Source organism: Pleuronectes platessa, chromosome 6, assembly GCF_947347685.1.
Source record: "Pleuronectes platessa chromosome 6, fPlePla1.1, whole genome shotgun sequence".
NCBI lineage: Eukaryota > Metazoa > Chordata > Actinopteri > Pleuronectiformes > Pleuronectidae > Pleuronectes > Pleuronectes platessa.
In genome coordinates, this window is record NC_070631.1 from 24,022,203 (window position 1) to 24,310,560 (window position 288,358).

A 288,358-nucleotide genomic window follows, 5' to 3' on the forward strand; every position below is an offset into this window, starting at 1 on the left:
GTTGTCACATTTGCTAATAACTGCTATTTATTAAATGACCCATGTGATCATTAAAAACATTTGCCACTTCGTTCGATTTCTAAATTAGCTGATGATGTGGAAAAAAGGGACTTGTAGTTTTGAGGTCAGAGGTACAACACTGTTAGAAGGTGCGCTCCTGCCAGGAGGTGGCATGTCAGTCTGAAACCATATCTCTGCAGCCTGTCTTCACCCACTCTGTCAACACTTGCACTGCTGTAAACCCCATTCCTCCACTCCATCCACTTACTAACCTTTCTATATTAAGCCCCGCTGACCCCCCTCCCCTCGTCCGACCACTGCAGTGCTATACATACACACTTGACCGGAGGTATTCTGTAGTACATGGCACCTACACTGCCCAGTGATCTACAGTTACTGTTTATTGTGACATCAATTTTTATGTGCATACAATAAAACTACAGCCACCCAGTCTGTTTGCGTTTCATTATATTTGGTATTAAAGAGATTTTCACGGGTTGGTTTTATTCTCCCTGCTGACAGCAGGAAAATACTGTGAGCCATCACAAGACAGATGTAGAGGGTTCAACTTCAGCATGAGTCTGGTCCACATTTACAAAGCTTTATATACAGTCAGCTGTCTGTTTATTAGGAACACCTCTCTACAACAGTTAGACAATAACTCTCGACTGCCTTCACTATAGGCCTCTCACTTCCCAATAAACTCACCACTGATTGTAGCACTCACTAGCTTTTTCAACAGAGAAGAAGAAAGACCCTGAATTAAAAAAATATCTTCAAGAAGACAAAGAAGAAACTTTACCGGTGAAGAGATGAATTAAAGAGAGGGCTATAGGATGTGTGTGTACATTTCTTTAGAAATGGAAACAGTCATGTGCTATAAATGTTCACAGCATCCGAATGTGTTCAGTGAGGGTGTGTCCATCTCCAATCAGGTCACATACACAGTTGAAGACCTTTACTATTAACACCTGCTAATGTTCTCAAAACCTGCTCTGGGGTGGTTCCTGTGTCTCCAGGACACACACACACGCACACACACACACACACACACACACACACACACGCAAGGACATTTCTTTGTTTTACATTGTTTTCCTGTAGACTGACTCTAACCTGAACCATAGTTACTATTTTCCTAACGCTCACTCTAACCTCAAATTTAACCTAATCTGAAACTGAAAATAATCTTAATCTAACTTTAAAACATGTCTACACCTTGAAACTGAATGATTTATGGTTTGAGGATTTGCTTTTTGTCTCCAAAAGGAAGACAAGTCCCCAAAAGGAAGACAAGTCCCCAAAATGTGATAGTGTAAACAGATGGATGGTTTCCACAACATGAGTAATACCTGGATCACACAGACACACACAGACACACACACACACACACACACACACACACACACACACACACACACACAGTGAAAACCATGCCAACCAATCTGTTGAGGCTGGTAAATCTCCAGGAGAAATCTGGTAAGTGAACCTCGAGTAAAACATTTGTAATGAACTGTGAAGCTCAACATGTGCTATTAATAAAATAAAATGCAATGCAGATTTGTTTTTGTGTGTAATCATATATGTTAAAATACAATTACAGATATTACCTAACCAGTTGAGGCAGCTGGTGGCCGACCATCAGTCTGCTTCTGTTTCTGTCTGAGGTTTCAACCTGTTTATAAAGGGAGATTTATTCTCTCTCCACTGTCCTCAAGTGTTCGTTCATTGCTGTTGTGTGGTTTCTCTCTACAATATTCAAGGCATCAATGTTTAATCTACTAAATGTTATATTGCTAATTGATGGGATATTTACAGTAGCTGAGATGTTTCACACGGGCGCTTTAACGGAAAACATGATTGCAAAACCCACAACACAACTATAAAAGCCACAAAACTGAAATACCATTACAACAAAAGTGAGCAACAATGCATTACGAATTATATTAATAAATGTTACTATATTGGTATTATTATTATTGTTATTATTATTATGGAAATCCTCTAGTGACTACTGGAGACCCCCTGACCCCTAATTTGGAAAATCTTAACAAAACTCTTAGAAACCTCCTTAAACGCTCCTCTTTTGGCCACATGTTAAGGAAGTTGGCCCGACCCTGTGGAATTGCAGAAGGTCCAGCATGTCACTGCAGTGTAAATGCTGATAATTTGTAATTAGTGATATTAAACCTACAATCAGAGATTACCACCATCATGACAGTAATTAAACAAGAGTTATGTGAATTATCATTCTGAAGGGTGTTGTAATCTTAAACCCTCAGAAGTTTAAAGCGGCAGCTGAAGAATGCCAATGGGAATGTTAAAGCAACACGTCTCTCTCCCTGTGTGTGTGCGTGTGTAAGTGTGTGTATGTGTTTGTGTGTATGTGTGTGTGTGTGTGTATGTATGTGTGTGTGTGTTGGATTGTAAAGATACAGTTTATCACGCTTAAGTCGTCTTTACCCAGAATCATTACTGTACAATCGGTTCTTCCATAGCAGTTGCTCACACTGTGTGTGTGAACATCTCTATATTTCAGTATGTGGCGGGGGGGGGGGGGGGCACATCGTGCCTAAACACACATTCTAAGCCATATAAAAAGTGTCTGTAAACGAGCTGAATGACGACACGTCATATACAGGCGATTCGTGCACGCAGCATGAAGTCACAACCTTTCATTAATGGCCTGGCCAGTGTTCAGACCAGCTGTCCGATATATTCTTTGATAAGACACTTTTGGAAATGATGACATATTGATGTGGCTTCACACAGGGCTAAATTTCAAGGTTCAAGCGTTAAACTAAATGTCACATGTCATCCGGCCTCCTGTCTGTCCTATTGTTCACAGCAGCTGTGTGGGCCGTGCAGTTTGTTAGGACTTCACAATTCAGAACACATGCTGTCTGTAAAGTTTTACCTCAAGTTAATAATAATAATAACTTTGATTTATAAGATAAATAACCGAGAAAAATAAATAATATTATCCATTTTATCTGGGGTAATGACACAAGTGGCCAAAATAGGAGCGTTTAAGGAGGTTTCTAAGAGTTTTGTTAAGATTCCCAAATTAAGGATCATGGGGTCTCAAGTAACAAAGAGGAAAACACTAGATGATTTCCATAATAATAATAATTATAATACCAAGACAGTAAAAAAACAAAAATACAATAGTTTAAATAAGAATATTTTCATTCAATATAAAGCCATGCAATTAAAAAAAGGCTTCAGATTTAGTGAGCAGACCTCTATCTGAGTGTCATAGGTTACTCGAGGAAAATATTTTATAAATTTTGATGGATGTATCTTAAAAGACAACTATCCACCAGGGATGAGCACAGACATTTTGAAGATCTGTTGCTATAACCTGAGAAAAACACAACCATGCATACATAACATGAACTTGAATTAATGTTCTCTTTATATATGGTTATATAAACCTTATTTAAAGGAACAAATAAATATGATTTTCATTTCTTCTTTTAGTGCAATTCTTCTCAAATTCCATAATTCTAGTGCAGAGCCAGAATTATTCCTTGTCATTAGTGAGTCCTCCTCAAACAGTTCTACAATAGGCGGTCACTTTTATTGTTTGTGCTGGATGTTGTGTGGAGAGATGTTTCTAAACATGGTGCAGAGTAAAGTTAGAAAACTTTGTGTTCATCCTGCCAGGTTTATCTGCTGTTAAGATTTTCATATTACAAAATGTTACTTTATTATTGTTCATGTGTGTTTGATTGTCTAAACTGGTGTTATTTGTTTTTAACTTAACATGTTGACTATTTCAGAGGAGTTACTCCTATTTATTTCAGACAGAGATCAGCACTTTTGTTGTGTGTAGTTGTCTCAGTCCAATACAGCGAAGTAAAAATAATCAAATGATCAAAATGATGGGGTGGTGATTTTAATCCAGTGGCTAAATCGCTGCTGTAGTTTATCCGAGGAGTAAATACATATTTGTGAGATATTAACGGATTTCCCATTAATCCTTGAAGACATCATTACACGATAATTGATTAAATATAACATCTACATCATTCGAAAACAGATCATGTTTTGGCCTCTGGTTACCTTTCCACGCTGTGTGTTAGTAGTAAGTATTCCCTCCTGTTTATTTTGGACAAGAGAGTCTTGGTTTAATTTCCACTGCAGGTCAAACGGAGGAACATTTTGAATGCCTCTCTAGTATTAATCATGGAAAATAATACTAATCTTTTCACTGATACCCCCGAACCGACAGCTGGAGCTACACTGCACGGTGCATGTTAGTCAAATTGATCTCAAAATGTTAACCGAAGGAGCAGTGAGAGCACGGAGCTGGTTTTTCAGTCCCAGCAGTTCTGTAATTCTACTCCTGTGAGACCATGAGGACAGCAGTGGTTTCGTAATGGGATGGGAAGTTGTGTTACGGACGCCGTCTGGCGCCTCCAACACTATTCCTCACCATCCTGGTATGTAAAAGATCCCAACATAACATGAGCACATGTCTTTGGTGACAGCGTAACATGATGATCACAAACTTCAAAACACGAGCCACAACATAACTTTAATCGCTAATGGCAGCCTGAGGAAAGCATAACGGAATGCTTTTATAATCCATGTGGTAGAAAAATGGATATATCAAACTACATATAACTGCTTAACCTGCTCTCAAGTAATGAGATACAGTCATGAGATTTTACGATGATTTATGTTTCCCGGCTTATGTCCAACCCCTTGATTTGGAAGGGTAACCTGTAAGAATCCAAGCCTTGTACCAGTAATCGCCAACAAAAGGACATTTGTAGCTTTTGGGAAGCGAGCAGCTCTGAACCTGTCGTGACTGACACCTCATTAACCCACCACAACGCTGCAAAGGCCAACTCTCCCAAGAATCTGTTTCTCTGTGGCGTTGGTCCTGCTTGCCTGGAGGCTCGGTGCCCCCAGAATAACTACCAGGGGTCACACTGTTGAGTGAGTGCACTGTAAATCAAACACTGGCCAAGAAATACACACACAACACACACACACACACACACACACACACACACACAGAGACATACTTTACCCACACACAGGTGCACACAACAACACTCCATTAGTGCTGCCTGAGGTGTAGGCAAAACCCCAGGGATTTGTTTGTATGTGTGCAACAGCTTGAGTGCATTCATAGCTTATAGTCGAGGACCATGAAAAGAAGAATCTCACTGGGCTGCTCCTGGTACTGCTTCAGCCTCCCACTACGAAAGGGAAGGTTGGAACAAACACAAACACACACACACACACACACACTTATCAGATACTGTGAAAGCAATTTGGGTTGGATAATCAGTCTTATATGGAGAGCAGCCTCATGCATTTTTTGGGACATTGCAAATGACAGTCTTGAAAAGGTGATGGTGGCTGGGAAATGACATATGGAGGCTAAAGGGCACTTTAATTTACTAAAATAAAGTCAAAATAATACAACAACAAATAACTATTATTAAGTTATCATGAGTATCAAGAAAAAAGAAAATAATGCACTGACATGGATGAAAGTAAATCTTTTGTGATACAAGAAAAAGTATCTTGTATTGTATTCTCTTGTATGTATTCTCTTTCTCTTCAAATTATGAATTTATTCTTATAATATTGTGACTTTTTCCGCCCTGAATTATTACTTTACTCTTGTCTTAGGATTTTTCTTTATAATCAAATTAATTATCATTATGTTTTTTGGTGTAAAATTATGTCTTTAGATGTTTTTCCCCCTTTAAGTGACTTTGCTCCATCGTAGGCTGTAACAAGGTTATTAAACATTTTAGATTTTTCTTTTGTCACTAAGCTGTAGCTTAGTAGCTCAGTGCATGCTAACATGCTCACAACGACAATGCTACTGCACTGATGTTTACCAGGGCGAATGTATAATATTCAAGCAATTTATTCGATCCAATCTTTTATGTGTAAAAAGTTTGTAAAGCAGCATGTCAATTTGGTAAAGCAGAATTTAACCTCTGACCTGTTGTAAAGTAAAAGTATAAAACAGCATGTAATGACAACACTCAAACTTGTTTAAAGTACTGACCAAACGTGTTAAAATGCATTTATTCAATTACAGTGACAAGTATTTCCCTTTTAGTGTTGCAGTGTTTAAATCATTTAAGCCAGTGTGTAAAGCTCAACAAACAGCTGCATTATTGAAAACTCCTGTGTCGTATCTGTATTAAAATTCCCAAATCACTATGTGTGACTGATATGAAGTTTCAGGCATTACTGTGCAGCTGCATTAAGCAGTGAGCTCAGTGAGAGGAAGCTGTGAGGCTCAGATGCACTTCTGAGTTGACCGACGCTTTACACACTCTTGTTTGTGTGAACGGTGGAGACAGAGCCGTGAACATGTCGAGCACGAAACAGGTTTAACATGAGAATCAGTGACATCTGTATGTGTGGAACTTTATGATGATGCTTCACATGTGCATAGGCAATACATCTGGTACACGTTAATGTGTGTAGCTGACTGTGTGTTTGTGTGTGTGTGTGTGTGTGTGTGTGTGTGTGTGTGCGCGCCCTTTGCAGAGACAGGTTGTAATCAGCTGTCACAGTGGGCTCTGTCAGAATTGCAGCAGTTGAGAGCAGACCTTCGTGCTGAGCAGTGAAAAGCTCTCAGGTCCACTCTGAACTCTGGTACATGCAGGAGCAGCAGCAGCGGAGAAGGTGGACGACAGTAAGGACAAACTTTCCACCTGCACTCCCACAACATATAGCTGCCTTTTGACAGCTGTGAGCATGGTGGTGTGAGTCTCTTTCATTGTGTGCGTTTGGTTTACCTGTTTTCAGACTCACGTGACTGTATTGGGATCAGACAAAAAGGTAAGACCTATAAGCAACCTATTATGAATTGTGGTTAATTAAATAAATAACCACTACACGTATTATTGAATAAACTTAACTACAGTTAATGAAGAAATAAAATGAGTAAAAGTATAACACAATGTGTTAATGTAGTAGGCCACCTGGACTCCCCATTAACACAGTTGTTCAATGAGTTTGAATGCATCAGTGATTTAATAATACAAAATAACTTAGGCCAAGGCCACTTTACAGAGAAAGGAAAGTCAGAGATTTACAACATAATGTAATGATTACAAAATTAAATGCACGTCTAAAAGTGTTTTATGTTTTTTTTTTTAAATGAGAATCAGTAGTCATTTTTGAAAAGAAGCATTTGTGCAAATTATAATGTAATTTGCTGAAGATAATGTGACATTTAAACATTTTTTTTTAATGTTTTTCAAAATGTAAGCATTTATTATGCTTGTTTCTAATAACAGTTCTGATAGATATGCCTAGCAGAGACAAAGGTCTAATATACTGTACTCTTCATGTGTAACTAAATACCATTATACTGAGATAATGTTGCATTCTTGTCTTTTTTTATATATCAGATACTATAGTACATATTCTCAGGACCAGATTATACTCAAACGAAACGATACAAAGTGTTGAGTTGTTCCAAATGGCAACACTTGAAGTAACTTGAATTTAATGTTTTTCTTGACGTATATTTGGCTATAGCCATTTTGTATGAATGTAAACTAATTGACATTTGAAAGAAATTGATTTGTCCTGTTTTTAATTATTTGATTATTTTATAATTTGTGAAAATCCTTCACAATCCCTTCTTGGTTCTGGCCATGTGTAGGCAGAGATGATTGAGCTGGGCCTCGCTGACGGGAGCCTGATCGATGAACTGATGGAGCTGACAGCTCAGAGCCTCAGTCAGCGGGAGATCCAGGAGCACTTCAACATCATCAAGGAGATCGGCAGAGGGAAATACGGCAAAGTGCTGCTGGTGACACACCGCTTCAGGGGTATGACTGCACTTTGATATCTAATACTTATATTAGAGATGTAGTTTTGGATCATCTTTTTGAATATTCAGAAACCTGGTTGTCATATTATCGAAACATGATGTTTTCTACTTAACAACTGTAGAAAAGTTGTTTTGTAATGATGCAATTGGCATAGAGCAGGTAAACCCCAACAATTCATTCCATAATGTTTTTGCTGTATATGAAGATGATGCATATCTGACCATGTTGCAACTTGAAATAAATAAAGAGCTATGGAGAGAGAAGGAAGGACCTTAACAGAGCAGCCTCAGTGAGCAGAGGAAAGCCATGTATTTGTATATTAGATAATTATAACTGTAAACAGCAAATGCCGAGTATCAGTGCAGTATCACAGAAGGGATCATAGATAGTTTTAATGGTGTAATAAGACTTTAGACAAAGGAGGTGTGAATGAGCAGTGCTAATAATAACCCCAGTAAAGTATGGATGGTCTGCAGGGACTCCCATGGCCTTGAAAGTGATGCCCAAAGCCTCGACTAAGCTGCAGGGCTTTCTGCGAGAGTACTGCATCTCCTTACACCTGTCCTGCCACCCCTGCATCGTGGGCCTCTTTGGCATCGCCTTCCAGTCTAATGAGCACTACTGCTTCGCCCAGGAGCTTGTCATTGGCAGGGACCTATTTGCTGTCATCCAACCAAAGGTGAGCCAAACATTGGCCTAACAGGACTAATGGTTCTATTTTAACACAAACTCTCTGTTTAATCTGATCACAGTCTAAAACACATGAGGCAAGTGCATGAAAGGTGTGTTCAAATCAACTTCTTCTGCTTAATACGGAAACAAAGTTGCACTTGGTCTTTTGGTTAATCCTAGGTGTGTAACAGTGGGTAACAAGAGTCTGTCATTCCCTTCAAAAGCCAGGATACACTTGGATCTTGTTCAGGAGCGTGTCAAGAGACTTTGGGGGCTCAAACAGAAAGGGAACAGTGAAGGATGTTAATTAATCTCCGGCCCCGCCCCCCCAAAAAATAAACCTCTAAAGTAATTTTGCTTTTGGAAGGAAGCTGCTCATTAAGGGGCTTTTGACCTTTACTTTGATGTCACATATGCATATGCTATCATAGAATTAAAGGGGGGTCTCAAAAAATTGCTGTTGCTGTGGATCAGCTGTTTGCAGGGCCCCCCTCTTTATCTAATAAAATAGCCTATTTGCTAAGTAGTTAGAAATAAATCCATAGACCATTTGTGTAAAACGAGCAGAGTGTATGCGTTTTGAGTGCCCATATCTGTACGGGCCTACTAATATCTTGATAATGCACCTTTAAACCTCATTAAAACAATTGTCCAATCGATTTAAGAAAGGCACATGATCACAACTAATTTAAAGAACAAGTAGTAGAATCTTTTTATTCAGTCATGAAAACATTATTAATATTATACATATAGTCAACAGTCTCTGTACAAGGTGACTGAAAAGGCACAGGCAGGCGTAAGATGCTTATACAGTAAAGTCCTATGTTTTTGTCCATCTAATTAACCATCCAGATTTAAACAAACAAAAGCAAAACATACAAATTATATACACATTTATGAAAAGAAAAGTGGTGTCTAGACACGACTTTGCATTGACCTTGTATGTAATCTTGACACATGGAAAATTTGCGCTGCGTTAGGTGTGACCTCACCATTAGCCCCATATGTCCCATCAGCACTCTGTCAGTGACTCCCAAAGGGTTAGGGATCGATTTAGCCTACGATCTAGATCATGTCAATATAATATATTTTCTGCACCTAGCGAGTGACAATGGCAATGGTAATAAGCTTGGAGAGTGGATTTACTGTCAGGGAACAGTGGAGCCATGTTTGTAGTTCTTTTTCTTTTTTGAAGATGCTTGTTTTGATCCCCGAAAAGATGGAAGTAAAGATCCATGTGCTCATCATTCTGTGCTCAGAAGCCTGTGTGACGGAACAGTATAGAGTGCTAAGCTGATCAATGGAGCTAGGTACAGCTGAGTGGTAACGTCAGCACACTAATGCTCTTAATGTGGTAATTTTCATTCTGGCACATTTGCAAAATGATAAAAAGTGCTCTATCCTCTATTATTTTATGTATATATATTGTATTATGCTTTTATCTCAGGTGGGTATTCCAGAATCTTCAGTCAAACGTTGTGTCCTCCAGATCGCCAGTGCTTTGGAGTTCATCCACAGCCATGGCTTGGTCCACCGAGATGTCAAGCCTGAAAACATTCTTCTGCTGGACAATCATTGTACCCAGGTCAAGCTGGCAGACTTTGGCCTGGCCCAGAAGAGAGGTACGATGATACGATTCATCACAGGCACCCTTCCCTACATGGCCCCGGAGCTTTGTACCATGGTCATGCTGGAGGGGCAGAAAGAAGTGACTGCTCCTCCTCTGAGTGTGGAGCCAAGCCTGGACACCTGGGCCTTTGGAGTGGTTATCTTCTGCATTCTTACGGGCTACTTCCCCTGGGAACGCTGCATGGACTCAGATGACTTCTACCTGGAGTTTGCTGACTGGTGCAGAATGGAAGAGAGACCTATCATTGAGGAGGACATTCCCCCTCTGTGGAAAAGGTTCACTCCCGAAGCCATGGAGATGTTTGGTAAGCTCCTGGCTTTGGATGCAGGAGAGAGGGTTACAGTTGGGGAGGTGAGAGCATATGGAGAGAAGGACTGGCTGAAGAAGGCATATGGGAACGAGCAACAGGAGACAACAGAAAAAGAAAAAGCCAGCATCTCTAGAATTACATCTGTGCATAACAAGGTGGATGAACCTCCTAATGCTATGTGACTTGCAAACTGTATCGTTGAATCCTCTTTTATTTTGTAATTATACTATACTATGGGCTCTATCTTTTGATTGTAGCTCATGATATAAAGCACATGGTTCAACTTCGTTTGGGGCATGTCTAAAACCTCTCATGCTTGTTCCACTGCAGTTAGAAAAGAGATGGCTGAGCCAGGTACATGGTTCAAAAGGGTTGTACTTTCTATTTCATCATGGCTATGTTCTGGGCCATCTCCCATTCCCTTTAAAGCCAGGTAGAGAAAAGCTGAACAGCTTTAATGTTGATATAGGATTTAATTATCCTCTGTGTCAATTAGAATTTTCTCAACTTGAAAACTTCTCATAAATTACATCTGCACTGATAACTTGTGCAGGATGCATAATAACTAACTTTTAAAGACTAAATATTATTACATGGTAATAAAATACAAACAATCATGTTTTTCTTCCATTATCTTTGAGAGCATACCCAACTGTTTGATTTTAAAAGAATATTATTCAATTACGAAATGTATATAAAGTTTAGTAAAAAACTATGTTGCACAGTGCCACTCATTGCTTTTCTTACTGTGTCAATAACACACTTCACATGATTGTTTTATTATTGTTCAGAAGATTTTATATATGTAGAAATGTATATACAACGCAATTCAAATGAGTCATCATCAATAAAATGCTATTTTCAGCCACTTTCCTGAGTTGATATATTATACTATATTCTTTGGAGTTAGATCCGTTGCCCATAGATCTCTATCTCTGCCTCACTTCACTGACCTTATTCAGCCTTCTTCCTCTGGACAATCTGCTGCAGCTGGCTATCAATGATGGATGTCTTTGATTTGTTGGGGTGCATGGGACACCACAGGTGCTCTCAGTACTCAGCATGTCAGCATCTGAGGACGGCCGACCTCAACTTGGCCCGAGCTCTAGCCCTGCATGCCCCCATCATGCTTTACAGCATATTTAGGGCATTACACTATACCAGGGTCATCTTTCCATTGACTTCTGGTCCTGACTTCACATCATACGCTAATACAGCCAAGGCAAATCCTACCGCAAAGCCTGCGACAGAATATGACTCACTAACTATATGTGCTGGTGTTCACACACATAACATTGTTTTAAAAGATTAAAAGAATGCTTTGAATAACTATGTTGTGTAATTATAGGAGATATATAAATATGTATTTCTTTGTCTGAAGTCTTGCCTTTAAAAATAACTTATAGACAAATTTCACTTTTCAGGTTTTTCATTGCACAGAAGTGAGAGATCATGCTTTCCTGTACAAGTACAAGCTAAAGAACTTAGTAAAGAGCTACCGTATCATATCTAAGAAAATGTCTGTACATGATAATCAGATGTTTAATCTTCACAAGCTTTCCTGCATCATTTCCCTTTGTCTTTTGACTCAGACATATTTGATGCTAGAGGACCAACACTCCATATTAGTGAATTCTTATAGACTATATGTACATTTATATTTTATATGCAAGTAAACTTTGCTTAGTAATTTATTAATTAAATTGCATATTAAATAGAATGTTTAAAAAAGGTAAAATGCATAAAAGACATAGGTGCTGGAAGTAGTATGCTTAGTAGTAGTTTATTAGTACAGCTCTAAAAAAGACAAGTATTACAGGGAGGCAGATACTTTGCTCAGGGCTTACTCCTATAGCAAGATAATGACTCACAACATTATAAGTGAAGAACTATACAGAAGCGTCACATGATGAAGAGCAGCACAATCTCCAGACTTCCACCCCATGAAGCTGGCCCCAGGTTTAAGGAGAACTGCTCATATGATTTAACCTGATCCAGGTTTAACTGCACAACCTCCCACTCTGTCATGTAGTGATTGAGGTACTGGTGTTATCTAAATTAATCCACTATTTATGCAGCTTTAGTGCTTTATTGTTAGAACATGCTTTTCCATCATCACATTGGAGGATATGGGACAACTCTGAAAGTTCTTGTTTACAATTCAGCCATTCGCACACACACACACACACACACACACACACACACACACACACATTCATGGTCAAGATTTCCAGGCTTTTTGCATGGCACCATACACCCGGGGGCACTATTAATATTACTCCCCATACTCTCTGTTATGGAAAATCACCACAACTGGGGCCTTTCTCCCAGCTGATGACTCGTCTGTCTCCAACCTCCATAGAAACGCATCAACAGGCAGCTGAGGAAACTGCTCTCCACATTAAATCTTGGTTTCCACAGATTAGAACCATATTACACCAGAGGAAAATGGATGTTAGATTTCATTTCACATTAGACATTTCGGTCCCCAATAACAAGAATACACTACGACTGACTATTACTGAGTATTTACGATAACGTCATAATATTATAGGAAAAAGTTTCATATTCACAAAAATATAATGTTAAGAGAAGAGACAGGATGAATACCTTTCTCCGTTCACAAATAGATCACCATGTCTCCATTGTGTCTATTTTAGCTCCAGCCACAGAGCAGCAGACTTAATTCTACATCATGAACCATCAGCGAGGCTTTCTGACAGCGAGGCTGAGTGTAATGTTTTCATAACATACGAGAGCTGCTGCTCACAAATTAGTCCCTTCGGGTGTATCGCTGGCTCTGGGATCTCAGCGGCCCTTGGTTAACTCCTGTCTAAACATGTGTGGCTCTAGCAGCTATGTCAGTCTCTTGAAAGCAGCACTAGCTTGTCTGTCAGTACCTTATGGATGCTCTTACTCATGTTAACATTTGTAGCAAGCAGCTGCTCTCACATGTCTTGCACATTGGAGCCAAATGTTTGAGAGATTATAGTGAATGTTTAAGTGCATAGAGATGAAACTGTATTCCAAATGTTGTGAGCCGAAGCAGGGTTTGAGGTGTTTCTTTCTTTTCGTCACTCAGGGGCACTGCTGCGCTCTTTGTGGCAAATGCACAGCAAGATCAAAACCGATAACTCACAATAAAACAATTAAATTAAATAAATATGGAGACAGACATAGTTTGTGTCTCTGCATTCCTTAATTGTGTCAATCGAATGCCGTGCCAACTTATGCAGCTTTCATTGTTTACTATTGTGTGATTTAGAAACTGTAAAATAATAGCTTAATGGTGCTAAACATGGATGCAAACATTTGGGTCAAATCTCTGCACCTCGCTAAGCACCAGTTCTGCAGTGACCATTTTGGGGACATTTCTTTGACTGTTGCAGTTGCCCCATACGATAACATTGTAACCACTGCTGTTGTGCCACAGTTGCTGGTGAAGGCGATCTATTGGACCGATTCCAGACGTTTGGGAAGTACCATTTATTTATACACCCACATTTATAAACACAAGACAGGTTGAAAAATATCAGATTTCTCCTTGACAGAAAAGACCAGGGGTGAAGAAAACGGCTTATTGTGCTGTGCATCAAACTATATAACACATGTATAACATACAGTTTGATACTCAACATCTAAACCATTTCCAGAATAAGGGTCATTATTTAAGGTCAAACCTGATAGTCTCAGCTCTAGTAACACAAGATAATAGCCTGGCTCAAGTAGGCTACAATTAAACTAAATTAAATGTTTTACCATTTGTCTCCCTGACCTGTTATTTGATGACAGGCCGACACATTGTACAATATAAATGTGAGTCAAAGAGGTCACTTCATCTTAAAGTACATTTCTTTAAGCAGTCCTTCATAAACGGAACAACCTCATCTGATTTACAATATCTATCGATATTTTTAATTTATCAAAGGTTGTTGTTGGGCAAGAGTCCCTGCTGAACTGGCCATGTGGTGGGATCCACACAATGAGTCGTAAAAGTAAGGCCTGTGAGCCAAGATGAAACCAGCTCTAAAGTTTCCAGCTAAGATCAAGCATGGAGATAGCATCTCCTCTGGTAGTAACTTCATCCCTGGGGTTTTCCCAGAAACCCCTGCTCTGCTCCTGGCCGTTCCCACTCTGATCTGACCTCTGACACTCAATTGGCTTAAAGCCAGCATCATCCCATGACCACACCTCAAGGAGGCTGGGCCTCCACAGGTTAATAAGAGGGGCTACTCATCAATAATCGCTGCCCATTCCCGATTCCCTGAAGATAGAGATGACCTTTCCAGTTAGTTGATCCGGAGGTAATTTTAGGAAGCAATTACAGACGTTTGTTTTAATTCCATTTTCTTTTATTTCTTTATTCAGTCGACGTTTTATTTTGATAGGACTTTTTGTTATTTTAACTTGAAGGAGATCGCCAAAGGAAGTCCACTCACCGGCCGAGATCACAGACTTTCTTTTTCACGATCCCCACAACAGCGCCACAGCTGTTAATCCCTGCAGGACAAAGCATCATTCTGTCGCAGAAGAGACGAGGCCGAATTCCGTTCCAAGAGCAAGAGAAGTTCGCTCTATTCGGCCCAGCGCTGACCTCCGTTGCAACCACGAGACCCAGCGGAGCCCCGCTTAAGAGGCCAGGACTTCACTCATTTGTTTTCCAGGAAAATTCGCCGTTCGTGCAGGCATCCTGAGGTTAACAACGAGATTCACTGGACTTCTGGAAAATCCGCGCCACGCGCAAGCAACACCGCGAAGGTCACAGTAAGAGGCTTTATTGTCTGGGCAGAGACTAGTTTAAATACTTAGCTTGTCATGTTTATTTGAGTGTTTGTTTGTAGATCGCTGATCTGTTTTTAGCCGTGTAACGCGTGGCGAACTGGAGACGTCACATCCGGTTCCTTTGTCTACTATGTTCTGAGAAGCGCGCGTAATAAGCCGGCACTTCCCTTTTTAAAGTGTTACCGTCAGAGATATTGTGCGGAGATTTACATCTGTTAAAAGATACATCTCACGTAACTGGACTGCCCGCTTCGCCGGAAGTTTGTCTCTGACGATGTTTTGAGAGCTTTCCTGATCTCTCTATCTCTCCCTCTCTCTCTCTTTTCTCCTAAACCTGTTTTTACACACGTCCCGACCTACACTTACATATTTCATGTGGCATAGAAAATTCTAGATTTAAAGAGCCTTAATACATCTCGACGCCATTCGGCGCCAAAACCAGGAGATAAGAAATCTTTGTCTAAAGATCCCCTTTGTTAAGTTCAGTGACCGGCAGCCATTTTGCTTTTCGCAACGTGGCTTCATTCATAAACCTCCATCTTGAAAGTATGTGAACGTAACATCTTGATCCTGGCCAGGCTTCGTCCCCACGTGATCTCGTCATTACGCCATAGCCACTCCCCTTTCTCTTTAGACACACACACCCACACACACACATAGAGACACAGACAGGCAGACACACACGACCACACACACACACACACCAGTAGATACCCAGTATTACCTGTGTGACCATTGTGATAAGTGCTGCTGCTGCTGTTGCCATCTTTGAAATATTGGTTTTGTTAAATGAAGAATCATTGAATTAACATTAACTTTATTTCCCCTTTTTAATAAATACTTTTGTAATTAAAGTATTTGTATTTCTGTGATTATTTGTACATGTGTATGTGAATACAGCTGGATTACTATAGCCTGTGCTCGAACTTAAAACCCTTCATTGTTTATTATATAATCATTAATATTAAATATTGAGATTATTAATTTAACTTTTATCACTTGAGACTGATAAGTATAGTTTGACTAGTTGGTCCCTGTAACCAGGGTGGTGCCCCGCAACGATAAGCATTAATTACAGATTGTTTCATTCTTAATTGATAATTTTATTGTTTTCATTAATTATTTAACCATTATTAATTGATAACCGTATCATTTCTAATTAATTATTTTACTATTCTTAATTACTAGCTTTATAATTTTTAATTATTTTTTATAAATAATTTCTATTTTAATAATCATTTCTCATGATTATTAATAATTAGCCAACGTCAAATCTACTACTACTATTGCACAACATTGTACTTTGATTCTTTTACTCTACATTTTTGTTTTATTTGAAAATGTATTTTTGATAATTTTAGCAAATATCTGCTGGATATAACTTGCTTGTTGGTAATTTAAATGTTTTGTAAGTTTTTTCCATTTAATCAGAGTAAATAGGCGCTAGGGTTAGGTAGGATTAACATTGCCAGATTAAATTGGATTTCAGTTTAGGCTCTAAAGCCGTGTGTGGTCGTCCAATGTGATCGAGCTGTTTCAAAACTTTCCATCGCTTTGTCAAATGTTTTCTTAAATAAAAGAGAAAGTGCTCATTCTCCACCACGAACTCAGCCTCAGATCTGAATCCTTCTTAAAAACAATCACATGTATCTCCTCACTGATGACAATTCAAATCATGAAGTCATTAGGCTAAAAAATGTCATCCTATTTTTCAAAATTAGTTGTAACTTTTACCTGAGAATTCATTAAGAAAATTAAAAAAACTTTTTGAATTCAAAAGAAATTATTTTTCATCCCAAAAATATAAAGCAGTGATATTAAAAGCTATGTTCATACAGTAGTCATTACAATGCATTGGACTGTATAAATGAATTGTGCAAATATTTGAGGGAAAAAAAAGTTTAGCGATGATGTGTCAAGAATACATAAGTACACAGGTTTAGGTTTGAATGATTAGTCAAAAAACATAACAAATATAGAATGTAAAGTGTGTGTGTGTGTGTGTGTGTGTAATGCAATTGTACAGTCACAATACAATAATATAAGGTTTAATAGCAACAACATTATTATTATTATCTAATAAATATATTTTGAGACTTACTGTCACGACTGAAGTTCTCCATCTTATTGCCTTGGCTCCAGACTTACTCATAGTCACCATTCATCATCCATCTGTTATTTACTGGTACATGACAAACACGAGCCGTTACAACATACACAAACTGATTAGGTTTTTTTAATTGTTCATACAATTTTGTGCTTATATCTGCTTTAAAGTGAACATTTGTGGATAAACCTCCATTTAAAACTGAAACACAAAATTCTATGAGCTGAACCATAAATCCATTAATACAATTAAATTAAAAGGTTTACAAAGAGGCAGACTTTAGTCTTCATGCAGAAAGACTGACCTCTTGTGGCAAAATGCCCCCAATACATGTGATAAACTGTGTTGAATTGTAAGGGAAGCAATAAGAAAAGTGTAACAGAGTAAAATACTGTTCGTGACATTCTTGAGCTTTCTTGACAATGTTTATTCGTTGAAATCCCAGAGTAATATACGCCACAAGGGTTTGGGTGTTTTGGGCTCATATCCTAAGATCAAACACACTCCCATTACCTTCTCTGCATTTACTCACATGGAAATGGTGCTTGATTCATCTTGATTTTACTAATCCATGTTAAAGAAGCATATGATTTAATGTTAAATGGGTTTGAATTTAGCGAATAAAAAACTTCATTCCAAACCAAAACAACAGAATGAATATTCTTGGAACTAGTAACTGAATTTGTGGGAAAGGCTTTGGTCACCGTTACAGTAGATGTCTGCTGGTCGTATACACACAAGAAGTCTTGGTAACCAGTGTTGGGAGTAACGCAGTGCAAAGTAACGCGTTACTGTAATTCCACTACTTTTAGCGGTAACGAGCATGTAACGAGGTATTTTTTTTTTAATCAAGTAACGCAGTTACAATTACTGAAATTTAAATGAGTTCGTTACTCGCGTTACTCTCTTTTGCAGAGGTGCCCAATACGTCGATCGCGATCTACCGGTCGACCGCGAAGGAAGGAAGTGTGCAACGATCGCACTGGACAAGAGGCAGTCATGAGGACGCTCCGGCGCACGTAACAGCTCTTTTTCTTTTTTTCGCCCCCCCCCCCCCGCCACATGGTCGAGCGTTTAGATTTCTCATCTGCTCTCTGTATCGCTCACGGCGGAGTTCCATCCCGATGCGCACACACACAGGTGGGCACACTCCCACCAGCGGACAGAGAGCTTCCGCGGCCCCCCCACCCAAAAACAAATCTGTAAACCTAGGGGAAACACTGACAGCGTTGGCGTGTGTATTAAATCTGTCCGCTCCGTGAGAGCTACAGGCAGGTACGCAAGGTGAGCCTGATTCTCTCTCCAAAGAGGAAATAGGCTCTCAGATCATAAGTTTGAGAAGCTTCTCCTCACTTTTATTTCATTGGGCCTAATGTGGTAAAAAAAACACTGTTAAATGACTGAGACAGTTATTTTGTATTAAGTTAAGTATTAAAAGGGATTTTTGTACTACTGCTTTATTTGAAGGCCTGTTGCCCTGTTGATTACAAAAAATATGTTTATTGTGTTAGACTGTTCAGTACTGTTCATATTCATTACATTTAAAAAGCAGACATAAAAGTAACTTAAAATTTACTTTCCCTAGTAACTAATTACTTTTGAGGAACAGTAACTGGTGAAGTAACTCAATTACTTTTAAAAGAAGTAACTAGTAACTAAGTATTAATTTTCAGTAACTTGCCCAACACTGTTGGTGACACTTTGCTTGATGTCGTTGTGATCAGCAGTGCAATTCAGCTCTGTTTCCAAGGTGACCTGGAATCCAATTAAAACTGGTCTTTAGATTCATTAGTTTTAATCCAGAGAACCCAAAAGAGGGATTTGTCTGACACAGAAAATGGGGTCTTACAAACTTGCAATAAGTCAGAGACAAACAACCCTGGATATAAGTTTAACCTGACCCGTTGTCACTTATTGAAATATCGCCATTGTGACCTATAGGGCAAGCAAGAGAAAGACTTAGGAGTCAAATCCAAGTCATATCCATATTTGACTTGAAGCAGTTATGCTGAACTTGGCATTTTCTTTTAAATAAATAAATGATAATAATAAATAATAAATAATAAACCAGTCTCGCGGATGGAAGGGTCCTCAACTCTTCTTGGAGAGCCGACTTCTTCTTCTTCTCCTCCTGGAGCTCGGTGTTCTGCTTCTTCTGAATGGTTTCATAACATTCGCAGACTGTGTAATAATTATTATTTAGTTTCCTCAACTCTTCTTGGAGAGCCCAGTTCTTCTTCATCTCCTTCTGGAGCTCGGTGTTGAACTTCTCCGGGTCGGTTTTATGACTTTGGCAGACTTTGTGAAAAGAAGCTTTGAGCTTCTTTAGCACATCTTTGAAAACATTCTTCTTACTATACATCCATTCCTCATGTTGCTTGATGTCTAACTCCTCCTGGTTGTTTGAATCACTTTGGCAGGCCTCCTGATCAGAAGCTTTGAGCTTCTCCAGCTCTTCTTGGAGAATGTTCTTGCTCATCTTCTCCTCCTGGAGCTCGGTGTTCAACTTCTCCTGGTCGGTTTTATGACTTTGGCAGACCTTGTGATGAGAAGCTTTGAGCTTCTCCCGCTCATCTTGGAGATCGTTCTTCTTCTTCTTCTCCTCCTTGAGCTCGTTGTTGAACTTCTCCTGGGTGTCTGTATGACTTTGGCAGACCTCGTGATGAGAAGCTTTGAGCTTCTCCAGCTCTTCTTGGATAACGTTAATTTTCCTCTGCTCCTCTATGATGTAGGTTATATGTTGAGGCATCATGAAATATGATTATTAAAATGATAAAAATTATTTATTATAAATAATAAATAATCCAATGTATACAAAGAAATGTTTATTCAATTTCAACTTTAATAGGTTAAAAAACATTGTTTTGATGTTTTTATAATTTTTACCCATGAAATCAAAAAAATAAGATAGGAGGCTTACTATTGCTGCAGCAGATGCTGTTATTATTGTTCTTGTTATTCATTATTATTAAATTATTATAATAAATTATTCATATTTTTTAATTTTAGATTCAGGAGTGAAACTGTGGTGCAGTGGTTAGCATTGTCGCTTCAAGGTAAGAGTTTGAATCCTTGCTCGGCCGTAGTTTGTATGTTTTCCCCGTGTCTGTGTGGGTTAGAGTTAGATCTCCAGTTACTCTGGCTTCCTGCCACAGTCCTGTTAGGTTAATTGAATACAACTCTAATTTGGCCGTTGCAATACACTTTGCAACCTGTCCAGGGTGTGTCTACGATAAAATGTGGAATAAATAGGTCAAGACCATAGACTGTATATATAAAGGTCAAGACATGTAAAACTCACACAGCATGATGGTATCAGCAGGAAGATATAGTAATTTAAGATCTTTCCAACTAAGTCTCAGGCTGTCAACCAAGTTGACAGTACCTTAGGAATGTTCGTCATTTCATTGTTGAGGATATAAAGTTGACTTAAATTTTGCATTGGGCCTCAAGTCATAAGTCTGCATGTTTAGAAGAAGGCTGTTTGGTTTTATGGCTTAAAGTTGGGTGAGAAAACGAAACATTATAAAAAATGTTAACCATTTACAGGGGTTCAGACTCGCTGTTTCCTGCCACATCCTGTCTACATGCTAAGCTAAGATAATATCAATCTTCTCGGCAAGAATATTAATAACAATACAATATTTACCCAAGGAGGGACTTCTCAGATGTTAAGAAGCACAGTTAAAAAGAGCCCATTCTTCAGTGGATGAGACATCTCAACCAAGACCAAAGACGGGAAACAAGAATCTAACCGCTACAACACAACAACAAGGGGCACACAAGCATAACGGATGTGAGCGACAACATATGTTGACTTTGAAATGGGCAATGTTACTTATTGAGATCAAGTCATTGATGTGTGAGTCCTCTGATAGTTGAAGTGTTTTGATAAAGGTGATTGGAACGTCTAAAAACCAAGAAAACAAATGTGGAGGTGGATCAGTGAGCATCTCCAGGTGAACCAGGAAGCGGGGATTTGCATAGAGGAGACTAGGGGGGGGGGGGACTGGGACACAGACAACAGAGGGAGACATGAGACGTACATGGGAGACACAGTGACCCTGAGAGACACTGACCTGAGCTGCAAAGCTCCACAGCCAGCAGAAACGGTTGTATTTAAGTTGTATGTTGTGAGTTTATTTTTGAGTGAATACAAATATTCGGAAAAGCTAATGGTTTGTCCCTGGTTGTGGTGAGACATGGTGTGACATCATCAATTGCCACCCAAACATTTTGAATTAATTATTTTTTACGAATAACTGCTCACCTGGCCGCTTAAGTAACTGCTTGTTTCATTCAACATCTGTCTTCACTCACTTCTGGCTGTGTTTCCATTGTGTGGCCTTTAAATTTGTGTACGTGTTTTCTATTAATGTACGTCTGTGAGACATCTCGGCCACCTTACCATTTACTATAACCTTTACAACATACTATTCCTCTATCAAACTCCGGCCTATAACACTCAAATTAGAATGAGTGGTGCACCTTTGATGGATTGGGATTATTCAGAAGAGAAAAAAAAGGTTATACATACTACTGGTGCACTGGAGTCCGGCAGGAGTGCCATCACTTACTGGTGAATAATGTAATTTGTATTTAAAAGTTTTACATTACGCAATGCATATCTTCAAGCATTTGGAAGAAGTATTAAAGACGAGACTCAAACTAAAATGACACCAAGAAGACAGATTAAGAAGCTTGTTTTTAGTTTAAATTACTTAGAAATGTATTGTTTTGTGAACGTTAGTGGGTAATAACATACATGTAACATCTTTATGTATAGAAATATGATTACCTATATTTATGTATATTTACAATTTAAATATGTGGTAATAAGAATACAGTTTTGTTCTCAAAGTTGGAGAGGGGGAATATTTTTCCACTTCAGTATTATTCTTTCTGAGGCGTTGCTGGTAAAATTGTGTGGTCCATGAACTTTTAAACAGGAAATGTTTTGCGAGTTATAGCTTACCCATCTCAATGCACCATTTATTGTCATTTCTTATTCTGAGAGTAAAATCTGTTGTTTTTGTTTATTTTACGAGTATTACTTGGCAACAAGGTGAAATGTTCTGTGAACTGTAAATTCTCATAGTTTTACTTTGTCTTGTTTACTGGTTTTCACTCTGACATAATGCTTTAGAAAATAAACGGGTCAAATATAAGTTGGGGCTACTTTAATAGTAATGTGCGCAGGCCATATGCATTCATAGTGTTATATGCAACATGTGTAATGTATGCATTGATACGTGCAATATGTTCAATGGACTGCAGATAACATTTAAAGTTATATATTCTGTAATCTGAAATACACTCTAAACCTCCCCAAAATTTCCGTGAAATCCTTTTTCCTTTTTTCTATGGTTTATAGAAAACAAATCGGTCACTTCTCCAGACTTCATTGGAATCTGTGAAGATTTCAGCAAACTACTGAAGAACCTGAAAGATAAGACTGAAAAAACCCAGATCTGAAGTAAAAATGATAGCAGACATGTTGAGGAAATCCCTGACATATTCAATTTTACCAATTTATGAGTCTGAATTGATTACCTGAGCAGAAAACTTTTGGCTGGTTAATATGTGTTACCATCGTCCTTCGTAACGAAGTTGCACCGAGTCAGATTGGTAGTCTGCTTTGTTATGGGCAAACGCTTGAACATCAAACGACTTCTCCAAATTGCTTGTGAGCACGTAGTGGCCCCTGAGACCAGGTTTTTACACATCATCCAGAACCGACCGGGCGTCCAGGATTCTGCACACACACCACCCCACCGCCCCTCATTCTAAACGTTGACAGTCCCCCAACACTTGTCACAGAGTTTAATTGTTATTTTTCCTGTGGTTGCAGATAGCAAATGAAATGAGGACGTTGTTTGTAGCAAATACCGGCAGATTATTAACCACTTAAGAATTCTTTAGACCAGTGGTAAACAAGGTCATTTACACTGTTTTAAGCCAAAAAGTCCACTGGGAGTGGCTAGGCTAGCAGACGTAGCCACACAATGGATTTCGGGGCTTGCTGACCCTTGGATGACACCACACGACCAGTATGGAGGCATGTTAATGTTTGCATTTTAACAATTTAATGTTGTGGGAACCTGATAATTAATAAAAATAATGTTAAATTTTTTTTTGCCCCTTCACCTTTTATGTTGATTTTTTCAACTTTTTCTACATCAGGCAGCATTGTACTGTGACTCTTTTCACTTAGAACAGTTTGTGCATTTACAGTATTTTTTTGACTATATTACTTACATGTTACAAAGTATAGTGATACATTTATAAAATATAGCATATTATTAGAGTGGTTCCCAACCTTCTTGCCTGTGATACTTTGCTAGAAGCTGTGTCTAGGTGGAACGAACTGTAAAGTGTAAAAGCTAATTAAAGCATTAGTATTAACAAAATAGAAAGTTATAAATCCTGTAATTTTATTTTACTTTTAATATTTGAAGTAAACACTTAGCTAGAATTCTGATTGTAGGATTCATTGGAACATAGTATTTTTGAATTGCATATTACACTTAATCATTTACAGCATTAAGACGGACTGAATCCTGTTGATGTGTCCTATATATGCATGATGTTAACTCTTACCTGACCCATCAGCACAAAGGTAACCTGACGGTGTTTTTCAGTCTGTTGAGTTCTGGACAGCGCCCTCACATCCACACCCATCCAGGCTTATTTAGATCTAGAAGAGCATGAACAAATTACAATAACAAACAAAGCAGCCGACCTCATCATTATCACACCATTTTCTATATTGTGGATTACCCTTGTGGATTATGAATTACCCCCCCTCAGTTTTTTTGGACGACACGCTCGTCCTCCTGAGCCACATAAATTATACCATATAAAAATTATATTTACTTAGAACAAGTTAAATTGTACACATATGCTAGACAGCGTTGTCCCTGATATTTACTTTTATTTGATTTTAATATTATTTCATGTTTAAAAATTTCTTAACACATTTTCAGCTTGTGAACACCAAAACCAAAAATTAATGATTTGGTGCATAATCTAAAAATGCTTTATTTAACAAATCTGTAATTTGTGGCTGCAATAAGTAAAATTCAATATAGTATATATATATTCTTTATACTATTATACAATTAAAAGTATAAATATAATTGAATAACTCAAACAGTCATGTGAAATGATTTCATATATAATTTTCATTTCCATAATAACTGAAAACACACACGACTTCTCAAATAGCTTGCCAAAATCTGATAATGTTATTTTATAATTAATTCATTATTATTTTAAATGACTAATTAAAAAAAAATGTTGTGAGCAAATGTTAAAACTTCTTACTCACCTTTTTTCATGACCTAACTGCTGATTTAGAACCTGGGTGTTATATTGTTGCGTAACGGTAATAATATTTATTGTTATGCCACCAACCGAAACATTATTATCTGAGCTTTTAACTTTAGGAAATATTGCATTTTTAGATACAGAAATATATACACTATTTATAAACAGTATATATCTTACCTTAAAGTTTGTTAAACCCAGTACAGCACTGTTCTGATTGAATGTGTCACACATATCGAGGTAGATCTTAAAGAGAACAGCTGTAACTTACCTTGTACATTTAAGATCAAGGAGCGATGAAGACTTTGAGGAACCACATCTTCACCAGCTCAGCTCATGACTTGTGAGAATGAGGCAGAAGAATAATCAGCCCAGCTTTATATCATCCAGGATGTGCCCACCAAAAGTAAGTATATCACGCTTACACACAGACACACACACAAACACACACACACACTATTTATATATATGTATACACACATATATATATACACACACATATATAGATTTATACACATGCACAACACACACACACACAGACACACACACACATATTAGCTTTGAGCACCACATTTTGCCGTCTTTGACAGAGCCATTCATGATTTCATTTCAACAAGCCATATATAAATCTTAGAAAGAAAAGTTTACTTTGCAGAAAATGAAAAGAAAAATACCAAGCTCTGCTCATCGTAAAAGCAGAAAAACTGTGATATAATAAATATCTGTCTTTCTAACAGAGTTTTAAGGTTTTGACTTAAAAAGAGTATTTTTTACAGTAATTTGTTGTAGTAATCTGTATTCATATTCTTCATTTAGGTGAATGATCTATACTTTACTTGGGCTGTAGCAAGAGGTAAATCTAAACTCTTCTATATAGTTACATACTATATCAATCAATCAGATTTTATATGTGTAGCCTATATTCACAAATCCCAATTTCTCTCATAGGGCTGAAGAAGGTACATTATTACTATGTTATAAGAAAGGTATTCAATTCATTCAAATTGAATATATGTTTCAGCAGTGAAAAAACGTCTTCAAACGGAATAATAAGCTTGATGTGCACAGGGTCATATATTGTATGTGATTGCTGCATGATGTGGTCTGAGGTCACACATGCATATTGAAAACATGTCAGAGTAGCACAGAGCTGTGGTTTTATAGCTTCAGAGTTTCAAGACCTGTAATATAACAGTAAGAAATGAAAATAACCACACTTTGATGCACAGTGCAGAACTCAACTCCCGTAAGAGAACTCAAAGAACAACTCTTTAGTACCTTTTAGTTAACCGCTAAAGTTCCTCCTGAGTAGCCTTTAAAAAGCCACCAACTGCTTCTGAGTGCACCGAACACTGTTGCATGTGATATCTTCAACACGGGCAGGTTACACTCAGATCAGGGGATAAGAGAGAAAATAATGTTATAGATTTAAATCACATCCTGTCTTCAAGTCCTCACAAGAACTAACAGATACAAAAAATACAATGTAAAGCAGAACCATTCAGAGTAAATAAAATAAACAAGTAATCTCTATCGGTTGTAACTGGTGAGCAGTTCAATTTTATTCATATAAATACCGTAGAGACTTTAAGATTTACTGTCATCACATTTATAACTTACATATTTTTTAGCTCTGCCAAGGTACAGTACATGAATGTATGGCATGGGAAATTAGCAGTGTGTTATTAAAGTAAAATGTGTTCCTCTATTTATCTGTGAGTGGGTACATGCAGATGCACTTCATATTTGTATTTAATTGTTTATTTGACAGGGACAATCCATACTAATGACAACAACAAAAAAACTAAAATAAAGAATGTGAGACTGGTACAGTATTTTTAATACATACATTTTCATAAAATACCTTTTAATTATTTGCTTGTTTGTTTTTATTGCTTCGTCTTCGATCAACTTGTTCGAATTGTAATTACACTGCATGCATTTTCTAGTCTTCAGGTCTATTCTTTATATTCTTAAATAATAAATACAGAAGCCAGTATACAAATACACAAATAGACAAAAGGACAAAACACATGACAACCAATTGAGCCCAATTAAAAGTGAGGAAATCTCTTGTTTAAAATGAGTTATAGTTGTTAGTCATTCCATTCAGGTTTCCTTTATAAACAAAAAACATTGACACAGTAAGCGTATACTATGTTCAGTAAACAAAATAATTTTGACATTGCCAGCTGTCTTTCTTCAAATATAAGTCGTACTTTTTTTAACTGCTTTGAATGTTTTTTATCCATTAACTCATCTGTGGAATAATAAAGCAGAGCGCTGTGAATGTTTAATCTCTCACTATGGGTGTGACTCATGCAGGGGACTTTCAACCACAAATTTCACATTTATCCGTTACACGATCAGAGATAAAGTATAACCGGCTCAACCATCAGCTTGAGAGACGAGCTAGCTCGGCAGAACTTCGCCACAAACCTCCTGGGTTGTGTCTCTGAAGTCAAATTTTCTATCTAAACAGGAAATAGCGATCTTTTACTATCTCTACATTTGTGTTCTCTGGAAACATGAATGTCTCAGCTGCTATCTGTGTTTATGAGACTTGAGTAAAAAATAGCTTTAAATAATTGCCTTAAAATGTATCATCATCCAAAGAAAAACTGTGAATTGTATTAATATCTCTTTTCAAGGTGAATAAAAAGTTAAAGGGCAGCATCCGTCCATGTCATGGGTCTAACAGTGTGACTAGAATACATAACTGTCAGTGGTCTCTCACACACACACACGCAGACACACACACACACACACACACACAATGTGATGCCCCACATGACAATGTGACATTTACTGCCACATACTGTAGCAGCAGGATGAACCGTCTCCATGGAAATTCACTGCACAATCCAAGGTCCATTGTCTCCCTGGCAGCTGATCTTCTTCCACACAGTTGATAGTGAAGCAGTTGTTCATCTGTGTTATAATGACCTCCTACCAGAGGCTAATTAAACTGCTGTGTTATTTGAACTGGTTGCCAACTGAGATAATTTGCCAGCTGCATAGATGTGCAGAGTGAACCTCAACCTAAAAGCTTTGTTTAGTCTTTTAAATGAGACTATCACGTTAGATGTCTTTCAGTGTTTCAAGTTCTCTGTGTGTCTGTAAGGGTTCCAGCTTCCTCCCACAGGCCGAAGACATGCAGATTGGGGTCAAGTTTATTACTGACAAATGTGTGACTGTGAGTCTGAATGATTGTGTGTCTCTGTACTTTGATACTTTGATACGCTGGCGACCTGTCAAGGGTGTAGGTTACAACCTGTCGCCCAATGTCAGCTATAGGCTACGCAGCATAGATGATAATGTAAGCATGGAGGGATGGAAGTGAAACACGATCATATCACTGCCCTCAGTTGATTCGTGAATGTCTTAGATTTTAATTTCCCCCCAAAAAAGACAAACAGAAAGAAAAAAAAGTGCCCTGCTGTTTAAAGAAATATGCAGTGGTGGTAAGTAACGAAGTACAAATACTTATATCTTTACCTCAGTATTTATTTTCTTGACGACTTTTTACTTAACTTGATACATTTTAAGACAAATCTCGGTAGATGCGCAGGCCCGGCGGCGTGTTTGCTTTGACGTCGGGGGGGCAGCGCGGTTGCTCGGGCTGCTCTGGTAACGATCCCTCCGCAGGTTCACGTTCAAAAACTTTGTTAAGAGTTTTTTTTCCTCTAGATAGTCACGTTTGATCGTCTTCTCAGTGCTCCGCCATGGAACAATGGCCGTGAACAACTCTGGTAGGACCAATCCGAGGACCTCACTAAACCATCCAATGGGGAGTAGCGACGTGTGTACAAAGGGCAGGGACTTAATCAACGCGAGCACATTCGACAACCATGTATTCCCTTTAGAATTAGCCAGGTGCTCATGCAGGAGCTCGGTTCAGTTCAGTCTTTATTATTCGGGCTGAATTTGGCAGCAAAACTAGACTGTCCAGTGATATTTTCTTCTCTGTACCAGCACTGTGCAGGTTGCTAACAAAAGAGAAACTATCTTATTTTCTGTACCGAGAACTTGTTTCCTTTTGCTGAGTTATCATAATGGGCATTGTGTATCACTCCTGCTACTGATTAGAAAGTGAAAGGTCCATGTTTAGTGATATTTACAGTTAACAATTGTTTAGTGGCTATACCCCTCAGCATCTGGGTTTCAAAATTTGTAAAATTATACATTATATGTATATTTTGTTATAATCTTTCAGTCAGTAGAAAGAAATCCTGAAGAAAAAAATGTTGGGTTGTTTTGTGTCTGTATAGGCCTATAAAGCACCTTGCATTTTGAGTTTGGTACTTGTACTTTACTTTTGATACTTAAGTAAATTTCAAGACCAGATACTTTTGATACTTAAGTACATTTAATATGAGCTACTTTAAGACTTTTACACAACTAATTTTCTTACGGGAAACTTTTACTTTTACCGGAGTCACTTTCCGGTAAGATGTCTGTACTTTTACTCAAGTATGGCTTTCAAGTACTTTATACACCACTGGATATATGTTATCAATTCAAGAGAACTCAATGTGCTTCACATTAACAAGTATGTGCATCGCTTACAGAGAGCCTACATCTCACAGTCATAAAGCCACCGACCCACAGGGTCCACTCACACTTCTGGGAAAACCGCAGAGTTTTGGGGGGTTTTGATCTCACATCGTCACACACGTTGTTCCAGAGAACAGGGCCCGTCTGGATCCTATCACAACCTGTGGAGTCTGGTGACTCAACTTTAGCACAGAAGTTGGTCAGACAATTTGAAGCACTGTTTGACAAACTGAGCTCAAGTCTGTTTCTCAATATATTTCTGATCATAGCTGGAAACCATGTTCTGTTTTCTTCTTATGGGTTCCTGTATAATACTGATCTTACAAACCAATTGATCTACATTTGTACTAATGCCTACAGCATGACAGCCAGACGTGCACCTCAGATTTCGTTGTGTTTCGATTGAGTCTGTCCGTTCAGAGTGATGCGTGGGTGGAGAAGTACTTTGTGGCTGATTTGTTCCAGGAGGTGAACACAGCCACTGATGAGCGCGCCCTGCTGCAGAACTCTGGCTTTCAAGCGCAGCCTTTTTGTGGAGAGCAGTCTTGACTGTGCAAAGGATTGAAAAAAAAAACAGCTCTAAATGTCATGGAGACTAAGAGCCTCTCTCCAGCACTGAGGAGAAACATTTCAAAATCTATCCTCAAACCACTGCAGCGTCCTTCTCCCCAGCTCCAGTTATTCTGCTCCTGTAAAAGCAGATTCAATTCTAGACAGAGGTTTGGTGAAGGAAGAAAAACTTGTCCTCGAGAAACATTTGAAAGTTAAAAACAAGACTTTTCAGTTTAGTCTGAACCAAGCGATCAGGTGTGGAAGGTGCTTCAGGCCACGATCCGAAAAGGAGTCCGTCCAAAAGAGGTGGTCTCGGTTCAGATCAAATGAACCATGGTCCAGATCATTCGCAAATCTTTTTGAATAGTTCCAATTGCAGGAAGTTGAGACAACATTAAATAATAGAAGAAGAAAAAGAAGAGGAAGCCACCAGGCTGACCAGAGGAGTGATGGAGGATCCAACGTTCACTCTCAGCCTTCCCATCAGCCATTTATGAGATTTGCTGCAGACACCAAATCTGGAGATGAGAGTTACTTGCCCATCAAAAAGTGCCTCAGAAGAAGAAAGACAGAGCTTTAGTTTGATGCTTCATCTGAATATGGGGGGAAAAAACTGCTTGACGGAGGGAAGTTCAAACTCTGTTTATGTTCTCGCCTCAACACACCTTGTCCATAGAATCATCCAGGCATACTATTTTCAGGTTTGGAAAGCTGCAGAAATTGTATGACATGCAGTTTCTTAATCTGAGGCCAGAAATTTGTGGAGGGGTAGAGGGTTTCCAGCCATTCAGCTGTCTGACAAGCATCAGACAAAATATGCTGGCATCTTAACAAAGCTGGAGAGGCCTCTGCAGAGGAAGCATGTGGACCTGCTGAAACAGAGCCAGAAAAGAAAAGAAAAATAAGAGGTTGCATGTAGCTGTTTAGGTAGAAGAGGATTTTTATTTATTTACATAATTTGTAGTAGTTTTTACTCCAATGCATTTATTTAAAAATTATAATTGTTAGTTTGCAGCAGCAGCAGCAATCTGATTGATTAATGGCCCTACCCTGTCCTGTCACTTACTAACAATACTAGCAATAAATATCTCCTGAGCTTTTTTAGAGTACATAATGTGCTTGAACAATGATTTTCTAAATATATTTAATGATGTGTGGTTTCGCTTGAAGCTAAAGAGCAGCAAGGAGGGATCAGGTGAATGTGCATCTTACTGAATCACGAAGTGTTCATGAATGTTGGACATAATTGGCTCCTCTGTGAAAATGGTGGCCTTGATATAGAAAGTCTGTGATGTCCCACTGCTTTCAGGTTTTGCAAACATATCGGAAGACTTACCGTAGTATAGACAGTACAGGAAAATGTTATTCAATAACCAATAATAGCAAAATGTAATTAAATTAATTATAATAATAACAGAGCAATACCAATATAACAGAAGCTACTGAACTGTTCTCTACGTAACTACTGAAATTTTGCTTGGTAAAATATTTTTTATTATTAGTGGCACTAACTTCACAAGCCCTCAAAGACTTGAGGATGTTGATTTGAGCAGGGCCCTTTGGACAAAGAATAGTATTTACCACTAGGTGGCAGAAAGAGACAGGTGATTGGGATTGATTCAATTCAACAGCACAAAAACTGTGAAAAATACAAATGTCATAATTTTAATGAAAATTTATATTTTCTGAAAATTAATGGAGAATTAAACCGAAAGTGTTTTAAAAAAGAATGAACAAAAACTATGCTTTGTTAAGACCTTGTTTCTACTTCATGAGGAAGCAGAGTGACTCGTGCACTGTTTAATGGTTATAATTGGGACTCAAAATGGCTTTAACTTCCTGCAATAAACTAATTTCCTAATACATTTTTGCAGGGCGCTATATTGTTAAGTGTCAAGCACAAAGCGAGGAAGCAGGGAAAGATCAACTTCCATCCATGATAGAGAGATAACAGAGTTGACTTGGCAGAGGAGTGGAGGACAGGCTGTGCTCACGATTCTATAAATGAATAGCCGCGCTCTGCCGGGGCTCATGTAATAATCATCTCCATGTTTCCAGCAGTAAAAACACACCAGTCACATCTCAGGGGGAACAATTGGGGAGTTCATGCCTTGAAAGGTTTTATCTGCTGCGCCTGCAGGTTGAAGCAAGTGGACCCCAACATAAATATGTGCATACTGTATATACAAATACATACAAATTACACGAGTGCAGAGCTGTATTGTTATAAAATGAGTAAATAGATGATGATGATGATGATGATGATGATGATGATGATGATCATCTAAAATACCACCAGTAGGTTTGTGAGTATTGTTTGAAGACATTCTCAAACCACTGAAGCATTAAAGCCACACATTTTATTTCCACTTTAATCTCTGAGGTAACAATTACAAGCGTTTGTGATGAAAGAACCTGCCAACGAATTTGGTACAATGTGTTTGTTATCTTATATAATGCATTAAGCTCATTTGTTTAATTCATGTTAATGATATTAGGTTGGTTTCCGGCTGAATTTCCATCTGTTTGATCTGTGTGGGGTGTTTCCTGTTGGTCTGACCAGATCAAACCAAACATAATAATCGATGTAAGAAATATATTCACCATGCCAGGGGTTCCAGGAGAGATAAATAATATGGGTAAAATAATTGTTTTATGCTCTGCCAGAGTGTTCGTTAGACCCAGACTCATGATTTCCTGTTGTTCCTCTCGCTTTTTCTTTGCCTGTGTGAAAATAATAAGGTCGTGGTCGACAGCCAGTGAACAAAGTCAGTGTGCATGTGTCCCAAGAGGAAGAACCCTCATTATTCTTCAAACCCAGACCACAGATATCAGAGGGATGTTTAATGTGACACATCCTACTTGAGTTCCCCTAGTTTTATGCATTAATGATCTTCGGCCGGAGATTTAAATAACTATCTTCAACAACTTGTTTATTGTCATTGCCCTTACATGACATAATTGGAATAATGCTAATTATGAATCTGTGTTAAACCAGACACCAGGGACTGCCTGGGTGAAAGAGATGATAGGATGATTATTAATCTTTTATTAAAAATTATCATTAATAATTAAGTACCTCTCATTCCTCGGCCTAATGCTGTTTCTGACTTAAGCTAACACGAGGCCACAAAGAGACTTGTGTTTGTCTGTTTAATTGCCTTGACCTTGGTGCTTTAATAGTTTAACAGTGTATGTGTTTCAGTTCATCCTCCCTGCTGTCGCTGTCACCTGAACCTTTCTACTTAGTATCGATGGCTGAAGGGAAATACATGTTACTACTGTCAGTGGACTTTATACTGTTGCAGTGCCTTCTGTCCAAATTCCTGGATTTTGCATATCACTAACTGGCTTATTTCCAGGGCCAGAGAGTATATGAGTGGCATAACTGAATAAGCTTGGGGGGCGACAGGTTAATCAAAAAGAAAAACTTGAGCACAGTCACCATGAAGAGAATTTTCTCAACGTTTGGAAGCTGGTCCTGGATCCTAATGTCCGCAGCTCTGTCCTTGGGTTTGCTGGATTTGGTAGTCTTAATGTACATTAGTTAGTCCTCGTAAAAACATTACTATTGTTTGGTTTCAAATGAAAATGTATTGTTTGAAAAACCATAGCAACTTGCTATGTTAGTATGGGAAATAAATTAAATAAATAGTATTGATTAATATTGTGCTTATGTTCTGGACAAGTTAATTAATAAGTCTTCAAAATATAAGAAAAATTTGACAAAATACAAAAGTAAATATACTATGTTTTCCCTGGGCTCAAACTGTTTAGAACATTATGGAGAAAGGGTTTGTGAGTCGTATCTTTGTAAATGCCACAAAGTGCCATATGAGAGTAGAAAGATCGATGGTAGAAGCAAATTAAAAGGGATTTTTGGGGAGCAAAAGCTGGGGAGCAGGAAGTCTAAACACAAGCAGGCTATTTTTGAGTGCGGGTGCAGGGTTTGAAGTACGAGCATTACAAAATCAATAACTCCTGATCTCACAGACTCTTGAATAAAAGAGAGCCATAGGTCCTGGGCTTATTGAATGGTCAATTTCCCTTCTTTTGTCAAACTCATACCAACCTCGGATTTTGCGTTCAGTCACTCATACTTAAACGTACAACAAGGAGTTTTTAACTGGTTATGAAACCATCAAATTTCAATATTGCTGCCTCTTTATGAGCTGCCAAAATAAATGAGACAATCATGAAGAAAATTGGCTTTTGCTACAAACTATTCTCAATGTCTGTGTTCAGCTGGGACCACGGACGAGGTCAGAGGTCAAACGATGTGTGTTGGTGTGTGAACACTAATAAAACAAAATTGGTGTTTTAAATCAATGAAAATGAAAAGTTAATTGTAGGAGCTTTAATATACGGAAATTCCATCGGAAAATCTAAGGTAACGTCAACACTTAAACACATTCACTTTAACCAAATATAATCACCGTCAACACTAACTATTTACATCCACCGGGCATGTGCAAGTCAGAGGTAGATTGTCTGCTCTAGCTGTTGCTTAGTTGCAGAAAATACTAAAAAGGAACAGGATTTTAATTTGTTATCACTACCACTGGTATCGTTTCCTAAAGTCTCTTTCCTGTTGGAGCATATCTCTGGAGTATTCAGACTAAAAGTTTTTCTCTGAAGTCTGTGCTTTCAAGCTTAAAAATCTAGCTGCAGTCAAAAATGTGGATGTAGCTTAAAGATGCTGTAAAGCAACAGAGAGAACAGTATCTCAATCACAGCATGTAGCAATAATGACTGTTTCCTATTCAGTATGACGGCTATGAAGTGTCACAGACAGGTTCGTTGGAGAGCATCAAGAAGAAAGGAGATTCATCTGGACAAGCAGCTGACCATGGAGTCATAAATCCAGTTATTACCACAGTGAGAAAAGAAGTGCTCATTGTGAGATTTTCTCTCTTTATAGAAGGGCTCCATCCATGTGCTGCGATTGAAGTGGGTTTTGATGTCAGCTTCATCTATAATGGATCAGGTGACATTGTTCTTATGACAGCTCCTGATACACTTCTTCCGAGACGGGCACATGGAAATATTCAAATGGAAACAGATCCTGGTATGAGCTCTTTCCTGTTGTTATCTCTGCTCTTTTTTCTTCCTCCGCGAATTCCCCAGGAGCAGGTGCCGCAGTCAGAAAGAGGGGGAGAGAAAAAAAAAAGGTACACGGGACATATGGAATCAGACAGCAAGTCAAAATAGTTTATTATTGAACAGGATTCATAGTCGAGGCACTACCTCACATTTAGTATAGGCACTGAACTACTGCACTGGAGTCACAGCCACCACTCGGTCTGAGAACCAAAGCCTGCCAACCACACTACAGGCACAACGCTGTCAGCAATTTGACCTACATCTGCTAAATCAAGAGAGCTGATGTGGATCTTCTATGAAGACTCACTCTTTTTTATTCTCTAGATATTTTTATTAAAAAGAATAAAAAAGAAGCTCTATGTCATCTCTCGTCAGGACGTTGTTAACCAAGAGATTTGCCTGTTAATGGAACCGACTCTGACCGGAAACTTTTAAACCAACATTAACCTTTGTTATGATTGTGAAGGTGTCCCAGTGGACTGGCAGGCTTCAGTGAGGGGAGTCAGCCTTTCCATGTGGACATTACAACATCCTACTAATCTAACCCAGTCTCCTGGATTCTTCAACACATTGGACTAGTCTCCGTCTTCCATCCAACACGTTAACAAATCACTGCAGGGTCATGAATCTATTACCTTGACAACAATAACCACCAACCATTTGTATTACCATGATAACTATTATCATTATGATATAGATCATAATATCAAAAGTCAGAGCAGCATATCCCCTCTTGTTTCCCTCTGTCTGTGTGAGGATCAAAAGGAACCCTCGCCGCAGCAGTCTAATCTTGTTTGTTTCTAGAGGGATTATCAAGAAGCATAAATTAGGTTATAATAACTTTGTACATCTGTGGCACAGAGTGGGATCCTCACATCAGCTCCTTCAACAGCACAAAAGTGTTGCTGAACAAAAATGTATTGAAGCTCGTTCCATTGTTTCTAGTTTGCCTTGACTTTTGCGTATAATAATTTATGTTATAGAGCAGTCCACTATGACCCCTAAAATCTGAGTTGATTAATGGGATAATTTGACCTTCTGGGAGATGTGCTTTGATTTACACGCTCTCATGGCTGGACAGGGGGAAACTGCTAACTTGTGGCTTTGATGGGGGAATTCATTATTTCTCAGCAAACATCAGGCAGCTGCAGTGACTTCCTGGAGCCCTGTGTAACATTGGGGTTGCCAGGCAACAGCTAAAACACAGTGCCGAAGTATCGGGTGGATAAACAGACAAAAGGTCAAAAAATAGTAACAGCACATATTGAGTGAGGTTCTAGCTCCATATAGAGACATGAGAGTGTTCTCAGTCTTTATATCAACCGCTTGTCCCACATGCTGTCCACACTGTTTCTCAATTCTCTGTCCCAACTGTAAGGAAAAAGTAATTATATATAAAGAATTGACTGTACACTGAAGTATCACAGAAAGTGTGACTGCAAATGTATATTTTAGAAACAAAATTTCCGAAATTGTTTATTTGATGTTTATTCACATTTCAGTTTAATGCAAGTGAGTGGATTTTTGTTTTCAGATTTTCTACAGAATTAGGGCTCTCGCAAGACACAAATTTTAAAAAGTGTCTCTCCTAATTTTTAATCCCCTAAAATTGGTTGAGTTAACACCCCTCAGCGTTGTTTTTCTTTAGATCCACCTTGCTTGATAGTAGTCCATGCCCCCAGTTCGAAACACAGGACTTCTGATATAAACTATTCTTTTTCAGCTAAAGCGACCCTGATGACGTCACTCTCAGTCTGGGGGCACGATACTAATCCACAGAGGACGCCGCCAACTGTCGTCACTGGATTAGTTGCTCATCGTGTTTAAATTAGATCTCTTGGACCTTTAAACATTAAAAATAGCTTTCTAACTATGTTGCGGTGCAGCATTTAAAAATGTCGTCTGGATTTAAGTGAAACTGAATTTTGTTTGCATCAGTTAATATGGTCTAATTGTAATAGACATGACAATGAAGTGCTTTTAGATATGCACTGAATTCCAGATAATCTCCTGACATTCCCTGGAGTGGCTGTTAGTGTGAACGCAATAGTCAGATTGAGAGGCTCTGGACATTATCCAGATTTTTTCCAGCCAAACTTTTGATAATGTCTGAGGGAACCTATGTGAGAAAACAGGAGGTCTGCGAACTAGAGGGCACGATACATGTATAATTAATAGAAATATCTCAGGATAAAAAAGAGGAGCCACAGATGTAAGACACAATGCCAAGACAGCTTTTGGTGATAACAGCCAAGTTACTGTAAACAAAAAACATGAGATCTGCGCAGGGGCATTGAATCGCTACGTCCTGCCTCTATCGGCTGGGCCACTCCTCACCTGAATAAAGATTCCTGTAATTTTGTGCCTGGAGAATCTCCTGCTGTGTTGCTCATGTCTGAAAACAGCTTCAAGGTATAAAGTAATAATATTTAAGTTATATTTATTAATTAAGATTTTTCATAGTTAGATATATATATATATATATATATATATATATATATATATATCTTTTCATTATTTGTGGTAAGATGAGGCATGAAGTCAGTGTTGCAAGGGCTTGATATACTGTTGAGTGTGCTGTTTGAAGTGGCAGAAGTTAAACCACTTTATGTTTTCACAGTCATTACAGGGATACAATACAAAGTGAAAAGTTTTATAACATAAATAAGTATATATTTAACTTATTTAGAATTTCACACACGTTGACCCGCACCTCCCCACACACAGTAGTCAATACTCTCTCTTTGTTTAACGTTTCCTTCTTTACACCTTCAGAACATTAGATTCGGTTCAGTAAACCTCCCAAAATTACATTTGCACATACAGTACAGAGCACACGGAAATACTGATCCACTGAGACCACGGAGGTTTTACCAAGTCAGTCACTGCAGGGGAGGCAGCAGAGTTCACCCAGAGAGATCAGAAGCAGAGACATGTCTGTACAAACTAGTTTAATACTCAGCTCTGAAAATGATGGACAGCTTTGAAGACCAGTGGTTCTCCAGCTGCCGGGGATTTGGAGTTAGCGGCTGTTTCAAGCATTTCAGTTGAAAGCTCCCTCATATGTATTTTTTTAATTAAACCTATTAAACCCAGAAAATAAAAAATCCACTGATATACTCAAATGCTTATGAAATATGTTGGTGGCAAATATATATTTGTTCACCTTCCTTTCATTCTTTTGTAGACATTTCTCCTTAAGAACCGTACGTCAGCTAGCATGATTACGTACTGTACAAGACCAACATGGTAAAAATAAACAGATCTATGTATATATTCCTATCGAAAAATAATATTTCAGCAAAGCTTCGCAAGAACACACAACTAGTGACAACCACTTTGAGGAACCTGATCTGATCTGCACAACACCACGACACATCTGTCACCTCACAACCTCAATCCACAGCACAAACATCTGGAGGGAAAAATATGAACAACAATGAACAATTAACAACAAAAAAACACCATTATATCCATCTTGATTTGTCTTTTCAGGCCCAAACATGAAACAAAACACAACCAGATCATGTGGGTATGTGAGTGTAAGAGGAACACATGTATGCTACCAGCAGGTTTTGACACTGTTCCTCGTTGCCCAGGAAACTGTGTCGATTTTTTCCTGCGAAAAAATATTAAAAAGAAAGAAGAGAAAAAAAACAGAGAGCCTTTTCATTGTCAGAAAAAAAAGACACAATTCTACAAAGCGCGCACGAAAGTGAAAACTGTGTAAAGTCAGCTTCTGCCACCCCCGGCATTGCACCGTGCTGAATGCACCCCCCTTGTTTTGTCAGAACCTGAGTCTGTGGACCTTGTTTTTGTGAATCAAGCAGGGAGCCTATACTGAAACAGGGCCCTGAATGTTTCTTGGACAAGAGGGTAGAGCATATACTGTGTCAACAGATGTTTTGAGAGGTAACTATACACAAGGCAACTTTTTGGGGGCAATGAAAGAAAGTTTGTTTGCTCCAGATGATGAAACGTGCCTGAAATGAAGGTGTAATGCTTGTGCATTTGTTTCCATTTTTCAACATTGCTTTATTAAAAACCTGTGGAATAATTGTAGGGCTCTTATTGCATTGACCTGTGCCTCAGATTAAATAGATCGTTCAATTCTCACCCAGAAACCCATAAAACGAAATGAATACTCTTGTCATAGGAAGCAGGAGCACCATACATGTAGGATTTCAACCCGTCCTGTAAGAAATTTTTTACAAATGCATGTGCATCATCTGCTCAGGGCCTGATAACAAATTACAGCATGAAATTAGCTGCTAGCTGCACTGAAGCATCCTGCTCTTCTGTTCTGTGTATCTCCACCTGCCGTCAGCAGCAGCAGAAGAATTTCTCTCCGGTGAGTAAACAGCTCGACACGTTCGTCTTTGAGGAGCCAGGAAAACACATTCCAGATGCGTCTTCACTGTAAAACAATCTGACACTGTAAAGGGTCAGCGGGGGAGTCTCGGTGAAAGTTTCATTTTTTTCAATACAACTAAAAAACAGAGAGCTATAGCACTGGAAAAGTCCCAGAATTCCTTCGGGACTGCAGTGTGTCCGAAACAGCTGATTCGGGAAAACACACTCTATCAAACGGCGAGCTAGTCTCTGTTTCAGAAATTTGCAAAAACACACAAACTCGCGACTTCCCACGAGAATGAGTATTGCACTCATACACAGCCACATACAGTCAGAAGTACACAACTGGGACACGATGGATGTAGTGACATTGCACTTATGGCAATTTTTTAAATGGACATGACATTAAAGGACTATATGTGTCATATGAATGTTGTTAAAGACAACAAAATCTCCAGCTGCAGCCTATAAGCCTCATGTAGCTCATTGTTTTGGTTGTTGGGTCACCACTGTTTACAGTTGCATGGTCAAACATTTAGCAAGCTAGTACCACATTTTACAAGTGAACAGGTGGATACCAGAAACTGAGATAAAAAGAGAGAAGTATAAAAGCTCTGATGACACAAAGCAAGAAATTTAGAAGTTAAAGGGCCAAATAGTTTCTTAAAGAGATGGTGGTGAATAGTGCAAAACAGAAAAGTGTAAACAAGGCCAATTATTGCTTTTTGAATTTCAATATTTTCCATCTTTTTGGTGTATTTGAGCAAGTTATATGACAATAGAAATAGTTTGTTGCCAGTATTTCCTTCTCCAAATTCATCCATGACAAAAGCACACATGCAAGAGTACACACACACACACACACGCACACAAACTCGCACTCACACAAATTGAAGCTGCATCAAGTCGGTTAATCAGTGTTGTAAGGACGGTCACAGACCCCTTCCAGCAGAGCTACTTAGCAACAAAGTAATCTGTGTATTCTCTCCAAGCTTTTGAGGTTGGTGCCAATAGAACTGTGTGTATGTGTGTGTGTGTGTGTGTGTGTGTGTGTTCTTAAATCTTTGTAGGGATCATTTTGAGACCAGACCTTATGGAATCAGGATATTTTGGCCTGTTTGAGGCTTACGGCTTGATTATAGGGTTTGAATCGGATCAGAGTCATTTTGCTGTGATGATTAAAGTTAGGGGCTAGAGAATGCATTATGTGTCCGTGTCAGGCGAGCGTGCAGTATCTGAGTGACTAGGAGTGTTTAGGGTTGAAAGTCAGTGCTTGACTAAGCATACGGACTGTAGTGCGCAAGTGTATATGTGTCTGTGTTTGTGTGTGAAGGCTGTGAGGCTTCCACCAAACAAACTAAATTAGGTGCACACAATGCAGCCCCAGAAATAACCAACTGTCAGCTGGCATCTCATCCGAGCTCTTATCTGACTCTGCTAACAAGTTGTGCCAGGATGCAGACCAAAAGAAGCACAAAAGGTGGGGCAAGACAGGGAAAAGGATTTGTGTGTTAGTGTGTGTGTGTGTTTGAGTGCGTGTGTGCATGCTTTCCTATGAAATAAACAATGCTTATTTTGTATCATTAACTCTACAGTCTTTTTATCCTCCCCTACTCTTTTAAATTAAAAGATGGAGATGTGTAGTCAGTATTATCCTGGGACCGGCCAATCATATCGCGTGATCTGACCTCTCTTTAATTATCTATGTTAGATGATTAAATTATCTACCTTACTGTGGCTCTCACATCAATTTATCATTCTGTAGTACACTTGTGTTCAATCACTTTATCATTAAATAAACTTACCATCAAATATCACCATCGCATAGGGGCATTAGGTGACACATCAATCTCAGACTAATGCTAATTCCACTGTGACAGTTCCACCTAGTGCATCTGCTTCAGCTGTAATGACTGATTGTTCCAGTACCTCAAATCTGAATGGAGAAGCAGATGACTGGTAGAAATGCTTCCTATATGGCAGGAACAGTTCACAGCAGAACAGACCAAAGCTGTGTCTCAATTTAGGGGCCACGTTCTTAGTCGGCTGCATTCGTAGATCGATTGTGTCACAGCAGCGCAAGACAGTCCCGATAAGAGGTCTCCTCCAAATGCAGCCGACAAATGTGTCCTTCCAGCCCACGAGCAACAGAGGCCCTGATTCAGTTCAACTGTTTTTCAAAGAGGAAATGGCAGCAAAAAGCGTCGCAAAACGTCGGGACAATGTATTCTTAAATGTAAGTATTCAACCAAACAGCCAAAAAAACATGTTTATCAACCAAAGAACATTTTCGTCCATAGCTTCGTTGCTAGGCGATGGTCGTAGCAGCTTGATGAGCTGTTAATGCACTAGGAAGACCGGACTGTATCGTTTAGTTCTGGCTGTGTAGACCGGCTCCTTTGCAGGATGTGGCAGCTGAATTGAGACACAGCTCAAAAGAGGCTACATGCTACCAGCCAAAAGCGAACACTGCAGCAGCCCATCCTTTTTGTTTCCTGTGTGGCCTGGTCCGCTGTCTACAGGTCACTCAATCTGTCACAGCAGCTCCCTCCATCATTGTTTATCCCCGACTCTTACACACACGTCTTTAGAGAATCAATGCTCCTTCAATATGCCCCACACACATTAACATTCAAACTGCTGAGATTATGTGGCCGTGTGAATCACAGACCACCTCTGAATGAGGTCTGACTTATCTGACCTCAATTCGTTTTTTGTGCATTCACAACTCGTTTACGGAAAGCCCATCGGAATCCCAAACGGAAAGACTGAATCAACGTAACGGAGATCATAACAATAAAACACGAATCTGTTCTGTACGATTTTGTGTGGTAATTGAACAAATGATGAAGCCTAGAACCAGTTATGGACAAGTATCTGACAAAGGAATCGTTAGCTGGATCTCAGGATGCTCCAACTATGCACAAGTGCCTTCATTGCTCCAAAACGTTGCAGAGTTATCATCAAATGCACTTCCATTTTTCATCCATCATCTGGCTGCTGAGTTTGAGCTAAAATAGCCATTGTTCTGCCATCAATCATAAAGCTCCAGGGGAATATAATGTCAGGTGGCTGATGTTTAGATTATTATTTATCTTTCAGGATGCTTCAGTGCAGCAGGTGCTGTTTGCATTCCCTCCATGAGCTCCTAAATCTCCATTCTGCAGTGTGAGGAAACATTGGAGTTTGCTGATCTGCTGCTGCTGTGCTCATGTCGTAGCAGAGGCGGGTTTATGGGTAGCAAAGCAAGATGCCGACAAGTTCAGCCACAGTCAATTCTTCACCAACTACACATTAAGGAAACACAGTGACTGTGGTCACTGGTCGTTCCTAATTTGAGCCGCCTGCGGAGTGAACGCTTATCAAGGGCCACTCTTGTTGACACCGTGGTAACGTGGCTAGCAGTTCTAAATGTCACAGGTAATGTATACAACAATGCAACCAAAGGAGAAGAACTAAAACAGATATTCACATTCCCAGAACGTCACTGGTCGTAGAAAAGTGTTGAAGCTTGCTGTTGCAGCAGCCGGTGAGAGCGACGCTGCTGCGAAGAGGAAATACAGATATGGCCCTATGTTCCTTTATTATCCAGCAAAGTACCCTGCTTTTATTCTGAAAAATGCTCAACAGTTCAAAGGCATGTTGTTTCTTCACACACAGCGTGTGTGTGTTGTTTTTTTTGCTCATGTGTTGCTCATTTCCCCCGAGTAGAAGATCCGTCCCTTTTCTGTTCTTGCCAGTCCCAGCAGTCAGAATGACTGGTCTTAAGCCTGTATTCATCCATCTCTGTCACAAACGGTCTCTGCAGATCCCATTTAAGAAATGCTCGCTGAAGGTGACAAGTATATCCCAGTCCATAACAAGACGAATCCATGAGTGGGACATTAAGATAGAAAAGTATCTCAAAGTGTGATCTGTGGATCCAATTCCTGTGTTTCTGCACGTACATGACTACAATATCAATGCTGTTTTGCATTATTTCCTTTGTGTGTTTGAGTGTGTGCATGTGTCACACTGTTTCCTGTAAGCAGAGGGCTTCCACGGCATTACTGGGTCCCTGTGCGACGCCACCAATGACAAAGAGCATGCTGGTTGTCTGCAGGAGTGCAGAGGAGGAGCGTGCAGTGGGCATGGGCGCCACATACTCCCAGCGCCGCTTCACCGGGTTGTAGCTCTCCACTGTGCCCAACGGTGTAGGCTCATTACCTGCAAAATGGAAAGTTAAATGTTAGGATGACAATGCTAATCAGGATTAGCCAGTTCACATTGACAACAACTGTAAACAAACAGATACAGATCTTCAAATTTATATCACACAAATGTGGATAACATGTACTCATCACACCTCCCACCAGCAACTAGTCCTCTACACAAATATGTAGGCGTAGCTTCAGGAGTAGAGACAACTTATTAAGTCAGTCACACACACATACACAGTGCACTAATATACATGTAAACACGCCCAAATGCAAAGAAATCAAGGTAACACCTCCTACAGTGATGAAGGATTCTCATGACTCAACTCCCCCTGCTGCCATAAACACACTACAATGATCTTTTTATATCTATAGGTTTTTGTTAGTGCACCGTAGGTGGTAAACTGTAGGTAACAGCAGCAGGTTTACAAATAAATATGGGGTTTATTAATCACCACCCCAGCATCCACCTGTAGGCCCAGCATCCACCTGTAGGCTCCAACGGGGGTTACAAGTATTTGCTCATCACTCCCATCATTCCTGTGTAATCATATGGGGGAGTGATTAAGTTGGAGCCTAGACGCCAAACACTAAATCTGTTGTAATAAATATATTACATGATCAAACGTGAGTTGTCTGACAGAACTGCAATTGAAAATGTTATCCAGTACACACTGGTTTAAAGCTTATCTACACAACAGTTCAGTTTGAAGTCAGTTGTTTGACAGTGAAGGGAAACACTACCTTCTATAGGTCTGTACTTATATAGAAGGTAGGTCTGTACTTATATAGCTTTTCTAGTCTTGATGACTCAAAGTGCTTTACACTAATACAGTGCAGCACTTTCTCTATGAGAACGTGCAGATAAGGGGTTCAGAATCTTGCACAAGGACACTTTGGCATTTGAAATGGGGAAGCTGGGATTGAAACCGCCGACCATCTAGTTAGAGGACGACCGCTCTAACCCCTGAGCCATACTGTCGAGCCCCTCTGTGCAGCTGGACAGCATCATAGTCCTGTAGCCTTCAAATCCTGGAAGGCCTTAGGGCACTGCTGAGATTGATCATAGCACTCCTGTAACTTTGTTGTACCCACGATGGTCACTGCAGCTGAACCGAATATCTCTTTTCTTTATTTCACACATTTTTCTTAAAGGTCAAAAACCGGGCACCTGCATGAGCCACGATGCTCAATGTTTTTATTCATTTCATGTTGTCTACATTACTGTGTTTTAGTAGCTGCTCCACAAACTCCACAGAATGACACCAACAGGAGAGAAAGAAACTGACCAAGACCTAAACATCCAAAGAGCGTATTCAGGAAAGAAGCTTTAATATATCGACCACATGTTGGGTGTCACCAAGGATTCAACTTGTTCCTCAGCTCTGCTCTGATCTTCCTTCTTCTTCCTCTGTCTCTCTTCCCCTCCCCCTCAGCTCCTCTTCTCCACCTCAGGTGCTATCCGCTCTGACATTATACACGCCAGCACTAAATTGTTGCCGTTTCCATGGAGACCTACATCACAGCAAGTCCCCAAATGATACGGACTGGTGAGTGAGTGAGTGTGTGTGTGTGTGTTTGTAGTCATGAAAGTGGATAGATATGTGTGTCTTCATAAAACACGAGGAGCCGAGGCCTGAGCAGCCCCAGATTGCTTTGAAAAGTCCGACTTCACTGACACTTGTCCTTTCAACAAAATGACAAGTGTCATTGCTTTAGTGCCATTGCTTTAGTTCTCAGCCCACGTCATATCAATTCACGGGTCCCTCCTCTCTTCCGCTGTTCTGCTACCTCTCGTCTTTTGACCTCCATTCTTCCTCTTTAATTCCATCCATTATCTCCTCACATTATTTATTCTTTGGCGTCATTAAGTAAATTTTCTGGCCTCAGCTTTCTTCTTCATAGTTTTTTTCCTCTTGTTTTCTTATCACATTTTTCTTTCTACTTTATTCGACTTAAACCTTTGCATCTCCTTTCACCTGAGCTCTTCTTTCTCCTTAACCCTTCTCTATTCAACTCCACCTCTCCTTTTGTCTTCACTTTTTCCTCTTTGATGTCTCTCATGTTAAATTGTCTTCCTGGCTCCCGCTCCTGTCACCTCTCCAACTCGCTCCCTCTGTTGCACTGTTCTTTGTTTCACCAGTTCTCTTGTTCTTCACCTCCTACTGAGAGAGCTTTCATTTCTCTCCTCTTCTCATTGTCCAACTTCAAGCACACGTGAATTTGGTACAAAGAAATTCATCAACACTAATCAGTTTCCTTATAAAAGGCATCTTTAAATGAAAAGAATTCAGAGTATTTAAGCTTCTAATAGGAAATAATCTGAAAACAGATATTGCATGATATTCATGTACACTGGGGATTTGTTTAACGTAGCGAGAAAAGAGAACAAGGTCGTCAGTAATTGCTTCAATTATCTATGTTGAATTCACCACTGGTAGTCGAGGGTGAGGCAGTTTTTCTTCTTGTCTTCTGGAAAACAGTCATGTGATCGGAACAGAAGGAGAGTTCATGACTTATAGGACCCTGTCAAGAAGCTTACCTGGGCATCTGCGTCCTATTGTTTCTGCACATCTAGACTAGAAATCATCCTCAGAGTTTACAAACTGAAACAGGACCAGCAGCAGTTAATAAATCTCCAGGATCAAATACTCAAGGAGTAATGTGGACCAGGGATGTGTTTTAAAATTAAAACGTATTGATGAGGAATGCGGATGTAATCACAGTGCAAGGACCAAACAAGATAATTCGCCATGTCTGTTTGAAGCTTGCTATCCTCGCCTGCAGTTTGATTTACAACTTTATATACACTATACTATTCTATACTACACTATGCTATACTGCTATCTATAGAGATGGTACAACTTTGAAGTAGTAGTTGTAGTATACAGACCTGAGGAAACTGAAATGTAGAGGACCAGACTATCTCCACATAGACTATTTATGACTATATAGACATATTTATGACTATACTATACTACTATCTATAGAAAGCTGCTTAGTTGTAGTAGTAAAGCGAGGAACAGACATTACCGAAAGTAAAATCTAGAGCACCAGACTATTTCCACATAAACTATATATGACTATAAAGATGTGTTTTTAATGTATTGTGACTAACATATAATAAGACTCCATCAAGCTTGCTTCATTTGCTTCAGAATTTCATGAAAACACCAATTTGTGGGCGCTGTTGCAGCAAAAAAAGACATCCATTACAATTTTGTTAATTTACATCAAAGTTTACATGGAAAATACAAATTAACTCAAAAACAAAAAGAATACATTCAGATGTGTTGATGGAGAGGTGATGGCAACAAGGACTAAACTAAGGACTAAGCTGTGCACACACAGCTGGAGGTGAGTGCACCTCATTAGAGTGAGGTGAACTTCAAATGAACTGTGGCTTTGCACTGAGATCTGATTGGATGGATTATAAAATTATTGTCATTCATGGCACAGTAAACTATTCTACCCTTTGCCATCTTTGGATATTCACCATAGATGAAAGAGTCAGAGGATCATCAAAGTAATTTAAATACATTCTGATGTGTCCATGAATCTCTTGTGCCAAAATGTATTGTGATCAATGCAACGACTGGGAAGACATTTACATTGAAACCACAACTGTGAGCCTTATTCTGACAAGAGAGGAATCATTTAAGTTCATGATCCATCGTCAAAGAGACTCAAGGTTTCGTACAGCATTTCTCTAGCACGTCATTGATCAGCAGCAGCTGCAGCAGCTCGACTGGTCTTTAACCTAAGTTCACTCACACAACAGCGCTCCTCTGTTCCCTTCACTGGTTACCAGTGGCTGCCCGCATCCGCTTTAAGTCACTAGTACTTGTGTAGCATGATGTGAATGGATCAAGCCCAGTTTACATCCAGGACATGGTCAAACGTTACACCTCAGCCTGTCCACTCCGCTCTGCAACGGCCAATCAGCTTGCTGCTTCTTCACTTCGAGCTAAACACCATTGACATCAGGAGAGAAGAAAGTCTTAAAATCTTCCGCCCTAGACTCAAGACACATCTCTTCCGAATACACCCGGAAAAAAGTTGATGTCTCATAACAGTTGTCAACTTTGGTGTTTATATAAAAAATTATAAATACCAAACAATATTATTTAGTTTAGTTGCACTTAGATATTGCGCTTACATGTAGCATTTATAGTTTTGGCTTTGGTATGCTAATGAATTAACAAGATTCTTGCTGTTCTGGTTAAATGCACTGCTTGTAAGTCGCTTTAGATAAAAGTGTCCGCTAAATGATGTGTAATGTAATGATCAAATGCTAAATGAGCTTGAGAGACGGTTTTTCAAATACAAACTGTGACATAATGAATAGCACCAGTGCTCTAAACCCTAATAGTCATGTATTTCTGAAAGAGACAGCTCTGTTTTCATTTGATCGATTGAACTTGAGGCATGAACTATTTCAGTTCACCCGAATCTTAGAAGGAAAATACAGACCGGGATGCAGAGACCCTCTGGTACTGTAGCGTTGGTACTCTTCAATGAGCCATAAGAAGACATTTGTTTTGAGCTCTTCAGACTCTGCAAAATAGAAATCATGATCCCAGTGAGAACTGTTTCTTGTGAGCGGAGTATAACAGGAATATGTTTTATTTTGTTTTATATATGTAACAAATAAAATTGTAACTGTAATAAATAGAAATCAAAGTATTATATGTTGGGGTTTTTTGGTGCGTTTTTTATTTATTGAGGGCTACTGTTAAATTTGTCTAGAACCATCACTGCAAACTGTTACAATATGTTGTCACCTTTTTATTCTTTGTGTGCTGGACGCTCTGTGAAGATACTCTGCACCATCACAGTCTATGGTTCAGAGTGAATTTAGTGTTCATCGTACCTGGTTTATCGCTAATAGTCAATGCTTTTTCTAAAATGAAACAGTTTTTTTGGGGCTTACTGTTCACATTTGAAGTCTGTGTTTGAGTTTGAATGATTTACTGAACTGTAGTTATTTTCAAATAGATTATTATTTGGGCTATTTTAGAGGTCTCTTAAGCAATGTTTGCCTATTTATTAAATTTGTATTCATATTGAAGGTGTCAGTTGTCCAAATATTTTACATATGCACAATGCCAGTTAACGTCATCTAAATTGTTACAGAGCAGCCCACCAATGGGAGCTAAACAGACAACAGACCCCCCCCCCCCTGCTCTTGCCTGGATGTCGTAAATGTGGAAGGTGGGTCAGATGACATCTCGTAAGCAGAGCATTATTTGGCAGGATTTGGGAAATTAATGCATAATCAAATTCAGCACAGGCATGTGGATACTAAGGGAAGGTAGCATGCTAACATTAGCCAAACTCGGCAAACCATTACCTTGACTGTGGCTGCCTGCAGGCCTGCCCCAGTCTCATTTGTCCTTCCAATCATTCATAATGTAATGTAGTATTGCACTGTTGATTCACTTAGCCCAAGGGTCGGCAATCTTTTTGACAATAAGTGCCAATGAAACATTTTCTTGTTACTTAGTGTGCCATATCATAATATGTCATATTAAGTTTTATTATTGAACGACATTAATATTTCCAACAGAAATGCCATTTTATTCCATAAATATAGACTTTATATAGAACAATAGAACAACACTTTATAGAAACATGTTTATCTCATTATGATACAATTATAAGTTTGTCATTAACCCCACCAACCAAACTCATATTCAGAAGTTTTTTTTAGCTAGCGGGCATGCCATCACCAATCCACCTGAAAGGCTACACTTCACGGAAATTCATGTGGGGAAATGTGAGCAGCGCCGGCTGGGAGGCTTCTACTTATTATTTAATGGCGATTGGCATCCAGCTATGGCGCATTACTGGCACCTAGTGACTGGGAGGTGTTAACATCAGTCAAGCGAGACGGCAAAACCTCAGAACATTTCTTTAATAAGAAATCGCCTGTGTGCCAATGATTATGGCGCCACGTGCCGACCCCTGACTTAGCCCCTCCATGCAGCCGCTCTCATTTTCTCACTCTCATAAAACACATGACCATGGACCCATCTATCATAGTCAGACAGGCCATCGAGTATCGGGTAAATCCAAACGCATCAGTGGTTTTCAGAGTCCGTGTCTTTCTCTTACATCCTCGACTGTTTCCACGAGTGTTGCTCAGCCCCGCCCAACCTGAAGCTTACAAGTGTTCATTTCTGTTCACCTCTTTCTGACCTGCTGTTGCTTCTATCAGGCAGCGAGAGAAGAGCCCGGCGCTTCATTATAAACTGGAGGCACAACAATCCTGTAGCCGAGCTCATGGCCGTGTTTGATCTGTGCTGTGAACAGTGTCATTACATGGCCTATTTTTAGCACAAATTCTTGACCTCCTCGCTCACACTGCACCTATCAGGGGTTTAGAGCAGATGGGGTGTTTAGTTCCTGCTGGCAGATGCTTGTGGATGTTTAGTCAAAGATCGACCTCTGGACAGTCGCAGACAAGCTACAGCTCAGGGAAGCTGTGCTGCTGCAGGAGGCTATTTAGTAGCACTTAAATGGCACTTACTTATAGCACTATGTAGTTTTGCTTTTTTGAAGAAATTGTACTTTCTTGATTCTTGTTGTTCTGAGTTTGTTCCCTTATGTTGAGTGCACTTATTGTAAGTCGCTTTGGATAAAAGCGTCAGCTAAATGAAATGTAATGTATTAATTCAACTCAGAAGAAGCCTCAGAAAAATCCCTCCTGTGTGCAGGAGAGGGGTTGAGAACCCATTTCTGATGCTCCTTGTTGTTGTTACAGGTAGCTCACTGGAATTTTGAAAGCAATTAATTTCTACATAAATGTTCTTATCCGTCTGTCCGTCTCGTCTGTCTCTTTTGTATTTGACTGAAGGTGGGGCTCAGTTTCTCCTCACACAGGAGGATGTCAGAGACTTGATCACATAACATCAGGCGAAGCAAAACAAAGTAGTGGACAAATCTCAGAGCCCATCGGTTATCGTTTGATCACAAATTAACTGGGCTTCAGGCCAAGACTTTATGTTCTCTTCACAGTACACTTTTTACAGTATAACTAGTTTCTTTTGACGGTTTCTTAACACAAAATACAAACACTTAAAAAGACAAACACTTAAAAAGGTTATGGTCCAAAAGACATTTTGCCTAATCTCTAATAACACCTATCTGCATATGACAGAAGACCATATCAAAAGCTGATAGCTGATGCATTTTGGTAAACGTGTTCCTGCCCAAAGGTTGGTCAAACTAGAAATGAAAAATCTGAATGTCCCAAAATTGAGTTGCTCGCCTGCAAATTCTGATGCAAAATATATTTTAGAGAGATACTAGCATCTACCAGCCACCACCATTATGTGTATACTATAGGATGCTTGGTTGGCTAATTACAAATTAGTAAGAACACATCTAATTTGCCTCATATCATAAAGTTCTTTTGGATTTTCTGGTTTATCGATTTCTTTAAATATGGTCATATCTACACAAACAAGGTCAGAACCCAAAACTCCACTGACGAAGCCTTGATATTTATACAGAATTTACTGTATGTTAACAGTAAAATATGAAACTTAACTTCAGAGAATGCAATATGGCAGCTATGAAGGTTAGGTTTAATGCTAGAGCATAATTTATCTCGAAAAATTATGAAATCTTCTGTTCTAAACGGCATGGACACATCAGAACCAACAATGAATTATCACAGAGTTCACTGAGGTGAGACTCAGCGGGATCGTGATGGAGAACGTTTGTTAGCTGCCCTGTTGACCAGCTGCTCTCACCTGGCCTGCTGGGATGCACATCCCTGGAAATGTCGGACAAAATTTTCAAGAACAAAAAGATCTGGTGTCCGCAAAGTGAAGAGTGGTGTTTACCCAAGAGTTTTTGTGTTTTAGTGTTACTAATGATGACGATTCACCAAAAATGTGCATTATCTACAGCTGTTGGTGAACAGGTCTAGTGAATGGACTGTCTCTAGACTTATGAACCAGTTTTAGACCCAAAATACTTTGTCAATTACCCTAAGACAGGAAATATTATTAAGGAGTAACACATAACTTAGTCTCGAGGGTTCTTCTAAGTCGGTCAAGGCTACTTTTAGCTTAAAGATGTTTTGTGAATATGGATGAATATGGTAATGTACCTTGACCCACAATGTTTTTAATTGTAAATCATATATTTAGTGTTTCAAAAGCACAGCACTGTGTTATCCAAGGAAACTTTAGCAAACTCTGTTATCAACAACAACTTAATACTGAGTGGCAGCCTGGATCACTAATTAGCTGCAGATACAAAGCCTGTCAAAATGGAAGAGATTTACTGACTTAACCTTCATGTGCTCGAGTGTTTTTGATGTTTTGGACGTCCTCTTACATTTTACACAAACCTAATGAAGTGCAAACTAGAAATCGAGCGAAACAAAGTTGTGTAATAAGGTCGTGACATCGCTTGGCCTTGTGATGTGGAGCACAGTATTAGAAACAAGAATAAAAAGGGCCTATGAGAGAAAAGCACGGCCTGTTCTTCTGTATCGGTCTACAACTGTAAGAATGACAGCATCAACATACAGCGGTGACTCACCAAGCAGAGACAAGTCATTCTGCCTGTTCAAGGTATTTTTCATGATTTAAAGCTTCATTGAACTCTGAACTTTTTATGCCTTTTCATCATAACTGTAAATTTACTAAGCTTTAACATAAGTTAACCTTCATTTATCCAAGTCTCGCTTAAGAAAGCTCAGAGGTTAAAGAGATAAAAAGTTCTGTGCACTTGTAAAAAACAGCTCAGCACTGAGTATACTGTCAAGCGTATTTCCATGAGTAGTTTTTAACAAAGTGCAGTCAACCGAAAGAGAGACCATCCTTTTTAGCAGAAACCAGTTCTCTTCAGCGGGCTTTCACACATTTTGTTCAGAAGATACTTGTTGAAACTGCCCCAGTTTCTTCTGGGGATTTTTTTCTGCCCCTGTGTTTTCTGTCACTTCGCATGAGCCCTGATGTGGTTATGGTTGTATATGTTGCAAATTGTTTCATGCTTTCATTCAAGTAGAAGTATTAGAACTATCTATCCACTACTAACAATCTGCATATCAACAATGACTAGTGGTGAGTGTCCGCAATTATGAATTGAATTACATTGTTGTAACTTTGATAAATTGTGTAAAGATGGGAGCAGGATGAGATATATTTATCTTCACAATGTATAGAAGATAGTGTAGTAAAATATATGATTTGTTGTCAGTTGTATGAAAATCTAATCTGAATTGAACCAGGTTGCCTACAAAACTTAAGTTTTGTAGGCAACCTGGTAGCACAGTATTTGGGATGCTTTAATGAAGTTTATAGAGTTGAACACATACAAGAGTTGAACACATACAAGATGGAATTTTCTGCTTTGAGATCTACATTTTTAGCCTGGATGCCGGACGAACTTAGCCCCGACCAAAAATGTTGTGGGCGGGGCTAAGTTCGTCTGGCATCCAGGCTAATACATTTTATGACTGAGGACCAAATACGATCCTTGTGGGACAACTTTATCAACCCTATAGTAATTTGATTTTAATCAGTCAGCCTGTTTCAGATGAGTTAAGCGTATACAAGGAGCAGGAAATAATTGGCTATTTAAATCGAAACATACTGCATTATATACTTTTCTTGTCTTCAGAACCACTCAAAGCACTTTACACTATAAGGTACATTCATCTGTTCACATACACATTCATACAGTGCTTCAATATGCAGTGCTTGTGTGAGTGTGTGTGTGTGTGTGTGTGTGTGTGTGTGTGTGTGTGTGTGTGTGTGCGTGTGCAACTACATTACAGATGCTATTTGATCTCTGCAGATGTATTTTCGTCTTTTATTTCCCAAGTCAAAAGGCAGAAGGCTTGAAATGTGCCACAAACAGCTATGATTCACAAGCCCCCAAATACCCCCATGGATTAGATGGAGAGAGAGAGAGAGATAGAGAGAGTCAGAGCTGACACACAAACAGAGAACAATCATTCTACCTCTTTCCCTTTTACTCCCCCTCAATGTGTCATTTTTACGTTAGCCAACACGGACACGCACATCCATTTCATCCTGGTACCTCATTCAATACTCTCTTTCCAGTCTTTCAACAGGATAGAACTGGTGTTTTCTCTCTCTCACACACACACACACACACACACACACACACACACACACACACACACACACACAACACACAGACAAAGACACACACACACACACACGCACACACATACACATCCACACACACACAGATGTCAGTCTGCATTATTGAGTATCACTTTGAGTTCTGCACAGAGAGAAGTGGCTTAAGTGAATAAGGCCTATATGGGAATGTGTTAAAAAAAAAAAATCTAACAACTGAGGTATTAATCAATTTGAAACAAATTAAACCTAAATTCTTTACCAGTCTCTACCACATAGGTTGGATGTTTTGTATTTAAACATCACAGAAGAAGATAAACATGATGGATGTGAACTCTAGGGGGCTGTGGCTGCCCTTAACATATATGCAGAGACAAATCTTCATACTTTGTGCCATAAAACATCAATAGTACAATTAAACACACTGCAGTACCAGTGTAAAAGCTGCTGATTTCAGAAAAGGTCTCATATTATTCAGCAATATCTCAAAATTGAAGCAGTATTGATTTGTAGATGACATTGAGATGGAGAAGCAAAATAATTCCCCATTTAATATGGGATGTTAACACCAGTTTGCAAGTGTGTGTGTGTGTGTGTGGTGTGTCATCTTGCTGATGCGTGTAAATGCAGAGAATAGAGTCAATATCTGCTTAACAAGCATGTCTTCAAGGAAAGCTGACCTCAGATTAATTTGTAGAATTGCTCAGTCTCTCTTCATGCCAGTTTGTTTACTTTAACAAATGCAGCTCAGTCGAGGAGAAAATTGAAAGTTAATGGACATGTAATTTGTGTGTCTGTGTGTGTGTGTGTGTGTGTGTGTGTGTGTGTGTGTGTGTCTGTGTTCGTGATAAATCAGAGCTATGCTGTTGAGTTGCTGTGAGTGAAGACTGAGATTACTTGCAGTATAGCATAAAAAAATACTTACATGTCCAATACTTAGTAGAGACATGCTTTTGATTTACTTGGGCAACATGATGCAATATCATCGACCTGCAGAGCCCCTGCCCATCCCCCGTTCTACACGTACGCACGCGCAAGGTTCCAAACGTGTAAAAATGGAAGTATATCTAATGGTAAGCTCTGAATGTAAATTAATATAGTGTAATTTAACAAATTACTTTATTATTATTTATAGTTTAGGAGTAAGGCTCATGTTTTATAAGTTAGCTTTGTTAATAAACAGTACCTTAATGTGTGTGTTTACATTTTGTATTGTCCAGACATTCTGCATAATATATTTAAGATGTGTTGCTGTTTTTAAAGAGCCTGTTGCTAACCATGTTTCGCTTACTATGCCACCACAATTGTAAAGGGTAATTGATACAGTACAGTACATTTAAGTTGAAAATCTATTGCACTTTTTAAAGTAACTTATAATTGAAAAGCACTTCAAGATGAGTATAGAGTCAAAAAACAATATATATAGTGTTCATATCCGCATACATGTGTGTAAGCAATCAGCTGTTTAAGATTCATGTTCATTATGTAGGCATACGGCTGTTTTAACTTATTAAATGTTTATATTGATAAATAATCAATGATTAATCAATAATAAATATCCATGAACTTTTTATAGAAGACAAGAAGATGTATATATAGATATTAATAGTGTTGGCAGCCTTGAGTTTGTATGTGAAACTGGTGGTGCGTGCGTACTCTACTATTTAACATTTTCCATCTCTGGTTTAAATGGGACAATCCATTTAACATATGATGATCAATTTATTTTTCATTAGGATTACTCGGCCTGTGAAAACATTTGCATAATGCCTCATTGACTTTGGAGACAGTGTTCTAAAGTCGGAAATAAAGAGACAATTTACAGTGAGAATTTACAAATGGAGTCAGAGACATTGGTGTTAACCAGGAGCAGGAGACTGTCTGCATAAAACTGCATCCTGTGAAGCAAAGGTCACGTGACCGCTGCTGATAGCTGAGTAGGTGCTTCTGCTACCGAGTTAATCTGCGAGCCCGTTTACAGCCAGTGGATCTCTATCTGCGGCGCAAACTGTCGAATCTTATCTTACACAACAGACTGGATGTGCATTTGCCAAAGTATGCTATTTTAAAAAGTGGATCCAATAGAGAAACTTCAACTTTTAGACAGAACTGCTGACCTAGAATGAAGGCCTGAGATCAGGGGAGTAATGAGGGTAAACGCAATTAACCACCGTTTACGTACCTTTTTGAATACAAAATAGTATTTAAGCACCTTTAACGGCGGTTTACTCACTTGTTATTTTCTGATTTATGAAACTTTTAGTCAAATTCAACACCATTGTTTACTAAGCATTATATGACAGTTCAGAGCACAACCTCACCTTGCCCCTTTCCCTTTTAACAGCCAAACACAGATCAGCTGTTCCCCCTGTTCCTTTAATGTCAGTCATAAGCGAGTTTATTCTCTTTTTACTCTCCCATAAAAATATGATAATGCCGACAGATATTCAAACAAATATATATTGCGTGTACATTTTGGCCTACGTTTCAGATGGTTCATGTGAGTCCATCTTTGGCTTTTAAATGTATTGAATTAAAAAATGTCTCTTGTTGAGCGAGAGAGAGAGAGAGAGAGAGAGAGACGCTAACGGGATTGAAAGTATACCACAAAATAAAACGAGTGCTAGCACAATCAGATGGTTGGGGAAAGCTACAAACTTCAAAAAAATCGTACGTTATGAGAACTGTGAAAAATATTCAAAGTTTTCTTAAATGTTGTTTTAAAAAGTTATGTTTGTATATGTCAGTATTTAGCTTGCATCAGATCTGTTTCGCTTAAGTTTTTCTTGCAGTGCTCAAATAAACTAAGTTATGAATGTAAATAACAAAACAGGTTGATGACAGCTTTGTCTCCAATTGTCACTGCTGACTCATCTTCCCAAGTCCATTGGGCTGATGTCGCAGGTCACAGGGGTTTGTGATAAAGATCTTGGTAGCCGAGCCTAGAAGCTAGAGCTCTAATGTCACCTGAAGTGTTGGTGTATGAGTTTCATTTTAGAAAAGGTTCAAATATATAGATTTATGTACTAATTGGTTAATGATAATTATTCTGTTATGACAGTGTCGTTGAGCTAAGCCCTATCATCATCATTTTTCAAACACACATATACACATATTATAGTTTGAGGAAAAAGTTTGTTATTCTACAACTGTAACAGAAAAAGAAAAAATTACAGACAAATGTGCAGTCACATACTATCAGACACATTGTTGTGTCTTACTTGTGTTGTAATATACCAAAAACAAACAGGATCATTTGTTTTCTACACACAGATAAATGGTTTTCTACAGTAGGCTAAGGCCTTTGTAAGGTATGCAGCATTAATTAACAGAAAAAGGTGAAGCAACAATGGACGTTATTCACTACTGTGACTGTCTCTGTTGTTCTGTCTCAACTTTCTCCCTTCTCCAGTCAAAGCACAGCGCAGTATTTGACTGAGAAAAAAGAATACACTGAAAAAAGAGGGGTAAAAGAATGGAGGTGCTGACCTAGACCACCAGCTGCGATGACCCTTCCTCCCAGGCAACCTGCCACAAAGTCAGCACGCTTCTCCCTCATCCTGGACATTCGGCTGGGTTTGATCCAGATGCCTGTCGGAGGAGAGACGACAGTCAGCCACAACAGAATAGACACAAGTTTCTCATTCTGAGGGAATAACTACACAACAAAGTACTGAATGTACACACTCACACATTACATATCACCCATCCCATATGTGAGCAACACATTCCATTGCATTCAATGGGACAATACTCGGCTGCAATACTTGCTCCCATTCAGCCACGAGAGCATTAATCAGGGCAAACAACACAGTTGGATGATAAAGCCACAGTCATCGCTACTCGTTAATATGGTGAAGGAGGATTGGTTTATCTAAATTAGCTGCAGATCCTGTCTTTTGTCCTCCTGTTATTGTTTGCAAAAGCTAATACATCATGATGACATAATTCTTATGATCATAAATCATTTGATCTATTATACGTTGAAGGTGCTATGGGATGCAGCTACAGCTTAAGAAAAACCTTTTTGAAATATATGCATGGCATTTGGGGATTTCTTTGATTTCTCTAGGATGTCACGTATCATATGAGATCATATGTTGTTATATGATGATGTTTTTGGGTTATTTTGTCCCACACAGACTCATAAACGCAAGATGTGATCCCCACCAACAGGAGTCAGCTGCAAGACTCGTATTAAATTATAGTTGAGCAACACCAGGGGTAGAGCTCTCATTTTAACGACTTATTCTCTCGCCAACCGGCACATACGTACGATCATGAGCTCTTGAAGATGAGTAAAAAGGAAAATAGAAGCAAATAGATTCCAGGGTGACTGTATCACCCTCTCTGATGGAGAGAGGAGCTCATCAGCTTCATAGAACCTCAGTATGTGAGACGGGCAGGCTCACGTCTGATCTCACCTGGCCACCACAGCTGTTGCCTGGGATGAGCAGCATGATGGTGGATCACGGTATCGTTCAGTGGATAGATGGACGGTTGAACAAATGAATTTTCATTCGACAACACAATAAGCTTAGTTCCAGCGAACAGACGGGGTTTGTTTGTTAATGTATTTTACTGCAGCCAAGTCTCCCAGCACTGAGGAGACAGACCGCCAATTAAAATGTTGCCAACAGTGAGCGTGAGAGACACTAGAGAGAGGGGGGTGATTGTAAAATTAGTTTAACAAAACAACTGTTGGTGTTGTTAAGAGGCAGGTGCAGTTGTTCTGTGAGGCATTTATATTCCCACTGCTTTTCAGTTGTTTTTATGAACTTATGTTAAAATATGCTTTTCACCACCCAAGAGAATTAAAAGAAAATATCACTTTGGTGGAAAAACTTAGAGGAAGAGAGAAGGATGAAAAAAAGCTCTAGAGAAATGAGGAATCAACACTTTTTCAAAGGAGAGGAGAGGGCAAACGGGTTGCAGTGCTCGTGTAAAGCAGGCTGCAGGGGAGTAATGGCAGAGTTGCAGAGCAACTAAATGATAATCTCTGAGTCAGAGGACGGACATGCAGAGCCCCTAGCAGTCCACTAATAGATTCGCTGGCTGCAACAGATCATCTATTCAGCTGAGGAAAATGGAAAAGGCCAGATAACATGCAAATATAGAGCAGATACATAGGAAGAGAAAAGAGAGTTTTGCTTTTAAGCAGGCCTGATATTATTTCCTCCTCTTCGCCTCCTCACCTCCTTAGTGGTGCAGCCATCTCTAAATTCAGTTCAGCCTCTGCACCACTTCTCTGAGGGGCCCACCTGTGTGTGTGTGTGTGTGTGTGTGTGTGTGTGTATGTGTGTGTGTGTGTGTGTGTGCAGTCCAGATAAAAAATATTCCTGCAACACATCACCTTAATCAGATGAGGGTGTATAAACTAAGTCCTGTGTGAAGAGAGGGGGTGGTGTATGTGCATTTTCACATAGTAGCCTGTCAAACATGCATGCTCACCCACTGCCACTCACAAGGCTTGACAAGCAGAAAGCGACTGAGAGACAGAGCCAACCATTCTCCAACCAAAAAGAGGAATATTCACATGCAGTATTTGTCACTGCCGCTTTAAATTTTAAGTGGACAAATGAGCCACTTAGAGGAGAGGATGCGGCCATTTGTCAGCACATATCATTAATTCAGTTGCTCTAGCCAAGTACAAACTTTGGGGGAAATTAATGAACTGTCCATAATTCACTTTGGCCAACATTTCCCTTGTTCCTGTTGGACAAACTGAATGCCTGAGATGCACACACGGAGAGATGTGCTCGCTCTCACACTGTCTGTGATGGTGAACAGGAGCGGCTGAGTTGAGTGACGTGTGGGGCAGATATCTGCCTGGAGGACTCAGCTGGAGGAGAGGAGGATGCGTTTATTTAAAGCTCGAAATCAATCCTCTTCCTTCTTCTGTTGCGCCCTCCCAGACGCCAGCGCTTCACTCAGTCCACAATTTCACCTATGCATACAAAATGATACTCGCTCCAGCACACACACACACACACACACACACACACACACACACACACACACACACATGCAGTCACTGGAAGGATATGGTTGTACCCCACCTGACGCCAGTTTCAAATTTCATCATTATAGAAATCGAAAAATGGAAAGATATTGGGAGGGTTATGGGATGTGATAGTCAGGCTCTCTCACACATCCCATTCTTATAAATGACCAAAAATGCACTGAACATTTCAGGCAGACATCCAACACCTACGCCACAAGTGATCTGATTCATTTTTCACATTCCTTTATTTCCGATGATTGAAAATCCAAGGAATATTCGATTTAAGAGAACATCGTTCTCCAAAAATACAATACAGTTTGGTAAGCTCCAGTGTTAAGAATAGCTTTTGAATGACTGAAACTTTCTTTACTATTATGCTGCAGAAATGAATAATTTCTGTGAAAATGTAATATTTGTGGTACTTATATAACAGAACCACAAATCAAGCTAAACTATAGGTACTGTGCTGCCAAAGAGAAATCAGAGGCTGGGGCTTATCCAGGGGGACACTGGCCGAGGACTAGACTGGCCATCTGGCATACTGGGCACTCTCCCAGTGGGCTGACGTGCCTTTTGGGAAAAGGTGCCGTAGAAATAATGATTGTAATAAAAAATCATTAGGTCTAGTTCATACAATAAAATATATTTCCTTGTTCTAACGTCCATTGACGACAAAGTACAAATCCAAGCTAAAGTGAAAAATGAAACACAATACGAGGGTGCAATTTCACATCATCATGAAATGCAATATAAAACCATTAAGATATTCCTCACCACCCAGACACTAGTCTCAGCATGTGAGTCATCACAGAGATACAATTGCATAATGAAGAGAAATGACCTCAATACTGTGCATCCAGGGTGTTGAAAAAGTTGATGACTGTCAGAAGGGGTTTGTTTTCCCTACACACTCGACCGAGTTACTTCAAGGTCTACAGTGTGTATAGCCACGCTGTGTCGTTCCCATATGGTGGAATGCATCTGCGTCTGCTGGCTGACAATAATGAGGAATTCAGCGATCTGTACAGGCAGGTAGGATGAGATTTCATCAGTGATGTGAAAATAATACAGGTCAGTCATTCAGGCGTACTGAAAACAAAGTGAACAGTTAAACAGCCATATGCAAACAATTTTTTACTAACATACATTGGCCGCTTCAGACATGACCTGCCAGAGTTTGTCTCTCACACGTGCACAATGCAGCAGGAGGTTTCCTCGAATTCACAACAGCATCAAATCCTCCTCATTATTCAGTGGAAAGATTGAGCAGACAGAGGCAGGAAGTGACGTATTGACCACGCTGCTGAAATCACGTGTTTTACAGCACCCCTATGCCGTCCTAAATTATTATTACAACAAACTCCTTGGACATCTTAGTCGGTGTCTTCTACATTTGTGACACTACTTTTTCACCAGAAGATATTTGTTTTCTGCGTTGAAAGGATCATTCGCAGTGAATCCAGCGGGGGATACTCTACAGCAGGATTCTTCAATAGGCGGCCCGCGGGCCGAATCCGGCCCCCGAGCTGCTTTGGACTGGCCCCCGGAGTGTGCTCGAAAAGTGCTTGAATAAAAAATATATAATTTTTTTTTTTAAATACAAAAAAATGTTTAAACTAACAATTTAGTAGGACTTAAATGGCACTTACTCATAGCACTTTGTAGTTTTGCTTTATTTTGAACCGGGCCGTGGGTCATTTGGTACCAGGCCGCCCAGAAAGAATAAACAACTAACATCATTTCCGTTTTATTTATAATCTGATTCTGAACGGTGTTTTATTTTGAAAAATGACCGGATCCTCTCCGTTATGACCCATGCTTTACGCATGTCAAGACGCTTGTCTCGGTCACGAACACAAACCCAGACGGTATTTGTCGGACCCATTTGTCAACAAACCAGTTGAATCCAGCATGTCTGTGCAAGGAGAAGATCAGCTGCTGGAGATCGCAAATGATGTTCGAGAAAACAACTCTACTGGTGTTCTGGATTAAAGTCACAGCAGAATACCCTGAGATCGCCACAAGAGCACTAACAACTCTGTTGCCATTTCCGACACCATATCTGTGCGAAGCGGAGTTTTCTGCTGTGACGGCAACCAAAAAGAAATTACGGAGTAGACTGGACATCAGCAACACACTTCGGGTGTCATTGTCACCCATTAGCCCTAGATGGGACCGCCTTGTTGCAGAGAAACAGGCTCAGGGCTCCCACTGATTCAGCGTTGTGGTTGTTTATATTTTTCATGCATTTTATAGTTGTTTTTTATTTGTGATTGATTCATTGTTACTCACTGTTGTGTTGTTGGTGCAATGTTACGAGGACGCTGCTAATAAAGTTGCATAAGAATACACATCAGTTTCACATTTATTATTATTATATTAAAAAAATACCCCAGTTTTTATGCTAGTTGTATATCATTATATTTTGTCGTATTTATCTGCCACATACGGAGCACCTCTAGTGACATCGGTTGAATTTTTTTTAATTAGGAATTCATTTGTAATTTTAAATAAATTGTTAATACGCAGCCTCGAATTAATTATTGCGTGGCCACGTATTAATAATTCGAACGAATCACAATATAATTATTGAACGAATTAACAAGATGACGCCCGTGCACATCGCATATCCCTTAAGGGAGAGCGGGGTAATGTTAGCCTGGATGCCAGACGAACTTAGCCCCGCCCACAACATATTGGTCGGGCAGTTCGGTCTGGAGTCGCTCCATTGGGAAAAAATTATGGGGCGTGTTTCAACTGACCAGGAAGTAAAATTCCTCTTCGCTCAATTGGATAGACCTACAACCAATCAGAGCAACGTAGTATGTGACGTATGCTAAGCAACGCATTGTGAGTTATTTACTGGGTTCACACCGGACGCTTCAGCGCAGCGCCAAGCCTTAAATAACAGCTGGCTCCCATCCACTCCCATGTTAAAACTTTGTGCCGGTCACACCGGAGGCTGAAGCACCGCGAGGCAGCCTTGGCGCAGCGCGGTGCTTCAGCCTCCGGTGTGACCGGCACAAAGCCGTGCAGCGATCTACTGGATCAACGGGTGATATTATTAGCGCTGCCCGGCGGTTCAGCGTCGCTTCAGTGTCCGTTGTGAACAGCCAAGCGCCGGGGCGATAGGGATTAGCGCGGTGCTCTGGCGTCGCCTCCACGTTCTGTGTTCCTCTTTCAAACTGAATGCGCTGTCGATGTCTTCTAAAACAGACTCAATGGCAGCATCTACACATCTCAGCTCGCCAGCGGCAGGCATGTTTGTTGAAAACGAATTCAACCCGAGGGCACAGTGATGACGTGGTTGATTACGTTACCGTTGATCATCTGTCAATCATCGTATAAAGCCCGCCCTGACAATCTGGTTGGCCCGGTCGGGCCATAATTTTTTCCCAATGGAGCGACTCCAGACCGAACTGCCCGACCAAATTGTTGTGGGCGGGGCTAAGTTCGTCTGGCATCCAGGCTAGGGTAATGTGGGACATCGGGTGATATGTGAAACATCCCCTGTATCTAGGCAACGGAACACATTTGTGGTCATGTGACCATTATGTTTTCAAGCCCCTCCCATTCCTCCCTTGCCATGAAGGAGAAGTTGGTGCTGGTGCTGTGGAAAGTATGTTTTTTCACAAAAATGTGTTTTTTGCATGTAAAGTAAATTTTCTTGCTTTGAACTTAATTAACTGTTGTGTCAAAACAAATTGATTCAGGTAGAAAAAATTATATCATACATGTTGGTGAACTTCCAATATATAAAACCATGTGATTGATGCCAGCTGAAGATTACCCTGAATTAATAAGAGATGTTGTTTTTCTAAAATTCCGGCTTCGGGGTAAAGTGGGACAGTATCACACTTTACCCCACCATGAAGCACAAGTTAAGTTTAGTCTTAAACATATTTTAGTGTTATATTACATTATATATGTTTTTAATTGTAATGTCATACACATTGTAGAAAAGCCATCATGCCAAGAAACTATACACCAGGAAGACAACCTGGGGCCAAACACCCCTCGCAGAGATGGAGAGTGCAGCCGCTGAGGTCATGCAATGAAAGAAGTCCTTAAGAAAAGCTGGAAAGGATAGAAATATTGATAAGACAACCCTCGAAAGATTCATAAAGAAACAAGAGAAAGGGAAAGTAAAATCAGTAGCCTGGTGTGCAGTAGCTGAGGTAAAGAGAATATTCACAGATGAGATGGAGGAGGAGCTTGCCAAACACTTGAAACAACTAGCTGACCAGTTCAATGGCCTTGCTCCAGTTAAGTGCCGTGAACTGGCATTTGAATACGCAGAGAAAAACAATTTCCCTGTCCCTGCCAATTGGACAGAGAAACAATGTGCAGGTAAGCTAGGGTGTACAAGAGATCACATGAATTCTTATAATCATAAATGTGCTTAATTGACCAATCCCCATGATTCTGTTACTAGTCCGATATTAGTGGTTGTCAATCTAGCTGTTGGGCTTTTAACTATGGTAATTTTAAAGTGGAAAAAGAAAGTGGACCACTTTACCCCGTAGCTGGGGTAAAGTGGGACACAAGACCACTTTTTTTAAAACAATCATATTTTCACTGCCCTTTGTACTGAAGACATTCTGATCATTTCCATTGCTAGAAAACATCCTGAATTAATGGGAAATGTGTACATTTTTCTGATATATCGGTTTAGCTCGCCTAGAGGGGAGCAAATGTAAAACATGTTCCACATTACCCCGCTCTCCCTACTGACCAGCATGTACATGACTGCAGGCGCATTGCCCTGACAACTTATAAACCTGACTTCACTGCTCTTGCCAAGTCAAAAAGATGCCATTTCTCTCATTAGATGGCAAATGTAGGCAAATTACATGAAAGTTAATAGGCATGTTAGTCAAGCAAGCAATTAAGGTTCATTTTTGTAACAGTATGATTTAATTATGATGTTATTCACCTCATTAATTGTCATGCATTGTTATGTTGTAATTCAATTCAGAGGCCCACTATGCAGTTTTATTTTGTATTTGTTGGTGCACTTTGAAGTTGTTCTAAGTAAATTCTAAACAACTGATACAGTTCACCTGAGCTGAGTGATTAATTTTGAAACACATTTCCTTGATAGACTACCATGCACTTTTAAGTTGTTGCAATTCTATTCAGTTCCATGCAATGCACGTTGTTGGTGGAGATACATTTGATTCTGCCTGTCACTCAAATCAGTTTAATCTTAAGTATTGAGGATAATGACCAGTAAAAATGTGTTGGTACAGCTATGTACAATGAAGTGCATGTTTTTGTTAGTTAATTGCATTTCTCCAATTGTCTGTTAATATGGCTTGGTTATTGCTCACCTGGTTTGATTTTTGAATCCTTGGGCCTATGCAGCTCCAAACTAATTGAAGAGCCCTGCTCTGCAGACTTTATTCTATGAGGTCAGGCGGAGAACTGAGAGACTTGGACATTTGTGTTCAACATGACATACGGAATAAGAGTTCAGTGCATGTCTGGAAGCAGCTATAGTGTAGTGTGACAGTTCTGTCAGTAAGGCAAACAAGCAGTCAGACAGCAGAAGGCCATGGAATTTTAATTAAAAAGGAATAATAAGGCCATAATAGCTGTTAGCCAGCCGCTGAGAATGGTAAACAGTGAGGAATAATCAGTCGATGCTTGTCACAATCAAATCTTTTTAGTTTCTTTTCTGTTAATAAAACTACGTAAACATAACACTAAAAGGACAGGTTGTAGTTCTAACACACAGCCAGGGAGCTGGCAAAAGTCCAAAAACTGTTATCAAGTGGACATTTGGAAACAAAAGATTAAGTAGATCTCGGTCCATGCAACACATTGGAAAGTTAAACATTGCTTCATATTCTATCAAATTTTACAAATACAAAGCATGTTTAAAAAATTGAAACAGTTCCAATTCAACAGACCCCTGAAATAGATGACATGCAATGTTAAGTAGCAGCAGTCAGTATCACTCAAACCTATATATCAGCCTCACTGTAAAATCTTCATTGCCAATAAACCAGGTAGGATGAACAGAATAAAAAGGTTACAGTATAATATATATGCTGTAAATGATCATCTCAACCACTAGGTTTAGTATGGGGTTCACCATTAGAATATAAAAAGTGTGGCTGGCTTTAGAAAAGCCTTTTTGATATAACTTCCCTGAGGGACAAACAAATGTAACACTATATTTTCCAATGCTTCACACGGGTGAAACCACCAGCCACTCCCCAGCTCTCGTGGGTCTTTTTAATGCTCTGTTGAATCACACATAACACGCTACTATAAACGTTGCCTTCTCTCTCCTCCCTTATCTAGGTTTTCTGCTGAAGCTGCTTGTGCAACATAAAGCCTTCAACAGTCTGTCTCCCTCTTTCTTTATCTGCCTCTCTGATAGTGATTATTTTCCCCCTCTTCTCAGGAACTGGATTTGGATTTCATCCACACACAGAGCCTGACGCACACTCACACACAAACAAACACTCAGCCTGAGGCTGACACTGAAATGCAAGTTTGATGAATAGCAACCTTATCGATTACAAGGATCGATGCATTAATCTGCATGCTTAATGCGGATTGAGAGGATGTGCCAAGCAGTCAGGGGAAACAATACACCCAACAAGACTTAGAAAACGTCCTATGACTGCAGGGGAAAGAGCAAGTGTTAATTTATCATGTGAAGTTCAGACAAACCCCATTCACAGTGTGGACAGCTACCCTTGAAAAGAAAGGACAGCTGACTGAGCTGAATATGAGTCCGAGGGAACGAGGGAAGATATTACTCAGCTCATTTTGGATCTGATCCTGGACCTCATGTCTTATCCAGGAGGGCACTAAGCATAATTATGCCTCTGTGACGAAGCTACGCCGTAGCTACGTACGGGGCCAAGCATCCATAGTTATGTGTAGGTGAATGTGAGTTGTGCTGTTATTACAGCACCAAAAAAAAATAGGCGGTAAAGCTTCTATGCTGGAATTGATATATTCTGGTTTCTGGTTCGCTAATATATACAAATTCTCTGGCATCTCTGTTTACTTCAAAACAGTGGCAAGTGGATCATGTTGGATTTGGAACTGATGGATGTTGAAGACCAATTACTTTTTCTAAAACAACTACAACGAAGAAAAGAAAGACGGTGTCTGTGTTTGTTTCTTCAACGCTGAAATGGAACATAGTCTACCAGAATTGTGATGCTTTCACGGTCTGAGCCTCAATGCCTAGGGTACAAGGTTACGCGTAGGCTACTGAGTAGCTTCAACGCAGAAGCATGAATTGACCTTTAGGGAACAACCCGAAAGAAGAAGGATAAAGGAGACAAAAGCTGCATGTTTCCACTTGTCTGCTAGTGACCCCCCCACCGGCCTTTCAGTAATCCTTTAAATATTCCTGCTTAGTGGGTGATGCATGCTTTAATCAGTTCTACGGCTCTACAATATCATGCTCTTTAACTACTGATCTCCCCACAATTGTTGATTCAACACCATGCATGCTTTCCTTCGAAATCCCTTCGCTCATTTAGTTGTGTGCAAGTGTACCATGAATGACCTTCCACAGCAGAGACATGAACAAATCAATCCATCAGTCAACTGCTGCATGAACAACCAATCACTGAAAGCAGAGCCTGAACCGACACACAAAAGATTTATATATATAATATATTACATATAACAATGTTATATGTAATCCTGGACTGTGAAAAGGTCGATCTGCAGCAGGTAGTGAGGTGTTGGTACTTAACAGAGCTACTGCAGTTTCTACATCCCACATGAGAACCATTCAGGTCCATTATATCTGACAGGTCTTTAGCTTTGAACTGGAGGAAGTAAAGAAGGAAACATCTGTGAAATGAGCCAATGATCTTAAGCAATGATAATCTGTACATTATGAACAGATCAATTGTTTTTGTGTAAGAAGTGTATGCCAAATTCTAATATTAAAAATTATAACTGAATTAACACGGCAGATGAAATAGAGAGCATTTTTTTCCAAATGACGTCTAAAATAAGAATCTATCAAATTAACTAATTTCTGAAGCTGAAACTGTCATGGATTTATGCATTATTCAACCTCTTTATGAAGTCTGGGATGGATAACTGTCAACTACTAAATGTGCAAATTGACTGCAATGATGTGTTTCATGTGTTGCAAGTTGATACACACACGATGCCCACTGAAAGGAGAAATGCAACTTGGAGTCAGGTGTTAGTACTGGATGGAATTAATTGATCACTGAACATGGGAGCTTTTTAAAATCCCCAGTGATTGTTGGAAGGCGTTGTTAAAATGTAATGATCGTTAGTTAGTGGTCAAGTGAAGTCAAGGGAAATATCTTGTGAGCTTACCAGATATGTTCATCCAATCTTGTTATGGGTAAAGCCAACCCTCAAATACATGTGGACTTTATGCAGTTAAACTAAACTGCATTTTGTGGGAAACATATTTTCAGTCAGAGCATGTTTTCTTTTAACTTAAAGGAGACAATCATTTCATTCACGATCTTTTATTGGGGGCGTATGAGAGGGCCAATAAGAGGGGCTGGGATGTATGAGTCACATGTTATACCTCACTCTTGCTGCCTTTTACAGGATTACCAAACCTAGCTTCCATGAGGACATTTTTATTTAGTCTTCAAATAACGTAGGTATTTGTTATCCTCCATCTGATCTGTAGTACAATACCCACTGTTATCAAAGCCTCAGACACAACATATATATTTACATTCAACAGAAACCACGATCTTTACAACACAATCCCTGAGATGGCTAAAGCTAGCCAGTGGATGTTAGCGGACTGTGAATATGAACCCTGATCTCTGGTGTGATATTCGTCCACTTTATCCCCCCCCAGCCACCAACTACTGTTGAAGCCAGCGATTACATTTCCACCAAAACATATTTGTTGCAGCACTTTAGAAACACAACATCTAGACATGGTTGGTAAAGCAGAAAATGAACAAGGGTTTTCAGATGACATTTTAATTGTTCCGGGGGGGGGGGGGGGGCTTTATTACTGCAACTGTATAGAATAGTAAGAATTAGAGATGAATAAGATTAGCTACGGGGCAGAGGAAGAGATTTCTAAATGATGAATCTTTATCTCACATTTATTGCATCATGTTTTGCTCACATGGGAAAAAAACAAAGATGTAAAATATATTTTTCTTGAATGTACACTGAGGTATTAGCATCTACCAATGAGAGATCAGATATGACCATCCGTCTATTATGAATCAGACATGTGGGCCTGTCACTCAAACACTTTAACAACCTGACTATTACACATTCATACAGCTTTAAATGGCAAGAGAAATCAAAAGATTGTTAGTAATATGTTGGGAGGATAAAGCCGTGCAAGAACGCACGCTTTTCAAAACCGCCCAAAAAAGAAGAATAAGAAAGAAAGTGAGGAAAAAAATACAATATTGAGTATCCATACATCTAATCTTGAAAACAATTCACAGTAACAAAGAGAGGCCATGAAGGGGGGGGGGGGGGGGGGTGTAAACATGACAGTGATGATTCACAAAATGTCTGATGGACGTCGACAGCAACTGACAGGTTTTGAGCCATCGCTCAGCAAATCTGCGGCCTCCTCTCTATCACTTATTCGCACACACATAAATATTCCTCAGACAGTGATTTAATAGAAAGAGATGCTGATAATATAAGATTCAGTTGCTATTTTAAAGCCACCGTGGACTATAATGAAAAAATGTGGATGATATCTCGTCTTTTTACCTGTTTTAGATTTCACTCTTTCTTACATCTCCACAATCATGACACTGATATATTGCTTCTCATGTAAACTCTTGGATCTCGTTTTTCCCTTTCCCTCATTTCTTCTTTGTTTTAAAAGGATACGTTCACCAAGCAGCCTGACCGTCATGATGTGGATGAAGGTGAATGTAGCTCAATTACTGTGTGAAAAACAACCAACAGTGGCCAGTCGAGGCCACAGTCCACATCCATTAGCCTCTCAGCATGTGTGTGTGAGCAAACAGGAGTGTACGCACACACGTGTAGAAGTGAAATATGAGACACACTGCACAATGTGTGTGTTCATGCTTTGAAAGTAAAACTGTGGTTTGCCCAAGGAGTATTGGTCACCTTCTTGTAGCTTTGTCTAACCAGGACATAGCTTTGCTTTTACTTTCCAAGTTTCTGAGCATCTTGCAGTTTGCTGTTGTGCTGGTGTGAGTGGACAAGACAAAGAGCTATATTTAAGACTGAACTTTCCATCATCCCGGCCAACCACTCCAGTCATGTTGGATGAGCAGTTATCCTTCTCTGATCATTTGTGAATCTGTCTGTACGTTTAGTACATGGTTCATTTTTTATATATTGGGATTCTATTGGAGGTAAATTAAAACAATCTTTGACACATGTCAGAACCTCAGTGAAAAAACAAATCTGTCTGCAGGGCTGGACACCATTAGATCTAAGTGTGAAATATCTTTTGGCAAACTGGTACATTGAAAAATAAGTAGCCAGAGACAAAGGGTTTGTGTTTACGGCTTTTTTCCTGCCACAGAGGAAAAATTGGCTCAGAAGGAAAAATAAAAGAACAATGTTGAAGAGCGAAAAGCTTTGATTCAACAAATTCTGTCTGAAACGCTAAAAGGAGCCTGGAGGAGGACTGATGCTCTGGTGTAAACACGCACTCACAAAGGACACACACTATGAGGGCAGATCGCTTTACTCTGACAAGGTCATTTTTAAGAGCTGATGGATTTCTTAGAGAAGAGAGCTCCATCATCTCATCGTCTTCAAATTGAGTTCCTGGGGCAGTCGGGCACATCAAGTGTTTCTCTCTTGATAAACCTTGACTTTGTCTGACAGGTGATGTAATCACTCTCTAAAGCCTTATTGTCAATAACTCAAGGTCATTATTTAAATAACATTCAGCAGAGAAATAGTGGGTTTGATATGAGCTCTTTGTTACATATTTAATTCAAAGTCTAATACAAAATGCATTAAACTCAAAGCCTGTATCTCTGTCTTCGTGAATAAGTAACTAAACAGGCTGTCAAAGCACATAGCTGCTGCTTTATGCCTTTGAAAGATAAGGCCTAATTTTCTTTGCACTTGTTCTACAAGGGGATTCATGTCACCAAGGTCACAAATGCTTTTCAGTGCTTAGAAGACCATGTTAACCTCAAATTGTAATCATAAAATCACCTCACAATAGTCTCACTAATTATCTCTTCATGTCCCTAATCTCAGTGACACTTGTGGTTCTTTAGCAATTATGTGTTCCCATGTTTGATTGGAGTAATGACTACTTTAGATGTCAGCTCTTGATTAGTGACCTTATCCTCTTATATGCTACATTTTGAGGTGAACAAAGTATATTACTGTAACAGCCCATTATCCGGGAAATTATGTTCATATTTAACAATGTCAAACCTTTAAATTAATGTCGATAACATTAACTACAAAGCAGGGAGTAACAGTGAGGGGAAAGTCAGTAAATGTAAAGCAGTGAAGGTTGGGGTGATGAATGGGCGGGTCACACATTGAGAGTTGGGTTCCTTTAGCCAGTTCTATTTGGATCCAGTTCCTGGGTAGTAAATATGCCCAGACTGTTTAAGCTCTTATGCTAATAAATCTATTTTTTCTCCCTGTTTTTGGTTGTTAGAGAGTAACATTGTGGAAAACATAGAGCGACCATTCCAGCTTCTCTTTTTTAGCACGTATTGACTGTTTGAACATTTAAAATTACCAGTGTCCTCGATGATTTAAAATAAGAGCTGAGGCTAATGTAATATTAACTGTGTAATAGAATCACTGAAAGTTTTGTCTGTTGGTTAGTGCACTAATGTTGTTAAGTTTGAGGTTTTTTGGGGATTACGTCCATGTCCAATAGCAACATTTTTTAAGTTGCTGCCTTATAATATATGCACATAGCATCTATGATATATATAGGGTTAGGGAAAGATCGAAGGTAGGGTTAGTCAAGTTCAAACACTGTTTTTGTTTTTTGGTTGTTCAAGTAAAATGTTTCCTATGAAGACATGGACACTTGGCGGCTGTGGCTGAGTGGGTAGAGTGCACGTCCTCCAACCTGATGGTCGGCAGTTCGATCCCCAGTCTGACCCATCTGCATGCCGAAGTGTCCTTGGGCAAGATGCTGAACCCCCGAATGGCCCCCCATAGAATAACAAAGTGCTTCGAATAGATGCACTGTATGAATGTGGGTGTGAATGGGTGAATGCAAAACTGTACTGTAAAGTGGTTTGAGTGGTCATCAAGACTAGAAAAGCGCAATATAAATACAAAACCATTTACCATTACTGATGCACTGATCGGCTCTGACATCATCCTGATCCGTATACGTATGCTGGACTCATACAGCCATCACCTACCCAAAGGAATTATTTTCTCCAATGAAGCCACCCGCATTATCATTCCAAAAATAGCATCCACTGTGCCATGATGCCAGACTCAGCCTCACCTTCATGATGTGCCAGGTTGTGCTGAACGAGCGCTCGCTCACAGCACTAATGATTCGTCCAATTGAACTATTTCGCCAACCCAAATCCTCCACTCCGAATCAGAAATATACATTTTTATGAGCCTAAAACCACGGGGTAGAAATAACTGCACTCCATGCATCACTAATGGAAACTGTATAATATCATCACCTAACTTTTTCCTTTGCAGCCATCATAATTACACAGCTCTTGGAAGGAATGGCTATAAGAACTGTCTGAGAGTCTATCTAACAGTGTTTTGCACATACAGTGCCTTGCATAAGTATTCACCCCCCTTGGACTTTTTCCCATTATGTACTGTTACTAACTGGAATTCAAATAGACTTAAATAAACTTTTTCCCATTTGATCAACAAAACATGCATAGTACTTTGGAGGTGCAAAATAAATTTTATTGTGACACAAACAATAATGAGAACAAAAAAGTTGACATCTGTTGGGTGCATGAGTATTCACCCCCCTGTGTCAATACTTGGTAGAACCCCCTTTCGCTGCAATTACAGCTGCAAGTCTTTTGGGGTATGTCTCTACCAGCTTTGCACATCTAGAGATGGAAAGGTTTGTCCATTCTTCTTGGCAAAAAAGATGAAGCTCAGTCAGATTGGATGGAGACCGTCTGTGAACCGCAATCTTCAAGTCTTGCCATAGATTCTCTATTGGATTGAGGGTTGGGCTTTGACTGGGCCATTTTAAGACATTAACATTCTTTAATCCAAACCATTCCTTTGTAGCTTTGGCTGTATGTTTAGGGTCATTGTCCTGCTGGAAGATGAACCTCCGCCCAAGTCTCAAGTCTTTTGCAGACTGCGTCAGATTTTCTTCAAGGATTTCCCTGTATTTGGCTCCATCCATCTTTCCCTCTATTCTGACCAGTTTCCCTTTACCTGCTGAAGAGAAGCATCCCCACAGCATGATGCTACCACCACCATGTTTCACTGTTGGGATGGTGTGCTCAGGGTGATGGGCAGTGTTGGGTTTTCGCCACACATAGCGTTTTGCATTGAGGCCAAAAAGTTCAATTTTGGTCTCATCTGACCAGAGCACCTTCTTCCACATGTTTGCTGTGTCTCCCACATGGCTTCTGGCAAACTCCAAACGGGATTTTTTATGGATCCCTTTCAACAATGGCTTTCTTCTTGCCACTCTTCCATAAAGGCCAGATTTGTGGAGTAGACGACTAATAGTTGTCCTGTGGACAGATTCTCCCACCTCAGCTGTGGATCTCTGCAACTCCTCCAGAGTAACCATGGGCCTCCTGGTTGCTTCTCTGATTAATTTTCTCCTTGTCCGACTCTGCAGTTTGGGTGGACGGCCTCCTCTTGGTAGGTTTGCGGTTGTGCCATATTCTTTCCATTTTCTTATGATGGATTTTATGGTGCTCAGAGAGATGTTCAAAGCTCTGGATATTTTTTTATAACCTAACCCTGCTTCATATTTCTCCACAACTTTATCCCTGACCTGTTTGGTGAGCTCCTTGGTCTTCATGATGCTGTTTGTTCAGTAATGATCTCCAACAAACTCTGAGTCCGTCACAGAACAGGTGTATTTATACTGAGATTAAATTGCAGACAGGTGGACCCTATTTACTAATTATGTGACTTGCAAATGTGACTTGTGAATGCAATTGGTCGCACCAGATCTTTGTTAGGGGTTTCACAGTAAAGGGGGTGAATACATATGCACTCAACACTTTTCAGATTTTTATTTGTAAATAATTGTGAAATCCATGTAATATTTCCCCCCACTTCCAAATGATGCACTATTTTGTGTTGGTCCATTACATAAACTCACGATGAAATAAATTTTAATCTGTGGTTATACCATGACAAAATGTAGAAAAGTCCAAAGGGGGTGAATACTTATGCAAGGCACTGTATACTAATCAATACCAAGCAGACCCCAACCCTAACATTTTACAGTCCAGTAGTAAAAACAAAGATTTAACAACCTAATTTACATCCAATTAACAAGCTGAGACTTGTTTAATCATCCAATACCAGTTGTCTTTGCTTTGGATTTGTCTTTTTATGAATCCATACAGAATTGGCTGTTTGCATACTTGTTAGTGTTTTGTATTAAAAACTATTTCACCTTGAGCACTTTGTACAACAAAAACATAATTAAACATGGTGATCCTCCAGGAGGTGGTTGTAATTTTAATGTTCATTAACGTGGCAGTAAATGCCACAGTGGGAAGCAACTCCATTATTCTCTTCCAACTTTCTGCCAGTGTTGCTTGAGCACTGCTGACCTTAACTCACATCCGTACATAATGCTCCCACTGATCCTCTTAATTGCATTTTGTTGACAAGCCGCATTCATTTCTGAGGACACACCATTATTCCAGGGAACACAGGATGCATGGGGGACCTATTACGCACCCATAAGAACTGAATTAAAAGCAAGTATATCATTGAGTGTTGCGGCTATGTATGTACAATAAGCTGTACCATGTACGACGTCTTCTGTGCATGGCTTGTGATGGGAGAAACTTTCTTCTCATGCTGCTAAACATATGGCACTGCATAATGAAAACATCTTCTTTTTCTCCCCTCCCCCGCTCCCCAATCAAACCTCACTCATTTCCCCCTGAGATGCTAAAATGCATTTGACCACAGCTGGGAATCAAGGAAGCCTTGGCACACACACATGGCCACAAAATTCCTGTTACAGCATGTCTTAGCCAAAAAGTCTGAATTGTAATCCCATCTCTTAAACACATACGATATGATATTCTACAGCGAAACAGCTTCATACTTGTCATAGTTACAGTTGCTTGCAGCAGCCGTCAGTAAGATAATCTGTTAAATATGCATAGATATAATTACCATATAGCCTTTGTGTTAATTAGCATACTAAGGTGGCTGCAGCATCTCGTGCCCCCGTGCTGCATGCTGAGCGAGATGAGTAGCAGGAGAACAAATCACCTCGGCAACCAGTTGCCTTTCAACACTACAATCAGCTTGACAGGCTCTGGAAAGGACACTTCTGCTTGATGAAACTGATTACCAGCATTGTAAGAAGGTGAGGGCAGGTGTAGTGAACAGAAAGCAGGTTGCAAGTTTTGGATCGTGTGGTTTTATTTTGGTATTTCACAAGCCAAACCTCTGGTCAATGTATTTGCTGCTGAGTGGGCGTGAACAAAAAGTGTGCGAAATACTGCACGTTTGACTGAAGCAGGGCCATCGAGGACAGCCGGAAGAAAAACACTTCGGATGAGACAGAGAGTGAGAAAAAGTGAAAACCTTTAAAAAGGTGAGAGACCTGGGGAGTTGGATGGGGAGGAAAATGTGAGAGGACTGTGTGAATGGACAGGATGAGAGGGCAAAAGGCTCAAAGGAAATATCGCTCAGACACTGGCAGACTCTTTGAAAAGCCTGCTGCTCTTCAAAATCCACCCAATTACACATTTAATGGATAAGACTCACTGGGGCAGACCACTGACCCAATACGATCACTATTTGTCCAATGCTTGTTTGTAATCATACCTGAGCTTTGGATTTATCTGCTTCTGAGACCCTGTTGCTTAATACTCCACATATAGAGGGTTTGAATGTCACTTTCTCTTTAACGTTTCCAAAACCAAAAGTAGAGGAGAAAAAGGTAGGGACAATTCATACTGAGCACAGGGTCAAATAATCTGGCCACCCTTTTCATTTGTCCAGCAGCAGCTGTAAGTTTGAATGTCCCTGAACAATAAAAGAAAAAATGCTCTATACAAGGGGGGGCACTGCATATCACAAACACTATGTACACAGTGCAAGCAAAAATAAATAACTAATATTCAAGGATGAGGAAGTCAAACCTGGATGACCCCGTCAGACAAACAAAAACAGAGTCGCGGCCATTATATGTGACCATGTCTTTATTATCCTCTCACTGCTGAAATGACGAGGGATATGGCGTGTTAAGATCTGTTGGGTTTGTGGACTTTTGGTTAATTATCTGGTTGACATTGTGCTGCTAGGATGGTTTAAGTGTGTTTCCCTGCCTCTACACTGCCTCTCTCCTGCAGCGTGTGCTGCTGTCTGGGCATGAGGTCAGATGTCTGCTCCTCCATGGACCTGTTTCTCAACCCAACAATCAGCTACTCACCTTGTTACAGTATTTAAGAACCAAGTTTTTCACAAGAACTTTACCTGTATTCTCGCTCTGACCTGCCCCTCCTTTGGATTATTTATTTATTTGGCTACTTGAACATTGATTCCCTTGAGCTTTTCCCCCTTTGCAGATTTGTTTGATCTGTTAGTCACTATAGTCCACATTAGTCATACATACACTGTCTTTAAATTATTGTCGCACTCTACTCTTGTGTTTGGTGTTGTACACTTTGAATCCATTACCTGTTTGTTTCCTGACACCATATCTACACAGGTAGCGACTCCTCTTCCACATAGTCCACCATGTTGCACCACCATGTTTCAGCAGTAGCCCAGAATGTACCAACCAATACTGGCTCTAGAGAAGGCCTCGACGTCTCCATACATTCTCCTACAGGAGTGATAGGGGAGGGGTTAATGGAGGGGCATTCACATCACATCTCATCCCAGTGCGCCTCGTCAGCAGAAGGACAGGTACAGGAGAGAGTGAGACAGATCCAGTCCAGTGGTGCTCTTTCATCTTGGTGCCAAGTGACTGTGTTTTGCGCAGCCCACCACCTGCCACAGTTACACCTGTCAACTGTGACTCATATTTCAATGAACTGGACAAGGAAAAACCAAACCCTGATTTATGTTCTTCAACTGACATATCACACAGAGGAATCTATTTCAATATAGACAAAAGTCACATGTTAGTGTGTTTTTTGACCAGTGGAAAGGGGCTTAGCGCAGTGATTATGTTACAGGTTTTTATTGACCCGAAACGAAGCTGCATTCACTTAAAAAGGTGAGAATGACTAAGGTGCTGCAGCTTTCACTGGCTTTGTTAACTCGGAGATACTGTATCTTTACAAAGCAGTGACTCACGCTGAGCCACAGAACATCCATTCAGCCTGCAGCTCGCTCTGCTTTTCACCAGGCCTGAATACTAATGTGGGGACCATTTAAATGCAAATTACCATGATTAAACATTTGAGAGACTGTACAAAAATGAACAGGTAATGATCCTGCTCATTATTGGAGAAGAACCAGAGGGTTATAAAATCTATTAAAGAGCATAATCACACAACAGCTCTCTTCACTCTCAAATGTATGATTGTCCTCTGGATAAACTTGGCCAGACATTCCTGAGCCTTTAAATCAAACTAACTGCGTGAGGTTTAAAACAAAAAAGAAGAAGAAGGTTTTGCCCTCTCATTTCATGTCTTTTTTATTTCCTTGTTTTCTAGTCTTGATCTATCTGCTCTCTCTGTTTCTCCAAGGGTCTCGTCAGGGAGGGGGGGATGAGTTGAATGTCAAAGGCATCAGGAGGACGCTGCGTATGAATGCTGCTGTTATTGTTGTTGCTTTGATGGCTCCATGTTACATTCGGTTGTATCCCCGCTCCTGTGATCTGTACGCTGAGCGTGTCGATCATAGCGCCGCCGTCAACCCTGGTTACAGAGCCCCCCCCTACTCCCGCTAAAGGGAGCGACAGAAATGAAATATTAAATCCCCAGAAAAAAACGCAAAGATGCAGGAGATCATTAGCCACACACACATGAAAAAAGCAACACAGAAACAGTGGACATATACACACAGAGCAGGCAAATACAGCAGACTCGACTTCTTGTTTGGATGCTTATGTGCATGTACATGTAATGTCAATACTCCCACATGGTCCACGTCTAACATGTGCAACTATATACCTCTACTGTTTACTGTGTATCTCACATATACATAAAAAGTGACATCTTGGTATATATCTTAACATATAACAAGAAGTCAAGAACCATATCGGTATCATCTGTGCATCTGTAAGATCTCCAATGTTCTTACTTGCTGTTGTGATTTTTATTATAAAAAATCTAATATTATTAAGTTGGCAACAAAATATGACAATTGAAATGTTAAAGCAGTAAAAGAGGTTTCTTAGCAGATGATACATTTTACTAGCAGCTGTTATATCTCTTTCCGTCTTCCTGATTCTTTGCAATTTTTTGTGTTGTTGGAAAAAGTCTCTGATAACAATTTCTTCTGAGCATAGAGTTTTACTTTTGTAGCTCTTATCTCTAGGCTGAGATTTTTGAGATTGCTTGCTTTAAGTTCCAAGTATTGTTTAGTCTGAGTGTCTATATTCTATAACCTGGTAAGTGGCAATGTCTTTAAAACGCCATGCAACTGTTTTTTATGGGCATTCTCCTTATGGGTTGCGTATACTTATACTTGCCGAGCAGATTCCTTTCTGGTTGGACTAAATTGTGGTCTATTGGTCTGGAACGTGGTCTAAGTCACCTTTCATTGTTATATTGGTTTGGCCTAAACTGAAAAGTCTGAAGGTAACAATAAAAAAAGTTAGTTTTGAAAGTGCACTTACTCAGGTTTTGAGAACAAGTACCCAAAATGTCATCCCAATTACAGGAACATTTACTTTAAATGAAATCTATGTTTTACTTTTTAGTCGTTTTAGTCTCACTTACACACACCTTTTTTCAATCATAGGAAGCACGTAGATAACACTGGCATTAAAGTACTATTCAAATAAACAACAGTGCTGTGTTCACACCTGAACTACACACAGCCCATGCTGTATTCATTTTGTCAGCTCTCCAGTCTGGGCTCTTTTTCAAAGGCGAGATGAGGATAAGGCCTGATCGCTGGAAAAAAGGCCATTATCCTTCAAAGCCAAGCACATTAAAAGGGGATTCACTGGGGCAAAAGGATCAAATATTATATCCAAGCTGAAAGACACGGGGAGAAGTGAAAGGATGCCTTGTGCTAAATGCTAATTCTAGCCTGGTAGTATAAGCTAACAAGTTGATATATAACATGCATCATTTTACCATATTGTCTATTTCAGTTTACGAAATCAAGAGCACGGTAATGTTATTGTTTTCTAAAGTGGGTGGTGGATTTCACCCGATTGTGGCACTAGAGGAAATCTTTGATTATCAAAGCTATTCAGACACATCCTCTGGGGACCATGAACGTTGGTAGAACATTTCATGTTAGTCCATGGTGTGGAGATATTTATTGTCCGCTTTTATCTGTGAAATGGTGACAAGAAGTAGTGACATACAAGATATATAAGAAACGGAGTGAATGAATATAAAGACATAGACACATTTTAATGCAGTTAAAGAGATGTGTATGATAATGTAGTGATGAAATGTGGGTTTCTGGAGTTGAGATGAAATAGTGTGTGTTTGTGTTTGTGTTTGTGTGTTCATGCTAGCAATGTCTGCATGAGTCCATGGTACATGTCCATGTTTAATTTGACACCAAAACACTGTGCTTTACTTAAAGCATTTCAGCTGTGTCTTCAAATGACAAAGTCCAAACCATTTTTCCCAAAATACTGGCGAACTCACACCATATTCACATGCCCATGGCGTACTAAGCTGTAGACTCGGCTGACTCTACTCTCGGGTTTTCATAAAGGGCATGGAGACAGAGAGATAGAGAGAGAGACGTAAGGATGTGGGGTTTATACTGTACTGTAGAACATTTCCACCTTTTCCATAATCCTTTTGGGATTTGACTCACTCATCCAACAGAAAGTGATGTGGACCAAAATTCACATCACTCCTCATCCCACTGCGCCACGTCACAGCAGAAGGACAGGTACAGGAGAGAGTGAGACATTTCAAGACCAGTGGTGCTCTGTGACCTTGGAGCCAAGTGTTTTGCGCCGCCCACCACCTGCCTGCTTGGAGCAGGGCACAGTCACACCTGTCATCCGTGGATAAGGCCCAACCGAACCCTGATTTATGTTCTTCCACAGACAGATCACACAGAGGAAAACTATTTCATTCCAATAATTCCAGCAATCGAGTAAATTAATGACTGATTCTTACCTTTTAGCCATGAGCTAATTCGATTGGTCATAATTAACACACCTGCTATGATGTACGGTGGCCCTGAGAGCTCAATGCACTGCAACTTAAGATAACACATTCAAATGGAGAAAACATTTTCATCAATTTGACAAAACATGCAGGGCAAATAGAAAACGCACTGCAAATCTCTACAACACAACCAAATACTCCAGGGGACAGTAACAATAGATTAGCCTAGTGTTGGAACTCTTGTTGCCATGGTTTGTGACTTCTGAAGCTACAGGTTGAAGTTGGCTATCCCTCAGTGATTTTCTTAAATTATAAAAATGTTCCTTTTAACTTGGTGTGGTTGTTTGATTATGATATATTGCAGATACTGTTAACCAAGTGTTAACAATTGTAGTGCAGCTTTTTGCTTTATTGAATAGCCAATTCAAGCAATCTGACAAAATACACAAAATTAATTGAGAAACAGGCCAATACATGTTAAACTGAAAAACTAAGCCTGTCTTATGTTGTTGGCTCTGTCGCAATAATTAAGTGTATTGTTTCAGAAAATTTGATCGGCTTGATTGTCCAAGGTTATTTCCATCACTAGTATTTCCTGTAAAAACTTCTGCTCTGTTGGGAGTATTTGGTTGTCTTGAGAGGATCTGGTTGTGTTGAGAGGATCTGGTTGTGTTGTGAGTATTTGGTTGGGTTAAGAAAATGTGGTTGTGTTGAGAGGATCTGGTTGCGTTGTGAGTATTTGGTTGTGTGGGGAGTATTAGTTTGTGTTAAGAGAATGTTGTTGTATCAAGAGGATCTGGTTGTGTTCAGAGGACTTGGTTATGTTGTGAGTATTTGGTTGTGTTGAGTGGATCTGCTTGTGTTGTGAGTATTTGGTTGTGATGAGAGGATTTGATTTGATGTGTATTTTCCATTTGCCCCATTTACTGTCAAATTGATGAAGACGTTCTCTTCCGTTTTAGTCTGCACATGTTTTCATATTGTGTGTGAGCTCTCAGGGCCACTGTCATCATAATATCTTCCTTCAGGCCCCTCAGCACCATCCACTCCACTATGTTGCACTTCACTGCATTTCATACTGTGGGTCTTGATTCATGAAAGAAACCCAGAAGGTTGAGTTTGTGAAAATAAGTGTTGACAGATAAGTCAATGCTATAATGAATAACTTGCCGTCTCCCTGCTGATGAAGCGTCACTCATCAGAGGGTCTCTTGTCAGCTTCATGTCTAGTGTCACTCACTTTCTCTTCATGTTTCCAAGGTTTTACTTATTGTCCAAATTCACTTTCCTTTTCTCTCTGCAACTCAAAAACGTCACTCAGAACTAAACTGGACTTTCATCTTGAAGTGTACGCTCAGTGGATTTCCTGCGAGCCCACACATTACAAACGTGTGTAGGCCTGCTGGAAGATGTTATAACAAATTGTTACTCATGTAATTAATTGCACTTTTTGTGTTTTTGATCAAATCTAATGTTTGAAAGTGTTCCCAAAATCTTAACCTCCAGGTGAGAATCACAGTAGGTTCTTCACTTCTCATTTTGCTGATGGAAATTAAAGAAATTAATAGAACAGAAAAGGGATTAAAATGCCAGTGTGAGGGATTGTAAACTGCCCGAGATGAGAACAACCAAACAGCCTCCAAATGGGTTTAATTCTTATTGTATTATGATATCACTAGGTTTCTTGTGCACTCTTGGGTTCTAGATTACATTTTATGAGAACACTTTTTTAGGAGCCCTGTGTTTGTCTGTTGATTTTCAATATTGCTGCTTTGTGTCAACAACTGTTCACGCTGCCAACGTTTAAACCTTCCGACATCACACTGGAGGCCTCAGTGGTGGTTTACCAACAGCCCACTTGCTCGGGTAAATACAAGTGAAACCATCGCAATCCCCTGAAATTAACTTCAAATCCACAGCATCAACGAGGATCAGTCTCAAAGATTATCGTCTTTTAAAAAACATCTGAAATATCCAATATCTGATTCTTGTTAATAACAGACATAATTACAGACTAATATATGAGGGAGGCAGACTGCTCTGTTTCTATGGTGCTTCTATGGTGCTATTTTCTAGTTTTTCCCAGAGCAGAGATGTGTTGCATTGACAGGGGCCTTCTCTGTCAGCATCACCATCAGCTCTGATACGACCCAACTCCACTGACCCATAATCTTCCTATAATGGGCTGGATTATGAGCATGAACAGATCGTGTTCTCACTCTTTTCAGAGTGCTGCAGGGTGGGACTGCGTAAACAGAGAGACACCAAACAGATAAGTTATTTTTGGCTGCATGTAAGGCAGCTTCCCATGCATCTAAATGAATCAAACTAAAACCTAATATGTAAATTCCCATAAATAACATTGTAAAGGAATGATGAATCACACACAGAGTTATTTCCACATTAGAAATACAAATTGCCTGTCTTTTTCTTTATTTTGTGATTTATTGATTCCAAAGCTTCGGTGATGCACTTTGTCTCTTTGCATTTTCTGAAATTGTATTGATTAGCAGGAGACCGGCAGAGAATAAGAAACAGCAGTGGACAGTCAGTGTCGGTCCTGTCCCTCGTAGGGAGACACTACGGGAATCAATCAGTACAATGAATGTGACTACTTCAATTTGTAATATAATTTATGAAATAGAACCCCCTGCACAGTGTTAGATAATGACATAATTTATAATTATAACCTGGCCTTTGGTGGACACTAAACTGATATAAATCCTCCGTCACGCCCTCTGCTTCGGCCTCCTCTCTTTGTGTGCTCAGGGTACAGGAGTAGGATCCTTCCGACAATCATCCCAATCAACCGTGCTTTAAATACCAAGCTTCAGCTGCATCACATACTCAGCTATACAGACACGTTCCAGCTGCGTCTTTATGAAGGCTGTTTTCAGACATGGACTCAGGACAATGTCTCAGACTCGTTCTCAACAACAAAGAAATCTCCAGCGTTTCCGATGATGGGTGGCTCAGCAGGGAGACCTGTCAGCCCTTATCACAGAAAGCCCTTGAATTTTGATGTATTTCCAAGTTGACATCTTTGTTTGGTGTATTATATCTCTATGGCTCTGGTTTTTCATCCTGAGATATTTGTATTTTGTATATTATTTGTATTTGTTTTGCCAACATACTTTTTTTTGCACTTGGAATGGGGAAGACAGGGAGCAAACCGCCATCCATCTGGTTATAGCTTGAAAGCTGTACCCCTGAGCTACAGCCACCCCAATTCCATATACTTATTTTTAGAAAGTAATTGTTTTAATGCCATCTGTAACTAAGTAATAAAACTCAGATTTATGTATTGCTGCTCACTTCAGCTGTAGTCTCTGGCTTTAGGTCTAGGATCCACTCTGCAGCTACAGCCTTATGTGTGACTACTGCTGCCACCTGTAGCACTGAATTCTATAATTTAAAGCTTTTATCTAAATTACTTTTTTTAGCATCATTAAACATGTAAAGTGTTTAATGACCCTGCAGCTACCTGAGCAGTCAGCTCAGTTACCTGGGTCAGTGCTAATGTGATGATCGACAGAGGTGGGTAAAAGAAGGTCACTGGCTGAGGGAGGGAGAGAGAAAGATATGACCCAATAGGGACAAGGAAATGGTACCACATTAAAAATGCTAATGTTCAAACTGAACTGCATAGTTAGGTACTTCTCTTACCTTGATCCAGGTCATACTCCTCCATGGTGCTGACAAAGTGAGGTCTGGAGTAGAAGTTGTGTGGCCCCGGTTGTTGGAGACCCCCCAGGCTGAAGAGGCTCCGCTCATTGGTGGTGCAGCAGGAGAAGGCTCTCCTGCTCGGGATGCAGGGGTAGCGTGTCCAGCTCTTCATCTCCAGGTCGAAAGCCTCCAACGCCGTCACTGGCATCTTTCCCTGACGTCCACCTGAGGGAGAAGACATGAACCTGGCTCAAACATACAAACACATATATATACATAAACTACATCGAAGCTTCACTGATTCCACACTGTTGACTTCTACTGTGAATAGGATGCAATTATAAACTGCTGGATTACTTTTGTATAATTCTTTGCTGCAGCCATGTTTGAATGTACTTTTTGATTTGCCAAACGCATGCACACAATCATACATTGAACACATTTCCAGGAATACAGCAAAAAACACATTTATTTCCTGATATTGTTTTTCCTTGTTTTCCATTTCCTGCTTCTTTTTATTGCTTTTTAATCCCTCGTTCCTGTCACAAAGTTTCAGTGGCATTTACGTGATGTCTGGCAAGCACGCCGACTAGCACTGGGACCACATTTAATTTTGGAATGAAAACAGAGCACGGCAGTAGCATGCTCCCCGAGGATGCCTGCAAGTTGTTTACTTTCACAACTGATAACTTAACCTTGTGCAATGCAACTACAAGGGCAATGGAAGATTGGAGTGGGAGAGCGTAGAGAGGGCACTGGGCAGTAAGGGTGTCAATGATGGAGAGGCAGTGGAGAGGTGGATCACAGGGCTGAACCACTTGAGATGGGTGCTGAGGGTGAAACAGAGGACGAAGACGGGGGAGAAAGGATACACGAGGGAGAGGGGGAGGAGGAGGAAAGGAAGCAGAGAGAGGGGGGATCGAGAGCGAAACACATAACCAAATAAAGGGAATAGAAGAAATGAAAATGAGTGAATGGCACAGAGAATTTGTGCATGAGCAAGATAGGGAAGAGAGGATAATGTGGAGGAGTGGGAGAGGAAAGTGGAAGAGGGTCAGCGGGAGTGGGCAGGGTGGTTCGGAGATCGATAGCAACAGCGAGACAAAGAGTCGAAGTGAGTGGGAAGCATCAGAGTCAGGGAGGCGTGAGAGAAGAAGGACAGTGTGAGCCATTGATTACGGTGGAATATGCTGCGTTTGATTTTTTCTTTTCGTAAGAGGGGATAATCTGTATTCAAATCTGAGTGTTAACACATCGCTACAGACACATTTTGACAGTTTGTCAAATAAAGTAACTGTGATATTTATGAACCAGAGAGAGTGCAGTGTCAAATTTGGTGTGATGTGGACACGCAATTCATATGTAGCAGTCAGTAGGTGGCGGTGCCTTCAGTCTGTTGACCGAGTTGAACACGCCCTCTTCTAAATTCTCAGATAATCTACAGCAGCGGCCGGCAACTGGGTCTAACTTCAGCAATCACCTCCTATTTAGCAATTTGTCTTCAAAGTAATAACACAACGTTCTTTTCCTTAATCTCATCATCATCTCATTTTCGTCCGCTTATCCGGGGTCGGGTCGCGGGGGGAGCAGCTCAAGCAGGGGGCCCCAGACTTCCCTTTCCCGGGCCACATTGACCAGCTCTGACGGGGGGATCCCGAGGCGTTCCCAGGCCAGTGTTGAGATATAATCTCTCCACCTAGTCCTGGGTCTTCCCCGAGGTCTCCTCCCCACTGGACGTGCCTGAAAAAACCTCCCAAGGAAGGCGCCCAGTGGGCATCCTTACCAGATGCCCGAACCACCTCAGCTGACTCCTTTCTAAGTAAAGGAGCAGCGGCTCTAACCCGAGTTCCTCAGGGATGGCTGAGCTTCTCACCCTATCTCTAAGGGAGACGCCAGCCACCCTTCTGGGAAAACTCATCTCGGCCGCTTGTACCCGCGATCTCGTCCTTTCGGTCATCCCCCAGCCCTCATGACCATAGGTGAGGATAGGAACGAAGATCGACCGGTAGATCGAGAGCTTTGCCTTGCGGCTCAGCTCTCTTTTCGTTACAACGGTGCGGTAAAGCGAACGCAATACCGCCCCCGCTGCTCCGATTCTCCGGCCAATCTCACGCTCCATAGTACCCTCACTCGCGAACAAGACCCCGAGGTACTTGAACTCCTTCACTTGGGCTAAGGACTCATTTCCTACCCGGAGTAACTTTTCCTTAATGTAATGCTTAATATTGAGCTCAATTACACAGTTTATGTTTTGAAAATTGTGAACTTGGGTCTAAGGATTGTGTCGGTTGCTTAACAGACCTTTGAAATAGCCGACATGTTATGCATAAAAACATAACGGTTAAGTAAAACTTATATATAAACCATAAATGAACAGTAATAAAAGCAAATTCAGTTTCATTTTGTGAAAACATTGACTATAACATCTCTATTTAAGATAAACCATGTACGATGAGCGCAAATGTTTCTTTCTTCTCTCTGCGACATAGAATGTTTATAAAAAGCTCTGCACACAAACAATAAAAAGTGACCGTATAGTGTAGAGCTGTTTGACGAGGACTCACTAATGACAAGGAATAATTCTGAAGTAGCTCCATAGCTTGTACACAGGACAAGAGAACACAATGTTACAAACAGGAAGGTTTAGACCAGGCACTGCAGTAATATGTTTAGATAAGGATGGTGGTTATTTAATACTGATCTAAAAGTTTTGTTTATTCAGAACTGGTTTTTAGTTTTTTTTCTAGCAGCAATTAATGGACACGATTTCCTATGAGTCTCAGATGTTTGTGGGCTACGTGTAATTAGAGCTCAGACACGTCTGGAACAACAGCAGGACAGAGAGGACTGAACGCTGTATTTGTTTTCAGGCAGCACAGACTGGAAAGCTGTGAATCAGAAGAATGCCTAGGTGAGTTTGTTTGAATATGAACCAAATCAAGTTGTGATGGAACTATCTCTGCTGCCGTGACAGTGCTTTTTTTCTTTCTTGGTTCCTTGCAGTTTAAAGGCTGCGTATCGCCATCGAAGTCAGGGATTTGATCTTAATTAGCAGTGTCCTCAATTCTGAGGAGTACAGACAGATGCTAATCCATCATGCACTAACATCAGGGGGATGTCGGATCGCCCCCACATCCACTCAGACGCGTGATAACGAGCCAGAACACAAAGTCAGAGTCATAAAGAACCATCTGCAGTGAAGAGAACAAGGAGTCCTCCAACAGGGCCTCGGAGAGTTAAGCTGTTTAAAAGGGGAAACGAATTTTTCTACTTTTTACTGCACTTTGTATGAAACTTGATGATATATTGTTATACTGTATAAGGACTTTTGATATTGATTGTTAATTCAAGGTATCAGTTTGAAGGCAACTTGACTTTACAGCATTTGTTTTTTCAGCAAACGCTTATATAACCGATTTAGATATAAGATTTATATTTTCTCTGCATACAATAATATATTAAAGAAAACCTGTGTGTGTGTTTGTGTGTGTGTGTGTGTGTGTGTGTGTGGGTGTGTGTTTGTGCTTCATGTTTTACGGTAGAATTTGTATCATTCTTGACGTACAGCCTCTTTTTAGCTACACTTTTTGATTAACAGCCCTGACACTGCCACAAAAACCTTAATTCAAATAGTGTACTTCACACACAAACACACACGATTGTCAAGATGAAGAAGTGTGAAGCCTGATGAGTTGTGTCATGTGCCATAAAGTGCTGTGCTGACTGGGAAGCTAAATCAAAGGGCGATCAGTCAGGCATTGATCCAAACTTTCTGTGATAAAACTGAATGAATACAACATTGTTCTGTTTGCTCATAGCACATAACTGTGTGCAATGTGATAAAACCTTGCTGTATTTGTGTGTGTGTTGTATACGTTTGGATGCAATGTAGATTAGTCCTCCAACTCTGTGCCGTGCACTTGTCAGGCATCACTTGCTCCAACCACAACAAGACTTGTTGGTCTGAAGAGAAGCTACAGATGCTTCTTTCTGAAAGATCTTATTCCATCACCGCGTGGGCGGCTGTGGCTGAGGGGTAGAGTGGTCGTCCTCCAACCTGAAGGTAGGTAGTTCGATCCCCAGTCTGACCCATCTGCATGCCGAAGTGTCTTTGGGCAAGATGCTGAACCCTGAATGGCCCCCCATAGAATGACTAAGTGCTGCAAATAGATGCACTGTATGAATGTGTGTGTGAATGGGTGAATGTAAAACTGTACTGTAAAGCGCTTTGAGTGGTCATCAAGACTAGAAAAGCGCTATATAAATACAAAACCATTTACCATTTACCATATTATAGTTGTTGTGTGTTTATTTAATAGAAGGTCTCTGTCCTCCTCCACTGACTCCACTGACAATGTGTACACCAGTAGTCTGCACTATTTCACCAGTCAGAACAGTCAAGTGCTTATACTACTACCAAACAGACGCAACATCATTTATGGAAATATAACTTCAACACACATTCTAAACTGTTTCTTTGTCATGTTCCTGTCTGCCATTATTTCATTTTAATGTTTGGGAGCAGCCAGCAAGACATGACTAAAAACTCCCAGGTAAGACGTAAGGCGTGAAGACAAACCACAAGTGCAAAACTAAAACTACTTAAAAACAGTTTCATATTTTGAGAAATTTACATTAACTTTTTAGCATTATCTATATCAGCAACTGGAAAATATTAGGTCCAAAAAGCAAATGTAACAATTCGTTCTATGAATTTCTTTATGTCTATGAGTGGAGTAGATTAGTGTCTTCCAACCAGGAGATGTTAGCAGATAATGGAAATTAAAGTATGAAATTATAATTTAGTAAAAATAAATGTTACACATTGAATTAATGATCATTCGCCACTAAAATGTCAAAGTCTTTGCAGAAGAATGACGGTGGGCCTTTAAATTGAGCCGTTCTGAAAGTTCACAGACAGCAGTGTAAATGTTAGGGTGGCATTACCACTCAGGTCATGAGCAGCTGTACTGGCATTCAGCAGCTTGTGGAACTGCTGTATGGAAAGTTTTATTTTTTAAATGTCAGTATTGTCTTCAGTATGGTTGGATTTAATGGCCTGTCAGGTTATTCCATCTGAGACACATTTTTAAATGTTGAAACGAAGTACAGGAGAGTGTGTTCATATACATGTATTTGTACTTATTTATGCTACTCTAAGTTGTATTTAAATGGGTGAAGACACTAAAACTTGTGTGCTTCCATCTGCCTTCAAGCTTCCTTACATTTTGAATTAGACAACCTGTTGCTTGAGAAAAAATTATTAATTATGCAGAAATTTGTTCATGGTAGTTTTATATTTTTATACATTATATAATGATAATTATAATGATATAATGATTTCCCCCCGGTTCCAGGAAGTCTCACAGCAGGAGGTTTCACAGTGGGAGATGGAGAGGTACATCGGTGTATTATCAGAAGTAATGCGGCCATGACCCGATTCGGAGAGGAGGGAGCTGAGCTACAGGGAAAAGCTCTCGATTTATCAGTATTTCTACGTCCTGGACTCTGCGTAAGGTATTGAGCTTCTCCATAGGGTGGCTGGCATCAGCCTTAGGAGATAGGGTGGAACGTTTGGACATCCACCAGGAGCTAAGAGTAGTATGTGAAAAGGAGCCAGTTGAAGTGGTTCAGGCATCCTCTCAAAAGCCCCCCCCCCCCACACACCTTCATTTGGAGGCTCTATGTGAACACCTCATGTGGGATTGACTTTCAGGGTCGACCCAGATCCCCCAGGAGGAACCAGAAAGGTTTGATGGGATGGGATGTCTGACACCCTGCATGCTTACCCTGCTGCCACCACTGTGTGATATTGGATGAGTGAAAGATGGATGGATGAGTGGATGGACAGAGGATGTCGGCCCTTGTTAAGCTCTATGAGACAAATGGCGATTTGTGAATATGAGCTATACAAACCAAATTTGATTGATGGATAGATGAGTTGGTAATATAAGGCTTGCCTTAACGAACAGATGATGCTATCTATAAAAATGTATTAACACACAAACATTCAGATAAACTTAACATGTTTTGTATGTAAAATGATTCCTTGCAAAGTAATCCTAACATTAGTAACTACAGTAAATAATGGTAGTACAGCCAAAAGTATTGAAGGCCAGCAGTGTACAGTAGCTAATACTCAAATAACATACTCTACTCTGGAATCAAGTACCTCAATATTGTACTCAAGAAGAATACTAGAGTACAAGTACAATCCACTGTAATTTTGCTAATGTGTTCATTGTTTGCTGTGTGTTGTGTTGTTATATATTGAAAGGTTCTCTCAGTGTGTTGAGGTCTCTCTGCCGCTCAATGCGTCAGTGACTTCCATCATTAAAAGGGTCATTGTGTGCCTCTGGTGGAGCGTGTGAATACAAACGGAGGACATGAAAATGACCAGCAACAGCCCTCCTCTCAGGAGGCTGAATGCTGGCTGTGTGGTTTCTTGTACTGTCGAGGGAAATGGATTCACCTCTTTGTAAAATGCTGAAATAATCGTACCCTGCCTTGTTCGATTCAAATTCTCTCTCAGCGCTGCTCTCTACACTAAGTGTAACGGAGTAATGAAAAAAATGTAATACGATGCCGAAAAATTTAACCAGGAAATGTTATCTTTATGTTGATTTAGTTTGAATAAATCAAATGGCTTGAGAGTGATTTGATTCAATAAATTCTGTGTTAACATAATGTATATATATATGTTTATAAATGTTACTTTACCTAATCAAATCACTCTGAAGCTATTTGATTTATTCAAACTAAATCAACATGATAGAATACTTGAATATGTTATTGAAATACATAAAGTCAACAATTGTTTTTTGAAAGTTCTAAGATTGTCTCTAGTCAATTGTGTACTAGGACCTTTTGTCCTACTGATATATATTGTACGGAAACTGTCTATCTGATCAATATTGTTCTATAAATCTTTCCTGTTCAAATTTTGTCTGCTCTTTTTGAGGCTCAAGCCACAAGGCAGATAAGAGCTAAACGGCTGATGGTAAAAACAAGCACACAGCAACTGTGTGAGACAGAGACCTGTTACTCCCTTAATCCACTCCATTTAAGACCTGAGTGAGCATCAGAGTAGCCATGACCTTAAAAATGTTCCCCCACCCCATCGCCTGAGGATTTAGCCTCTTCAAATACGTCATCCATCACTAGCTGACAATGTCCCTGATAGTGACCAAATGTGTCCCACCTCACCTACACAGTTCCTAAACTCTCTGGTGATATCAGACAGACTTCTGGTCTATGTGCTAGAAGAAACACACTAAGTAGTGACATGGAACAGTGATTCCACAACAAGCTGTAAGATTCTAATTTGGGGGCATCTCATGGTTATGGTTGCTGTTGTATCACAAAGTGCTTTCGGTCATTCAAGCTTTTTCAGAAATATGGATTGTCAGAGTAAAGAGTGGAAAGACTGATAGGACTTGGCGCTCATCCATTCCAATCCTGGGCAGCAAAGACTGCACAGAGAAAGCTATTTGGCTTTCAGCTTTTTGTGGTCAGGGAAAGCTTTTTTTCCCAAGATGCTGTGTTTCAATCTACGGACAAAAACAGATGTGCTGCAGCACAAGTGACCACACAAGTTGTTCTCAAACAAGAATGAAGTGTACAGCCACACCAGCAGCTCTGTGAGGCTGTTCTTAGTAAAAGCTGTTGCTCAGGAAGTAGAGCGGGTCGTCCACTAACAAGAGGTCTGATCCCTGGTTCCTCCCCTCTGCATTTCAAAATCTCTCTGGGCCAGGCACTGAACACCAAATTGCTCCTGAATGTTGTGCAAACAATGTATGAATGGTGTGAATGTGTGAGAACAGGCGAATGTGAGTTAGTTTTAAAAAAAAAAAATGAAATTTTCTATACAACTATCATCCATTTATCATCCATTTGCTTATGACAGCCAAACATTGTCATGCTATGAAGTCCACAGTTACTAACATTTACTCACCATAGAGACTGTGGGTGCTAATTGATTTGCAGACATTTGTAAAAAAAATTAAAAAAATGTTGACTCAAAATAAAGATTTGACCTGATGTTTGACATGTCTGTCTGATTCAGGGACAATCCATCTCATTTCACTCAAAAAATGATTGTGAATAAATAGAAGTATATATAATTAATTATTTTTAATCATATTTTAGATTGTTTAATATTTATCCAAATATCTGCACAGCAACATAACATAAAACAGCTGATTTCATTTTGTTCTAAGTAATTTCTAAAAAACTCCCCAAATCTTGTGTGTTACTGTATTACTCATATTTCTGGTTTATAGAAATATATTATGGTAGAAGATGTCACAGTTTAACCCAATAAGAGCACATGAAACATATGTTTGTGTAACTTAAAGATTGTGTGCTCCCTCGAAAGAGTCAGATATGAGTTTTTGTTTGTTTGTATATATTGTTTTTGGATGGTCTTAGCCTAAAACCCGGCTGTCTTGAATTTTATGGTAAATCATTGACTTTGTCCTAATATTTACCGATATAAATCTGATAAATAGATTTTTATAAATATGATGAAATGGTCAACAACAATAGGTAAAAATTAATCAAATAAAGGTTTAAAGTTGATTTTTTTCATTAATAAAGTGGAAATAGAGGTTTTAAAGAACGTCAGGTTTTTCAGACAACCCTTTAGAAACTTCTGTACCTCAAAAGAGGCTTCAGCTATATAATCATTTTTTTAGAGGGCACCTCGTGCAACTCGTAAATCCGGGGACCACCGAGATAGAAACAGACATAAAACTCAGATATAAAAAAACAGAGCCGGGAGATGAAGGAATCTCGTGTCCTACCTAACATGTAGATTTTGTTTCCTGTTACGAAGGGTGTGGCTCCGTACCGCGGCGTGGGCATGGAGGTCATCGTCAGCCATTGGTCCTTCTCTGCCTCATAAACCCTCACCAGGGCCTGCGGTGTGGTGTCTGCGCCCATACCCCCCAACGCATACACCTTCCCATCTGCAGAGAGACACACAAGACAGAAAATCACTGTGAATGAAGAGCTTGCTGTAATTTACTCTCTTAGTGCAACAATGCATGCAATAGATATTTTCGGTTCAGCTTGTTTTCCCTTTAGAGTAATATGAAGTGATGGAGGAAAAATGCTACAAATGTCTCTCCAGGCAGCCAGAGAAAGAGACACAGTACTGTGTCCTTTAGTCCTGCCATTTCTGATGCAGCTGTCACGTCCGCTATCCATCTCATCCGACTACAGTCATCCAAACAATCTGCAATATTTATGCCCAGGTCTGACAACATGCCAGAAGACCGGGCAATGACTTTCCCACAAGGACACATCCCCAAACATCCCCAACCACTGCAGTGTCATTAGAATACACAGAGAAGCAAGAGAACGCCAAAGTGCTGAGAAAGCAGTCACACTCCTCCGGCTGACACGCTGCAGAGGAGAGGACGAAGAGGAGAGGAGAGGAGAGGAGAGGAGAGGAGACGAGAGGAGAGGAGAGGTGAGGCGAGGGGGAGGAGGACGGGGAGGAGAGGAAAGGAGAGGAGGGGGGGGGGGGGGGATTACCAGCTCATCAGCACTCTGGAAGTTGTGACAACTTAAATCTGAAGGAAAAAGACGGAGAGAAGCTGAGAGACATGGAGGGAGAGCGTGAGCGTCTCAGACACCCAGTCAGATGACAGATCTGTGGAGCTGTGACTTAAACTGTGAAGAATAAAGCAATAATAAATCTGTCACTAGGAATGCAGCTCGACACCAGTGCTACTGCCACTCAGTTCAGCATTTATGACAACACAGAGTCAATCCAATTTTACTGTTGAACATAAAATAAAGGACGCAGCATGGACACTTCCATCATGTAAAACATGTCACAATGAATGCAAGCATGTTGATAGGTGGAGCAGGAAATGTAGATTATAAGTGTGTACTTGTGTTTGTGTGTATTTCAGAGACACAGAGCTGAGACCACAAACTCTGTAGCTGCAGAGAGGCCCTTACTGCATTGTAAGCACAATTGCTGCTGAGCTTTCTAAGTAGAAGCTTCATCACTATTCTTAAATTAGTTTTAAGCGGTTTAAAGGAGAGTCCAAGTTAACTGCCCTGTGAGTCTTTAAAGTTTATCGTAAAGAAAAACCAAACTATTAGACAAATAAACCAAACTACTAAACAAACTGAGAAGATGGTTCTAGATGAAATGTGTCAGAGACCTCAAATGGACTGTTCAGGTTTGCTTCACACTGTCCAACAGTCCAATATTTCACCTCATACTTCAAATGTTAACCTGATAGTGTGAGAGGAATGAGAGATCTACCTCGAGAGTAAATGCACTGGGCTTCATTTCAGAACATACATTTTTCAACATTTTCTTGCTTAAGGTTTGCTTGTAGCAAACTAAGCCTTCTTCATAAGTGTTTCAGTTGTGTAAATTAAAATGAACTTCATCACAAAACAACATCTGAATGGTCCCCTGGTGGCTGCCTCTACTCTGAACCCCATTGAAACCATGGTGTGCGATGTTAAAGGATGCTAAGTATAAGCCAAATACATTTTTCATATGCATGAAATCTTGGCTTCATTATTGTTCAGTGGGAGGAAGTAGAGATATTTCAGGCATTTTTATATACAGTCATATGCATGAAGATAATGCTAATGATAGAAATGGTAATAGTGAAAGATGATATAATTCAAAAATATTAAACAACAATGCTTATGTGTGTCTATAATAGAGCAAACTTCTTCCAGTGCAGGATGTGAGCTACCATGAATGATTAGCTACCACTATTCCCGTAGTATTATGTTAACTTTTTCAATGAACAATGAAATGAGAATTTGTTTTCACTGAAGATGAATGTGGAAAAAAGTCTTTAGAAGCTCAGTTGAGCGCTTCTATATCCAAGTTCATTTAACGTGTCTTTCTCTAGGCAAAGGTTTGATTTATCTTGAATTAAACCACGAGATGTGACGTGTAGGCAAGACTTTCATCCTGTAGAAAACGCTGGACCAAATATATTAAAATACTCTAATATATGACTCACTTGTGTTATGCATCATTTTATCCACCTTGTTCATTTTCATCTGCTCCAAGTTGTCACATCCCAGTTTATACCTATTGTATAGCAAATAGAAAACGTTCAAAAAATCATCCATCCATCCACCCATCAACAACACTGCTTATCTTTTGGGGGTTGCTGGCTGAAACCAACCCCAATCTGCATGTTTTCGGACTGTTGGAGGAAACCGTGGTACGAAGGCAAAACCCACCGACATCCCCCTCCATCCCCCCCTCCAACAACAGTTTGATGCTGTGTTCTCATTATAGCTGACACGGCACCAATCTGTCAGTCAATCTCGAGACCTCCCAGACCCTGTCAGTCCACCTCAACACCTTCTGCCCCACCAGGAGCTGTAGCCCCAACAGCGGGCAGCTCCCAGTGACACAGCGGCGGCTCTCTCTTGCCCTGGGTTGTTTTCTAGTCAACAAATGCAGTTGTTGATGTGAACATATACTGTTGAATCCTTGTGGCCTGACAAACTTGTTGAGAGCTTCTCTTACCTTTTTTTTGTTATATTTGAAACCTGCATTATTTAAACAATGTTTATTTGCTTTTTTACCCCTGGTGGCACAAGTAGAATAATGTAAAACCATAGCTTGGAATATGTATTGCATTGCCCACATGTTGCACAATTGTACTAAATACAAACTAAATGGGAGACTGCTCATAAAAACATTTCTCTATAGCAGTGCTAGAGGTACCAAAACACACCATGGGGCACCTTTAAGTTGTGAAGCACGTTCAAATGTTTTGGCAACAAAGGAAAGAAAATTCAAACAAAATTGAGAGAGAGAGAGAGAGAGAGAGAGAGAGAGAGAGAGAGACTGATCAAGATGTTGATAAATCACTGTGGGATTTGACAATGCCACCGGGGTCTCCCAAACCCCGCCAGAGACGAAACAGTCGCTTTTCAGCATCTTTATAAAATCACATTTCACTTGAATACTTCAGCAGTTTCTCATGGCGTGGCAGCTCTGCTCTGTGTCTCCCATGTGGTCTCCCTTCCATGTGTCCCTCATGTCTCTCCAATGTACTTTCATGTGTCCCTTATGTCTCTCCAATGTATTTCCATGTGTCCCTCATGTCTCTCCCATGTGCGTCTCTCTTCCATGTGTCTCTCTCTGGAAGCTTTGCTGCTGCCTTTGGAACCAGAGGATCAATCAGCCCACAGCTCTCAGCTGGCAGATTGATCCTCTGGTGCAAGTGGAGGTTCTCTCTGAGCGTTCTCCATTCCCCCCGAATCACCTTTAATAATTAGCGTGCGAAAATAGCAATTAGTACAGTGCCTGTTCCAAACCTGTCTGTTTGTAATGTTCTGTTCTCTTGTCCCGTGGTTAAAGCTCTGGAGCTACTTCAGAATTATTCCTTTTCATTAGTGAGTCCTCCTCAAACACTTCTACAATAAACTGTCACTTTTTATTGCTTGTTTGCAGAGCGTGTGTGTAAACAGTTATTACCTGACATGTTAAGACCTCACACATGTATACAAGTAGAATTAGTGACGGCGTGACCCACTGATAAATATCCACCAATCTGGACCCTTATTGTGGTGACTGTAGATGCTTGACATTCCCTGCCCACCCACATTATGACCTGTGACCTGCAGCATCTCACAGCTGCTACCTGTGTGTGTGTGTGTGTGTGTATGTGTGTGCCTTTCGGCCCATCCTCGGCCTAATCATGCGCGATCTCCTCTAATTAAGGAAACCATGCTCTATTCTCTGCACATCACCCCGGGAGACTCCATGGCAACCACAGTGTAAACTACAGACTATTATTATGGGGTGGCGTTTTGCAGGCTGGTGCTTGGTGAAAGAAAATACCATCAGCACTGAAGGTGATGGACAAAATGTTCTTGTACTGCTCTGCATTGACAACACAAATGATCAAAAGCTATGACCTGCAAATGCTCCAGTATATTAGCACATATGAGGGACAAATTATTATATATGACTTACAATACACTGGTTATGCTTCTTATTTCTGTTCTTCTTCTGTGTAACCCTGATGTACACACTTGGTCTGCAGCTTTGATTCCTGCCCAGCAGAACATCTTTCATCTCCCTTGTCTCTAGGTCCCTGTCTTGTTGATATCACGTTGCCTGTCCCTCATCTATTTTCTTCAACCTTCTCTCACCGCTACATTCACTTTGCTTTCATCATTTTCTGTCTCCTACTTCACACACTCAGTCTAATTGACTGTCACATCTTTTACAGAATCCTTTTTCTTTCGGCGATCATTTTAACCCTTTACGCTTTCCTCTCGTCGCGGTTTTCCTTACTCCTTACTCATTTGCATCCCCCCCATGTTCAAGCGCTCAGCTAAATGTGGAACTGTTATAACATGTTACTTAAATTATTTGTTTTTTATTCTAATAATGAGTCTTCACAATATGATTAAAATAATTGTATTTTTAAATGTATTTAAAATATTGTGTTTTTACTCTGAAAATATATATTTGGCATGCTGCATGAAATCGTGTTCATGTTCAATCAAACTGATGACAATACATTTAAAGAGCAACATAAAAGGCATCAATGCATGAGTCTAATTCAATAATTTAATAATCCATAAATCCTCCTTTACTCTTATAATTGGTACATTTCTCTCTTCTCTCTCCTTAAGGCAGATGTCTCAGACCAGCTCAATATAAAGTTTAATCTAAATTAGTTAACTGCAGAATTTCATTTTGATTCAGATTCACAGTTAACTTGTCCATTGAATCTGTTCAATCGACCAGCTGTGTATACCTTAATCCACAGTGCTTCTTTTCTAAAGATTAATAAATCATTTAGGTTGTCCCAAAAGTTTTTGAGACATTTGTTTACAAACAACCTGTTGGCCACTGAGGTTCCTCTGAGGTTAGTGGAACTCTTATATAACGTGACAAATCGTCGGACCCACTGGTCCTATTTTTAGAGGCTTCCTGAAGTCAGACTCAGACTGGATTAAAAATCCTTTCAGAGAGAAAGAGGATGAAAGCAAAGTTAAAAAGAAGAGAGTGAGCAAGTAAGAAGAAGAGTACAAGCCAAGCGGTTGTATATCAGGTCAAGTTACAGGAGATATGGCCACAATCTGCCCTTCTCATTTGGTATAGCATAATACAGAAACGTGTTTTAGCAAAATGTAATGATATCACAGTGAAGCTGACCTTTTGGTTACCATGGAAACAAAATGTGTCATAATTCAATCAGGCAACTCACATATCAAATGTTTATTCCAGGAGCCAAAACTTGGTTTTGGCTACTAGGCTGCAACCTCATCACTCTACCACATATAATTACGTAGACATAATGGGGAGTGATGAGCAAATATTTTTAATCCCTGCGTGGGAGCCTGGGGTTGTGTAGGGGCAGAATCAACAAGCTGTGATACTGATGCAGGGCAGCATTGACAAGCAAAAACACCCAAAAAAATGATTATAGCAACGCATCTTGTGTTGTCTGTCTGAACTAGCTCACTGGATCTATTAATTTAGTGCATTATGGCCAAAAACCTGTTTTGAGAAGGCACAGTGACATTGATCTTCGACAGATCATTCTTTAGTCCTCAGTGAATGTTTTTGCAAAATTTGAAAAAAATCCCATAATGCATTACTGAGAAATGGTGCATAGGTGGACTGAGAACTCAAAAAACGTTCTGCCTCACATCACAGCTGTCACCCATGTGGAAGCTAGGGTTTCACATGAAAAATGGGAAGTTTAGTCCAAATTCAGAAAACCACAAAGTGTATGTTAATAAAACAGGAAGGGGGCTTTTGTGTTTGATGGAAGATGATGTCCCACAGCGACATTTTAAAGGCCAAAGCACTAGTCCTAATGAGCACTCATCAATAGTGGATCTATAAAACCCTCCAGTAAGCTGCCAGCTATAGTCACCATGCACTATGTATAGACTGAGACGGAGGAGTGCTGCGGTCTATAGGATCAATTTTCCTCACTAAGAAGGAAAGATGAGTCAGGTCCATCGTTCTTTCTTTCCCCTTTTCCTTCCTTTGTCTATTCCAGTAATTATTAGCTAATTTATCTTAACTCTATCTTCTTTTGTTCCTTCATTCTTTCATCCTATTTTTTTATCTGTGTGACTTGTTCCCTGTTTTCTTCTCTTCTTTTTCACTTTCGAGTCAGGGACAAAAAAGTGCAATTTAGAAGGGCCGGTGTACAGGCACACAGTGCTATAGGTGTAGTGCATCACAGACAACACAGACACATATTAACTCAGGGGGTAAATAGAAAAGGAATATGGAGGATAAATCACAACATCGTCTTTGGTGAGGCAAGGGTCAATCAATTGTCCCTTCAAAACCTCCATCTGTAGAACAGCTTCAAAATGGAAAAGATTAAAGTTTATTTGTTTGATGGAAAAAGGTCGGCCATCGGTGTGAAGAGAAGGAAAATAAATAACAATCACACAAAAGAATCAGGATTAACACATTGAGATCAAAGTCATAACAGAGACACAGCACAGATGAAAGCCGCTTTCTCTCAGATGGACATTTTAATGAAGAGAACACAGACAGGCTGCAAGTGTTTGATCGTATCTCATTGGATGCAGCATATCTACTTTACGGATGTGTTTGCATGTGTTTGTTCGTGTGTGTGTGTGTGTGTGTGTGTGTGTGAGTACTCATTTCTGTTCCCACTTTAGGACCTTTAGTGTAAACACTGACCTCGTCAGGACCAGTAGACCTAATGGGGACCAAAGCCCAGTCCTAATGAGGCAGAACAGGATTTCTGAGGTCCTGGTTCAGGGTTGGGATATGGTCATGGTTAGTCTGAGGGGAAGTCAATGCAAAGTCCCAATAAGGAAAGCTTTGCATTCCTTAGGGTGTGGATGGACTGGAGGTTTAAGGGTTGTGTGCAGTGTCATGGCAGTTTGGAGGTCAGAGTCACTAACCCTCCCATTAACACTGGGACTACTTCAGACTCTATCTTTGAAAGCTGTTCCAGGTCGCTCAGACCCTAGCACTTCTCGACTACCTTGCTCTCCCTCTCTCTGATGTGGCTGTCAGCTGGAAATGCACCAGTCTCACAGCTGCCCTCCTCTGCTCCTTGTCAACCACACATATGTTTGGCTGGTAAACCAGCAGCTCTTTGTCCCACAGGTCCTTCGCTGTCTCGTTCTAAAACACTTTCTGTGGTCTGTCCTATCAGGTCTTGGGGACTTCCAATCCATTTAAGGCACAGGTGTTCCTGTACACTATCCAAGCCACCTGTTAATACCTTACTTATAGCCTGTACCCTGGGTGCTCTCTGCTGTGGTAGACCCCAGCCTTTATGGAGCTGGAGCTTAGGGGCTGTTGTTGTGCTGCCGTTATCAGAGTCTCTGTGCTATCCTTTAGGTCGCTCTTTTCTAACCACTGGTAGGATTTCTTGATGTAAGCCACTTCCTCTATCCGCTGATGGCACATCCCATGGATGGGGCTTGGTCTACCACAATATATTTCTTCCTTCTCATCACCCCATGTCATTTGCTGCCTGAGACCCTCTCTAAGTATTCATCCCCAGGGGCCATCTTCCTGATGTATTAATGGATGCTCCATGTTTCATTCTGGATCGGGGCTCTGACACTCACTGATCCTCACCTTTTCTCTTATTGATGCTATCAGTCTTGGAGAACTTGACTTTGGGAGGACACCCCCATCATTTTAAGTTGTTATTATGTCTTGACATCAGCACCATCCATCTATGCACGTGTATAACCAATGAATCATAGAGTGTTGAATCTTTCGTTGCCATGCATCATTTATCTACTTTTAAATGTTGATATGCTTTGAAAGGTAGCGCAAGCGTGCTACGTTACACTTCAATTCCCAAGTTGTTATCTGCTAACATACAAACAGATATGTAGATGTATAGATAATATATGAATCTCTGGCCCACTTCCTTTGCATTTCTATTACATAACCAGAACCAGGGTAGTAAAAAATAGGGAAAAGGCTTATAGAGTGGGTAAATTAAAAACTGATGAAGATCAGCCACAGAAAATGTAAACTTAATTTTAATCATCAGGCAGCATATTTGGAGGGATATGGTTAAATGGGAGGCAATTCATTAACATGAATTGTTACATCCAGCCTCACATTTTAATTCATATATATTAGGGCTGTGAAATGATTAAAATGTTTAATCAAATTAATCACAGGTTTCTATGGATTAATCATGATTAATCACATTACCGATTTTTTCGGAATATTTTTGTGAAAACAAGATTTATGACATTTAACTTTTCTTTTGTGCTGCAACTCAGCAGTTCTTCAGCAGTTATCATTGCTTTTCCATATGGAACATTAATATAATCTTCATCCTAAACAGAATTCGGGTTCCTTAGCCATTGTGTGGTTGAATAAAACTTTTTTTTTTTAAATTAAACAGAAATTATTTGAGCTTCTTGGCCATAGGATGGTTGACATTTTTTATATTTTTTGTCACACACCCATTAACCACACCATGATACAATCTAATGCCTCTAAAGGCCCTCTTAGCTACTCGTTCTTTAGCCAGTTGGTGAGGCAAACTAACTTGTTCAAATTCTCTGACAGTAAAGCTGACCGCTTCTTTTGCACAATGTGTCCGGCGAGTGAGTCTGGTTTGGCGCATTCCACTTGAACGCCCCTCGCCGACCAACACATGCTTCGCGTTGCGGTGGTTAGGCGGGTATTGCTACGGTGAAACGATAACTTCTCGCAGAGTGTGCATATCACCTTGGTTTTACTGAATGTTCGATCTTTGTTTTTTTGGAACACGATCTTCCCGTCCAGAAGGTCCTCAGGTTCATCAGAATTATCCATGTTGTTTGTTTGTTTGAATGGCAGCTGCCGTCTGACGCCGGGTTCACACCGGACGCGGAAGCGATGCCGAAGCGTGGCGCATTACTAATAATATCACATACTTCTGCTGTTATCAGCCTGTAGTAAAATCGGCATTTAATCATTTTTTTCAAGCATATACTTACTTGTTGCTCCAACATTAACTGCAACAGCGTCCCAACATGTGTCTTTTTTGGTGTTGTCTTTATACAACATATGCTGAGAATCAACAACTCAAGTTACTCCTCCACTTCAATTATTAATTTAATGTCATCCATGTTGAAGAACTTCTCCGCTGTTAGCTCCGGTAAATGTCGGGTGTCGAGGGTAAATTTCGTATTCTCCACTCAAGCCTATGTGGAGAATATGTAGCCCCCCCCCCCCTCTCTTTTTTATCTTTATGACTGCTTGTGTGGCTGTAGTGGATGGGCAGAGGGGGACATTAAATAATGTGGTTGGTAAAAGTGGTAAAATTAAAACTCCAAGACAACAGAAGGTGAATACAAAGTATGGGATGCATATTTGGTCATTTATATCATATAAAATATGTCATCTATATCGTTTAAAATCATTTTTCAGTGTGTTTCCTGTCGCGATACGCTCGCGTCAAGCGGAAAAAATAGACTCGACGCCGAAACGATCGCTTCACGGCGCTAGGCAGCCGCGGCACAACGCTACGCTTCAGCCTCCGGTGTGTTCAGCGCTGCGGTTTAACATGGGAGTGGATGGGAGCCAGAGGATTAGCGCTGCGCTTACGCCTCGCTTCGGCGTCGCTTCCGCGTCCGGTGTGAACCCGGCGTGACTGCATTAGAGCGGCGACTAGTGCAGAGGCGGCGGAATTGGAAGGTCCTTCTGCGCATGCGTTAAATGCGTTAAAAAAAACCAACGAATTAATCCTGTAATTTAATCATAACGCGTTAACGCGTTATTTTTCACAGCTCTAATATATATATATATATATATAAATATATAATTTATTTCATCCTGAAATGATGACAATTATGCCCACCTGCTGTTACATTTGCAGCACCTGGTCCAGGTGTAATTTACGATTGCACAATGAGCGGCCTCCCTACAAAAAGTGATGATGTATAATTATGACCAACGGCAAAATCACAATTACAGATGGTTTCAGGTATAGTGGTTAAAATTAGATTTGAACACACTAGGCATTTCTCACAGTACTTGTTTCCATAAAAACGTATTAAAGAGGGAAAAGGAAGTTCTCTGAGATGTAGGCATTCTAACAGTCACTGTCTGTGACAAAGTTTATTAATTTTATGTGATTTTCATACATTTACAGTAGAACATTTGTAAAATAATTAAAAACATGTAGATCCAAATACATTTTCTAGCACCCAATGTTGCCCACAACAAGAGACTATACTCAGTATAGACTCTCAGAGTCCCAGTATAGTATACTGGGACTCTGCTAAGCCCTGCATCAGGGTGTTTAAACAGAATATTGTGGTGAAATGATGGAAAGGGTGCTCACTGACAAGTGGTGAAAACAGTTTTGTAAAATCTGTTATTCAAGTAGTAGCTTACGAAAATAACAGTTTTTGGGAAATTATGCAAACCCCCCTGTTGAGCAATGCTTCTGTAAAATACTGGCCCATATTTAAGCAAATAGCTGAGATCAGCCCAACACACTGCCAAGCACAAATGTTGCGTGGAAGTATAAATCTAAAACCTGAGGCTATAAAGATTAATTTATATGGATGCTAAACAGGACCTCTCCGATGCAACTAAGAAACACGTCTAGATTATGTGAACAATAAATAATGTCAGCAAGAGGACACTTAATATTCCCTCCACAATCTTGGTCATTTTGACAAAGATCCATTTTTACAGATGACCACATCCTGATCCAAAAATCCTATTTCAGAAAATACCTCAGTCTGTGTGAAAGACATAAATGAAAACAAGCTACAGAAAAAAGCAGAAGACAGCATTTACATTAAAGCAATCATGACATCTCCAGAAAAGCTGTGTTCAACCCCGTCACAGCAGCAACCTGGTCACATCAGTATCACTGACAGTGTACACCATGTTCAGGTCCACAACACTGAGCTGTTGAGCTTGATGTGGCCGTGTCCTGAATATTATGCAACCTCTGCTCAGCTTTGAATTCTGCAGTAACACCTGTTCTCCTGTTCTTTTAAATGACATCGGTATGATGATGATGATGATGATGATGATCATCACGATGATGATGATAATGATGATGATGATGATGATGATGACGATGATGATGATGATCATAGCCGATTTTATCCAAAATGACCAGCTCAAACAAATCTTTGCCTTGAAGTGGCTTGTAAGACTTCAATAAGCTTAAATTAGGAAGTTGTCAATGTATGTTGTTTCATCACAGCCCAGAGAGAAAAGCTAGACCTGTGTTCATCAGTGTTACGAAGCATTTTTACCCTGTCTGGTTTAAGTAGCTCCACAGCAACAACAAGACTCCTTCGCAAATCCTTAAATTACCCCAAATTCACATCTCCATATGAATGAGGTTTAAGCTTCTTAGTTTAAAGCTCAGTCACCACAGAACATGCCTGTATAACATTAAGTCCGTTAGAATGTGGTCATGTGAATGCTACGTGTTGGTCACAAAAAGTCCACTGAAGAGTTTGAGCTTTCTCCAGGACCATTTGTACAATCATTGGTTCTTTGCTCTTGGATATTGCTGTATTGTACATCTACTATCCCTGCTAGGCTTGTAAGCCCCTGCATCTTTCCTTCACTCTGACTGTGATTGGACAAAAATAGAGCCAGAGGGGCGAACCCTGAAGTTCATGTCACTTTCTTCTTTACACAAACAACTTAAGAGATTGCAGCACAAAACCTGTTATTATCAGTGTTCTTTTGCATCCATGACATTGAAGTGTCGACTCATATTTCAGATTTTTACCTGCTAAGATCCAAAAATAGTCACACTGCCTAGAGGCAGGGATTCAAATATCCCATTCACAGTGTCTGCCTGTGGCAACTGGGCTCAATACGGGTGTTACTACTCTTGTTATGTAGGGACCTGGCGGCAGTGAACATGTCCTCTTCAAGCTTCAAACTGGGCATTAGATTTCAAGTGCTCGGGAAATTAGCCTCTGATTTGAGGCTAGGTAGAAAAAGCCAATTCTATTTAATAGTGTGAGTGAGGAGTGATCATATTGGGTTTGACAAGAATGAAAGAGTTAGCAGGGGAAGGCCATGTTAATTATTGCAAAAATAGAGTCTGCAACCAGGAAATGAAATGATTACACATGAAGGCTTCAAATTATTGCATAAAACTAGTGTTTTATGTTTGACTTAAGTAAATCCCTGTGGCAGTGTTTTTGCATTTTGGTCCATTTTAATGCTGGTACCCTGTAAGGCTTTCTCAGCAAGACACTTAGCAGTAAATCAATCCCCTATATCTGACAACAAAACAGCACCAGTGCTATACTACTACAGCATTTACTAAAGAAGAGCTAAAGTCAATTAGAGGCTGATGGGAATGTTGTTAGTTTTGTAGATTTCTTTAAAAGATCAGAAATGATGATTAAGAAAAGTTACCGGAGAAGAAAAGTTATGTTACTTCCTCCAAATGGCAACAATAATGTCTGAACCATATTTCATAGTATCCATTCAACAATTATTAAGACGTTCACCAAAAACACAGACAAGCTTATGATGGCACCAGAGGAAAAGTCAGGGGATCATCAAAGTCCTTAGGTAACGTTGTCTCAATATTGAGTGCTAATCCAATTCTAAGATGTTTCATAGGCCAGAGGATCACTTTAGGATTTATCCTCCGGGCATCATAACTGACAATCCATCCAATAAACAACATTGTGTGCTGGACTGGGTATTAGGGCAAAAACACAAGTCTCTTTTAGTAAAAAAATTATGATGTCAATTGAAGTTTACATAGTTAAGTAAGACCAAGCTTATCTGTTATATTTTCTAATCTTTCCCTTGATGATTTAAATGTGCTTTATTAGCCTGGTGCTACAATTGTAAATACATGCATACCGTTTAAACTCAAGCAGGAACAAGCTGGGCCCCTGCATTAACTGCATATGAATTATAATTAATACTCAGCAAATATGAACGTGAGGCAACAGACTAAGGGCAGGGAAATACGTCCCAAGGGGAATGAACACTGCACATACACTCTTTCTTGAACTTTTTTTGCAGATGCATTCAGAAAGACGCTGGATAAAATCTGGATAAAACAAAGGACGTCTCAATGAATTGAAAAACAGCGCTGACAAATAAATAATATATCTCTAACTGTCACAGCCTGGTTCTTTGTAAACTGCAGTGCTACGTGACAGTCTGCATTAAAACCTGTATACCCACTGTAAACAGATAAACAAGAACTATTGTATTCTGATTGATGTTAAAACCACTTCGAAATTCACAATAAACCTCAGCAGCAGTCCTGGATCTGGGCTAACAAGTGAGGAAGTGCTTGGTGTCAAGTAGAAAAAGGGTTAATATTGATATCTGGCTGCCGCTCCTCTCTGCAGATAAATCCACCCTGAACATTTCGTTTCCTGATCCTCCCCACTGAGCTGTGACATTTACTGCACTGCACAAACAGTGTGTTCATTTATTCCCTTTGTACTGAGTGGGAGGAGACTGCGATCTTTGGACATGGATACTAATATAGTTATAATCATGCCCTGTGAAGGTTAGAAAGGGAAAACAGGATAAATGAAATACAAACGCTCTTTTCCTTCTGCAGAAGCAATAAAGGGCCAATACCCTCCTGTGCAGAACACTTAGCTCCAGTGCTTAGATGTCAACAGTAGAGGTTGTTTGCAGGAAACTGTAGTAAAAGAGAGCTAGAGCTCAGTCACCCCTCCCTGGTTAAATAAGAATTAAACACGAATTATGCCTTAGTTTAATTACAATGGGCTTCATGCAAGAACCCCTGGTATGAAAACCGATTTTCAAAAGTGATTTTATGCTCTTCTGCCCATAAACCAGCATATTTCAATAGCGCTGCTGGGACTAGAGGATAAGCTCCAGGGAGTCAGGTAGATCTGTGGAAATCCTTGGCCTCACAATTAACTTCAGGGGGACCCACACTCATAAATGCACCATTTTTGTTTTGGTCAATATAACCCTTCAGTCGGGTTAGCAATGAAGAAAGTATGTTGGGTTAGTTCTTTCCTCTTCAGTAACTTTTGAGATTAAATGATGTACAATCCTAAGAATAAAATATAAACTAGGGTGCAAGGAGCCCATGTCACTGAGGCTACATCCATACTGCTGTGTTTTCACAGTCCAGTCGTTCACTGCTGAAAACGCATCGGCAGTGAACACTCGTGTACACTGGGCATGTGCATGCTGGTGTAAACAGGAAGCATTTGGTTGTTAATTGTTGAAAGAGCAAGGGGACAAGGAGTACACAAGCAAATAATGACCCATCTCCTTCACATGCAAACAGTTGTATCATTGTTAAATGCAGAATTTAACTACACAACTGTGTCATCTCCTTGACCACTGCACATCTCACACCCAGACCACACTGGATGCATGAGCGGCACGAGTGCGTCGGGGAACGTCTTGCTTTTCATTTCGGCGACCATGTTATCATGTTCGAGTTTGCAGAAGAAATGTCTATTTGGCAAATATGTAACAAATGTAACTACTTACAACTCTTCTTCTAACTGTTTCGAAGCCAAAGCTGAATTCAGGCCAAAGCAGATGACGCACATGAGACGCAGCAGATCAGGGACTCAGGGGTCAAGCACTACACACATGTGTAGTCCTTTTCTTTGCTCATGACTGACAGCTGCGGACGGTAAAGTTCTCATACATTTTTGTGAATGACACAAATAGGGCCTAACAAGTAGCTTTAGAAACAGGTTGGAGATGAGAAGTGAGTAAGCGATGTAGGAGAGGAGAATGTCGATGATGCATGAGGCCCACTGTCACTGAGACTGTGTTTCCTGTGCTCAACACGTCCCTGGATGTGTTGCAGTTACACATCCTCACTGCAGTCTGACTGGAAGACATGCTCCTGACAACTCACACATAAAATGTCTGCAGCTACATGCCTGGAGACACTAATCACACATTTGTTCTGTTATTAAAGCTTGAAGTGCATTTTCATTTGGAGGGCGATCCATCAGAGTAGCTGCTCTCTCTCTCCGCTCTCCCTCTGCATAATGCACTAATCACATTCCCTGTAAAAGCCACTGCTGAAATGATTGGGACCAACTGTAACGAGCGTCTATGTTTGTTAACTGCCGTTTTAATTTGTGAGCCTTGTACAAAGCAGAGCATAATACATTCTGCCTGTTTGTTCAGCAGCTGAATGAGGACAGGTTTGGTTGAGCTCCACCACAGAGAGAAGGAGAACCTGTAGTTGAAAATATGTGGCTCTTTGTAGCTACCAATCCTTTTGTTTATCATTTAAGTGTCTTATCAGCCAGTGTTTTTTGCTGAGATGTAATGAAAGTGATGCTAAAAGGCCAGGTTTCACCCGATGATAATGGATGTGATTTAAATATAACGTCAGAGTCGACCTTTATGGTGATTCATTTACCTCGCAATCCATGCAAACTGGTACCTGGTGGGAAACTGCCCTCTGCACATAATGAGATAATCACTAGAAGAGGATGTGAAGCAGTGTCAGACGTGTGTGTGAGCCAGGGGTGAGAGAGATGGGGGAGCTGAGCGAACACTGAGAGAGTGTGTTATCTATGATGAGGGTGAGGATGAGATACAGTGACAAGCCGGTTGTGATGTTGCGCAGGCATGTCGCAGTTTTTCAGACACAAGGTGGCCGACGTTAACCTAAAGTGACAGCTCGGCGACGCCTGGCACAGGCTACGGCAGTGACACAGACACACACAGACACACACAGGCCCACACAACCGTCTGATCCTGTCCTTGTGTTCTTGTTCCTGTCTTACTCTCATTGACACACAACATAATCAGACAGGCTCGCCCAACCCCCCACACCTCCCACTCTCTAATGCACAAACACCCACAGACACACACACACACACACACACTAACACATCCACTAATTTGTCTGATCTGTCCCATTCTGCAGATGCGACAGTGGATTGTGTTGCGTTGCCTGAGCTGAGCTGACGGATGACAGGGCCGCGGCACAGCGAGCCACGGCTGCTAGGGTTGCACAGTTCAAACACGGTGACACAACAACATCGTTACCCATCATTCCGCGGGTGTCAACAGTGGCTCAAACCGGCGGCAACAGCTTGCTCATATGATTACAAATATAACCATGTTGATATGCCGTGTTCTCAGGGGCAACACAATGAATTTGATGGAAAAAGATATCATAAACATAAGATGTTGAGGTAATCACTTCACCGAAAAAACATTTTTAGTTTTATTTTCCCGGGGTTTAAATGATTCATTTCTTAGGATCCCGCTTCTTCAACAATTTATAAAAAGCCTCTGAAATTCTATGCACAGATAATCCCCCCAGGACTCCACATACACACACTATCATACGTCTGTAGCTGTTAAACAAGTTGAAAATGCAGTTGATTTATTATGACAGAGTTACTATTATCATAAATTACTATTAACATCACTCGAGAGTCATCACGATGTGGAGATGAGCAGTGTGACCTTGCAAGTAGAATGTTATTGCCCGTAATGTTGTACAGCAGAAAATGAGAAACACCAGTGCTGTGCTGAACGTGACACATCAGTTCAGGGAAAGGTTCCCTTAACTGCTTCTAAACAACTCAGAAACAGTTTGTTGGGCCTCTGCACTGTACTGACAAGATAACAAATGTAAACCAAGTGTGTTATTCAACAATCCATTGTAGCAGTCAGTGTTTCCCTGGCATGCATTTAGCAGTGGTGATGGGAAGTTCGGATCATTTTATCGACTCGGTTCTTTGAATCTCGTTCAGTAAAATGAACAAATCTTTTTTCGAGTCATTCGTTAATTTCAACGGGGGGGTGAAGAAATTCCTGCATGAAATTCCTGCATTAAAATAATGTATCATGACAGTTTGGATGATTTGAAATGATCATTTATTATCACACTAGCATTTAATTATCACGGGAAACAATTACGCTTCACTGAAATGTAAATAAAGTACAAAAAAGTTAAAATAACGAAACCTGTAATTATTACTTGTGAACAAATATCATTCACGTCTTACTAAACCTAGTCACGCGAAAGTGAACGAGGTAAACAAATCCTTTCTGTTTCCTCTTCTGAGCCAATGCAGGTCACGTGAAAAATGATCCAAAGACTCATACCCGGCAGATGAACGAATCGCTCACCTCCCGACCCTGTCTTCGGATCAATGATTCATTCTTCTGCCGGATACAAGTCTTTTGATCCTTAATCAAGGATTCGTTCAAAATGAATGAATTGTTCACGAACGACACATCACTATTTAGCAGCAGCGATACAACAAGCACTGAGTAAGTCTGTCGCGATAATTACTGTATCGACCTATCATACCATATAAACATAAACCGGAACATTATGCTGACCTCAGTAAATTCCTACATTGTGTTTACATGCGTGTTTATTTAAATAAAGACATTTAAAGGGTTGTGCGGCTTCTCTCTGTGTCTGAGAGCCCGGCAGAGTTACACTCACACAGAGCGAAACAGACAGTGGAGCAGCTGGAGGTGAAGTGAAAACATTTTGGGTTTAAGCTGGATGAGAGAGGAGAGCACATTAAGGTGGATGTAGTTATGGGCGCCATGGGCATCGTGTTGTGTGCATGGGGCGCTCGCAAAAGAAATAGTACAATAACATTTGCGCGATCAGTTTTCTATCACTCATTTGCAAGCTCAAGCTCATCAAGTTGTCACATTAGTAATAACCGTGCAAATTCTGGGCAGAATGATGTGATGATGAATTTAAATCAAGGAAGGCAAGGGTAACGTATAGGTTATAATTTGACTCTCTAATTTATTTGTATCTATATTCTATATTTCCTGTTTTTTTCCCACCTAATCTTTAATGATTATTAATGATATGACCAAACATCGTTTTGATAGTAAATTATTTTATATTTCGAGAATTTGATACTATTTATATTTGACTGGTTGTTCTGAAAGGCGTTTAATATTATTTTTTATTTGGGGGGAGGGCAGTCTGTGGATTCTCCTGAGTGACCATGATGACGTGTGGCTGTGTTGCAAATGTAATGTTTTTGTTCCTTTTCATGGACTTAGGATGATCAGTAGAATAGAACATTCTTCATGTGGTGATTTACTCTATGGTCCATCTGGTAGCATGGGGAGTCACTTCCAGGGACATGCGACTCAACTTAACAATGAGACGTCTGGTGTGATCAATATACCAACACGGTAAATTACACTGTATCTGATATATGGCATCCTAGCAGTAAACCTCCACAGTATTCGTTTTAGTAGCGTTTCAGTACTAGAGCTCAAATGTCACCTGATGCTCTCACAGTTGCGTCGCTCCAGGGAAGGTCGTCAGAGTCCTTCACAGAAACACCACGAGTGACATCCAGCTGCTCAAATGGATTGAGCTCTGTCCATGTGGACAACAGCCACCATGAAGACAAGATACTTTGTGTTGCTGCCAGTTCGAAGATTTAATCAAAACGTTTTTACACCACGCATCACCTTCACATCCCCTTCAAGTCTCCACTGAAAAATGCAAACCTTGGCATCTGCTTAGACCATTAAAAGTATGCCATCCAGGCAGACACCATTTGCAGTGAATCTATAGTGATCTATACAAAAATGTCAGCATTATTGGCCCCTCTGTGTAAGGCGCCTGATTTGGACAAATCCTAGATTCGCTACTGGCTGTTGCTGCCTCCTTGTTTGTTTGCTTTTTTTCTCTGGACTAAATAATTGTTCTCAATAATACCCATAAGTAATTTCTTATTCAATAACTGGCAGATCTCTTGCATAATAAACGATGCCCACCTAAAAGCAATACATCTTTAAATGCCTGGGTCTGCTTGTTTGCTTGTTCTCTGTCGATACCATTCCCAGCTGTGTTATTCCACTGAGTCTGACAGCGTTGCCCGCTGCTCCGCTGGAATCTGCAGTGTGTAATCCCAGGTAAACTCAGTGGTAATGCAAGTTTTGATGGGATCGTTAGCTAACGTTCCACTGAGGATTTCACGGAAGTAACAGAGCTCCACCAGAGCAGCGGAGAAAACCAGATAGATGGCTGTGATTCTCACACAAACCACAGGAGATCTTAGACTCACTCGTACATTAAATGCCCTTAAAGACCCATACACACACAACAAGGACATAAAAAAATACTTTGCACAGTTACAGTTCAATAGAAAGACAATCGAAGCTTCCATAAGCATCAAATTCAGCAGAAACATAATTAATTCAAAATAGCTTTCCAGCAATTCCAAATGATGCCTGGAACTTTTGTCACATTACATGTCATTTAGCTGACGCTTTTTGTCCAAAGCGACTTACATTTTTAGTACACTCAACATTTATGAGGGGCCATTTAGGGGTTCAGTATCTTGCCAAGGACACTTCGGCATGCAGATGGGGAAGAGTGGGGATTGAACCGGCAACCTTCATGTTGGAGTACGCCCGCTCTTGGTAGTGATAAGCAATGAAAATAATGATTAGTTGCAGCCCTGACCAGCTTTGTAATTATTATCTTGTAAGATAACTGCTGCTTTTAAGTAACATCAAAACAACTTAACAGAAATGATTTAGAGCTGGATGTTTCAGTTTGTCCCTGTCTACCCTCACACACACCTCCCTCACACACACCTCCCTCACCCTGCGGGCCACAGCAGCCCTCTGTGATCCCCACTTCATCACTGCAGCACTGAGAAATGAATGCTGCACGCTCAGCCCCGAACTCACTTCAAACACTGACTGAATCAGCACTTTATCACCCCCCCCCCCCCCCCCCCCAAGTGTCTTTGGTAGCTGAGAATGATAGTATTTGCCGCTTACAAAGAAAATGTTTAGGTGACATTAAAATAACAGCTCAAATAAGATGCCTTGAACAGCACATCTGTTGTTTTTTTACCAATGCTCAGCCGTGGGACATTTAAATATCTCACGATCATCTGCTCAGACTCAATGTGGCCCCTGGAGAGGGCAGTGTGCTAAAGAGAACAACCTCTCGGGGCCCCAGAACGACCTCCGCCTGATTGAAATGATAAATGCTTTGACAGCCACCTTGGTGCATATCTGATTTCTCCAACATAGAGTATAGAGCTGATGGTAAATGTCGTCCCTCCGTAGAGCAGAGCATGTTGCAGACAAAGCAGCTGCAGCTCTCCCGACATGATTAGGATCCGGAGTGATTTTTAACACACACACACACAAACACACACAGACACACACTATAGATGGATGTGCACACACAGCAACACAAGCGTCAAAGTATGCACAAAATCAAAAGCACCCAACTTCGGCACCCTGTCTCCCTTTCACACACATCACATGCAACAGTCAGACACACAGCGAGTCGGTACGTAACCAAGCTTTTTCCATTAAGGTGATGTGTTTCTTGACAATAGGCCATTAGCGGAGGACAGCATGCTGTTAAGAATTCATTGGCTGGTAGCTTTATTTTCTCAGGGGAGGTCTGAGTCATTTGTCAGAAACAGGAGGTGTTCAAAGTCAGCGGGAAACGTCCTGACCAGACTCAACAGGACTACATGTTGTGAAGGTGTGCATTCAATCAAATTAATTATTGTACTATCAATAAGAATACAGGCACTGATGCAACAGCCAGCTTCCGCAAGCCATCAGGACATAGATGAATAATCAGGACATAAAGAAAAAGCAGAATGTATGAAAACAAATCACTTATGTTGTTGATGTGTCTGTTGGCAGAGGATGTGTTAGAAAACAGTCCATGTGCAGCAGAGTGTGTCGATTTCCAGTTCAAAACAACAAACATCCAGTTCTAGAGATTCATCAGCGGCCAGATGCTACCAACTACTTTGCAATCATTCACATTCAAAAGACTTTGGTTGAAATTTGTTCTGAAACTCTCTTTATAACGTTATGAAAGACTTTTCTTGCTGTAAATAACTGAATAGCAAATGAGTGGATGAGTCAAGTCATTTTCAGACATGAACGCCAGACAACGGGGTCCGGACCTTCCAATTATTTTTCAACCCAAGAAGTGTGTGTTTCTTTATTATATTGCGTCATTCAGGTGTTAGAAACTTCATCAACGCATCCACCCGCTCACTGTGAAGCCTCAGGACTATCGACCCAGTGCTGAGCAGAGAGGAGAACAAATCACAGAAAGCTGACTCATTAGGTGAAGTTGGAACAAGTGACTCTCTGTATCTCTGCAGTCGGAAAAAAAAAAAAACAGAAGAAAGGAGCGTGCAGCTTGCAGTTCATAAATGTGTCGGGTGTAGAATCCATGGCACTAAATTCTGGTCTGTAATGTTTAACAGCAACCATACGTGTCTGGCTGGCCTGATTTATAGACGTGTTTTGCAGTTCTTTTATGAGATGACTAACTTGTTTATGAGTTACGAGTGATGTGAATATAATTTTTTACGCACGATGCTTGATGAGCTTGAAGAATTTTTGTATGAATAAATATGGATTCTTAATATACAGTTAATAAAGAAACAGTCCCCAAAATTTCACAGGCCCTTTCTTGGTCAATGTCTCATCCTCCCACCAAGTTTGATGGAAATCCATTGAGTACTATTTGCATAGTCCTGCTGACAAACAAACCAACAGGGCTGAAACTATAACCACCTTAGCAGAGGTAATAAGGAATCATCTAATTAGAAGTGTAGATGTCTTTATTTTAGTGTACTGGCATTTTGTGCACAAATTTATTTAGTTTCTTCAAAGTTCGTCAATCTTAATATGTCTGTCAGTGGCTCTGTGATAAAACCAAACCAAACTGTAACAAAGTAAACAAAGCAAAGTGAAGGAGGACTGAAAATAACGAGAAGAACAGTGAGTTGAGGTGTTGCATCCGTTAAGGTTAACAAGGCCATTTTCAAGTTTGGGCAGGAGCTGTACGAAACCATAGAACTTCACAACGAGCTGGATCCTTATGTCTCCACAGACTGAACAGAGATAATATTTACAGACCTGGGGCCTCATTTGTAACTGCTGGGTCTGCACAAAACGGGGTCTGGAAAATACAAACGCTACTTCTCACGCAAACGCTGGAGTCTATAAAAACTAATTTGATGGGAGAATGTGCGCACTTGTTCGCTAAATCTGACCCATGTGCACAAACATTTTGTAAACGTAAGGAGGGGAACTGAGGCCAGATTGTTGTTCCACTTAATGATTGACATTAAAACCTACAAAATTATTTGTGATGGCGCAACAAAACTGTTCCATAAGAACCTTCAATTGAAAAAGATACAAGACAAAAACAGCAAATACCAAGAATCAGCGGAGGTACAGAACCAAGTCATTCATAGTTTTTAATAATGTCTTAAAAACTGTGCATGTATCATCGAGGACGAGTGTTTGTAAAATCACTGCAGTGAACGTGACTGTGCCATCAGGCGCACAGAGCGCACTGGAGATCACTCGCATGAAATAAAGAAAAACGATTTTCTTTCAAACCTCTATCTCCAAATAATATCCCAGGGTGGAGGTTAGGATCCCACTGATGTGTGAAGTTATCGGCCTGCTGCATGATGGATGCACTGGCACTCACAGAGGAGTGCGCGAATGGAAGGACGAGGAGGAAACTAGTGTTCAGAGATCACAAAGATATTTGTCCCATAAAGATTACTAATAGATTTTATAGATCTGTTATCTTGGATCATTGTGCTGAGACCAGTACACAACACAGATCGACCTTATGGAATTGAACCATCCCAGTTCAAACACAAGTACTCAACAGTCTGGTTTATTAGGCGACAGGTATGTGTGTGATAATATAATACTTACCTCTCTATGTAGATATATGTATATTGGAGTGGAGTCTTATTAAACATTTCATTCAAAAAATGATGATTCATTTTATAGATTGGGGACATCACAGCTGTCTCTGAATTTAATAATCCTGCAGTTGTGTAAGATTAAAATACAAACAGGCGTTATAACAAGTTCACGTTCTGACAGTTAGGAGTGGTTATTTTTTTGCCTCAACAATTGAATCAGATTTCATTTTATTTCAGGCACGGTTCTTTCTATGGTCTTCACTCTCACTCACTGATTTATCCGCCGCAGCAGCAGTGTATCAGTGTGTTTTCAATCTGTCTTTCTTCACCTCCACCTCACTAACAAACACCTCACTGTCAGTGTCAGAAAGGTTCACTTCCTCTTCTCATCGCTCAATGCCATGATTCACCGTAGAAACCCATTGGTCGGCAGGACAATTTAATATTCATGAGGAGCGTTGCATTGACCATTGACGGTTGAATGTGGCTTTGAAACAGATCCACGAAGGAACGTTTGGACTGTGATATATAAAAGGTAACATTGCTTTCAGGATTTCACGAGCACGGTTTTATAAATTTGAATCTGTTTTTGAGTACGCCATCGGCTTTTGTGCACACGTACACTTTTAGTATGAATCCTAAGCACTGCTTATAAACGAGGCAGTCCGGTGCAGGGTACATTTCCAAAAAGGTTAAGTTAGGAGACACTGGTGCTGTGGTACAAGAGAGCAGCCTCTTGTCCTTGTGCATCCTGTAAACTGCCTCACAGAGGTGAAATATGATGGAGATTGGTTTATAGGGCTCTTAAATCCAATAATAAAAGCTGGACGGTCTGTCAATAAGAGACAGAGGCGGTGTTGGAGCTGCATTATTGAGGTTGTGGAGTGGGCAGCTCCTGCCAGTGCTTCATTCAGTTCAGCCCATGGTGCCAGCAGACGACTCAGTGGTAAATTCTTGCGTCCCTCTGTGCACCTGTAAACCAGTGTCTGACTTTATTTTTAGGTCCCCTTACAAAATAAAAATACATCCCCAACTGCTGTGTTCACTTCTCTGCCCGTCAGGGAGACTATAACACCAGATTCTCTACGAGGCACTGAATACACACATGGCTCTGAAGGTAGGCAGAGTTAACATTGTGTTACCAGGCAGAGAGAGCTGACAGTATCTCTGTTCATGTTGAGCCTGTTCACCTCAACTGCCAGGCTCCATTGGGCATTGACATTTAGGTTTAAACTCACATTTACATAATAACCGAGCCGGGAGGCTTGAAAAGGGGAATAGACCAAAAATAGAGAAGATTAGTCGTCAGCGGACTCAAAGTTTGGTTGGTAGTTTGTCGTTTTATCATATTTGTTGATTTTCCTGTACACATCCTGACAGCAATCAATTATTAAAGTAATCTGAAGAAGAAATAGAAATAAAGCTGGTGTCTGTGTCCCTCGCAGGACTTCTGTCAGTCATACACCAATGAAGCTAGGAGACGCTGGCCAGAAATCAGCAGGTGAGTCACGGAAATGTCGTCTTCTAGCACTTGTCAGTGAACGTTCATGTGTTTTGGGGCGTAGCTCTGACAAGAGGGCTGATGGGAAGGGCTGGGATGTACAGGTTGCATTTTCAACCTTTGGCCTGCTCTTGTCAGCTTTTCCAGGGTAACCAGCTCTAGCTGGAAAACCAGAAGCAAACTCAGCTGGAACAACCAGAAGTGTCACAACTTGAAACCTGGGTCTTCTCAACAAACAATCAATCCTTAAAAGAAAAGTCTAATTAAAATCAAACCATGACATCCCCTTCCAGCCCATCTGTTGGACTAAATGCCTCCCTTCCAAAATAAAGACGACAATTAACATTTGATTCCTACCAAACCACCAAATCCCCCTATTAATAACTCCCCAAAGGTCCAGTAGTTAGTATGATGTCATGTGACCAATATCCAACACTTAAATCACATGATAAATCCAGCATCAACTCCCTTCGCTGATGAAAACAGTGAGATGTAGTCAAAAATTTGAAAGTTAATAAGGGGGCTAGTTAAGAGTCAACTTCTTCACAAGGTAAAGACTGACCTACCTGATGATGCAATACCATTAAAAAGACAAAATAACTTATTAAATTGTTGTTATTGCATCTTTAAATTTACTTCAGGGTCTAAGGAATCAATTTTTCAGTTTTTCATAAAATCCTGAGGTTTTTGGTTATTTTCAAACAACACTCTTTGGAGGTCTTTCAGGTTTTATTAGGTTATGAATATGAGGAAAAACTGATTAAATAAATCTGCCCCAAAGTGAGAGGCAATAGCATAAGTAGTAGTAGAGAAAGAGTAGGTGAAGTGATTTCACATTTTACTCAGCACTTAATTAATATTTATCTTATGTAGTGAATTCAATTTTCTGAGATTAGAGGCATTTTCTCTTTGAAAGTATTCCCTCCAAGTAAAACACATTAAAAATTTGAATGACAGTTCTGAAAAAGACGAAGTCTGGGTCTTCTTCAAAATGAATACAATACATTATTGGATGAATAACTGTGATTATTCTCACTAACTAGAAAGTTAAGACGGGCGACAAAGAAGCTGCAGATGAATAATCCAAAAAGGAAGAGAGAGCTCAAAGTTTCAAATCCCACCCTCTGCAGGTCGGGCGATGTACGAGTGAGAAAAGTCCTCAGGATCAAGAGAAGGTTAAATGTAAAGGTAAAAGAATGGAGCTGTGATATGAGAGACAAAACTGCTCAGGTATGACACTGACCCTGAGATATCATCCAGATGGAAAACCTCGACACCAGAGTCTGACAAAAGCTTGGCCACCAAAATATAAGAGACTCGTCCAAATATCTCTGGGGACATGATCCACAAAGACAAAAACCTTGAAGAATGTTTTTTGTTGTTTGTTTGGGTCTTTTTATCCAGAGAATAGCTACTTTACGCTGTTCGGTGGGTTTTTCTATTGAACTCTATCTATTGATTCTGGTCATGATGTCTTTATAAAGGCTGAACCTCTATGTCTTTTGTTGCTCAGCATTGCAAGCTCTCAAACGTTGAAAACTCTCAACTTCAGTTTGTGGAACACTCGAGTTTCTGTGTGGAAGATGAAGAGCACCAGTGAGTGGCTGCGCTTGTTTAAACCGGCGGCTTAATTGATACGTGGATGAGTCCATATTGTGCATTTGTTAACCTTTAATATACCCAGAGGAGGAGCTCTCGAAAGTCGCTGCTGCTACAAAGCACTGTGCACAATTCACAAAGCAACAGAAAGACTACGATGGGCTGTGGAGCGACTCAGCTAGGTGTCTTGTATTTTGTGCCTTGCTTGAGGGAACATCAGTGATGTCTAAAGAGGAGGGAAAGAACAACCTTTAACTGTTTGGTACCTCCACTGTTGAGTGATTCAAAATGTCACTTTTCTAAAAACAGCTCCTCTCTAACCCTCAGAAGACCTCGTGCAGCATCCGAGTGAGGAGTCCAGGAGTGGAAAGTGCACGATGCATCAGAGGCACTCTTGATAACAGGTATGAAACCTGCTCAATTAGCTTCACAGCCTGTTGAACTCTGCTGTCATCCACACTATTGCTCTCTGTGTTCCCACTGAGTACAAGAGTTTAATCCACACTAAGACTGACTGGCAGGAAGCACACACACTTATGAGTTTAAAACCCTAGTGAACAACTGATGATATCTTTTGCTTTCTCCTGACACATTTGCCGTCTCACAGACTCCCTCTCTCCTTCTCTTCCTTTCTTTAACTACTCTTTAGTTACTAGTTTGATGCTTGATAACTTGGGTCTTGTTTTCTTAGCTTTGGCCGTTATTTCTATATGGTTTGATAGAATCGTATTTGCTCAGCCTTGGGAACAAGGCAAAGGTACCCTCAACGAAAAGTCAAATGAGACGGGTTGTAAACAAACCATTGCTACATTCAGATTATGGGATAATACAAATTATAATTAGATCATCAGACCAGTAAACAATCTGGCTGGACAATCTCAAACCTCGACACGGAAAATGTGTAGAATGGATCTTATGTTTTGGACAAGTAAGAATTGGAATGGCTCCCAGAAGAGCACATACTTCTAAATGGTGACAAGACAGAAGTCATCATTTTTGGCCCCCCCAAGGCAAGATGCACTACTCTAAATAATTTAGGTTACCTCACTCCATTTGTCACACCCTACGCCAGAAACCTGGGTGTCATCCTCGACTCTGAACTCTGTTTTGACAAACAGATTAGTAATGTGGTCAAAACTAGTTTCTACCAACTTAGAGTGATTTCCCGCCTCAAAACCTTCCTATCTCATAAAGACCTGGAGATAGTAATTCATGCCTTTATTACATCACGGCTGGACTATTGCAATTCCCTCTACCTCGGCCTCCCCCAATCCTCACTCAGACGTCTACAGCTGGTTCAAAATGCAGCTGCACGTCTTTTAACTGGCACCAAGAGGCGTGAGCACATCACCCCCATTCTGGCCTCCTTGCACTGGCTCCCCATTCTTTTTAGGATACAGTTTAAAGTTTTATTATTTGTTTTTAAGGCACTCAATGGGCTGGCCCCAGCCTACATCACTGACCTTGTACAGCCCCAGTCAGTCCAAAGGTCCCTCAGATCCTCTAGCAAAGGTTTTCTGCACGTGCCACGCTCACGGCTCAAGCAGAAAGGTGACAGGGCCTTTGCTGTCGCCGCTCCACGTCTGTGGGACCAGCTCCCTCAGAACATTAGATCCGCCCCCTCCATTTCTGCCTTCAAACCTAGGCTAAAAACCCACTTTTACTCCCTGGCCTTCCTTTCCCCCTAACTGTTCGCCTCCTGTTATTGAATGTTATTGAATGTTATTGCACTTTGTATTGGTTTTTAGTACTTATGGTCAATTTGTATTGTTATATTGTATTATTTGCCTTTTATTGTCATTGTACAGCACTTTGGTCAGTTATGCTGTATTTAAATGTGCTCTATAAATACATTTTACTTACTTACTTACTTACTTACTTCAACACTTACAGATATCTGTTCCCTTAATATGCCAGATTTTTTATTCATCCAGATCCATGAATTATTCTCTGGGAAATTTGTGAAAATATCACCTTGCAAATATAAAATTCATCAGAAATTATTTGATCCATGCCCTGATCCAGATTTGCACCAAAAGTGAATGGGTTTTTTATACTGCATCTTTCCACCTAGTTTGAAAGTAATCCGTCCAGTAGATTTAGCATAATCCTGCTAACTAACAAACAAATGCCAAAGCAAACAGGGGCCATGTTTTTGCAGATATAAAATGTAACAGCAGCTGTCACCTCATTGCATCTTTGTAATTTGTTTCCGTAATGTGTGTGTGGGTTTTTCATAGTCTGCAGTGCTTCTGTGGCTCTCATCCATACACTCTAAGACTTGAACTTGATGACAGTGAAGCAGCACAAAGGGGAGATTTATGCTCTACCTGAGTTTTCAAACAACAGCTTTAGCAAGAGACAGGTACTTTTGTGTGAAAGAGCACAGCATGTCCTTTTCTTTGGGATCTTTTGGGTATGTTTCCAATAGACAGGACGAGACAGTCCAAATGGGTTCTACCCATGCAGGTACTTCTGGGTACAACATCTACGTACACTGCAGTGAGAGACCTGCATCTGGTCCCCTGGTGAGGGGTCAGGATGGACTCCTGTCCTTATTCTGAGCCTGCTTTGAGTTTTGTGTTGCTCCAGATAACAGTAGCTAACTTGAGCTGCTTTCATGCACTTATAATCTCCTGAAATTATCAGGAGGAGCTGTATGTGAAAACTCAAATGTCGGAATCGGACATTCTTTGGGATTTCGACTGCCAACCACAATAATAAACAACTGAGCCCATTGACAGCATGGCAGGAGATTATCCGAAACATTCACTGTGGAGTGGGCTTGTTAAAGATGAGCTTTCTGTGATAAGGGCCAGGGTTGGCGATTTGCTCTGCAGATAAACATGTAATACAAATAAAGCTCCGCAGCTGGAATAATACTTTACGTCCTGCCTCTTGTTGTGAATGTGTCAGAGCAGAGACTCTCCTGCTGCAAGACAAACTCTTTGTTCTGAGCATCCGCCAAATAAAAAACCATGTTTTCATTAAATTGAATGATCACTAAATACTGTACAGGTGATGAGGGGGTACATAGAGAGTAGCGGTGGGGGGGTGAGGATATATATATCCAGGGCCAGCATGTCACTTCACTCAAGCCTCGCTCCTCTTTTCTTACCCCATTAGCACATGGTGCAGGAATGAAGACAGTCAAAGCTCCATACTGAGTCATATGGACATCTTACATCACAATACTCATTAAAGCCAATATCTCCCCCCGCCTCTCTCTGGTTCTGACAGGCGCCCACACCTCCCCAGTTGGAGGTTCACCAGTCAGACATCACACTCACTCACATACAGCACAATTCCGAGATTGGGCTACTATCAATAATGAACCGAGCAAACACACACACACACCTTAGCTGCAATCAGGCTCCTTTTGTATGGCTATGGATCTTTCTTTCAGACTGAGTGTAATGACCAGCAGAAGAAGGAGCAGACAGGTGGGTCTGACTGTGAGTTCTATTTCCACATTTCCCGTATATCCTCCAAGACCTGCGTCCACACTGCACGCAGGGATGGGGTCTTATTTTCCTCCTTGTTAGCAGCTCGTTACAATGTGCAGTGGTGCACCAGATAATAGATAAGCATCCTCTCCCCCTATCATCCCGCGGTCTCAACAGAATGTCATATATTTGTTAGGATTATAGCCGTAAGAAACATGGGATGTCGCTGTTCCTTTGCAAGCCCTCATAACTCTACTACTCTCTCAGCTGCTGCCTGCAGCTTGATCGGCCGCTGGTGAGAAAGAACAGGGGTAATTAGATATTGCTCTAAGTGCATATAACACGTTTCTTCCAGCTATATGCTTAGTACATGCTGGCCTACATTTCATGCCAGGCCGCTCAGTGTTTTCCTCGTGCTAACACTCCGAGGGCCCCATCTATATTTCATGCAAATCTGAGATGATTTAAGTACTCATGCAATCCCATGCTGAGTTCCCAACCAGATTACCTATGCATGTAGTAAACAGCAATCCCCGACTTTATCTTTTCTGCATTATTCATCAATGAACCAGCACACCTGCAGTTTGTAATTATTATGGGATATGTAGGATGTGAACCTTGATTTAAAACCAAAAAAAATAGAATTTATACCTAGAAATAAAGTGACATTGATTAATATATTTAGAGTTTTAAATAGAATTGGGTATTGTTTTGTTTTTTCCTGATACCAGGGCTGAACTTATTCTTTTAAAATTGTTCAGGTGCCTTAACGGGGCCGGAACTGATAATTATTTCTTGAAAAAAGCACAAAACAATAATCAATAATACAGATTTGTTGTTACAAAGACAAATTGGAAGTTGACATTTTATATATTATTTGTAAACAGTTTAAAGTGAACTTAACTCAAACATAACAATGTAAATAAGTGCAAAACTCAGAATAATTCAAATCTAACTGAACTATTGTAATTTAACCGTTTTCATGTATAATATAGTAAACTACTACTTGCTGCTCCAAACAAATTTCTGAAGGCAATAGTTTTCTTGGTTTTGTTTTCAGGACTTGCAGATACTAAGTTTGAAAAAGAAAACGCTCTGTTGCACCTCCTCATGAACAACACTGAAATAAAAAAAAGTCCTCTTCACTTTGTTTTAGGGCTGCCGTGATTCGTCGACGTCATCGATTACGTCGACGCGGAAAATGCGTCGACGGCAATAAAATGCCTCGACGCATTTTTTAAAAAAAAATTATGAATTTAACTTTTCGATTTCTAAAAGATTTCATTTCAATTCATTATAACAAATGTTCTTCTTTCAATATCCCTACGTAATTGCTGCGTGCATTACATCAGTCGTTTTCGGCACCAGTCAACGCTGAACGCATCAGTTTTAAAAAATCATGGCGGAGGCAGCAGAGTCCGACTTGGTTCCGAAACGTTTCCAAAGACCCAAGGCTTCAAAAGTATGGGAGTACTTCAACGTATCACCAAACGATAAGGTGGTTTGTAGACTGTGCAAACTTTCGATGGCATACCACAAAAGCACCAGCGCTATGCACGAGCACCTGAAGAGAAAACACACCGGCGCTATTCTGGAAGATGGACCGCCAGAAAAGGCAAAACCACCGTAAGTCGACTTTCACCGATGTCATTGGCCGATGTTTGTACATTTGTATTTGTGGTTAAACCGCTGGGCACGTGCCGCGGCTGGGGGAGCAGTCGCCCGGGCGCTCTCCCCTCCGCAGCGCCGGAGGCTCGGTGTGCGGCCCGCCTCAAGTTTTTTTTTTGGGGGGGGGGTTTAGGGTATGGAAGCCCATTTCCGCCACATTGATGAAGAAAAAAAAAAAATCTATCTCATAATTATGACTTAGCATCTCATTATTATGAGATAGTATCTCATTATTATGACTTAGCATCTCATAATAATGACTTAGCATCTCATTATTATGAGATAGTATCTCATTATTATGACTTAGCATCTCATAATAATGAGATAGTATCTCATAATTATGACTTAGCATCTCATAATAATGACTTAGCATCTCATTATTATGAGATAGTATCTCATTATTATGACGTAGCATCTCATAATAATGACTTAGCATCTCATTATTATGACTTAGCATCTCATAATAATGACTTAGCATCTCATAATAATGAGATACTATATCATAATTATGACTTAGCATCTCATTATTATGAGATAGTATCTCATTATTATGACTAAGCATCTCATTATTATGAGATAGTATCTCATAATTATGACTTAGCATCTCATTATTATGAGATAGTATCTCATAATTATGACTTAGCATCTCATTATTATGACTTAGTATCTCATTATTATGAGATAGTATCTCATAATTATGAGTTACTGAGCGAGTCTGTGTGTGTGTGTGTGTGTGTGTGTGTGGCGGGTTGTGTTCGCGTGTGTGGGTGTTGGTGTGTGGGTGTGTGTGTATGCTTGTCTCTGTTCCTCTTCACTAAAACTGATAATCACATGTATTTTTTAAGTTATTATTCGTTCATGACCGATCATGACTCTGGATCGCTCCTTCACTTTTACCCTGACAGAACTGATTGTGCGCGTCACGTTACGTCTCGTGTTGTGAGGAGCGGAGGACTGAGTGCTCACGGTGTTTAATGTGTTTCATGAACTCAAACAAACACAAATTAAACGTCAGTCCTATACGTGTCCTAATAACTTGTGATTAGTGCTAGGGTTTATTGTTAAAGTGTAAAGTGAGCGCAGGACAGAGGGGAAGTGAGGCGGAAGCAGACTGCGACACGTACAGGACGTACGGACTTTTAATGAGCGTCTGTTCTGATCCTGGAGCAGCGCTGGTTATAATCATACAGCGGCAGCACATCGCTAAGACAATCAATGGAGCAGAAAACATGAATCGATTATGTTATGTCTCTGTATTGATGCATAGTCGCCCACTTCCGCGAGTAAGGCGGCCTCCCCGAAGCCGCTCAGCAACGGCTTCTCTGCTCTGTTATGCCCCGCCCACAATCGTATCTCATAATTATGACTTAGTATCTCATAATAATGACTTAGCATCTCATAATAATGAGATACTATCTCATTATTATGAGATGCTATCTCATAATAATGAGATGCTAAGTCATAATTATGAGATACTATCTCATTATAATGAGATACTATCTCATTATTATGACTTAGTGTCTGACTGAGGGCGGGGTGCAGCAGAGCAGGGGAGAGGTGGTAGAGAGGCTGGGAACTCAGTGAAGTAAAGATAAGGTTTGAGTTAATGACAACTACCCCCGTCACTGTAACCGGAATACAACCTTTGCAGGTAAAAGCATATGAGACTAGGCTAATGGCCGTTCAAAAACATGGATAAAAGCTATGTTTTCTGTTACTTTGACTGCAGTCTCACTGTAGTTTTTACACAACCACAGTAAGCTAAGCTAACATTTCAGCTAACAGCTAATTGTTGTAGCTTAAGCTGTCTGTATGAAGCCTTCCTGTTCAGTTTACAGTTTGTAACATTAGAACGTGGTACATTCTTGTGAATTCTGCTAAACAGTATTTGTTTAGCAGATATTACTACGTTCATATCGATTTATCTGAGGTAAACTACTGTTGCTGCTCTAGGAAGAGTTGGTTTAGTTATGTTTAAAATATTCTTTGGATCTCATCCAGTTATGAATTTATTATTTTTTAATACAATCATCCCTAGCTTGTTTTCAGGTTTAGGAGATGGTTGTTCTTGCTTGCAAATGTAAATGGAACTATCATGAGCCATAAGAATAGCATGGCATTTTTTTTGTTTTGAAAGGTGAAAGTTATCCTTACAAAACTACAGCGAGATTATGAAACTTATTGTTACAAAAATGTATTTGACCAAGACTTTACTGCAGTTACAGCAGCAGTGTGTCCTGAAACCTACTCGTTAGAACCAGTGCCTCAGATGTCAAAACACTATTTTGTGACCTGTCTTTTACCTTAGCTAAATTTGGGTTATACAACCTGTATGTTCCGGTAAATTTGAAATTCATATCAATATTATCCATGGTGCATTGCAGAGCACAGTAGTGGTGTGACGGATTTGATTAATACAAAGTACAAATGCAAAGTCACAATGTCACTACCCTACCAATAATCATATAGATCATCTATAGTCGAAGACTCTTGCTGTGTATATATGATGTATGTATGATTATATCCTCCATAACTTTCCTTTTAATGCTTGCTCAAAGGATGGATGATCTAAGTGACTTCTTGAGAGAGAGAAATGTCCCTGAGGAAACAATAGAGACCCTGGAGCATGAGAAGGTACTTAACTTCAAAAGCAGAATATTTGAGTCAAACAACTGTTCTTTACATGAAAATGTATATTGCTTCTAAATTATTGTCTCTGAAAATGACCACAAGCTTTTTTTAGCATTTTCTTTTCATTAAACTGTAGATAACTAAATATTATCAAAAATGATTGGGTTATCTAATCACGATTACTCATTTTTAAACAATTTCTTTGTCCATGTTTAGATTGATACCAGCACCATACAGCTGATGACAGATGAAGAACTAAAGACATATTTGCCATCATATGGTGATCGCCTAGCAGTGTTAGGATTTTGTAGGAGGAAAGAGAACAGCCACAACAACACTCGAAAATCAAAGCTTTTTGAGCGACTGAAACAAAAACTGGCCAAAAGAAAACCTTGTGATGAAGGAGGCAGGAGCAGAAACCAAGGGGAGCCCTCCCAACCATTTCAGAAAAGAAATGCTCTGAAGACAATAAGAAAAATAGAAATAGGATGGATGCATTCTGATGATGGAAAACAGCCTTTCAAGCAAGTGAGAGCCAAACGGGGAGGGGGAACAAGAAAAGTCAACATTTCAAAGGATGCTCAGAAAAGGGAGTTGATACAGGAAGGAATTGACCTGTTCTTTCCAGGCGGGAGAAGTAGTCTTGGGCCCTTAACAGATTTTGAGTTAGATCTCAAAGATTATCAAGAGGTGACAGTTGACGATGTAATTACAGTTGGACAATTGTACACTGACACAAAACTCCCTCTTCTTAGGTTTTATTTGACCACACAGAAAAGAAAGATCAACAGTCCACACAGCACAAGTTTGGCTCCATCTTTGGAGAGACAAGAGAGCATTCAGAATCAGTCCTCCAATCCTTCTCTCAGTGTTTCTACAACACCGCCATCTGCTACATTTGAATCACTCAACCCTGAAGTAATATTGTTTGGAAACACTACAAGTGATGACAATATTGACTTTGTATTATATTCCACACAGGATGGGCGTGAGGATGTTTTTGAGAGCAGCGACGTTGTTTTTTTAGGAGACTTTTCTGAAAATGAGCAACAGAATTTGGATGACACACTGCCTGTTTCACCACCATCCACGCCATCCAGTGAAAGACTGAAGAGAGTATTGGTTGTTCATAGAGGGCAGGTACTGCCAGAGCTCATGGCACATTTCGTTGATGATGGACTTCAAGATGTTGACATCAAAATCCAACTTGTACTTCCAGATGGAACATATGAGATGGGGTATGATGATGGAGGAGTTGTGAGAGATTGTCTCTCAGAATTCTGGAATGAATTCTATGAACAATGCACAACAGGAAATGCTCTTAAAGTGCCTTTTCTAAGGCATGATTTTGGACAGCAGCAGTGGGAGAGTGTAGGTCGAATAATTGCTTTTGGATGGGCGAGGGAGAAATATCTTCCTGTGAAGATCGCACCTGTCATTTTAGAGCAGGCCACCTTTGGATATGCGAAGAGCAATGTAGTGGAGAATTTCCTCAAATACATGCCTGAGTCTGAGCGTACATTGTTTGAATCATGGAGATCAGATTTTAACAGTGTTGACCAAGAAGAATTATTTGACATACTGGACAACCACAGCTGCAGAAGGATCCCAACAGCCAGCAATGTCAATGAAATCCTCCAGGAGCTTGCCCACAAAAGGCTGGTCCAAGAGCCTGCCTACGTTATTGAACAATGGGCAAAAATACTCAGCCCAGCGGTGCTGAGCCTTCAGGACCTTACAACTGTATACGAAGCCCTGCAACCAACTGTGAGAAAGGTTATTAAGTCTCTCACCTTCCCAGTGACAATGAATGTCCACCAGAAGGACATTCAAAAGTACCTTACCACATATTTGAGGAATGCTGATATGCAGCATCTGTGTTGGTTCCTAAGGTTCTGCACAGGATCAGATCTATTCCTGGGAAAAGAAATTATAATTGATTTTACTCAGATTCAAGGTTTTCAGAGAAGACCTGTTGCCCATACTTGTGGCTGTGTCCTGGAGTTAACAGTCCATTATGACAGCAACCCTGACTTCAGCTCCGAAATGAACAAGGTGTTGGAGTCTAATGTGTGGGTCATGGACTTAATCTAGTCTAGTCCAGGGAGTTTGTGTGTGTTTATGGTATTCGCACACAATTTCAATGTGAAATCTTGTTATTTCAGTGACCATGCATCCTCATACAAAAGATCATAATATCATCATGCCATTGGAGATCAAGGAGGGCAAAGATGTACGTTTAAACAATTTCTTTTGGCCCTTTTAAATTTCAAGGTCTATGCTTTTAGCTTTTTTTTTTGTTGAGCTAAACAATTGTTATGTAAAGTTAAGACTACAAAAGTAACATTCTGGCTGGCATTAGTTTATGTCACTTAAGTTTAAGGGTTAATGTCTTAATCCCATTGGGAAGAACATGCATCTATGGCAGAATGACCATTGTAAGATTTGTTGGAACCAATACATGCCTAAAGTATGGGATTTAAACATTTAATATCAAAAGTAAAAGAATTTGCTGTTCTATAATTGCTCAGTGTTCTACTGCTCTGGGTGAATGTCAATAATGTGTAATGAAAAGAGCACTATGATACAAATCACTTGCTTATCTGTTAGTCTCAGGGTTAGTCACGCAAAACAACTATTTTGTCTTTGAATTTCTTGGCTATATCGTCAGACATTTCCAGTTACATACCTACAGCATGGTCATCATCATTTTCTCATAAGTGTATACGGTACATTTGTTCTTACAAAGTTTGGATACTGAATAATATTTTTTGTTGACACATAAAGGCATAAAGGGAAAGATAGGAATATGTGTCCGAATATTAACACAAAATTAGTTGGGAGGTGTGAATTCACTGGAACTGTGAAGTCATGTTTTATTGTCAAAGTTTTGGCAAATGTTGTACTGTACTGTTACCATATGGTGCATACTTTTAAAGATACATCTATATGTAGCTATATATATATGTTACGCCGATGATGCTTATCTTTGTGTTCTTTGCATTTTCAATTAAGAAGCAGGAGGCAGCCCTGGGTCTCATGTCTTTAATTTTGATCTGGTAAAATAAAAAGTTTAAAAAAAAGCATCAGCTGCTGGTGTGTGGGTGTGTGTTTGTCTGCTTGGCCCTCTGTCTCTTTCAGTTGGAAACAGTCACCCCGCGCAAGATAACGACATTGCACAGCTATTCACAGAGTATAAAAGTAATATAATGCCTCACATTGTTGTCACCTATTTAAGACCAGGGTGCTACTGACATTAACATATAGATTTATAACAGCTGATGACTTACATGGGTGGTGAATAACCAGCCCAAAAATGTATTATAGTTATATGTTTTAATTAATAATGAATAATACGATAACAGGATGTCTATATCAGCTTGCCAAGTGACAATCAGCAAAATGGACAGGTCAGGTAATACAACTTTGGAAAAGCCTGCGGTGTACAACATTCAGCACCATGGACAGCGGCATGCGAACGCAGACACCTGAAGTGCGTTCAGAATGGAATCGCTGGTGTGATTTTATTCCTTTTGTTTCATTTAGTAGGAGCGCTGAAACCAAATCTAGTCACATTTAGAAATTAATTACATTTAGTTAATAAAAAGTAACATCATCCACCATTGTATACTATTAGCTACATCTTCACACATAGCACAGTCTTATTTACAAAATGGCTACATCAGCAACATAATAATTATAAAAGTAATGACTAGTATGGAACTCTAACAGATGTAACATGTGGGCATGAACATGCTCCAAAATGAAAAATATTAATGATTTCATTATATCATACTATGCAAAGAGCACCTGCTCTTTGCATTGTATTATGCCTGGGCCAAACTGCCTATACCTCTCTACCTGTGCGTCTGCTACCTGGCTGAACTGCAGCAGAAGGGACGGAGTCCATCAACAGAAATGCTGCACGGCTTTTAATTTGAAAGGGATACAAATGGATGAGTTACAAAATGATTTATATATTTTTTTCATGTAATTTCTATGACATATTCTACAGATTGATATTGAAACTATAGCAAACATTGACAGTGATCTACTTTTCATGTGCCTGTATTTCAGATGGCATGTACAATAAACAATTCAGACATATTTGTTTACAATGGTAGGCCGGGTTGACACTGTTTATCAAAGCACATACTTCATTCCCCCAGTCCATCAGCAATCATTGGACGAAGTCTTAGATATTTCATACACATCATCAGACATTGCCAGGTTGTGTTCAGCCATAAGTTCCATACATAAGTGAAACACATCCTCATCACAAGGGTAGTCCTTAAAACAACAGTCTTCTCTGCATATTTCTATTTTCATTTGATCAGCTGGCTGCAAGAAATTTTGAGCCCCGTAAAGGTTGGGAACTGCAAACATTATGGAGGGGCGACCATTAGGAGCCCGAGGATTGTTTGTTGTTCTTATGCGATGGTCATTCCAGGCAGTTACAACTTCATAAAGCTCCTCCTAAATATTGGACAGAAAAATAATGAATTTGTTAGGATATAATTTGCGTTATATGCCCTTGGCTCTCTATAGTTAGGGGAGACAAGGGATGGTTGTATCAAAGGGATTGGTTTAAAAAAATAAGGGTACTTTGTGTCAAAATTTTAAAGCTCTAATAGAAGAGTGCAGATAGTTATAGGTGTTTGGACAAAAAGTCCTACAATTGTCCCCGGTCTCCCTTACGTCTGTAATCAATAGGTTTTTAGGATACTGTACCTGTATGGTATTTTGGAAGGAAAACTGGATCAGCGATTTGTCAAGGAAGCTGTCAACAAAATAGCCATCTGCTTTCAGCTGGTCGAAATGGTCCATCCAAAACTGGGCACATTCACTTCTCAAGGTGCACCACCAGCGTTCAATCCTTTGATTACCAGTACTTGGACCTAAAGTTACACACTCAGTGCCATTCTCATCCTCATTGGTGTGCAGAAACTTTTGCATTATTGCAAGGTGGGTATTCTCCGTACCGTGATCTAACCTGATTTTTTGTGGACATCCATTGTTTTCGGTTACAGCATCTATGAAGTAACCTGCGATAATACGAGGGTCATTGTTTGTTTTGTATGCTTCTAGCCAAATCATTTTTCTTGAGAAGCCATCTATGCAACCACTGATACATATGCCATAAGGCTTTAATTTGTCATAGCCATCTATATGCCATACATAGTTTGGCCCACGGCTGACATACACACGCCGTCTCAAACGGTTTCGGGCACGCATATCTACCCCGTTACTGTCCATCAGTCGCATCAATTGACGCACAGTTTCTCTGTCTGTAATGATCCCGGCCATCCAACATTTCTGGTGCATCCATCTGTACCCATGCTGTTTGCCAGACGTTTGTAGCTGTTGGTGAATAAAGGATGCTACCTCAGCTTCATCTGTCTTATTCCGTCTCCGCCAAAGTTGGTTCTTTTGTAGCTTTCTCTCTAGGGTACAGAGGCTTAGTTTGCAATCATGTGATTCCTCCAAAACCACTAAAATTTCCCGATTTGTGAATCCACGTCTGAAGTAGTCTTCAATAATGGTATCCATTTGGATCTGCCAATCTTTGTCTTATCCTCTCGCTTCTGTTGCTTCGGTGCATATGAGTAAACAACACATGGGCTTGTGCAACATATCTCATTATAATGAGATAGTATCTCATAATTATGACTTAGCATCTCATTATTATGAGATAGCATCTCATAATAATGAGATAGTATCTCATTATTATGAGATGCTAAGTCATTATTATGAGATACTAAGTCATAATTATGAGATACGATTGTGGGCGGGGCATAACAGAGCAGAGAAGCCGTTGCTGAGCGGCTTCGGGGAGGCCGCCTTACTCGCGGAAGTGGGCGACTATGCATCGATACAGAGACATAACATAATCGATTCATGTTTTCTGCTCCATTGATTGTCTTAGCGATGTGCTGCCGCTGTATGATTATAACCAGCGCTGCTCCAGGATCAGAACAGACGCTCATTAAAAGTCCGTACGTCCTGTACGTGTCGCAGTCTGCTTCCGCCTCACTTCCCCTCTGTCCTGCGCTCACTTTACACTTTAACAATAAACCCTAGCACTAATCACAAGTTATTAGGACACGTATAGGACTGACGTTTAATTTGTGTTTGTTTGAGTTCATGAAACACATTAAACACCGTGAGCACTCAGTCCTCCGCTCCTCACAACACGAGACGTAACGTGACGCGCACAATCAGTTCTGTCAGGGTAAAAGTGAAGGAGCGATCCAGAGTCATGATCGGTCATGAACGAATAATAACTTAAAAAATACATGTGATTATCAGTTTTAGTGAAGAGGAACAGAGACAAGCATACACACACACCCACACACCAACACCCACACACGCGAACACAACCCGCCACACACACACACACACACACACACACACAGACTCGCTCAGTAACTCATAATTATGAGATACTATCTCATAATAATGAGATACTAAGTCATAATAATGAGATGCTAAGTCATAATTATGAGATACTATCTCATAATAATGAGAGGCTAAGTCATAATTATGAGATACTATCTCATAATAATGAGATGCTTAGTCATAATAATGAGATACTATCTCATAATAATGAGATGCTAAGTCATAATTATGAGATACTATCTCATTATTATGAGATGCTAAGTCATAATAATGAGATACTATCTCATAATAATAAGATACTATCTCATAATAATGAGATGCTAAGTCATTATTATGAGATGCTAAGTCATAATAATGAGATGCTAAGTCATTATTATGAGATGCTAAGTCATAATTATGAGATACTATCTCATTATTATGAGATGCTAAGTCATAATAATGAGATAGTATCTCATAATAATGAGATACTATCTCATAATAATGAGATGCTAAGTCATAATAATGAGATACTATCTCATAATAATGAGATGCTAAGTCATAATTATGAGATAGATTTTTTTTTTTTCTTCATCAATGTGGCGGAAATGGGCTTCCATAGGGTCTCTTCTCCGCAGCTGGAAACATAGTTTCCAAGAAAAGAGCTAGCCTGAGTCCAGAGCATGTGGACATGCTGACATTCCTACATTATAACACACATGTCTAACTGACGTTAGAGTCGGATTTTGAGCTGGACACCATTCTTTATTATACTTTAAACATGTTGCACTTTGTTTAGTATGCAGACGTAACTTTTTTATTTTGATAAGGGGTTAAACTTTGATATCTTTTTGAGTTGCACTGCTGACTTAACTTACAAGCCCTCTTTTTTATTTATTTTTATCACGTTGGAGTTGCTAGTTTAAACCTACAGTTTTGCACTTTGATATTTGAGCCTGTTTACATTTTGTTTTGTGCTGCATTATATGATGACATACAGTTTGTTGTTGTCAAAATAAAGTTAACTGAAATGAAATGGTCAATTTGATTTTTTCCGAGGAAAATTAGTCGTTTAGATCGACTTAATCGACTAATCGATAAAATAGTCGTCAGATTAATCGATAGAAAAAAAGTCGTTAGTGGCAGCCCTACTTTGTTTCTTGTGTTGGCACTAGTTTTTAACATGACACATAAAGGTCATATTGAACTAGAATTACTCTCAGTGGAGCACTTACTTCCACCAAGGCCCAACAGTCCCCTTTAATTAAAACAAGCCTTTTAGCTAAGGCCACATTACATTTCTTAGCTGCACATTGGTGATTGTTAGACGTTTCTAGGCCCATTTTTTACTATACAGCCGCTGAGAAAAGCCTAATGAAACCACATTTAAATCCACTATTCCATTGGATTCAAACCAATTTCCACACATTCATTGATACCAACCCCTTAAAGATGTCTGAGTTTTTCCATCAAGATTCACAGACTTCCTGGATCAACCCCTTTTTTCCGGTTATATACCAAAACTCCATGAGGTCTTCCATGATGCATAATATATCCTTCTACCTAGTTTCGTGGTTTTTGTGCAATGCTGCTAAATAACAGAAAACCAAAACACTGATCAAAACATAAACTATTTTGCGAAGGGAACAATATTGAAAAAAAAATCTGAGAGTAATAAGGCAAATTTTAATCTAATTATTACAGTAAATGCAAACATAACAAGGAAATGAAAATTATTATTTGTGTCTGTTCATGGGCACAACCAGTTTCTGTTATGGTTTTAATGTGCATTGCTGACTACTTCCAGACTCAGAATGGCACAGTCCTCAGCACTGTGCAGAGGCAGGGTATTAACACGCCTGCAGTCTGCAGGTAAGAATAAAAGACACTCTCCATGGATCTCGGTTTGTTGTTTTCTTGTTTCCGTGTTTCGCTCTCCCTTCATCATCTCGATTCCTGGGAGCGAGTTGGCTCATTAATGCACTTAAAGGGGGGAAATGAAAATTAACTCATTATCTACTCAGCACTATGCTGATGGAGGGGTGGGTGAAGTGTTTGAGTCCACAAAACACTGCTGGAGTCTCAGGGGTAAACAGCGTTGCAGCAGATTCCAATACGATTGAAGTCAATCGTGACGACTTCTCCATCCTGCTCGTGTGGTGTCATCCAATTATTCAGAATCCCATACATTCATATTCTACTCAAAATGAGGTAATTTACACCGTGTTTTAAGCCTAAATGTTCACGTACACACGGGCACACTGGAAAAACACACACACTCTTGGCCAAGGGCGTTCATGTGGTTACGTACGCTAGCCTAGCCACTTCCGGTGGACTTTTAGGCTAAAAACGTGGTGTGAATGACCTCGTTTTGAGTCAAATATGATTGTTGGGACTTGGGGACAGTTGGATGCCATCACACGAGCAGTATGGAGGCATGTTATATTTCTTCTGTTGTTTTATTACGTCATTGAATTCAATTGTATTGGATTTGGCTGCAACACATGAGACTCCACAAGTGTTTTGTGGACTCAACCTACTTACCCACCCCTCCATCTGCACAATGTTTAGTAGATGATGATGGACGTTTCATTTTTCGGTGACAAATCCATTTAAGTCGGCAGTGTAAGAGATGAGACTTCATTATATAACCTGGATCTCTGTTGTCTGTATGAATATCAGGGGGAGGAGGAACAAAAGAGACTGAGGGACAGACAGAGGTGACGGCTGAAATGGGAGACAATGAGGGGGCTCTGTTGATAGCCAGGGAGACAGATTCCAGGATCGCATCCCCCCTGCTGCCCACCCACACATCTACTGTACTCGGATTATCCCAAACTGACACACAACTGACAATGCGGCTTTTTGCCTGCCAACCCTGTGTCTTTCTTCTTAGATCGACTTTTGCAGAGGCAGCATCAGATGTGTCTAGCCCGTCTGCACTATGCAACAGCATTAAATTAATTAATACTAATGTTTCCCACGAGGACCTGCAGATGCTATAAGCCAATTACAAGCCTCGCTGACTCCCAGGCTCCTCCATTTAAAAGTGTGTTCTAAAATCACTGTGACAAATATGGAAGATTGGTTTGGCTCATTTACCGAGCCTGCAGCGGTAGAGCAACACCTTGCTGTTGTTTACAGGTTAATCTTTGTGTAGTACTGGTAAATGCGTACTCATTCTTCGGTTAGTGCTTTTGAAACTGCCATGGAGGATATATTTTGCTTGTTTGTCTACAAGATTACGCAAAAACTAGTGTGAACAGAAATACTCTCAGAGCGAATGTTAATACCAGGACCAACAATCTTGTCACTGATATTACATTTTTCTCCTTTCTGATGTTAGAACATTAACTGAAGCTCCCGGCCTTCTGGATGTTATGCAACAATGCCACACGACGGGCTGACTGATTAATCACATGTATCATACTGATATGAACCTACATGACAACAGGTTCTCATTCCAGCGAAAGTACGATGGACAATGTGTGTGTTTTCTTCTGGAAAAAAGAAAAACGTTGCATACCAAATTAACCCTAATTGGGCTCTACTGTATCCCAGAAAATCAATAAATCAATAGGATATCCAACTCTGAGAGTTGTTCTCTTTGGACACTAACTTTAAACCCTCTGACAATCCTGGATAAACCTAAAAATGGGGTTCAGCAAGTGATAAACAGATACAATACGGAAAATGCACCACGTCCAGTCATAAGATGTAAGTCTAATCATTAGTCAATGACTTACAAAAAAAAAGAAGTTTTATTCGTCCAGGTTTGGGGATATCTGTCTCCTTACTTCCACAGCAATAATATGAAAATGGATGGAATTTGTTTTTGGTGATATTAACAGAAAACATTAATTTTGAAATAGTAAATAAATAGTTTTTTTCCCCCCAAGTAGAGAAGTAGCCGATAAGAGAATAATCCTCAATATAAAATACACACAATATACACTTATCTTAGGTATCCATTAGGGATGGGCATAATTAATCGATGATCGATTAATTGATCATTAAGAATTTCGTCGAGGAAATAATTTTTTCATCGAGAAATTCACTAATTACACATTTGACCACGGGGGGCAGTGTTGGAAAAAAAACGCCACAGGCCTACTCAGTTACCTGCGACTGGCTGCGAGTTACCGTGTAGTTCCATTTCCAAAGTAAACATGAAGAGGTCACGGCGAAGTGTAGCATGGTACCATTTTGAGTAAAAAAAATGACTTGGTTCACTGCCAACACTGCAAAGCTATCCCAGAGGCTGCGGGAGACGAGGAGCCTGCGTTGTCTGACACGGACGAGGGGAGCGCAAACACCGGAGCCGCGGCCAGGTTAGCCAAGTTAGCACGGAGCTACCTGTGTATCACGGGGACGTCAGTCCCCTCAGAGAGGGCTGTTCGGCGGCTGGACTGACGGTCACCAGGCTGGGTTAGCGTCTGACCTCGGGGAATGTTAACATGCTCATCTTTCTCAATAAAAACCTGTAGTTTGGTGCTGAGGTTGTATGAGGGTTACTGGTTATTTTTATGAAGCTTTCTCGACTCTGTGCCTTGTTTGATAGTTTTGAGTTACATCTGGCAAAACCTGTCAGACCTAAGTATTATATATTTGTGGTTAAGTTGTTGTTTAACATGATGTTTTTTATATTATTGTTATTATTATATTATTTGGGAGATAAAAAAAACGAGGGTCAGTTGTGTTTGGTAGCACCGGCTTCTAGCTGTCGGCTCCGCTGCTTAAGATTACGGCAGCGCAAATTTTTCTTCATCTTGTAATAAAGATCTCAACGAGGAAACACGCTTTGTTTTTTCACTTCATTTTAATATAGCCTATAAATAGTGAATTTTTGAACTTGAAAATATAAATGATTAATCGAAAATTCGTCATTAATTCTCCCGACGATCGATGAAGACTATTTAATCGAACGCCCATCCCTAGTATCCATAAACTTCACCACAGCAAAGATGGGTGTACTGAATTAAATTCTGACCCAGATGTTTGTAGACCATCAGGTATCAGTCCCATAGTGGTCCTGTTTGTAGATCTTTTACAGCCGGCTATTATTGGTATCACATTCTAAATGCAGCATGCCCCAAAAATTTTGATGAAAAATAACTCATAAATAATATTTGTATGTATTTAAGACATTTAAAGGCCAAAATTTCTGAATGTTAGACTCCAGATGGGTAAAAAAATGTTTAATGGTATCAGACTGGAGGAATGGTGCCACCAACTCTGAATAATTCAGGAATAAAGCTAGGCATGATTCTCAGGGTTTACACGCACGCACACACACACATACACATACACATACATTGGAAACTGACACGCCCTATGAATAGACGAATGCTTTTCACACAAAACAACGTTGACATTTGGCGAATGAAGCGATGCCGGAGGCGCACGGTATCTCTAAAAAACAGACGATAGTGCGGCTCTATGTAAGCTGTATTCATGCGTGTGTGTGTTCAGGCTTCCACCTGTGCATGTGGTATATTCATTAGTGTGTATGTGCTTGCACTCTCCCCTTTACATACATGCACTCCTGCCTCTCCTCTTCTGCTCTATTTGGGTTCAGCCTCTAAGCCAGGCAGCCAAAACATTGCAGTTGTTTTTCTTCGCATCCTGAGCTCTGGCAGTTCCCAACAAATGCTCTAATGATCCTTAGCACTTAAATTAGGGGAGCTCATATGAAGCCAACACATAATGCCCCCAAGGCCATAATGAAGGAGAGGAAATAAAAAAGACATCCTTTGAAAGGAGTGACAGTTCTATATTTATTTATCGTGTGTGTTCAGGAAAAAAGTGGTAATATCCTGTTCCCTGGCTCCTGCGCATCCGAAGGCAACGCACTGGGCTGTATGATCAATAATGACGTGCCCCTGTGAGACCAAGGGAGAAAGAGACAGAGACAGACAAGGTTTAAGAAAAGGGATGATGAGGAACGAGCAGAGCATAGACAGACAAGAAACAGCTAAAAGTGAAGAGAACAGAAAGCTAAAGAAGAAAGAGGGGACATGGAGAGAGGAGGTGTAAGCGAAACCTCAATACTTCCTGAAGGGGAGTAAAATGTTGCTAAGGTCATCACCACATGAAATACACCTGCATTTGTCAGTCCCACCACCTGCTCTGTGCTAGTATAGGAGAAGAATCGGTTGGCGATTTATGGGGGATGAACAAAAATGACCACATACAACTTCTTTAAAGACCTGTCGATTCTGCCATTTCTTCTGAGAGGGAACACGGAGAAAGAGAAGGTCTATGTGCTGGTGTATGTCCTATAGTTGATAATTCTAATAAAAATTATGTGGTCCACAGTTTGTTTTTTGAAGTTGAAATCAAATGGCTCTTTTCCTTGCTCTCCCTCGCTCTCCCATATAAAGAAACTGATGCCATCACGATCAGTTTGATCATCAACAGCACTGTGAGAAATCCTACCCCCTTCAAAGCATTCACTTTCACAAAATAATGCAATAGAAATAACCGAACAATTCTTCCAGTTTAAAATTTGATCTTTACGGAGCAGTTTTCTATAGACAGGTTGTTACGGTGGTACAATATGACAACTAACTTAAACTGACTATTTAAGGCGATTTTCTCCTTAGATGAAAGGAGAGTTGACAAACAAGAGGATTATGTGTCAAGGTGAACAGAAAACTCTTCAATGATGATTAGTTAATTATAAGATATATGATTGATATGATATATTTAACCTGAAGCCTAAATGGAGCCTGATGACATGATTGAGGTAATTTGCAAAGATGCACCAGAATGAGCTTCCCCGCAGCCAAGTCTCATGTTCAGGATCACAGTAAGTGCTCTACAGATACTGAGCTGCTGTCCTTGTAAAATGTCCGGACTAATCGATAACATCTGTGTTATCAAGGAAAACCTCCGCACCGAACCATCCCCAGCGGTGATGCAGCAGAATGTGAAAGACTGTGACTGAACGTCCACAGCATCTGCTGCTTCCTCCCTCCTTCATCTTTACTTCCTCTCTCTTCCCTGCATACAGCAAACTGGCCATATCTGTCCTCCATCCTCTGTCAGTCACTTCTAGCAATTCATTGCCCTCCTTTTACTCCTCCTCTTCCTTTTCCTCCCATTTGTCAATGCCTCTCCCAGGTCAAGAGTTGCTGAGAAAGCCCTAACTTCCCAAAGGACATGGCAATAGAGCCATGTGCCACTCCCACACACACTCACACACTGGTTGTTTTAGTTGCTGTAGTTCTGCAGGCATTCTGAAAATTAACAAAACAAAAAAGGTTCTCATATGTAGTACTTTCATTTCAGTTCATACCCTGCAACTCTGGGTACAATATATATTCAGGGTTATTAGTTGTTATAAAATTGCAGTAGAGTCAGGAGGAAACAATGTTTGAAGAAGGCACCTTGGGAATTCTGCTAGAGCTACTGTCCTGATGAGGCAAAGGAATAATCTTGATTGCAGCACCTTTCCTTCTTCTGTTCTCTCATTTGTGTGTGTGTGTGTGTCTTTGTATGTGTGCGTGTGTATGCATCACTGCTCTGTCATGCGCTCTGATCTTTCTTTGTCAGGTGTCCGGGTTTGATCGGCCACTGTGCGGCAGCTTTTCAGCTTCTTCCCCTAAGAAATTTGCAATTCAAATGAGTGTGGAGAAGAGAGGAGAGGTGAGGCAACACCTGGAGCCTCACAAGCTGCTGATGAATGTGTGGCCATATTGAATCAAACATTAGGCCCTTTGAGGGAAAAGGGAGGAGGAAACATCTGATGGACTTGCTCAGAAAATGCAGGTGAGATAAAGTGGCCGTGGGCAGGTTCAGGAGGTCAGACGATTCCATCTCCAAATCGAGTCATCTCTGCCTCAGACAGGAGACAGGATGACTGATAACAACCTCTAACAGACCGTTAAAGAGATATTCAGATATTGAGCTAAACTCCTTCGCTGGCCCGAGTGACCTGATGTAGAAATCATTAAGGATTTATGGTTTGTGGTTTGTAGAGTTCTACTTGAGTCAGCCCTCAGAGACGAGGAGGCTTTTCTTCTTTTAAAAGGCCATGTTGTGATCGCACTACAAACAGCTGAAGATGACAGCAGAGGCAAGGACGACTGAAGCTATTCTGAGGCCCGATCGACTCTTTATGTCTGTATCAGTGTGTAACCCGATGCCAAGGACTCACAAGAGCGGCAAAGCTAAAAATACTGTTATAAATTCATTTTATAATGTGTCTTTCTCGCAATAAACCAAGACAAGAGGCAAAACTTAATCTGCTCATACCATCAAAAGCTCCAGACACAGCTGATAATGGACCTTGTGTTGACATTGTTATGTCGACTGCTGTTTTCAAAGAACCTTGAACTTATACATTATCACTCAGATAAGTGTAAAAGCCTGTTTTATATTCAGTCATTACAGCAACTGTTGTTATTGTACTCAAGTAAAACTCTTCACTGGTCTCTGCCGACTGTGTGTGTGTGTGTGTGTGTGTGTGTGTGTGTGTGTGTGTGTGTGTATGTGTGTGTGTGTCAGAGAGGAGAGAAAGCCTGTATATATGTATTTGTTATATAGGAGGATTGTTTATTCATTTATTTTTGGGTTGAGGTGTAGGGAAAGACTGATGTACCAGATACAACTGAGACACAGTGGAGCGCAACGGCAGCTGGCAGCGTGTGGTGACCCAACAAGGCTGGTCAAGACTCTGGAGACAGTAACCCAGGGCATGGACTCTTTTCCACTACACTACTCTACGCCCATGGAGACTTCACTTATGAACTGAAACCATACCACACCATCTGAGCTGGTCGAGCTGGCCTGGCTGGAGGGGACACCCAACAGAACGTGTCGTGGTTCATGGGCCAGCAGGTGGGAGAGGTCAGGAGGTACAGTAATCCTTAACCTCCCTGGTCACACAGTGCCTGCACATGGGTAAGTGAGGCAAACAATTCAGGTGAACTGCGTTTTAATATTTCCTGGTCAACGTGAAGGAGATAGCCAATGAGAAAAACTCTTGCATTTAGTAGTAGTTGTTGGACTGAATTTCATGGATGGAGAATTTGGATCCTCTGGGGAGAAAGTCACTTAAAACATCAACTCTGTGACTCTGGTGTGTAAGCATGTGGAGCTTCTGCCACTGGGAAGAGTTCAAATAAGAAGGAGACAGAGTCTCTGATCTAACTATGAATATGGGCAGATCACAGGCTCAGCGTGGCTGCTCTGGAGAAATTCAGCGTAGCGTGAGCACAACGCGCTGCACCACGTTCTGAACTGTCAATCATAACAGCAGGGTTCTGGCTACAGCAGCAAAGTGAAAGCTACCATTAAGGCTTCTCACAAAGAGAGGTGAAGCCCACCCATCCACTTGATCTGCAGGGAGAATCTGTCAAATGCTGCCATGGTGCCAAGTCAACTCAAGACAAATCTCAAGATGAAACATGTCTATTCAACCAGCAAATAACTGAACAGTTTAAGCGATTGAAAGAAAGATTGCACATGTATTTTGGCATTAAAAAAGCTTAAAAAACTAATTTTCTAAAGAGTTTATATTAAGGTCAGTGTTAAGTTTTACAAATTCACATGAATGAATCCTGAAACAGCTGATTATATATATATATATATATATTTATATACAGTGGTGGCCAAAATTATTAGAACACCTTTAGGATCTGACAAAATTGACCTTTTTTGCCTCCAAAACATGATTTAATTTCATAATGTTCATGAAACATGCGAATGGTTGCTCTGAGCACAAACAAATAACAGATAAAGTGAGTCCTACTGTTTTTATCCACTTTTAACTTAAATATTTGGTATGTCCACCTTTTGCAGCAATTACAGCAGCACTGTAACTATGTCAATATATTTCCTGACAACATCAACACATATTTATCGCATGCCTTCTGCAACTCAAGCCAAAGGCTTTCCTTTGAATGTACATTAGATCTTTTCAGTTTATTTTCCAACTCGCCCCGAATTTGCTCGATGGGGTTCAGGTCCGGACTTTGAGGGGGCCAGTCCATCATTTTCAATGTTCCTGCAGATTCCTTCTGTCGCAGAAGTTCCGGCAATAGTTAGAAGAATGTTTAGGGTCATTGTCCTCTTGGAAAACAAATCCAGGCCCAATAAGACGACTCCCAGGTGGTACTCCGTGCCTCACCAGAATGTTGTGGTATACTTTCTTAAGCATTGTGCCATCAATTTTCACTAAGTCATCTGTTCCTGAGGCTGAAATGGCACCCCACACCATAATATGACCCCCTCCGTGTTTAACTGTTGGCAAGAGACACTCATTTTTATATCTTTCCCCCACCCTCCGTCGAACATACACTCTTTGCTTGTTGCCAAACTGTTCAAACTTGGACTCATCAGTCCACAACACTTTATACCAATCGTCCTTTGTTCATTTCTTGTGTTATTTTGCAAATTTCAGGCGTTTCACTCCATTTATATATATATATATTAGGTTGTTTCACATCATGGCAATGTTCTCACTCCTTCCATGTGACTTGAAAAAAGTGTATGGTGATCGCTCGGTGGTGGTAACTTCTTATTTTACTGTTACCTCAAACAAAGAAGAACATGATTAAAATGTAAAGTTTTGGTTTTCTTTGGCTAGGTTAGCTTTCTCCTGTCTGCATGCTATGCCAATTGACTGCTTGGTATATTTAGCATAGAGATAGGAAAGTGGTGTCTACTCATCTAAATCTCTTTCTGCATTTTCCTGTTGGGTTTGGCATTGGTTGTTTTGGTTCTTTCCAATACCAATGCTAAATCAACCCTTTTGAAACATTACCGGTGCGATACCTTTTCCGTGCATCAGGTGCTTTATTCAACTTCTTGTGTTCCTCTTTTAGCACAGACTTGCTCTCAACATTTGCTGCACATCCCAATGTCAAGATCATTTCATGGGAAATACAGCCCCACTTTCGACTGTTTAGCTTGAGCTATTTTGTTGCTCTGTTGACTCAACTTTGAGGTAGCTATTAGCTAACTGTAGGCTGACGTTATGGGCTACCAGAGTTAATTGTAATGTTAACTAGGCACAAGCGGTGATGTTAATGTTGCCTGTAAACGCACTGCTGGTACCTGTAAGCCTCATTTTGGTATCGGTACCAGCCTTGTATTTTAATACTCAACCTCGTACAATCAAAAACAAACACGGAGTCCTTAAAAGAACAGTAAAGCTTATGACTTCCAATACTTAAACAGTGGCTCCAGTTCCTCTACCCTTCACCAGTGACTGATTATCACCTGGCTCCAAATACCAGTCAACAGCTGTTCCCTGTGCATTGATCTGTGGCACACTGAGGGCTGCAAATTTAAGCTAACCAGGGCCACATTCCTCCGAAAGGGAACCGGCTGTGTCTCTCCAGTGTGATCTATAAATTGGGACACATCACCTGTGCTGCACATTCTGTCCTCTCCTGTCATCACCTGACCCAGTCATCTACCCACCCAGCTGCTACTCATCCACGTACACGTCAGAAGACATCTATGAGTCACACTCTGCCAGATCATCCAGAATGCCTGACCAATCAAGACTTCAATCTGGACTGCTGGTCTGTACCTGAGCAGCTCTGATTTATTTTGCCTGCTCTGACAGCCCTTTGACCTGGAGCAGATTGTTACCACATCTGTGCTCACCTGCCTCCTGAGCCTGTGCACCACAATCAGTGATCCTGCGTTGCATCATTTATGGTTCACATGTTCTGATGAAAATAAAATCATAAATAAAACCATAGTCTACCAACCGAAACATGACAGCTGCAATCAGATAACTCAGATAACTCAAATTTCATGGGTTTAGGACTTCCACCCTTTAATTTAGGAAACATATTTGATAAAAATCTAGATTAAATGTTTTGCTTTCTCTCAAGAGTTTATGTTTTATTGACTAGTAAATTAGAGATTCTGAGCATCATTAACTGCACTGACAGTTAAGATGCACTGTAATGTTATCATGAATAAAATGCAACACACTAAAATGATGGAGGATGTTTCATTGTTCCATCTTCAGGGCACTGAAGTGCCGAGTGGATGACTGCACATACTCGGTAAATGTAGCACACTGCGGACTCAATGGGGTCTCAGCCCTGAGCTCTGTATCATGTGTTACATTTATATTGCATAAATCAAACACTTTCTTAATGACGGGTTGATGGCTGTACCGATATATGGAAATATCCTTTTTCTGATGTTTCTGATACTCAAGACCTCCTTCTTATTCTGGTACAGCTGACATGTTTTCACAGTCTTAACTGGACTCCCCAGGTTAACCTGTCGAATCCAAAAAGCCTCGGAATATGTACAACATTGACAACAATGCTAAACAAATCATATGTCAGCCAGCCAGCGCATTAGATGGGGAAGACCAAAATAATTTAAGAGAAGGAAAATAATATGCACTGGAAAACAGTAAATTACTGATGTTATATTTACATATTTTATCCTCAACTGTAGAATATGTCTTAATGAAGGGTTTTATGACAATTGTGAAACACGGTGAGTCTAAATAAATAAAATAGTGGCATCACAAAAGGTCAATGACATATATATTAAAGTCAGCCAAAAGACGTAAACTGTTTCAATAACTTTGCTTTTTTACTTGTAAAAGTTTGCTGAAACTTTGTCTGGTGCTTTGCCATCCACTGATGAAGTGAGTGTGACGACATGACAAGGACTTAGAGAAGCTTTTATGGGCTCACTGAATGAAATTCAGCTGGCAGTGGCTCATAAGGTGCCAAAAACCAGCCCCTGGCTTCTGTTTCTCAGCTTGTTCGGAAAATACTTTGAGCCCAGTCGAGCTTTGCAGCTGCACCTCAGGTCTGTAAGGCAGCACTGTATCCAAGTTATTTTGTTTTGGTTGAGGTTGTAGCAATTAATCTAGAGGATACTGGAAACAGACCTGAGCAATTCTGAGTCGAGGTGTGGGGACACACAAAGCAATGCAACAAATACATCCAAACATGGCTGTTCTAATGGAGCTCAGCGTAAGTTCAGTAAGGAAGACTTAAAACCCCACTCAGATCAGCTGACTGCGGGCGGTCCTAAATATCGGGAATGCCCATGGGAGGGCTTAACCTGTATGCTGTCAGCTGATCGTAGGTGTTCCCAATCATCTAATCAGGCCCGCGCTGTTTCCTTCAGCCAGTCACACAGCAGCTGTCAAACTTTAAAAATCCCTTCTCTTCTCTTCCTCAGCAGTGTCAATGCAGTGACTCGCACAACCCCTCCTCCACCCCAATCTCCTCCAGTCCCGAGAAGAACATTCATCACCTCTTCTGGATCCCGATGACAACCGATCACGGACCAAGGTGGCAGCTGCCTGACAACAGACTGTTACTCGTGGCATCCATTGCACTTCTGTCCATCCTGGAAGAGGGATCCCTCGCATGCGGCTCTTCCTGAGGTTTCTACGTTTTTCCCTCAAGAAGGGTTTTTTGTAGTTTTTCCTTACTCTTGTGAGGGTTAAGGACAGGGGATGTCACACTTAGGAAGTCCAATAAGACAATGCTCATACATGGACCATCTAAACAAACGATTGACCAATGAACCACCACCAGTGTCTAGACCCCTGGGGGGGTTTTCCTGAAAGACGTTCTGCTCCACCCCCTTTTAATCCTGATGACATCACACAGGGGTCTAAAATGCCAAAGACTATAAATATTCGCATTCTCTGTGCACTGTAAAAAATAAACTCGTTAAAATAAAAACCAAGTCTCTCCTGATTGAACTATTACTGCTTGTGCACCGTCCTGCCTCCATTCACTTTATCCTTCCCACATCTCTCTTACACCTGAGCTACACTGGGTGCATGTTCAGTCTGTGAAGGCTGCGTCGCTGATCAGCTGCATCTCATGTGTGTGTGTTATTTAGTCAGGAAGTGTGTCTGCTACGCAGCTGCAATGTGACGCTTCTGGTGTGCCTCCTGTATTTCCTTAAAGCACCCATCATATGCCCATTTACCACAGTTGATATGGTTCCTTGGGGTCTTAATGAAATTTCTGTAACATATTTTGGTCAAAATACCACAAGGATCATTTAAAACAGCACCTTTTTACCCTGTCTAAAACAGGTCAGATTGACCTGTTTTGAGTGCCCTGCCCCCCCTCTCACCATCTACTAGGTCCTCTAACAGGTGACATAATACATACATAATACTAATAGTCTTGACTTAAAATGTCTTTAAACTGTCTTTAGATCCTTATCTCACTCAATCAAAGAGCAGAATCAGCCTGATGTGCCCCTATATCTGCTTTTTATCTGATTGGGCCGAACTTTATGGATTTAGTTTTCTATTTGAATACCCCTCCAACAATCATCCCTGATTATCTCCACTATTCTTACAACTATTATTTTTTTTCAAGTACCACAATAAAAAATGATGACAATGACACAGATATACAGACAGAACTTTAGAGAGGATACAGCCTCTCAAAACTAACAGCAACACCCTTAAATCTCACCTGAGCAAAGAGCTAATACTGCCAACTTGACCTATAGCTTTATGTTTACATCAGATCTGGACATGGTTAACCGACACTGAACGTCCATAGCAACTTCCTGTTCAGTTTAACCACCATTGCTATATATCTGTGTCCACTAGAATTAACAATAATCAGGTTCCTCAGGGTACAGATCAGTGATGTCCTGACCTGGAATCACCACACAGACTCCATCAGGAAGACGCCCAGACAGTGGCTCTTCTTCCTCTGCAGGCTGAGGAGGCTCAACATGGATGCCAGGATTCTCTGCAACTTCTACAGGTGCACCATAGAGAGCGTCCTGACTGGCTGCATCACCGCCTGGTATGGCCGCTGCACCGCCCTGAACCGTAAGGCTTTACAGAGGGTGGTGAAGTCCGCCCAGCACATCACAAGGACGGAGCTGCCATCCATGGAGGACCTCTACACCCAGCGGTGTAGGAAGACAGACAACCTGATCATTAAAGACCCTTATCACCCAAGTCATAAACTGTTCTGCCTGCTGCCATCTGGACAACGGTACCGCAGAGTCCAGGCCCGCACCACCAGGCTCAGAGACAGTTTCATCCCCCAGGCCATAAGACTTTTAAACTCCTCCAATCTGCCATAATTCCACTAACTCTGCACATTAGGATATATATAAATGTTTTTGGTATTTTTTATATTCTACTCCATATTTATTTTATTCTATATTTGTATGCTTGGGTAATTTTCAGAGCATTGCTATAAGAGAGCCTGTGACCCAAGCATTTCATTGCCAGCGACTGCTAAATGTAATTGTTGTGCATATGACAATAAACTCTTGAATCTTGAAAACAAGTCTCCAGAATCACCAACCCGCTTTAGGCTTAACTATCCAATAGGATGCGAACACCTACATGTAACATAGAGAGTGACAGTAATTCTAGCCATTCAAGGATGTGCTGTTAGAATGCAACCCACAAGTAGAGGAAGATATATGAGAAAGCTGTGGGAGACATCTTCAGACTCTGGGATGATAATTGCTCATGTTATTGTGTTAGTGTTTGTATATTGTTCCACCTTCTTGTCTCCTTGATGCATCAAGTCAACATTAAAACCTTCTGCATAAGACATCAGCTGCTGCCTGAGTTCTCCTTTCACCAGCTTCCAGAAATCTTCCATCACATGTATTATATGCACGTTATTGGCATGCAAGTTATTTTAGAATTGCTTAGCATTGCTTTCCAGTAAATAAACAACAATGATAAACAAAGCATATACATCTATATTGTAGCTTACAGTATACCTCCTGTTGATTTCTAATTTATTTCATGGCACTATTGTAGCTGTGAATCATATTCTCTTGCTGTGTTTCTTTGCCTGCCTTGAAATAAGCAGAGGTAAAAAATATGTTCATTGCTATAGGGACGGTGACTTTCTCAGTCTACATAATCAGCCTGAAAAAACGGAACTTCAGCTTGTTCTTATTAACAGATATGAAATGAAAGCGTTGCTCGATAGGAGGCCTCTCATTGTAAACTAGGAATCTACACCCGAGGACCATGCGGTGAATGTAGAGTGCAGAAAATGACAGATTGTGATATCAAACCTGAAGCAGAAAAGAACAAGACATCAGAGCGCTGCGAGCACCCCAGCATGCTGCTATTAATAGTACATGTGGGTCTGTGTTCGTGTGTTACAACACAAGTCAATTATTTGTGGAGGCTGTGAAGAGAGTTGAACTGCAACATTACCTGAGGGCTTCATGGATCGCAAAATATTATATAGTGTAGTGTTGTCAAACCCTGATGACCTGCTTGTATGTGCATGCATAAACATGACCATACTAAAGCAAACGTATAGCAATAGGGAACAGCTTCTCATCTTTCCAGGGCTTCCTGCATTATTCATCTGATTTGCTTCCCAAAGGGTGAAAGCTCATCTTTGCTGTTTTAATCAGTGGTAGGACACACACACACACACACACACACACACACACACACACACACACACACAAATCCACTGTGTCAGGATGTTTTTGTGCAACAAGTCCGTCAGAGTTCCCCAACCCAAAGCTTGCCAAGGGGGCACTGTAGCAAGCAACCTTAAAAACAAAGCTTAGAATACATATCTTCCTACCTCAATGCTGATTTGATGAGATAGATGAGAGAGAGAGAGAGAGAGAGAGAGGCATGGCGGGCGAGCGAGCCAGAGATCACAGTAGCTGTATCACTAATGAAACGTTCTTCCTTCGCACAGAGGTCCCATCTCACCATAGCAGCCTCCAGTGAAGCCAACAGAAACCAGATAGGGTGGGAAATTGAATGGTGCAGGCAGAATAGACTGGTGGCTGTAAGTAAGCGTGATATGACATATTTAAAATTAAACTGAAAATTGAATTCTCAAATTTCTTTGTAGGAAATATTAAATATTAAGGATACTGATGGATACTGTACAATTTAAAAGAGGATGAAACTGTTATAAGTGGAAAACAGAATCCAGTGTTCCAGCCTCTGGGCAGACGTTTCACATGGTGGCAGGTGACACGCTGTCAACTTCCATCTTGTTCAACTGGAGCATGATGAAGCCCTGTAGCATACAAACATCCATACTGGTTTGGCTCAAGGGATGCAGCATAACATAGTGTGTGTTTTTTAACTCACTTAATGATAAATGAGCCAACTTCACAACATTAATAATCACTACATCATTTAACTTACAGTGTTTAACTTACAGTTTTTGACAGAATAGATGTTTGCAATTGCCATAAATACATCTATGCAGTTTCACATGAAATGAAAACTGCAATTCTTTTTGCAATGTGATTGGGTGGCTGACCTGTGGCCACTCCCTAATTAAGAAGACTTCCCATTTTGACAAAATGTTTGCCTGATGAAAGACTAATACCAAAACTTTGCAGCATAATAAATCACTGAGTGCAAGTTGGACGGTGTGTGGGGCTCTTTTCGCACTGCTATAGAATGTATATTAAATTGTAAGTTTATCAATATATGTTGCATCCGTTTGCCACTGAGCAAAACAGGGGGCCAGTCAGACTCATCTCAGCAGATCCGACAGCTCTGGACTATATTCAGTCCCCCGGCCGTTCGGGATATTTGTTGCTGTCATGCTGGAGGATTCAGGTGTAACACAACTGCAGTTCAGGGGCACCAAGGTGTGATGTTGCCTAAAGCAGCTTAAGAGGAAAACACTGGATGGCTGCACAAACACTTATTCACCACTGAGGGAGGTCACAAATTAAAAATGTGCCTGTAAAAACCTAAAAGTTTATATAAAGATAAATTAAAAGTACTTTATGTATCAAGCAGTGGCTGAGCATCGTGAATTTGTGTTTGTTTATGACTCATGCTGTCCAGAGAGATTTGGCTGAATAATTAGTTATAAAAGGCACTCACGGAATCTCATTTCTTATAAATTGATGAGGTATCGAGAGTGCTGTTTAAAAAGGCGGTGTGACCAAGATGGTGAATATGAGGGGGAGGGAAGGAGAGCGGGGTGAGGCCGGGATGGAGGAGAGCCATTACTGGTCATTAAAACGTGTTCGACCAAATTGGGAGGAGTTGTGGGAATTGTAAAGGTCAAAGTGTTAAAGAGAGACAGAGCGAGGACAAAGTGGAGCAGAGAGGGCAGAGGAGACTACAGCAGGCAGGTGATGAGTGAGCGAGAGGTTTGATTAAGGAGAGAGAGGATCAGTGGAGGCATGTCTGGAGAAAGATGTGAGAAAAGATATTCAGATAAAAACCTTGATTCATGCTTAAAGTGTAAGTGTACTTATACTGTATAGACAAAAATGTGTGGACAGGCGTTCACAAGCTTTTCTATGCTACTGGTCTTGGGTCTCTTACTTCCAATTAAGGGGAATCAAAGTCTTTACAGGCAAGTATCTCCATTCAGCTTACCCCCGGGCAGTTATTTTGAAATAAGAAGACCAGGATCCTGCAGTATGTAAATGTAGGGAGAGAGAGTAATTACTGCACTTTCAGTGGTCACACAGGACAAAGACACTGCATTTACTGAATCTCCAGTCAAGTCCAAGAAAGTGCATTCAACGTTTTGTTGACTTTGCCCCAAAATAGGGCTCAAGCCTGTGGCCATGGTTTCTAACCAAACCTACAGGAAGGCAACCGGCTGCATCGTGAACGTTATTGTTCAGGTACTTGTCCAGGTACTACATGTGTTACCGGAGGATTCCAGTTGAAGGCACTCCACGGAACACAGGCTAAAGATTGTTTGGTGTTCCACTCCACAATCTTTAACTCAGAAAGATCTTTCTGCGACTTCAAGATTTGCATGCTATAAAAACGTAACCTAAGATGGCAACAATCGAGAATATCAACACTGGGCTAATGTTAAGAGCATGACAGAAAAAAGCTATGATTGTGCATTCATAGGTTGCATGTCAGATGCCGAAATCAGACATGTCAGAATACTGAGTTCAGATGTCTTGTCCTGCCAAATGTGGCTCTGCCTTTTCTGTCGCTGATGACCTACCCACTGGCCCTGTCAAGAATTCCCTGCTGCCACCACCTTGATGTAGGTACTCCATCTTCCGTACACTTTCTGAGGATGTGCATAACCTACGCACCAAACAGACGCAGGATACGCAAAGCAGCCATCTTGTGTATACATACGTGTTATACTTCTACTACATGCGCACAAAGTTTTGCTCACAGCAGAGCAACAGCACAAATGCCATGACATGTTTCCTTCTGCAGCTGTTATAAAGCAGATGATTGGCTGATTGGGGGGAGAGTGGTATATGAGTCAAACAAGCACCATCTTTAGCATCACATCAACTTTACTACCCGGAATACTTCAAGTAATTTATCTCTCTTGTGTTGTCTCTGGGGAGTTCTACAGCAACAGCGGGCTACCAACTTGTATGGCAACGCTTCAGGGACACCTGTTTACTGTTTGAAAAGCCCTTTGTGCCTCAACTGGAGAAGATTTGCAAACCAGGCTAAAGCCGCAATACCTAAGATGCCACAAGAGATCCTGAAGATTCATCTTCAAATGCAGAAACTTTAGTAATTTTAATATTTGTAAATCTGTATGGTCATATCCACATCTACAGCACAATGTCAATTGAAATAGAAGACGATCCCAAAATATCCCAAAACCCATTAATCAGGTCATATGGAGAATAGTGGTATCTTGTGTACAACCTGCTGGCATGTCTTTCGAATCTTTGATTTCAGCAAAGCCAAACTTTATTTTCGTCAAAACAACAATACTAGTTTTTACTGTTGGTTAGACAAAACGCATGGTTTGAATTCTTAAAGTGAGCTCTGAGCCAGATCTCAGCACCTGGCCAGCTTCCAAAGTCTGGTGGAAACTCCTCCAAGAAAAGTAGAGCTTGTTGCCAAAAGAGCTTATACAGGTGTTGTGTGTGGTTGTCCACACTTTGTGGGGGTCTGTATACTTTTGGTCATGTTGGGTATGTATATGTAACTATGTTATATATACCACAATGCACTGTTTCTAAAGAGCCTGAGATTGGTGTTTCTACAACAGACTGTATGTCATATACTCTTTTCCAGTTGTTACCATATACGACACTTCAATTTCCCCAAATCCATCAATAAAATCGACTCTACTCTTAACGAGGTAGATATTGGTTTGACCCATTACGGCTAATTTATGCTCAACGTTAGCTACGTATACATCTGTCCAAATGGCTTCATTCCCGCCATGTTTAAACATGTCTTGGGAGAGCTTACCGATATGGAAGTGAGGACAAAATGGGGAAGTACCACCAGAAAATATACTTTTGCCTCTTTCTTAAGAGGTAAATGATCACAACCTCCTCCACTGGCAACATGTTTGCTGTTGTCAGAAACTCACAACTCTGCAGTGCCCTAGTGGATATATTGCTTAACAACCATGCAAAAATAAAAGAAGAATGGAAGAACATGAAGAACATTTATAACAGACGTATTGCTTTTTCACGTAAAGGCAGAATTAATGATCCTTTAAAGGGATGAGACAGTGCTTTGTAAGTTATTTACATTATCTGAATTCAGTGAGTACATCCCAAGATCACAGATGATGTCCTGGATACAAACAGCTTTCGAGGAAGCCTACTTTGTCTTTGTCATGTTGTTGTTGTTGTTGTCTTGACTTTCAGTTAATGCACAGATCTTGAATCAGGTTAGACAATTCAATTTTTTTATTATCAGGTGACCCTTAGTCCTTCGCAATATAATCATCGCTATCGGTCCACTCACCCGCCTGCAGAGGTAATGACACTCATCCATATTCAAACAATGTCATTAAGACAACACTATCACTCCATTGTCTTGCTTACTAGCTTACTTACTAGTAATGCATGGGGGGCAAGCGGAGGCAGAGCTGTGGCCCAGATGCAGACACAAGAGCGGAGATGGACATGACCACTGACAAAAGTGAGGAATTTGTCAGCATTAAAGAGAGAAAGGGAAAAATAGAGGGAGGAAATGAAAATGTAGCTGACAAAAGGGGAGAATTTACTTGAGAAAGGAGAGGGACACACACAAACATACACAAACACACAAACACACACACACACACATACACACACACATACACACAATTGACCTCTTTTAGCAGTGTTGCTTATTAGCAGCAAAAATACAATTTGATTCAATTACCTGAGGAAAAAGAAAGCCTATAACACAACAAAACAGCAACAACAATAGAGTTCATGAATAAACTAATGTTTTAGTTTGTACTTAACAGTACAGCTAAAGCTTTAATCCTGGCAGAGACTTTACTGAACAGAGACCAGTGATAAGAGAAAATGACTGGAGCCATCTTAACTTTAATTGCTAGAGCAGCCAATGCTCTTCCCGTAAGAGCTCTCCAGAGGAAATCACTTAATCCGACATTAAAACATGAATGTGACAGCATCAGCCAAGACGCTAAATTGTCAATTGAAAATTGTGCGTGTGCATCTTGTTGAAAAACATGTGTGCAAGGCGCTGCCCTGCATGTATTCAACACACAGCTTCACGGCCCCTCTGCGTAATATTTTATGATGCATGACTAAGAGAGGGAATCAATCTCCTTTTACATCCCAACAACTGAGGGGTCAAGTATTGAGTGTGTGGGTCACTGACTCACTGGGTTTACTGCAGCATGTGTGGTTTTGATGTGAGTGTTTAATACCCCCCCCAGTGTCTTTATTCTTGTGCTCATCTATTGTCCACACATTTCTCTCACGCAGTCCCTCTCTTTCACACCATCAGTTTACAATCCCGTGTTGCTTCAAATCATTTCATTAATATTTATCTGAAGATTTTAAGTCAACAGCTATGCAGTTTGTGTCGTTTCCTTTTGTAAGAAATTAGAGTGCGTTCAAATCGTAGACTGTATACGAATTGGACGACGCTTCTCAACCTTATCCAACTATTCAGATCTTCACTGACCCTGTTCCCAGTTTTATATATATATATATATATTTTGTTTTAAATGTATATATGTATATTTTTCAACAAATAATTAATTTAATATCTTTGTTCATTCTATAACATGTTTCAGTACAAAACAGGCCTATACAAGCACTGTACATAATAGCTCACTAGCCAGTTACTGGCCCAAGTTATCACATGATAAGATCACATGTTATAATGTTTTTATTGATTTGAAGTGTCAGCTCCTCAGGGAGTTTTGCCTGCAGACTCCTTTCAACATCAAAGGTATTATGCCTAGTTTGTGTGAGAAGAACTCTGAGAGTGTGCAGTAAAAACATCTCCTCAGAAAAACAACCATCACTGAAAGCTATGATCAGACCCTGCTCTGTTTTCTCACTGTCAGCAGGTTAAAGCTGAACTTTTTATCATCCACTTCTGCAACTTAGATGGCTCTGCATCAGCAGTCTGGGAGGGGACTGTTAATGCTCTGCAATGTGCTAATGTTATGTGGAATTTCCACAGAGTCACTGAGATACAATGAAAGTGTTCCCTCGGCTCTCCTTGTCTCCTGATGTCCTTTTAAAGTTTTGAATACATATTCGTGTAAACAGAGAACTGTTTTAGCCATTAGCGGCTTGGCTATCGGTCATATTCATAAAGGTGAACACACACTTGACCTGTCACGATCGAGCTTTCTCCACCACCATAACCTCTTGCTTATGTGATTACTATGTGATATACATCAGTAGAGTGCACAATCCACCGAGGCTCAACAGTCTCCTTCATTTCAGTCAAGCTGCACCAAATTGCTCTCGCTTCACAAATCAGTCTCCTTAATATCCCAGATTTTTTTTCATCTAGATCCATGAATTATTTCCCAGTAAATCAGTGGAAATCTCCAAAAAGCCCTGTCTTGCCACGTTGCAGAAAGTATTAAGAAAAATATACCAGGTCCTTCCCGCGATCCGGAGCTTTAGCGCATCATTCCACCAAGTTTCATGGTAATCTGTGGAATAGTTTTTTGCTCACAATCAAACCAGCCGATAAGCAAATGGACAGTGGGGAAAACCTAACGTCCTTGGCTGAGGTAATAAAGCTCTTTGTTTGTCCAGAGGGAGATGTGATAAGTCTGATAATTGTCCTCGATGGATGTCCCCTGAGGCAGCGCCTGTTGGGGCTGACGACTACAAGTTAGAAAATGAAAACAACCAGGATGTGAAATTAGAAAACAAAAGAGCTTGAACTCTATAGCTCATTTGACTAATCTGTGCTTGAGCCTACATTAGCCATTAGCCCAGTCTGGATTTAGCCAATGGACAATGCTGTTGTGTAACGCCTATGACTGTGACTGTCATCACTGTGTTGAGCATAGCATAATGTTTGGTTTAGTCTTTGTCGGTTCAACGGTTCGGGAGTTAAATATAATTAGAATTTGAAAATATCAGTACTATTTGAATGCTGTACTTACTATGCAAATGTGTATTTTTGACTATTTCATAAATGTCGAGGTGTATTGTGTATCCTCATTCTGAGAAAGAGAGAAGGAGAGCGTACACCAGGAAAAGGCTGCCGTTCAACCAATGTTTTCATGGTCACATCTCTGTGACATGTACAGATTTACTGTAGACATTGCAAATCTCTTGAAAAGTGTACTGTTGCTGGTCTGATTTCAAAATGATTTTCAATCTCTGAATCATGTAGAGAAAATAAAGGAAACCAAAAATCTCTAGAGCAACCTTAGACATTCTCAGCCTCAGTTTGAAACATTCTGCTATGTGTGTATATATATATATAGTCATTCAGTAGACCCAACCCTATCCCAGTCTCCTCCTGAACTGTCGCTGGAGTTGCATTGTGGGAAACGTAGACCCCAGGTATTAATCAGAAAGAGGAACGTGTGTAGACTGACAATGTTAAAGGATTGCACTGCTCAATCGGTGGAATGCCCTTTTGAGAAGCATTAGTTTCCTCTGCAGAATCTTGTCTGCTGCCAAGATGCTGCAAAGAGCAGAGGTTTCTCTGCCAAATGTAAACGTATAACTAATTGCAATATTGCTGCAATTTTAAATGACATGGAAATTAATCACCACAAAACGGAGCTCGAAGGAAACAGGCCTTTAGCCATGTAAAAGCAGATGCAATAGGATTTTACTGTTGATAACAAAGCTTGATTGATGATGAGATCAGACCAATAGCAGTACAATAACTACAAGCACGGCCGGTTTATTAAAAACTCTCAGGAGACTTGAATTACGGTGCAGACCTTGAAGTTTTTATCTTGTGACAGATATCTTGGGCCTGCAAAATCTGAAAGCAGAAATAGACAGAAAGGCTATATTTGCCAACCTAAAACTGCAATATTATTAATAAAAAAAATCATTAAAAGAACAGCATATGCCCCAAATCCCTTTATACCCCCCTACAGTATCCTAATGTCTGTACTTCTAATGTCTGGAGTATTAGTTTTTTCACTTTAAGTTTCCTGCCTATATAGCTAGTCGCCTTTTTTCAAGCAAGTGCTGCTGGAAGCTCCCCCAGCCTGTCAACTAGAAAGCAAAGAAACCAGTTTTCCACATGAATACATAACAAATTATACTATTGTTATGATTTGACCTGCATTCATTTAATCAGCATCAATTGTACAACATTACACTCGGTTAGAAGTCAATTATTGTGCCCTTTTTTCTTGTATAGCCAATAAGCGTCTCCTGTCTTGTTGTCTCAGTCGCTCCTCCTGAACACACAGACTTCCCAACCCAGAGCAAGTAACCCAAGGGAGTCTTGTTGTTTCATGTCTTCAGATTTCCCTCTGTCAGGCAGCCAGCTTGCTTGTTTGTGTAGGTTTTTCCACTGTAATCATCCTCTCTCTGAGCATCTAATGAAAGCCTCAGCAGGGCTCCAGGCTTCCCTTGGTAAAGTGCTTTGCTGAGAGGATGAGGCACTGCCACTAACAGTAAGCAGAGAGAGCACCATCAGACAGCAGAATTCCAGATTTACTAATCCTTGCTGAAAGTGAGAGTCAGCACCTCAGTCTTCGGCCAAAGAGCCTCCATTCTTGATTTATAGCTCTGCTGGGTTCGAGTGACAGAGGGAATACGAGTGTTTCCACTTTGGTGGCACTCAACTTATTCTTCCTTTAAGGACATTCACACTCATAGATACTCTCCTGTTGTTGTGCATCATCAGTCTGTGACGTTCTGACACTTCCAGGAGTTATTTTCTCTCCACGAGCCGTCTTCTACTTTCTCGCTGCAAACACTTTTGTTTTGCCTCTTTCACCTACCCAAACATCTTCTAAGCATCTTCTGACAAGAGAGGTATCTTGTTGAGTGCTGTGCAGTAAGTGTGTGTAGGAGCAAGAACAATAGAGCTACTTTGTATACTGTTGTAGACGAGGTGTTTTTTTATTCCAGTGGAGTAAAAAGGTTAGTTGTGCTGTGTTACACTTTGGACCATGGAGGCTGCAATCACAGTGGAACTTAAATCTTTTGAAGCTGTGGCTTCCTCCTAAGAATAAAAATGAGACTAGAGAGGCTGCTAAGCACAAGGCACACATTTTCTGTGTGAGTGGCTGAGCAAAAAAGGAATGTTGGCTCTTAATATTTGTAATAGCTCACTAAGTTCCAGCTATAAAGGATATGAAGCCTGTAAACCAGACCGATCTGTACTGTCATGTGCCGTGATAATCATCTAACATCTGCATTTAAAGATTTATCAATAAAAGAAGTGATCAAATGCATCAATAGACACCAGAACTCTAAAATGCAATGTATAAATGTGTTTTTGTCTTTTAGAATAGACAGAGGCAGGTCATGCTGCTGTTAAACGCAAGTTGCAAACAGTATGCCCACTTAAATTTAGATTTGCGAGATAATTGATTTTGGAAAGAAAATGTAACTATATTTAGTGTATTTGCTAATGTTTTGTTATTGTTAGGTTTTTTTTATTCACAGCCACTATAACCACATTTGAACAATAATCTAATCTAAGAAGTGTCATAAATTCAGCAAACAGAATCAGTCATGTCAGTTAAACAGTGATGTCACTCTAAAGCTTGTCCAAGTCCACATAAGCTACGTACCAAATGAAAACACTGCAAAGAAATTCAGCCTTTCATATTAATGATGTGTCCAGCTCTGCCACTATGTACTATCCCATCTTTCAAAAGCATGTGTGCTGTGTATCTTGATGATGGTGGTTGTTGCTTTGCTGCCCCGACAGAACAGAAAGAAGTAAAGCCCTTGCTTAACTATCATATGAAGAGATAGAGTATTGGCTGAAATATGAATATGAAGAAACTCCAGCAAGTTCCCCTCAAGCAGAACATCTCAACTACAGCTCAGCCTAGCCCCATGATCTGAGACTTCTGCCATCAGAGACTGAGAGCTGAAATACAAACCACTGTGCTCAGCGCTGTGGGTTCTGCTTGAGGTGCAAGGAAAGCAAAAAGTCTGAAACTTTGTTCCAAGCAAAAGTTGTATCATTTTAAATTCAGAACACTGAGGGGAAAAGCAAAACAGAGAAAGCATGAAAGCCACGTCTCCACAGACGAATGTCACTTTGATGTCATTATCTCAGGCTTTACTATTCTCACAGATATAAGCCTCTCAGAGACTTTTAAAAGCTGCAAAACAAGTTTGCGCAAACAATCAGCAGCCAAGCAGCTCAAAGAAGAACAGATCCTTGTTGGGCTTTTAGGGCTGTGTGTGTGTGTGTGTGTGTGTGTGTGTGTGTGTGTGTGTGTGTGTGTGTGTGTGTGTGTGTGTGTGTGTGTGTGTGTGTGTGTGTGTGTTTGTGTGTGTGTTAGTGTGTTTGTGTTTTAAAAAACAGAATGTGTTACTTAAGGACACACACGGTTAGCTGGGACTCAAAAGGCAACGTGGATCGTTGACTAACCAGAAGGTCGGTAGTTTGATTGGCCGCTTGTCCAGTGTTCCTGAGCAAGACATTAAACCGTAAATTGCTTCAGAGTGTGAATGATGTGTTATAGAGAAGCGAGGTGTAAAGCGCTGAATGAAAATGTGTGTGTACATGTCAATGGGTGTATGTGACTTGAATCTTGACATACTTGGTCGATAAGACTAGCGCAATATAAAGGCAGACTATTGACCATTCTATTCACATATCACTGTAAACAAATACACAGTATAAATACACACTGAAGCACACACTGTTAATTAATTAGATATGGTAGTGAACTAGGCTAGGCTAACTCTTTGAAGCAAAAGGCAAAGCTAAAAAATGGCCCCTGGACAACCCTGTGTGTGAATACGTGTGCGTGTATGTGTGTGTGCGTGTGTGCGTGATATGTGTGCATGATTTGTAAGTCAGTCAGGAGCAGTAATGCAGGCAGTTAAGATATCAGATCAAAGAGCCCCAACCTCCTCAACAGGGACTAATAGTTTCATCAAACAGCATTTATACAGACTGTGTGGGTTTCAGTGTGTGTGTGTGTTTGCACATATGTTGCCGCTTCTCTTCCAAGGACTTTGGTTAATTAAATGGGTAACAGCACAAGACACAGCAAACACAGGTCCACAGCAAACACAGCAAATTACTTGCCCAATAACAACAGCACCAGGTCGGCCTCCTCGTGTGTTGTTTGGCCTCCGTTAGCTCTCGCCAACGAGTAAAATATGCTCCAGCATTCACTTTTGTTTGGTTTCTTACTTTGTCACTTCCTCTTCTTATCTTCTTTGTTTCCTTTGACAAAGTTTCTTCAGTAGTTCTGCCGTGATGTCCACACTAATAATGGCAAGCTAGTGGTCTCTTATAGCTAGCTGCACCTCTGGATTTAGGTGTGTGACGTATGCCATAAAGCAGATCGTAGTACAGATCACCAGAGTAGTGCAGTTCCAGGCCTCCAAGGAACGCTGAGACGCTGACACACATTCCATTCACCCAAATACAAGTTTGTGTATCATCAAAATGATCAAGTTGATATTTTAAGGTCTAAAAACGACCTAGTGTTGCTTTAAGCCCAGAGGTCCATTGCCTCACATATTTCGAAACTACCTCCATCCAATCCCGAATCCAATGCATGACCAAAACTCTGCACATTATCATATCACTGAGAACATAACTGCAGCCCAGCTCGTAGTAGAATGAACCAGAGCCTTGCATTATGCATTCAGAAGCTCCGGAAGCCCAGAAACCAGGTCATCACAGGTTGCTCAGGAAACGCAAGCACCCGCTCAAATGTGGATTTTGCAACAGGACGCTCTAAAGCGCAAACAAGTAGAAACATATAATCTGATTAAATTCCAAGAATCGGATGCGACTACAAGAGAAGACTCTTTATTGAGGTTTTGATTGTAACTGACTTTTCGAAACCTTTTTTCCCTAAAAGAAAACTCTCTTCCTCCTCCTCCTTCCTCTCCTCCTTTGTCAAACCGTGACACGGTGCCTTTATCTCATTCTTTGATGAAACATACTTCTGATCTTTCAGGAGCCTGACAGCCTCGAGGAGCGGGTACGTGTGCGTCAGGTAGCGTGCAGGCCGGCTGACAGAGCGACTGTTGACTGAGGAGAGGGCAGCAGCCGTTTATCACACACTGAGGGGGGAAAGGACATTATACACATCAGCTCAGTTGGATTATGATACTTGAGTCATTCTGGAGTAGCAATTAAAGAGCTGCTTCTCTGAGGCATGAAGAGGAAGAAAAGCTGACATTCTTCTGGAGCAGTGGGTGAGAGCAGTTATTATGCCCAAGGCTCCAAAATTATGCACATAGATTCACAGTCACTCTGTTTAATCCATTTTCTATCTGGGGCTAACTTAGGAACACACACACACACGACACACTCTATTTGTGGCTCTGCCTGACACACACCAACACTCATTTACAACAAATCAGCCTGCTCCCTCTGATTAGTCTAAAAACAAACACGCCAGCCACACACCTGTTGCCAAGCAACAGCAATGCTCGCTTGATCAGTCGACCATGAAATGCAGAGGAAGTCAGGGGACAGACAGGAAATCAGCAGGGGGGGCGAATGATGAGAGGGGAGGAGAAGGACACATCTGTAAGACGCACGAACACACACACGCACACGCACACGCACACACACACACATTAGAAGACATCAGTGAGGAATGTGTGGAGGTTTCCAACATAGGCTCAAAGCACTCACTGAGCTGTGTATCTGTCGCTCTCTCTCACTCTCTCACACACACACACACACACAGGTCTACTGATTGTGACATGCATCCCTTTCGAGAAGAAGAGTACGTGGAACAGGTCATCAGCCACTGTCCCCACCCCCCCAAAGACTAAAATTCAACTTGTGGAGCAAGCGGCTCTCAGACGGTGCGGAGCGGGTGCGAGCATCAGGGGAGGGCGAGTTTGCGCTCGTCTGAGCCCTGAGCTCTCAGAACCACAGCTCTGTGCTCACAAGTATGTCCTCTGCTCACAGATACTGCTCTGCACACTCATTATCTTATGTGCAGTTGTGGTATTTACATGAACTAATTTCTCTATTAAATAAACACCCTACAAGATTGACTAATGATGGGTTGAGTGGGTGTATCAGTGGGACCTCGAGGCAATTGTACGATTACCTGATCACTACTGTGCAGACTGTGGCTCCAGATGACGTCAGCAGCATGGTGCCAGTATCTGAAAAAGTGTGTGTTTTGAGTTTTGCACAGTGGGAGGAAGTCTCTTCCACTTGCTCCAGTAACCCTGTGTTCTGTTTCATGGCCGAAGCTAAATGTGGCACCACACCTAACTCTCCGTCCAGTCACTAGCACAGGGAAACAAGCTGAATCCCTATTGAGATGCAAAGCAAGTAAAATGAGTTAATGAATACATACAGCATTCACACCACACCACAAACACATGCTTGCTAATGAGTAAGCCTATTAATGCTTTATTATTCTGCCTACATTCAGAGAATCTAGAACGTGCAACTAACAATAATCTTAAATGGTGATCCACTGGTGGTGTTCAGTCACAGAGCAGATGGTTTCTGACAGTAAAATGATCCCAGGATCATGGCAAAGTAAACAGTTCACCTCAACTCTGTGTCTTCAACCTCACATTTGTGTAAACTTATGTGTATTTCTGACAGCTCGACAGGACCAGTGGGCATATGTAAACACTACACACACTCAGACACTGCTGTTCCTCATATCAGATCAAAAAAAGAGCCTTTTGCAAGCCCTGTTTCCCTCTATTGTTACCTCTACTGTTGTCTACCCTGTTAAGACAAAGAGAGATGAGTTCTAGAGATGATGGTGCCAGCAAAACATCTAGAAGTAATGTGGAGCATTTGGAATTATAAAGCACGTGAGACAAAATTCATGGGTAAAAGTCAAACTCTAAAAGAATATTGAAAATAATCAAACAACAGGTCAGAGTCGCCTGTCAACGTGTCACTGCAGTCAGGCAGAAGAGACACTATGAATGAACGGAGCAACATTAATAATTTAAAAAAGTACCTATCACTCTCTCATTGTGTGCAAGGCCTTTAAAGACATTGCTCTCATTAGTTTATTGCATATTAAATCCTAAACACCCCAATGATTAATTAAGAGAGTATGCACAGGGCTCTTTTGAATTATGTGTGCACAGACTTTTTCCCATTGTTAAAGTTAAGCACCATACAGGAAATGACTGGCAGTAAAACGCGGTATGAATGTAGTCTATGTTCTGTTAAATCCAGCATCCAATCAAAGAAATTGAATCAACACCTGTGGCTTTGGTGGCCTATGAATCTCAACCAGCTTATAACAAGAACAGTACCACACATGCAGAAGTACAGAACCCAACAGTGTGGTGGAAATACAAATCCAATTCATTTTCTGAATACAGATTTTGATTATCAGCCATAATATCGAGACGATTCAACGTCAATTCAGCACAATACTATGTGCTCCTGTAGAAAAGTCTGTATAATCAACTGAGTTTTGAGAAAACCTATTTTATTTCTGATGTCAAGGAGAGGCACTACACTCTATGGTTTGTGGAGCTTGCTGTTACCATGGAAGTGTAAAAATCATGCTGACTATGATTGGATCATTGAGCGTTACATTACGTTTACCACAGAGCGACCATCATTTCTCTTTGTAACATGCTGAGGTTGTTTAAAGATGAGGAAAAAAGTGCAAAGATGAAAATCACTGCAACAAGGTTCAATTTAAAAAGAAGCATATTGGAAGTCCTTGGATGGGGATCACTCACAGAGGTTTATGGGATCTGTAGTTCCTTCACTCTTAAAACAATTTGCCTTTGCCTCTCTGTCCACTGCATTTCTTATTGCTCAGCAGTTGTAGAAAGGCAGCAGTGGCACTGCAGAGCTCTCCTGCTGTCATAATCAGGCTAACATGAAGTTTAACATTAACATGCACAACTGCAGCTTTAATCTCTCACAGATTAACAATGGTTTAATGAATCCCTTAGGATTTACTGGTGGGTTTGGTTATTAACTATGCGAAACTCTTCCTCCGATCACGACTTAACACTGAAAACAGGATGAATTGCAATAAATAATTGCTAACAGACACTATTAGGTGCCTCTCTTATTTGTATATGGTTAAATGTTCCTGTTCACACCACAGCTGCTGAGAAACACTGTGGTTTTCTGCTGATGTATCTCTTCTGCTGCACTCAGCGAACGTGAAAACGTGAATGTTTGAGCTGTTTCTGTTCAGCTTTTCTCTAAAGTCTTTCTCTAATGAGTACGACAGCCTCTACTTAGGGAAGTGTTGTGACTGCAGGGCTCGACAACACAACTCTTTCTGCTACACTTGTATCTGGACTGAAAGCATGTCCCATCTCAATGCTCATTACCACGCACAACAGACTTCTGCAAGAGACCCTGCTCCATTTGGTAAATATAAATATTTCAATGTATCAGACCTCAAGTACTACACTTGAAATATTCAATTTCAATTATGACTCAGACCCAAAGACTGTTTATAAAGATGGAGGAAATGATAGTTTTTTTTGTCAAAGATGGTCTCTAGCATTTCAAGTATTCTTATCAGATTAATCTATGTTCAATTGCTTATGTTTGGTTTTAATTAGCTATTTGATGCTATACAATTAGGGTGAAACCTCATGATTGACTCTCAATTGGTCCAGCGCATGTATTTGCAGGACCTTAATAGAGCATCTCCTCTCCAACATCACTACTGCACAGGCTCTGGCTCCAAATGATGTCACCAGCAAAGGTGAAAATTAAAGTGACAGATCGCGGGATATTTCAATTTTTGTGGCAGGAAAGGGTGACGTGTCGTCCATCTTTATTTAAAGTTAGTCAGAACCAGACAACATTTCTGGACTGAAAACACTCAGTAAGGTTAAACTGTAATGTGTCTGCATTCTCATATACCATTATGGTAAAAGAGACTGACCTTTGGCCTCTCTGGAGAAGAGTATCCAAAATAGTTGCTAACCCTTCTCTATGCAGGACCATCTCTGACACAGTGGATGATCCAGTCATGAACAAGGAATTTCCAACATATAATTAGCTTGTGAACTCCAGGCTCTGAAGTTACACTATGTTAACCTTACAATTGTAGTAATTAAGTAAGTTGGCAAACACACTACAGCAGAAAAATACACAATTCTTTTGTTTACACTTTCTCTTGTATTTTTTGTAAAGCTATAAAAGGGCCAGTGCATGCTGCCTTTTCTAAATAACACTGTTTCTGCATGTGAAGAAATCTAAAGCTATATTTTCAATAAAATTTCCCAGAAATGCTGGAAGAATCACACAGATTACACTGTGTTCAGTTGTTTCCATTGTGCTTGAAATATGGTATATGGAATGAAAATACAATACATAGAAATGCTCCTCCACTCTGTCTCTATTACCTTGAAAGGTCATATTGATTCCTCAGTTTATCAGGTCGCTCTCAGGAGCATGCAGCCCAAAATGTAAACACAGGAAACTGCACAGAGGAGTGCCTAACTTCTATTCTCCCTCTGTTATTTTTCTGCTCTCAGTCGAATATCATTCTATTCCAAATATAAATCTCTCCGGACCATTCGGCTGAAGATGTGGGGTGTTTAAATTTTTCTTTAACAGTATGTGATCAGACCATTCTCTTGTCTCACTCTCCCACAAGTCTCCTTTCATCTGTGCCAAGATTCACAACCTCAGACAGCCTGCACACTGAGGAATGAGCATTAAGTCCAGTGTGTTTATTCAGCGCAGACTGAATGACGACGAGGCTCCTCCACCCGAGCCGTGTTCCACATTCTTCTAGAGACCAAGTGAAGGAAGCACACATGCATGAAGAGATATCGCAGCAGACACACACACACAAACCTTTGACCATTTATATAATCTGAATCTTGGGACTGCACCAGTACAATATTCACCTAGCATAAGCCGAACTTAAGCTCCGGCTTCATGTGAGCAGCCATTGATCTCAGTGACACTGTTTTAATCACTGGAGGACAGCTTCCACTCAGGAGACTCTGTAGCATTTCCAATGGCGCTGAGGGGCTTCCCTCAAAATAAGCAGCTAATTAACCAACTTCACCGCTTCAGGGGAAACAGTTTGTTGCTGTTGTTTTTCTGTTCTTGTGAATCGTATAATCAGATAAATATTTCAAAGCTGGAGTAAACTCTACCTCATCACTTCGTCATGAGCCGGGATTATGTTTTTTTGGAGTAATTGACGAGTGGAACTCACAGTCCCTCAGTGATAAATGCAAAATCTGGAAGTGGGATTCAAATGAGCACCGCAGTCAAGAAAACCTGTCAAACTAAGGCTGTTCAGGTATTTGGATACATTTTATGCAGCAGCAGTAGAGTATACGTGAGGGATTACACACTCCAACAATCTGCCAACCAAGCAAAGACAGTAACATAGGCAGCCTTATCTTTCAATACCAAAAACCACAAGTATGAGAAAGGAGAAGCCTCTTCCTCCGTTCTGCTCAACAATGGGTCTTCGACAGAAACGGAAGAAAACCGGCAGTCACATTGTTGTTCATTGAACACGTTCATAGTTTTTGTGAGTGACAATGCTCACATTTTATGACACAGTTTTAAAAGCAATCATCATCGTATAGGCCATCACGTGAAATACATTGACCGAGCGAAAATGTTGTGTGTCTGTGTGTGTGTGTGACCCAGACTCCTCAGAATGGGAGCACACACACACAGAGGCCCCTGGGCCCTGCCACTACTCACTCAAACAGCGACACTCCGATGAGAGGAGCGGAGCCCATTAACGTGAAGCAGCCGGTAAGTTACGTTGTTGAAGCAGCAACAAAGTGAACTGAAAAATACTGTGTGACGGATTAAAAAGAATGGATCTCTCTTTCCTAACAGCTGCTGCACTCTCTGTTGATGACGATAATGCACACATGGATTTGCAGAGAGAGTTACCCACATGCATTCCACTTTCTTACCTTTCTCCACTGTGGTGATGCCCATAGATGGCTGACTCAGGCTGGTCCTCGTCTCCCACTTGCCCTCATCAGGGTGGTACATTTCCACGGAGGCCAGCGGGGTCTGCTGCTGATTCATGCCCCCGAGCACCATCACCTGGGCCCCCAGTGCCACAGCCGCAGCGCCCGCCCGTGCAGTGGGCAGCGGGGGCAACTGGCTCCATGCCTGGCTTTCTACATCCAAGACCTCGACGCTGTCCAGGGGCATGCCGGTCTCGTTGCAGCCCCCCAGCACGTAGAGCAGGCCTTCGTGGTAGACGGGGGTGCAGTACACGCGGCGCTGTGACATGGGGGGGAACTGCTCCCAGTACAGGGACTTGACAGGACTCACCTCCATCTCCTGCACGGGCATGTCTCCAGGGCCGAGAGGAGGGGACGCACCATCACACAGCGTGCCGGAGGAGGGGGAGGAGGGGGAGGAGGTGCCGCAGGAGGGACGGGTCGAGTGAGAGAGTGGACACACAGAGGCGGAACTAAACTCGGCGAGAGAAGATGAAACAAGTGGAGGCACAAGCTTGTTTCTGTCTGTTTGAGTGACCACCTGAACTCTTAAATTCACAGGGGAAAAGAGACAAGAGGGAGCAGGGGAGGTGTGTAGGGATGAAGAGGATACGAATGCTAGTGAGGAGAGAGGACAGAATAGGGCAAAAGAAAGAGAGAGGGTATAAGGAGGGTGTCTAACACTCCTCACCCAGAAGTCACGACTCTCTCTATTCAAATGTTTTATTCATACAGCTGTTGGTGTTTTGGAGCAGTGAAGCCATCTGCCCTTCAATCCCCTCTGTTCCTCTCTCTCTCTTCTTCCTCACCACATCGTGCCGACAGGGCTGGTTAAAGTTTTGGCTTGAGTATATTCCAGTGGGAAAAAAAGAGGATTTCCCGAAGGTTAATACTTAATACCACTTAAACCTAAACGTCAGCTGCGGATGAAATGGGAAAGATATAGGAGCAGCAGGGAGATGGCCCTGGATCAAAGACCAAGCGAGGGAAAGTGACGGAGCACTGACATTCACCAGTGACCTGATAATCCAAGAGGAAGCCGCCGCAGCAGGGAATCTTCTATCTTCAAACAAAAAGACAATATTACAGGAGCTCCAGTCCTCAGCTGCAGCTCCACAGTTCTATTTGCACACTGGTGACTGAGCGTGCAGTGAAAAAAGTCCTATAATAAATAAAGCGAATTTTTGAAAGATCTTCTGGTGTGTAGTGACTGCACGACTTTCTTGCATTTTAAGAAAGAATTTCCTCCCTTAATTAAACGAGAACTCCAAGTCCCAGGAGGTTCGTTCGAGGACTCGCTGTCAGGCGCAGCAACTTCTGAGCTACGTGCTCCGCAGCTTCCTGGAAGCTTCGGAGAGGATGAGGTTCCCCTGGCGACGCCCAGCCTGCAAGAAACGACAACACCGGATTAGATGTTGGGGTGTAAATTAAGAGCATGAATGACATTTTTTAATTCAGGAAATGAAGAACATCTTGTTTATACGCTCAACAATTAGAGTTTATGTCATACTCCTTTAAGCAATACGCTGTCTAACCAGTGTAACAGGTGTTTAGACCAAACACAGCACTGTGATAAAACAATACAAGGTGCCGTGATGGTGAGACGGAGTTGCCTCAGCTACATGAGACCAAGAAATACAGTCGAGCAGTGGTAAACTGTCAGTACTAACAAGACATGCAGTGCTTGACCAATTAAATCTATATACAACTACTGGTGTAGCCTGGCTACATCTGTGATCTGTATGGATCGACCCCCCTGGTTTGGATCGCATATTAATTGCAAAGTTTACATATTTGTGTAAAATAGATTTTACGGTCGTTGTTGCTTCGTAAAGAAAGACTTGTGTAAATTTCTGCCATGAAAAGAAGCAGTTAAATCAAATCCGTTGTGTGTTTACATAAACTGTGCTCGTTAAAAGTATTTTTTTGCTGTGAATGTGATGTTACAGGAGGAGTGGAAGATTTAGAGAAGCCATATGGAGGATGAAAGAAAGGTGTCGGACAAAGCTGTTACACATGTAGGCACCTTGTAAACAACATCATGTTTATTTGTCTGTGGCAAGACGTGAACATAAGACAAGCATATCCCACAGAATTGACTCACAATACAGACAAAAAAACAAAACAATGAACAATTGATATCATGATAATAACCCACATATGTTTACATCTTGTAGATAATCCAGTGCCTTTTAAATAGTTTCCATATATTTCCATCATGATGCAGCAGCTATGTGCTGAGCAAGACACCCCTCCCCCTCAGGTGAAAGCCACCTTCTTTCAGTTCTTATAGAAGCAACACTGGCGCTCAATGCCGACCCAGACCAAGTTCCTATATCACGCCGCCTGCAGCCAGAACAACAAGTCTGAGTTTCCAAACAACACAGGATGAGCCAGTAAAGGTCAAGAATACTGTGGCAGCAAAAGAGAGGATTCTGCATTTTCACAAAAACACAGAATTTTCTGGTGCGTTCAGGTGAGGAGTGGAGCAGCAGGCAGCGACAGGATGAAACTACTACTATCTACTTAGGAGATCACGGTTTGGTTTACAAAACATTGACACCGGCAACGGCTCTCATCACCATAAGCTCCTGAATCCCGTTATCTTTACAGGTTGACATCGGTGTCTTCTACGCGTATGGCTCCTATTTTCTACCCTGAGATATTTGTTTTCTATTTGTTTTTTTTTCAGTTTACATGTACATCAACACACCCACTTGCTTACAGGGAATTCTGCTGATATCTCCAATGTGGTGACACTTCACCTCTCCACTGCTGGGCTGGTGTCCTTTTAAAGAACGAAGTGAGTCTGACCATGATCTGAGACAAGCTTCATTCAAGTAAAACAATATTGGCTTTCCGTGCATTACTCACTAAAGTTGTGGTGTCCTGTCATTTTAGTTTGTTAATTGCAGTCTGTGTGTTTTCTATTTCCTGTTTTATTTTGTAGCCTTGCTCTCACTGTCTTGTTTCAGCTTCTCGGTGTCTCACTTCCTGTCCTTGATTGTGATCTCCAATCCTTATGTGTTTCACCTGGTGTAATTGCCCCGGCCTTCCTGCTTGGTATTTAAGCCTCTGTTTCCCTTTGTCTGGTGTCGGGTTGTACTCGTTGTTTTCTCCCCACGTCGTGAGAAATGGTTTGTTTGTTCCTGCGGTTTCGACCAGCTTCTCCTGCTTCCTCCTTCCTTGTTCTCAGTGCGCCTTGTCGCCAGTGTTACTTTTGTTAGTGTTCTTGTTTTGTTTTTGTCTTGTTAAAGACGTTTTTGTATATTAAATCCCCTTTTTGTTATAACCTCTGGATCCTGGGTCCATCTCCTCCCTCAAACCGTAACAAAAGTACTGAAAACATAAAATGTAAAGTATTTTCAATGCAAATGAGTCATGTATTTTTCGAGCCAAATGCAAATGCATTTCAGCAGAGCAGCAGCAGAACTCTTAGGAACATGGTGGAAACTATTAATGCTGAAAACTGACAAGTATTAATAAATATGAGGTAGAGGGATGTTTTTATGGTAAAAAAAAAAGGTGGGCATGAAGGATAAGATGTAGTGAGACATAAATCAAGACTATTTTCAGGATATTTTGCAGTTTAAACGTTAACATCATGAGAGAGTTTTGGGATTCTTTCCCCATATTTTGTGACATTTCCTGATTTTCCAATTTTCTATTCTTGCTTCCAAATTTATCTACGTGGATGATTCAAGGCTGAGGTGGAGGAGAAAACTGAGTCAGAACAGATACTCCCGTCAGGTCTTAATATAACAGCCTAGCATTCAGAATTACTAAGTTATTATCAGCACTGGATTTGTGTGTGTATGTGTGTTTGTGTGTGTGTGTTTGTGTTTCGAGATCACTGTGACCTGAGGGTTGTTTGGAAAATAACATATAGCAGGTGGGAGGAGAGAAGGAAAGCAGCACAGTGTATATGTCTCTCTGCTGTCCTCGTCTTCCAGCTCTCACACACACACACACCCACGCGCACACGCACAAGCAGAGTACAGTATATTCATAATTAATGATGCCGTCTTCCAGCCCCCAATTAGTGACCTGAGCCCTGTAGACACGTTGACCTTTTTACAAGTGAGGGGAAAAGAGAAATGAGGACAACAACAGGGAGGTAGGTGTGTCTCCACACCATCAATGTGTGTGTTGATGTATTTGCATATGCTGTGAATGGGAATTAGAATAGTTTTGCGTATGGGTGCATGCGAGTGAGTCTAGGGAAAAGATTGAATATCAGCATACTATCTGATAGAGGTTGGGGTTTTACCTTAAAAAAAAACATTATGGTATTTTTGTAATATACTGAAAAATACATTAGTTTTGTTGTGTCTTGTGTCTGTTCACCAATGGAAGACAAAAGGGAGTCTATTAACAATCCATATATATATATACAGTGCCTTGCATAAGTATTCACCCCCTTTGGACTTTTCTACATTTTGTCATGGTATAACCACAGATTAAAATTTATTTCATCGTGAGTTTATGTAATGGACCAACACAAAATAGTGCATCATTTGGAAGTGGGGGGAAATATTACATGGATTTCACAATTATTTACAAATACAAATCTGAAAAGTGTTGAGTGCATATGTATTCACCCCCTTTACTGTGAAACCCCTAACAAAGATCTGGTGCGACCAATTGCATTCACAAGTCACATTTGCAAGTCACATAATTAGTAAATAGGGTCCACCTGTCTGCAATTTAATCTCAGTATAAATACACCTGTTCTGTGACGGACTCAGAGTTTGTTGGAGATCATTACTGAACAAACAGCATCATGAAGACCAAGGAGCTCACCAAACAGGTCAGGGATAAAGTTGTGGAGAAATATGAAGCAGGGTTAGGTTATAAAAAAATATCCAGAGCTTTGAACATCTCTCTGAGCACCATAAAATCCATCATAAGAAAATGGAAAGAATATGGCACAACCGCAAACCTACCAAGAGGAGGCCGTCCACCCAAACTGAAGAGTCGGACAAGGAGAAAATGAATCAGAGAAGCAACCAGGAGGCCCATGGTTACTCTGGAGGAGTTGCAGAGATCCACAGCTGAGGTGGGAGAATCTGTCCACAGGACAACTATTAGTCGTCTACTCCACAAATCTGGCCTTTATGGAAGAGTGGCAAGAAGAAAGCCATTGTTGAAAGGGATCCATAAAAAATCCCGTTTGGAGTTTGCCAGAAGCCATGTGGGAGACACAGCAAACATGTGGAAGAAGGTGCTCTGGTCAGATGAGACCAAAATTGAACTTTTTGGCCTCAATGCAAAACGCTATGTGTGGCGAAAACCCAACACTGCCCATCACCCTGAGCACACCATCCCAACAGTGAAACATGGTGGTGGTAGCATCATGCTGTGGGGATGCTTCTCTTCAGCAGGTACAGGGAAACTGGTCAGAATAGAGGGAAAGATGGATGGAGCCAAATACAGGGAAATCCTTGAAGAAAATCTGATGCAGTCTGCAAAAGACTTGAGACTGGGGCGGAGGTTCATCTTCCAGCAGGACAATGACCCTAAACATACAGCCAGAGCTACAAAGGAATGGTTTGGATTAAAGAATGTTAATGTCTTAAAATGGCCCAGTCAAAGCCCAGACCTCAATCCAATAGAGAATCTATGGCAACACTTGAAGATTGCGGTTCACAGACGGTCTCCATCCAATCTGACTGAGCTTCATCTTTTTTGCCAAGAAGAATGGACAAACCTTTCCATCTCTAGATGTGCAAAGCTGGTAGAGACATACCCCAAAAGACTTGCAGCTGTAATTGCAGCGAAAGGGGGTTCTACCAAGTATTGACACAGGGGGGTGAATACTTATGCACCCAACAGATGTCAACTTTTTTGTTCTCATTATTGTTTGTGTCACAATAAAATTTATTTTGCACCTCCAAAGTACTATGCATGTTTTGTTGATCAAACGGGAAAAAGTTTATTTAAGTCTATTTGAATTCCAGTTAGTAACAGTACATAATGGGAAAAAGTCCAAGGGGGGTGAATACTTATGCAAGGCACTTTATATATATATAGCTCAAATTGTAAGGGTTCAAAAGTAATTGGAACTAGAGGGTTAATTCCCTATCTTGCCATGTCAAATCAGAGTGATTAGTTAGACTGTGGCGGCCTGCTATATTCTAATGTGTACTGACATGGTTTCATTTCACACATCTTAAAATAATATAAGAGATCTTTAATGTGGTTGCAATGCAGTCGTCTGTGTACCTGTCACTTGGAATATTTTGCTCATGTGAGCTGCGTTTGTGCTCATACAGGTGCATCCCCACTACCGCCCCTGATTGAATTAGCTCTAAGGGAAATCCTGCATATTATTTGCTATTCCTAGAATTGTATATTTTATTAAGATCGGCTAAAAAATGGGACTGATTCTTTCCTGGGTTCCACCTCTACAAACAAACAGATGAAAACATAATCTCCTTGGCGGAGGTTAGCATGGCTATAACATATTTCGTTGACAAACCAAGTTCAGGCATAACAAAGCTCACACGTGGGTTAGAGTTAGAGCCATGTAAATTAAGGTTGTCTCTCACCATGAGTAAAGAAGGTGACCGTGCAAGTGAGGAAGAGAAGAATGAGGCTCAAAAAGCAAACCTCTACCGAAGAGATGTCAATGGGAATTGGTTTGTCCAAAACAATAGTTTGGCAAAAAGCAGGAGAGTTCAGGAGAACAGGTAAATGACAAACCGGCCGTCAGCATGAGGAGCACAAGTCTGACATGGTAAAGAAAAACAGCATTAAAGGTTCAGTTTGAAATATTTAGGTGAAATGGGTTTATTGGCAGAAATGTACTATAAAATAATCCTAGTGATATTTTCACAAGTGTATAATGATCTAAATTGTACAAATTGTGGTTTTCTTTACTCTAGAATTGGCCCTTTTATATTTTAATACTTCATAATTTTGTCAGGGGGGCTCCTCTTTACAGTGGCCGCCATGCTTTTGAGGGTAGCCCAGACTGGACAAACTAAACACCTTTTGAGTTTTCATGACAACTGAAGTTTCAACACAGAAATCTCATTGCGACCATATGGCAACATCGCGGGTTCCATGTACTTATCATTCATTATCAACTGTTAAAAAATGTTAACTGATTAATACCAACAGTCCTAAAATCCTTGGATATTTGTACCATAAGAACAGATATTCTCTGCTGCAGAAAACAGACTGTCCCCAGACTGACCCCACAGCTTGTGAACATGTTGCTATGTCTGGATAAAAAACAGTCAGCAAGCAGAGGAATGAGGTAGGCCTCGACTGTTTATGAAATTGTTTATTGTGATTGCTCGCTAGACATGCAGTTCACATCTTATATGCACCAGACTGCCTGCATAGTCATAACAGGAACATACAGAGCTAAAGCAGAATGTTACAACAAGTTATGTCTGCCTGCAGTGGAGGGTAAAAACATTTTGGGTGTTTAGACAGTCCACCAGGCAAATTATGTAAAGTTCGGTAAGCCTAAAACACCATTTATTGTGTGTGTGTGTGTGTGTGTGTGTGTGTGTGTGTGTGTGTGTGTGTGTGTGTGTGTGTGTGTGTGTGTGTGAGTGGTGGAGATACAGCAGGAGGTGATTAGACTTTGACCTGAGGATTGACAGGAAAATTACAAAGAACTGAGTTTGCTTTGTTAAGAGCTCTGTAGCCCATTGGCAAGACGAGCTACATCCATAATAATGGATTCTGAAACAGTTTTTTTTTTTTTTGAGATCTCCATCCAGTTATAATAGCCCTTTATTAGAAATAATTTATGTTGCAGACTGTCTACCCAGTATTTGGTTGCTTAGTTGCAGAAAACACTACAAAATAGAAAAAGCATTGCTGAAAGAAAGAAAAGGAATAAAGTTCCTTGGACCAGCGAAGGGGGTGGAACAGTTACTGAGAGTGTTAGTAACACTTTCAACACTGGTAGTCAATCAGGAAGCGAATGTGAATAAGAATAATAAGTTCTCTGCTTTTGTCCCATCTGGTGAACACAGGAGGACACACAGAGCAGTGGGCAGCCATGCACAGCGCCCGGGGAGCAGGTGTTGGGGGAGTAAGGTGCCTTGCTCAGGGGCACTTAGACAGTGGGGTGGGGTAGGCACTTAGACAGTGGGGAACAGATCCAGGTGTTGTCCGTCCAGGTATGTTTTTGTGTTGTCACTCCGTGGAGTCAAACCAGAGACCACCGTTGGATTCTCTGCCCATAGTCCAACTTTCTGCCACTAGTTCGACTGCATCATCATTTCTTTACATCTCCATTTCTGTCTTTTCGTTCTATAATGGGGCCAGCAGTGTTTACAAAGCTCCTCTGGTTCAGGTTCTTGAGCTCTGAAGTCGTCTGGATGGCAGGAATAAACATAGCAACACTCAAGCATGTGGTAATGTGGATGTAGCCAAAGAAGACAACTACATAAAAATACAGTATCTGATCTAAGCTCTTTTTATATTATTTATCACTGGTCTATGATTTGGGGAGGCAAGCTCATACTGCTATATTATAAGGGTTTGGCAACATACAGGTTTTTATAAGTTGGAAAACACACAAGTAAGTCTTGCTGCAAAATTTAACATCAGAAGCTTATCATAACAAACTGTACACCCACATCCTCAAAGAGACAAGGGCAGAGATGACATCAGTCCTTCCTGTATATCTGCCTGTGAGTCTATCAGACGGATAAGCAGACACGGCATTCTCAAAGTTATGCCCACAATGTCATTCACAATTCCGTACTTGAAAATGATCTCATTCCTCTCACACTCATTCTCTCTCTCTCCAATGCAAGCTGTGCTAGATGATGCCAAATATAGGTGACCTGAAGGCTGAGATTATATGAAGTTGTAAAATGCCTGTTTTGAAAGTAGTGTAGATAATTCATTTCAGGATTTAATTGAGCAGTTCCATTATAAAATACCAGCAGGCTAAAGAGTACAGTCTGTTCTCTTACTGCTCACCCGCTGGAGATTATTATACATTCTGATTATCAGCTCTGAATGGTGCAGTGCTGGAGCATGCATGGCAGATCCCCGGGGTGCTCTGTCCCTACCAGTAACTCATGCTGACAACCTAATATGTGAGTCGACAACTAACCAACAGCTTAAATGGGGGGACTCATGGAGTGCATTTACAGCAGTGTGTTGCCTGAGGGATCCTGCAGTTCCATTTTCACTTAGAAAATGTGGAACTGGTATCATTTATCTTGGTGGAGCAGTTTTGCAAAAGGAGCAACTTAATGCATGATTAACCCTCTGCAGCAATGGTGCACATTTAGCACAGTCTAGGCGATAGCACTCTGTTGAAGAAAATTCATCCCACTCCCAACACTGAATATAGATTTACAACTGTTGTTGAAAAGTTGATGAATGGATATAGGTACAATCTAAATCCTGTGGGGCCCTCATTCATCATTGCTAGTAACAAAGTAGTTACCAAGCAGCCCCTTCATTTCAAATTCAATCAATCAAACCAATCTACTAGAGATTAAGTTCAGTACCACTATAATCACTGTACTCATAGCGGCATGATAACATGCAGTTTCAATAAAAATGCTAATTAGCACTAAACACAAACACCTATCATTTAATTTGGATCTAGTAGCACAGAAGCTAATATCGGACAGATTGACATTTTTACTTGATCGCAATTCTTCATCAAAACATTTCATTGTATGTTGAACACAAATATACAAACAACGTTTAACAGCAATGCAATAATTAGCTGGGATATGTTAGTCTGGACCTTCAAACAGATATCCCAACACTACAGATACACTGTTAGCATGAATAACAAATGAATGATAAGAAAGCAAAAATGATATCTCTCCTCAAAATAATTGCTTTGGTCTGGAGGGACCCCTAAACCTTTCCTTAGGGTTGAATCAATTACTGTTATCCTTCTGAAATAAATGGCACAACTGTGAGGGAGGTACTTCGCAGAAGTTGCCCGAGGGCTTTCTACTGAGGTAGGAAATAAAATCATCAGCTAGGACTCTTCCCGTGAGACAGTAGTTGCAAACCTCTGAGGGATACTTTCAGTGTATGCCTACCAGAGTCATTTTGCATGCTACTAATGATGCTAAGAACAAATGGAACTGCTATGGTTATGTCACATTCTAAGAACTATTCAAGATTACTATAACGCACAACTTCTCTGGGTGACTGACAAGTTCGTCAACTTAAACCTTCAGTGTTAACCCTTTACTCCTCTAGGTGTGAACCGTCATAGTCACTACTAACAATTTAGCATGAAGCAGATGTAGCTGGCTGCTATTCAAACAAAACAGAAATTGAAATGTCTCGATAGGCTGCTAGTTCAGTAACATGTTATATACTCCAGGTGGACACGTGTGGGTTTGCGAGATCGGCAGAGCATCCAACAAGTATAAAAATCATTTTATGTTTAAGTGTCTCTTATAATGAAAACAATTCTGACACGAACATTTTCAGACTTCAGTGATTTTCAGAAACAAAACTGGCAGCAAATGTTTTTCCTTTCATTGTATATTCTCATTGGGGGAATTGCTCGGAGACAGAGAGATTTCTCTTGCTAATGTGTAGAGAGACACTTTCTGACAGAATGCATGATTTAGTCTGATCACACAATTTAACAAGTGATTTTTCCTCAACAGCATCAGTGGCAGTACCAATGAAAACCGCACTGGCTCAGGTGGAAGTGCTCATACCCGTGTTGATGTATAGATGTGCCTCCACTGTGTGTAATCAGTAATGGATGCACCATTTGAAGAAGACTTTGAGAGAAGGATAGCCTGGAATTCTAATTCAAATCAGTAGAAAGACAAAGACGAGCTGCAGACGCTATGGGAGTGTTTTGGACTGATAAGACAACATTAACCTCGAAATGATGGGAAGACTAAACTGTGGAGAAGAAAGAATTGTTCATGATCCAGATCATACATGGCCTTCTATGAATTATGGTGGATGTGGAACTTTATTACCTCCTTGTAAGTTATGTTTCAACTATGTTTGTTAGATCTACAAACAATTACAGAAAAAAACGACAGTTTAACATTATATTTAGTGGAAGGATGCAGTATAGGTCAGGGGAGAACCCATACATTTTTGGGGGGATAGGCAGAATTTAGGCACATCCAGGATTTATATTTCCCTTTCTTTAACATTGTGAAATATGGTGTTTTTCAATAATGTCCTTGATTTCTCATGGAACTGGCAAAGCAGTTTCATAAGGTGTGGGCTCTCTGACTGCCTTTTTGTTGATATTGTAACTCATGATGGGAACACCACAATCAATTCAGAAGTCTACAGAAACATGTGTCTGCCTAAATACCTTGCAAACACAACAAAGGCTTTTATCAGGGGGAACAAGTGGAATTCCAGATGGCCAATGTCGATCATTGGACATTAACCCAATCATGCTGCTTTTCACCCTCTGAGGAGCAGACTGAAGGGCCGTCTGAAAAACATGCTATGTTCTGAGTTATTTAACACATCTGATCATAAATAGCAGGAAATAAAAGAGATAATTCGGATCTCATTCTCTCATATTCATCTTTTAATCTAAAAATGTCTTTGCGTACAACAAAAAACAAAGGAGCTGGCCTTGGGGTTCCAAGACTGTATAGACTATACACTAGCATTTACATAATAAACAATGTGGGAGTGGTGATAGTGAAGAGGGGAATAGGACATGACAAAGAGGCCCCAGGGAAAAGAATGACAAAGATTATACTGGTGATGAGATAATGACTAATTATAATTGCTTGAAATCAAAATGCAAGCAAACAATGCTCCCGGTGGTTTGATTAGTATATTTACTCTGTCCTCAAATGTTGTTTCCCCCCACAGTCTAATAGGTATCAAGGTGAATCTTTAATTACTGCTCAGTGAATGATGTGAATTCCAATGTGAACTTCGATGGTTTGAGTAACACATGCAGCCAATACATGGGAGAAACTTTGAAAAGAATAATCAATTCTAGCCCAGACCTCAATTCTAAGCTTCATGTCCAGAGCAAACCAGGCGTGACGATTAAAATTGAGGCCAAACTGTTCAATCTTGGTTTCATAAGACCAGAAAATCTTGTTTCTCACAGTCTGAGAGTCCATTAGGTGCATCTTTCTTTGGAAACGTTCACAGAAGACTGGCCTCAGTCTGGCCAATCAATGGTGTGCTGCAGAGTCCGTTCTCTTTGTGGAAGTTTAGCCCATCTCCTCTGGTCACCTCTTTTTCCAAGGACTGCTCAGTTTGGGTGGGCAGCCAGCTCTGGGACGTTTACTCAAAACTTCCTCCTTTAAGAATTATTAGAGGCTGTCCTCCTAGAAAGCTTCAACAGTGTGGAATTCCTTTTTGGAACCATCCCCAGACCTGAGCCTTAATACAGTCCCGGTCCCTATGCTCTGCAGACAGCTCATTCAACTCATGGCTTGGTTTTTGGCTCATCTGCTGTGAGACCTTGAGAGAGGTGTGAGCCTTTTGAAGTGAAATGCAATAAATTCAATTCACCATGGATGGAGGAAATCAAGGCGTAGAAACATCTCAATGAGGATAGAGAGTAATGGAGTAATGCACTTGAGCTAAATATCAGGTATCAGAGCAAAGGGTCAGAATACTTGAACGTGATATTTCAGTTTTTCCTTTTATAAATTTGAACAAATGTATTAACTTCTGTTTTCACTTTGTTGTTCAGGGGGACTGAGGGTAACTGATGAGGGGGGTATTACTTTTTTATTTCAACCAAAGTGGCAATTTTACTGCAAAACTTTTATGAATTTAATGTTCGTTTTTAGAGGTCTACAGATTTGTTGTAAAATGCGCTTTTAATTTAATCGCACAGTATTATTCTAACAGATCTAACAAAGCCTTGCAGCTGCACTGGATGGAAATGTTTCTTAAATATTATTCATTATATACAGTACATAATAATATTTCATATATGATATTGCACATGAAGATAATTTAAACAAGCCCTTTACTCCTTAAGAAACAACGACAGCTGACTCGACAGCTGGCTCATTCCAGCACATCTCACCTCTAAACAGAATGTGTGCAGATCTCTCAAACATCTTTTTCAACAAAAAGGTCAAATGCGTTTGATTCACTTCCCACATCTCAGAGCTGGAGAGTCTCTCTGGTACAAACTGTGAAGTGTGCCGAGACAAGCGGGTAATCACAGCAGCTGCTCTGCTCGCTTCCCCCTCTGCTTTGAATACTTAAAAGTGTTTTAATCTCCTCTTGGCGATTTCATCATGAAGGTTGTTTTCTAATGGACTGAACAATTAGCTTGAAAGCCAATCGACCCAAAACCCAAAAGAGTTCCAGACTACTTTTCTCGACGCCCTCCACAGATTCAGTCTGAAAGTTTGATGATACAAGTGATGATCCTCTCCACAGACTGATGATGAATCAATCATTCCTTGTGAAGCATGAGGTGCCCTGAATTTATTCACAACAAATACTGGGTGATTGTTGAAACTGTTGCAAATTTGCATTACTGCTAGTAGGAATAGTCACTGACAAGTATTCAGAATTTTTATGTCATGTATTAGTAACGCCCCCTATGTGTAAAAGGCCTCAATGTTAACCCTCAAAATTAAAAGTTGTAGGGGTGAGTGGACGACAAGCTATTATAAAGATAAACTAAACAAACATTTTGAAAGACAATCTACAGGACATTTCCATCATTCCCATCACTATCAAACAAAGCATTTATACAACTTCCTTCTTTAAAGCCCAAAATCTCTAGAAAGATACAAGCTGTGTATCAATTCAGGGGTTGTATCCTTCGGAGGCTGCATTTGAAACCAGATGGCATCAAAGCGGCATGACTACGCAGTCCCATTTCCAAGGCTCCCCCGAATGTGGACGACAATTGCGTCCTTTCATCCCAGAGAAACGAAGGCTCCAACAGGTGGATCCTTCTCAGGCCAACCTAAGCCAATCTTTGGTTACAAACTTTTTCTCAAAAGAGGTAATGGCACAAGCAAGCACTAAGACGCCTAATGCTTGAGTATTACACTTTCTGAAAAAACCATGGGGCAATACACTTTCTCATCATGTCCAACAGCAGCTCTGTTTTTAGGCGACAGCAATAAGGGAGGGACAAGCTGATCAAGCCAGAAATCCTCTGTAGACCAGAGTCTCATTTCAATTCGGCCTTCGTGGTCTACGTGGCCCATGAAGGAGGCAGACCCTGAATTGGGACACAGCTAATCTGTTTATTACAGACTTGGCTTTCAGTCTTTTCCTTTAAAAATCAAACTGGCATTCAGTTTTTGTTTCCCTCCTGTCGTGCCAAAAGTGGCCAGAGAGCTGAAACCAATCAATCCTCCCTGGCTGTGAGACTTTCGATCAAAGAGATGTTTGACCAAGTGAGATGATGAGAGGCGGGAAAAAAATGTCTCCCACAGATCTAGGGTTGGATACATAGTCCGACAGTGGCTGGCTCCTCCAATCTGCTGCAGAGGCGCATCTCAGTCTTGACAAAAGAATGTGTTAGGTATTTACAGACCCCCAGACAGCATGTCTTTGGACTGTGGGAGAAAGCAAGAGTACCAGTAGACACCCATTGTAGATGGAGGGAGAGCATGCACACTGGCAACGGTGCTAACCATTGCAGCACCATAATGCCACTATAAAGACATGCAAACTGCATTAGAAGCCTTGAGAATAGTTGGAGATTATTTCTCCTGGGGCCACATTGACAACATTTGTGTTAAGCTGTTACAACTCTCTCTAGTGTTATATGGAATTTCAACATTAGAGAGAGAATCATCCCAACCAGCAGGGTTTTAAAGAGAGCTACAGTTCATAGGATTGTCATTCATGGCTATTGCTTAGCTCTGAGCAAACACAACACGTTACAGTGTATTTAAAAAGCACACAAATACATTAATACCACTATTCTGATGTGGCTCAGTCACACTGGCAATAAAAGCTCTGCTGAGAACTGAGAACAGAAAAGAGTTGAGATGCCAAATAAAAGTGCAAAGCTAAATCAGTTTAGGAAATGGAGGGCTCAGCTTTACTGCTGTGGTAGCCTTGTTGGACTTCTTCTATAACCCGGTGTAAACCATTGCTAGCCTCACTATACAACAGTACAACATGTATAACATGGAGACAATGTGACTAGAAGGAGTGGTCAACACTAAGATGGCACCGTGGGAACTTTATATGCATTATTCCTAAATTTCTGTAATAAAAAATCTGAATCAACTTAGCCACCTAACCAACTAATCAGTATAATTTCTAAATAGATTTGCACAACCGAACAAAGTAATATCTTGTTTACAAGGGTTGGTAAACCAGGAAATGTAAGCAACAGCGATACTTTGAGAATATGCTGATACATCCCACTCCCTCCCAGCGGCCCTCTTGTTAAAGCTACGCCCACAAAACGCATTAACATGCACAGACAACTGGAGCCGACTTTTCTGAATGGCTTGCTAACTTCTGGCTTTTGTCTGTGCTTCAGCGGTGTATGACTCTCCGGAGTAAGTCTCTGAAGTCTCTGGTCATACGCAGTGAGAGCGTAGGTAGGAAGGTAGGTTAGCAACAGACAGGTACACCAGCCAATCATTTCATTCAGTCTTTATGTTTATTACTGTCCAGCTGGGCTTACAGACCCCTGCAGTTAGATCGAAATTTGTGAGGGTGTTGCCATTTCAGTGAAGTGTGCAGATATTAACATCAGATTGTGTAAGTAAATGTCGACTACCAGTCTACACCTGTCTACTCAGTGAGTCAACAGTGAAAACCTTGACATTATTGACAGGTTAAAGGTTGGCAGTGTGTCATTCTGTACCAGCCAATATTTACAGCAGGGAAATTCAAACATTAAACTCTTGGCTTGTGCACCTGAGGTTACAGTGCTGTGAATGGTGTCTGGCTCAGTCATCCCAGCCTCCATGAAGCCTGAGTCACCACTAGACGGGGATTCAATACTGGAACCAGTGTCTCTAAACCAGGGGGGGTGAATTTCAATGGAGATCAGGGCAACCAGTGTGAAAAAATAATTTAGTGAGACAGTACTCTTGCATGGAGAGAGACACAATTACACACATTCAGACACGAACAAAAGCAGGCTATATAGAGAGACCTGCACATAAAAAGAAAAAGAGTGGAGAGGATGTGAGGATGTTCACAGCATACAGACAGACAAGAGGAGGAGAGGAAGAGGGAACATAAAAGAAAAACAAGACGTTGTTATTGCATAAAAGGAAAAGATTAAGACACGAGTAAAGATAAAGGGATAGAGAGGCTAATAGAGGAGGATGGGTAAACAGGAATAAAATAGAGAGAGAGAAAAACAGGGATGGCTCTGGTGAGGCATAAAGAGCAGAGGGAGAGGATGGTCACAGTCAATGAGGCAGCAAGAGCAAAGAAACATTTGTTTGCATGGGAATAATATCAATGCAAACTGTCGGCCTGGGAGAATAAATGAAAGGGTTTCTCTCCGGCACACATTTCCCATCAGTCCCACTAAGAGGAACAGCAAGCACAGCCGGCGTAGATGCCCCGGAGGTTAACTGTCCAATCAGCCGCTCGACTACCTGTCTCCACGGAGACAGCCCCAGTGACATCATCGGAGATGAAGGCTGGCTGGTAGAGGAACGCAATATGATAAGCAATCACATCCCCAGGGTCATGACCCCATGGGTACATACAAGACTGTTAGTATTACGCTGCTTGTTTCTCTTCAATCTGCGCCATTTAATCTCATCCATGTAATCCTCTTTGTGTGGCCCTCACTTTCTCTGTACCTCAAACAACTGAGAGATAAAAGCCTCAAACACTCATGTACAGTTACTCCATACCTAGTATTACAATCGCACGCTGTTTGAGTAATTGATGGATCGACTGAATAGGTGCATCTTTTTTACATCTGTGTGAGAACTGATGTATCATCACAGACAAAACTTGAGAAACACCAAACAAGCTGGCTGACTGAACCAAAGCATTTTCAATTCAAGGCTACAGTCATTTCAAATTCAACTACAACTACAGCTAACCTGAATCAAACACATTTGATCAAGTCCATAGTCAAACATGTTGATTAGTCGATAATGTGTTTATCGACTTATCGATATATGGAAATGACCACGATCATTCTTGCCCACATCGATATTGCCCGTGAGTTTACTACGTCCAGAGTTTGATGATGTCACCGCCCACCTATCAGAGAGTTCACTCATTCATGTTTTCCACAGACACAACCCCAAATCAGTCAATAATCAAATCACAACCCCAGACCACAGCCCGTGTATTCTGAACCAATATACAGTACAGAAGTGACTAGTAAGCAGCACAGCAATGAGTGAAGGGGTCGGAGAGGAGTGACTTTACAAAACAGGTTGTAAGGTCACTGTGTTCTCTCTAAAGTCTGAGTCAGGAAGAAATCATCTGATGGATTGTTTATTCCCTGTTTAGTTTTCCTGTAGCTAATGGCCTTGACTGAGTTAAAGGCCTACACTGTATGTGTGAAAGACTGATACCGTGAGTGCCCTGTAAATATTGGGCCTGATCTGCCAAAGGTTTGTGTGTGTAAAAACGTGTGCAAACTTGATTTTGCCCGCAAAAAAACATGAAAGCTGATCTACTAATGGTCCGCACTGAGGATTGTGTGCAGAATAACACCTGCTGTCCATTTGGTGTGTTTAACTTAATGAACATGCAATATCGTGCGTTTCTACCCAAGCGCAAAATATTAGATGGAGTAGACGCAAATACTTTAATTTAGCAAACGCAATGTGATTTACGAAATAATTGCAGTGGTTGTGACTGCGTCTTTATTTCGTACCATTGAACGATAGGTGCTAATCGGCACAGCGTTGAGCACAGGTGGCTGCAGTTATTGTGGTGAGGAGGAGACGTCAGGAAGAAGACAGAGATACAGGTTCATCTGCTCGTGGTAACATGTTTGGATTGAGAGAGGCTAAAGTAATCCCTCTCTCTCCAGGGCACTGATGGCCACCATCACACCAGGTAGAGTGCAGACCCGCTGCCTGTGTGCGCTCTGTGTGCGCTCCAATGGCCCGAGTGTCGACCCTGAGCCCTGGTGCCAAAGACAGTGAACTGTCCCGCTGCGCAATATTGGTAAGAGGCATCTCTTCCAGCGGCACCCCCATCTGTTTTATTTGCCGAGGTTTAATTATGAGCTATTTCTTCTTTTGTTCTTCTTCTTATGTCCTGCCATCTTCTCTTAATTTCATCGGTTCTTAATTTTGTTTAACCCACAGGATTAACCTCTTCGCAGATGCTCTCCCATATCGCGTTTCTTTGAGTTATATTAATATTTTTTTGCTGTCGCTCAACAACATTTTTTTGCCCCTTCCACTAACACCTCCAATTCCATGGCATTACATTTTGCTTTGCGCTTGCGTTCACTCTTCTTTCTGTAATTCTCCATAACGGAAACCAGTAACAGACGCAAAACACTCATTTAAGTACTGCCTCTACAATATTTGCACGTGTTATCATTTGCGCAATTATTTTTAGTAGATCATACGCAAAACGCCCACCAACCAAACGTGCAATCTGTTGTAATGTACACGCAATTTAGCGCTCTTTGTTTGTGATCTTAGCAGATCAGGTCCATTGTATATAGAAACACTGTATTGAACTGTATCGGACACTTCTCTTTCTGTTTACTTTCCTGTTTTGTCAGTTTGAGAAAAGCGCCACATATGGCTTGTTATGCTTCTTTGCCTTGACAAACCAGTCGCAGTCTTTTTTCTGTCTCGTCTTTACCAACAGTGTCTGTAATCCCTCCTCCAGGAGCCATCTGTGAATCTCTAAGCTCCTTCAGTAATGATGGCTTGTAGAGATCTCTGTTGGTCTCTAATCGCAGTCTCTTGCCTCAAGCAGATCCATGTTTGTAAAAGGCTAGCCACACACCAAGTTATAACATTGGGATGTGCGTGACCAACCGAAACGACACCGGACGGCAGCGGAAACGACATCAATTCGAGGTATGAACTATGCCTAAGCTGTCAATAAATCACCATCTCTGAAAAGACTCAAGCAGTGATGCATTGTCCTCACATTCACTAACAGCACAACCTTTTCCTCACTATAGAAAGTTCTGGCACGTGTTTTTATTCAATACCCAGAGGTACTGGTCTGAGGAGACCAGGGCTCATCTCTGTCCACTCGTTTTATTGTTGTAGAAGTGGTTCTGGCATGCAACAGAGCTAACACTGGAGGGAAATCACTTAGACACAATCAACTTGAAAACAAAATTTGCAGAGTGATAATTTAGGATTAAATTAGCAAATGCCATTACTCATTATTACTCTGTAGAAAATAATTCTGTTCAAGTATAATTAGATCCTACTACATGTGCTAAATGTACACAGCTTTATAATAAGGTCTATAGAGGATTCCTAATTTCCAATGGTTTATTACTGGACCGAGATAAGTCACATTTAACAGCTTTTGGTAAATAGAGCAGATCATTTGTTATCCAAACTATCAGTTAGTCCTCTGTAACATCTACACATACACAATCTAGCAAATTCAAGTGATGTCCCACTCAAACTCCTTTCAGCATCAAACAACAACTGGGCGTTGCTTGAAGATGGAGATTTAGTCTCGAACAGACTTGTTGGTTCATTAAACAAGGTCTCCATGTTAAGCACAGAGAATATAATAACCATACACATTTCCCAGTGTAGCACATTGCTCTAGGTTTGAATAAATCTTGTTGGACAGCAGTCATAGTTCCTGTCAAATGTAAACACAACCACTAAGGATTATTGCTGGTTAAAGAAGTGAATTTTAAGTTGTCAAGACTTAAATTTGGTTCTTGTTACTTTCGGATCAATGTTGCATAGACTGCATTGGATTTAATCACAATATTGTTAATAATATTAATCTTTCCAGACTGAGGTGAAATCTTGCAAGCATTTTACTGAAGTTAGACGAAAATCATCTAGAAGGTTTTTCTTTTTCTTTTTTTCTAAAGAGTCCAGATTCTTAGTTGGCACAAAGTGACTCAAAATAAAAGGATTAGGTTGATTAATTATGTTTTTTTTATTTTAGAACAGGGAACAACAACTACAATTAAATCTAAAAGCAGCCGAAAACATTCACACTACTGCCTACATACAGTATGCCCAGGATTCACAGTAAACACCAAACACGCATGTATTCCAGTGTTTGGTGTTATTCTCTCACTGATATCAACCTGTTTACTGTTCAAACTCATGCAGCCAATTCAGAGCGTGCAAAGTGAATGCTAATACAAACCCATCATTTTCTTCTTTTGTTAGTTCAAAGCCAGAGCTCCACTGAGAGTATAAAGTATACATCTGCTCAGGCAGTGTTTACAGCTCTGAGGTCTGTAGTTTCAAACCACCACTGTAGAAACCAGTAGAAACTAGTAGAAACCTCAGTAACGATCAGCCAGGATCGCAGTCTTAAGATTTTCTTTACCTGATTGTTGTACAAACTATACTGTAAAAAAATCTATTTTTTAATCAAATTGTAAAACTTAAATATCCAGTTTCTAATCATCTCCTCAGTTTCAAGTGTCTTAGTTTGAATACACACCAAGCTGTGACGTTTACTCTGCACCATCGGACACTGCACATCCTGCTCACGGAGGCATTGTAGATTTGACATCATATGCAAATGGAAAATGTGAATCTGTTTACTGACCTTAAAAAAAGTGTCGTTCAGTATCATCCGCTTGTATCTCACATGAGGCGGCAAAGGGAATGGGAAACGGAAAATTCTGCTGTGAACCGAGGAGGAGGCTGCAGAGTTGTGTGAGAATAACTTGATTTTTTTATCTGAGCTATAGCTGATATAGCACCACTGAAACAATTTGTGCATGTTAACCCAGCATGTCATGTACTGAGTCCATCTGTTTATTTGTTAATGCCAGCTTTGAGTTTTAATCTACAGCCAGGCTGGGGGTCAGAGTTCCAACACACACACACTGAGCTGGAGATAATACCAATGCTTGACTGGTGTAATTGGTGGTGTCTCCAGCCTGCAGCTTCTTCACTTCATTTAAAATTCTTATAATGAATATATGCAATGCGGCATTTGTACGTAGAGTAAAATGAAAAGTATTAATTTGAACTCAAAACGTTATTTGATATTCATATCTTTCATAACACCCGTCAACCCCCACTATTCAGCTGTCTTTGTGTAAAGCTGGAATTATCTCACACTGATGGGCAGACTTTTATTATTTATTTTATTACCGCTCTCAGCCTGCAGTAATATTGAGTGATGCGCCGTCCTGCAGAGAGAAAGGAGAGTGACGGCCACAGCTCATATTGCATCTGAAGTTTTCTGAGAACGCAGCAGTGCAGCGGTCTGTTCCATGGGGGTGCTAGACTTGACTCCAGAGACACAAGAACATCCCTCGGAGAAGAGTTATCAAGAGAAAAACAACAGAGACAAAAACCTCAAGTAAGCAGCCAAGGGAAATCTTGAACGAGGTCAGATTGCTAAAAAAAAAAAAAAATTATAAGAGGTTTGGTAAGGTGGGTTGAGGATACGGGAGAAGATGAGTTGAGATGTGAACAGTGGGAGAACAGATAAGTCTCGGCTGTAAACATAAACAGAGTTAGATCATCAGATTTCAAGATGCCACGCATGACAGTGTTTCTTAATCTGAGAAAGGCTGCTGGGAAACAAGACTTCAACAACATAGAGAAACTTAAACAAGAAAGGTGATGCCAAAGTCAGAATAATTAAGAGGTGAAGAACTGAGAACCTGTGAAAACTTATTTTAGCTTTATTAGATATAGAAGCTGTAGGAAAAGACAAGGTAGGTGGTAGTTTATGTGGTTTGTACCTTTGGTCCCTGGAACACAGCACCATATGAATGGTCAGGCATATTTTTCATATCACAGGTCCCACTCAGTGCAGCATGTTGTGTACAACTGAGGGAGGAGAAAACTGATTAAATGGAGTGAATGAATGTCGGCTGAGGACCAGACAATCGCAGGTGGTGGGACTGAACACTCCTCAAAAAGAACGGGTTGCACTAAGTTATACCAACAGGCTATGTTTATATATGGCACTAGACCAAGTTTAATATAAAACACAATTTTATACAATATATATAGTAGGGGGTCCCTGTTCCATCTCTCCACCAGTTTGGGGGTCCTTGGCCTGAAAAACGTTGAAGACCCCTGGTTTAGAGTTCAAAGAGGTGAAAAGTGATCATTCACAAGGTTTATGGGATGCATAGTTTCTTTAATCTTAAAATAATTATGAACACAGTTTTGTGCCACCGCCTTTTTTTTGTTGTTGCTTTGAATCAATAACTTATGGTCATGATTCATCTCGTCGCTGGCTGGCAATTAAAACTCTTTTTATAAGGACCTGCATCAGGTATTATAACAGACGACAGGTCAGCACCAAACTAGCGATATGTTAGCTTCACAACCGCCATTCAGAGCTTTGAGAAAAATAAGCAAACACTGATATGAAAACTATTTATCCTTTCTGCTCTTTAACCTGCCACACTCCCTGTGAGCTGTGTTTAAAACAGATGAGTAAGGAGTGACCCTAGATTGACTCCATGAACACCAACAAGACAATAAACACTTATTATCAAAACGCATAAAAAGTGTGAATGTACAATCCCTGGAGATTAATTAGCCAAACTGAACTGGAGCCAGAGTTTATTTTTCTCTGTTCTGCCAATCGACAGACTAATGCACATAAATTAAATACAGCTAATGAAAATGGGTTAATGACTTTTGACATTATGTCTAGGGATGCACAATATTGGATTTTTGCTGACATACGATATGCTGATATCTAATTTTGGCTGATTGCCAAAACAGTATTTAAAGCCAACTGAAAGAAGTTCAATAGAGCAAGTGTCATCTTTTCACTCTGTTAAATAAATTATCCTAAATTAGTAGGCTACATATGCTTTACAGAATTGCTTAAATGCAATGATATATTAAGCCTCTATCTTTTCAGTCGTCCCAGAAGAACCAACTGTGCACCAGCTGATTTGTGCACACACAAACAGCATGTGCCACTTTGTGCAGAGAATTTTTGGTTTGTATACCACACCCATCTAACAAGCACATCACTGCTCTAATCTGGTCTTCGAGTGAACCACTTCATCTAGTAATTGCCTCCCTCTGCTATCAGATTTAAATTTCCCAGTTCGCCTTTTGCCTCTCAAATCCCTCACATTCATGCACCTTAAAAACATAATAATGCTTTAATACAACATGGCTGTTGTTATACTGGGGATGAAAAACCAAGCTGATTTCGGTTTTAATTATTCTGAATTTGCTGGCTGGAACTCCTTAAAAGAAATCAGCAACTGCCACCAGAGATAGAATCTAATTCAGCGGGAAACACTTCCTGGCTGCATCTCTCAAAATGCCTTTCACTTGATTGTTTTAAGGCTATTACTTATGTTTCTTTAATTATTTTCTTTTGCCATTACTTGTACTGTAAATGATGTTGTACTATTTTATCTATTGTCTTTTTAGATTTGTATGAAATAACTATCTATATTTGATTATAAATAATATTGTATTGAATTGCTTCTTGTCTTTAATGATTTCTAATCTTGTTTTTATTTTGTCCCATTTTTTAAACATTTTGTCAGGCTGTTTTGAAAGGTTCTGTGTAAATACAATTATTATTATTAAAGTTATTACTTATTATGTAAAATATGCATATCTGTGTTTGTACATCATAACCTGCCTATGATACAAACTGGTATTTAAGTCTCATAACTGAGATACTGACATCCATATAAATATACTAATTGCTCTGTAGTTCTATTATTAATAAAAAAAAACAACCATGATGACTCACTTCTAAAAAAAATAACACCCACATTTCAGTGAAAAACAAAATAACATTTATATAATAAAAATCTGCAAACTTCAGGGTTGTGTATAGGTGTGTGGTCGGTATGTAAATCTGTGTGAGCTTTCATGGCCAAAAAATGGTGGCATGTTGTTGCAGAAACACAACGGGAGAGATGGAGCTTAGCACTCCACTTAGTTCCCTAATCCCCTGCTCCCTGGTCAATCTCCTCCTGTGTCCACTCACAGTACAGTTGATTTGTCTTCTTCACAATGTTGCCCTGTCCGTATCTCTCTGTCTATCTCTCACATTGCATCGTTCTTTCCTTTTTATCCCCCTCTCTTCCTGTGCAGCGTGAGCCACAACAGGGCATCTGGGGACTTGCTGTGCCATTCAGCTAAATCTCCCCCACCAAGCCCAGCAGTTTCCCAGCAGACGCTGATTTCTTCCTTAAATAGATGTGAGGCCGCATTAAGAGACGCAGCTACAGAGGGAGGGCGGGGGGGAGAGCAGACATTTGAGGAGAGATAAAAGACAAGAAAAAGCCAGTGAGGGAGAATGAGAAGAGTGAAAGACACAAAAAAAACACAAAAAAACACAGGAAAGAATGGGGATAGCAGAAGAAAAAATATCAATGGTAAGAAATGCATATATATCTGGCTCCCCCAATTGTGTGGACTGTGGCAGCAAAAGCATAATATATAGAAAAACTAATGAAAAGTGAGAAAAGTACGACAGCGTACACTGAGAAGATGGAGAACGAGAAGCAAAACAAGGACTCATGCTCCAAAAGTAAGTAATGCTTTTGTCCCTGTAGGCTTGTTATTTAAATATAGAGCTAGGATTGCATGAATGTCAATGTGAATCATAAAAAACCTCTACTACACTTTATGTAATCAAGCAAGGTGAAGAAGAGGAGAGAGACGTGAGAGCTCAGGGAGTGTGAGGAGGGTTATATGACTTCTGTAATACAAATTGTTACAGCAACCCTGTAATCATCTGCTGGTTACCTTTGAACCTGTCCTCTCTCTTCAGCAAGAAGATATACAGATTAAATTATTAACTGTTTGTGAGGTTATTAATATTTAAAAAATGGATTATATAAGACGTGAGCCCAGTCCAACATCCATGCATCTATAATTCCAGAGATCTGTCTGTCTGTATAGCTGCTTATAGACAAGCCCTGAACTCTGGACAGTCTCCAGACATTCTCCCGAGGGGCGGTATGCTAGAAGGCAAAGGTCTGAGTCACTTGCCTCGGACATTCTCCAGCTTCTCCTGCCAGCCCCGTAGTAGAACCTCTGGATAATGTCCATGTGAACCCATGTTAGAAAACAGCAGGAGATTAACCAGCACTGAGTGGGAGTATTGATGACGTTTCTAACATGCAGACGACGTGAAACTGACAAACAAAGACACAGATAAAGATGTCAAGAGAGCTTTTGGTGTTTAGGGCTAACGCTAGTGTTGATGTGCTGTCAACAAAAAAACGTGATCTCTGCATCCTGGATCAGCCTGCTGCAACATCCCTAACAAGAATCCTCTGGATATTTATGTGTTGTTGTGAATGCTTATGAATGGAGAATCTCCTGCTGCGATGTTCATGTGTGAAAGGAAAACTCCAGAGACGTTTTGGTCCCAATTCTGCAGCCATCCTCTGGAGTTCATGTCTGAAAACGGCTTACGTGGAATGCGTACGACAAGACCATTCTTATTAGTCTAATAGTACTCAAGGCAGTGCATGGTTGTATTTGTTGTGAATAAGTCAGGTGATACATTTAATATGTAAAGACTTTGAATGAGCAGGCGACCAGTGCTCTTTAGCTATAACTCATCAGTGTACGGACAATGGGCCCTTCCACAGAAACAGCAACAACATCTGATTTCCCAGTTTGAGTTCCGGGTTGATCTTCACTGAATTAACTGGTGCTCTTTGTGCAGCAGCCGTGACGCAGCTGCAAAGTTCTGTGGACGGAGTTTCAGAAAGAAAACTGCAACCAGTATTACCTCAGAGCAAACAGCCCTATCCAAACACTGCACTACACTTCTGAAAGAGAGCTGCTCTATTTCAACAGCTCAACTCATTTTAGAGTGTCCTCTTCCTGGAGAGCATTAGGCTGGGACTAACACGCCATCAAACTGTTTAACACTCAGGATGATTCAGCTGACGATAGGATCATGTTGGTGGGTGATTCTCTTAACCGTGAGTAATACAGGTGGGATTATAATGACTACATATTTAGTGCTGTTGGAAATATAACCTAAGAAATTGACTTCCTTACAAAAGCAAGTCAATTTCACAGTGCCTCTTCTCCCTGTTAAGAAAATGTCTCATTTTGGGTAAAACCTCCTTTGGCCCCATCCAACTCCAGCTGTTGGACCTTATTCCTCTTTCCCTGCCTCCCCTTTCATCTTGATGCTCCATATTAGACCTACAGAGTCCTGGACGTCCTCAGAGTAGGGTTGCAAAGGGGCGGCAAATTTCCGGTAAATTTCCAGAAACTTTCCGGAAACTTTCCATGGGAATAATCAGCCAGGAAATTTTGGGAATTTTGAAAAAAAAAACAATTACACAAATTAAACGCTGAGCACTAAAAACATCATTCAAAACTCTATTTTAAAGATGTATGGAATGGAGTGTTTTTTTACAAGCTTTTTTCTCATCTTATTCTACAGAGCATTGCCACGTGCACTATCTCCTGTGTGGAGACATTTCCCCCCAGCCAATGTAGAAGGAAAGGCTGTGTACATTTGCAAGTACTGTGCAAAGACCTATGTTAAGAACACAGAGAACAAAGATGCAGAAGCATATAGTCAAGTGCCCAAAGTTTCCTCAGGGCTCAAATCAGCCTATGAAAAAACAAAATGTTTATATTTATGTCTGTATATGACAAGGTAAATACAGTTAGTATAAATTACCGTTAATTCCCATGGAAAGTTTCCAGGTTTGAATATTCTCGGAATTTTGAAACCCTACCTCAGAGGCTGACGGTCAGCTCCTACATGGCTGCCAACGAGCAGGAAAGAACAAATCTTCTGGGGCATAATGAATGAGAAGAATACCGTGAGACAAAAAAGGAGAGCGGGGCAGTAATGACTGGGAATCACAGATCCCACGTGAGCCTTAACTGATGAAACCAGGCCTTTGCTTGATGCATACAAAATAGCTGTATCTCAATTCGGAATTGTCTTTCGGAAAATGCATTTGTAATTACGTCACAGTGGCCAAACTACACCGTCCCAAATGGAACAAATGCGGCCGACAAATGTGTCCTTCCACCCCTGAGCAGCGGAGGATCCACCGGGTGAATCCTTCCCAGCCCAGCATGTCCCATGATTCATTGCCCTTCAGTGACGAACAGTTTTTCAAAGAGGTAAAACTGAGGCGAAAACATCATACGAATATATTTTTAAATGTAAGTACTGAACCCAACAGCTAACGATACACACGTTAAGAAAAACAATTTTGTCCATAGCTTTGTTGCTAGGCGACGGCTGTAAGGGAGGGACAAGATGGTGACGCAATGGGAAGTACATTTCATCTCAGGTAAATGGCCAAGGATGAGTATAAAGCCATTTTCAAAAATGTTACTCATTTTAAACATATAACATTGAGCATTGATCATGTGTAGCTATAGCTGGTGTGTACTGAGTGTATATTCTCATGATGAATCGGAGATTTCTCCTTAATATTACAGCTCCGTCTTTGAGTCATATATTTACGCGGCTCTCTGGCAAGAGCTGGCTTGTAAGCCTATGTTTCTGGTGGCGGCAATCACACAAAATAATAAAACAGTAATCACTTTCCCTGAGCTGATTCATCTCTGTGCCTCTGGCGAGCTTGGAATGTGCGGCAGCAGTCGCACAAAGCAATCACACAGCGGCGTGTTTCCCTCCGGTCTGAGCCGGAGCCTGTGCTTCTGGTAAATACAAAAGGGGAAGCAACTACATAAAATATCAGACAACTGAGCCAGATTCTCTCAAACCACACTTATACTTTGAACCATTACAGTAATTATTCAATGACACATTTCTAAATCGTTCCTAACACTGATTTCCCTGCAATAATCTGGCAAACGCATGTTTTTTCAATCATTTCAACCTGACAGTTATTTCCTTTGATAGATATCTCTATTATCATATGAAGCGTCACAACCTATGACCAAAAGGAACCAAAGCTTAATGTTCAATCAATCAATAACATTTTAAATGAATAGCCCATATTCACAAATCACAATTTGTCTCATTGGCCTTAACAAGGTGCGACATCGTCTGATCACAATCGATCACCATTTTCCATGATCACGAAGCACCATCCACCATTTTGATCCGTGATCGGCTGCCCCCATGATCACGATCCACCATCACGATCTGGGCTTTGCCCTCCACCTTCATGATGATAATGTGATAATCACCATGTAGCGCATTACATCTGCCAAGCAGGTTATGTGTATGTTTTGTTTTTCTGTCTGGTCGTCAACAGGATTACCCATAAACTACTAGATGAATCACAACAAACCGATGACTAACTGACATCTAAGCATAAACCCTATACAGTTTGATGACATTTTTTGGAAGTGAGGACATTTTGGCCAGTCCGCACTTCTTCAAAGGGCTGTTTGAGGGTTAAGTCTTGGTTTTAGGGTTAGGGTTGGAATTAGGTTTAGGTTAGGGTTAGAGTAAGGTTTAGGGTTTTTGTGTGTGTCTGTGTCTGAGAGTATGTGTGTCTGAGGAAGAGAGCGAGCCCATATGATGGAAGATATTACTAATTTAAGAAAAGTATTGATCATTATGTGATGATCAGTGTTGACATTGTTGCACATTTCAAACAAATCAAGGTTTGAACTGCAGCGGGTCAGAGACGTCAGCTGAGTCTGTGTCTCTGTGTGTGAATCAGTGAGTAAAGTATCGTCCATCACGATGTTTCACTGCTTACATCGTCATTATGCCAATTAAGTTGACATCGGACAAACCTATTGGTCAAGTAAGAATCATAAGCCAGATAAATAGGTGATATCAACAATTTAGTTTCACTTTCTCTGCGTGTCCAGAATTCATTCAATCTATGGCGGTAGTGGGGCTGCACTCGTACGCACAGTCAGGCCACTCTCACGCTCAACACATTCCATGGTCATGAGAGAGGACTGCATTGTGGGCCACCTGCAGTTAAGTCCACAACTGCAGCTGGCACCATGGATGGTAACCACTTTAGGGAGCGTCCAGCTATGGAGGGAAACTCTAAATTAGACATCATTATCCTATTGAGAAATCTAAACAAATTGGGTTCATTTTGAATCTGTTTGTCTGTGGAACGCATATCTAGTGGACTGTTCACATTATTGACTTTGCACATGACAAAGTGCTTTTTTCTAAATTTGAAGAGATTTGGACACGTGATACGTTCGATATTAATAAAATTTGAATAAACAACCAGCGCACTGTAGCAGTCAATGAGATGGCGCAGTAATAGTCTTTCTATAGACTTGAATCGTTCTCTTTATCCTTGTATAAACTACAGCAGCAGGCTGCAGCCCGTGGTTACTAATATCAGCCCCACTAGATACCTTGATTGGATGGATGGACTGACACGATTGACGAGTATAGCGGGTGCTGATCTCATGACAAAATATCCTTAAGGCCGGCGCATGCTTGTGCAACTGCGTCGGCGGCTTTTCACGCAGCTGTGTCGCAGGACTTTCTCATTCATGCTTCCCCAAGCTAGCCCAAGAGTTGCGCCTCTTACAAAGCAATTCCCCGCCAGAACACTAGGCGGAGTAATGTTTTTTGTCGAAGACGGCCTTAGAGACGCCTTCTTTCTTCTTCGTCGATTGTTTAGTTACATAGCCACTCCGGCTCCTCATAGCCTTTTTTCTGGCGGACAAATCGGCCAGTCAGTGACGGGTTATACAAGTGGTCATACTTTCGGATCTCTTCTGCCAAACGCTCTTCTATTTGGTCCATATTCGTTCTTCTAAATCTTCCGTTGTTTGTGCCGGTATTATGTGGGATGAAACCGGAAATGCGACTCCGGAAAGGATGTAGTTAGCAGACCAATCACATCCCTTGCGGGCTGCGTGAGGCTCGCGGAGCTTTGCCATATAGTTAGAAAAATTGGGCGACGCACGTAAGCACGTAAGAAGAGATACATAAGCACGCAAGGAGCGCGGAAGGGCTCTTGCGCTTGCGGGCCCGTGAAAACGCAGAAGCATGCGCCGGCCTTAAGAATCACTTCCTCCTTAGCAATTTGTCTTCAAAGTTAAAGTCCAGAGTTTGTTTTGCTGCTGTGCTGCTTAAATATCAGGCTAATTACATAACTTTTATCTTGAAAAGTTGTGAACTTGGGTTTGAAGATTGTGTCAATAGGTTACCAGACCAAGAATAATTTTACAAAACCATATGCTACAAGATGCATGAATATTGTACAACATACAATATGAAGCATTATCAAAATACAGTTTGTCTCAGCCGTACTGTTCAGCCCAATAAGACAATCCTGCTGCACTGAGATGAGAATGAGCCGAGGTAATAAATATAGCCACATGCTCAGGTTTCATACTTGTTATTGTAATCGCTGCTGCTGTCCCTAGAGGACCCACTGTACTTTTGTACCCACTATATCAACGAGACATAAAACAAGCACAGGCCAAAAACATTCTCTGAGCTCCACTGTCCTCCACAGGTTCTTTGTAATCAGGATCCCAGCAGCCTGCACCAGTACCAGGCCTAACAATCTGGAGGATAATCATAGTCACAATTAATTGTGATTAAATAATAAGGCTGCTGCCGTCTCACACCTGCTGAGCCTCCATGTGTATTTAAGAGAATTGTGACATCACGTACGAATAATAATACGAGCGGGTTTAATTAATGTGGCAGCGGCACGCTGACATGTGGACCAGCCTGCTGGAGAAACCTGCTCACACACTGGGTGAAATCTGCATCTTCACTGGTGGAGGCAGGAAACATGGAAATGATATGATGACCTTCTCTACGATCTTCACTGATTCCTTTTCTCTTCTCCTGGCTCACTCTGACAGAAATATGAGGATAAAGGATTCCTTTTATTCACTTTCTTGTTAAAGTTACCTGAGATGATTGTTATCACAAACCTGTGTAAGATGAATAAGAAGCTAGAGCCATCAGCAGGGCAGCTAAACTTGACTTAGTTTAGCTTTGCATGCAGCAGACAGGACGAAACAGCTTGCTGGCCTTTATCCCAAAATAATGACATTTTTTCAAATATGATCATAGGATAATGGATATCTTAATGACTGTAATTGTAAAGAAAGGAGCCCCTCAAACCCAACAGGTTTTTTAAAGCCAGTCTATGGAAAAACGATCACGTGCTGGCTAATCTTGGAATAAATGCAAATGACACACACACACACACACACACACACATACACACACATACACACATATCCACACACATCCACACACATCCCAACCCCCAGTCCTCTAGTCCCTCGGTTCCCAAACTGGGGTACATGTACCCCAAGGGGTACGCAAAGTGGTTCAGGGGGTACGTGGGGAGAACATTTTATCTGCGTTTTCAAAGTGAAAAAGCCCATTACATTTTCAAACTGAGCAATAAATAATCGTGCAATATTAAATAGTCTGAATAGCCAACTCGCATTGCCAAAAATACCCATATTCAGCTAAATAATTACACTGCCAAAAAAAGTTACTGGGTAGGTTAGTGACCGTTAGTCAAAACTAGGGATGGGCATAATTAATCGACAATCGATTAATTGATCCTTAAGAAGTTTTGTAGTTATTATAAGTCCTGAAATCCCTGACAATTTCAAAGTTTCAAGTGTTATAGGCTGTATACGTGCGTCGGGGGTGGGGGGGGGGGTACGTAGCTGGAGATTGAATGTCTGAAGGGGTACGAGACTGTAAAAACTTTGGGAACCACTGCTCTAGTCAAAGCTACGTCCTAAAACATGCACTGCTAGACGACGACTTTTCTGTGACTCGCTCGCTAACTTCTGGCAATCATCTCTGCTTCAGTGGTGAATGTCTCTCCAGCTGAAGACTCTGGTCATGTGGGACTGTAGCCAGGGTGCCAACTGTAAAAATGATCGGTCGTGTTTATGACAGTCCTGCAAGGGCCACAGACACAGCCTTTTTTCAATTAACTTTAGTCATTGATGGCTAGATAAATAAAATATTCATCTTATTGAAGTAGTTTTCCTGCTTGAGCAGCCTATTTTCTCTCCACGTACCATCTTGCTTTTGAATCGTTTCTCTTTTCCTCTCTTTCCCTCCCTGAGGCGCCTCGTCCAGGCCTGAAAGTCCCAGCCCAGGCAGGATGGATCTCCAAAGTGTCCGCTCTAAACACGCCACTTAATCCTCTGATGGGAATATTGGCTCGGCTCCACAGTCCTATCTGTCCAGGTTAACGTCTGTAGCTGGTGTGTTTGTGTGTGTGTGTGTGTGTGCGTGCGTGCGTGCGTATGTATCTGTCCCACACAAACCACCTTGATCGCAGCTGAAGACATTTTATTCTCTGCACTTCCTCTGTCCTGCAGAGTCTAGTGGTTTCATTTATCAAAGCTTGCATAAAACAGAATCTGTGTATAGGAACAAGAAGCTGGTGTTTACAGCCGTTTTCTGGACTTTCTCCAGAGTTTGAAGAACACAGGCAGGACTTAATCCCTTATCAACAAAAAGCTCTCGTGACATCTTAGTTGGTGTCTTCTACGTGTATTGCACCACTTTTTCATTCTGAGAATTTGTTTGCGTTGGTCACATGTTAGAAACCTCATCAACACACTCACTGGCGGCGGAGCAGGATCTGCTGCTGTGTTCTTACATCGGCTCATTCTCTGGAGCTTTCACTCAGGGACGAGAGACTCTCCCGATAAAGTCCAGAGGCTCTCTGTCAGACATTTGCGATCTCACTCATCCGGAGATTCTCTTCAGTTCAGTGCATGTCTGAAAGCAGCTTATGAAACATGGCCAATGAATAGTGATACATACATGTCAGCTCTCACCTGTTCTACATTCATCTGTTCATTTACACACAAGCACGCCACAGAGCTCTGTCTGTCGCCAGCACATCCCTTTGAAACAGCCTCGATGTAGCAGCCGAGAAAGACAGAATCTGAAAACATCACAGAGTGACTACAAAGAGACAGCAAGCGGCCCAGCATGCATTTGGTCAAGTAATGTTCGTGGACAATTCTTATTCTCCTTCACATCGTGTTCTGCAACATTTTCCTCCATTCCCACAAATTCATTTGTTGTCACACAAGTGCTCATTAGGCACAGTTCCATCGAGCCTGCTGCCAGCCACCAAACTGCACACCAGGCGGCCTCTGTATTAAAGTTCAACTGCTGAGAACCAGAGCCCACCACAGTATCTGATGCTGCTCAGCTCCAACCAAACAGTGTCGACAAATGACTGTATGTGTAATGACAAAAATACACATACAGAAAAGGGGAGTGTGTATGTGACCGTCAAATAAAGGATCGCAGAAATCCAAACATATACAGGGCTCAGCACAACTTCAATGCAATTCATATAACTCTTTTACACTTAGAATTAGCAGGTATACTCAGCCATTTAAAAAATGTGTTGTCAAATTGATTGACTCCTTCCCCACTGCCAGTGGAGGAGTTGTTTCCCCCCGGTGCATCATGGTCTATGTCGTGCTCTCTCACTTCGCTGTTTCACCAAATTAGCGTGTTCACTCAGGTGTCACAGTTCCGTCCCTGCCAATCAGAGTCAGAGCCAATAAAAAGCCGTGTCTACCGCAGAGTCATTGGTCAATTGAATCCATTCCCACTGCAGACAAACGCCAGATGTTAGCGGGTGTAACTGGGTTTTTTGAACAGAGGGAAACACAATCTACGGCAACTCAGCAGGACAACTAGTCTTGATTTCTAGATCACAAACAACACGAGCAACACACAGCAAGAGATTTCAGGACGAGAGCCACTTTTACTAAATCCCCGTGAAACCACCAGGGAATGATGTTATGAATGATGCAGAAGTAAGAGAGGGGGCATTAGATAAGACAGCTGAACACACACTCATCTCTGTGAGGAGACATGACAAGTGGCAAAACAGGCAGAGCAGACCTGACATGTCATGATCTGCCCTGGGAAACGGCTTCATCAAAAATACATTTGTATAGTTTGTCACGTGGTTCAGACCTGCGTGTTCTCCTGTGAGCGCTGACCCGTGAATTGAACCTCAGAATAAATGTTAAAAAATAAATCTCTCTCTCTGTCTTTTTCTCTGCAGGTATCTCTGACTCCAGAGCTGCAGGATCCAGATCTGACTACTAATCAACTATTATCATTACTATAATTATTATTATTAGGGTGTCATTAACAACATCGTTACATAATATCACTTGTTGATTTTATTATAACAAGTTTGACAGAGCTATGATATTCTCTCCTCTCTTCTCCATTTTTCTCCGCTCTCCCTGAGCAGTCGAGGCAGATGGCCGACGGCACTGGGTCTGGTTCTACAGATTTCTTCCTGAAAGTTGATTCTCTCCCCAGTCGCCAAGTGTTTGCTCGTTATGGGAACTGTTGGGTTTTCCTGTTCGAGATAATGTATGTTGTGATTTGGTGCTATACGAATAACATTTAATGGAGTTGAAATTAAATTAAACTCTGTTTTAAATTGAAAAAAACACACACTGACTAGAAGAGACCTATTCTTCCTTATCTAAACAGAACTGAACCTGATTCATACTATTAATTATTAAGGTAATCAATTTGCAATGATTATATTATAATAGGTAAATAAATAAAATAAGCTATTTTTCCATTTATATCCAACAAGCCACTGTGTCCAACACAACATCAGTAGCCAATTTCATATTTGAATAATTTCATGCTCATTCCATTTGTCATTGTCCCTCTGATGGTGGCAGAGCCCGGTCCATCAGAGCAGCCCGCTGCCATCCTGGTGAGAGCCGATGGAAGGTGGCATTTTGCTGGCACAACTAGAGCTGCCGCAGCTCCACTGCTGCTCCGTTGGATCCAGACAGACAGGTCCAGACGCTGCACATCAGGCTGTACTCCTCACTATGCTAATGAACTCACACAAAGTTAGGGACTAACATCGCAGGTCTGATGAGAAAAGGCAGCAGCAACAGGGAGGAGAGGAGAGAGGGGTGCTGGGAGGTGTGGAACAAGTGAGAACAAACAATCTGTTCAGATAGAAGGAGCCAGAGCTTACAGCTGTAGTGTGCTGCTGCTCTTCTTCTTCAGCTGAGGACTAAAAACAAACATCTCTTCTGACTACACCTTGGACTTAATTTTTTTTTTTTTTTTAACTTAAAAAAGAATTTAGTGGCACTTTAGTGGTTTCTCTGAAAGCTGAATGAATACAGACCCTTCTAGTGACTGACAGACACATCCAGATGTCGGGCAGTGCAGCAGATGACACTAGTTTGTCTAGAAAAGACACATCTCACTCAACAGCTGGATGGGTTGGCCCAGCAACCCCCTCAGCCAAATCATTGAATCTGCACTTGAGGGGGGAAAAAACACCTTAAACTTAGGAAACATCTTTGTACGTCCCTGCAATGTCCCTGGTGGACATCTGGAGGGATACTATTCACCATCCAGAGACAAAGGCAGCTCGTGACAACAACATGACACTTCTCACTGACCTGTGGGGGGGGTATTCTGGACATGGAGTCTCGGGTTTTCGGACGATAAATGCTCCAGCCTCGTCCACCATTTTATTGCTGCAGCCACTTCATTAACCGTGGACTTATTCGTACTTAAAAACACACAGTGAGTATCCACGACCCTTCAAAACACATTTGATGCCGGCGGGTCCTCAATAACCCAACAACAACAACCTGAGCATCCCGTCCACCCGAGCACGTGTGCGCGGGGGTGAAGCCACATCGCACGTGTGCGCGGGGGTGAAGCCACATCGCACGCACCAGATGTTAAGTCCATCCAGCTGTGCCCGGGCAGGCGCAGCTGCTTGGGTTCTAACTCTACAGGCAGCTGTGTGGCTCAGATGGGCTCATGGAGTCAGGGCAGACAGGTGGAAAGTTCAGGAGTCGGTGGTCCTCACCTTTCTGTCCGGAGGGTGGACGCTCTCTGAACGTGCGTCGGAGCAGCAGCTGCGCGTAAAATGTTTGGAAACAGCTTGTCACCCGAGGATGGAGAGAGCGCGAATATCGCTCCCTCTGTTTAACTGTTCACTGACACACTCCAAAGACACACACACAGACTCTCACCATCGTCTCGCATCCACTGACTCAATTCACCCCCCCTGGTGCCTCCTCTTCCCGTCCTCTCTCCTCCCTCCGCTCGCTCACTCAGCGCGCATCGAGCGTCAGCAGCGCTGCTGCGTCCCCGGTGCCAGGCTGCTCGCTGTCCCTCCACCAGCCTCCAGTGTCAACAGCCGACTCGCTTCACCAGCACACAGGACTGCTGCCTCTCTCACTGTCTGTGCCGCTGTTTTGACGCTTCCGCCGCTCGGCAGCAGGGTCAGGTAACTCCACACTCACCTGGAGGTGGAGGAGGCTGCCACTAAAAGCGACACTGCTGCCCCCATGTGGGCTGAGAGAGCCACGACAACCCACAAAACATGGAACGGTCAAGGTTTAAAGCAAGGGTTCCCAAAGTGGGTCCGGGGAACCTAAAGGGTCCTTAAGGGGTCTCCAGGTGGGTTGTTTTCAGAATAAGTTCAATCCTGAGTACGGTGGAGTATTGGGGCCACATTGCAGATCCAGACATTTCGAGAATAAAGTCTTAAATTTACAAGAATACAGTCATCATTTTATGTGAAAATAAACACAACATTACAAGAAAATAAGTCATAATATTATCATAAGAAAATCAACATTATATATCGTAATTTTAGGCTACATGTAATTTCAGAAGAGCAGTTTGGGAAAACTTGGGAAACCTTACTTTATAATAGGTTTCACAAATAATGAAATGAAATTAAATCTTTTGGTACATTAACACTTCAAAACCTTAAGCATTTAACTAATACGTACTTTGAAAAGATTGTGCGCAGGGGAAATTGTCGGGGGAAATTGTCTCTTACGTGGAGGAGGCAATGGCCGTATTTTTTCTCTGCCTCAAATTTTGCGATTTTTTATTTTATATAATTACTTTTATTCATATATATTGACGCGACTTCATTCTCGTTATATTATGACTTAAATGTTTTTTTCATCTTCAATGTGGCCCTAATACTTCCCTGATAACAATTCCACACCATTCCCAACCTAGAGTTTGAGAATCACTGGTTTAAAGGATGTTACTGTCTCACGCAGCTTTAGAAGCAATAAACTTTGTAAAACCGGTTTTAAATTAAATTTTCACAGTGTCAGTACGAGGAAAGACAAAAAGGCAAAATAAACCCTCAAAACATCAGTATGAAGCGTCCTCATTATTTCGACGGATATGTGTACTTACAAATTGTACCACAATCAAAAGTATAATGCATTTACACAGAAATGTATTCAATTCTTTTGAAGAATGTTTTTTACATTTCCAAACGAGTAACAAAGAAGAGACTGAAGCTCTCCATGGACAACAAAAACAGTTTCCATTTATTGTTATCACTTTGGGATGTTGTGTGTGGGATGTGGGGATAGGTTTGTTGATTAATAGTTGTACAGTTTTTACATAGTTTCTCGCTCTTTTGGAGAAGTAACTGTATGGGGATTTTATTCCAAGAGATAAGAAGTATCTAAACAGTGTAGAAAAAGAAAATAATAGCCAATATTCAGGCCCCCCCCCCCCCCCCCCCCCCCCCCGAGCAAAACAAGTTAACAATGCCATGTTATCAGTGCATGTCCTATATTCAAAACTTCACTCAGCCTAAATAAATCTAGTATAGTCTAGTTCTCTCTCCAGTCGTCTTGGCGACACGGTTGTACCATCTGTTTTAAGAGAAAAATCTTCAAATGCTCGATTGCCAGGAGAGAGACCATCATCCATCAGTCAGCCTGTGACACACTCCACACATGACTTGACACAAATGAACGTGTCTGACCTCTACCATAATGAAGAGGTCAATAACACAAAGAGAACAAATTGCTTGTTAAGACCTCACCTCAGACCTGGCTTTGTTGTTTTGTAAACCATATCAGGAAGTGTTTAATCTCACTAGTGTTTCTCTTGTATCATCTGGTCTCCTGCCTCCGCTCTTTGTTCCCTCTTAGAGAAAGAAGTGCAGGTATCTGCAGCACTGCTGATAAGTGCTGATGTTTAGATAAGGAGATTTGCTCTGATACAGGACGCAAGGTATTCACACACATTCATTTCAGCCTTTGCCCTGAACACATCTTCTGTCATTAATCCCCAGTGGACCTGACCTGGTCTCTCTCTCACATAAAAACAACTACATAAAGGAGCTCATAAACCTTGAAACTTTGAAGACTCGTGTGAGAGAAATTGGAGCAGCTTCATACCGCACTTGTTCTTGTTTTGGTGTGAATCCGGAGCTTTAGTCCCGTGCCTTATCTTTTTTTTTCTTTTTTCAAATGTATTTTATCTGTGTTATGTGATTTCCGTGTGTCTTGTGACTGTTTTTTTTTTTTTTTTGTATGCTGCTGTCTTGGCCAGGCTTCCCTTGGAAAAGAGGTAATTGTATCTCAACGGGACCGACCTGGTTAAATAAAAAGGCAAATAAAAATAAAAATAAAACATATCAATAGATCGAAAAAGGGAAGATCAGCTAGAAGGACATGTGGAGCAGAATCAGCGTCCTTCTTAGATCACCCTACGAGGTCCTTCCCTCACTGAAAAACCTCCAGCAGTGCTGGAATAAGATTCATCCTGCCCACTATGCTGAACTCCAGCTTTCCTCAGGCACATCCTCACTGGTTGTAAAATAGGTTTCTCCCAAGCTAGGTATATGTGGAGACACAACTAGGTACTCAAATGACTTGCAACAAAAATAGAAACAAGGAGAACTCCTACCAATGCCTAGCCATTCAAAATATCATGCACATTCGTCCGTGAGGGGGAACAGGGACAGAAGGTTCTCCTCCACTGACCAGTAGTGGTCAGATGGAGCAAGACCAAGACTGGGAGATGTTGGTGGATGTGGGCCAACTACTTACAGTCCCATCACATATTGTATACCACCCTAAGACCTGACCGGATACTCTGGTGGAACACCCTGCGCGTCGTCCACTCTGTAGAATTGACAGTACCCTGGAAGGATAATGTTGATGAAGTGAATGTGCAGACATGGCATTTGAGGCAGAGCAACGTGGTTGTTTATCAATAGTTTTCCCTGTGGAGGTTGACAGCAGGGGCTTCATTGCAACATAACCTAAACCATAAGTTTGCTCAGAGATCTGGGGATCTATTGACAAGACCTGCACCAGACCATAACAGAAACATCACACACTGCAGAACGCTGCAGCCAATGGCTCTGGATCAGGAGGAAAGATCCCAACTGGGCCCCAAGATGCTAGAGACCTGCACCCAGGTCTGATCAACCTGTGGTGGGCCTGCCTTAGAAGAGGGTGTCTTGTAATTAAAAGGTCGAAACACCTGATGACAGTAAGGTCAGAGATCTGTCTCTAAAATCCACTTGTGGTCACTAGCATCCCATAATATCAACTGACGGTTGGCATCTTAATTAGTGTGTCAGACCTTCAAACATACAAGCAGTTGCAGCTGGTGAATACTGAGCGGTGGGGCGCCACCCCCTCCAACCTACTGAGACAAAAAAGCCTGTTTAAAATTGTTAAACATAATTTAATTAGATAATATTTTACTCATGCAATGCTCCTGGTTGACAGTTAGCACCTGTGAGCTTTAAATATAAGTTGTTTTCAAATTGTATGTGGTTCAGTTCTGTCTAAATACACAATTCCAGGTGTGGGACGCCGGCCAAATAGAAGGGAATTTGGGTCCTGATATATTTTGCAACCTCAGGACCTGAGGCTACCTGACGAACGTCTGACGTCCCTGAGTTTCTTCTGCTACGAGCTCAACTATGGAGACTTCAATTGGAACTGCTGTGATTTCTTTACAAAAACACTTCAAAAAGAAAAGAAAAATGAGGATAAATAATTCAAAACACCAAACAGTTTTTATTAACACAAAACTTCATAGGTTTATTTAACAGTACATGTACATAAGAAAAATAAATATTTCTAGTTTTCATGTGATGTGCATTCTGAGGCGAAACATCATCACACTTGATGATGATCATGAGGTTTGATTGTGATGACAGTGTTTTTAGAACCACAAAATATCATCTCGTACACAGTGGAGAGCTCTACATCACCAGCTCATTCTCACAGCTGAACTGCTGTCAGTGCTTCATACTTTGCATGTCACTATTTCAGAGGTCTGTTAGTAATCAACTCAATCTTGAGACCCAAGTTCACATCTGTTCAAAATAAAAACTCAGCTCAATATAAAGCATTGCAGCAACAAAAAGAGCATTGTGTTTTTACTTTGAAGACAAATTGACAAACAGGAAGTGATTCTATGACTGTTGATGGACATCATCACCTGTGTTCTGTGTCTCAGTCTGGTATGGTGAAATAATCAAATTATCATGAATATAAAATATATAAAGAAAATCAACTGGTGATGATCTTGACAGATGGTTTAGCCCATTTGCTGAGCACTGCTGTATCTGAGGACGTAGAAGAAGACATGTACAACTCGGTCCACAGAGGGAAGGCTCACTGCCCACAGACTGCTACATAGTGCTGCTCACACACATATCCGAAAAGCCTTGTATCATCGGTTTCAATGGTGCTTTGATTACATTTCTTTAAATTATCAATAGTTTGCATTCATGTCTCTCACGTGAGAAACACAAAGTAAATAAAAACCTCCCTGAAAGCTTGAAAATAAATACATCTCAAGAAGTATATATATATTCACGCTAAAATTACCATTCACCTCCACCAACACAATCAAGTGTTTCAAATATTGCAAATAATGTTAATTAATAAAAACTGTAGTAAAAAACACATTGTGTGTCAGACCTTCAACAAGATATTACCTCCTCTCTGCATCAGAGATATGGAGTCCTCTAAACTGACTACATGTACAACCCCAACAAGATGGGACGGTATGAAAAATAAAAAATAAAGACAGCAGTGATTTCTAAATTTAATTTGACTTGTACTTCATTGCAGACAGTATGAACATAACATATGTTATGTTTTGTCTGGTCAACCTCATTTATTTGTAAATATAAATCCATTCAGGCCAACAACATGTTCCAAATAAAGTGGGGACGGGGTAATTTAGGGCTATTAAAGGGGTGGAATAATAATTTAAAAAATGAAGTGATTTGAAAACGGTGATGTCAACAGGGGATTGTAATCATGATTTGGTGCAAAAGCAGCATCCAGGAAAGGCCCAGCTCCTTAGGAGCAAAGATCGGCCGAGGATCGCCAGTTTGCCAACAAATGTGTTGGATATTTCATCTTCTACGGTGCATAACATTATTGAAAGATTCAAGGAATCTGGAGGAATTTCAGTGCATAAAAAGCATTTAAAAAAGCTAAAGTCGACAACGAAACCCCGTACCATTGCACCCCTTCAGACTTGTTTGTTTGGACAAGACGACCCCTGAAACACTTCATCACTCGGTGTTTTGAATCCCTAAACGTCTTTTCACTGTTGTGAAAAGGAATGGTAACATTACAAAGTGGTAAATGCCTTACCATCAAAACCTTTTTTTGAAATATGTTGCAAGAATCTAAATTAAAATAAGTATTTATTTTGAAAATAGAAAAAAAATGAATGAGGTCAAACATCAAATAATGTGCTTCTGTATTGTTTTTACAGGACAAAGATCATTTCTAAATCACTGTTCTCAGTTTGTTTTGTAAATGTAACATCGCGTCCCAACCTTTTCTCATACGGGGTTGTACAAATGGCGTGTACTCTTATAAATGTAACATGGCGGTTTGTTGATTCTTAGTCAAACCAGATGGTATCTAGCTCACAGTTTCATTATGAAGCATCACCCTGAGCTGCACAGTCACACCCGGTAATCAGATGCTCTCTTCAGTCGTCTGGAAATATTCAAGTATCACCTCTCAGTTCCGAGCAGATGTAAACAATGCAGACACTGACGGACATCAAATAAAAACAGAGTCAGACTCTGAGTATAATAAATACTCTACAGACAACTAATGCAACACCTCTGAGTATAATTGACTCCAAATAAGCTGTCCAACTCAGAGCCTTTGGTGCATATTAAACTGCCCTGGCCACTTCAGTGCTCCATGAAGTCTGCACCTCAATTGGCTGCAGTTAGCTCAGGACAGCGGATGAAGTCAAACCTAAGTGCTCTTTTTATGAGCCGACATTGCTGCAGTCCTGGAGTTATGAAGTGGGTGCTATTTAAACCACACTTATCTTGCATTTTTTACAAGCTCTGATCTTAAGATAATAACAGTAATCCCTCTTTGATTCAAGTAACCTTCCCCCAGATATAATCTCCTACATATGTGTTTCAGTCTTCAAACAGTGCGTTTAAATAATCCTGCCTAGAGTCGACTGTGTCTCCATCCTCAGTCTGTGCTGGGATGGTGTAGTGTCTTGGTTTATTGTACCCCATGCTGGAGTCTGTCATAGAGACAAAGTGTGTCCTAGCCTGCCCCCTGCTGGAGATTCCTCTCATAGTTTTCCAGGCAGATGTTGACATGTTCAGTGAAATAGTTGCGGTCAGAGATGGCCCGGAGGAGGTCGTTCTGGACCAAGGTGATGTCGTACAGCTCAGAGGTGCAGGCTAGACGAGTGTCATCGCCACCTGCGTCCATGAAAATCTGAGAAACACACCCACACACACACACGCAGACACACACAGACACACACACAGGGAGAGAGAGAGAAGAGGAAGAAAGTTGTGTTTGTTAACTTTCCGGGGTTCTGAACGAGCTGCATTGTTTTTACTGGGTGAATCGTGTCAGTAGTAGCTTATAGAAGGAACATAGCATGTATAAAGTCCAGACTGCAGAGTATCAACAACTCACTGACAGATACAAACATACACACAAGAGTTAAGGTGTAAACAACACCACATCTTACATTACACTGAATGAATGTTGTGAGACGATGGTTTGTTGTGACATGTTCATCATCCTGGGACACTGACAGGATGCTGTTGTTCAGGCTGGTTCACTGTGACCATGTCATGACTCACTAGAGCACATGCAACAGCTGTTTGCACGATCAGATTTGTTCTTAACTCGTGAGAGCGATAAAAACTTGTTGTGTTGACCAATTCTCTTGCTTTTTGAAAAGTCAGGTGAAATATGTCTGCCGTTATTCAGACAAAATTGTGAAATTTCTTGGACTGTTGCAGTCGTCCCATAAGATTACATTATAGGCAATGCCGCTGTATAAGGGAGCCAGCAGAGACAATCTACTGGACTGATTCCAAAAGTAAAATTAATTTAAACTCCCACATTTATAAAACTCTTTTTATAAAAAAAATAATCAGGAGCCCAGGTTGAATAATTCCATAATTCCCCTTTTACAGATATAATGTCTAAAAAATCAGCTAAAATGAAAACTCTTCAATGTGGATGGAGCCCTGCTGGTTACTCACAGCTCCTACCCCATAACAAAGGGTGACTGAGCTTTTGCTTTTATCTATCAATCGAACATTATTTTTATAGCCCATATTCACAAAACAAAGTTTGTCCTTTAAGGCTTGACATGGTGCAACATCCTCAGTCCTTAACCCTCAGCAAGAGTGAGGAAAATTATTATTTATTGTAACATTGTTCAGCAAAGTGCTACATAAATAAAGTAAATATCAATCAGCGTTGCCAAAGGCCTGTCAGTGTAGCTCCAGTCCTCTCCGGCAAGAACCGTTGATGTATTTATGTTGATGAATAAGACGTAAGCGACAGTACCCTAGGCTGAACGATGGTTTCCTCGTCATTCTGTCGTATGTTGTCGTCTATGAAAATGTGCTGAACACTCTGGTCAAAGGGGTCGACCCAAAATGGCTTCCCCCCCCGTATGGAAAAGGTATTAGTCGACCACCTGGATGAGAAAGAAGATAACAGAAGTATTAGGAAAAGGGCGACGGAGGGAGTCCCACATGAATGATGGACTCATACCATTCAAAGTGGTCCTGAAAGCCCCCCAGCCCCTGGACTGAGCTGAAGTACTGATACAGGCCCCTCTCTCCATCTTGAGACGACACGCGGTCCTCGGCTCGGCTCAGGACGATTCCCTTCTTGGTACAGCGGATCTGGCCTGGAGTCATATTCACATTAATCTGAGAGGAGAGAGGAGGAGAGTCAGAGAGAGAGAGACACTGGTTTACAAGAAGAATTTAGACAGGACACAAATCTGTGAATCAATCATCTTCACAGTAGAATGTATTTTTAAGAAATTGGGTAGATGGACCCTCATGATTTAACTTCACCTTCAGATCAGGCAGATCAGGGAACAGTGGATGAGCCCCTTCATTCAGTGCTCTGTGCACAGCTCTCAGCACACGAGGTAGGTCTGATCCAAACGTACGAAACAGGATGGCAAATTCCCATCCTTCCTGTACCAGGTCTTTGAGCAGCTGGAAGAAGGACGGGAGGATCCAGTGGTACAGCCGTCCGTCCTCTCCTTTGACAGACAGCTCGCGGTCTCCCTGCAGACAGCAAAGTGAGGGAGCAGTCAGTAAAACACACACAAAAAAATACGTTCATTTGACTGCAAGTTACAATGTTCTGCAGTGTCACATAATAGTGTTCACACATAGGAAGTTCTCCAGAGGTCTTCAGAGAACACTAAGTGGGACAGGTTGGAGGCCCGGCTGGACCAGACGAGAGATTGTATGATGGGAGGAAAAGAGGAATAAAGGAGTAAAGAGGCAACATATAAAAGGTTCCAATGCCAAATGTAAAAAAAAGTATATTTTTTACTCCAACTCTCTTGCCTCACCCTCCCTCATCTGATCTCTTAGGTTAAAGCTCAAGCTGCTCCACTCACCGTTCTTCCCAGAAGCCTGGAGAACTTCCTTTTTTGTTTTTGCTGTTGCATTCATTTTCAGGTTTTATGTGTTTTTGATTTCGTATTTTTTCTGTATAGAGCTCAACAGAGTGGATCATTTCGGAATTTGCAGCATGATTCTCCTCGTTTAAAGTTTTGGACGGTTGCAGCGTATATTTGCTCTTGTCCCTGAATCTAAAACAAAAGTAAATAACTCTGTGCATTCTTTCCAACGTTTGTTATTATTGTGTTGTGTGTTTTGTTTGTACTCTGCATCATGTAACGCAACCATTAAGTGATTTAAAAATGTGAATAGGAATCTAAAAAGTAGTTGTCATCGCTGGGTAAAGATCTGAATAGATAATCTTGATCCATCTCTCCTGTGTGAATGCTTGCCTTGACACCCTCGGGCCAGCGCAGCTGATCCAGATGTTCATCGCGAACTCCACGGAAACGTTGTCCCGCACCTGAGGTGAAACCAGGCATCCGTCCAAACTGGTCGGAGTAACGAACTGCATCTTTGCGTGGTGGGAACAGGGACGGCGAGTCACTCAGCCATTCCCATTTTCCTGCAGGGAGGTGAGTAAAACAAAGTTTTTGTTAATGGCTTGAAATGCAGATGATCACAGAAAGTGGGAAGAGGTTTGTTTCCCCAGCTGCTCCTCCAGCAGGACAATAATACTCTATCCAAATCTATTTTCTTGTCCAATGATCTTGTTCACTACTTAATACAGTATATGCTAGTACACAATGGCAAATAATCACAGCACATGATGAATTTGGACCGATGTAACTTGGTTACAGTAAAGGCAGGTTTAAGAAATGACTTAATCCTTCAGTTATCATGAACCAAAGATAGATGGTTTATATTGGATGGACAGGGAGCATAGCTACCAAATACATAATTATGTTTTTCTCGAAAAACATTTGAATTGGTACAGGTCAGATCAGAGTCAACCAAACAGTATTTGAGAAAAAGTTAATTCAATATTTACTGTCATGTTTGAATTATTAACACATCATGAAACAATGAGCTACAGCTCAGCATCATTGAGATCTCATCGAAGTGTCAGGTTCAAATAACGTGTTCACTTGTTGTGTTGGTTCACAAAGTGTCGTCACTTGTGTCACTAGTGAAATAAAAGGATGTTCGGTGTGATCACTCAACACCACAGGAACAATGGCTCCAGTGCATCACCTGACAGAGACACACACACACAGTAGCAGCCATTGTGACAGTGAACCAGTGCATTCCCACTCTACCGTGTTTGTTGATCTCTCCCCAGGTGCAGGTGGTGAGGAAGTAGTCCAGAGCAGCCACAGTGCCCTGCCCCGTCACAGAGTCGGACACCACCACGGTGCTGTTCAGGTCCAGGTGCAGCACGAGCTTTCTCCTCTGGTGGAGGTTTGAGGACCGGAGCCCCCAGGGCACCGTCACCGCCGCGGGCTCCCCGGCCGCGGACACAGGCTCCCCGGGGACACCGCAGCCGTTGGTCCCGTCGTGTTGTTCCGCTTGTCGGCTGCTGTTCTCGGTGAAGTCCGCCATGAGGAGGCTGTTTCCGGTTAGAAACGAGCTGGACTGAAACAACCTAAGTAACCGGCTCCGCTCACTGACTCATACGACTTATTATTTACCGGTTCTTCCTCATACCCCATGCCGTCTTGCTCTTCATGTTCCTAGCTGTGCACCACCAAGCAAATCAAACAGCGCCACCCTCAGGTCTGTATATGAAACGCCTTCATCTTATGGGCTTCACGTGAGGTAATAATGGCCAAATAAAGTGCAGTCCCATTTAGTTAATGGATCGATATTAATAAAATGGCCAGCAGTGGTCTGTAGTAGTCAGTGGGAGCAGGCCAGTGTGTCTTCATGTCTTCTTCTACGTCCACCATGCCCACAAGTAATGATCACAGAAAGGATGGGGGGGAGATTTCCCAGCTCCTCCTTCAGGTAAATATGAATACCTCCATCAAAATCTATTTTCTAGTCCCCTGATGTCGTTCTTTACTTATTCACAGTATATTTTGGTACATGATGACATCGCCAGCAATAATAACTTTTATGAATCACTGATGCTGAAAAACCTTCACAGAATCACTTCTTGTTTGGAACTTTATCTTCAGAGTAAAAGCACAACATTGTTTTTTACTGTAATGTGTCTCTGAAATTGCCAATACGCAATGTATGGTAAAAATTACACCACTTCAGAAAATGTTTCAAACTTATATACAAGCCATACATGAACAGTAAAGCAAATTCACATTCATAAAACATGTACAATGAACACATTTTCTAACTTTACTCAGCAGGGTTTGAATGGGAACTTGACAGTGTATACTAAAACAAAACATACAAAAAATACACATTTGTCAGCAATAATCAAAATTGTTTTATTTATATTAACCATTCATATGTATCCACAGCAGCATTCTTAATGATCCCCACTTAATATTATACCATTAGAAAGGAGGGGAGGGGTGAGACTCAACGACTCACGCAAAACAGAAATAATGAAATTTTGCAACATTTCCGACGGAGGGGATACTTAACAGGGACTCGGGTTACAGTCTGAATGAACATGCAGTCATGCACTTTTCAGTTTACACTGAAGCCTTTGACAGTTGCATTCACAGGATTCGAATATCCAAAAAAGTACCAAAAAAGAAAATAAGAACATGCCAAAGCAACAGAAGCCAAATAAAGTTTACAAATCAACCCTTGAGGGCCTTCTTGATTTAAAAAAGAAAAAGAAAAATTTAGCAGGTCATCACTTATCTCACAATTCATTTCTTTACATAAGTTGAAACAACCCTAATCCAACTTAATGAATATCTGCCACAAACAAATAAAGATTTACACACAATACAACAATCTTCACTCAAAACTCCCCATATATAGTCTACAGATCAACCACAGCTGTAGTCAGGGATGAAATGGTCTGGTAGAAGTTAGCAGTGTTTTCAGCTTGGAACCAGACCACAAGGTGCGTTGATGCGTGGAAGTCTGGCAGGCTCCACTCAACTCTGTTAGGTGGTTGAAGATCAGCTCCTGAAGCAGCAGCTTACAGGAGCTGAGATTATACACGTTAGCTTCCGTCTGTGAGTCACTATATGCACTGAATTAATAGAAATACATACACAGCTTGTTAAGTCTTTATCAATCTGCAACTGTATTAATGGGATTATATCAATGATGTGTCTAGTTAGTGCCAAGTACACATCCGTGTGTGTATCTGAAGGTTTTTAACAAGCCGCCAAGTCCTCGAAGGTCACCTCTAGATCTTGACCTTCATCGTTATGGCCACTGCAGACGCCTGTGTAAAGAAAGGTGCACTGATGTGTCTGCAGCTGAGGAGCAGTTTCCACCTCCCTGGATCAACAGCCCTTATCTGCACGTTCCATCAGTCCATAGCACGCCTAGTCCACCTCCTCCATGTTGCTGTAGGATGGCGCCGTACACTCTCCGGAGTGGGCGAAGAGGTCAGAGGGAACCTCTGTGGTCAGCGTGGGGAGCCCTTCGGGATCCAGGTCAGTCTCAAACAGTGACTGACCAGAAGCCTATAAAATAAACCAGTGTTAACAATAAATCAAGCTGGTTTAGTGTTCTGAGAGCTTTTATCTGTGAGGAGAAAACACTGAGGGCGTTACAGGTCTGAAATAATGTACATGAAGACTATAAATAGATGCAGATTTTATTTCCAAAAGGAGCACAATGCTTTATGTATTCGAAAGCAGCATTCAGATGAGAGGTATCTAGATACATTATTGCAGTGAAATTAGATGGGTTACAATTTTCTTTTAAATACAGTACTCGCAATGACTTTATCAACAACTCTAAAAGTATATTATAGACAGATCTAGATTATTTCCTCATAAAATACATTATTCGATGCATTAACATCATACAGCAGATTATATGCATATAAATACGTAGTTTTATTCTTAAGACAGGTCCATTGAAATCACAAACAAAAAGACAGATGTTCTAAAAGCTCTTAAAATCTAGGATGACTAGTAGATCTGTTCTTCTGTTTTACACTGGGATGACTCATACTTTCAGGTTTATCCGAACAGTAGTGTATATTAAGCACATGCCGAGGATGGACCTCAGTCTTGCATATATCCAAGTCAAGTATACAGAGTCAGACTGTGCTATGCTGAGCATTTAAGGCAAACACAGGTAGCTCTACATGGTGTAGATACCAGATGTAAGCTGAGATTTCCCTGAGACCTAAATACTCAATCGCAATGACTGCATAGAAAAGACATCAATTATGGACGGTTTGAGGTTTAAGCAAGTGTAACATTCTGAAAAAAATCCCTGTACATTCTTAAGCTGGCGTATGTTGTAAATAAGAAAGGTCTTTTGGGTTTTGCAAATGAAAACAAAAGCCGTTAACAATCACACAGTAGAGTATTTCAAGAAGACAGTTTGTAAAGCCGTTTTCAGACATGAACTCCCTATAATTGGGTTTGGACTTTCTCCAGTTTGTATTTCAAACATTAACAATACAGCAGGAGAATCTCTGCTAAGACACGTTTAAAAACAACACAGTTGTCTCCGGGGCATTTAGGTGAGCGCTCCGGCTCTTATCACCAAAAACCCTTCTACGTGTATGTCACCTATTTTTCACCCTGAGATATTTGTTTTTATTCATTGGTCTGTCTGTCACATGTTGGAAACATCAACACACCCACTCACTGGTGGTGGTGAATCCCGAGGTGTTTTTACTGCTGTGTTCTCAAATCGGCTTAATATCCAGAGTCTTTATTAGGAGCTGGCAGGAAAAACTCTGGAGAAAGTCTGGCGCCTCTCACTCGGAAATTTGCATTCTCACAGCCCCTCTGGAGAACGTCACAAAATCATCCAGTGCAGTTCATGTCGAAAAGCAGCTTAAGTGGAAGGTATAATCATGTCTATAATCAAAACCTATGAAGCTTCCCACTCAAAGCAAAGCAATGTATGGTAAAAGGTTACATTCAGAAGTGGACGGTAGCTCCTCGTTTCTTGGCTGTGAACAAACTGCATCGTCATGTAAACCACATTCATCATGAGAACTTTAAAATCCTCACCTACCTATTGCCTGAAAGAGCTAAGTAAAAGCCACTAAGAACAGATTGTAACAGTTTTTTCAATACAAAACACAGAGCCATCTAAATCAAACGTTAGAAATTGGTGAAACAGGTAATTCAGAACATGATTTCGGGACATTAACAACAAATTTAGGGCTGAAAAATAAACTTGTATATGTCGGGACATAGAAAAATTGTGACAGCAATTCGTCACACAAATAAATTAGAAGGTAGACTTTATTTTATGATACAGCATCTTTAAAAAGAGAAAAGTTCTGACATAATCCATTTTTCCATCTCACAATCACCCACCATCCTCTGCTGTGTTGTGCAACAAAAACCAAATGCCTTTAATAGTGGCTGCATGTGTCCCTATCAAGAGCATCTTTACTATTGCACAGGAAATGTATGTGTGATTACACTCAGATAATAAGTGTTTTACCTAACTATACAACTACAGAGCTCAGCTACTACAAATAATAAGAATCGAAACTTAAATTACCTACTTACTTATGTTTTCCTGAGCTTTCAACCACATCTTATTCAGTTTTTCTACTTTTTTCCAAGTTAATTAACAACAGATTCACGATAAAGTTCCTTAATAAAAGGTGGTAGAGAGCTGATTGTCTATTAAATATTGTTAAAAATGTGATGTGGGCATTGAGGCACAGTAGTTTACCATCAGTGTACCAGATGCGCTGACAGAATAACACTACTGCAGCTGTAACTACAGGAGTTTCTTCAGACAATACTCTACACAGGTCCTCAATGTCTCTTAATGTGTGAAGTAGTGGCAATTTGTTTTTTAAAGGGTTGACTTGCAGTATTGTATATATTGAAGAACCACTTTACTTGCTGTTGGCTTTAACTTCCTCCCTTTCAGTTTACACCTAACCTTACATTCACATCTGGGACTGCAGTGGCCACAGCTTAGGCTCAGTTGCCTTTGTAAAGAAGAGGGTAGAGCAGATTGACCAACAGAGCCAGCACTGCAGTCAGCGTGCCTACAACAAAATATCGCACACAGTCATCGTCGGGATACTCCGACATCCTCTGCCCCCGGTGCCGTCGTACCGGCTCCTCTGTTCTATCCTTGTCTTCCTCCTCCCTGTTCCTCTGACTTTGCGGCCTCCACAGCGCAGAGCGGAACAGTCTGCGAGGGCCTTCGTCAAGCCCCTCCTCTTCCTGCTCCAGTTCCCGCCATATCAGAGAGGCCTGCGTTTGGCGGAAACCGGTGTCAGCTTCTGGGAATAAGTTGTGGTCTAACATATACTATGATTATAATAATAAACGATCAGCTGATCTATCACAGTCTCCAATCAAGTGTGTCGATTACAGGAATCTTACATGGCTTCTGAGTTGATAGATTAAGGACATGAGGCTGTCTGAAAGGCTCTTCTTCCAGAAATCAGGTGGAGGAAAGTCACGTGATTTTAAGAGAAAGATCATTTGCAAGAAAAACACATTTGAGCGATCCAAAGTACCCTAAAATCTCAACTGTGCTCTCAAAGTCCAGTACACAAAGCAACATGGTGTGTCAGAAAAGGGTTGTATGGTTCATTGTTGACTGTTGACACAATCACTACAACCTGGATATACACAATAAACGTTTGAATTATTATTGGCTGAGCTGTATGAAGACCTCTGTGTTTCAACAACCACTCTTCTCTTTCATCCCAAAGGATCACAAGGTGGAACCAAACAACCTATGCAATAAAAACTAACGCAGCAGTTAGGGGGTAGAGAGAAGAAAGTGTGGACATCAACAGTAAAAGCAGTTTCATCAGTACACACCACTGAAAAACTAGACGACACATGATGCTAATGCTGACTGACAACTGAGCTCGACTGAGCGGAGATTAACAGACAATCTGAGTGATGGCTCTCTTCATTATGAACCCACTGGGATGGAGTGGGGACTCTTGTCAAGACCAATTACAAAGAGGCATTGGTTCACAACTCACTGGCTTCTCTGTTAGAACCTGCCCAATACTGTTAATGCCTAAACAGCAAGAGACAAATTTGACAATTTGAATTAATTCCCTTAAACGTGGATTTGAACAAGTTTCTGTTGTATTCAAATATATTCTTCATCTTGTTCTAAATCTCAAAGCCTGGTTAAACGTATCTTAAATCATTTGGAACAATCTAAATTCCACTTTATGTAGAATAATTATTATGGATGTATATTATAGGAGTCACCAAAAACATTGTCTTATCTTAGGTGTATTTACTGCGTTGACCGTGATGCTGCAGTAAGGATATTTTCAGAAACACTTCAGCCCATTTTACACCTTTTATTCGACCCTAGACTACACTGCACCACATCATACAACAGATAGCGTTGCTCTTATCAATCTGTTAAATTGTGATTTGATCAGCAGGAATGTTTTGTCAAATACAAGATGTATTATAGTTTAAGTCTTTTGAACGTCATTGTGTGTGTGTATGTGTGTGTGTGTGTGATGCTGTCATAAAAAATTACCAGAATCAACTTCTTTCTTAAAGTTTAATAAAGAACATTACACCTCTGAAGAGAATCTAAATCTTGGTTTAGCAACTAATCTGTAAAGCCCTCTGACAGACACAGGCCCTCAGTCTCTTGCCAATGTGGCGCCCTCACCTGGCTGGCAGTAGCTCCTGCAGCGGTGGGCGACTCGGCTCCTACAGGCCGGTGGAAGCGTGGCGGCCTCTCCACAGGGGAGTTGCGTCGCCGGTAGAACAGGACGTAGGCGTAGCGTGTTACAACCTGGCTCTCCTCCACCATTGTCACAGTGCTGTCATCGAACAGACGCCAGCCTTTGGGAAAAGAATGGGTAGAGAAGAATAAGTGAAAGCGGAAGGACAATGGAACGCTTGCATCAAATGAATAAATAAGGGGTTCAAATGAATTGAGTGCCCACTCACCAACATCACTGCGCTGGCTGTTCTTGTCGCTTGGCAGGCGAGCGTAGGCCGTGTAGTGGCCACCTATCATTCCACCGTAGTGGTTGATGACTGCATACAAGTCATAGATAGGAGGTTGTTGCATCTCATCCTTCTGGCCTATACAGAACTTACTCAGGTCCAGATTCCTACAGGACAAGAACAACATGTGAACACAATGATTACAGTAATGCAGGTATTTACAGGTTTTTAGATTAAAATGAACTAAATTGAGATGATTTGATTTAGTAAAATTAAGTAAGTGGTTGATGTGTCCAGTTAACTTTTTACTGGTGTATACCTGACGGGGAAGTCCACCATGTCATTGATCTTATCCCTCCAGATGAAGCTCCTGAAGGAGAAGCGTTTGAGCTGGATGATCAGAACGTTGGGCAGACGCCACAGCAGCAGCTGTTTGGAGGCCTCACGGTGCTGCTGGCATTTTGGACAATACCTTAAAAACACAATTTTTAATAGTTTAAATATGCAACTACAACAATGTGACCTTAGACAGTAAGAAACCAGACGGATAACAGAATGACAGAGACAGCCGAATATTTATTTTTGAATTATTTTAAAACAAACAAAGACCCCTACCATGCCTCTTCTGGTGCCAGCACCTCAGGCTTGGTAAAGAGGTTAAGGCACTGCTCCAGGGTGAAGTGTCCAGCTCTGGCTGTCTCACTCAGAGAGCCAGGGTCCTCCTCGTAGTCCAGCTCCTTAGAGCTCACCAGCACGTACTCCTTCAGGCGTTCGTTGTTTTTCCATACCAGCTCCAAGGTCACGTCTTCAGGGAGGTCAGCGAGCAAGTCTTCTGCCGAGAGATGGGGGGAAGAGGAGAAAATAATGCTGTCGTATTGGATTTCATTTCTAGGAGTAGGAGTCGAGGCATCAAAAACAGCTTAAATCCCACGCAAAGCTGGGGATATGAAAAGCTCCCTCCTGCATCTCTGACTGTCTCAACATGACACGTGAGCATTACAGCTCAACATGCAATTTTGGAAAATTCACTTGTAAATAAATTACTGAAGAGGATTGTGTTTGTACCTTTCTCATCCAGCCTCTGTTCTTTGTTGTTTGAGTCCAGCAGAGAGATGTAGAACTGACTGGCATGACCTGATGCTGTCTCACTTGGTTGCTGGTACCCGGTTACTGCAGCTTTAAAAAGTGAGAAGAAAGGCTTTAAGGTGAAAAATATACAAAATAACAATAACACCTGAGGATCTTTATGTTTCTCACCTTCTGGCCGGACGGCCTTCTCACACGACGTCTCTTTTTCAGCATGAGGGTCCAGAGAGCAGCAGGAATTTGTAGTGACTGGCTCAGAGAATCCTGAATCTGAGGTTCGAATGGTGGAGAGAGAGGTCTGGGAGGACGAGACGGACACTGCCTCCACAGAGTGGGGGGCTGAGGCAAGACCGCACTCTGCCTGCTCAGGCAGCAGAGAGGGGCTCTCCAGCTCCATGTCACCTGCTCCTACAGGACTGCTCCCATCCATGGCTTCATCCCCTGGTCCAACACCATCAGATGAGGCTGCTGGCACTGGGGGGAGGTCTGCTCGGCACTGGGGTGACTCAGGGGATGTCCTGCCTGACTGGAAAGGAGGCTGAAACACGTTGATGGAAAATCTGCCCAGAGAGAAACACATCCACCAACTGAGCTGGGACTTGCGCATTCTGTATGTCTGCAGGTTTGTAGTGTGCAGGTCTGCTTACAAGGTTTATTTATGTACATCTTTTGAAAATTTGTTTTACATACTAATCTGACATGAGAAAATATAGTTACAAAGTAAAACTGGCAGGAGTTAAAGTGTTTATTTTAAAAAAAAAATCTGTACTTAAGAGATGATTACTGTGACAGTTTAGTTGTTAAGGTGCTTTAAAAAGGCAAACAAGAACAGCATTACACCATGAGCTGACAGCTTACTCAGACTTGTGTCTAACAGAAATGTTAGAGAAATATTTTGTAGTTTTAAACTACCATGACATTTATGCAATGAAGTTCATGACTAAAATGGGCTGTATTAAGGTTAAGTCATAGCAAATATCTTATCCAAGCCCTCCTAACAACTACATATGTGCCAATTTACATTATATATGATGGTAAGCACAGCGCATCGTAATTTACACCACGTACCTGGAGTAGCCCTCTAGAAGCTGAGTGAGGCGGGCATAGGAGAGTCGAGACTCTGGCACGCTGGCCAGGAAGGGCAGGCCCACATATTCCGTGTTGGGTCGACAGAGACCCTTATGATTGGGCCAGTGGGTCCTCTGACATACTCTGGGAGGAGGAATGGATTTAATTTAAAACAAAGTGATACATTCCTTGTATATCTTGAGCAAAGAAGAGGTGACATTTTCGGGGAGGACTCACTGATTGCAGTAGCCCACACGATAGCAGCGAGTGCAGCGCTTCAGTTTGTCCTCCTCAGACACTGACGGCTTCAGGCAGGCAGCACACTTTGAGATGGGGATATTAGGGACCTGGAGTTTCTGCAGGGCAAACAGAGGGAAATGAAAGCCCTTTCAATATCGGCAAGCTCTTATGTATTTTTAATGTGCTCTTGAAGGTACAGTGACAATGTCTTTTCTCATTACCTGTTGTACTCTGAGCAAAACCACTCTCTCTTTGGCCAGGTCTTTGGATAGCACCTCAAAGCAGAACAGCGTGTCAGAGGAGGACACCGTGTCCAGAGAATGGGACGGCAGGAACATGCGGTGGAAGCGGTTCTTCCCAACCTGAGAAGAGTGGGGTCCAATTTTCAGTCCAATCATGAACATATCTGTCGGCGAAGTTAATCCACTAAAATGAATATAGTTAAATATCTCACCTCTGCCAGTCTCAGATTCTCTGGTTTGACCCTCACGCTCCTGGAGATGGATTCCAGGACTTCAAAAGTGCTGGAGTTCTCCTTGCTCACACTAACCAAAAACTACACACACATATACAAAAAAGTTAATTAAAAACCTGCATCAAACGTAAGATTTGTTGATTTTTTCGTTTTTAAATGTAATTCTTAAGCAAAGTTATTTTGATCTTACCTTGATAGGTTTTTTATGTGGTTCCTTAGCAAAGTAGAAAACGGACAGCACCTTTTGTTTCTGCGGCAAAGGGACTGGGAGGTAGAGGAAGGGGTCAAAGGTGATTGACACCTGAACAAGAGAAATGTAAATGGGCAGTCAGGTTAGTCATCATTGTAACAAGGCAAAAACAAAATCAGGAGTATTTAAGCTTAAGAACATTGTTTGGAAATTTTTTACCTTGGAGCATGTGGGGCAAACCAGCTTGGATTTGAACTGGCCTTGGAAAAGATCAACGATAAAGGAGTCGTTCCTCATCTTGTGCCTCTGCCATGCCTCCTCTGCCACCATCTGCACCAATACATAAAACACATGACAAAGCATTAACGAGAACGTAGGGTGCTGTTATTCCAATAAATATATCCCCAAAACATGTTACTATCACTTTGTTACCTTGAGTAAATGATTGTGTAAAATATAACTGACATGAACACATCACTTATCAACAACAACAATGTATTTGTTGCCATCCCTGACATCTAAGTCAGGTAAGAAGCTACACATACTTCATCCAGACGTCCGTCAGAGTCGACCGTCTCTGTATATGGTTTATTCTGGATGCGGTTCAAGTCCTCGTGGAGCCCATCCAGCAAGAAAGCCATGAACTCCTGAGCGTCGTGCTGGGCGTAACCCGTAAACTGACTGGCTTTGCTGGCCACAATCGCCTGCATACGCCACCGAGAAATGAAAGGGGAAATGAAAACACTGATCAAACTGGCTTGCTATGTTTGGAATGAATACGTTTCCTGTTAGGGAAGAGGTAAATGTTGAAAATGTGATCCATGCAGTCAAAATCAGATGTGTTGTAACTCTTTGAAATCAATCAGTTCTTAGTCAGAAAGGAAGATATATTTTTTAATGCATTTCATATATACTAAATCTCAAGGTGGTCCTTGTGTACCTTGAGCTTTGAGGGTTGGAAGGCATGATGCGTTCCTTTCCAAAGGGCCCTGAGCAGCACTGCAAAGCCGATGGCTAGCCTGCCTCCTGTTCCCAGCGGATTACTGCAGTTGATTTCAGCCTCAAATCCTCGATCTGCAGGGGCACAGAACACACAGGCATAACACAACAGAACCAGTGAGCAACCCAAGGGGCAAAGACATTGATGGACAGTGACGCATGAAAAATCCTCATCGTAAAACTTAATTTGGAAATATATTTCGATATTTAAGCTTTTATCTCAATGTTTTAAATGCTTAGATTGCAGAAACTGTAGCCGATGTGTAAATAAAAGTAACTGACACCATAATCAATTTGGCAAAACAATATTAATCTACCTGTCCACCAAAGCATGAATAATACACACCCGGTTAAATTTTTTCTAAGAAAAAAAATGTTTGGGTAGATACAAGTTTGGTTGACAGAAGCTTGACTTATTACAGAATGGCAAAGAAAATACCAACAATAACTTTTTGGGGGTCATATTCAAACAGAGCAGTTACCATGGAAGTAATCCCTGAGTTCTCTGGTGTTGGATAGGGATTGGATAACACTGTTCATGAAGCAGGTGTTGCCAAGGTTGACCAGTCCTGTAAAACCAGGAAGGCACACCTTCTTCTCCTCCTCTTCCTCATGCCGCTCATTGCTAGCAGGAGGTGCATGTGTCATAGGCTGCACCATGCAGGTAGGCTTGGGCTGAGACAGGAAATATAAAGACACACCCATTCTTCCAATTAGATAATGATAACAAGTTACGATACTAACAAAACGTAATATTTGCCTTTGCCGGTTTGGGCGATTATTTATATTGTGACTCACCGAAGTAACCGTGGGCTCTGGCTTGGAAATAGCAACATGCTCAGAGACTGTTCGAGGAGCCACGTTATCCAGACCCCCATCATCCACTCTGGACGAGGCCTTGGGTTTCTCCTCCCCGACTCTCGGCGGCTCCTCCTTGGCTGGGAGGCTGTGCTGGCTACTGCCTGGCTGGCTTTTCTCCATGCAGGCCGGGCTGGATGGCACAGCAACTTTGGCGCCACCCACTGCACCTTGAACAAAGGAGAATGGGGCTTGTAGTTAGGAGAAGAATACCAACAGGGAAATTTTAACAATCTACGCTCATAGCGCAAATGCATTGAGGCCGTTTCCATAATACACTTTGCTAGATTAGCACCAGACAAAATGTTTGCTAACCAATAAGCCGATCATTGTAACATCACCCGTTTCCTTTATCAGCCAGGTTCACCTGCAACCTGGCAGATTGATATTAGAGAGGCTGAATTCACAGGAAATAAAATAATTCTTCAGTGTCTTGACAATGTACCTTTAAATAAGAGTGAAATACTAGGCCACTGACTTCAGACCAGGTTTGTGTTGCTGGGAAGCACAATCCCTTTTATCTGTCTCAAGATTACAGTGAACCAACAATGTACTTGACCACACCTCATTTTAAGGTAAAATCACCCATGGGTGCTACAATGTGAGAAGGTTAATTTGCTATTAAAAGTAAATGGACGCTTGAGGGGAAAATGAAAACTGTATCTCTCTGAAAGACACGTGTAACGATTGACATTTCTGGCACTTAGCAGATCAGTTACTTGCAAATATAACCTTGAAGGTTACCCGATTAGAAATGTCATTTGGTACTAAATGTTCAAGTAAATATATAAATATATAAAATTTTCGGAATAATGTTGCATCTCCATCAAATCCCATTTAGAACCCAATCTAAGCTCTCAAGTAATCTTGGGGTCTGCGTCTGCAACCAACTTAAGTTTAGCAGAACAGACTGGCACCCATATCTACTTACTGGCTAAGTTACAGAGTTCAAATTCCTGTCACTGAAACACACACAAAGTAAACAAATACACACAAGGGGAACATAAACCATGACATCCGAAAAACCTCTGGTTCAGACAGTCAGGCATACAGGTCACCTGCCTGTGTGAGGAGAACAAGTCCCCAGTGGCTCTTTGAGATTGAGATACTGACTGAAGCAAATGCTTTAAAATTATGATTTTAAAGTTGTGTAGGTAGTGAATTTTGTTTTTCATATTTCAGCTTTCATTTTTATGTTTGTGATTGACCGAAGCCGTTTTCAGGAAAATGACCTGCGGGTTAAGTACAGAGAATTTTGTTCACCCAGAATTTGCCTTTCACACATGTACATCGCAGAGGAAGATTCTCTGCAGAGAGAATATATTGAGGATAATAGGAGTTCAGGTCATGTCTGAACGCCGCTCAAGAATGTGGTTGCAAGAGTGTATTATTTCACCACAGATAAAAAACTGTACAGTGTTGACAAATAGAAGCCTGGCATCAGACCTTGTGGTGCAGGGGCCTCCAAACCCCCCCAGCGCTGGCTGTGCCTCTTCTTCAGAGTGATGTCCAGCCGGGACGGGGTGAACGAGTAGCTGCACAGCTCAGGCTGGATTAGGTTCCTGAAGCATGTGGATGGAGAAAAATACATAGGTCAGATAAAAAGACAAAGGGCAGTGAGGTAAAACTAGCTCGGTGATCAGTGTGATTTGATCACGATTCAGCAGTCAAAGATTTGAATGCACAACAATGCATCTCGATGCATTTCAATGTATCACATCCACAATTTTCTATATTACTGCACATGGCAGATTTTTCATCAGCTAATAAAATCAGTCAGATAAATATGAAGTCTGTTTGTATTTAGAAAGTGCTTTAAAAGCTATTATATACTGTTACCATTATTACAATTGTGCTGCTATTTACTAAATTTGTTTTTTAATAAATACATAAAAAAAAAAATCAGACTACAACAGTGGTCAGTGCTTTTCACAATGATTTGACATTCATTCAGTTCAGACGCGTGTGCTGCACCTAAGAGTTAAAGGACGAACTCTGATTATAGCCTTTACTGTATCAAGCTGACTCCGACAGAAACACGGTACAGGGCGACCTGACCTTTCATGTGTGTCTGTCCTGATCCTGAAGCAGTGGTGGTTATAATTATTCAGTGGTGGAATACTGCTAAAATAATGAATGTCCCTTTTCACACAAAAACTGACCCTCACATTTATTTAGTTATTAATCAATGCGGGTGGTCCATGTCCAAATCACGATGCATCTAAGAATCAATAAATTTTCACACCTCTACATTCGAAGGTAAAACATACACTGATTCTTAGTTTAAGGTGATTGTACACTAATCAAAGCATAATTATTGTTATTTACCATTGCTGTCAATATATTCCCTCAAATATTACATGCTGGACCGTAAATCAAGGTCCTGATGACTTTCACAAGTTTCCACATGAAACACAATTAATGTCTCAGTCAACTCACATCCGAGTCAAGTTTGCAACAAAAGGAACAGATTGGTACATAGTGAACTGTGATCCTCGGTCAGTCAATGATATATTTTATGTGTTAGAGATTTGGTTTTCCATACAAAACAGAAAACATCTCTCCTCTCTGCTCAATTAAATACCAAGTTCTAAAATCATTTTTAAAACAACAAGATGACGGCTGCAGTCACTGCAACTCTTACCTGAGTTTGACTTGCCACTTGAAAACTGTGTTGGCTTCCCAATCGGAATTAAGCCGCAGAAAATTAGCATCACTGAAAGGGGGCGACAGAGAAGAACATCTGTTGGTCACTGGTTGTTGTTTTATGACAAGAAAACGTTACATGAATAACCAGTTGTTATTTGACGTGTAAACACATTTACTACCATGTCTGGAAGATGAGCGTGAAGTCCTGTTCCCTGAAGATGACCTTGGCTGTTTCCCTGCAGATTCCCTTCATGTAGACATTAACCACCATCAGATCGGTGCCCTTCTCATATGAATCACTCTTCACAATTTGGAGGTTAACCATTGGCTCTGGGGCTGGAAAACAAAGACAAACAATGTGTCTGGATTATAATTTTTGGTAAAGATGATCCTTCTTGGATCAAAAGCAGGGTCAAATGTTTGGAACATTTTTGCTGTTCTACCAACCACTGAAAGCTGTTTGAAGTTAGTTACAGACGCACACACAAACACATTATAAGATCACACAACAATTTCAACACAAAAACTTACAATCCTACCCCAAGGCTTTCTATATCAAAACCTTCTCAACACACCTTCCTGTTGCTTAATTTCCAGCGAGGGCTCCTCCTTCGACTGATCCCTCTTCTCCTCTCCTTCACCGCTGCCCTGACTCCGGGCACCACCGGGGGACTGGTCTCGTTTGGCAACCATGCCAACAGTTGGTACGGGTTCCGTCTCTCTTGATCCGAGCTGCAGGCGGATCGGAGTTCCCTGCTCTGATTCTTGCTCAACAGGACTTTTCTCTGGCTTTTGCTCAGGTTCCACTTCATTGTTGAAGCAGACAGGCTTTACACAGTCACTGTTGCTGACAGGAGCTGCTGGTTGGTTTTCATGGCCATGTGCTGTTGCTCCAGACCTGTCTGACGACTGGTTTCGTTCCTCCTCCACCTGAAAAAACAAAACAAGGAAAGAAATTTGAATCGTCCAGAGAGGAATTTTCCCTCCCTCGGGCCTTAGAGGTACTGGAGATTAGTTGGTTATCTGAGAGCAGTTGATTCAATGTGAACTCTGGCAGGGTTTCAAAAAACTAAGTAAGTAGATGACATGATTCTAGCTCAGACCACGGTTATGTAGAGTGTACCAGATAAATCTTCCATGAGACCTGACATATCTTAAAAAGGGCACATTTTTTGACACTAGTTGCTGTGAAGATGTTTCACTGCACTACAAACAAACAGTTGTTAACACAGGCTGTGTCAACAAAGTGAAACAGATTCAGAGCAAATACTATCACTGATCTACAGAGGCCGACATCAGGTAGGGTGTTTGCCACAGTTTAAAAGTTGATTAGTTTGAAATGACGCCACAATAGTAACAGTGATCGTCACATAATGATCCACACACACACGCACTCATTCAGGCAGGCATAATAATTATAATACATTTTAACAACTTACACATATGCAATATAGTTGGAGGTTTCTCACCTGAGTGTTGTTGGTATGGCTGGCAGCCGCGACAGCAGCTCCAGCTTTCTGCTCCTGACCATCCCCGAGTCTCTCTGCTCTGTTATCTACATCCCTGCGTTGTGTCTGTGGGCTCCGACCAGCGGACAGGTGTGTGTGTGGAGCTTTACCATCAGACTTGACGGATTGTGCGCCATTGTCAGCAGATGCTGTGGCCTCGTTAGTGGTCTTGGGTTGGTGTACGATGGTGCGCTTGGCACTGGGTTCCTGAGGCTGCTGCTCGCCTCTCTTGATGGTCACAGGCTTGTTGGTGGTGGCTGAGCCATCTCCCGCTTCACCATTCACCCCTACAGTGTCCACAGTGGCCTTGTCACAAGCTGGTTTGTTTTTCATGCAGCGCTTGACACCCCGCTCAGTTTTTCCCCCGCCAAGTCTTGATTCGCTGTGAGCAGGCAAGGAGGGAGGTAAGGGATGAACTTGTGGCTGCGGGGAGGACAGTTTGTGTGTCTCTGATGACTCCAGGGCGACAGGCATCATCTTCAGCTCCTTGTCATTTTTGGTCTCGGTAGGTGCTGCCTCCTTATCCTTCTTGTTTGACTAAGGCAGAAAAAAACAAAACCTCATTTCACCAAAGGCACATTGAGCTGAAGATTCTGTTTACAGTGTGAATGCCACCTTTAGTTGTGAATATTAATGTGTCATTACTAAAATGTGTCATAACTCAAATGTCATTACTTAAATGACACATTAACATGTAGTTATAAAATACAGGACACAAATTATCTCATGTCAGGAGAAACAGCAACAACAAAAAATTATTAAATCTTATGGGAATCACCTTAAGCGATGGCCAGATATGAAAGGGAATCTTCTTGTGCATGATGACATGCAGGAAACCTCCCTTCTCCTTGTACTGGACTCTGCTACACGAGGCCTCAATTTCCTCCTGCAACTGGCAGCTCCACTGTCGTCCATCTTTATGACAAAATCATGAATTCAGATGTTATTACTCAACCTAAATGATAAAAAAGACAACTTATTCATGCCAGACAGATTTCAACACACTTGTTTAAGGTAAAGCATATGGAGTTAACCCATTTAGAACCGATGCAACACATGTATATATACTTTAAGACAGAGTCTCATCCTCAATGTCATCGTATTCATGACTGATGACATATATTGTGATTTGCTGAAATACTCATGAGAAAAGGCTCAATGTATTAAGGAAAATAGCTGAGGATCTGATCTCTCAATACAGATTAAAAGTTCAATAATGTCTTAACATCAACTGTCCATTCATCTTTCGTGATTTCATCTTAATAATATTGATCGACTTTGTGCTCCAATTGCTGTTTTAGTTAAATGCTTTACTATGACTTACCAGGGAAGCACACGTGGCAGTGTGTATCGGTGAAAGTGGTGTTGATGTCCTCTATCCTCTGCACCCCCTCCCCACAGCGCAGCCTGACAGTAACTTCATTAACATTCTGCTTCCAGTCCACAAACACATCTGAAAAACACAAAGGAGGACACAATCACACTCATGTGAAAGCAGAGAACGAATCTGAGAGAATGAAATGTACCATGTTCATTATACAGTGCCTTGCATAAGTATTCACCCCCCTTGGACTTTTTCCCATTATGTACTGTTACTAACTGGAATTCAAATAGACTTAAATAAACTTTTTCCCGTTTGATCAATAAAACATGCATAGTACTTTGGAGGTGCAAAATAAATTTTATTGTGACACAAACAATAATGAGAACAAAAAAGTTGACATCTGTTGGGTGCATAAGTATTCACCCCCCTGTGTCAATACTTGGTAGAACCCCCTTTCGCTGCAATTACAGCTGCAAGTCTTTTGGGGTATGTCTCTACCAGCTTTGCACATCTAGAGATGGAAAGGTTTGTCCATTCTTCTTGGCAAAAAAGATGAAGCTCAGTCAGATTGGATGGAGACCGTCTGTGAACCGCAATCTTCAAGTCTTGCCATAGATTCTCTATTGGATTGAGGTCTGGGCTTTGACTGGGCCATTTTAAGACATTAACATTCTTTAATCCAAACCATTCCTTTGTAGTTCTGGCTGTATGTTTAGGGTCATTGTCCTGCTGGAAGATGAACCTCCGCCCCAGTCTCAAGTCACAATGAGGACACTGGAAAAACAAATTATCATCTGGTGTAAAGGTGATCAGTTTAAACTGATATCTAGATACAATCTGGATGTAAAATCATTGTAATGCCAGAAGCACATGGAGTCTATGAAATGAGAATAAGAAAATAGTGACAAAAAAATGCTTTCGAGTAAGGCCAATGGTGAGCATATCCCTTCTACCCTTAGAATTTACAATGCACACACATTCAGGCCATACCACTGCACACTCATATGCTCAAGTGGGTCAACCCGGAGCACTAAGGGACAGACTGAAGTAGACAGATCTCAGCAATCCCTGACTGGACTAAATGATCTGTGCCTCTCAAACTTTGGCGTGGAGGCAAATGTTTGGCTTATTTCAGAAAACATGCCACCAAGACACACAAACAGTTGAAGGTGCAAACAAAGGCAGCAACTGAGAAGAGAAACATACAAACGTACCATTTTTCATAGTGATCTCAAAAGTAGCGGCAACAACTTAAAAAATAAAATATCCACCCGACAAAAATAAAAAATACAGAGTGACAGCAATAGGTGGCCTGTTTGAAAAAAGTCGGCACGTATGAAGCCGGCACACACTCGATTTGGTCTTCATGAACAACAACTAGAAGAGCCTCAACTTTCCCACCCTCACTCTCTCACCCTTCTCTCTCTCTGACTTAATAACTCCAGAAAGGTCAAGCAACACCCAATCCCTTCCAGATGGTAACTGTTGTATTCCCAGGGGAGCCACACCACAGTGTGCTCTCATAACTTACTACAACTCAGTATGACAAACATTCATGATGTGAACATTATTAACACAATAATATACTTTGAGCAACTGGCGCAGGTTCACATTACAGAAGATAAATTAACAAATTTACCAGTTCTATCTGCAACTGAAGTAACAAAACAATCATAATCACTAGAAATTTATAAAAATAAATTACAGTATATTGCTTAAAGAAAAAATAAATGTTAAACATTTATTAACATAACCAGAATAGGACTCCGTAGAATTGATATTTCTGCCAAAGCCGAACATACTCCTGATGAAACCTCATTTAGATTCAATATAGTAGTAATAGTAATATAATTTTTTGGGGATCTCTACCAACATTTTTTCCCCATCAAGGTCTTTAAATTATTCTGAGAAATCAAGAAAAATGTTGAGTAATGGTCCATCTCACAATGTTCATGAACCTGAATCCAGCCCCTGATCTAGATCCACAGCAGAATGTCAGGGGTTGTGTCCTAACCCATTATGCATCCTTCCACCATGTTTTAATGGTGTAATCTTGCAGAAGTTACCCATTGATTTACTTTAATTCAAAGTTTCATGTGCTGTTTCATACCGTTTTAAATAGATATCTGGGAGGAGAAATGTCAATCTTGAACTGATGTGGCAGGGGCATGCGTTTTCTCAAATGTGTGGTAATCCGCTAAATGAATATACAACCCCTTCAGAATCAAGGCAACAGCCGTTCTGATAGTAAAGTAATAACATGTGTGTATTGGTTTAAACGGGATGTTCTCATGACCATGACAAACACCCGTTTCCAGATCAGGGGCTGACACTAGATTTATAGCAAAACAGCACAGAGCAGACAACCTGCAACACAAAGGCAGCTACCTCATTGGGAACCATGTCAGCATCAAAACAGAATTGAATTCATAAGAGATAGCACACAACACAGGTAAGTGACAATATAGCAAGGCGCATAGCGACACATATTACAGAATAATCAAAACAAAGCCCAGTCTTCTCATGTAATCGTGATCACTGCAAATGAAGTCTATGACGCTGTTTAAAAAAACACAAAATCCAGCAGGATGAAGGATCTGCCAGATAATCAGGTGTCAAGTATCCACACTGGAGCTGCTCCTGGCTAATTATCAAGTGCTGTGTCAGCATTATATTATGTCATCAACATTAAAATATATTATTAAAGCTCAATTTCAACCCTAATCTAAATATGCCAGTAAAAGAAACATTTTCGCTTCCATGTAGTCACACTACATGGATGTTGAACAACACACAAGTGGCAACTTATTCACTTTATTCCACAGAGGGCTCCAATTTAAGTCTGTTTTTAACACACCTTACAGGTGCACTGTATTAGCAGGCACTCAAATTAGACGGTGGTGTTGTTACCAACCTCTTTGGTCAAGTACTTATGGGAAATGTGATATGTCATGCATCAGCACCAGTGTCAGGAATATCAATCGCATGAAGAGTCTCAGTTATAAGTTTGGATCATTTCGCTATTTATATTCTATCTAATTACTGTAATGATGTTTGAGCAAGACAAATTAAGGTGAGCTAGTAAGGTTGTTGTTACATTACATGTCATTTAGCTGACGCTTTTTATCCAAAGCGACTTACATTTTTAGAACACTCAACATTTATGAGGGGCCATTTAGGGGTTCAGTATGTTAGGCATGCAGATGGGATAGAGTGGGATTCGAACCGGCAACGTTATTGTTGCAGAGCACCCGCTCTTGTTGCAGAGCACCCGCTCTATACCCTAGGCCACGCTCTCCCTGTTGTTCATTTGAAAACCTACAGCGTCAGCAGATTTTGCGATACAGAAGGACACTGTAAGGATAATGCACAACCCTTTAAAACCCATAATAAATACATTCATCTTTAAACACAGAGAGCAGGTTTTACTGAGTTCTACCACTAGTGGTTGATGTTAGAGCCAAGAGACACTGATCTGTCCATGCTTTTGCCAGCGTGGAGGTGCTTTCAAACAAGAAAAAAAAATGTCCATCAATGAATGACCACGCTTCTCCTCCTACGATAACATGTATATTCAGCCATGAGCAATTTAATAGCAGATAACAGTGAGAAAAGAATTAAGTCCCAAGAGAAGAACAAAAAATGTATCATACAAATACATCCCGCAATGACCGAGTAGTACAGTATGTACAGAGTGGCCAGCTCATATGAAAAAGCTTACAGGGAGCAGTGTGACTGGCAATGCTTCATACAAAATAGAAAAGTGAGAGATACAGCTCCTAAAATAATTGAAACCACGCCATATTTGTCTTTGATCTGCATTTCTATCTGTGGCAGCCATTTCATTAAAGTGTCTGCTGAAATTGGAATTTGGGGGAAATGTTGTCAGTCGTTGAGTAAATAGAACAAAATGTCATTATTTTAACAGATACCCAGGGTTTCCCCCAGCACTATCTTGTTAAGGCGGCCGCCTTAACAAGACTAGGGCCCCGCCTTGACTACCAATGTATTGAAAAAAAAAAAAGTTGAAAAAAAAAAGTTGAAAAAAAAAAAAAAAAAAATGGCATTGATAATACTCAGGTAATACTGTTTACAACATTAGTCGTGCCAATAAAGTTTTTTGAGTGTAATTGAGACGGCGACATCTGGTGGTTGAATATATTGTTGCATAGTCTATCATAGTCACCTGTCAATCTACCGCCAGTGACGTGCGCTGAGGTCAGTGAGTGGGTAGGCACTGAGTTCTGAAAGCCAGATTTCTCTAAACCTATATATTGTTAAATCAAAAACAATAAACAACAAACAGGCACGCACGGCCGATTTCAAATAAGTTCCTCCCTTTCTTTCTTTCTCTCTCACTCACTCACTCACTCACTCACACACACAGACGGGACGTATATGAAATGTCACGACGGTGACTTCAGGTTTGCCCGTAGCCTACTGTAGTTTGGTCTAAATGATTAAACATCGCATCCATCGACTTAACGGACCCGTCCCTCACACCGAGGGCAGAATAAACGTAAGGCAACAAGTCAAACCTTCGCCGATTCAAACTACCGGTACTACTTCTATTCAACTTAAAAATAAAAGACAGCATTCATCATTATGTAGGACTACAGCATAACTGATGGCAACTCCACTCCATAAACTTTATCTTAATAGATATAGTACCAGTAGCATATGCCCCATGGACCTGTCCAGCATCAGAATGTAACCATTTATCCACATTGCAGAGCTTAGGTTTGTCCGTCAGTAACAATGAAAACACAACTGCTCAATTGAATATAAAATGCAGAATGGATTGCACTCGGTATCAATTCATCCAACTTTATTATTAAATAAACCCCCAAAAAGTTTCTGACTCACCAATCTGACTCCCTGGCTGTAGAAATAAGCAATACGATAGTAATCCAGTGACAGTCTGACTGACAGCACAGCTAGCTAGCATCCTTTAAAATGTTGTATTTAAAATATTAAATACAACATTGACTTCATTCACTCTATGTGTAGATAAAGACAGACCTGCGAAACAGGCTGCAGGGCAAGAGTCTTACAGCCTGCATGAAGATCAGCATCAATGGCCCACCAGTGTCTAAGTTTAATTTCAGCAGGGCGCTGGAACTGTTCTTTGCACAGCCACGCAGAATAGCATGCACTGATGCCTCTTGTCAGCTGTGCCGCAAATAAGAAGATCCAGAAAGGAACTGTAAATAGTTGAATTTGCCCTTTTATGTGCATACAAAAGTTAAGTGTATTGTCCATTATTTGTATTTAATTTGCACTGTTCTTTAATTTTATTTTGTAGTGTCTGCATGTTTTCCACAACATTTGTACCTACTGTTGTTTATTTATATTGAAATAAACAGTTGTTTATTTCATTCATGCGTACTGGCATCTTTGAGCAAAATACCCCCAAAAATTTTCGCTGCGCCGCTACGCACCGTGCCAACAGCACCGCCACCTGCTTACCACCTTGACTGAGACATTTACTGGGGGAAACACTGGATACCTATAAATATTAAACACAGAGTAACTGATAATCTTGCAGTGGTCTTTAGATTCTTCCAGCGTTGTATTAAGTGTTTTAGGCATTATGTAAAACATTTACAGATCAGCATGTATAATTCATATTATAAATATGGGTCCTCAGAATGACAACAGAATTTTGGGTTTGCCCTTTGTAACTCGAACACACCCATAACAGCTTTCTCTATCCAGCTTTTCTTGTTTGGATTTTTTGATAATGATGGTTAGTTTATGGGCTCTTTTGTTATGTTATCTAAAATTGTTTCATCAAAGCAAAAAATTTGAACAAACAGAAGCAGGAGGAAGGTAACATTTGACATGCATCATCTAAACAATGCAATTACCAGAGTAGTTGCCCATGGTTTTCTGTTGCGTAGACAACATTTGACATCTGTCAGACTCGACATCTCAAACGGCAATTAGATGTGTAATTAGTGGAATAGTTTATGACAAATCTACCCACACCAACCTATAATTAGGCAGACAGGGCTTGGAAAATTAGAGCAGTACGTCTACTTATTCTACAAGCAGCTCACTAGTAATAGCAGCTGCTGATCAAAACCAAATGTTGCTGTTGTTTAAAAGGTGACCAATGGAGTTTTCAATAAACAAACAAAAGTTCCATTTATATTCCCCAAATAAACAAATTGTTAACATTTATTTTCCTCGTAAACCTTTTTGTAAACTTTACAAAATGAATGTATTTTTTGTGTCTAATGTTTTTTTAACCCTGCTTTGTTTACATCCATGTTTTCTTTGTCAATCAGCATCTCTGTTCTGATGTCAACACTACACTAGCAACTGGATGTGAATCGCCTAACCTGCAGATTTGTGTGTTACCAGCAAAAGAGGGAAGCACTTATAAAAACATAATGTGGAGATTTTCTTCATTTTGTATCATGCATGCTTACAAAAACACACACACTTTCCTGCTGTGACTTTCACACTATCTGCTCATTCTTAGTATGACCATACAAAGATGCAGAATAATGCACCAACAGGGGCCAGGAAGATGAGCTGGCCTTCCAACTAGTCTGTATGGATGTATACAATGCACGATTTAAAATATTTAAAAAAAATCGACTTATCATGCAGAAGGTAACTCTTTCAATAAATTTGTGAAACCTCAATGACGTGCACAATACGTTTTAGTGAGAAACAGTGAATGTAAGCATAATTTTGTTCACAGGACACCTGTGATATAATCCATTATGTATTTGTCATTCTTTGCACACCCCTTAGATTTCCAGTGAAAAAGGGGGTAAGTGCATGAACAAGAGCATAGCCCACATGCGCAACAGCTTCTGAGTGAAAAGTACAAGGACTAAAGACTGAAAAACAAGTTCTCACATGAGAGAAAGAGATGTATTGCATGCCACTTGTGTGCATGCATACAACTGCAGTGGAAACTATGAGGTCTGACTGTCTGCATGGACTGTAACATACTGCAGACAGCTATTAAATGCAGCAACGAAGCAAAACAATTAGAGAGATAGAGCGATATTAGGAAAACATCCGATATCCGATAATGTTGATTGAGCAATGGTGATATAACTTTTCATGAATATAACAGGCCCTGGCTACGGACGCAGAGACCCCGGACAGCTCCAAAGCCGGAAAGAGGCACACAGCCCGTCAGCAGCGCCACCAAGTCCTGGGCAGACACCAGGGAGCCATGCACAGCTCCACATGTCTTTCATAAATGTTTGGACCATGACAGCTTATTTTTTTCACACTTTTGTGGCACCAATTCAAACAAATCAACATTTAAACTGTAACAAGTCAGAGATGTCAGCTGAGAGAGAGAAAGATACAAACACGGAGAGAGCAGTGGAGTCTGTGTGTGCACGCGCACGCACGCTCTGTTACTTTTCCCAGAGGGTTCTATGATCTGAAATAAGCTACACATTGCTTTTATATAATCAACCGCTCATAGTGATGAATCTTATCAAGGACAAATGTGATCACTAGAAGTCGACACAGTCTGAGGCGGCACGAGTTTCGAATGAGCTGCCACGTAATTCTCTGTTCTTTCCCTGCTCTTTTCTTATACTTTTGTTACAACAATAATTCATTGACGGCAAAACCTGTATATGGTCTGAATGCCTTCTATTTATCAACCATGTGTTTTGCAATATGTATATCGCGCAGATTGATACACAATGCCGATCGGTTTTCCATATATCGTGCACCCCTAATAGAGATCTGGCATGTTATGAGAAGTGTTAAATACATTTTTAGCTCATTACAAAACTGTGGTGTGACAAATAAGAATATGGCAGACCATCACAGTCTTGATCATTAATGGGAAACACTGCTCAACTTCAGTGTAAAAAAAAAAGAGAATGTTAGCCTGACAAATAATCTGCAAACATTAACACATTTCATTCACTGCACGATATGTTCAAGTCTACCTACCTTTCTTGACTTCTGCGATGACCCCATCTACTACTGCTGCAGCGGCTGCAGCTGCCCTCTTGGCCTCTCTGCTCTCCTGGTTGGCTCGGTCCTTCTGCTTTTTCTTACTGGTACTAGAGGACAGGTCCGAGCAGCCGTCCCTGCCGCTGCCTCCTCTCTGCTGAGCCCCACCGCGACGGCCCGCTGTCTCGGCTCCAGCCATGCCGGTCCCACCGCTGCTGGCCATCTTCAGGCACTTGGCACTAGCAGGCCGTCCGTCGCCGGAATCACTATCGCTGCTGGGGTCTGGATCTGAGGTGTGCCTCTTCCTGCCTGGCCCGGCTATCTTGGCGATGATACTGGTCGGAACTCTCCCAGAACAGAATCAGGACGGCCAGTTTAGACAGAGAGACAATCATGAGGACAAACTGCGGGTGATCTATATCCTTGTTTGTAATGTGAAACAACCCAGGTGATCGTTGCACTTTGCCTCTGGCAGGGTTTGGTGCATGTAAACACGGTACGCAAGCATGTCCATGGATCAAAGTAGGGCGACTCACTGCTCACACTAACCACAGTCAAAATCGTAACAGTAAACGACACTAGACGCTTAAAGTTGCACATAATGTTAGCCGAACTAGACCGAGGCTAAGTCTTGCCTCGTTTCCTTAGCATAGCAGCTACGAGTCGCTAGCTTGCCAAATGACAAACAAAGGACAACAGCTAAATCAGCCATTTTATTTGGCATTCAGCGCATGAGAGTGACTTAACCACGGACAGTGTTTATTTAAGTAGCTATAACACGCTTAACAGGGTCGTTTCCCATCCCCGGAGCTGTTAGCATGGTAGCGGCATGTTAGCCAGCCGACTGCAGAGGTTCGTTCATTTTAGGACACACGTGTCGGCGGCTGTCATGCATCTGTCAATATGAACCATATAGTTGCTGGTATATAGAGCATATAAAGATTTGGTTAATGGCCGATGATGACGTTTTCACCCCATTTACTGGAATCAGAAAATACTCATTTAATATGCCTGTTCTACAATGGGGAAGTGTGGGACAATACGGTGGGTGGGAGATACATTAGAGTTTAAATCACCAAACGCTGTGTTTATTCTAACTGTATTGTGTTTGCTGACTGGAATTAACCAGCCACGTTATTACCACACACTGTATATAGTCTGGCTTCAGTTTATCATCTCGCCCACTACATTCATCTGTGTCCCAGCAGGACGGGGCTTAAAATCTAACGCTCCTCCAGTCTCCGAAGCACCTAATTGCATTAGCCACATACATGCTAACGCTAGCTGACACGAAACGGGCTAATGTGGTTCATTTTTAACACAAAAACACACACATTAATCCAAGCATCGAACCCAGAGACTTACGGGGCTTCAGTACGGTGAGAATTCCGCTCCTGACACACAATGGCCTCCGGCTCCTACCGGTTGCTAAGCTCCTTCACGGCCACGGGCCGCTGCGCTCCTTCCCTGGAATCGAAACCCCGTAGTCCACGGCGTTTCTGGAATGTTCTATCTTTATCCAGGACCCATTTCTGGGAACTTTAAACTACTTCCATTATGAAATTCCAACGAATGACAACAAACAAAACAGCTCAGTGTGTAGCTGCCATCCGGCCTTAGAGGGAGAGACCTACTTTACAACAAAAACACCGTCCGGCCGAACCTGGACTGAGGACGCGCATAGACTACTTCCTGGCCTGCGCGTTCACGTGATGTATTGCTCCGTCTTCAACCCGCCCCCATATCTCTCTCTCTCTCTCTCTCTCTCTCTCTCTCTCTCTCTCTCTCTCTCTCTCTCTCTCTCTCTCTTCATATCTCTCTCTTCATATCTCTACCTATTGATGAGGCCTAGTCTTGTCGAGGACATCCATCTTAATCATATATTAGACCATTCCAGAATCCAGTCAATTTAGTAAATATCTATTCCCACAGAATAGTTTTAAACCACCTGAGGAAGGGTCTGGCAGGGTTAGGGTTAGAAGACTCCAACTACAGAAGCCTTGTACCAAATGACCCAGGGGCCTGCTTGTCATCCCTTTCCTAACATGAAATTGACTGTGAGCATGAATAGAAACAAAGAGCATCCTGAGACATAATCATGGTACTCAGGATTGATTACTTGAAAAATAACGTTTGAAAACTGGAATAAGTTCACTTCAGCTCACTTGATCCCATGCCGCCTGCATGTTTACAAAATTATTCAGGAATAAAAGTGGAAATAGCTATTGGGGGGAGTTGTCAGTGAATATGCAGGAGAAGGGGACGACTATTACAAGACTAGATAATTAAAAATAAAAGGCCTCCCTGTTATTCTTTTATTCATGCTACCTTCACAAGGATCCGACATTGTAGATATTTTGGGGATCTGTTCCTCAAAGAGCATTATGGACACTCATCAGAATAATTATAGAACACAAAAATAGAAGCGGAACATCGTATGACCATGTGGACCCTGGGGTGAACGCATACACAAGTCATTCGATTTAACCAACCAGAGACTTGCTGCTCAGGGCATCAAGGGTCGCACCACGGTTTTTCACATGACAAAAATGTGATGTGTAAATGCTAACGAACAAAGACAAGTTACTTCAACACACAGAAATGTTAAGTTACTTAAACTTTATTGACAAAAATTTACACAAGCATCTTTTGGTATTTTTGCTCTGGCAATTATATATCAAAATACCAGCTGATACACAGGCTGGGGGAAATATGTGTACAATTCTTTTTCTGATTTATGTTTCCTGAAACACACACTGTCATGCAATCAGTATGCAAGTATATCGGCACAGCACTATAAAACAGTGTTTGTACTGTAGAATTCAATGTCACTTCAGTGAGGCAACATGTTCTGCAGCTTGTACATATTTCATCCATAGACTGTATAGAAAAAATCCCATTACAGCATATTTGATAAACATTGACAATATGTGCATCATGGGTTTAACATTGAAAAATGAATCCTGGTGGTGACTTGATGGAACATGTTCATCAATGATTTCTATAGGCGCTGATTTTAACTATTTTCTTCGTATAGCTAGGCTTAGCTTAGCATAAGCTAAATCAAAGAAAGCCAAATCAAACCTAAATGTGACATTGACCACTTCGGAACACATCCCATTCCACTGAAACCTAGGTCTTATTTATTAATCAATTCTGACACTGCATTCCCAGAATCCTCCTGCTGCAGTTGGGTTAGCAAGTCCGACAGTTCGTTTATTTTTTAAATACAATGGTCATATCATACCATTTGTTTACTTGTTAGTATTTGTAAAAAGGCAGATGTAATGGAAAAAAATAGCACCATTTCAGGTGTGACTTTTAATTGAAAACTCTAAATTAAAAATCTACATAAACGCAACAACCCTGTTCTTCTCTTTATCCTTACTGGAAAGGCATGTCCTTAACAGGGCTGCATGTACGTTTTGTTTGCCACTGATAGGACAGGGTGGTGCTAGCGGATTAGCATACTGACTGTAGCAGAAGCGAGTGATTCCATGTTGAACTTGCAACATTTGTGGACTGCTTGGTACACAGTTGTTAATGCTAACATTGGTTATGTAGCAATATAAAAAATGTACATATAGCACCTAAATTTCACAGGGACAAGGGGCCATTTCCTCGAGCCTACTGTTTGTCTCTGTTCCGAGGTTTATTCTGTACAATTTAAATGAAGTCTTCTTGTGATGAGCACAGCTCAGAATATACTTCCAGTAGTAACAGAGTTCATATAAAAAGTTGGAGAAAACAGGATGATCTGCTGATTATGCAGCTGTCACTCTAAGTTACAAAAACAAACAATAAACATTCAAACAGCTTGTTCGCAAACCATTCTTTTCAAAAAGTTAAATATTCATGCAAATAAAATGTGTGGCCTCAAGACAACATTTAAGTGTTCAGTCATGAGTATGTTCATATATCAACATTTTTGGCAATGTTTTTTAATACAAGACAGTATTTTAAATATTCAGATTCACTTGCAGAGTACTAAACAACCCCAGCCTTCTTTAATTCATTTCCTCAAAGTCCGTTGACAGCTAACTGTATCTGAAGGAAATAGCTAAATGACAGGTTGCTGGACCCGTTTTCACACAGCACAGAGAAGTCAGTTACTGACACGTGTTGTAGATCTGGATCTGTTTGTTGATGTCATTGAGGATGGCTTTCATCTTGTCCTCCAAGCCGTCCAACTGACGAGCTTTCCCCTCCAGCCTCCTCTGGTTCTCCTCATAGTTCTTTTCTAGCTCTGTGACAACAGGGAATTTAAGGAATAGTTATATAGCTAGACAATAGCATAATTAATCTACATGATTTTGATACAGTTGATCATCAAAGTCATTTAAAAAAAGTTGCAGAGTACATCATAATTTCACAAAACACAACAAATTAATTGGTTCCTCAGGGATTGGTTTTAAGACCACTACTTTTTAAATGAATGGTATCTTGAAAAGTCATGATAATGGTTTTCAAAGCTATGATGATGACACGCAAGGTTATGTGGTTGACTCTTGTTATGGCAAAACGCCTATTGATGCTCCTTTACATGTTTTTAAATACATCAGTCATAGGATAAAACTGAAATGTAAATTTCAGATTGAAATAAACTGAAAACAGCTAAGGTGTGACCATCAGTCTTTGTCTAAACAATGCAGAGAGGCAACTACATGTTTTCTTATCCAACAGTCTAGCCGACAATGCTTCCCTATCTTCTTCCCTACGATAATTCGCTTCAACCAATTCTATTTTTAGTGACCTATCTATTTCATTGGTGTTATTATTTCTCTGTACCCTTTAAATGTGTTGTAGACACTAGTCTTTACATGTTAGATGTGTTCTGTGTTAAGATCAGCGCCGCAGTCACCTGTAAGGTGCTTCAAAATCGCACTACTCTGTGTGAAAGTAGATAGATGTAGATACATTTAGATAATGTTTGAATGGACACATAAACACACACACTGAGGTTCCGGCCCATCAGGACTATAACCTTGCGCCATCTGAACAGTTTTTTCCCTATGGCAGTGGGGCTCACAAACAAGCCCCCTGCATCACACTGACTCTGCTGACCCCCCCCCCCCCCCCCCCCCCCGCACATAATTCATAACTATATATTATTGGCACTATCACCAATCTCTGCACCTTAGAACCGCACGTGCCAATAACTCTCATAACTCTCTTACTGTGTATATTGTTGTTCGATTGTTGTTTTTATATTGTTGTTTGTACAGTGCACCAACCACACCAAGGCAATTTCCTGTATGTGCAAATATACATGGCAATAAAAATAATTCTGATTCTGATTCTGATTCTGATGTAAGTAGGCACCTGCTAGTCTCTGCAGCTTGTTCTGGGCATCCTTCAGTAGTTCCTTTGCGTCGTCTCTGAGACCCTCAGCTCTTTTCTTTGCGTCCTGCACGGCCTTGGCCTTGCTGTCAACCCGCTGCTGCACCTCGTGGTATTTGTCTGTCAGCTGGCCATCTAGAATCTGGACATCAAGACAGCAGGAAGAATTTTCTATAATAGCTGTTGATTCTTTCAATGAAGCCACACACACTCACACATATGAACAGATGCTCACCTGCTTGGCTTCATTTGCTTTGTCTCGTGCCATGGTGGCTGTCTCTTCAGCTCGGGCCGCTGCCATGCTGTTGTTGGCACGTTTGGTCTTCAGGGCATTGATCTCCTGTCCCAGTGTGCCCAGGCGCTCCATGGCATCATTCAGGTCCTTCTCACCATTGGACGTCTCTGACTCGATCTCAGGAGAGAAAACCCACAAGTAAATTCTGATCTATTTTAAATAGTACTATTACACAGTTTGTGTTGCTATCATGAGACAAAGCGGAAGATCTAAAAATGACATGTTTCATGTCATAATTAATAATAATTAAGTAATCATTGATCAGCCTGTCCACACAATATTTGTGAGAGTGGGAGTGTGTATGTGTGTGTGTGAGAGAGAGATAGGCAGCAGCACCATCTATTAAAACCTAAAAATACTAATATCATAGATATAGCAGTGATATAAGTATGTGTACAATAAAAAAAAACGTGACTCATATCTGACTGACGTTTTTGTTGATTACCTGTGCCAGTCGGGTCTCAGTCATGTCAATGTCAGCTTTGGCTCTTGCTATGGCTTTCTCTGCTGAGGTCTGGGTAGTCTTAGCATCCACCAAGGCCTGTTTTACTGTCTCTGCTGTCGTCTTTACTTCCTCAGAATGATGCCTAACAAAAACAAAGTGATAAGCATGAAATGCTCCCTGCTAGCACAAAATATCTTATACCCGTACAAGTCTGGTGCTGGCTCCTCTACCTTGCCCTCTTGGCATCCAGCAGCAGTTGTTCTGCCTTGCGGACATCGCTCTGTGTCTGCGCCAGGATGGCATCCACATTTGAGAGGCTGCGAACCCGATCCTTAATTTCATCAGCAAGATGTCTGATCTGGAGGGGTGAAGCTGGGATGGAGAGCTCCAAAACATGGTTTGCCACTGCCTCAATACTGTCTGGATCAGCTCCCTCCTCTGAGTGAAAGATGGACATAAGAAGTGACATGGTTGACATAGGATATTCTATCTGTTTAAAAAAAAAATTAGAAGTCATCTAAGTCTCACGAGTGAGGAAGTCTCTGATCTGTTTGATGAGGTCTCTCAGGTCATTGTTGGAGCGCTCCACTTTGTTTTTTGTGGCTGTGGCTTTGTCCAGAGCTGCTTGGGCTTTACCCTTGGCCTCTTCTGCTTTGGTCTTGGCCTCTGCCACCTGAAACAAAAGCAGAAATGCCAATACAGGATAAGGATAACAGATACAACTTCCTCCTCACTGTATATCTTACTAAATATAAATAGTAGAGTTTAAAAAGTATGGAAACTTAACTATTTTATATTCTGTAAGTGTTCTCAGAGGGTAGAGTGGCTTCATCCACTCTGCCATTGAAGTCAATTTCACATTTATGCGTTAATAGTACACACCTTGGTGAAGAGTCCCTCCACCTCTCCCATAGCTTTGTTCAGCTCCTTCTCCGCGTGTTTGGCTCTCTCCAAAGCATTGTCAGCTACCGACACAGCCCCGTTACAGTTCAGGCCTCCACAGTGACGGTTTCCCTCATCGTCACGGCAACCTGCACCCCCACATGGGCTTTCCCCACAGGGAGCATCACCCGGGGCACCACACACCTGTTGGGACAGGTATACATGTATTTGTAATTGTGTGAAATTTTCAACATTACGTGTATGTGTAGGACTGAGACACTTCACTGCTCAGCCGTCCTACAATAATATAAAAACAAAACAAACAAAATGATCCTCCAATGTTTTATCATATAAATAAATATGTTTTTACCAAAATGGGAATACATAATTTTGATGAAACCATCACATAGCAGAGAGTCAAGCAACTACACAGTGAAAGCAAGAGAGCAGTAAGTTATTGATAACCAGTGAGATAGACACGGATCTTCATCAACATTCCAACATCAGTGGGAGAGCGTGGCCTAGGGGATAGAGCGGGTGTTCTGCAACAAGAAGATTGCCGGTTCGAATCCCACTCTATCCCATCTGCATGCCTAAGTGTCCTTGTCAAGATACTGAACCCCTAAATGGCCCCTCATAAATGCTGAGTGTTGTAAAAATGTAGTTCGCTTTGGACAAAAGCATCAGCTAAAATGACATGTAATCTTAATTCTGCTATTCTATAAATCTAAATGAAACACTAGCTACATTAATTTATTTACAACTTATGTGCAAAACCTCAGAGATGCTTATCTTGCTTTTAAACGTTTCTTAGTTGCTATAAAAATTCAGTTTATCAATATTTAGTCCATTCTTTTTAAGTCACATTTATCTTTTTATTATCACTGCCCAAAAAAGGCAACAAAAAAGGAATTACAATCTCTACAATCCCCCCTACTGGATAAACTTTAAGCCACTTTCTCAATTTAAGTGCCTCTGTAATTACTTCACTGTAAATTACCAGTGGTGGCAAACAAAATGTCTCGATCCTCATCTCATCCCAGCAAACCTTTTCGTTGATCTTCTTTATGTCCAAACCCTGTGCTCTGGTGCTGAGTTCTCCCAGCGCACGCTTGTTAGCTGCATTTTTACGGTTGAAGTCGTCCTTCTTGGCGGTGATAAGGCGCTCGGTGCGGCGGCGGGTGTCTGCAGATTGGCTGACTGTGCTGGGCCTGGTGGTTGTCGACGCGTTGGCACGCCTCTCAGCATCACGAGACTTGTTGTAGGAGCTACGGATGCTGTCGTATGCACCTAGAGGAGAAATGTACATTTTCACTTACTACGATCAATCAGTGTAAAGTTGGAGTAAGTTTAGATAATGGGTTGTTAGGGACTATTGATTATTAAGGATGAGAAGGGGAAGAAAAGGGGATTACTCTACTCTCCCTCTTTTCTCACCTAGGAAGTTAGAGTTTTTCAGGACGTCCAGCTGATGGTGTAGCTGCTCAGAAGTGAGGTTTAGTTCTTTGGCCTCTCGCTCCAGAGCGCTCAGCTCCTTGCTTGCCTCAGAGTTGCTGTCCTGTACGATGGTTAGGTCTCCTTCCAGACGGTTCAGGGTGTCCGTGGTCTCACCGATCTGTGCCCTATGCAACAAGACAAGCGGTTGTTGGGAGATGGAATCCTGATATGATTTCAAATTTTCTTACTTAGACAAATTAAATAAATCTACTATTCAGCTGAGGAGATTTTTCTCTACTACAAAAGCAAATAAACGAAATAAACTACACTAGGTTTTAAATGAATATTGACGAATAGTCTTACTTGAGAAACAGAAAATTATGTTGTATCAATTAAAAATTATTGTGGAATGTCATAGCTGTACCTTAGATCTTCGATAAGCTCCATTAGGGTAGCTACAGCTGCAGCGGTGGCATTGCGTGCATTAACGATTCCCTGAGCCTTTGCCAGTTTCTCCTCCAGGTCTCTGAAGGCCTTCTCATAGGCGCCAGTGAGCCCAGTGGTCTGAATCTCATGGGCACGCTCTGCCAGAGCCTTGGTGCGCACTGCCAGGTCCTGTTAATGACACGCAATTGTGAAGAGGGGGATCATGGTTGACTTCTCAACAATCAGAAATTCAGTTTTTCACTTCTAAATGAGGACTGGTGTTTGACTGCACCTGAACAATGCGATCCCAATCCCCGAAGCACTGGTGGCAGGGCTGACAGTTGGGGAACTGGCCAGAGAAGCCTCTCGCACACTGATCACAGCGCACACCTGACACCCCCTGCTGGCAAACGCAGTGTCCAGTCACGCGGTTACACTGAGAGGTCTCGATACCCCGCCAGTCACAGTCACATCCTGGAGGAGGCAAAGCACAAGGACTGTATCGTGAACGTTGGACAAGAGGACTGTTTATAATGAAAACAAGTTTGATGTATGTTTGTATGTTATATGCAAAATATGATGAATTATAAAGCAATGGACACCATAGCAGCTGTTAATTCAAGTCTTGATTATTATGAAAAAGATCATGTGCAGCACATTCATATCTGAAGCAAATGCTCGAATGTATCCGGTTAAAATACTCATAGGATGTAAATCTGAGTCTCAAAGTTAGGCTGGGTAATCCTGGAAAAGTTAGCAAGAGCAGGTGGTAGATACATACCGCCCCCTCCAATCAGCTCTCTCATCAAAGCTACGCCCCCAAAATAAGCTTCTGAACATACAACGCTTTTTGCACTGTCCATAGATGAGCTATCTATAACCATCTCTCTACCTCAGCAGCTAAAGCACTTAATTTCTGCATTGAATCCTTTGTGTTACTTTCATTCTGTTCATTCCAACTACTACACAACATGTAGGTATGTCCTCACCTCTGCACTGCGTCCTGGGGTCTCCCCAGTAGTTCTCCTGACAGTCTGTGCACGTCTTCCCTCCAAAGCCATCACGACATTGACACTGACCAGTAAACTGGCAGATAAAAAAAGATAAATAACAAATTATATTAAGTCACCGGTGATCTGAACATATTCAGAGTTTTAATAAAAGTTTCTTTATGTTCTATACCTCATTACAGGAGGAGGTTACAGAGTTGTTGGGGTCACAGCCGCAGGTCTCACAGGCTTTCCCGCTGGCCAGGTTCCAGTGGTTGGGGGCACAGTGGTCACATGTCAGACCTATGACGTTTTGCAGACACTGGCACTGGCCTGTGGAGCGCTGGCACACACAGTCTCCCCGCTCCATACACTGGCTGCTATCAGTACCCAGGAAGTTACAAGTGCACTCTGAAATGAAAATAGTAACCAAAAAAAATCGCCATCATGTTACTTTTTTTATGAAACAACATTAATGTGCAAGCCTTTTCGGAACCTGTTACTCACTCCTGCAGTTGCGTCGTGAAGCATCTCCGAAATAGCCGCTCTTGCAGATGCCACAGCTCGGGCCCTCAGTGTTGTAGAGGCATTTCCTGCACTCTCCGGTTTGCCTGTCACACGCATCCATGTCCGACATGTCTATGTTGTTGTGGCACTGGCACGGCCGGCAGTGCCCCCCAGGTTGCGAGGGGTTGCCAAAATATCCCGGGGCACATTCATCACATCGATCACCTAAGATCAGAGAGAAGCAAACAGAAAATAGAGTGAAAGTTTAAACAAATGGAAACTTGAACTCATAGCCAAAGAATCAATTGGTTATTAAAAGTAACCTTGAACTTCCTTGAGTTTACCAAGTGTCATTTTACAGGAGATCAGCATCTCTTCTGTGTTCAAATGAAGAATATGGAGCATCTTTTGAAGTTATACCTTCGTATAGATCTCATAAATGATATTTTGGCTCATCAGAACCACATTATCATAAGTATTTGCCAAGATTCTGCAGAAAACCCCACAGACTTCCAGGACATGTTGCTAGAATCAGCACATTTAGTCACTGCTCACTCAATGACATTTGGTTAAACAGCTCTCATTAGTAGCATAACTGTGTTTGTCATCACATTATAAACGACATATTAACATATGACACATCTGAGATGATATTTCCTTCCGCTTCAAGATTCTCTACACAGACAAATGGATCCACTCTGGACACTTCCTGTTATATCCATTATATATCTGTGTTTGTTTTACTAATTGCTTGCTTGTTTTGGTGAGCCGAAGAACAATTTCCAACTAGGTGGACAGTAAAGATATTTACGTATCTGGATTCGGTTTGGACTCAGAAGAATTAATACTTGGGATGTTTGACAGTGATGCAGTGGTGGGCAGAAGGAGAGAAATTTGGATAGAAAATATTATAGCTTCTCAGGGGGGGCTACATCTCTTCCATTAGTTTCATAAGTCTGCCTTATTACTTCAAATGAAAATATGTTTTAAATACGTCTTATATTTTTGAAAGACATGTCTCTTGTGTTGTCCTCTTACATTAGAAAGTAGTAAAAGGTTATCTCAAATTACTCAAAGGGACAACATTTAGGGGGTCCCAGGAATATGTTCTCTCTTGTTGGAGGTTCTTGGAATAATTGAGAATCTGTGATCTACCACATAGGTCCAAATGACCATGTTGAAGTTTGAGGTTCAGTAGCCTACAGTGCTCTACACAATGCTTCATTAAAAAAGTTAGGATGGTTTAAAAAAATTACAATATAACCCTTTACTCTCCTGTCGCTGAGTTGACCGCTCAACCACATCCCGGCCTCATACGTGTATAGATAAAGGTGAACAGTTAAACCTCTAGAGGAGACAGAAGCTGACCCAGACTGAGAATCACACATACATCTCTGTAAAAAGCCTTTCTAACATTTCCCTCTATTTCTTTTTTAAGTAGCGTGACATGATCACACAAATCAGGGTCAGGTGCTTGTGTCGGGGACATTTACACAGACCTGGTTCAAATCAGGTTTTGAAATGACTTAACCTTTTGTCATTGGTGTTTATGCAATTTAATGGATTAAGGATGAATTATATAAATATATATATATATATATATATATATATATATATATATATATATATATATATATATATCATAGTATAGTATTGTATATATATATTTATAATATTATTATATTCTTTGAGTTAGGTCTCACACGGGGGCAGGTGTACACTGTGGCACAGCACCATTAACGAAAGGGGTGCTGAGGACACACATGGGGATAGTTAAAGTGGAGGGTTGGACGAAAAAATTGAGGAGGATCATGAAGTGGAGGGGAAGGGACGAGGATGGAGGGGTCAACCATCATTACTCACGCTTAAAAATGGCCACCCCGGAGCGTTTAACAATCCCTGTGCCAGTTATACAGGGGAAGGAGGGAAATGACAAATAACACAGGTTACCATTCACCAGAGCTCACCAACCAACATCAGTCTTACCTTATTTTCACTCATGTCCATTGGCTTGTTGTGTAAAGAAAAAATATTTACACTTGAGCACTGTTATATTTAAGAACTGCTGTGGAGGCAGAAGGAGCCTCAGTGATTGTCTCTTTTGACGCAGAGAGGCTTTTTATAGTTATTTTTAAAATCATCAAGAGAAGCATAACAATGCAGTTCAGGTGTGTAACTGGTATACACAGTGTAACAGGTTCTGAATTCATACAAAACACACATATCAGTATCTCCACTTAATGATGAAGAGGAGAAAGATGGTGAGGAGAAAGCAATGGACGAACAAGACGGCAAGAAGAAGACAAAGTAACATTGCATTAATAATCAGAATTTTACCTGTGTAACCCTGGTTACAGTTGCAGATAATTTGCCTGTTACGGTTGTCCTGGTAACAAGAGGCAGCAAAGTGGCGTCCGCTGTTGGGACCGTCTGGACAGGGGCACGGACGACACTGGCCACTAAATGGTATGCCCAGAACTGGGTTACCGTAGTAACCATTGGCACACCTACAGAGATGAATGAAAATAAAGTGAATGTGGTGCATATTTTGCATGTGATATCAAAAATCTATTCACATTGACTTAAAATAACCAAATAATGTCCTGTCTTCATCCTCATATCTATATTATAAACAGGGTCAAAAAATGTTTCCACTAATGCCTATCTTTTCAAGGTATGTTTTAACTGAACCCCTCATACTGAAGTATCACCTTTCACACTTGTCTCCTCCAGTGTTGTCCTTGCATTTGATGCAGGCTCCAGTTCTCTGGTCACACTTGTCTGCGTGTCCGTTACACTGGCATGGTCGGCAGTTGGGGAAGCCCCAGTGACCTGCCTGGCACCCGTCACAATGCTGACCAAACGCCCCTGGGCGGCACTGGCACTGACCGGTGAACTTGTCACAGAGGCGACTGAGAGAGCCTTCCAAGCTGCACCCGCAGGCTGGACAGGGGGAGGCACAGGGAGAAGAAGGTGGGTGAAGAAGAAAAGGATTCAAAGGGAAAAAGAGAAAAAGAGGAATAAAAGATAAATCATTTAACAACTTTGCATTTGCAGTTGTGCACTGAGAGACAGTAGAGGGCGCCACTATGCTCAAAACCGATAGGGATCAAAATTGAAACAGTTCAATGTTTTAATGTTGTTACAAACAAATATTAGTCACTTTACCTTTACCTAACATTTACTTTACCTAAATAAATAATCAAAATGATTTAATTTAGGTTAAGAGAGTGCATATATGGACAATGTTGAAATGTTCCATCACACGATATGTTGCTTTAACACAGGGGTGTCCAAACTTTTTATCCCGAGGGCCGCATATAGAAAAAAATACGAAGGTCCGGGCCACTCACGGCACCACGCCCCCCTGCCCTGGAGCGGACTGTTGACAGTTGGGGGGGCGTGGCTGCGTTCTGAGGGACAGCTGCAATACAGTGGGACATAGTCCATCACATTACCTTTCATTTAGCTGACGCTTATATCCAAAGCAACTTACAATAAGTGCATTCAAGGGTACAAACCCAGAACAGCAAGAATCAAAATAAAAAATTATAATTTTTTTTTTTTTTTGAGGCGGGCCAATTTAAAATGGATGGTGGGCCGCAGATGGCCCGCGGGCCGTAGTTTGGACACCCCTGCTTTAACAGATCTGCATCTCAAGTGAAGATGAAAAGGCCTTGAGTTGTATCTGATTTTCTCACCTATGCAGCCTGAGGGTCCGAAGCCGTAAGTTCCAGGCGCACACTGGTCACAACGTCGACCAATCACATTGGGCCTGCAGCGGCACTGGCCCCCGCGGACATCACACAAAGAGCTGACGGAGCCCTGGAGGTCGCAATTACAAGCTGGACGAGGACAAAGAAACAAAAGCATCATGAACCCACTGTTCAACCAATAAGGACCGAGTGAAAATATTTAATATGATTACTAATTTTACACTTCACTCAACCTGTTGACTGACAGCTGAAACTGGCAAACGTGTGGCGTGCCAGTGGTGTTTTACCTCACTCCTGAATGGAGGCTTATTAGCCTAGAGAGGTTTTTCCTTTCTTTTGTGGTATTTCAGGACCTGCTGAGTTACAAGCAAACCCTACCACGGCTTGTCCTGAATTATACAATGGACGAAGTCTAACTAGCTCTGAGCATATCCCCCTTAATGGGTTCAGAATGCCAAGATCAAAGCTTATTTTTAGTGCCTCAGTTCGAATTAAAGAACCTTCATGCTTCAGTAGTGTGAACCTTAATCTCTGGCTTGGTTATGGCTCTAAGGTAAATTGTTTGCAGTTTTTTTCAGTGACAGTTTATATACCAGGGTTTATCTAGAGGAGAAAAGCATCAGTGAGTGGTAATGGACGGTAAATGGACTGCATTTGTCTGTTCCTTAAAATGTATCTAACAATATAAATCATCAATGTTCTACACTTTTCTATTACACCTTATTCTCACACTGCTGGCACAGTTGTCAGGGGCAATTTAAAATGTTAAAAGGGGATTGCAGTATTTTTTTGTACCTGGGTTAATAAATGTGTTTGTGTAAATGAATAGTATTTAGAAAAATGTTTGGAATTGGTTGAGTAGTGTTGTCTTTGCAACATTACACACGCTGCCTCACTAATTATTAATTAAATAATTGAAGGCAGTTTAATAAGCCTTCTTTCCACTCACGCAGAGCGCCGTCATTTACGATGGCCGACATGCTGGTGATGAGCTTGGCACAGGTGTCACTCATCAGCGGACGGGTCACACTCTTCGCCACCTCGTGGCAGCGGTACCGCTCATAGGTCTGCTTCCTGATGTTCGAGGCTGAATCCCCTGCGTTGAACATCTCCATGGAGAAGTGGCGTGGCATCAAGGAGATCTAGAGAAGATGAGGAGGGAGCTGTTTGAGTGTGGAATGAAAACTACAATTTCTTTATGAGTCAGATGCTCATTGGAAAAAAAGATTCTCACCGAGTCCACAAGGATGACGGCGTCGGCTCCGGTGAGGATACTGTTGGCATCATGATAGCGGCGGAACTCAAAGCGGAGGGTGTATGTCACACCCTTCTCCAGACACACAGGCTGAGGAGGGACCATAAACCTGAGGCAAACAGAGTCAGCTCACAGTTCACATTCAGCAATTACCTGTAATGCTTTAGTGTGTTTGTTGAGTGTTTGAGCCACGGACCTGGCTCCAGCGTGCAGGGAGACTGTGAGCTTGTCATCATCTGGGATGGTGTTTCCACACGGGCTACTGGTAGGAATCGGCCCTGGACGGATCACCGTTATCCGCACCTCCTCCCAGTCCCGTGGCATCTAGCAACAAAACCCAGTGTTCAACGGTTAATATGCAGCCAGATGCACACTGACCATGAAATACGACCACGAAAAAGAGGAAGAGAAAAGTAACAAGGTAACGGCTGTCTGGACTGAAAGACAGGACATCAACCGACTATGGTATGGAAAATGATCAACATGTAAAATATACATGATTTCTAGACTAATGGCTGAAACATGCAAAACCACAAGCCTGTATTATGTTAATAGGCAGTGGAGCTTTGTCTGTAAAGGAAAGTATATAGCTGATGCAATTGTCTTAAATATGATAGCTCTGTCAACCTCTCTCATCACTGTCTGTCAGTCAGGAGACTTTTAGCTTGGTATAAACCAGAATTATGTTCATGGCCTTTTAAACCTTTCATCTAAGTGTTTTTATTTCTTCATGATCCTTTTTTTTTATTTAGGACCTTCCAGATAATAAATGCACAAAAACACAGACCTGAGACTCATAGCGAATGAGCAGGTCATATTCCATGGAGTAGGGAATGTTAGTGATGAGGAACTCCAGGGTGCCGCCCTCAGGAACCCGGGCGAACCCCATTCCCGTCCAGGTGGCAGGTCGACCTGGCTGGTGCTCCTTAGTCTCCAGCATACAGCCCTTAAGAATATTCAGACATATTTATAAAGTTATATTCCCATGCTAGAGCCATGGAATCACTCCAATACATGTGTTTGGAAAAAGAAAACAAGTTGGCTCACCTGTCCCATTTTGGCCAACTCTGCCTCATACAGGAAGTGATCCACAGCCATGAAGAAATATCCGGACTCCACCTGCGTACACTCGCGTCCCATCATGTGAGCGCGGCAGCGACACTGACCGCTCTCCATGGAGCAGCTACAGAGAAGACAAATTACTCTGTTAATTCACTGTTACAGTTTTTGTTATAGATGCTTCACCATTAAACACAAATGTAAACATAGTCTTTAGCAATGCCAGTGACACAAAGTGGTATGTTTAGCTGCATGCTAACATCAAAATGCTAATGTGCCGAAGCCAAAATACTGATGTTTAGAAGGTTCATCATCTCTGTTAAGCATGTTAGCATGCTTATGTAAGCTATTTTATTTAGTGACTTTATTGTTCGGCTACACTAACATGCTAAACATTTCACTGCGGTAATCAGCTTAAAGCTGAATAGGATTGAGGTGTCATTTTTGGGGGGTATTTTAGTCATAAGCTATTGAATAGGTTTAGGGTTATTGGTTAGGCCTATGATAGCCGTAGGAGACAAAGTTATTATTAAGTCTGTGTTTGTTATTGTTTATATTTGGCTGCAGATATTGTTTTATTATTACTACCAGATAAGGGAGGCAAGGAGTGTGGGTTTGGCTTTTCTTTTTTCACCCGTTCAATATAGATAAAGACAGGAATAGGACTCAACATTCTCTGTTGACTGTCACATTTAGCTTTTGGTTAGAATATTGTTTAAAACCATAAGACGCATCTTGGACTCATGGATCTTTTTTTTTAATTTGCACATTAAGGAGTCTGCTTAGCTGCATCTTTTTTATTTTTCATGGTGAATAAAGTTGCTACAATGGCTTTAGATGAACAGTTGACAGCTGACCAAGGTTTGTGTGTTTCCCAGCAAACCATCTAACAGTTTTAAAAGTAATTTGTTTGCCTGTGGAATTAAAAGTACGGCTTGTATTTTATAGACGAAGTTGCACAAGTCTTTTCTATAGCTTGGATTGACATGAAACACAATAGATAAGGAGCTGCAGTGGATTTTTTTTTTAAAATAAAAAGTCAAAGATACCACCACCCCACTGTGGTTGTATGCGTCAGTAGAGGTTCCGTCTAATATCCAATCTATTGAACTTCCCTAGTGGCAGTTCTGAAGTTTAATCTTTGAGTCCAAGTGAATGTTTGTACCAAATTTGAAGAAATTCCCTCATGCTGTTTTTCGGATATCGCCTTCATGAGAATGGGACTGATGTACGTACAGACTGACATCCCGGTAACATAATGCCTCTGGCTTATGGCTGTTGCCGGCAAGGAGGCAAAATAATAAATGAGTTCACTTTTAAATTCTAGTGGCACAACAGGACATGTTAGGGGCTGCCCACAGTCAGTATGAGTCATCCAATGGGGGATCATAAATGTTTCTGAATGTTTCTATAGCATACATCTAATAGAAGTTTGGATTAAAACAGTGGCCTGACTGACTGAGAGATCTAGAGTCATGTTTCTATTATCAATGGGTAACTGCATCAGTGCATTGTGTTTGAATATAAGATATCAACTGCACAGAGGATGATTAACATTTAACAAGAAGTGTATAAGTTGGAGGCCAATAAATCTGATGCTGCAGCTGCTGCTTTGGGGATAATGATCAGTTTCTAGATGTTGTTAAAGACAAAACCTAATAATTTGTAACAGCCACAGACTTGATGTTATACTCCCAACTGAGACTAAAGCGCCACTCACTGGTTGTCCAGCGCTCCTCCGATGTCGCACTCGCAACCTCTGCAGCCGTTCAGGTCGTGGCTCAGTGCCCAGTGTTCGGACTGGAAACACAGGAGGACAGAGGGACAGGGAGACAGACAGTTAGCTCCAGACAGACATGATGTATCACATGCTATAACTGTATGGACTGAGGGGACCTTCCACAGCAGCTTAACTGTCATGACTGTGTGTGAGCCATAAATGTTACATCCAGCTTTCTGATCCAATAAAACATCATTCATCGCCTTCAGGTTTATTTTATTTCTACCTTGTTCCTTCTAGTTAACTTTGTCAGATCTTCTCTTTCAAATAGAGCTTTACAATGTGGATATTTTTTCTTCTGAGGCAGCTTCTTTCTATGTGTACGTTTCCATATATTGTCTTTGTTAGTTCCGTTTCACCACATTGACAGTAACGTACATTTTCTCTTCAGGATTCATTAAAATATTATTTCCACTGTTGACATTATTGTTTCTAAATTGAGGCTCTGCACAGTCAGGATCCGTTTTCGGACCAGGTCCAGGTCCTGACCATTTTAGGCCTGCTGTAACACACACCAACCGGACAAGTCTCAAATCCCTGGGCTAAATTTAGACACAGAGCCAAGGCTCACATTCCTGCCTACACTATTCCTGGCTGAGTAGCTTTGGGACAACAGGTTTAATTAGAGACGGAAGCTGATCAGCACCTCACATCTTGGGCTGCTGGGGAAGAAAGTGTGGGAGATAAACAGGAGAAAGAAACAGGGTGAAAAGAAAAGAAGGATGACTAACCAATGACACTTGTTGCCTTCATTCAAATTCAAAGGGTCAGTGTGTAAGATTTAGTGACCTCTAGTGGTAAGGTGGCAGATTGCAACAAACTGGAATCCCATCCCTCCCCCTTCCTTTCAAGTATGTGTAAAAATATCATAAAATGTAAATCGCCCACTCAACGGCCAGTTGAGTTTGTTCACTCTGGTCTTCTGTAGAAATATTGTGGTGTACCATGACAGATTCTGTGGAGGAGGACCCGCTCCCTATGTAGACATAAAGGTCAGAGAAAAAATCGGAGGGAATTTTGTTCAACACCCTACTACTACCAATAGTTAGTTTGTAGTTAAGTAAGAAAGTCAATTTATATATATATAGAAAAAACATGGAAGAAAGAAAATATCAGATATTCCATTTAAGTCAGAAAACAAACAAAAGAAAGCCCTGACATTCATATATGACTTGAAACTGCGTAATTTACACCATGTTTTTAGCCTAAATGTCCACTGATATCTTCCCACGAGGTCCCTTCATAGCCCTTCGGACACACCATCGTGTGGCTATGTCCGCTAGCTTAGCCAATTCCAGTGGACTTTTAGGCATAAAACACGGAATAAATTACCTATTTTCGAGTCAAATATGAAGGTCGGGGCTTGTGGACTAAAAAGACCAGTCTTATGCTACGCCTTCTTACCAGACACTGGTCACAGCTGCGTCCAGTGACCAGTCGCTTGCAGAAGCAGTCTCCACTGATGGGGTCACACTGGGAGCTTCCTGACACGGTTCCTCTGTTGTCGCACCAGCAAGCTGCAGAGCGAGGGACCAGGGCAGAGGGCAAAAGTCATGACTTTTACTTTCACACAACAAGTTACTGCAGCACATTGGAACAAAAAACCATCAACATCAAAAAAATAAATAAACTGCAGGCACTATCGTAACTTTCAATGAGATCAGTTGTTACTGAGGCCAGTGGGAGATGGCCTGAGTTCCATTGAGTCATTTTACTGAAATCTTTTGAACCGTCAGTTCAGACAGAACAGTTTAGTTAAAGCCATAAGGGCAGTCCTGTTTGTAATGAAGACTGTAGGGTTTATTAATTACATGTAGTTTGAATCTTTATAGATTTCCTTTTAATAATATGATTTTATCATAACATTAAAACACCATTTAATATAAAGTATCAGATCTCTTTACATAATATTTTGTATTCTACCAGTATTATGATGATTATTTACTGAGTGATATTAACGTATGTAAATGCTAAGTGCAAATATACATTTTCGAATACTTGAAGAACTTCATCTCAGAGTGGACACTCTAGGTTGTTGTACTCACGTTGACAGCCCTGAGGGTTTTCGGCGCTTAGGCCAAAGAAGCCGGTTTTACACTTGTCACAACGCGGCCCCTCGACGTTGGCCTTGCAGCGGCACTGACCTCCCACCATGCCGAGGGAAGGGTCTGTGTGGCTGTCACACATCCCCCCATTCTGAGATCCATCCGGGTCGCAGTCACACGCTATGGGACAGAGGAGAAGTTAATTGTCATATGCTCAGTTTGTCTTGCTTGTGTGTGAGTTTAGGTTATGATGTGTTGGAATAAGATGTTGAACATAGATTTTGAACAGAGCATTCCAGCAGTTTGGAATGCTCTGTTCTATTGTCCTCTGCTAAAGCTCTGGAGTCCTCATCAAACAGTTGTGTGCAGGGCTTTTTCTAAATAGTATATGATGCAGCTTGAAGTTAGAAAACTTTGTGTTCATCCTACCTTACTGCTTTTTATAAAATAAACTGAATTTGCTTTTCTACTGTTCATTTGTCTGGTTTATATTCTTTGTAAAAGCTTGAATGACTAATTGTTATTTCAGAGGCCTGTTTATCATCAAGCTGTCTCTCTGTGTCTCGGTCCGATATGCTGGAAAAAATAACACAAAATGACCAAAATGATCTGGCATGACAGGTTTTGTTTGTCGCAGGCAACCAGTTGCTATAGTTTATCTAAGAACGTAGAAGAAGAACTTGGTCCACAGACCGAAGGCACACTGCCCCGCCCCCACTGACCGCTTAAGAGTGCTTCTTGCCTGTTTATTCAGTTTCTAATAAATGAATAGGTGTCCAAATTGCAGCAAATTTGATACTGCACTCCCCTAGATGACTGCGATTATACATGCCCAGTATGAAAAGTCACGAGATATGCATTCCACAGACAGACAGACATCCCCTAATGAGCCACACAAAGACACTCACCTACGCAAACGCGGGGGTCCCTCATATCCTTGATTGGGTCTTTGTAGTAGAACGGTTTGCACATCTCACAGTTACGTCCCATGGTGTTGTGCTGACAGTCGTCACACACTCCTCCACTGGTGTTGCCCGTGGCCAAATACACCGCCATGTCAAAGTGGCACGTGGTGGAGTGGCCGTTACAGTTACACTCTACAAAACAGGTTATGAATTCCAACAGATTAGTCATAAATTATGTTATTCTGCTTTTTCATTTCCACTTTCTTCAAGAGATTAAAGCCCAAAAAACAGCTCAAGTTATATCTTTTGATGTGTAAATGACGCTGTTATTTTAACTTGCTGACAGATAATTCCTAAAGAGGAAGCAGTACATATGACCTATTTATGCAATGATATTTTTAGCTAATTATCGCAATATATAAAGTTCTGCTGTTGCACCACACTTAAAGGAATAGTTCCCCCAAGAATAAAAATGTGTTCATCTACTCAGCATTACATTGTTGGAGGGGTGGGTGAAGTGTTGGAGTCCACAAAACATCTTGGGATTTCAGGGGTAAACAGCACTGCAGCGAAAGTTTTCAGTTTTTGAGAGTTCTTGCGATACTCACAAATTCTCACGAGAACTGCAGAACATTAATAGTATAAATGAGGTAGTTTCGAGTCGAATTTGAATGTCTGTCCTCCGGACACTTGGGAGACACCACAGGATCAGTATGGAGGCATGTTATGTTTTATTCTGTTGTTTTATTCTGTTTGAAGAAGGAGTCCCCAGTTACTTCAAATGTATTGATTTGGCTGCAACGCTGTTTACCCCTGAAACTCCATAAGTGTTTGGTGCACTTAAACACTTCACCCAAGCCTCCATTGGCATTAGGGGTAATAGATAAGGAGTGGATTTTTCGGTGAACTATCCCTTTAATGTCCATTGAGCCGTCTCTTCAGGACTCACTCTTGCAGGCGTTGGTGTTGCGACCTTCAGCTGGTTTCCAGGGCAGGTCATTGTGGAAGTCATCACAAAGCTCACAGTTCAAACCCTTGGTGTTATGGTTACACACACACCTGCCGTGAACCTTAGAACGAGAGGAAAGGGCAGGAGAGTTGCTGCAAACTGTTTGGGGAAGAGTGTGTGTGTGTGTGTTAGGATGTATGTGGGTGGGTATAATCTCACCATTCCTTCTATATCATCCCTGATGCCGTTGATGGGGGCGCACTCCGAGGCGTGGCCGTAGCAAAAGCAGTTTCCTCGTACGACAAGCTCATATATGGCGTAGTAATACTTCTCCTTTATTTCTGCTCTTGGGTCCAGCAGGTTGTCTCCTAGTGTGTGAAGTTTGGTGAAGTTCACTCTCAGGTTGGTGATCTTCAGCTGGTCTGTGGACATGAAGACATGAAGAGACTAAGTGGAGGAAGAACATGGCGTTGTCTTGAGGACAACTGCACAACAGCATATTTTTCCCAGTCTGGGCCAGTGGAGCGGGAAAGAGCCATTCTGGGTGGACAACAGTTGATGATCTGAGATGTTCTTGGCAGTAGTTAGTCCTCAGAGTTTTGAGGAACAATATATATGGAGCTTTAGGAGAAGCAGTTTAAATCCTGATGACATGTTGAAAACATTCACCATGTAAAAAATGAAACAATTATATAAGCTACATGGATGGGCTAAGAATTTTTAACTTTTAATCATTTAAAATCAGCACTCTAGGGTAGGTTTTTGCAATGAATGGATTTTGTCATTCAATTTATTAACGTTTATTGCTTATTTGTATTTTGTATGAATGATGTACATTCCTGGACGTTGGAAAATCTGAAGATGACGGACAGTAATGATATGGGGTGTTGAAATGGTTTCTCCCACATCCTGCCTCTTAACCCTCCCTAAAATTATTTTAGGGAGTTTTTTTTACTGGGGAGACATATAATGACTTCTTTCCAAGGAGATGTATTTGTCTTATCACCTTGTCAATCTGATGTAACAGCAGAGGAGAACAGTGCAGCTGTTCACCATGAAACTCACACACACATACACACACACAGTACTACAACACTGGCGCCATTAAATATGCATACCAGTAGGCTCAGAGTGAATACCTATTATCATATAATTATGATGATTATGAAAAAATGTATATGACAAAGATTTAAAACAGTTTTTTTAATCGTGACTTTCCTGTCATTTGAAACTCTGCTGCAGTTGAAAGAGCAGTCTTACATTTAGATGGATGAAATGCTTCATGGGAAATTATATTCTTCCACACTCTGATCCTACCCCGCTGACTTTATCTGCAGTAACAGAGCCCCACTCTGACAGAAAAGAGCTAATCCCTCCAGCTACACTACACTATGGCAGTGTCTGTTTCTCCTTATGCAGTAATTTAGAACAGTCTTCTAGTCAGCTAGCAGTGACTTACAACTGAATGTATACATGGAGTTGAGTAAGAGATAGTGAGTTGCAGACAACATTTTTATATTTCAAGCATAAGTATATAAGTTTCCTGATCAATTGTAATGAAGCATTACGGTTCAATCAGAAAGACTTTCTCCATGTCTCATTCATTCACCTTTCACTCTCCTCTTCTAATCAGCTCATTTCCTCACATCCTGAACATCATCCCACTTCCCAGCCCCAGTGTCTAGACCTCTGGAGTTTTCCTATACTATGCAGCCACTCCTTCAAACCTTGATGACATCATGTTGGGTCTAACCACTAAATAGACTCATTTAAATCACATTCATCTCTTACTGTACATGGCAATACATTTTGTTCATTCTTTAAATGGTGTTTCTCCTGATCAAATAAATAACATCACCTCTGAAATATCAGACTTGACAAATAGAAGAGTCTGTGAGGCTGTGGTGCTTTGAACTCAATGTCACATGATGACGTTTAGCGGGTATGTCACCATGCAAAGTAAAAAATGGCTAAAATTATTCCTTCTTTATTACAGGACTAATTCTACCGCCATGCTAGTGGCCCATCTTGTTCTACTGGGCACAGTAGTGCTTAAATGCTAACATCAGCAAGCCAACATATTCATGACAATGCTAACATGGTAATATAAGCATGCTAACATTTGCAAATTATCAAAAACTGCAAAGTACAGCCAAGCTGAATGTAATTAGTTTAGCAGGTATTTAGCCATAAACCAAACTGCTGGAATAAACTGCTAATGCTAATATACGTTCAGGAAGTAGTTCCAGGATTCATCCTCCTTGGATCATAAGTGTTTGAGAGATCAAATACTGCTTTCGTTTAATGTACGTGACTAACGTGGCTAAACATGCATTTAAAACTTGAGTGCTTTGATCTTAAAAAACCTAACTTTTGAAATAAGAAAACATTATTTAAGTTAATATAAAAGAAAACAGCACGTTTTATGTTTCGATAACAAAACCTGAGGGACAAAAATCTCGAAAGTCTCAGCATTTCTTTTAACCAATGCAAACATTCATACAATACAATGAAAATACCTGCACTAGATGATATAGCAATATACAGAGATTATTTTTTTCTTCATAACTAGGATTATAAATGAATAAAGGATTATTGTATAAAATTTGAAAGGCCAGTTGAACAAATGCTGGAACACAGAGAGAGGCAATCAGACAGAAAAGAAGCCTCCCTGACGTGCTTTCTCTCAGGCTGTGTATTATTCCCCTAAGGCTCGGCCGGTCGAATGCTTTCCATGTTAGAAGGTTAAGGTTCGAGTCAGGGTCGGGATGGGGTTATATTTTCCTAATTAATGAGGCAGAATAGGTTAAAGTCAGGACAAAAAAATGTTGTGATTTATTGTCTTTACAACAGCAGACATTAAATATGGATTGTTCAGCAGTGAAGGGGTCAGATCTCTCCACGGGGGCTAGTTGCATCGAGGTATTTATCAACAGGACAAGTCAACCTCTGCTGCTGCAGTGGAAACCGAGCTCGGGTTTCTGGGAACAGCTCTCATGTCCTGCCAGTCTAAACATGAGGGCCATGACAGCGAGGCTGTGTGGGAGAGAAACAGCTGCTTTTCACATCTCTCCATGGCTTCCACACAGCAGGGCCATGTTTCACAGCCCGCAGAGAAAAGCTGTTCCAGTCCATAATGTGTCACAGCTGGATAACAAGAGCTAATTGTGTCCAGTTTGATTTAAGGTGACAAATGTGAACAAATCCAACTAAAGAACAGGAGAGAATTTTCTGTGGAATAACTGGTTTTGCTTTAAAAATCTGTGTATGATTTCCCATATTATTGCTTGATTTAAACCTTTGATTGTATTGGTTGATGTATTTGATTATATATTTTAAATAAAAGCTTATTTAGAGCTTCTGTTACCTATGCTGTAGAGCTTTTAAGCTTTTATATACCCCTAAACTCAGGAACCATCTTGCTGCACAGTTACAAACAGTAGCAGGGATGTACGCTCTACATTAGCTGACATTATTCTATGGCCTATTTGATATGTAGGAAAAAAACGTCACACATTTTTTAAGTATTCATTATAAGGTGGTGATCACTGATAATATATATAATGTATTATATAAAAATAAGTTTAAACGACAGCAGGTCAGAGGGCTTCAGCATTTTCATTCACGGTCCATGAGGGTCGCAACATGTGTCTCAGACAACACCCAAATGTGGTTGGGTGATCGGATCTCAGGACGCAGTTGGGAAGCTTCAGACCTGTATCTATCTCTGACCACTTGTGATTGGATCACGGATGTTAATAGCAGGTCTGAACGAGGTAATGGTGTATCATCAGCTGCTGTTGAAAATATGTTTGTGTTAGTGTGACCTACTCTGGATGTCCGGGCTGTATGGATCTTCAATCCTGATGGCTGGCTCCAACACTCTGTAGATGACCTGGACCAGGGAATATCTATTGTTAGCATACATCACATTACATTACATTACATTTGAGACTTGAATTTTTAATTAAAAACAGTAGCACTTATGCAGCATGAGGGTTTGCACAGAAGATGTTGTGCTTTTTCTTGTGCAGAAATGCAATTGTTTTGTTTCTTTTTCTTGCCTTTATGCTTAACACTGCATGATTTCCAATGCAGCATCTGATAAACTGTAAACTCGTGTATGACCTTCTACATGATAAAGGAGGAGTGACTTGGCATTCTGGGAAATGTGCTTACTTGGTTCGTGGCAAAGTTAGACAGGAAGATCAGTCAAGTCTGTAGATTATAAATAGATATAAAGAGGGAAACAGCTTGCAAGGCTCTGATAGTAAGATCTGTCAGCCTCATCTTTAATTGTTACTTATCATCACATTATATCCAATTGGAAAGTTATTTGTGTGTTTGTCTGTTTGCGTGTAGGGTTACTCCCCTGAACCCTATATGGTCCAAAACTATACAACTAAACAACTATAGGCACACAAAAAAGAAAAAAAGGAAAACTAACTAGCCTACATCATTGTGGCATACATGTTTATTTAACACTCAGTATTAATTCATTAAGATAAAAAGGCACTTTGAATGACCATGTTTTAATGTAGAAATAAACTTGTTTGCCACAGTGTGGGATGTACTGCTCTGCTCTTATTCCATATTTAACGCAACCACTCAAAGATTTGTCTCTTGGCAGTCAGTAAAAACTAACTGCGCCATCACAAATATAACAAAAACTGTTTAAAAGTAAGGAAAATGATGGCAAACTTTCACTCTTTAGCCTCAGGATAATTCAGATATTTTCAATAAGAATGAGACGGAGTAGAATCATCACAGAGAGAAGGCTGTGACATGCTGCCCTCTCTCCTCTTTCTGCCCTTTTTCCTTTGTCAACTAAATGGGAGTCTCCCAACAGCAGCCAGAGACAAACCATTCACTTTTCAACACAATTTATTGTCGAGAATGGTAAACATTTTTTTACCAAAAAACATACATTTATTGCGGCTCAGCTCCGTTCGATCTACTTCCTCCTCTTGTGTTTCTGCTTCCTGTGGCAGCTCTGCTGCTGCCTTTTAATCCAGGAAGAGCAATTGGCCAACTAACCTCAGCTGTGCCCATAAACTCGACTGGTTTACATAGAGGTTCTCTGACAAGTGACCTCCACAACAACACTAAAGCACCAAGTAACCATGCCAACTAATGAGCAGACTCAGCTTGATGGCCTGGTCCAACAGGACAGCGTCCTCCTGAAGGAAACTCAGATAAAGCAAACTAGCAGCAGAGCCTTCATTTGCTCCATCACTATGTTCACTGCTTAACAAAATGAGTTGAAGAGAAAAGAGAAAGAGTGTGGGGTGCGGTGTGAGACCATGGAGCATAGCCTGTCCAAAAATTACAATAAAAAAGACAAATAGGCCGATTTAATTAAACTCCTAAAAGAGCTTAACTATGCAGCAGTTTTTTTCTGCTACAGTCTTTATGCCAAACTCATAGACTGAGAGTGGTATCAATCATCTAATCTACCTTTCAGATATGAAACTTCACATTCAAAATAAGCCTTACTTCCATATCAAAATGTATGTATTAGGAAATTAAACAATGAATGTCAAACTTTTATTTTAATTCACTAAAATAAACATGCTTTAGTGTTTGTGTTGTACAGCTCATTTGACCTGTCATTTAGGGTTATTTCTTGAATCAGTCGCTCACCTCTCCCTCTGTTGATGGCTCAATGTCAGAATAACGCGACTCACAGATGATATCATTAATGTTACGCAAAGGGCCCTGGGAGATTCCTGGGAAGGCAGCGGCGCAGTCGTGGGCGAAGTAGCGGTAGACCTGCCAGGTGCGACCGAAATCTGCCGAGCGTTCGATCAGCATGGCCGCTGGACGGAAGGTCTGCAAAACAAGAATGTCACACATTGTCAAAACACTTTTATCATTGTAAGTCATTCTTTTCAGCTTCGTGTAGATGAAGGTCAAGTTAATAAAACAGCTTTTATTTTTACCTTGTAGGTCATGATCAAGTGAGTGAAATGAAACTCTGCTTCCAGATCCAATTGGATAAAGACATCAGACTTTCCTGAGAGAGACACAAAGAGATAATGACACAGAGATACGTTTATATAAAGCTACATGCTTGTTTTGCCGGTTATTTTATCATCTTTAATCATATACACCTATTTTACATCTCTATCATCCATCTGTGACAGATGGATGATAGAGTTTAGTGGTTAGCGACAGTCAGTGAAGTAGCTTCCGTGCTCTTGGCTCTTGGCGAAATGGCGTCTTGACAGGAAACATTCAGTCTTGGCAGGAGAAATGTAGCGAGCAAGTTGGAAAAGCCCACGCACTTCCTGAGTTGTAGGGCATCAAAAATTCTGAAAGGCCACTTTACTCTGAAAACGACTTTCTCTCATGTTCTGTTAGCAGCACAAAGCCAAGAGGACTTTCCCATTCCTGTGTACGAATACATAAAAGCCACAGCACACGCATTTTACATCATACAAACTAAACACTGTAATCCAGTAACTTTTTAAAGAAGGGGACACACAACTCTTTTTAACACATTCAAATCACTAATTAAAAAACAGGTTACAGATGATGACGGTAATACATGCTTTGCAAAAACTACACACATCTATGCATCCTGGGGAAATCCCCAGTTTAAGATTTGCCGGTGAAGAAAGTGGCACACAGTATTTACCTGATGCAAAGAGTAATTGCAAATTAAGATCTTGCACACCATGTATCCTTAAAGACAGGTGTGAAGGATCAAAAACTCTTGACATGAAGAGAAAATAAATCTGGAGTCTGGTGGGGGTGTGAGGACGGGAACATTGTAGTATTGTAGTGAGTTCCACACTGTGGGATTCCGTGGTTTTATCTTCTGAAGCATGTATCCTCACTATAACTTCCTTTTAGCGTCTCTCAGCTCATTGAGAGTTGTGATAACTGTGGCCTCACAGCCTGCACCTCAGCCATGTAGAGCTCAACAGTTTGGTTCCAGAGTTAAAAATCCCATTAATTCTCTAAATATCGATTTTTATTATCTGTCAAATTCACTTGCAGAACCAGGGATATTCTAAAAGTGGGAGATCACCGTTATGCTTTATTGGAAGCCATGACTAAAAAAGGTGTTTTCTTATGTTAAAGGGTAAGCATTGTGTCCAGGTGTTTACAGATTTTTGCAGCTACTTAATTTAACATACCAACTGGAACTGTCTTCCCGGTAAATGCATGTAAACATACGCAAAAACAATACACCAGTAATCAAAAGTTGACAAAGGCACAGGAAGGAAAGAGAAGGAAGGGTGTGACCCAGTCGGACAGGAGGTAAAACCATAGACTGTATATGGGTAAAACAGAGGGATGGAGAGGGGGAGAAAGAGAGGTAGCAGGAAGGGAGTGATTGGATAATTCAGTCAATATTGAGCCTTTCTAACTGAGAAGTCGTGGAAAAAGTCATACATACTCAACTGAGAGGAGAAATGAAACAGACACACACCTGCAGCTGACACTCACTAAATGTGCCTTATAATGGATGCTTGTACGCATGCAGCTCCAGGAAATGACCATTCAAACTAGTGAGTGCAAACAATCAAAGCACTGTAATCTATATCAAATAGGCCAACTGTGCACAGTGCCACTTTCAGCAGAGAAATGCCAGAAAGATGCCATGGAAAAGGAGTAAAAATAGTCGCTAAACTTCCTGTCCCCCTGCTCCATCTTTGATAGTCTGTGTTCTATTCTGGGTCCTGGCACAGTGCTGTCATCAGCAGCACTCCATTACAGTGTCATGGCTCCCAAACAGCTGCACTGAGCCTTGTGTCCAACACAGAGCTCAGCACTCACTCATTGACATGGAGATTTATGGAAACCTGGAAATACACCAGTTTAACGTATGTACCGTCCCTCACTCTGTTCCATCATCTTCCAATTTAATCTCTGCCTCAGAACGTTTCTCCTTCCTCTGTCGTCCCCGTCTCCTTACTCTGCTGAGAGGTCAGATCTAAACCTACCCTGTCATTAAACTCATCTGTAACTGGTCTGAGGATGTTGGCATCAGTGTTTCGTTCTTTTTCCTATTTTTTCTGTATAATTTCTGCTTCAGAATATCCACTCAGTTGCCTTTTTATATCTCCTCCCCTCTATCCTGCCTCTATTCCTCTAATAGTAATAGCTTTCATATACAATTAAAGGTCAAATTAACTAATTGATTGTCATTCTGTTATACCAACTTTGGCAAAGCCAAATTGAAACATCAGTATGATGTCTGTGTTGCTGTCAAGGTTCACAGAGAATTTAACTTAAGTTGGTTACATCAATTCTAAAAGAGTTTAGGTTAAAAGAAAAAAGAAAGTCTTGCAGCTTTGTACTTGAGCAAAAGATTCAAATATTACTCAGCCTTTATGATAGAAGAAAACCCTTCTCAGGTTGTGTTTTGACAGAGAAATTAACCCAGTCATCTACTTATGTAGCTGCTATGCTGTCTGAACTAAAGCAAAGCTGATGTAGCAGAGGAGAGGATAAGGGGTGTTTTTACCAAACATAATGATGTCACAGTGAGGTTGACCTTCAACCTATGAATTTTTCTTTTAATCCTATCAGAAAATTGTATGAAATTATGATTTGGGTTATGGTCAAAAGCCTTTTGATTTGTGAGCTTTCTGACCTTTGACCACCAAAGTCTGATTCTTTGTTGAATCGCACTTAGCACAAACGTGCCCAAGGCGTCCCTGAGTGATCATTTTTGAAAGAATCAAATGGACATACTGAACGTCCAAAAACATAATATCTGCAGTCACTGATGTTGAGGCATAAAAACTAATTGAAAAAAGTCACCTGATTTGTTCAGATGTAGTCGCATAGATTAGAAACACATGCATTTGCAGGCGTGTTAGTATGGAAAGGGATTAAAACTGATATGGAGTCAAAATGCATGTGTTTTAGTTTATTAAATGCCATTTTCAAATGAAGACGTAGTAGTATGAATGTTGCTTGTGGGTCAGTGCAGAAAATGAGCCTTCTCACCATTCTCAGATTGCCACCAGGACTTCTTGCGGTGAGGTTTGAAGGCGGTGATAACGTTGTCTATCCGGTGATTGATCGTGTTGTAGACAGGGTCATATGGCCGTCTAGAGTCACAGTCGAAACACTTCTTCTCATCCTTCAACAGTACAGGGAGAGGTCAGTGTCAATAGGTCAGTGTTTCGGGGTCAATGAGAAAGACAAATATCCCAAAGACAGGCAAAAACTCAAATTTGTGTTCAACTGACCTGAAGATGACTGACGATACAGTACTGCTCTTTTCTCCTCATCCCACATGAAGATGAGGCCTTCAGATTCTTCTCTCTTCCGACCAGCAAGTCCCCTGTTGCCGGGTAGCAGCTGCCATGAGCGCAGCCGTGGGCGTAGTCAGGCACCTGGGCAGCGGCAGCAGCCACAACTGTGAGGGAGAAAACAGACAATTAAATTGAGTGAAATGACTGATATTCAGCGCTGATTCATGAATTTACATGCATATAAAATCGCAATTGAAATCAACCCCCTTTTTTTCAGTTGTAGAAAAAGACACAAGATGTAAAGCTCTTATCACATCCTGAGGAAGAAAGACTCCAGGATGGGGAGTACTACAAGAAACTCAAGAACTTAATCTGTGGATGTCTCACACACAAAGTCAGAATTTAAGTCAGTTCTTCACAGTGCTTTAGACATGAAGAGGTGAATAAGGTGCAGACTGTCTTTTAAAGGGATAGCACAACAGCGCTTTATATTTATGCTCATACATACTCAATTCCACTCGAAGTTTGATTAAATACACCTCATATTTGTGATCATATACGGTTCATATTTCAGATATAAGTACTGTATTAATGAATCTATTCTCAAGTGAGCATAGTCAGAGTCCAGTTATCTTTAGAAAGACTTTGATTGGGTGATTTGTGCGCAATTTTAAAGGTGTATTCCAGGACACTGGGACATCACTGCACATCTGACCACACCCACCTTAAGAAATCTGTCATGTTTAAGTAATTTCATTTCAACATCATAGAAGTGACAACTAATGAGGCACTGAAGCCATTAATGGCCATATGTTATATGTTATCATGTCAACCACAGAAAATCTTGGATAATTGGTAAAAAAAAAAAGAAAACATCACGATAACTTGATTGGGTATATAGCCGCCATTAAATTGTTTTAACTTTATTCTGTTTGTAGATGAAGACATGTTGTAGATTTGCTCATCTGAAAAATGCACGGCTAACATATTAAGCATGGTGTCAATTAGTTTGGAGGAAAAAAAAAACTAACCGACGAGCGAATATCGACCCATAATTCCCCCTGTCAAATGGCTGACTAAAATTACATTTTTTCTTTATTATTTTCTTTATAGAAACATAATTAAGGTCATCGACCACAGGATTATGGTCTGGAGACTGACCCCCTCCCCCCACACACCTACACGGCTACTGCTTGATCAAGAGTTGATCCAATGTTGGGAACACATCAAGTGGGAGCGGGATTATCTCAAGGAAACCCTGCAGGTTAACAGGCTCTGCAGTCTGCAGGGTTCCCAAACAATTGACCTGACATGAGGCCCCGGCTACCGGCTAAATCTAGAAACTCCCCAATGCAGGTCAAACAGAGGTTGACTTATACCAGCAAGGTTGGAAGTTTAAGATCTCACATATTGATGATTAAATATTTAGTCATCGCTCAAACTAAAACATGATGTGACATAAAAGTAGAGAAGCATTTTAAGAGATAGTGTGTCTGTCTGTGATTAAAGGCACCTGAGCCCTGTTGTTACTGAGGAGCTGTGCTATGTGTGGGAGTTAAAATAAACCTTATAAACCTATGACATCCTGCAGAAGCTGTATTACATTCCACTGGACATCTTGATGAGAACTTCTCCTCCCACAGACCTCTGGGTCCTGTCGTCTGTGTGTGTGTGTGTGTGTGTGTGTGTGTGTGTGTGTGTGTGTGTGTGTGTGTGTGTGTGTGTGTGTGGGTGTGTGTGTGGGTGTGTGTGTGTGTGTGTGTGGGGGGGGGGGGGGGTGTAGCTATGACGAAATCTGGTATGAGGAGGGGGAACCAGGGGTTCGGCTGTCAATATATAGTCTGTCAACAACAGGTGTTTATAATCCTCCCTCTATACTATCTAGACATATATATATATATATATGTCTAGATAGTATAGACATATAGTATACTGCTATATATATATATATGTGAAAATATGCAACATTTAAACACGTCAAGTGAATCAAATTAACAGGGTTTATATTCACATTCCAGAACAGATTGAAAAAGTCAAGGCCTACATCAGTCTGTGTTATATCATCAGTGTTAAACATTCACACATACACAGCCCATAACTCACTGCTTCATCTGAGTAGCCTGTTGCAGCAGGGTAGTACTCCTTATACATTACAAAAGTCCTTATGTCAATCTGAGTGCCGCTAAATACACAAGACAAATTGAGCAGAGTTAAATATTGTTTAAATGCTAAATTATGTTTTATGCAGAAATTATCATACAAAGAACTAAAATTGCATTCAGTATAGGCTATACCGCTGCCAAGGCCTATCTTTTGTGAAACCAGGTTTAAATTCACTCGATCCAGAACCGAATTTGAATTTGCACCATATTAATAATTATTATTATTGTTACACACACACTCATTAATATCAGTACCCTGCCTGACCTTTTATCAAGATCCATGAATTATTCTCTGAGAATTGGACAAAAGTGTTGAAAACTGTTTTTCCTGGATGCGCCCCCTGATCCAGATCCACACAAACTTTAATGGGTTTTTTCCTGGGTTAGGGTTAGGGTCAGCTTTTTGAAATACTATTTATTAGTTAGCCTGTATCCTACTTAAATAGATTGTAGGATCTTTTGTTGCAAGCTAACTTTTACTAGATAACCATGAAGCTTAAGACATCCCTATAGGCAAGTCTTAACACATGGCAGACGTCTTGGTATGATGTCAGCTTTCTCTGTAATTGTGTGCTTCTGAAAGTGAGATTTCATAACTTTTTAATGCTGACAGGCATGAAGGGAGACGGCCTGCTGTACCTGCCAGAGTCTGGACGCTCTCAGGATGCTCACTGATTAACGTAGACAGAGACATCTTATTATCACAGCCTGACGCTGCAATCAGGATTTGACAGGAGGCCTGCTGGGAACTGTGTGGAGGAGGAGTTCACATGGACACAAACACAATCCTGACCCACACGCTTGAGGGAACCTGTGTTTGCCTGGCATCTGGACAAGGCTCAGGTTTGTACCAGCATAGTGAGTAACAGGTCGGTATAAGATGTGTGTCACACTAACACACCTGCAGCAGTACAGCCCCTCTAATTTTCAAGTGAAATCAGTCATCAAGTATGTACTTGTTGACTACGCAAAGACATTTATTAGACTTACAAATACAAGGTAGCGATCTGAGCTGCTCAGCACTTATCATTATCAGCACAATTGACATGACAGCCCTTGATAATACAGGCCTGAGGTCATTCTGTTATCCTTTATCTAACTGTGGGAGACGGAGAGGAAGAGAGTGTGAACAAACAAACAGAGCAGGTCAGATGGCTGACTGGATTTGAGGAAAAAGAGGTGGAGACACAGTGCAGAGCTGTCGTACAGACAGACAGTGGGAAAACCCATACAGACGCAACTTGATATCTAAACTACTGGCACACTATCAAAGGTGTGTGTGCATGTGTGTGTGGTGAGATCAGTGAGGAGCGGGAGTGGGGCAGACGTCTGATGTGTCACCTAATCATTGGTTTTCATGTTGTCTTTTATCTTTGTGTGTTTTCTGTCTGAGTTAACCTGCACAGTCTTCACAGCTCCACGCATAGCACCAGTGCTGGCTGTGGCTCAGGAGGAAAAGCGGTTCGTATATTAACCAGAAGGTCGGCGCATCTGCCCCACTCCCGTTCATTCTGTGTGCCGAGTTGTCCGTGGGCAAGACACTGAAGATTAAGTGTTGCCCATAGATGCACTGCACTGTATGTGTGAGTGTGTGGCAGAAACTGCTCTGTAAGGAGCTTTGAGAGGTCATCAAGACTAGAAAAGCTCTACATAAATACAGACCATTTACCAGGTGAACTGACATAACTACAGTGTAAAGAGGTTATGCCATTTTTCCTTAGGAAGGTGATTTTTTTACTCTATCTCTATGTTAACTATGGTGTGTGCTGCATTATAGAACAACTCAGTCTGTTTAAATGTCTATGATTAGGAATATAAACAGTGCAGCTGATGAATCGTTTCTTGTTATTGTAACACTGATGCTGTAACACACAGGCCTGACAGGGTGATGACGCCAGAGTCATATAGTTGACGGTGATCAGACCACTGCTGCCTTGATGTAAACCAGAGAGGAAAGCAGAGGCTAGGGGAGGTTAGGAAGGTATGCAAATAGTGGAAGGTGGTGTCTATCACTTGGTGGTATTGAAGGCTCTTTAAAAATACTAAGAGTGTAGGTTTCAGAGTAGAGGCTCTAACTGTGCAAGTGCAGTATGAGCAGCAGGAGCAGGTGAAGGATAAAAAAGGGTCAAGAGAGGTGCTGATAAGGGCTTCAAGATGCCATTTGCCACTTTTCTTGCACGACATATTGTGTAAAATATCCTTTTAAACCTTAGTTTGTGTACACCACTCTTAGTTGGTGACAAGCCCTAACAGGAGAGTGTTATAGATCTCATCCAAATTTTAGCAAGACACAGAATAAGTTAATCTCCAAGAATATAAAGCTGTTCCAACTTGAACTCAACACAGTTTGGTTCGGACACATTCACACCAACACAGAAATGTAGGAAGCCCTAATCACCAAGGTGTGGATCGTGTTCTTCATCATGAGATATCTGTATACTAAATGATTTTATTTTCATTTTTGCGTCTATCAAGTGAATCTGCTGTCATGTTCTCACATTGGTTAATTGGCATATTCTTAATAGATTTTACAAGAGGGCAGGCATAACAAATCCAGGAGAAAGTCCGGAGCCTCTCACTCAGCCATTTGTGTTGTCATATGCATCCCCTCCAGAGAATGTCAGGAAATGATCCAGACGCTCTTTTGTCTGAAGCGCTTTCTTTGAATCAACAGTTATGTCCCAGAATCAGCTGTCAGGGGATGTATTTAATGTTTCTGTTGTGGCTAAAAGGTGAGTCCACAAAAATTGTTGGCCTCCACTTCTTAAACTACACAATCTTCTTTTATTACCAATTAATAGCTGTTTTTGAAGCAGAATGTGGTGTAGATGATAAATATGAATGGTTTCATTGTTTCTGTGTAAATTGTGGTAGTAGAATGAACTTAGGGAGGTTGGTTGGACAATGTGAAGATTTCGTATCATTCTCTAGGATTTCTTTGACTGATATCAATGAGTTGTAGGTGGAATACCATATAACATGTAGCTGACACTCAAATATATGATTCAATGAACCCAAGACATCACATTTCTGGGCCGCAGGTGGGTTTATAGTGGTTTAAATGGCTGGTCTCTGTGATTGAAGAGTGGGCATGCAGTCTACCAGGAGAGTAGAGGTTGTGGGGCAGGGCTTTTGTTACTCTCCCACCATCTGATACTGAAAAGTTAATCTTGTAGCTTCAAGGACAAAAGGCAAAGAAGTGATGTAGTTTCTTTACTTTTCACTTCACTCTTACTTTCCTCCCTTTCCCCATAAATGGAGAGGCGGAGAGGAATGTAGGCTGACAGCTGAGAGAAGAGAAGGGGGCGGCGATGGTACTGCTGGTGTCTGTGTGTGTGCGTGTGTGTGTGTGTGTGTGTCGGCAGGGTTGGGAGTCTCACCTCACAAAATACTCCTGTTCATCCATCCATTAGCCTGTAACAGTGGGCTTTGCACTTTCACCCTGCACTATATTGTGCACTATTCCGCTTGCTTAGCCTCTTATAGCCAGACATCACATTAAGGTTTATTATTGAGCAGCTTTAAACACCACATGCGTGTTAATCTTCATATAACAGCACTAAGACAAGCGTCACATACAGTGTTAATGTGGCAGCTGTTAAAGCCATCAAACAAGTGACAAACTCTCCATCTATTCTCGGCTAAAAGAAAAGACATGACATCATTATGCTCATGCTACAGGACAGTGAAATGTGACTCTAAGCCAGCACGTCTTCCACATGAGTCAATGCTTTAACTGTCAGAGGCAGATACAGAATGCAGTCTACAGGGCACCTTGTTGCAATGCTCATTCCCATAAATGAATTCTACTCACTGCAGAACAGAGGTGTTGTTTTTCCCTTCTACAAAAAAAAGACAACAGAGAAAGTACAGCTCTGTGTTTGTCTGCTCAAACGCTGAGTATATGATTATCTATTTTATTTTACAATGCAACAGATTAAATAAACTCAAAAGAACAAATCGGAGTATAATCAGATGATGTGAAAAGAAAAAGGAAAAGCTTTAATGTGGTGGCAAATAAATAACTGAATAGCAAATGTTCGTACCATTATAGCACACGTGCCTTAAGCAGCAGGTCCCTGATTCAACTCCCAGCTGGCTGGAACATTTACTGTATATTCACCAAATATCTCATCTAAAGAAACCAACTTTTTTTATACAGTACTGTATCATAATGTTAGAGGAGGGAGCTTGGCCTAATAATCAATGTTATTTCTTTATTTCCACTATTCATCACTTTGTGAAGTTGCTGACTTTTTACAGAGGAACAGCTTTAGCACCAGTCTCACTTTACAGCACTGAGTAATCAGTGAATACATTTACATGGATATCAATATTCTATTAAATGGACAGCAATATTAATCTGCAGTATTAAAGAGCAATATTCTGATATTAACCGAAGTGAGACAGTTTGAATAACACACTGCCTGTAATCAACATTTTTAGATTTTCTGAATAAGGTCATATTCAGAATAAGCAGTAGTCAAATTAGGACATGTATTCCAACCTTAGATGCATTATGTAGACATGTATTCTACTTATCACATCATAATGACCTACTGAAGCTACCAACTGCTTGACGACGCAAGCCTTGTGCACAGGATGCTATGAAGAAGTCACTTTTCTGGGGTAAGGGAAATTTATATAATTTTATTTAGATTTTTGACGGTTGTGTTACGCAGCACCACAACCATCGTCAATGACTTTTAGGTGAATGATGCTCTTCCCTGCAGAGTTCATGGACTTATAGACCTATGGTGGCCTGTTAACTTTCGAAGAACCGTTTCGTATTAATTTGTCAACCATCTGTATCCATGTGATCCCTCAGAGTCACCAACTCTTCCAGCTATATGTGTGTGTGTGTCGGGGGAAGACAGGAGCAGGGATGTGGCATCCACATGACACATTCCGCTGGAACCAACCGGCGAAACACAGTTTGCTGTCACATCGACCAGCTTCAACAATGTCGGAAACCAAGCTGAACAAACAAACAGATACACAAGAAAGCACACGGGCATACCATGTTTGCTCAGGCAGGAAGCAATGCTGGGGGGGGGGCTCAACCCATACAGGTTGCTTAGGATATCAAAATGACAGCACGGCCAGATCAAGTAGGTGCCAGGCCATCAGGGCAGTGAACTGACCAGAATAGCATCATTTTAACACAGGGTATGATCTACATGCCCAACCTGAACGAGTGTGGGACTGGAAGTCGGCACGGATATGTTTAGCATGCACCATCTGAGAAAAGTCAACAGCCTTTTATTTTTAACCCCTCTCAGTTAACTAGTTTACATTCTCCCTTGCTGTGTCTCGTCCTCTCTTTGCACTGCACTTAGATGATGGATGGGGTAACTTCCACAGCCAAACACCCAGCTGTTCCCCCCCCCCCCCCCCCCTCGCCTCTTTATTAATGCCAGCTCTCGCTTCCCATCTATCTTCTCTCCTAATGTCTCCTCCCTCAGCAGCTCAGACTCCTCTGTCTGCCCTGCCGTTCACCCTCATCACTTCTTTCATCCTCCCTTCCTTAATCAAAACCCAGGAGCTCGCCTCTAACAAACGTCCTCCGACCTTAATGACTATACTCATTAATCACTTTAGAAACTGAGGAGTAGATGATGTCCAAAACAGTTCTGTCACTATTAGTGTGAAAAGTGGTGGCAGAACTACAGACCCACAGCTCGAGAGAATTGCACAGACATTTTCCAGTATGATTTTTGGTCCTCCTGGTCCACATGACAATCTCAATTGTGAGCTTAACATGAGTAATTTCAACATTTTCTTCTTCCTGCTACTTATTCCTATTAGGTTTCTGCAGGGAGTTCTGTAAATGCTCTAATGTTGTGTTGTGCCCCATGGTTTAGTCCAGTGCCTCCAACCATTAAGCCTTATCAACCACAAACCAGGCATTTAGTTCCATTGCTTCAGAGATGCATACGATATCAGTTAATGATCTGATCCACTCCAAACTTCTTGTAAATTGCATTTCGTACTCTATTGAATGGTTCGAAATTACTTCAGGTTAAGGAAAACAACATTTTTGGTTTAAGAAGCTGGCCAAAAGAGGCAATCTAATTTTTTATCTATGCAAGAACATTGTAAAAGTCAGACCACTTCTCTCACAGGACAATTACACTCAACAATGCTCAGTTTGGACTTCCTGAAAACCTCAATAGACATCTTGACTGCAGATATTCCTCTTATCTTAAATAAGTTCTCTGTAACCTATAGAATTAATTGATTTTAAGGTCACTGTTCTCGATTTGTTCCATTCCGTCTCATCTCATCTGTTCCTCACTTCAGGACTCAAGTCATCAGTAATAGGGCATGTAATACTCTGGAACAGCGTCTCTGTTTAAAAAATGTGTAACTCACATCATACTCAACTAATTTAAAAGACAATAACAAAACAACCGCACAACTTGAGGTTATGTGGAACTGATAAGGTAATTCTTAATTTAAGTTCCCAAGTAGAGGATGCAGGTCATGTTGGTATAGTTTACGATTCATATATCTATGCTTCTGTATTCAAAGTCCGTCCCAAAAGACTATCCCTTCCTTACATCATATAAGTACATTTTATTCTATATTTTTACATTGTGGTAGACTTAGAGTCAGTCTCAAAATTCGAATATTTTCCTCAAAGTTCAATAATTTCCCTCATAATTCGATAATTTTCCCAAAATTCGATAATTTTAAGCCTCCTGATAGTTTTAACTATTTCAGTTACTTGTTTCATATTTTATGACAACCGCTGCAGAGAATATTTCGGAATCTGTCCGGAAAAAGGAAACACATCCTTTTGACTTTAAGACCTGGATTTGTGTTTGAAAAAAATCCAGTACTTTTATTTGGCCTGACATGCTCTTTGACTCCCTCAGCTGTCTCTGAGTGTGTCTGCGCGGCTCTCAGACAGCCCGACAGAGGGTCTCAGTGAGTGAGGCCAGACGCTGGCCATTACACAGGCTGTTATATTAACAAGGCCTGGCAAGAGAGGCAGCTGGTCCCGCTGGAGCGGACATTCACATTCCTGTCCCATCCCGGAGCTGTCTGACTCACTCTGTTGTGAGAGACGAAATATGAAACAAGGCATCATGAGCAACAGGTGGACAGTGGACAGTGGGCACTGAATGGGAATCCTGCCCATCCTGCGTCTGCCCAGCTTTCATTCCCACATGTCTGCAGTTACTGGAGATTTACTCACACTTGCATAAAGAAATGTCACATTTCAAGTTTTGCTGACCTCTATGTTGACTCTGGGAAAACACAGGCTTATTAGTGTGTATCTTGAGACCATGAATAAAAGTTACAAATAACTTTGACACAGTTTTAAAAAACTAATGCTGAGCCCGTTATATCTCTATGTCAATATCTTATGATCTTTCGGTCCTTAGCTCTAAAGAGAGATCTATCCATAACTTCTGCTGATGGTGGGACCACCACAAACAAGGGGACAAGAGTGCAGCTACAGGCTTGAAATTTAACAAAGTGCAAAGGGACTTAAATGATTACGATGATTGTATCTGTTAAATTCTGGCCACATGCTTCCTGAAGCTGAATTAATCCACCAAATAAGAGGCACACATGGCCGTCAGATGTTGGGTGCAGCCGGTCGGGCCAGCGGCCTATCCATCGGTTACTCAGCCGTACAGAGAGAGCTGCAGCGGGTTTGGTTAGTGATTACGAGGTTGTGTGTTTGCCCTGGTGCTCAGCAGCTGCTCTGAGAGACGAGCGAGTGCTGAGCAAAGTGCAGATGTGTTCGCTGTAGGTGCTACTCAGAGCCACTGCTGGAGAAAATCTGGCTTCACTTAGACAAAACTACCGGACACGTGGGACTTGTCATTACTCCGGGCATGTGTCTGTCATGTTTGCATGGGTGCTTTTGTTCCCTGCATGCCTTCCACAAATTTGGAACATTAAAATAATCTTTCTCTTTGTTGTGTGTACACAATTGTACTTAATTACAAATACTTGTGGCTGTGTTTTTTTAATTGTTAACAGAATATTTGTGTTGTGATGCATTTATGGGGTCAAGAATGTAATTATAGTGACTAATATGACAATTAAATGGTGGAATTGTCTTCCTGTGTTAGAGAAATGTATAATTTAGCTACACAGGGCAGTGTGTGTGTGTGTGTGTGTGTGTGTGTGTGTGTGTATGTGTGTGTGTGTGTGTGTGTGTGTGTGTGTGTGTGTGTGTGTGAGGTCTGTTGGCTTTATGTTTACCCTGAGAGAGGTGAGAGGTGACAGAGAATAGGAGAAAACCAATCTGACAAACTACTTGGACAGTACTTAACAATACTGGATGTGTTTTTCCAAGAAATTTTTTGCATTTTAAAAACTAGTACAGGGATTGATCCACAGAAAGTTAAGACCTGTTGCTGGTCTCAGTCCACAGAACCCTTGATAGCCTGTTGTCAATGGGTTGTTATCAAGATCGAAAAACTAACCAGGTTTGATGATTGCCTGCTGCCGCTGCTACAGAGCGCTGGTCGCTTGTTTATTCAATATTTATTAATATTATAAAAAATCGCACTAAATTCAGCGCTGCGCTTCTTTGGGTCCTTAATAACACATGTCAAGTGTTAAGCGGATAAGATGATGGGTTCTCAAGATATGTTTTCCACAGATGGACAGACAAACAAATGTTTTTCGATATGATGACTGACAGATGAGCACTGATTTAACGTTTTCATTGCAACCAAGATGGCTGTCACCGATGACAGTGTAGGTCTAAATCTATAAAACATGATGCTACTTCGGGCTAAAGTTACACTACAAAAACATGCAGGCTTTTAACCCAATCGCAGGTCAGTGTCAAACACACTGACCTGCAACACACACACACAAGACAGCTGGACTATGTTTACAAGCCACACGTTTTATTAGACCGTGTTTGTGTGTGTGTGTGTGTATGTGTGTGTGTGTGTCTGTGTGTGTGTGTGGGTGGGTGTGTGTATAATTACAGGGCTACAAGATGAAACCACCACACAGTGTGGGTAGAGGTCACCCCGTCTTTTATGAAAAAATCAGATTCTGAAATAACTCAAGAAAATAACATTAATTCCCTCTCTCCTTCCACCTTCACTCCCTCAATCCCTTCCTTGTTCTCTGACTTCCTCCTTTTTCCTTCCTTTCTTACTTCCTTGTTCTGTGACTCCCTCCCATTTTTCTTCCTTCCTTCTTTTGTAATTGCTGCTTGTCTGTTACGTGTGGAAGTGCCTCAGTGAACAACACAATTTGTTATTCCCCTGCTATTAGACTTGGCCTGCGGCCTTCAGGAATCAAATGAATCTAAAATGAATGTGCCAGAGTTAAAGTGAAACTGCAGCAGAGCATGCAGCATGTTACTAATTGTTTCTCATGTCCTGACTGTACTTCTTTGTGTAATAACAATACACTACAGTTTATTTTTTCCCTCATTCTCTTCTCTTGAGGTGGGTTTATCTTGTCTGGTCTGTTAGGACACACAAAATCCCACTTCAAACATGTGACAAAAAGTAAAGCACTGATTATATTTTACTTATACTCTGTATACTGCGGTGGAGCACTGTCGGGTTCCTGATTCCTAAAATACATCATCTACAGCTGCTTTCAGACCTGCACTGAACCCTGAATTTTTCCAGAGGCACTGTACGTGAGAACATAAATGTCAGAGTACCTTGCTCCGAACATTATGCGTAACTTTTCCTGCCAGACCCCTAGTAACTCATCAGAGTTAGACCATGGGAAAGGCAGGAGGAAAAATGTCACAGTGAGTGGGTGGCCTTCATGATGCTTCGAGTCAACGCGTGAGACCCAGACAATCTACTGCTTCGCTCTTCATATGTGAAAGGAACACTCTGGAAAATGTCCAGACCCAATTTTCATAATTTGGTCTGCATTTTTAAAATCAAGCGCAGAATAGAAAACAAAAGCCCTCATTACATCATTTACACCACTGACATGTCAAATTGTCGTCGGTGAAGCAGGCCATATTGTTGTGATGTATTAGGATGTGTTTCAACAGTGTGTATGTAGATGTACTTTTTAAAAAGCTGGTTGACAACTGCAATATTAACACTAGTTCACTAGTTACTGTCTTTACTGTGGTACTGTTCACCTCCTCACTGTCAGCACCTGCCTGGCAGCTCCATTCAGGTTCACCAGAGTACCAGCCACCCCATTGTTTTCAATGTGACCAGCTCTGTTTCATATTCCTCCTCCCTGCCCCTTCCGCCTGCCCTTCAAGTCCTCCTCCTCCTCCTCCTCCTTTATCTCCAAATCCTCTATTCATCCAGAAAAGCCCCTGCCAACAGGACGGGGAAACCTAGCTCACCGTCTTTTCATGTAAACAAACCTGTTGCTTCTCTCTCAGCTCACTCCGTCTCCCTCTGCCTAAAGTTTTGTCTCTCTCTTTTCTCTTTGTCCGTATTCTATCCAACCCATTATATTTTTCGGCCTCTCTCTCTCTCTCTCTCTCTCTCTCTCTCTCTCTCTCTCTCTCTCTCTCTCTCTCTCTCTCGCTCTCTCTCTCTCTCTCTCTCTCTCTTTCTCTCTCTCTGTCTCTCTGTCTCTAGCTCTCTCTCTCTCTCTCTCTCCCTCTCCCTCTCCCTCTCCCTCTCCCTCTCCCTCTCCCTCTCTCTCTCTAGTGCCGGTGGTTAGTAGGCTTTACCGCACTATTGTTCTGGTATCTGCACATTTCCGGAGGCTGGTGCTTACAAAGGCCTCAGGAACACACTGGCTCACCCCCCACCCCCAACCCTTCACACAAACACACACACACACACACACACACACACACACACACACACACAGAGAGAGACCTGCAAGAAAGGTGCATTACAGAGGATTTACTTTGCATCATGAGGCAAACCCTGATCCTGTTTCATGTTAAGTTTCCCGTCCTTCTATCCTTCCCACTTCCTTCCGTCCTCCAGAAGAATACTGAGCTGGCTCCTCCCTCAGCTTAACTCAACCACGCAACTTCATGAAAAGTAATTTGCTGCGTAGTCATAACTGTTTTTAATGAGGGGAAATCTAAACTTTTTGACTACTAAAAAGTTCATGTTAACTAGATACCTTCATCCTAAAATTGCATTTATTCAAGAGAATCTCTGCAGATGCATGTCATAGAAACAAACACACACTCAATCAGTTTCTCAAAGGTCCTCCTTCCACCCCCACCCCAGGGAATAAGAAAAGAAATAGAAAGTGAAAAGAGAGAGACAGGAATAGAGGCGCTGCTGCTTCTTTTGTCACCGTGATCAGCTTGAGACCTTTCACTCTCTCTCTCTGTCTCTCAAACACACACACATGCACACTCCAATTAACCCCGTCTCTGACCCGGGGGTTTGGACCCTTGACCTTGCAGCTCGTCCTCGGAGGCGTCCGCAGTCTGAACAGACAGCTCCCTATCTGTGTAATGACAGTGTGTGACGTTTTTAAACACACTTGACATCAGACGCACTTGTTCACCTTCCCGCTCTAAAACATATCCTTGTCTCCTGTTTCCTCGACTGCTTCCTCTAATGCTCACTCAGCTGATCCTATCTCTCTCTCTCTGACTCTTATTCCTTTCCAGACATTTTCTTAAAATCCTCAACCACATTCTTTCACATCTCTGCCCTTTACCCTTTAACTGAGCAATCTTCGGGTCTCTGCATCACCAAAATGATACAACGTCAGGCGAGATGATGTGTGCGACCGTTGGATTCACTGAGGCAGAGGGGAGGTAGGTTTATCATGAATTGTGATATCCCTGCTTCACCTCCAGCCAAAGACTCAGTTGCATCTTGTTCTTCAAATATCTCTCTCTCTCTCTCTCTACTCTCGCCATGTCATTGAGTCCCTATCCAACACAAGTGTACAATGGTCCAAAAGAAAAAGTTTGGAGCTGGTCCACTTCAAGCCAACAGCAGGAAAAATTGCTCTCATATGAAATACACCAAACTGGTCTCACATAAACAGAAAAATACTTAGAATCCGATCATTCCACCAGAAAAGCATGAGCAAGAAAATACTGTTTCAGAACTTTGTTGTTTTCGTCACTCCCTTCCTCTTGTTTCACGAAATTACTAAACTGAAGATAAGTCTCTGACCCTGCACCTGCATCCAACGACCTTCTTATGATGTACGCTTTCCAGCGAAGCTCAACTGATATTGTAATACAAATTTAGCAATATGTAGCACAGAGCTTTGTCATAAGGAGTAGCAGTGGGGATGGGAGGTGAAGTGTGTGGGGACACTCTGGGTGGTAACAGCAGGCAATAACAGACTTTAACTGGAGCAATGAGCCCATTGTCTTTTAGCTCCAGGGAACAAATGCATTAGGATGTGTTTTATTGAGGGTCGTTACTCGGATAAATCTTGAGCTAGCTGATAGATCTGAGTGGACTTAGAGGGGCACGTGTCAGAAAGAAATACTTTTATGAACTTTTCAGTGTTGTTCTCTGACTTAAAAATAGTTTTGTAATGCAACTAATCTAATTAAAATGAGCATTTATCAGATACGGTCCCTTTTTTAACATATTCCTATCACATACACACATATACACACACGCACACACACATCCAGAGAGGTCTTGAGCAGTGCTGTAGGTATAGGTATGGAGTGGAGTGTCTCTATTTGTGGATTCAGCTGGGCTGTTTTAGGAGGACCATAAACCGTGAGACGCCACCCGCAGGGAGACAGGGAGAGAGGGAGAGACAGACAGGGAAAGGCAGGGATGACCCCAGAGACCAGGAGGGCACCAAGGGCCACTAAAAAAGAAACATCAGCTATCTTATCTTTACGCAGGGAGACCCAGTAGCCGACACTCCCCCGGCCTCACATCCGACACGTTCAGGCTACTGCTTTACCTAAGCTTGTGCACCGAGTGAAATAGAGTGTAGGTACTGAGTATTCACAGTGACGATAGCATACGCGGTCGCTCGATCCAGAAGTGAACGTGACCAATAGAAACTTATTTTTGTTGTTGTTGACTCAAATAGCCTTTTTCTTATGGAAGAGTTAAATGCATGAACCCATAACATGGGCAGAAACCAAGCACAGGAAAACAAATGGCCCTCTAGGTTACAAATGGACAACCTGCACGATAACAACCTTGATCCCCATCTCTATATTGTCTACTTATGAAAAAATAGTCTTGTTTATATAGTATTATTTCTACTTTATTGCATTTAGTATCTATATTTTTTATACCTATTTGTATTCTTCCTATATTTTCCCCCTTGCGTTGCTACTTCCTTAGGCTGAATTTTAATTGGTAAGGTACATCTTATCTTATCTTGCCTGAGAGGTGAAAATAGCTTTGGTCACATCTTTTTTCCTGAAAACAAGAGCGGCTTCCCCCAGTGGACTGAGACAAGACCTCTTTTCAAAGTATTCCCTTGATGGACTGCCCTGGATCTTGAAATCATTAGACTACAAGAGCATGCATTAAGTGTGCAGTGAAATCACAAGCTCATCTTCTACAGACATCAGAACACACAAATGTATAATGTTCCAGAGGCTAGTCAGACTGAAGCCCAGTGACCTGGAGACGCTTCGTTCACTGGAGGACTTCTGAGGATTTATTATGGAGCAGAAAACAGGGAGAGACTTCAAAGTGGAAGAGACTTTACTCACCGCAGAGCAGCGTCAACAGCGAGGCCCGCATCTCTGAGCGCACACAGACCAGTGGGGCTGGAGGCAACCTGCCGCATCATAGAGTTCAGATCAGTACATATACAACTATACTCACATGTACTTATATCATTCAAAGTGATGAAAAGTTTCTAAAAGTTTCCTTCAGGTTACTCCCACAGGCCATCAGACTGCTTCACTCCCTGAATCAGCACAAGATGCTACCGTTACTTATAAACCACTAGTTATTATACCTACATTTCTAATTATTTAAACTCAGGTACTTTATTGCACTTTGATTCCCTTTTAAATGTCCCTGTACGTTTAACAGATATTAATAAATACATTTGAGAAAGTTGGAACAAACTTCAGGTCCCTATAAAGAGCTCAGAGTCAAACAGAGTCATGTTTTTTAAACCAGATTCAGTTTTTACTCAATTCTCCACCACTGGTTAGGTGAGACCTCCCGAGCTGTTTAAACTGGTTGATGTTGAAATAAAACCCCTCAGTGCTCTGGTCACTGAGGGGTTTAACATGCTCCTGGTTTCCTCACTCACCTCTTCGGCTCTTGCTGGTCCAGATGTCCGCTCTGTGCTCGGTATCAGACGGTGTTTCTCTCCCTCCTGCTCCACTTGCTGCGGAGCTAACGGACACTGAGGCAGCGGAGCTGAGCAGCGTGTTTACCCGGAGAACAGTCCGCAACTCCTGCGTCCCTCCGCTGGAAACCCCGAGCTGGACTCTCGGAGCGGAGCCGGTGCTGGAGGCGGGGAGGCGGTGCCGCTGACGAGATGGTCGCAGGTTCGAGTCCCCGTGGGGTCGAAGGAAAGAATCTAAACGGACTGAAACAAACTTAGAACAAAACCAAACCACAGAATAAGAGTTACTGTTGACAAGTGAGTTGACACGATGTGAATACAGCTTTAGCTTCCCTAAGTCTAACTCTGCCTTGTCTGCTGCCTGTCAGTCATTCATGATGATCAAACAGACACGCCCCCAAACCCACCCCTCTCCGAGTCCTAATGTCTAGTTACTTTTTACATTTTCTGATGCACCTCACTGATAAGGAGTCACATTAGCGAAGGAGACCACAATGACTCTTGGAGAAATGTACTGACTTGAGAACTTCAAGAGAGAAGTCTGACTGGTGAAATCGGAGTCAGAGATTTGTTCAGCTCGCCTCCGACGGGGCTCCGTGGTATTGGACAGTGAAGCAGGTCCGCACTGGCTTCATTTTTCAGAGCCAGAAGTCACATGCCCATAGTTTTTGGAGGAACAGTTCTATCCATTTAAGAACCTGATGCCCGTTTACATTATAAAATGCAGTTTGATACATCTGCCAAGCGATTTCTCTTTTTTGTTAACAATATGTAAAAATCAAGCAAGAAAACATCTTACAAAGCCGAGCATGAAGATGAAACATAAAAAAAAAAAAAAACGTTCCTGAAAAATAGTAACTGCGCAGAAACTCACTGCCTATTTCCACTATAATCTGACTGATGTGGAGTTGTGGGGGTTGATACAAATACTGATGTTAAAGATTTGAAGAAAAGGCCCAAACCATAAAAAATAAAAACTAGCCACCATTCTTGAAATGCTGTAATCGAACCTTAAGACTATGAAAAGTAGTTTAGGCTTGATATTTTACACTTTAAACACACATTTAGCTACAATGGTTTGTGAAAAGAAAACAATGGCAATGTCCAGCTTTTGTAAAAATAAATAATTAAAACAAAAAAAAAGCTTCAAAGTGTATATAAACCGAATGGTATGGGCACACTCGACCAGCCCTGAAATATAACATTAGCTTACTATTGAATTGAAATAATGTGTCTTAATTGAGCCAGTGTTACCTCCAAAGAGCTACTGTATGTATTGTGTGAATATTTCAGTCAGTCCGGAGCACAGAGAGGGGGGGTAATGGCACTCAGCATGTGGGGATGCAGTCTTAACATTCTGTATATGTGCTGAGAAACAACAGTTGACTTGTATGTTTGCCTTGGACAGGTGGTCCTCTGTGGTCCCACCACATGTTTTCCCTCCAGCCTCCGTCTGTGCGCTGTGCACGCCTGCCACTGAGCAGGAATGCGCGCTCCCTGGTGGACGGATTAGATTCCTTTTGATTGCCTGCAGGCCGTGCCCGCGCACAGGTCACAGATCCTCCCTCGCCCACAGGTTGCTCGGCCTCAGAACAGTAGCTTCATCCAACAGGTGTTTGGGACAGTTTCTCTCAGGAAGGACAGTAAGACAGAGTGGGAAACAAAAAATCAGATCTGTTTTCAGGGCAGGAACAAAAGACATCATGTAGTTTGCATATGATCCATTCAATTCATCCTCTGTGTGCTTAAATTACACAAGTGTACAGGTGCAGTCTTTCATTTCGCTCTCTTTAACACAGTGTCAGGTTCATACAGGTGTCTGAGCCTTGGCCGCTGCGGTGCTGAGACGACTGATGTGCAGGACAAAGGCTGCTGTAAATCTCTGTCATATTACACACATTCCCTGGGCTGCAGGAGGACAGCCTCTCTTTGTTAGGAGCCCGAAGCCTGCAGAGAACAGCAGGGGAATGAGTGGAAGTACAGACGCTGATCATTTGGTTGCAAGAAATAAAGCCTGGTTGATCAGGGTTCATGGTCACAACATTTGGATTCTTCCCTGCTCACCCACAGTGTTTTAGATCAGGGTGATGCTGGGAAACCATGAGGACTCAGCAACCTGCACAGTATAAGCAGTGTTGTCATATTAAATGCAGCACGACATTCATAATGTTTGTGTTGATTTGAATTGTATAGCATTATATAACAGGCAACAAATATGGTTTTAAATCCTACCTATCTTGACCAGGACTTTCTGGCAAAATATTATATCTCAATGAAACCTCCCTGGTTAAATAAAATTGTATAAAATCTGTATAAAAATATAATTAAAAAATCTGAAAATAATTTTGCCTGCTGATACTACTACTATTAAAATCTATGACCCTCTTGCATGATCCAGATGCAGTTACGGCCATTTGTCACTGGGGAGTGCTACAGCCCACTGCAGCAATGCTCAGAATATTACACATACATACATATACCTGAGTAAACTTTCTATTCACCACTTATTGAGCTCAACTTTAGATCTGGCTAAAATACCAGCAGATGTACCAGCATCCTCTATCATCTACACATCAGTGGTACTGAATCTAATGCTCCCTTTAACATGCTAACAGTACTTAAGTTTAAACACACGCCACCATCATATCATATGATAGAAACTGAATTCACCTTCAACCCCGTGACAAAACACTGTGACATCGACCTAGAAAATGACTTGTTGAATTTGAGCTTAGCACTAAGCTTGAACTGGAGAAGTACAGTTGAGATTAAGAGCCTTGAGCAAGGATAAACAGGTCTAAGGTACAGAGCATGGGTTCCACATTTTGCTGAAAACAAGGGCAGAACAGAGCAAACACCTAAATCAGCCAGTCGCCTACTCGTGACACAG

The 288,358-nt window shown here is 41.0% G+C and overlaps 5 protein-coding genes and 3 long non-coding RNA genes across 11 annotated transcripts; 2 read left to right on the forward strand and 6 right to left on the reverse strand.

Annotated features, from left to right (window-relative positions):
* The first annotated feature begins 7,666 nt into the window (after positions 1–7,666).
* On the forward strand, positions 7,667–10,626 carry si:dkey-8e10.3 (serine/threonine-protein kinase SBK1). Its single transcript, XM_053424693.1, has 3 exons — positions 7,667–7,829; positions 8,309–8,511; positions 9,952–10,626. The coding sequence occupies exons 1-3, from the start codon at positions 7,667–7,669 to the stop codon at positions 10,624–10,626; spliced, it is 1,041 nt and encodes a 346-aa protein (XP_053280668.1).
* Positions 10,627–14,825: 4,199 nt separating this feature from the next.
* LOC128443110 (uncharacterized) lies at positions 14,826–25,014 on the reverse strand. Its single transcript, XR_008338946.1, has 3 exons — positions 24,934–25,014; positions 23,934–24,030; positions 14,826–17,408 (listed from the first exon to the last, which is right to left on the reverse strand). It is a non-coding gene; the product is annotated as an uncharacterized LOC128443110 (long non-coding RNA).
* A 9,947-nt stretch (positions 25,015–34,961) lies between these two features.
* Positions 34,962–167,160, reverse strand: LOC128442767 (kelch domain-containing protein 8B). Its single transcript, XM_053425343.1, has 5 exons — positions 166,770–167,160; positions 92,441–92,605; positions 83,637–83,861; positions 57,043–57,144; positions 34,962–43,433 (listed from the first exon to the last, which is right to left on the reverse strand). The coding sequence occupies exons 1-5, from the start codon at positions 167,158–167,160 to the stop codon at positions 43,237–43,239; spliced, it is 1,080 nt and encodes a 359-aa protein (XP_053281318.1). The 3' UTR covers positions 34,962–43,236.
* Positions 163,938–166,750, forward strand: LOC128442768 (uncharacterized). Its single transcript, XR_008338881.1, has 3 exons — positions 163,938–164,229; positions 166,492–166,602; positions 166,690–166,750. It is a non-coding gene; the product is annotated as an uncharacterized LOC128442768 (long non-coding RNA).
* A 68-nt stretch (positions 167,161–167,228) lies between the features above and the next one.
* Positions 167,229–202,845, reverse strand: LOC128442769 (uncharacterized). The gene is made up of 3 exons (XR_008338882.1): positions 202,651–202,845; positions 188,596–188,683; positions 167,229–168,193 (listed from the first exon to the last, which is right to left on the reverse strand). It is a non-coding gene; the product is annotated as an uncharacterized LOC128442769 (long non-coding RNA).
* Positions 202,846–206,674: 3,829 nt separating this feature from the next.
* si:dkey-32e6.3 (uncharacterized) lies at positions 206,675–213,205 on the reverse strand. Its single transcript, XM_053424695.1, has 7 exons — positions 213,168–213,205; positions 212,796–213,085; positions 211,929–212,101; positions 210,973–211,191; positions 210,662–210,822; positions 210,452–210,584; positions 206,675–209,356 (listed from the first exon to the last, which is right to left on the reverse strand). The coding sequence occupies exons 1-7, from the start codon at positions 213,203–213,205 to the stop codon at positions 209,180–209,182; spliced, it is 1,191 nt and encodes a 396-aa protein (XP_053280670.1). The 3' UTR covers positions 206,675–209,179.
* A 693-nt stretch (positions 213,206–213,898) lies between these two features.
* Positions 213,899–238,221, reverse strand: usp19 (ubiquitin specific peptidase 19). Of its 4 annotated transcripts, none has more exons than XM_053424293.1 (25): positions 237,854–238,221; positions 229,910–230,038; positions 229,364–229,500; positions 228,547–229,122; positions 227,653–228,007; positions 227,257–227,413; positions 227,073–227,144; positions 225,875–225,990; positions 224,369–224,592; positions 224,053–224,245; positions 223,512–223,645; positions 223,117–223,275; positions 222,791–222,901; positions 222,572–222,682; positions 222,361–222,462; positions 222,128–222,268; positions 221,904–222,022; positions 221,667–221,810; positions 220,770–221,158; positions 220,578–220,688; positions 220,128–220,344; positions 219,832–219,984; positions 219,513–219,679; positions 219,229–219,404; positions 213,899–215,090 (listed from the first exon to the last, which is right to left on the reverse strand). In XM_053424293.1, the coding sequence occupies exons 1-25, from the start codon at positions 238,077–238,079 to the stop codon at positions 214,950–214,952; spliced, it is 4,560 nt and encodes a 1,519-aa protein (XP_053280268.1). In that variant the 5' UTR covers positions 238,080–238,221; the 3' UTR covers positions 213,899–214,949. The 4 variants fall into 4 exon arrangements, with proteins under 4 accessions (XP_053280268.1, XP_053280267.1, XP_053280266.1 ...); XM_053424292.1 differs by having other exon boundaries at positions 224,369–224,598; XM_053424291.1 differs by lacking the exon at positions 213,899–215,090 and adding an exon at positions 215,211–217,820.
* A 2,239-nt stretch (positions 238,222–240,460) lies between these two features.
* Positions 240,461–285,570, reverse strand: lamb2 (laminin, beta 2 (laminin S)). The gene is made up of 35 exons (XM_053425335.1): positions 285,430–285,570; positions 284,876–284,943; positions 269,099–269,268; positions 268,854–268,989; positions 265,829–265,902; positions 265,530–265,718; positions 263,718–263,781; positions 260,106–260,308; positions 259,887–260,007; positions 258,941–259,129; positions 258,033–258,212; positions 257,392–257,504; positions 255,928–256,007; positions 254,196–254,331; positions 253,936–254,094; positions 253,345–253,472; positions 253,128–253,257; positions 252,843–253,035; positions 251,879–252,022; positions 250,889–251,120; positions 250,515–250,684; positions 248,178–248,402; positions 247,864–248,081; positions 247,671–247,767; positions 246,974–247,155; positions 246,680–246,870; positions 246,256–246,440; positions 245,867–246,108; positions 244,819–245,022; positions 244,465–244,609; positions 244,167–244,374; positions 243,937–244,078; positions 243,432–243,608; positions 243,179–243,338; positions 240,461–242,102 (listed from the first exon to the last, which is right to left on the reverse strand). Exons 2-35 carry the CDS (start codon positions 284,904–284,906, stop codon positions 241,966–241,968), a joined length of 5,355 nt encoding a protein of 1,784 aa, XP_053281310.1. The 5' UTR covers positions 284,907–284,943; positions 285,430–285,570; the 3' UTR covers positions 240,461–241,965.
* Positions 285,571–288,358: the final 2,788 nt, after the last annotated feature.

What these genes read in the sequence shown, in the direction of transcription:
- si:dkey-8e10.3 (XM_053424693.1), top strand. Translation starts at nt 7,667, where the DNA reads ATGATTGAGCTGGGCCTCGCTGACGGGAGCCTGATCGATGAACTGATG. An exon ending in GGTGACACACCGCTTCAGGG is followed by an intron (nt 7,830 to 8,308) that starts GTATGACTGCAC and finishes GATGGTCTGCAG; the next exon opens with GGACTCCCATGGCCTTGAAA. An exon ending in TTGCTGTCATCCAACCAAAG is followed by an intron (nt 8,512 to 9,951) that starts GTGAGCCAAACA and finishes CTTTTATCTCAG; the next exon opens with GTGGGTATTCCAGAATCTTC.
- LOC128442767 (XM_053425343.1), bottom strand. Translation starts at nt 167,160, where the DNA reads ATGCCCGTGCAGGAGATGGAGGTGAGTCCTGTCAAGTCCCTGTACTGG. An exon ending in CATCACCACAGTGGAGAAAG is followed by an intron (nt 92,606 to 166,769) that starts GTAAGAAAGTGG and finishes GTCTCTCTGCAG; the next exon opens with ATGGGAAGGTGTATGCGTTG. An exon ending in GGAGTATGACCTGGATCAAG is followed by an intron (nt 57,145 to 83,636) that starts GTAAGAGAAGTA and finishes CTCCTCCGACAG; the next exon opens with GCATCTGGATCAAACCCAGC.
- si:dkey-32e6.3 (XM_053424695.1), bottom strand. Translation starts at nt 213,205, where the DNA reads ATGAAGAGCAAGACGGCATGGGGTATGAGGAAGAACCG. An exon ending in TGGGGTATGAGGAAGAACCG is followed by an intron (nt 213,086 to 213,167) that starts GTAAATAATAAG and finishes AACCGGAAACAG; the next exon opens with CCTCCTCATGGCGGACTTCA. An exon ending in TTTCAGGACCACTTTGAATG is followed by an intron (nt 210,585 to 210,661) that starts GTATGAGTCCAT and finishes TTTCTCATCCAG; the next exon opens with GTGGTCGACTAATACCTTTT.
- usp19 (XM_053424290.1), bottom strand. Translation starts at nt 238,079, where the DNA reads ATGGCCAGCAGCGGTGGGACCGGCATGGCTGGAGCCGAGACAGCGGGC. An exon ending in AAGTGGCAAGTCAAACTCAG is followed by an intron (nt 225,991 to 227,072) that starts GTAAGAGTTGCA and finishes CACATGCTTCAG; the next exon opens with GAACCTAATCCAGCCTGAGC. An exon ending in CAGAGCCCACGGTTACTTCG is followed by an intron (nt 224,246 to 224,368) that starts GTGAGTCACAAT and finishes TTCCTGTCTCAG; the next exon opens with CCCAAGCCTACCTGCATGGT.
- lamb2 (XM_053425335.1), bottom strand. Translation starts at nt 284,906, where the DNA reads ATGCGGGCCTCGCTGTTGACGCTGCTCTGCG. An exon ending in ACTTGATCATGACCTACAAG is followed by an intron (nt 265,719 to 265,828) that starts GTAAAAATAAAA and finishes CTTGTTTTGCAG; the next exon opens with ACCTTCCGTCCAGCGGCCAT. An exon ending in GGACCCCCGCGTTTGCGTAG is followed by an intron (nt 258,213 to 258,940) that starts GTGAGTGTCTTT and finishes TCTGTCCCATAG; the next exon opens with CGTGTGACTGCGACCCGGAT.